General features: G+C 46.0%; 6 protein-coding genes and 1 long non-coding RNA gene across 13 annotated transcripts; 3 read left to right on the top strand and 4 right to left on the bottom strand.

Annotated features, from left to right (window-relative positions):
- Nucleotides 1–4,152: 4,152 nt before the first annotated feature.
- On the bottom strand, nucleotides 4,153–126,271 carry Eip78C (Ecdysone-induced protein 78C). Of its 2 annotated transcripts, none has more exons than XM_050184301.3 (9): nucleotides 125,571–126,271; nucleotides 50,718–50,842; nucleotides 31,669–31,810; nucleotides 29,037–29,275; nucleotides 26,387–26,584; nucleotides 24,296–24,421; nucleotides 21,980–22,085; nucleotides 16,888–17,232; nucleotides 4,153–11,382 (listed from the first exon to the last, which is right to left on the bottom strand). In XM_050184301.3, the coding sequence occupies exons 1-8, from the start codon at nucleotides 125,674–125,676 to the stop codon at nucleotides 16,901–16,903; spliced, it is 1,374 nt and encodes a 457-aa protein (XP_050040258.1). In that variant the 5' UTR covers nucleotides 125,677–126,271; the 3' UTR covers nucleotides 4,153–11,382; nucleotides 16,888–16,900. The 2 variants fall into 2 exon arrangements, with proteins under 2 accessions (XP_050040258.1, XP_054929710.1); XM_055073735.2 differs by lacking the exon at nucleotides 125,571–126,271 and adding an exon at nucleotides 81,566–82,175.
- A 153-nt stretch (nucleotides 126,272–126,424) lies between these two features.
- LOC126537146 (WD repeat domain phosphoinositide-interacting protein 4-like) lies at nucleotides 126,425–150,851 on the top strand. Its single transcript, XM_050184306.3, has 11 exons — nucleotides 126,425–126,616; nucleotides 126,966–127,040; nucleotides 127,131–127,235; nucleotides 127,319–127,406; nucleotides 127,902–127,996; nucleotides 131,163–131,248; nucleotides 133,541–133,663; nucleotides 135,961–136,046; nucleotides 136,127–136,228; nucleotides 136,337–136,455; nucleotides 150,666–150,851. The coding sequence occupies exons 1-11, from the start codon at nucleotides 126,565–126,567 to the stop codon at nucleotides 150,773–150,775; spliced, it is 1,041 nt and encodes a 346-aa protein (XP_050040263.1). The 5' UTR covers nucleotides 126,425–126,564; the 3' UTR covers nucleotides 150,776–150,851.
- A 1,049-nt stretch (nucleotides 150,852–151,900) lies between these two features.
- Nucleotides 151,901–208,983, top strand: LOC126537139 (uncharacterized). Of its 3 annotated transcripts, none has more exons than XM_072287833.1 (12): nucleotides 151,901–153,502; nucleotides 154,694–154,798; nucleotides 162,456–162,688; nucleotides 164,018–164,214; nucleotides 166,620–166,878; nucleotides 171,273–171,380; nucleotides 172,009–172,157; nucleotides 173,219–173,314; nucleotides 174,895–175,107; nucleotides 180,178–180,246; nucleotides 182,393–182,550; nucleotides 208,962–208,983. In XM_072287833.1, exons 1-11 carry the CDS (start codon nucleotides 153,420–153,422, stop codon nucleotides 182,501–182,503), a joined length of 1,623 nt encoding a protein of 540 aa, XP_072143934.1. In that variant the 5' UTR covers nucleotides 151,901–153,419; the 3' UTR covers nucleotides 182,504–182,550; nucleotides 208,962–208,983. The 3 variants fall into 3 exon arrangements, with proteins under 3 accessions (XP_072143934.1, XP_072143933.1, XP_072143935.1); XM_072287832.1 differs by lacking the exon at nucleotides 208,962–208,983 and adding an exon at nucleotides 184,542–187,474; XM_072287834.1 differs by lacking the exons at nucleotides 151,901–153,502; nucleotides 208,962–208,983 and adding an exon at nucleotides 184,542–187,474 and having other exon boundaries at nucleotides 154,700–154,798; nucleotides 162,461–162,688.
- On the bottom strand, nucleotides 187,477–202,816 carry LOC126537145 (mite allergen Eur m 3-like). The gene is made up of 6 exons (XM_050184305.3): nucleotides 202,607–202,816; nucleotides 200,655–200,758; nucleotides 196,031–196,134; nucleotides 195,144–195,421; nucleotides 191,918–192,090; nucleotides 187,477–191,023 (listed from the first exon to the last, which is right to left on the bottom strand). Exons 1-6 carry the CDS (start codon nucleotides 202,806–202,808, stop codon nucleotides 190,799–190,801), a joined length of 1,086 nt encoding a protein of 361 aa, XP_050040262.1. The 5' UTR covers nucleotides 202,809–202,816; the 3' UTR covers nucleotides 187,477–190,798.
- LOC140217098 (uncharacterized) lies at nucleotides 197,707–199,908 on the top strand. The gene is made up of 2 exons (XR_011893597.1): nucleotides 197,707–198,035; nucleotides 199,581–199,908. It is a non-coding gene; the product is annotated as an uncharacterized lncRNA (long non-coding RNA).
- Nucleotides 205,844–223,209, bottom strand: LOC126537147 (uncharacterized). 4 transcript variants are annotated; one of them, XM_050184307.3, is made up of 9 exons: nucleotides 222,999–223,209; nucleotides 219,596–219,805; nucleotides 216,037–216,138; nucleotides 213,078–213,188; nucleotides 211,708–211,788; nucleotides 211,513–211,602; nucleotides 210,199–210,276; nucleotides 207,532–207,642; nucleotides 205,844–206,680 (listed from the first exon to the last, which is right to left on the bottom strand). In XM_050184307.3, the coding sequence occupies exons 1-9, from the start codon at nucleotides 223,075–223,077 to the stop codon at nucleotides 206,583–206,585; spliced, it is 960 nt and encodes a 319-aa protein (XP_050040264.2). In that variant the 5' UTR covers nucleotides 223,078–223,209; the 3' UTR covers nucleotides 205,844–206,582. The 4 variants fall into 4 exon arrangements, with proteins under 4 accessions (XP_050040264.2, XP_050040266.2, XP_050040268.2 ...); XM_050184309.3 differs by lacking the exon at nucleotides 211,708–211,788 and having other exon boundaries at nucleotides 222,999–223,208; XM_050184311.3 differs by lacking the exon at nucleotides 213,078–213,188 and having other exon boundaries at nucleotides 222,999–223,207.
- Nucleotides 223,210–226,417: 3,208 nt separating this feature from the next.
- On the bottom strand, nucleotides 226,418–230,372 carry LOC126537150 (uncharacterized). Its single transcript, XM_050184317.3, has 2 exons — nucleotides 229,418–230,372; nucleotides 226,418–226,674 (listed from the first exon to the last, which is right to left on the bottom strand). Exons 1-2 carry the CDS (start codon nucleotides 229,852–229,854, stop codon nucleotides 226,488–226,490), a joined length of 624 nt encoding a protein of 207 aa, XP_050040274.2. The 5' UTR covers nucleotides 229,855–230,372; the 3' UTR covers nucleotides 226,418–226,487.
- Nucleotides 230,373–241,331: the final 10,959 nt, after the last annotated feature.

The raw sequence follows: 241,331 nt of genomic DNA, 5'->3' as shown, positions 1-241,331 counted from the left end.
GTTGCGCCATAGATGTGCTGTAAATTTTGGTCTATAGCGCTTCCTACAAAAATCACTTGAGGAGAAAAAAGAGAGACAGTAACTCCAATGAGAGAAAGTAAAAAGATTGGCCTCAGTGATGCAACTACAACTAAACCTCAATATAATGAAGTAGGTAAAATTGGCCATTTGCTTCATTATATCGAAATTTCGTTGTACCCAAATTCGACCTTTTATGCAATTAAGTACAAAGTACAGTCGCCGATAGTGTTTTCTTGCACGGAAAGGGGCCGCAGAATTTTCCGAATCATTGGACAATTGAAAAAAGAAAATTTGAATGAGAACACAATTCATTTTGATGAATTTGGGAGTTGGCGACGGATGATACGGTTTCGTGCCACGTCGACGATATCTTTACATAGGTGGTACGAATTAAGCGAAGCCAGCCACGCTTTCGCATGTACTCCACCCCTGCAGCTGATAGCGTCGCTCGTACTGGGACGGCGCTATCATGAAAAGTGCCGGCAGCAAGTGCCTCTTGCTCGAACGGGTCACCGAAATCCAAGATTACGTAACCTTCAATACTAAACGCACTGGAAAACAGCTTGCATGATGCCATGCCATCTCGGCACGCCCACTCTTTGCACACATGGCAGATAACCTCTAAAGCAGGGTATGCAGCTGCGCATGCGCTCCACCACGCTCACAGCTATGCACAGCCACTGCCGAGATGTGCGCCAGAAATCGCGACACACGCCAACTTACCCCTTGCCCTCTCCCCCCTTCACGCGTGCTTGACCCCATTACCACGAGCTTGCTCCTCCCCCTCTTTCCCTTTGCTCGCGCGGGGAGGCAGCACTCGTGCGTGAAGACACCATCGTTCTTCCTCATCCTCGCACACTTTCACTCGCACCTAAAGCACAAAATGTGTTGTGGGGTGCAATACCATCTTATTGCACTTGGACTGTATATGGAACATGATGCGGCTTCACTTTGGAGGTCGCTCTTGTCGTACCACACGCAACTTGTGAGGTTCATTTGCAAGCAGCGGCTTGTAATTAAATAATTTGACCATGTGTGTCTGTGGAAGTTGCCACTTATTGTCTCGGCATTCCTTTGCTGTGGAAGCGAAATTTTGTTATATTGAAATCGTATACACACTTTTTATATTCAAGTTCTAATTACATTGTGTTCTAAAGACAAGAGGTTATGAAAAGTTAAATAGTTCGTTATATCGAGAATTTCGTTATGTTGAAGTTTAGCTGTATAACCTGGTACTTGACACTGGAGAAGGGATTCGTATGAACAACAGATATGGGGCAGTAACACTATAGGCAAATCTGCCACAAATGTCCACAAGAGCTGCAAGCATGCCAGTTCAGCAAGCGCACGATGATGGGTAGCACATTGGTTTGCCTAGACTTCGTCCTGGCTTCGAATGGCTTTCCAAACTGATGACATTCATTAAAATACAGCATTATAAGCGCAACAATTTGCAATAATCTTGCATGTGAGCTTCGCAAATTGACCATATGCCAAATATTGTATTGTAAATGCAGCAATTTGGAATGACTACGCATGCAGTCTTACTGCATTTATGTATTTAGAGAGATACGATTGCTTGGAAATCTAAGTCAATAAAGGTACATGAAACAAAATAAATGTGGAAGAATGTCAAAAGCCACAAGCACAAAGATTAGACAAATCTATGTGCTATAAAAAAAAGTAAATTATGGGGTTTTACGTGCCAAAACCACTTTCTGATTATGAGGCACGTCGTAGTGGAGGACTCCGGAAATTTCGACTACCTGGGGTTCTTTAACGTGCACCTAACTCTAGGTACACGGGTGTTTTCGCATTTCGCCCCCATCGAAATGCAGCCGCCGTGGCCGGGATTCGATCCCGCAACCTCGTGCTCAGCAGCCCAACACCATAGCCACTGAGAAACCATGGTGGGTTCCATGTGCTATAGTACATCATTTTTATGGTATCTGAACAATTGTATCACCCGAGTTTCTTCTAGCAAGTTTGGTAAGAAACTCTTATTACATCCATAAAAATAACTGCTGGACACTAAAGGCAAGCATTAAGACGAACTATATAGTGATAAATGGGTGCTTCAATATGTTCAAAGAAAGGGGTCAGACAGGGAGAGACAATCTCTCCAATGCTATTCACTGCGTGCTATTAAACTGGGAAGGCTTAGGAGTAAGGATCGATGGTGAATACCTCTGCAACCTTCGGTTTGCCGAAGACATTGTTCTATTCAGCAACAATGCAGACGAGTTGCAACAAATGATTGAGGACCTTAACAGGGAGAATGCAAGAGTAGGGCTGAAGATTAATATGCAGAAGACAAAGATAATGATAAATAACTGGGCAAGGGAACAAGAGTTCAAGATCGCAAGTCACGCCTCTAGAGTCTGTAAAGGAGTACGTTTACCTAGGTCAACTAATCACAGGGAACCCTGACCATGAGAAGAAAATTCACAGAATAAAAATGGTTTGGATCGTATACGGCAGACATTGTGAGCTCCTGACTGGGAGCTTACCGTTATCATTGAAAAGGAAAGTATACAATTAGTGCATTTTATCGGTGCTGACATATGGCGCAGAGACTTGGAGACTGACAGAGAAGCTTGAGAACAAGTTAAGGACCGCGCAAAGAGCGATGGAACAAAGATTGCTAGGCATAACGTTAAGAGACGGAAAGAGAGCGGTTTGAACCAGAGAGCAAACGGGTATAGACTATATTCTAATTTACATCAAGAGAAAAAAAAATGGAGCTGGGCAAGTCATGTAATGTGCCGGTTAGATAACCGTTGGACCATTAGGTTTACAGAATGGGTACCAAAGGAAATGCAGTCGAGGATGGCAGAAGGCTAGGTCGAGAGATGAAATTAGGAAATTCGCGGGTGCTAGTTGGAATCGGATGGCACAGGACAGGGATAATTGGAGATAGCAGGGAGAGGACTTCGTCCTGCAGTGGACATAAAACAGGCTGATGATGACAATGAAAATGTTCCGAGCACTGCATTTTTATAGAATACAGCTATGCTACAAGAGAGGAAATGACAGACATGGGACAAGATTGGCACCACAAATGTGAAAGAAAAAAAAAGAAATAGTTCACCAGAGGCAATAAACACATAACATTCCATATTAACGCGGAAGAAAATGCAGTTGGGTCAATTTTACTGCCTCTGGCCACAGATGAACTCTCCTCTCCCAAGGCTGTGGCTGTAGCGCAATATTTCCGCCCCATGCTAATTTGAGAATGACGTATGTCCACCAGCTCTCTCAGTCAGTCTACTGATTTCATGTTCAGTTTTGTTGAAGTTTTCTCATGGCAATGAAAAAAGCTGGAGGTTTGAGAACCATAACCAGGCTTTACAGTCTTCTTATATTGCACACGTAGGATAAAACTGGCACTAAACACTGGTGGGATACACTGCAATGGCACTGGCTGAGAAGAAAGGTACTGCTCGTGTGTTGAGGCACCTTGCCCTAATCTGCCTTTTTCTTACATGCAATGACCACTTGTTCAAGGCACAGGGTGACCTCCTTCAGCAAGCGAGGTCACAATGCATGAATAAATTGGTGTGCAATACTGTTCCCGGTTCTTCACCTGCACCACACTTTACTATCTCGTGTGGCAAAGCCTGATGCTGTGGGCACAAACAATGTCCTATTCTACCCACCTTACATTATTTTTCAACATAATTCCCACGCCTGTTCAGACCCATATGTCCCATCGCAGCATTAAATTTGAGATGCCCCTGTGGTACTAATTGTCCAGCTGACTGTGCAACCACCGTCCGACTGCTGTCTTGGCTTCACCATTGCATGCAAGTCCCTGTCCTACCAGGAACTTTCTCTCCACATCTAACCCTAGGATGGCTCTGGTATTTCTTGTTGTGTTGTCAAAGGTCTGGTTCTTCAGTTGTAGCACGACGTCCTGCGATTACAGGCGGGATCGGAAGCCTATCATGGTGTGAGGGTATACTAACTCGTGGGGCAAAGCTTGAAGCTGAGGGCACAAACAATGTTTGTGAAGTACTGTTCTCATAAAACAACTGGGGTTGAAAGTTCCTGTGGAAAAGGCAGGTTCTCCCATTCAGAATTTCAGTGCGAGTCGCTACGCATAAGCTTCAAGATACACAACCATAACACTTTGTGGACAGGGTTGAATAGACATTCCTTTATTTTGTAACAACTAGTACAGAGAACCTGTTGACACTGTTTCCACAATGAAAACAAAGACGAGGAGGTGAGCAAAATGTATTGTGCCACATTCCCAGTACAATGATTCTGGCAGTGATAATATTTTGGGTTGTGCCACTGCATGTCTCCTCACTGGTGCCTACTCACCGGTTGGGGTGTAGAACAAACTAAAGAAGAAAAATAGTTTGAAATACACTACACAGACATGAAAAATGTGCCAGTTATGCACATCTTGATAGAGCCCCATCGGCCAGCAGCTTGCATAACTGCCACTGGCCAAGAAGGACGAGATATGGTGACTCAGCTGCCACTAAAGCAACCCAAAATAAAAAAAAACCTGTCGATATGCCAATCAACAGACGGCTGCCTTGGAACACCATTGCGCTGCAAAGTAAGCACAAGCTGATAGTGAATGGACCAAGCAAGTTCTACATACAATTTATTTTACAGACTGTATGAAGCTTTTTAAAGACGGGTCAAAGGAATGTGAGCATGATCACCAGCTGGGACTTGTCCTCTTGGTCAAGAACAACTAAGCAAAGGAGTGGCACTCCAGTAGTACCACAGGCATTGGCTTGGTGAAAGATAAACTTAAGACAAGGCACAAGCAATAGAGCATGCTCAGCATCCGCATAGAGCAGCAGCCTGTTCCATTCACATAGAGTGCTACTACTATGGCCCACACATACCTTTAATCAACAAAATTTTATAGACTTGAGACAACCTGCTCTCTGCGAGATGCCTTAAAGTTGACTTGCCTCTTTGACACCGAACCTGTGGTGAAGTTGCAAAAAGCTGACCTGTGGATGTACAGTGCTCACGGAATGAAACGCGTCAATTTAGGGCTAAGTAATGCGCATACTTTCGTTTCAACCGGCTACAGTTCGTGTCACATCGACGTAATTCCGGTGCGTACACTTACATCAGAGTCCTCGTCACCTTTGGTAACCACATTCCTAGCGACATGACATGGTGCTCTCGCGTACTTTGCACACGTGTATGGTTCTACTAAATGTTCCGTGTCCCATTTCATTCCGTGAGCACTGTACATTTGGAAAGCCATTTTCATGCGAGCATATCTGCAAGCTTACTACAGTGACTAACCGCTTAAAAGAATTGACCGAAAGGAACACTTGGGTTACGAGAGATGGTACAGTAGATTTTAAAATGATTTTGACAATTTGGGGTTCTTTACAGGCACCTATAATAAAGTATACAATTAACTGCAAGTGACATGTGGGAAATCAGTTGTAACTGATGAATGCCAGTCCTTGTAGTAATGGAGTACTTGTCCCGCAGCCAAGCGCCGAGCATATATCTATTCCTTTTGCATCTTATTTGCATTTCCTCTTTTGTGAAGTCGGCACTGAGCATGCCTTGTGCTGCCACTCACTTTCCTGCCAAGCTGCCTAAACGAGATTCTAAATGCTTTGCAGTGGTGCAGATTTCACCTGAGCTGTGTGGGGACGCCTTCTCAAAACGGAGAAAAGAACTGTGGGCCAAGTAGGGGGGAAAATAAAAGCCCTAAACTATACACAGAACAACAAGTACACTTGCAACAGTTATGAGACGTGCAAGACATACTGCTCACTTGACTGCTCATGTATAACACATCACCTGCACCACTTGCCTCCACAATATGGGCAAGTCTGTTTTGTTTTTTAATATAAAGAACAAACATTCAAGTATTAACAGTGCTCTAACACGTGGAAGGGCTCTCGACCAACAATCACGCCTCTGGACGAAACAGGTACAGACCCTTGAAAATTACAGCGACACACTCAAGGTGACGAACAACGGCTACCTACAGCTTTGCAAGATGGTCTCCGCATACAAGAAGTCGGATTTGTCTGCAGTAAAGTATGCAGAAGGTTCAAAGCAAAACATAAAACAATTGTATCCTAAAAGCTGTCGCTTACAACACCTTTTTTTTCCTTTTTTTTACAGCATAAAACCTGCCCTAGCTGAAGTGTAAAACACTAAAAATGTACAAAACTACTGCACAAGGGAGCCGCACAAGGGAAAGTTAACGACAGGATAACATACTCTTATGCTTCCAATGGGTGCATTTGAAGCATGTTGCAAAAGCATGTTGCAAAAGCATGTTGCAAAAGCATGTTGCAAAAGCACATTTCCAGTGGGCAATCAACATTTGCTTTTTAGGCTCTGTACAACAAGTGCAATACGAAGTGCAGAATTCTGCTATGAACAGAAAATCTGCTTTTACTTTACCTCAAGTGTATAAAGTTTGATTCACAGGGATATCTCGTAATGTACACGACTGTGTTTAAGGAAGCCGACCACCGAACTGTCTACGGACTACAAAAGAGGGGGAAAAAAAGGAACTTTTTAATTTTGATTGTTATGTGGATTGCATGATTACATAGCAATGTGTGCAAAGGCTGATTTGTGAGTGAAAAACCAATGCCCGCCCAACAACCTTAATGTAGATGTTATCAATCTTGTATGGCATGACTGCCTCCACACTTGCCACCAACACATTCAAACAGCAACTTCAAAACAGCTTCTATAAAATCACTTTCACTGCTCTGTCAAAAGACTATATCCTCGTATCTAATACACATATACCAGCATGAATATAGAAAATGGTTACTGCCAGTGACTGTGGCATATCAAGCAGCTACAAAGGCTTGTAGTAACTTGAGCATTTACACAAACTCCATGACGGAACAAAAGGAACGCAAGAACTCTGGGGGAAATGTCATGCTTTTTCTGCAGGCATATGAAGTACTCCTATAAGCACCGGGTGAACTGCACTCGGGTACTAACAATTCATGAAAACAAAGAGGAGGACCAAAGCTACATTGCCATGGATGAAAAAGTGCTGTAGCTCCAAGTACGCAAAAGCTCATGCGGAAAATAAGGCCACAAATTCGTCTGGCAGTATTGTAATTGACAAATTATTTAAGCCACTGGAATGTTGCGCCACCAACCACCACAACTCTTAGCTGCCTATGCATACGTGGTGCCACGCAAAACAAACTGTGGCTGGCAAAGTGAACATTGGTGGACAGTGCATATAATGAGTTCCCACTTTCACAGAGGGTAGCTTGCACACCAGTACGGGTGTACATCTTTCAAATCCTTTTAACAATGTTGCTTGAGCACTGATAGCTAAGCAAGTCAGCATGGTAGTGCTGTTTAAAGGTGGCCAAGTTAGTGCATACTCATAAATCTCGGGTGGCACAAGCATCACCTAGTAAGCCACTCTGCGAGGAGGAGCTGCAATGAACTTCTTGCAATTATGTGCAGCAAACTTCTTGCACTGCAAGTATGCACAGGGTTGTGCAAAAAGAACATGGACACAAGAAAGAATGATGGGACATCGTTCTTTCTTGTGTCTGTATCCTTTACGCACAACTGTTATGCTGTAACAGGTGCAACATAACTAACCAATCTAACAAATTTTTTTTGTTCATGGTTTGTTCTGTTCTAAATTAATTATGTTATTTTTTCACCCTTTTTATCAGTGTACTTCATGCAAATAAGGAAAGAATAGGAGCTCGATGCAGGCACCACATCCAAATGGCATGAAACGCCAAACGTTGCCCATTTTGCCAGCATAGTTTCAGAAAGTTAATGAATGTTTATAAAAGCAGCTATATTCTTACACATATAGGTTGCCCTGGTGCCATGTCTAAAAGCAACTCCACTGTCATTCCTTCTGTCATTTTCCAGGGCTTGCATGCTGCCAAACAGCCATTATCGTTAGGGTTGGCTACTTGGTGCCAATGGACGAGAAGTCGTACAAATTGAAAGACAAGAATTTCTACAGTGATAAGGCTGATCAATTCTGCTATTCTGCTATGCACTGACTTACTTGCTGGCCAATGTTTGCGTGGCATTGTTAAAACACAAGGATGTACACCTCAGTGTACAAGCCAACCCACTGTTGCCAGGCTTTGTGCCAAAGCTACAAGTATTGGGCAGTTAGCATCTTGCACCCCAACTTACGTCGCCAATCAACAACCTAAAGCAGATTACGACGATGAGTTTGAAGAGGGCAAAAATGGTTGCGATCAATCACGCTCGGGTAACAATGAACCACAAGAACAGTGAGCAACTGTAGTATGCATTAGAATGAAGGCTGGGCAAGACCTTGGCAGTGAACCACAACTTCACGCACGCAACACACACACACACACTCACTGATCAACAAATGGGGCAAGTCTCCACGGGACACCAAATGAGGGAGGACATCATTGTCATAGTTTTCGAAGATGTCGCCAGCCTCCGCCACCACCATTACTTGAGCCCAGCTCCTGGAGGGACAGTGGCAGCAGACATAGTTGCCCTGTTGAGTGCCACACTCACTTGCAGAGCTCAAGAAGAGGCAGCTGATAGGTGTTCCAAGCAAGCATCGCATTTGCATGTGCTTGCATGGCAAAATGGGTGGCCTCCTCTGCACAGTTCAAAAGGTGGTGCTCTGCTCTGCACTGCGGCTGCCTCCAAAAGTGCATGTTCAGCAGCGACACTGGATACTCTGGAGAACACAGCAGTAGTCTGAGCACAGGCACACCATGATGCGTTAAGCACTAGCATCCTGTTCTGGGGCAGACGGATGGAAGAAAAGACAAGAGAAAGCACCACTCGGGGAAAAAGGGGTAAAGCAAGCACCTTTTAAGAAGGAACAACTGCCTTGTGCACACAGGTGTACAGAAAAGCATTTGCACAATAATGTACACTCCTGTGCATCTGCTACTTTAAAAACAAAATAAAAATGACTATATTTTTTGTTTTTAATGGTTGTGTTACGGCATAGTGATTATGCTTGTGACCTGTCTCATAGTGCTCTGTTGTATAAATATTCTGAGCGCAGATAGTAAAGTCACCTCCCTCTTTCTCAAACTTTGCAAGCTTGCACACGGGTTTCTAAAACTATGGAAAAGTGCAAATGTGGCTGTTACACTCGCCACCTATTTGAAATGCTGTTCTCCTTTTGCATCAGAGTAACATCGCCACATTTCTAGAAGTTTTTAAGGCAAACAGAGAATTGCCTCGCCATCAGCTGAACCTGCAAAGGCCTTTTGAAGATTTATTGGCAGTGAAATGGAACAGGTTCATAATAAGACTGATGACCCCACTGCTACCAAAATGATGTTCCTGACGTGCTTCAATGACCATGATGTATAGAAAATGACTTCATGCATAGGTTCTAAGGAGAGAGACAAGCACAAAATGTGCAGGCAATGCTGGTGGTGAACTGATGCACATATAGGGAGTAGATGGTGATCTGTTTTGTTCACTTATGGTCCAGCTTGAATGCAACCATGGAACATTAAAACAAATTATATAAAAGAAAGGAGGAGGCTCAGAAGGTAAACCATGAATGTTCACGAACGTGTATACCCTATTTTACATATGCCATCAGTCACTCCTGGTATTCCATACACACAACACCAGCTTAACCTATTACAGCTACACAAAAATACACACGACACACTTATCTGCGACGCTAGAAGAGCTACCAGATAATTTTTTGCCAGGTACTACGGACACTGACGAATTTTTTTAGACACAGTGGAAATCTCAGATTGCTGAAAAACCGAGCACTCTAGAAAAACTAACTGATGGAAAACTAATCTTATCACATTTCACTCTGTCAGCTAAATCAACGTGCATATCTGCAAATGCTTACTCCAACTGGTGCCAGACAAACCAGTGCAAGACTTGCTATGCATAATGTTGTGCCAGCTGTCACATTAATTGTTTTATAATATGGGCAAAACTGCAATTTTTCGGTTAATTTGATCTCAACCAAAAGCCCTGTCTGGTACTCGTACATTTCTGTGGGCCGAAACGTTCATTAATTTGATCCCGAAATTGTCCCTCGCCAGATAATTTGAACTTGGCTGGCCTGCACAAACACACCCTATACCTATAGCTGCCGTACTAATCTTGTTGGTGCTAGATATGCCAAAGACGCATCATCTCCTGCCAATATGGCAATTTACGGCCGGCCTTGATCAAATCTTGAAGTGAAAACGGCAATTCATAATGAATGATAACCATATTTACCCTATGTGTCTTTTCCCCCCAATAATTGATTCCGAAATATTTTAGAAAAGAGCATAAAAGAATTTGTCGGCTACTATAAAGAAAACTTACTTGACAACTTCACAGTACTGACCATGCAGGCCTAATTGGCACTCTAACTAAACATAACCTACTACATTTTGCATGACAAGATACTTAAATTAACGGACGATAGTGGAGCCATGCTATGGACAGTCAAATAATATGGAGAGCTGATGCTGCCTAAAATATTGTACACTATATACATTACAAGCACAGTTTGAACGCACACCAAATCACCTTGCTTTTTCATCTTTCAAGTACACACCTTGGGCTGATACTATGCTTTCTCACACGCAGACCTCAATGAATGCACCCAACTAGGACACTAAAATGAAGGCAGGCCAGTTGTAAAACTCTACTTAACAAGAAAAGCCTGTCTGTTTTCACCGGAGTTGTTCTTGCTGACTGAGTGTAGCTATATCGCATATTTTACAGTGAAACCTAGAATGATCATGCACCGAGTAGGCCATTTCAAGCTTTGCTGTTAAATGCTGCAGTGGACTTTTGGTAATCTTTGAACGTTGGGCAAGCTCTGTACAACCGGGACTGTCATGTTTCAACCTAATTGAACACTTGCATCAAGATGAGCATGTTCATTCTTCTCATGCGTGGCGTCCTGTGTGGTTATGTGTTAACACTCCATTGTAGGAGCTGGCATCATAGGACTCCCTATACCCAAGACATGTTTAGTAAAACTTGCTCACCAAGGTTGTTTACACAGACCTTGCCTCGCGTTTTCGCCCACGTACAATTTATCTAAAGATCCCAAACAGCCATAGCATTTCCGTGCTATCACACCCATGTGGTCTGCCCCAGAACAGGAATGCCTACGAGACGTCCATGAAAGGCGATCGTTCCAGGAAGGTCCTCAGGACAGCACAGTTCGAGGCGGCGCAAAAAGGTTGCGGGCTTGTCGTTTGTGCCGTGGCCACGACATGAAGAAATAAATTACTGATGATGGACAGAAAAGGTCCCACAATGAGATTCTCGCAGGAGTCTGCCGATGCTTCACGGGATCTGTCCGGATCCACACCACTCAAGACATTGGTGAGGACTGACGGCCCTGTTGAGATGGGCTACCTGTAAAGAGCAGGACAGGTACTTTTATGAGAAAGCTCTGATGAGCAGCAATACATGCTGCATGCACATGGAAAAGTGACCCCTGCACAAACAGTGGCCACAACAAAAATTCAGCACTGAAGCCCTTTCCGGAAGATATGGGTGACGTAAAGAAACAGCAATGTTGCAGCAAGTGCTGCCCCCCCCCCTAGTGTCACCCTCTCAGCACACACTTCAAACTGACACATTTAGGCTATTGGATCAGTTGCTCAAGGACCAAGCCACAAGTGATCTGTCTCCATTGCCAACAGCACCCTCTAGATAAGGTCCACAATTAGTAACATCACTTGGAACGCCAAGGAAATCGGCCATGTGCAATGTGGCTTTTGAGGTTGTGTGTATAGTGCTCCCAGTGAGTCCTATGTCACATGTGGCCACTTATTCTGCCTGCTGCATGGAATTAGCCCAACAAGCACAGCAAGTAAAAAAGGAGTCATGATTTCATGGCGGCACTTGAACTGAAAACAGAGTTCAATAACTTGCCAACTAAGCTCGCAGTCTTATTTAAACTTAGTGCAAGAAACAATATTCATATGTGGCCTCTTCGGACTCCCATTTACTAGGCTGTGCAAATATTCAATATTATTGCTAAAGTATTTGGAACAAATGAATATACTGTAAAAACACGCATATAGCTCAGACCCGTGTATATAGTCCAAGGTATAATTTGGGGACAACAGAAATAAAAAAGTTTTCATCTGTATATAGTCTGACAAAAACAGTCACTGAAAGCATTTATTTCCATTGCACTTCACTCTTTAGTCATTGCCGTCTACTGCACTCCACGCTTCAGTCATTGCCGTCTACTGCACTTTCCTCAGAGAGTCCCTTGCCAGAGATATCCTCCCATAAAAGCTTGTCTTCAGTGCCAAGAAATGAGTTCATGAACGAGCATTTCGTGAACACACGATGGACGAGCTACTCGGGAAAGTATGCCTGAGCGGCAGTGATCCATGAACAGAGCATTGCTAAAGAGGCCGATTCCAGTCGTCTGGTAGGAGAACCTTCAGGCTCTCCCGACCTCATCCACCCCATACAGCAATGCTTGATGCAGTCTTTTAATGGCTTATTTATGCACACATCAAGTGGTTGCAGCTGGGATGTCATCCTTCCCAAAATGATGACGAGCTCAGCGCTGGACCTGCACAGCAGTCGCTTCACCGAGTCAGCTATGTGACAGAGAAAATCATCCAGGACAACTAGTGATGGGAGTTCCAGCAGTGCTCTGGATCGCCAACAACATACAGACTTTAATCCAAACAAGCACCAGTGCTTTTTCTTGACAGCAGACAACAACTTTTCTTTAAAGCTTGTCCTCTTTCAGCAGAATCTTCCGTCTGAATACCACGTAGGGGGGAAGCTTGCGACAGTCTGCTGTGCAGCACAACATTAAGGTGACATTACAACATTACTTCTCATTTCCACTTGACCTCACGGAAATGAGCCTGGAGCCTTTCTGGTGCACCGTTAGTGCCGAGGGCCAGTCCAGATATACTGGCATTTGATCAGCATCGCTGATCTGGCTGAGCTGAAAGTTGAACGACTTTCAAAGCGAAGTCACATGCCACTGAAAGTCCAGAAGCAGCTCTTTGTAGCTTTCTGGCAGCTTCTGTGATATTGACGTGCGCCGACGTAGAGAAAATCAGTGCAGTGCATAGAATGAGATGCCTAGTGCTTAATTGGCTTTGGGTCCGTCCGCAGAACGCTCTTTTCTCTAGCAATCTCTTTTGCGTTTGCTTGCAGCAGCTTGATGTTGACAGCGAGGTGTGCAGCTCATTGCTCTTGAATGAAGTGTGTCAGGTCCAGTCCAATTTCAGGAACCGCTGCATTATTAAGCCCCCAGAAACAAATTCTCAGGCTGCTGCACACAATGAGGGCTTCCTTTTGCTTCACCCAACCACGAACGCTGTGCTCATTCACACCGAACTGCAGCTCTGCAGCACAGTTGCCAATGGTTTCAGCAGCTACAATCACTTTTCTTTTAAATGTAGCCTAATACTGCTTTTGCAGTCTTGAGATCATGCAAAGTGTGGCTGTTGCTAAGTCAGCGTGGTTTACAATGGCAACTGATGAGGGCGCAAGAACCTGGATGATGATAGTGCTGAGCAATATCGAAACCGGAACTGTCAATTCGGGCTGAAAATTCTTGCGATTCAAACATAGTACAGGGCAGAAATTTCACATGTTAAGATTTGGGGAAAAACCCTCAGAATATGTGCAGGTTCTTATGGTAAATTTGAAAACATGTACAAACGATGGCTTTGGTTTCAGTAAACAAGGTGTAAAGTAAAACCTCGTGAATTTGGATTTCACGGTACTGAAAAAAATGCCCGAATTAATTTTTTGTTTTTGTTTTTTTAATTATGGGGTTTTACGTGCCAAAACCACTTTCTGATTATGAGGCACGCCGTAGTGGAGGACTCCGGAAATTTCGACCACCTGGGGTTCTTTAACGTGCACCTAAATCTAAGTACACGGGTGTTTTCGCATTTCGCCCCCATCGAAATGCGGCCGCCGTGGCCGGGATTCGATCCCGCGACCTCGTGCTCAGCAGCCTAACACCATAGCCACTGAGCAACCGCGGCGGGTGAAAAATGCCCGAATTAACTGAACGTTGAAATACTGAGGGTGTCAAGAAAACAATAAATGAATATATGCTACGTCAACACACTTTTATTTACTGAATGACCCAGCAAATCATGTTTCTATTTTGCATAATATCAGTGCGGAAGCTGCAGTTCACATCATCTCGTGACTGGTTAGCACTCGCAGCAAAGTAGGCCTCGCGACTTCCTTCACAGCGTGGCCGTGGCGTGCGTCTTCACGAGAAACAGTTTTGCACTACCGCACACACATCACGATTACTTTTTAGCCAGTGAGCTGACCGCCAACAGGTCATCCTTTTATCACAATGTAACCAGTGCTCTTCAACCTTGACAGCTTTGCACTGAGTTAAAATGAAAATGTTTTCCGCAACCCCTTCGGACGAAACCACGGCCACTATCGATGCAATCACGGACGGCAACTTCGCGATTGTGAAGGCACTCGGCCGACAAATGCACCGAGTCAAAATGAAACTACCTAGTTTGCTGCAACAACTGCGGAGGAAACCATGGTCGCTATCAACGCACTCATGGATGGTGACTATGCAGTTATGAAGGAATGTGACTGACGCGGTGTTATCCGCGGCTGTAAACGCGAGAATAAAGGCTTTAAAGGTGCAAATAGGGACAAAGCGTTGTGGTGTTGCTGTCATTCATGTACTATTTCCACTGATGACTATGGTGATGCAGATGCCGCCACTTCGTTTCGGTTGGACGCTAGCGCTGTTTTTGCTCTTTTGCATGGTACATTTGCGGCACTCGCCGAGCTCCGAGAATGGTCTGAATTAACCAATGTGTGGCCAAATATGTCCAAATTAACGAGAGTTTGATAGCACTAAATAATGCATGCACCTGCTGGGACCAGAGGACGAGTCCGAATTAACGAGGTTTTTCTGTATTGCCAAGAACAATGATGATAGCTACGACAACCCAAAGACGAATTTGCTTATAGTGGCTGCCCAATTTTTTTTACCTTATTTATTATTCTAACATGGTCTCGCACCACCACATTCTCTACTGAACTAATAAGTAACAATGGCACCGTATGGTGTTTCAGGCACTAAGTTTCAGGCACCGTATGGTGTTTTGCGAAATTTTTCATAGATGATCTCCGCCCGCATAATGTTTGAAAAATGATGGCCATGCAGCAAGTTGGCACCATTCAGGTTGTCCCCTATACTCTCGTTTTCATTGGTGAGGCGATCTCTCAGGTTCCCAAGAACCATGGGGCCACTGCGAATTGATCTACCTAGATTTGGTGCAACACTGTAACATCAGTCAACGACACCACTGCTTAGGCCCAAGAGTGAAGGCAGTGGGGCCATGGTAAAAATTTACAGCTGGTTGGCATGTGGAGGGCTATAAACCATCACAAGAAGCTTTCTGTTCATCGGTGATCAGGCCTGATACCACATGCATGACTGAGCACCATAGAAGTGGTGTTCAGGTTTGTGGGCGACCAGCTGACAATTACAGCCAATGTGTCTACCGAGTTCATTAGTGCAATTTCCGGACATAAGAGGTTCATTGAAAAAATAAGCTCACGTGTAAGCACAAGTAGCACCATGCTGAATTTGTACAATACAGCCTAAACTGCTGGTGTTGCAATCAAGGTCACACGAGACGTCTACATCTGCACAAGACAGCGAGCGATTTTCATAGAGCTGTGTGATGGGTGAACACAAGATGCCTCTTGTTGCCTCGATCATCCCAAAATTTCAGATAGATTAAATAACAAAATTCAGCAAATGTCTGCCAATAAATTTCTGTACTGCTAAGCATTGTAAAAAAAATGTTGATGAACTTGTGTTTTTGCATGAAAATATCTGAACAACAGAACTTGGAAAGCAAACTGTTTCTCGAGTTGAAACTGTTACCATCTTCGCAGAAGATCCCTTCTCAATATTTTTTTTAGACTTGTGTGAACTTCTGGCTTTTGTTTTAAGGTTTTATGCCAATCTCACTAATCAAACTACACTAAGACACAATCTAGAAGCACACGATGGTTTTTATGCCAACAAGCATTCTTGCCTCCCACAAATCAGTCTCTGCAAGATGACAGTATAACCACTGCAGAGTAGATTTCTGCTTGGTGGAAATGCTCATTGTCAAAGCCACGATCACCATAGGTGCAACACACAGAAACATTAGCAAAATGAAAAGCATGCAAAGATCTCGTTTGCATGTTTCAATGTCAGACACATACGGTCGCTTTGTTTACTTTCTTGGACATGGCATGTGTTACAAACATTGAGACTGACCATTTTTGGTTGCAGTGCAGCACCACTTATAGTGTAGATGACTTGTGTTATTAGCAGCCTGCAAAGGGTTAACCGAGGGGCCCGATATTTATTCATCATAGCATAAGAAGCCAACAAACGCACCAAGGACAACACAGGGGGAATTACTTGTACTTACAACTTGAGTTAAAGAAATGATAAATAAATGGAAATGAAAGTAGATGAAAAAACAACTTGCCGCAGGTGGGGAACAATCCCACATCTTCGCATTACGCGTGCGTTGCTCGCACGCGTAATGCGAAGACGTGGGATAGTTTCTCACCTGTGGCAAGTTGGCTCGCACGCTTAATGCAAAGACGTGGGATCGTTCCCCTCCTGTGGCAAGTTGTTTTTTCATACACTTTCATTTCCATTTACTTATAATTTCTTTAATTCAAGTAGTAAGCACAAGTAATTCCCCCTGTGTTGTCCTTGGTGCGTTTGTTTTTTGGCTTCTTGTGCTAGGAGCCTACACTAATTCAAGCAGCAATCTGTGGTCTACGAGAGTTTGAAGCAACACGAGTCGAGTGTTGCTTGGAAAAGGATCCCCTAGTGCACACACTGATGAAGGGAAAGGAGAGTACCTGAGAGCAGCCTTCAAGAAGCAGCTGTCCCTGCCACAGCAGAGTCCTCTGTTGCCTGCTGCTGCTGCGGTTGCTGCTGCTGTGGCGTCTGCGGCTGTGCAGCGGGGATGTCAAAGATCTCCGCAAAGAGTGGTGGCAGGCGCAAGGCATGCCAGTGCGGGCGCAGCCAAGCCAGGTGCCGGGCGTGTGCCAGCCCCAGGGCACGCAGGGGCCCCAGCAAGGCCAACGCCCGCCCAGGGAGCCCCGGGTCCCCCGGGTGGTTGCGGCCCGCCTGCAGCCGCAGCGCCTCGCACAGCCGACTCTGGCCCATGTCAATGGCCTTGCTGTCGTACAGCCCGCTGCGCTCTGCACACACAAGGGGCAAGGATAGCACCCTCAATCTTCTCTGGCACCTCCTTTCAACCTGCTTATCACACTACCTAGCAAAATGTGACATAGGAACCTATTGGGCAATAGTTGAAAGGGACACTAAAGGAAAATATTAAGTCCAGCTGAAGTGATAGATTAGTGCTCAGGAATCTATAAGTTGTCAATATTATCGTGAAGAGTAATTGAGAAATTGAATTAAATGCAGGCACGATTAGAGACTCCCCCGGGACATTCAAGTACTTGCCCGATGACGAAGGCACTCCTCATTTAAATTATACAGTCGACAAGAGCGTCACCATGTTGGTGATCTCTGCCAACGGAGTTCGCCATGGAGATGGAAGAAACGAACTTCGCACCACTTGGCTCTCGCGGACGCACAAGAGGTGGCACCGATCACACAAATGCGAAGCTGCAGAAGCAAACAAAAAGATGCAACAACGTCTCCGAGTGTGTACACACCTGATCAGTGGGCACAGCACGTGCGAAATAGCAACCGAAACTTTAGGAAAAAAGAAAAAGGAAAGAAGAAAGAGAAAAGAGAAAGAGAGAAGAAAAATAACATCACGCTTTAAGTGATTATGACGATAGTGCTGATTGAAAAAAACAACAACAAAAGAAGTCATGCAAGAAAGTGTGCACATGGCATCTGAGACCGGAAAATGGCGCTCCCTCTCCAATGGGCTTCTTCGATTTTCCACTTCTGGCTACCCACGGGCTGCCAGAGCCAGCCAGAGCGTCTTCATTTTTCTCAGGTTGCTCCACCCCCCGTGATAGGCACTTCCGCCGAGCGTTCGTTTTGCTCGGGCTGGATGGTTCTGGCTACCCGCGGGCGGCCGGAATCTGCCTGGAGGATTTTGGTCTGGCTGCTCTCTAGAAATTCTCTGGCTAGCAGACGACTAAAAGAGGCGATGGGCACTCGCCGCCATCTTTGTGGGGATTTCACGGATTGCAACGCAGGCGCTTGAGGACTTAACTTTACCTCGCTCAGCCAACTGTCTACGGTCATCTTTGGATTTCCTTACTTCTAGTGTTATCTCTTTAGGTGCTAACGCTCCATTCCACATTGCGAAGCGGTGTGATTCGAGCAGTGGTGAACCGTTTGACGCTTTTGTGTGTGTGGGTGTGTCCTGAAGGATTCATCACGGCGGTGATCAGCGTGCTGCACTCTCACGCGTGCATGTTATCTGCATCGTGTTCCACGCAAGTTGTACACGCTCATTCACACATTGCGGTACATTTTGGGTTCGTCTTTCTCTGGTGGCGTTCCTTTTCACGTATCTCGTGCATGTATATATCTCCTTTTTCTGCAGTTAGCGAAGGCTTTGCAGCTAGCCCGTGTTCGCTCCATCTCACCGTCGTATGCTTAGGTGGCAGCTCGAAACCGATATGTGTTCGAATACACTGATTGCACTCGGTACATTTGACACACGTACATTGGCTTATTGCTCTCATGATCGCGACCAATGTTGTTTTTCGTGTGAAACGTTTCGCTGGTCACAGGCGGTGTGCATTTTCATGCGCCAGCCGCATTCCCAGCTCCTTAGGGTCAAAATGAGAAGCACCATCAGAGACAACAAACTTTCTGAAATTGAAGCCCAAGCAAGTCGGCAAGAAATTTTATGCGTATGAGGCGTACCCGATAACCTGCTTTTTCATGTCTTGTGATGACAACGCCAACTCATCAATGTCGCCGGTGGGCGATGTGATTGCTACGAGCAGAGATCCTCGAGCTATCGCTTTCGAGTATACAATCACTTGCGCGCAATTTCGCGTCTTGTCATCCGCCGCGTCGGAGGCCATCTGTTGAGCTGCGCAAGGTGAGGTTGGCCCAGTACGCATCCTGCGCCGAGTCGCGCGAAATCGCACGAAAGTGATCTTATCCCTGAATGCAACTATATATTTTCAAGCTGGCAACGCATAAATGGGCCGACTATGCCAAGCGCGCGCCGGCCTCGCCAGGCGCTGCCATGCTGGTAGCATGTTTACATTTGGCCAGTTGTCCCGGCATTCGATTTTGCAAACTTCGGGCAGGTTCGGGTTGTCTTGGTATCCCAGCCCACATGACTTCCTATCAGAACCGGAACTAGGTGGCTGCCATTTGGCTGCCATTTGGCTGCCAGAACTCCGAAAATCTAAGAGGCCCAATTTTTGATAGTTTGTGCCCCCCAATCTTGGAGGCTATAGAGCAAGCCACTGAAAGCCAAGCCAGTGAAAAAATCCAACATGGCAGCCTCCAAGAACACATAGCATGGCCTGGAACAAGTGATTTAGTTCGAAAAATCGAACTTTGGGGCCTCAATTTGTCCGAGAAATCGGTTGCAAAAACGCATAAGCTCAATGGAAACCCTGACCGTGCATTTATGAAGTCCAGAATATCCATCAAGTCCGTATTTTTGGAGTCAAGCGCCTGCACGCCCATTTTAGCGGCGGTTATCAAATGCATGAACATCGTCTGCAGCTTTGTTTAATGCAGCAGTGGTGATATATATGCTACGTGTTGTAAGCCAGCTGGTTAACATGGCACTTGGGGCGGTGAACTGTCACGCCAAGCAATTCTGCATCAGTCATTACATCAAGTAAGCTTTCTTGGACATGGAAAATAATTGTGATTTCTTTTTGAGGAAAGTTCTCACTTGTTTTCTTTTTTTTTTTTCTTCATTTCGGTTGATTTGAAGATCCGATTATTCCGAAGAATTTTCGTGGTCCGGGGGCCTTCGACTTATCGAGGTTTTACTGTACTGTCATCTATCTGTAGCATATGTGAGAGCAGCAACGTGTTCGCAGATTTCAGTTGTTGTATTCTCGGACGATCACTTTTGAAGACCCTTTCACTTTTGTGATATTTTGTGTCACTAGCACTGGACATGTTGACGGGCAACATCATTCCAGGCACTACGATAAGACAGCGTGCATGGCACTGCATCAAGATGGCTGTTGCTCGTAGAGTCAGCATCTATGCTAGTCACAAAATAATCATGTGAAAGTGAAAGTAGCTCCGGAAGTAATGAAATGAGGATATTGCAGAACTTTTCTGGACACTTCTGGAACAAAATTATTTATTTTCTGGTAAATCCGATATTTCAAACTCCGGATTATTTGAACTTTAGGTGGATGCCCGCCGAGTCCGAATCATTGAGTGTACTTAGGCATAAATACTCCAGACCCTGGGACTCTTGGCTGTCAATAAAGTTTCTATTCATTCGCATGTGGACAATTAAAAGGCCCCAGATATGGTTCGGACAAATTTTGTAGAGGCGTAGTGTACAGCTACAGTTGATAATTAGCACAATTTGTGTGAAGCACCTCATATTAAGAGATCTATGGACGATTATAAGTTACCCTCCTTCATAGCCATGCATTTTCTCCTCAACTTGTTCGCCAAGTAATCAGGGCTAAGCTCCGCCTTCACTGGCTCTGCGTCATGATGGCACGTCGTGTCGTCTACGTTCGGTTGGCTAGGAGCAAGCATGCGAAGTCTCTCCAACTTCTCCGCCTGAAGCTTGGCAGTCAACCCCAAGTGAGAGCTATCGAAGCAGTGAGCAGCGAAGCGTTGCGAGCATTCTGTCGTAGCGCCGACCGTGTCCGGTATTTCAGTAACCACAGGCAAGATGGGCCTTTCAAAAGACGGGTGGAGGTATAAACTCAAGCTGATGAAGGAGCTTTAGCGTAGAAGTACATGAATGAACTGATCGGTCTGCACAGTCCAGCCGCCTGGTGGCACAGAGCTTAACTAGCCAAACAAAGAGCTAATATTGCTCTAACCAAGTGTAAAACATTTTAAACATTTACAACCAGGTGGCTGCACCATGCAGACCATTCATGTTTGCACTTCTGCTCATGCCGTGAAATGGCACGGTCAAACGGCCAGCCCCAGTCTGCTTGTGCTTGCGTTTACCTGAATACCGGATATGCAAACACGCAAATTCCTTCACAATAGCGCAATAGCGACAGTCCAATGCACTGTAGCCACTCCGCTTGTCTGCTGCCTTGCAGAGGGACGCAAAGTCGCAGCTTGACATATTGCCAGTCACTATGTTTACGGCCCACAACGCAACAAGGGCGAACCATGATGCTTGCGAAAATACAGATCGAGATCAACACTGACCGTGGAGCTCTCGTCAACACGAAGCACGTTGCAACACAAGCAGATGACGCCTTGTGCCGGAAGTACTTAAGTGTAGTGAGAAATTGTCCCCGTACATTCTCTTTCTGTTATTTTGTTTTTATAGAAACAAATTAACTAACATTCCGACTATTACAAACAAGATTGGTTCACCATAAAGTTAGAGAAGTTATCGATGATGCGTCCTGGGCAGCCAAATGGATAGATCGCCCTACTGACATCGTTAGGGCAACTTGCGTGAAATGGTCAGGGGTGGGTGAAAATTCAGCCGAGTGACATGCTGCGATCGGTAGAACATACGTTTTTAAAACCTTATAATTAATTACAGGCTTTACGGGAGCACTTATATGCATCAATTAACGATCAGAAGTACCTACCCTAACGACTCGGTATGTTTGTACAAAATAGTCAAAATCGTTTCAAGGTCCCTTTAATAATTAAGTGGCGCCAACCTACAAGGTCGTCAACATAACATTCTTCCAAATCACTCTGCAACAGCGACAGAGGGGAGCACAGCACTCTCTTTCTTGCACCCAAACCCCACAAAGCATGAAGTTTAGGCAAAAACATAACAAACAGAATGGTCGTCCTATAACTTACCATTTGTGAGTAGCACAACGGCCGAGAAGAGGCCGATCTCTGTGTCATTCAGCTGAAGGTTGTTGAACGCCACAAAGAAGTTGAACATTGCTGATACAAAGTCGTGCTGCAAAACAAATGATACAGACGCTTCAGGAATCCTTCAACATGGACAAGCAGGGGCCGCTTCAGACCACAGCAAAATGTCTGAACTGATGCACCTTAATTACTTCCTGTGAAAAATTTAATACTTTGTTGATTCCCCAGCCTCTGCCTTAGCATTTCGAGCAATTGTGTAGCAACTCCACATGTACTGTGCACAAAACACTTGAAGTAATCCTCACATCCCCAAAATCAGGTCCTGTAGTAAATGAGCTCACATACTATGTGATGGCTGTGGTTAAAAAATGGACATTCCACATTCACCGCCTTGGCTGTGGGCGGCACTGGCTAGCATTTCCGGTGCTAACCTTGTGCACATACATTTACACAAACACCAAAGAAAGCGGGCGGGAGGATGGCGCCGCGGCAGCTTCACTGATGAAGCACCGCATACGTAATACTGAATATGTGGGTTCAGCTCTCACTTGTGGTAACTTATCTTTTCATCCACCTTAATTTCTCTTTAGCTTATTACTTTTGCAATTAAATTAAACATAACAATTAATTTCCCCTATGCTCTCTCTGGCTTCCTTGTATGTATCTTTGTCTCATTAAGTCCCTTCAAGACACATTTTTCTATGGACCTCTCGCTGAGCTATGTACAAAATCCACCGTATTTACTCGCATAATGATCACACTTTTCTGGCAAGAAAATTGACGCAAATTCAGGGGTGCGATTATTATGCGAGTTAAATGTCCTGCGAAAATATTCTTTTTTTTTTTTTCATCCTGCGTTTGCTGCGGGATGACAACAGGTCAACAAGCAGGTGGCTGCTGCTGTAACAGTGCGGGACATCAAAACAAATATGGCGGCCAGCAGAGCAAGCCAAACGCGCCGAATGCAATTTTTGTCCTTCTTGCGAGTAGATTACGTGCATTGAAACAGTTTCTTCTGTATCAGCAATGAACAATATCGTTAATATCGGCTAGTTTGCGACAATAATGTGGCCATGTCCACTTTGAGGGGCCAGAAATAGAGATGGGCGCGCATAGCTGCAGTGACACAGAAACGCATGGTGGTTATGCTACGGAAACTGCGACATTTGTCTTCACTACTATCCTAATACAGCACGTTTCCACTAAGGGTGGGCCGATGCTGTGTTACAAGCATCGGTTATGAATAGGGTACACTTTTAACGTATCAGTGTAAACGTGGCCACCATAGTTGCCGCTTGCGATTTGTTGCGTGCCCACGAGTGCAGACGAGAAGAATCGAAAGGCGCCTTTTTTGTTGTTGTTGGCCAAAACCGTTACGAAGCCTACAAATAATAAGGCCAAGGTAAGTGCAAGTTAGGTTGTAGCTTTTTTTTTTTTTTCATGGAAGTGCGGAAAGTGATGAAAGGAATGAAATGGGGCATCTGCTTAAGAATGTTTGGTGCGTGCAGACCGCTTGGTATGTCTTCAAGAGTCGTTCGTGTAGCATTTGACAGCATTCGACAGATCGTAAGCGCGATCATCATTAGCCAGATTAGGCACACGACATATCGCTGCGACAAGTTGGGGTAGCGATCATTACACGCGAAAACAAAAAAATTTAATTTTGACGACAAAATTCAGGGGTGCGATCATTACGCGAGTGCGATCATTATGCGAGTAAATACGGTAAATGAGCTGTAACATAAGTAGTCTTAGTGCATACATGCCAACCTGTAAACTTTAGAATTCTGAAAAATCCTGTGGACACAACAAAATAAAAAGGGGGGCGGGGGGTATAGCATGCATTTAAATTTGCTCTTAGTATACACATTTTGTTGGCTACATACACATTTTATAACGATTATTTAACTTCAGAAACAGCACAGATGCAACAATAGATGTGGAACAGCAGAGACGTGACAACATTGTTCCCAAATCAGTGACTTTATGGGGGATTCTGCTGCTGCCAATTTCACCTGCTTTAGGAACTTGTCTGAATAAACTTTTTCGAAACTTCAATGTAGTGTCTTGAGCTGCTTAGAGAGGGCAGCACAGATACAATGACAATTTTTTTTGCATGCACTGATAGCAATCTTGTGCCGCTCAGTCTTTCAGCAGCTTTGCAACATTTTCACAAGCAGAATTGACTTTTCACCACACTTGATGCAGCATTAGTAAAACGGTAAAGCAAGCTCAAATTTATAAAACACAGCTGTGCAGATCTGGCAAAGGGTCCTGTAGCAGTGGGAGCACACTTACATCAAACATAAGCTCGAGCTGCTGCCGAATGAGGTAGGTGCCATCGCTGAAGGTGAGCGTGTCGTGTGGGAGGCCAACCAGCACTCCTCGAGATACATGCACCAGCCACACTTCAAAGAAGCCGGCCTGCAAGGATCGCACAACGTTTGTCAGGTGAACAGAACTGAACACAACAAAATGTCAGCGCTGTACTGTAAAACCCTATAATTTCATCGCAACCCCAACTGTCAGTGAACTGGAAGCATTGGGAAGCATATTACATTGCAAATTTGTGGTTGTGCCCCATGGTTTACTTGGGCCACGAAAGCTCCTTCGAATTTTCTGCCTTTTGGAAACAGCACTGTCTGTTCAGCTTTCATCGTGGTACTTAAGTCACACGTGTTCTTCATACATGACCCCTCTCTCTTTCTGGTCCAAAGGATGCATCATCGGCTTGCCTGTACAAAATCGATTGGTGTGCCTGCGAGCACCATATTGTTTCTTTTTCATACAATTGTGTTTCTGGCATAGCGCAAGCTTATGCAAACAAGTAAATAGAATGTGCCCCATTTTAGAGGGTAATCCCAGTAGAAGTAGTCGGCAAAACTTTCACATCGAACATTTTCAAATCATGTGTATTAAGGGCGCACAAAAATAAATGGCTTGACATTGACAGTTTTTGAAATACACAAGAACAGCATAATATTCAGTCATTCCATAGTAAAAATAATTACACAATGAAAAATAAGCAATCAAAAAATGAGAATGTTGAGTTTAAAACCCTTTGCAGTCACGTGCATTTATAAAATTTGTGGTCATCCCAGTCAGAAGCCATTTCTTACATTTAGACGTTATGCAGAAAAAGCATTCAGGTAAACAAACGCATGTTAGGTCCTTTATTTAAGAAAATAAATTTATTCCCAAGGCTCTCAATGGTACTTCAACACTCTGTGGTAAGCACTCGAAGCACTCTGCCGGGTGGAGGACAGGATTTGCACTGCAAATCTGTAGGGTTCTTGGTGTCACTTTCTTCAACAGTGCTCTCACCAGAGGACGTTTGCTAACCATCTGAACGCAAAATATACACATCCATGGCTCTAAAATCATCTTCTGATCCACTGAACTCAAGTGAATTTTGTAAAAAACCCACACGCCGAAAACGTCGCCATCCTGTTGGCGCTCCATGACACAAGTCGTGTGAAAATCCCTTCGAGCATGGAACAAAGAAAGAAAGTGCTGCCTTCGCCTGGGCATATTGTGTGCAGTGAACTTCTTAGTTGAAAAAGTTTCCGAAAGCAGGCGCAAGCTACCAACCAAATAACCGATGAACATGAATGTGTCGGGGGCTTCCCAAAATTTGAACAGAACAAATATTTTCACGTGTCGGGAGGGGCCCAACACATGACCACAAAGAGTTAAGGTCTCAAAACTGTACAGTGGGTTATGAGGGATCCCATTAACACGGGAGGGCTCCGTATTGATTTTAGAGTACCTCGGGTTCTCTAACATGCACATAAATATAAGCACACAAGCGTTCTCGCATTTCACCTCCACCGGAGTGTGGGTGCGGCAGCGCTCTACACAAAAACGCTATAGCCACTGAGTAACTGCGGTGGATAAAATGAGCAATGTCTCAGCATAAGTGCAGTAAACGTTGATAAGCCCAGAGTGAAAAATCTTAAAGCAATGACCGATGTGCTCTGCAAACATCTGCCAGTGGTGCACACTTACATTAAGGAAATGTGCGCATTTGTGAAGAACAAGTGAACAATAAAATGCTCCCACATCTAAAGGAAGCTGCTCCTAAGGTGCATGGCGCTAGCTATAGCACTTCCTGGTCTGCCGGGCTTTTGTGGGATGGGTGATGTCCAAGTATACTTTATGTAATTGATATTTTGCAAAAAAAAAAAAAAGAAAGAACAGGAGGTGGAAGAGGTCCAAAAGGGGTGCTGATGGTTTAGGATATTATGGCATACAAATAAGAACAATGAGCAACATTCGAAAAAGGCACATTTCTTTACCCTTAGGATTGCAATTAACCCTGTCATAAAAGGGTATAAGGGGGCATTTCAGACAGTGCTTGAATGCAACTGGGAAGGTCGCCGTTCATACCTTGATGAGAATGAGCTGGTCATCTTGGACGAGATCAAGGAATCCTGGCACCCGCTTGGCAAATTCAACCACCCTCTGGACCGAGGGGGTCACCAGGGTGGCAAACTGCTGCCACAGGCCCAGTTTGCTCTGCTCGGGGCTGTCCGGCTGCGGCGCACTGCCGGGGCCCTCGCCACTGCCCCCAACCTCTTCCAGGCTCTGCATCTCCCACACACGACACAAAATCCGCACCTTCTCTTGTCCAAATCACAAGCAAGAACAAGTCAACGGCAGAATCTCTATACAACAAATGCACAGACCCACTTCACTATGATAGTAAAAGAAAAAAGATTTCTCGACAACGTATAACTTGGGAAAGAGATGTAATGTGATAACATTTGTAAGATTATATCATTCATCAAGGCATTTGCATTGAATAAACTTCCCTGTACTGTCCTGCCATATTACACTGATGCTGCTCCCTCTCAGTGTCTGCCTTAGCCTGCCACTCTGCATTCTTCTGCGTTCACCGCCTTTCACAAACGACACACCTTTGACCAGTGAGTTACCTTCAGATAGCAGCGCATTGATCGGCCATTCTGTAAGTCCTATGTTACCGCATTGCTTTGGCATGACAACGCCATCCCTCAATAGCAGTAGTGGCCACCTCCTATTATGACATGACTACTTTTTTCGCGAAGCACCTTGGCGACTGATGCAATCCATGCAGTGAATGCCGCCTCAAATAACGGATGGCGAGAATGACCCATTCGGCAACATGCCCAGCTCAACTTACAGTACTAAAGAACGATGTAGTTGGCACTGTAACCTGTGCAAATCCGCAAGCAAAGAGGACGATGCACGCAGCTGACCCCTGCAGTGGTTCTCTCATGTGACATTGATATAATTAACTGCGCCCCCCCCTTCCTCACTGGTGCTATGCCTCTCCTACCTACCTCTAAATGTTTCCCTCTTTACGTTTTTGTAGATACCTCATAATGCCCTGCATCCTCAAATGATCCTCATACTATCGTATCGAAAAAATTTTATCCACAGTTCCGCCCGAAAGGCGAAGCACAGATTGCGATAGCAAATTAGTAGATAGCTGCATGTAGTTTTATTGCCGTATAAACTTGTAAACCTTCCCTTACTAATTAAATTAACAATGATAGAATGTGTAAGCATGACTCAATGAGGACGTACAAAGAAACAGACACACAGACAGCGCTGTCTTTGTGTGTCTGCCTCTTTCTACATCTTTGTTCAGTCGCACTTACACATTCTATCATGGATTTAAACCAACTAGCCGGTCAACGTGTTTTAATTAAATTAACCAGCACGGTGTCATGCACGCATAGGTAAACATGAATACATCTCGCTCCGTGACAGCGGAAACTGTCTGTGAAAACACTAGAGTTAGGAATCGTGGCAGCAGTCGCGAGCCAATTGACCTCCGCGCATCTGTCGTTTCAACGCGAATGAAACGTCGAAAGCACAGCACATACGAAGCTACCGGCATTATGCGCACTCTGCAAACACTGCAGATCGCTTTGAAGATGAGGCCTGCGCAGGTGCTCACTTTGGCCACGTCACAGATCACTTTCAAGACACACGAGCGCCGGCAACGGGTCCTTACGGCATCTGTCAAAGGCGTCTACTACGGTGTCCGCGATTTGCGTAGCCAATGCCACAGTAAATGCCACGGTTGTCTCTACTCTGTATGGAGTGGCAGGCGAGGAGAACGTCGAGGCACCCTAGCAGCCGCCCGAGAGGAATGCCCCTCCTCACTCGCCTTATCCCCGTGCCTCACATGCCACAGGAGAGGGCACGCATATGGGCGGCGTTCGTTGCTCGCGCACGAATGATTGAACTGTGTTCGTCGGCTCACCCTCACATGCTTTCACTGACACAGAACCTCATGGCAGCGGTGATGACGGAAATGTGCCTGGAGTGTCCATATAATTGCTATCGCAATAGAAGTATTTAGTATGACAGCACGAGACATGGCTTGCACAAGCACACATTCTAGATGTGAGGACCCAATCAGGCTTCAAGACCTTTGTACAAAAACAAACTACAACTGGTGCTGAAAATGTCTGTACAGAGCTGTCAGTAGTAACAGGAATAGCACTTCAAAGGGGTGCTTGTGTAAGTTAGCTGCTGTGCAATGACTGACAGGAGGAACTCTATAAAGAGAAACCAGGGCAGGAAATAGTGCAATGATTACTTATGCTAGCTTTGCTTAAGAGTTGCTAATTATATAAGACTATGTGAAGTATAAATTTCAACGCTACAATTTTCGACACAGTAATAGCAACAGCAACCAATGAGGCTGCAATCTGAAAATTCGTGCCTTAAGGACGAACAAAGAAACCATGACTGAATTGCCTATATGCTGCTCTTACAGCTACTGGTTTCTGGTGTCACTGTAGCTTCAAAGCCCACTCATGGCTGGCTTAACATGGCAAAGGGCACAGGCACTAGGACACTAGTATACTAGGCACTAGGACAAGAGATGCACTGTGCCCTGCATATCCTGTGTTTTGCCATCTGTACTGTTCCTCACACTGAATAAAAACCAACTAGCCTAGCTTTGAACTCTCGTGCAATTCATTGTTCACTGCCCGTCACCCTGCTACACGCACCCCATGTTAAGCTCATGCACACTCACGAAGATTGCTGGCCTGCGCACAAGGGCGCGCGTCTTTTCCTCCGTGTAGGCGCAGTGGGCGTGGTGCGCCTGGGAGATGGTCAGGATGATGTCGTACATGGCGAGTTGCTGGCTTTCGAGGTCCCGTGCACACTGGTCAGCCTCCCCGGGGCTGCCCAGTGAGAGGCCCTCCTCGCCCGAGAGGCCTGAAGAGCCGCCCCGCTCTCTGGAACGCTTGGGCACTCGCCCGTACCGCACCGCTGCATAAAGCACCTCACTGTCACAGCATGCCCTTCAAAAGGCCACGGCCACACATTCTGCCGACCACTGGTGGAGATCACCTGACCCGTTTTTGGATGTCAAGGATCGAGCATATTTTAGAAGAGATGTCAATTTAATAAGATACTGAGGGAGATTAATAAATGTGTTGCAAATCAGCTCTACAGAAATCTACAGGGTAAAGGAAGTTTCATCGAAGGGAAAATTGTCATCCACCTGACAGTAGCACGAACTTACAAAAGAAAACATGTTTCCCACAAAGAAAGCTTTACAGTTGAAGAAAAGAATTGTGCAGAAATCATGACGATGATTTTTAATATAAATGAAGAGTATGGAAAAAAAAGAAAAAAACGAGCAAATATGAAAGAGCAAGTGAGAGATTAAGAGGGCCAGAAAGAGAGAGAGAGCAAATGAACAGAAACGTTTTTCTTGTAGAGTCCAGCCATCGACGATGGATATATGAAAATTTTCGTTTTCAGATCAATAAAGTGCTAACAGCACTAAGTAGCTTGCAATAAGATTAATACCCTGGTCATATGACCACTGTAAGTTCTAAAGCAAAAGCTAAAGATGTCTGCCTAGGCAGGAAGATTACCCATTCAGAACTCTTACTTCAATTTCTTCAATGGAAAAGCACTCAATAGTAAAGAAAATGACATTCAAACTTCACCTTCTAGAATTTTGCAGCCAAATTGTGGCACTGATGATACCAAGCTCCCGTCATGGTCTATAAAATATTTCTGGCAATCTGGACCCATATTTATGCAGGAAGGTTCCTCCAACGGTTTGCCTAGTAGAGTATTTGATTTGCTGGTAAACAATCAGTTTGTGCCGAGTGTAAGCTGCCAAGATATATAACATCGTGGGGAGGTGGCACTGGAATTATGAAGTGCCTCCATCAAATATTCTTTAATTCCCTCACTTTTTCATCTTTTCTGGGTTGTCAACCTTCCATTCACTGCAAGTTTTGTTTGGAATTTCAGGCATATTACCTAGCAATTAAGTCAACTTGATATTTCTTTAAAGTTGAGTGTTGGGCTAGTTAGTGCTGTATTAATGCAAGAAATGGTATCAATAGTTTGACATCTCGTCTGGTTGGGCAGTAAATTCCTGTCACAAGAAAGGACGCCGTTTTGTTAATAAGTAACAGACATTTTATTTGGGTTCCATATGGAAGCCCTGTGACAGAATAACAAAAAAGGGAAGATTGCTTGAGTGGCAGGCACATGTGTGCATGTTTGGTGGGTGGGGGGATGGGGGGGGGGGGGGGCTGACGCATGGCCTGACTAGGCTTTTTGCGTTGGAGCGAATGTAGGTTCGCAGCTGCAAGCCTATCACAGGCTTAGGTCTTTGTAAATCTGCTTTTAGTGACTGTTTTCTGTTAGAGCTAAATTCTGGAAAAGTAGCAGCATACATTTTTCAGTTTTCATTGGTTTGAACCAAAAACACTGGACCCTATTTATAATTAAGCAACTAAAATCAGCTGTCATAGGACAGACGTTTACACAACCTGTGATGTTCCATGAATTTTAGGCATCATTGCTCTTTGCTTTTATATTTTTTTTTCTGGTAATCTAGCCCCTACTCTCTGTAAGAAGTGACTTATTTTACCATGAGAGGAGACTCGATAAGCTAGAAAATATGCAAGAACAAAAGGCTGGTGGCACAGCCGCCTTGAAGTTCCTGCACTAGTCAGCTGTGACGCTGTCGACTTTTGACAGCATCTCTTCAGACCTAGCCAAGTTTTTTTGGTTTGGCCCACCTCGGTTTTGTGTTTGTCGGTTCGTATCCTACAGGATATGTCTGTGGATATATATACTGGCACCAGTATTTATATCTACTGCATGTTGACCAACAAAGTAGCGCAAGTCAGTGCATCTGTTTTGCATAATCAAACAATGCATCACAACACAAAACTTATACATACAATGTAGACTCATAGCACAGACAACTTAATGGAATAGCCCATAATATTGATTTTCTCCATTTGGGCTACGTGCTCTGGCTTGTATAGTATATTTCTTTGATCAACAAAGTAACGCCAGTGTGTTCACCTATGTGCTGCATTTTCAAACAATAAACTCATGCATAAAATCTGCAAGTATAATGTTAGCTCATAGATATCTTTAAAGCCCACCTCTTAATGAAATAGTGCATGATATTGAATGGCTTCTTTAATTTTCGTATATTTCTTCGGTTTGGCTTCACCCATGCTTGGGTCACTGGGTATGTCACTGTGAGAGGCTAGGAAAAAACAAGCACTTCAAGGATAATTAAAAAAAATAAAGCACTCACAGTCTCTAGACATGCCCACAGTCAAGCATAGGAAAACACATAAGCACTTCAAAGATAATTAAAAAAGGAAAGCACTCACAGTCTCTAGACATGCCCACAGCCAAGCATTTCTTGAAGCGACAGTACTGGCAACGGTTACGATTTAACCGGATCACCAGGCACTTGCCATCCCGTAGGCACCGGTATTCAATTTGCTTCTGGATGCTCCTTCGGAAGAAACCCTGCGAAACAAGGGGAAGGAGCGAGAACATGAACTTGTGTGACAGGTTGGTGCACACAGCTCAAGTATGCCTACTCATCTTTTTCAACAACCAAGAAATAAGAACTAGACTGCTACAGAAAAAAATGCAATCGCCAGAAAAAGCATGAAGGCAACTTGCCAGAAATAAAGAAGAAATAAAACAAGTGGAAAGGCACACATGGGCACAACCTTTGAAAGAGTAGTTTACCATATGTTTAGCTTTATCTAAGCACACCACGGGAAATATTGCAGGAAATCGGTAGACTAAACATGCGATCGTACAAGGCTACTTTCCCTAAGACGATACGCATCATTTAGGCGCCCCCACGTTTAGCGTTATCTAAACACCATAAGGAAAAGTTAACAGTAGATTGCCAAAGTCAACTAAATGTGTGGTCGTACTAAACTGTCCTTCCCTAAGGTGATAAGCTTAGAAAGGAATCTGTAGACCCCGTGCTCAGCTTAAAGAAAAGGAACTTTCCAATCACAGCAGCGTCTCTTTTTCCTTAACGGTAACATGCATCGATGACAAGAGACAAGGATTCTTATTACACAGGCGTACCAGTAACAAACTAAATTACTGCCATACCATACGCAAAATAAACGAGGAGGACGCAGCTTGATATGTACCGTACGCGGGGTGCGACAACCTCCTTGGTTAACTTGTTAATTGACGCTTTGAAATACGCTTTCTGTAAACTACGTGGTACTGCGTCAGTCGCGGACTACTGTAATTAAGCGTCCGCAACGAATTTACACGCAGATTCCATTGTAACGGAGCGTTGACGCGAAGTTTGCGCAAAGCAGATCTTCACATCAGACAAGCGCACGGTGCAGTTACTAGAGGCGGCCGCTAACAAGTGTAGGAAACAGCGACAGAAAGGAATAGAAAACATACACGGTACTCGATTGACAGAAATTACGTTCACCTGTCAACCCTCGCAGCTTATGAACGCGCGTACACCGAGACATCAAGCATCAACTAAAACAAAAACAAAGAAATCGTTGGTGTCAACGGCCAGGGCGTCATGACACAGCAGAGAGGCCAGAAAGAGCGCCACTGAGGAACACGATAAATACCTCATCAAGTGGCGATGAACTTAAGCAGTGCAGGCACCAGTATTCACTGTTAGCATAGAGGCGACATAACATGCGAGTTCTTCCAAGGGATCTAAGCAGACAAAGCGAAAAGAAAGTCGTTCGCCAACTTTTTCTCGTCGCGGCAGATCGCTGCGACTGCCCTGTCAGTACCTGTTTCAAAATAGCTCGCCACTACCTCCTACGATCGACTCGAAGCTATCAAATCTCATGCAACAAGGGTCTAAGCGATCGCACACGGTAAAAAACTAACCCGGGCACACAATCGTTCGTTCGTCTCATCCAACAGGCAGCCGGTTACTTCGAGAAGTTAGGACTCTCACTTACGTCAAGTTGTGCGATATTTTCTTTTTTTTTTCTTTCCCTTCGGAGGCAACGTCCCGAGCAGAGTTGGGAGCTTCAGCGAAGAAAGTTGGTTGGACGCTAGCGGCAGTTGATCGGCGGCAGTAATAAGAATTTATAGAGCTTAGGTTAATGTCCTGTCACCGCGCGCGGCGACCAGCGGCACGGCTGAAGCAGACTCCCTTTGTTTTAGGTATGCCAACCCGCAAGCAATAAAGTTAAAAAGTTTCTGAACTGACGACGTAGCCTCCGCTAGTGTCTGCCGCGATGGCGCTGCCGGCAACCGGTCCAGCAAGTCGGGCGCGGGGCACGCAAAAGAGGGTTTCGGTTTCGGTACGGCCAACGCGCAGCTTCTGTTGCATTCTACAAACTTGCTACTCCCTCGAGGCACTTCACTTGCAAAATGCTGTATATCATGTACAACATTGTTTTTATTATGTTCGGTAAGGCTTACCTGGGAAGTTAAAAACGCATTCGTTATCCAATCTACGTGTATGGCGCCCCAAAACAGACTTAAACAGCGAATAATAATTTGAATGGTGTCACGCAGCAAGTGCTGGCGAACAAAAACTGGGCGTGAGGCACTAACATGTGTGTTTGGCATCTGGGGCCGCATTTTCTAGCGACCCATTTCGTTTTTCATTATTTGGTCCTTCTCGCACGCCGTCGCGTCCTCGTTACATCTGGCATCGCCATTTGACGCTAGGCGCGATAGAAAAACGAGAATGAAATTGAAGGTTACAATATGCGGGCCCTGGTTGCCCACAGTTCAAATTCGGACATTTACAAATTCTTTACCCGACGAGCATGCGCAATACACCAGCCGCCAAACCTTGTTCGATTGCTTGAAATACCAATACGGGCCAAAATACGCGTTTAAAAATGAAGAAATCATCGCTGCCGTAATCATACAAGACACGTTACTTTACTAAAATGTGTGCGTATCCGGGTCATGCATATTGTCCAGATAAAGTAAACAAAACCATATCAGTTAGCTGGGTATTTTAGCGTTAGATCCTCTTTCGGAGGAACGGGGAAAACGCTACTTGGTTGGTGATAAATGATGGCTGCTAATACTGATACTGCGTCTGATATTGATACTGACATTGATAGTTCCCGATACTGAGTGTACCATGCATCAGCAGCCGGGGCTACGTATATGTCATAGAAGCAGAGAAAAAAAAATTAAAAATAAATTCCAAAGTTATACGTGCCAAAACCAGAAGTAAAAATGATATCTGGTGGACTAGACAGTGCATATTTGTTAGCTAAAAAAATCACTAAAAAAAATCACGCATGGGCACATTGACTGTAGGACGAGCGCGCGAAGGAAAAAAAGAGATGCACTTATATTCTCTATACTGCTAGATAACTAAGAGCCAAAAAATTAAAAAAGAATTAATTACTTCTGGTTGCAAAGTGGACAACAATTTCGATATATTAATTTTCAGTGTCCGACGAAATGCATAGGCGTTCCAGTTACTTTTGTGCTCCATTGCATAAAACCAAGTGTTCTTATAAAAAGTAAGAGGAACAGCAGTGCATTTTTATCCAAAGTTTGACAGCTCAATATCAAAACCGGTGCCATCCTCAAAATTCGTTCCGACTGGATATGCCTTGCGTACTCACTCGCGACAACTTGCAGATTAACGTATGCGCCTGAAAGTGATTAATTTAAAAGTTAATTAGACTAGTTATTTTAATAATTCAATTAAGCATTTCGATATCTCGTAGAAGTAATGGCCAGCTAATCAAGTAATTTAGATCCAGGGTTAGAATTGTGCTATCAGCCACAAGCAATTTATAAATATGTCGTGTAGCTAGAAAAAAAAAAAAGACGTAACCGGGTTTGGCAAAAGCATTCTGAGAACTATATTATTTTTCTCTGAAGGTGGACAGGCTGCATCCATATACTGCCGTTACATAAAAGCACACAGGTATCGCGTGGCATTTTAAAAAAAATTATTATTGTTGTTCATTACTCGAGGTGAGAGGGCGGGAAGGAGGGGTTGCTCAGGGCAAACTTCCGGCTACTTGACAAAGATGAAAGAAGTCCGGCACGTAGTGAAAATAATGATCTTCCTGGGTACACTCCAGAAATGGGCACTGTTCAACTGAATTTTATGCATTAAAAAAAAAGGAAGAGGAAGAAGGCTGGTAGTTATTTATTTCATTTTTATTTATAGAATACTGTCAATCCCCCATGGGGATTATTATAGGGAAGTGATTGGTGGTTGCAGAATTTTTATTCAGTTCATCAAATCTAAGCTGCTGGTTTTGTCCACTCTAAGCGCCACTATGAGTAGCCCTTCACAGTATTCATCGATATATCAGTTGTGGAGTTTGAAGCCTTGCTCTTGTTTGTTTGTTTGTTTGTTTGTTTGTTTGTTTGTTTGTTTGTTTGAGAGCCCCAGTTCAAATTCTTCGACCATCGGTTAATGGAATTTAATCCCACGGTGGTTGCTTATATTGGCTATGGTGTTGCACTGCTAAGCATTAGGTCGCGCGATCGAATCCCGGCCAATGCGGTCGCATTTCGATGGGGGCAAAAAGCGAAAACACCAGTGAAGTTAGATTTAGGTTCACGTTCACGTGAAAGAACTCCACGTGTTAAAAATTATACCGGCGTACCCCACTACGGCGTGCCTCATAATCAGATTGTGCTTTTGGCACGTAAAACCCCATAATTTTTTAAATCTCCTGTTTCAAATAAAACGAATCAATGACATCATTTTTCAAATGTTTTATCTGAATAACGAGGTCCTAATCTAGAATAGATTAAGCAAGCCACTGCTCACGGAAGGTCCCTGCATGTCTGAGGAAATTTCAACTCTTGATTAGCGATATCAGCTCACACACACACAAACTCGCACGTACACACACACACACACACACACACACACACACACACACACACACACACACACACACACACACACACACACACACACACACACACACACACACACACACACACACACACACACACACACACACACACACACACACACACACACACACACACACACACACACACACACACACACACACACACACACACACACACACACACACACACACACACACACACACACACACACACACACACACACACACACACACACACACACACACACACACACACACACACACACACACACACACACACACACACACACACACACACACACACACACACACACACACACACACACACACACACACACACACACACACACACACACACACACACACACACACACACACACACACACACACACACACACACACACACACACACACACACACACACACACACACACACACACACACACACACACACACACACACACACACACACACACACACACACACACACACACACACACACACACACACACACACACACACACACACACACACACACACACACACACACACACACACACACACACACACACACACACACACACACACACACACACACACACACACACACACACACACACACACACACACACACACACACAAACACGCGCACAACACATGCACAGCGAAATACGACGTTTTTTTCTGTTTCTGCAGGTCTTTCAGGGAAGACATCAAGTGATTATTACAGCGCCGCAGATATTCAGATAATTTTTTTTTCCTACAACCAATTCCCACAAACAACGTCACAATCTCAGTGAGAATCGCTAATCGGTAGATAAATTAACTAACCACTACTTAATATTAATTATCAAGATTAGATGACGTGTTATAACTGGCATTAATTGCTATATGTTGAAGTCAGCCACTACGCAAATCATACGTATATGCTAGAAATCCTACAACTAGCTTCAGTTTCGAGAAATACACACTCAAAATTTGTATGCGCACGTGCTCTAAAGTTAATGTCCTTTTTTTTTTTAGAACTGCGGAGAAATGCTATTCGGAAGTTATGTCCACGACGGCAGAAGTCCGGACTCCCGTTACCGCTACCGCTAGTGATTTCTTGCCGAGTAAGCCTGATGGCAGTTATATAAACGATATGGTAGTATCGTCTGACAAAAAGAGGCGCGTGGTCGGTCTTCTGGCGGTGAGGTTAGATAGTGGAAAGGGTTAATCACATTGTTATTCACATAACGATGTGAATCTTGGCTGAGCAGTCGTGCGCAATTGAAATGGTTTCGGATGCTGATGTACATCGTGGCAGCCCAAGGCGAACCCTAAGTGCCTGGGCCTGAGCACTTTCGAGTGTAGGGATGTTAATTCTGCAGGTATTGGTCAGCATTGCCAAGCTGTACCTCAGATGCCCGAGAAACAGCGTCCGGTGCAGTTGCATCATCAAGTGTACTGAAGTACTCCAGATTTTTCCTCCAAAACAATCTGAAAAGACGACAGATGGCTGTCAGGCGGTTCTATAGCTAGGTAGGCCATATGGGGACTCGAACAGAGGTCACGGTCGATGATTACCCCTAAACACCTGTGCCTCCTTACATAAGAGGTATTTTGTCTATCCATGGATATGGCGTAGGCAGTCAGCTTCCGGCTAAATGTCATCAATGTACATTGTTTTCTGGAGAAATCCTGAGGCCTTGTTCCCTAAGGCGCATCGATATAAGCGTCGCAGATTTCCTGCAGCTTTGCACGTACTTGGACGCGTCGCACCAGATGCGAAGAGGCAAATGTCATCGGCATAGATTAACAACTTCACCGTATTTGGTAGGTATTCTATGAGACCAATGAGCACAAGGTTGAAGAGAGTTGGGCTCCCCAACACGCCACCTTGCGGTACTCCCCATGTTCGGCCGTCTTCGATATTCACAAAGAGAGACCCCATATGTAAATAACTGCGTGTCCAGCGATAGAGTACACCACTGAGGCCAAGCATTTCCAGAGCCTCTAATATCATGAGCCTCATCAGAACATCGTCATCGAACATTACACAGCTGCAGCGAAAGTTTTGCTTCACCCTTGGTGCTTGGCTCAGCCACGAGTTCGACCGACAGTACCAGGAATTCGAAAGAAGGCACAACTCTCATCACCAGCTCTCAATCAAACTTTCGCTGCTCTTGCTGTATCAACAACACAACTATCACACCCACCTATGCACTCATGGTTCAACGACCTTGGACGGTTCTGCAGAATCAGTTATTTTTCCTGCGAAAGTCATCACCTTGAAGTTCAAGATATCGCATCAGACTACATCGACAGCGGTGGAGCTTGCTGCTCTTCGTAGCGCACTACGCATAATTCGAGAGGAACCACCTAAAAAATGTAGCAGTTTCAGTGAATCGAACGCAGCTCTACGTTGCTTGCTTTCCGCCTTACGCCGTGGACCTTATAAGAACAACTAGTTGTATACAAATCCGAAAGCTCCTTCATCGCCCAGTCGCACGCACACGACGTCACATTTCAGTGGCTCCCTATAGCCACTGTGGCATAATGGGCAATGAACAGGCCGATGAAGCTGCTCCATCTGCTCATAAAGACGGCGCGCGGGTACCGATCCCGTTGTCAAGGACAGGCGCAGCAGCGAAACTTTGAGTTCTTAGATATGATTTGTTACAATCGTTGTTGATCACACCTAGTTTCCAGCACACACGTCTACCTCTACTGGACCTCTGTCTGTAACTTCATCCTCCACCTGGACTATCCCGACCCGAGACAACGGTACTTTGTCGACTGTGCACGTGGCTTGGCGTTGCATTTACGAAGTCGTTTGCTTTCCGCATCGGATGGGAGGATGGTGCTGCGTGTGACTACTGCGGCGACGAGGAAACTATCGAACGCGTTCTTTCTCGTTGTGCCCGATACAGCGCACACAGACAGTCACTCGCGACAGCACTGGCGTGTCTTGACGAGCGGCCATTTTCGGAGCAGACAGTCCTGGAACGCCGACCTATACAGTCGTCACACCACAAGACAGTCAATGCACTCTTGAAATGTTTACGTTCGAGTGGCCTATTGGAGAGACTGTAATACTCATGGACGTTCACGATCTTCCCTACCTTTTTTTTATTTATTTGCTTTTTCTCTTGGCTGTTCCTTCCGTCTTTCATTTCCACTTCCCCTGCCCCCAGTAAAGAGTAGCAAACCAGAATCTTATTCGGTTAACATCCCTGCCTTTCGCATCCCGTTTATATATATATATATATAGTCATATCATGAGTAGCCAACAAACACTGACACCAAGGACAACATAGGGGAAATTACTTGTGCTTAATAAATGGAATGAAGAAACGATAAATTAATGGAAATGGAGCTCAGTAGTTACAAGGCCTATACAACTGTGCAACTCATTGCGGAAATTTCACGTTTGCTCGGCTATGGCGCCCCTGCGTTCGACACGTATAGGGTCCAGAAATCGCGTGAAGAGACTCGAGAAGCAAGGCGGAGGGATGCCCGACTCGTTGACCACGGAGGAACGTGTCCGTCTCGATGCGGGGCGCAAACGTGGCAAGTTGAGGCAAGTGCAGGAGCTCCAACCATCTACGAGCGCGGCGGGCTCGGGTGGAGCAGGGCAGTCTCGGGCGACACCACAGTTTCTTTCTTTTTTTTTTTTAATATAGTGCCTAAACACCCTTTTAGAAGCGAGCGGGCTCACTGCGAATAGGGAGCCAGCGCGACTGCGAAGTTATGGTCTATAAGACCCCCAACACTAGCCGAAACGTAAGTTAATCATGTAAGCTTCCTAATGCGTGAAGCCTCTGAAGCGCGCACAAGACGTTTCACGTACCTCATTACGACGGCGTAGCTGATACAGCCTACCCAATTTTTTTATCATTCTATTTTTTATATCTTTTTTACCATAACTTTTGGTTGTAGTTGTGTTACCTTTTTACCCTTTTTCGTTTTTTGTTTCTCTGTGCGCCAGTATTTAGACATCCGGTTGTCCCTGGGCATGTAAACTAAATGATTGATTGATTGATTGATTGATTGATTGATTGATTGATTGATTGATTGATTGATTGATTGATTGATTGATTGATTCGAACTCTAAAGGCGTCGGCGTGCGAAAGTTCGAAGCCAGGCCGAATTCGAAGGTATACGCGGGTGCTGTCGGGCCTGTGTATGTATGTAACGTAATCCAACCTGCATTCGCGCGTTTTGCACATGCACCCCCGTCCCTGACGCTGTCCGTCGAGCCTCTAAACGGCCGATTTCTTTTTTTGAAAACTATTATTATCAGAATAAACACCTTACAATCTCAAAATATCTCCGAAAATTCGGCTATATAGGCGCTCGAGAAACACGTGCAAGGCTTCACCCACGCGTCACACACGCAGAGAGAGAGAGAGAGAAAAAAAAAGCACTGCAGTGCAGCCAACAGTTCCGTTGCCTTTTTTCGCGAAACAATATACTTTGCGGGTCCCTCTTGGAACAACCGGCACGCGTACCTGGAAAACGTTAGCTGGGCGTTCGCACGGCCACGTGCAGGATGCTTCGGGGCGTTCCGAATGACCCAGTAAACCTAAACCACAGCTGCGCTTGAGTACTTTGTTACCGCTAACTATCTCCCGAGCATTCTGTGCTCGAGGCGTCATTGACCTCGGGTGGTCTCGAAGCCATCAAGCCGGTTCTGGCAACTAGTCCCCTGCGAAGCTCCGTCGCTTATCGCCTTTTCTGTCTTATTTATTTATTTTTTGGAATATAGAAGTCAGGTCGGAACAATGAGCGGAATATAGATTCCACAAAACTTTTTGTTCGTTTCTGTTGATATACGTTTCATTGGTCCTTCGGCTCCTTTCCTGCAAGTTCGCGTTCAGGCCTCCGGTGGGCCAGCTGACAGCTGCATGTTCGGCGTTCGATTGACACGGGCGGCTTGATTGTTGGTCATAAAACGCTGCCGCGGTCATTCCCTCGGGGTAGATGACTAGCTGCGCTTCAGCAAGCGTTAAAAGAAATAAAAATGGCAAAATGTCGCCGCCGCGCGACCGATGCCAGCAGCGTTTACGCAAACCACAGTCGTACCAAGAATGACGCGCCAAGGGACGACAAAAACTACCTGCAATAAAGAGAGATGAAACCATACTAAGGTGAACCTACGCCTACATCTGCGACAGTTAGCATGGGTAGCCTTCGGAAATTTTTTTATAAATCTGTTCTGTATAAGATTAGTTTTCTTCTACTTAAGTTTTAAGTCAGCCCTCGACAAGGTTAATATAAATATAAATATAATATATATATATATATATATATATATATATATATATATATATATATATATATATATATATATATATATATATATATATATATATATATATATATATATATATATATATATATATATATATGCAGATCGAGAGCACATGCTTGCACGAACACGCTGAGCAACACGTTCCGTTAACACACTTTGGAAGTTATGCAAAGCGAAGCGGTTAATTATATGATATGACGACGAAAGGCCATGCGTATACAACTGTCTTTACTTTCATCATATGCAACGAGTGACCCGATGCAATGTTGATGTTTATGTCCCACACAGGTCGCAACGATAATCTCACGCAATGTTTATATTTATGCAACCGTTCACAAATCATGTAAAAAAAAATGTAAGCAGCAGATCACGCTGATGCACCGTCAAAGAAAGCTTCGGTTTAATACCTCGGCTATATACTTCACTTCTATATCTTCTACAGGAAGTTTCGCTTTAAAAAAGCCATACCTCTCAACCTGTGAGTTCGATCGCCTGATCTCGTCGCTCGATCGACTGCACAAACCGCACACGTGGGACTGGCAGGGAAGCGACGTCAATGCGGCGTTGATATTACTGTCGCTTCATACATGTACGCTCAGTGGCGCAGCGCCAGCCGCCGTGTTCACACGGAGCAGCTGTTTGTAATATGTATTTTCTATGTACACCACGATTTGTCACTTGAAAGCAAGCACTAATTTTCTTCCTCTGAGGCAGGTATACATTTGCGCGAGCGTCGAAGGCTACAGAAGATTATATATCAACGTGTTGTCCTTTTTAACGCGAAAACGTTAAGGGCCCCCGTCGCAGAAAATCAGCCGTCGGCATCCGGCGTCCCGCGTCCGGTGTGTGTTTAACAGAAGTTTATTTCAACAAGAGACGATACGAACACCGAGTCACAATCACGACACAATTCCACCAGGACGATAACATATACGAAAAACGAAGCATTGTATACACCGCACGTTTTCAAAGTATAGTGTCCGGGTCCTCACTCAAACACATCCGGCGTACAGCGTAGGACGCTGCTCCGGCAAAAATAATTTCGGACCAAATTCCGAACCACGCATGCCCAATCACTCTTCTACCACCAAAGTTGTTCACACCTTGTCTTTCTTTCTTTAGAAAGTTATTCCTTGGAATTTTGAGAACGGCAGCCCACAAACAAATGTAATGGAAAAACACACACCGACAGCACATATATTTTACGCTATCTCTTCTCAGACTGAAATATTAAAAGTGCGAAACAGTGACAGGAGATCGACCCACGCAAGATGCCGCGTTTCTACCAGAAAGCGTGCCTTCGTGCATAGCATTCGCCTCCAGCGTTTCCCGGTGATGATGATGATGATAGCAACTTTATTGTACCGCCGGATAAGGAGGCCCCTACTTCCCGTCCCCGGCACACAGGCCTTGGGGACGGGGGCCGGAACCTCCGCGATTAGAAGCAAACAAAGAGGTCTGCTTATTGTAAAATAAAAACAACATTAGCATCTTTAACATGTCCAAAAATAGAATGAAAGACGTTTGTAATACAAAGTATTGCCGTGTAGTTACTTTCTTTCCGCTTATCCTGTCATACTTCTACAACCTGCTTAAACCATCGCATATTATACATTACTGGTCATGTATGCCACACACGTCCTAGTACATTGTTGCTTTTGAGTAACCAATCAGCCTTGTAGTTAAACTTAAACACAACCTGTAGGCATGTTTAGTATTTCCGTTTGTGCACTGTTCTTGTATCTCTGCCGGCTCTCGAGTGTGTTTAGTTATATTGTGTTGCATATTTTTATAATCAAATCTTGTTGTAGCGCATTATTGTAGCCGATTCAGCAATGCGTGGATTTCCACCTGGCTGCCTGTCTTGTTGCTTATTTATGTTTATGCTAGCCTTTAACTTGGTTTATTGCGTTGAGCATTTGTAAAATTTTTGGAGGTTTATGGATACATTTAAGCTTGTATCGAGGATGTATGACTACAACATGCATGTACAAATCATTGCATGCGTGTACTCTGCTGTTTTCGGTACCAATAAAATGGGGAAGGAAGCTCGTCGCACTGCTAACACAGCGCCCTTTTGCTCCTGTCCCAGCATTTTCCTTATGGTCCTGTAAGAAATGCTGCATAAGAAATGTTGAATTTGAATTTGAAAGTAGGAAAGCGCGAGGATTCCCCTTTACTTCAGCCTCCAATCCCGGCCTGCTTAAAGGAAAGAAAGGAAAAAGCAGAAAAAAAAAAGAAACTCCAAACAATCAGCGCAAATACGTGATTTCTTCGGCTCGGAACTCATTTATAACGACAGCACCATTCTCCAACTGTAAAGGACCAGCACGTTATTTTTACTTGCTTGCTCGTTTGATTGCTTGCGCTTGAAACATGTCCAGGGATTTTGGACATTGCCCCTTCGGCATCCTGTGAAACATCACGGCAATGCACCAGCTTAACTGAAAAATAATATATATATATATATATATATATATATATATATATATATATATATATATATAAACGAGAAATATGGGGGTTAACCGAGGGGCCCCATTTTCACGAGTCATATCATAAGAAGCCAACAAACGTTGACACCAAGGACAACATAGGGGAAATTACTTATGCTTAATAAATTAAATAAAGAAACGATAAATTAATGAAAATGAAAGTGGATGAAAAAACAACTTGCCGCAGGTGGGGAACGATGGAATGCGAAGGTTGTGGGATCGTACCCCCCCCCTGTGGCAAGTTGCTTTTTCATCGAGTTTCATTTCCATTAATTTATCGTTTCTTTACTTCATTTATTAAGCATAAGTAATTTCCCTTATGTTGTCCTTGGTGTCAGTGTTTGTTGGCTTCTTATGATATATATATATATATATATATATATATATATATATATATATATAAAGTCTCATCCCCTGACATTTGGAGTTTTGAAATTGAATTATTTGGCTTTATATACAAATCGTTGCTAATTTGTGCAGCCTCGATCCTTTTCTTCCTTTCCATTTTTGTTGCGATAGCAGTACTCCAAGCGAATTTTCACCGTCGGCGTCGCTGTGGACTGCGTGTATATTTAGGCATATGTATTCTATATGCTTATCCATGCCGTATCTGCGGATTATATTGCTACACTATTCAATCACTAAAACGGTAATGGCAGAGTGAGTGTCATTGAGTCTATTTGCACGCGCAGGTTTTTGAGAGGCAGCAAGGACGTAGGGAGAGTGATTATGCGTGTGCACGGGCGTGTGTCCGCGTACTCGCACTTGCGTGTGCGCTTCTGTGTACTTGGAGGACGCTTCGCCTTTAGGAGTGGAACGCTGATAGCATTCAAAGATATCTTACTGCTTTTCATGCTTCCCGGCAGCTGCAGCTGATGTAACCGTAACGTTTACAGGGGAAGCGCTGGCGGGGAATGCTATGCACGAAGGCAAGCTTTCTGGTAGAAACGCGACCTCTTGCGTGGGTCGATCTCCTGTCACTGTTTCGCACTTTTAGTATTTCAGTCTGAGAAGAGATAGCATAAAACATATGCGCTGTCGGTGTTTGTCTTTTATTACATTTGTTTGTGGACTGCCGTTCTCAAGATTCCGAGGAATAACTTTGTAAAATAAGAAAGACAAGGTATGAGCAACTTTGGTGGTAGAAGAGTGGTTGGGTATGCGTGGTTCGTGCGCCAGCTGCGTGTGCGCTCGCGTGCGGGCGTACGTCTGTGAATGTGTTTGTGTGCGAGCATGTGTGTTCGTGCGTGAGCGCACACGCGTGTGAACACGTGTTTGCGTGTATGAGTGCGCACACGTATGCGCATGTGCCTGCATATGCGGGAATATTTTTCTTGCTTACACTCGCGGAGACAAATTACGCGTCATAAAGTTTATTTAAAGCCATATTTAAAGCCACGAGACAACAACGAATGACACTGAATTTATGGCATTACGAATACCTGCAGCTTTTTTGTTTCACTGCACCAATTTCTTAAAGCTACACCGATACCAATCATGGTAACACGATTGGTATTCGAGTATGCAGGTTGGGAGCCTCTGGAATTAACTGAGCTTCATTAATTCACTTTCTCGAATATTTATCTTCGGTACATAAATCGAATGAATAGTTTGGAGACCTTCACGAAACTATCTAACTGAGCGAAGACGTTTTCATTAAAAAAGCTCCCGTAAGAGCTACGGTTACACGAAGCAGTATTGCGGGAAATCCTCATTACTTTGCACTTTTGGCTCTTAAGTCGCATTTTCCAAGTGTCGCACCAGTTAGTTACCTTGTCTAGGTCTGATTGTAGCTTTAGAGTGTCAGAATTTGATGATATTACTCTGTAAATGACACAATAGTCTGCAAATAACCTTATGGAGCACGCTACACAGTTAGGCAAATCATTAATATAAATGAGAAAAAGGAAGGGTCCGAGAACAGAACCTTGCGGCACTCCGGAACTGACAGGACAAAGCGAAGAGTCAAAGTTGTTAGCTGAGACAAATTGTGTTCTATTGGATGAGAAGTGTTCAATCCATGAGATAATATTACGGTCAATGTTAAGTGTATTTAACTTTAGACAAAGTAATTGGTGAGAGACGAGATCAAATGCTTTAGAAAAGTCTAAGAAGATGGTGCCAGTGTGAAATCCATTATCTAACGCGGCGCAGATGTCATGTGTAAATGAAATAAGTTGAGTATCACAGGAAAACGATTTACGGAATCCATGCTGACGAGATGAAAAAAAAAAATGAATTTGTTTCTAGGAAGTTGATGAGATTAGAGTGTATTATATGCTCTAGAATTTTGCATGGCACACTTGTTAGAGAAATCGGCCTGTAATTTAAAGGTGAATGTACGTCGCCAGACTTGAATAATGAAACCACCTTGCGGCTTTAAAATCCTTTGGCAATGAGCACGACAGAATAGATTGCGAAAGGATGTTGCACAACATTATGGATGAGTACACTTCGGCATTTTTCAAAAACTTAGAATTAATATCGTCTATTCCTGACGATGACGAAATCTTTAACTTACGAATCAAGTTCACGACACCATCGTAATCAATTAACAAGGGCGCCATCTGAGGAAAATTCATCCTAACAACTTCAGATAGAGAAGCACAGGGCAACACGTTATTCAAAAATTATTTAGAAAACACTTCATTAAGTACAGAACAACATTCTTCTTGCGGAACAACAGCACCATCTACATCAGTTGTGTTACATTCGGAATGGAACCCTTGACAGTTTTCCAAAATTTTTTAGTATTTTCAGTTAGCAGAGATGGAAGTGTATTGTATGAAAGGAAATGCGTTTAGATTCTTTGACTGCTTTTTTAAACAGTGAAGCAACCTGCTGATACGCACGCCAGCTATCAGTTGTGTTCCGTTTTTTAGTTTGGCGAAACAGCCGCTTCTTCCTGTTCAATATACGTTTTAGGGATGCATTAAACCACGCTGCTCGATGGTTACACCGGACAACTCGGAGGGGTATGCATTTTCGTACTAATTCATTAACTTTATTTTTAAAAAGCGACCAGTTCTGTTCAACGCTCCGAGTGTAAAAGTGCGGCATATATTTTTCTACAAAAGCTTCAAGTTGTGTGTTCATTGATACGTAGGCGGCTTTACTGTAGTCTCGAATGTATTTTTGTTTGCTATTGGGACGGTTGACGTTTTCTTTAAGCTGTAAATGAATAAAACAATGATCGCTAATCCCTGGTAAAATACTTAAAGAATTGACAAGATCGGGAGCGGTAGTCAAAGCTAAGTCGAGGATGTTAGCACTGGTTGCTGTAGTTCGAGTTGGTTGAGTAATCAGCTGAGTAAGATGGAAATCAAAACACAAATCGAGAAATGCCTTGCTATCACTGGATGAGTCGGATACAGTTGGCACAGGATAGGACCAGTTTATGTTGGGGTAATTGAAGTCCCCCATTATGAAAAAGGGTGAGTGTGGAAACCTTGTTACGATGGTATTAAGCAGGTCATGAAGTTCAGCGCAAAACGCAGAGGAAGCGCTCGGTGGCCTATAACATGCGCAAAAAATAACATCGTGGTGGTTGAAGTGGTTAGGCTTATAAAAATACTAAGAGTATATGTTTGTTGAATTTCGCTTCCCTAACATGCGGTGGACGCTGAATAATAAGCATTGAAGCGTTCTTTATTCTTGAGATCGAATATTTCCTTCCTTTCTTCCTACCTTCGATTTCTATATTTCTTTCTCCTTCTATTAAGAGTAGGCAGGCGTTGTGCCCCTTCCGGTGGCAGTTGCCAGCCTGCTCCTCGCATCTTTTTCCTGTCAAGTGCATATATGTTTTCAAAACAAATAATAATAATAATAATAATAATAATAATAATAATAATAATAATAATAATAATAATAATAATAATAATAATAATAATGTGCAAGTTGACCTCGTTGACAGCGTCTTATAGGAAGAAAGCCAGTTGTGAATAATACATTATTGCGTTAAGGGAGTAAGCGCACACGTAACAAAAGTCCTAGTCCATTTCCCAGTATCCGCTCAGTGAATGCAGCATGCCTTTACCATCCCGTTGCGGTGATGGTGAAGAACAAGACAGTTCCAAAAGCATGAGTCATGAATTTGTACCTCTGCATTAGGCGAAGTTGTGCCTCGAAAAACAAGTAACGCTCCAAGCACAGCGTTATATATATATATCTGCGTGCAGTGTCGTCCGTCGCCGGAATCTGACCTGTGGAATCAAGGCCTCGGTTAATCAGACACGAACCAGTGTACATTCTAGCGCAATCGCTGGCGCTCGCTCGCGATCGAGAGTGTATGCCTGTGTTCGTAATTCCCGCGCGCAATCTGATTGGATAACGCTCTTTCGCTACCAAATCTGCGACAACATGCTGAACATTTCGGATACGTGCAGGCGCGTCTCGCGCCAAACGATAACTTTGTAACAGCGGTTACAAAAAGTCGCCGAAAAGTCGCCGAAAAAAAAGAAAAAGTTGTGTATTAAAGGCAAGCTTCAACGTTGTGCTCGTGGTCGAAGGGGCCCCAAGACAGCACGGCGGCTCCAAAATGCCAAAAAAGTTGGACAGCTAAACAGTGTTCCGATTACAGGTGCTTAGCAAACTAATATTTCGTGTGTTAATGCAGATCGTGTAGTCTTGGAGCCGCTCCCATCACTGTCACCGTGTCGGACCTCATATTTAAAGTGTCTGTATCTGTGTCAGCATTGCCACAATATTCCTGTGTTTTTCTTCTTCTTTCGGTTTAAACCTCGGGCAGTTTTAAGATGAACGCAGCCGTAAGCTGCTCATCCGAAAATTTCGGTATTTTCCATTCCAACGCCCACGACACCAGGAAACCGTACCTGACGTCACCAACGCTCAGAAAGCTCATTGGGAGCGCACACAATGTTCTCGCACACCTTGTGTGATGCAGCATATATATCGCACTGAGGTGGTTCTTGTATAATGTATAGGACGCTCCATCGTAGAGGCAGAAGTGTACGGTTGGGTACATGTGTGCAAGTTGACGAAGTTGATTCGCGTCAAGATAATCTGTCCAAGCTTTCGCACGGTGCTTCATCGGAAGCGTATTGCACCATCAATAGGCCGGCTGTTTTCTGACAGTCAAATTTTTTAAAAATTTGACGGTCTTCGTGACATTATTGTTACAATTCGTGTGTTCGGATTGGTAACCGCTAGATACGGATTAATTTGACCAATGTTTGTGCGTGATTAACAGAGCTGCAATAGTTAGGTGGTCAGTCATCGTTGATATTAGGTTTCTAAAGCAAATTAGTAGTTTGGAGACCGTCCCAGGCATTATCTAGCTGAGTGAATACATTTTCAATGGACACGTTCCTGTAAAAACCACACGAACAAATATTTTTTCATTTTAAGGCTCTTTGAAAGCGTAACTGACGAGCATGCAGAGCCATTTTTCACAGTAATGGCAGCCAGGACTGACGAAGTGGACGGAACTGTGTTTGTAAAACAAGCCGACGAAGAAGCTATATACAAGGTGTTTCACTTAACTTGAGTGAAACATTAAAAATATGGAAATACTATGTAGCTGGACAGAACAAAGGTAATGTTTTATATCTCTTTCTCTGGCGTCCACTTTACGCATGCTTCAGACGAAGTGCTATCCAAACCTGGCCCTTATCCACACGATCACTCCAGAGGCTTTCAGCTCTACTTGCTCCGACTGTGGGGCTGTTAGCAATCTCGAACACATGCTCTGGCGATGCCCCTCGTTACAGGGACCCAATCGCGTCACAGAACAAGAATGGAGCTCTACCATCCGGAGCTCAGAATATGCACGTCAAACTTGGGCTGTCCAGAGAGCCCACGATGCGGCGGTTAGGCTTCGGCCTACCAGTCCCCACGTGGGAGCGGCCCGCAGCTCTGCTCTAGGGCAAAGCTTCTCAGGACCTTGTCATTAAAGTTCTTTGTCTGTCTGTCTGTCTTTCGCTTGGGGAAACTCAAACTATTATTTCATTCCACCTAATTAGATAGCTAGTCTTAATTAAATAATCAACTCCTCAAATATTATAGTTTGATGGAAAGTGTCAATGAAAAAATTGTAGAGCAACATAAAAAAAACTCCCAATACAACTTTCTGTTCCTCAACATGTGCTACCCGAAAGTGTTTTTCCGAGCGTGAAAGCCCGCAAATGCTCGCAAAATTGGCCCCGCGACTGGCCGCTCGAGGCAGTGCGTGTATTCACGGGCTTCTTTCACGCTCAGAAAAACGCTTTATGTAGCACGTATCGAGTAACGAAAGGCTGTATCGGGAGTTTTTCATGTCGCTCTACAATTTTCTCATTGACACTTTCCATCTAGTTATAATACTTCAGAAGTTGATTAATTAATTAATTAATTAATACTAGTTATCTAATTAGGCAGAATGAAAAGGAAAAGGTAGTAGAGTACCTTCAAGCGACGGCAAACAACATTACCTTGGTTCTGTCCAGCTACGTGGCATTCGCATTTCTTTATAAACTCCGGCTAAAGTAACGTGGGACACCCTGTATAAACTTTGTGGCGGGCGAATGGTAAAACAAGTCGCTCTTCTTCTGCGCATTCGACGCAAGAGTTCCCGGGGCTGTTTTTGCACTGCGCCCGTCCTTACGAGGCTTGACCGTACTGATCCTGTCTGCAGGGCGCGGAGAGTCGCATTGGCGCCGAAAATACTGCGTCCGTATCGACCTTTCGGCCCAAGTCACAGTTCGATTTCAGCACGTGTGGAGCGGCAGCGACTTTCAAGCGCGGCAGAGGACAAAGCCCGCGGCGCTCACCTTGCACCCTTCGCAGGAGGTGACGCCGTAGTGGTAGCCGGACGCCTTATCTCCGCACACCTTGCAAGCGACGAACGACTTTGCTGGGCTGCTGCTGTTCGAGTCGGCCGCCGCGAAGCTTTGCTCTGCGCGAAAGAGGGGGGCAGCCACAGATCAATCAATCAATCAATCAATCAATCAATCAATCAATCAATCAATCAATCAATCAATCAATCAATCAATCAATCAATCAATCAATCAATCAATTAGACTTTATTAAAACAGGGTAAGTACAGAAATACGTTAACCATTAGCCTATATGGATCGCTGTTGGTCCAATCTAAGCATTACTATACAGACCATGTGAATGAACAGAATCGTAATGAATAGGTTGCTTATCTGCAGTGGTTATAAACATTACAGCTGTTGAAAATTTGTACAACACAAAATCAGTACGATGTCCAACGTGCAAAAGAAGCTACAAAGTGCGTTTACATTCGATATTGCAAACAGTTTATGTTGAGAACATCTTAGACACATCTTAAAGATACGACAGAAAGGACTAAATTACTACACGACTTCACTTCAAAAAAAAAAAAAAAAAAAAAAAAACGAGCTAGTTTTATTTCGAGTGGGATGTAGTTCCAGATTTTAGCGTCAGTTAACTGAAATCATCTTCGTCGAATACGTTTCGGCAGCTAGGTATAGATTAAAGTTGCCATTGGCTGCGTGTCTGGTGTTACGTGTTCGTAATGAAAGTATCGTAACGGAATGTTTATGGACCATTGTGACATGTATATAACCCTTTGTACAGGACCGCATTGCATACGCTAGTTACTGTCCAAACAAGTTACACAAAATATTGTTTCCGAGTTCTTCCTAATGTTTGTACACGATATCACTCAAGCTGTAACCTCTAGTACGCTAAGTTTTATTTGTCATTTCCAATAGCGACGCTCAAAAGGCCGATACCAATCTCCAACCAATCTGTTTTGCTGGTTGCCATTTCATGCTTACATCTACTCTCGATTACGGGACAGCCAGAAATATTTTTATTTAAAGACTTGATTTCAATTTACTTGCCAAACAAAAATTTTTTCGTTATTAACGGAGATTATAGATGGGGCAAGGTTTCCTTGTTTTTTTTTTATTCATTTTCCACTTGAAATGCAGCGCCGGTACGTTAGCATGAAGTCATGAACTTCAATGTGTTTTCGCATGCGCAGGATTTTTTCCGGCCAGGTATAATTATAATAATAATAATAATAATAATGAAGAACATCGGTGAAATGAGAGTGGATGCGGAATGAGTTAATATATCGTCGCAATTAAACGGTCACGGCCGGTAAGTGCAGGTTTATCGAAGGTTTGACGGCCTAGGAACAAATGAATGACTCTGAGTTCTTATATATATATATATATATATTGTAATGAAGAAAGGAAGAGAATGACATACCGATCATCATCAAAAGCGGAGGGCACGAGACCGGCGTTCGAACACCACCATCTTGCTCTCCGCGCTCACTGTTCCGAGCTACCGCCCGTTTGTTGGACTCGCTCAATAAACTTCCTTACATTTGGTGGATCGTGCTGGGTACGCACATCGTCGGCACCCTGGAACTCCGATCCCGCACGTTGCACTCGACCATGCAAGCTGACGCAGCCCAACAGCCGCCACCTCTCCCGGCCGCCGTTTGTCCCGGCCCCGTTCGCCAGCGAGACCCCCCGGTATTTTCGGGTACGGAAGACCAGGACGTCGAGGACTGGCTGTCGTCCTACGAAAAAGTTAGTGGACCCAACAAGTGGGATGACGCTGCTAAGTTGAGTACCGCGAACTTTTACTTGGCTGGCGTGGAGAAGCTGTGGTATACGAACCACGAATCGGAATTTGAAAACTGGTCTGCTTTCAAGGAGGCAATATCTGCCGTTTTCGGTCGCCCTGCCGTGCGGAAGTTACGCGCCGAGCAACGGCTGCGCACACGGGCACAGGAACCGAATGAAACATTTACCGCCTATATTGAGGACGTACTCGATCTCTGCAGGCGCGCCGATGCCTCAATGAGCGAAAGTGCCAAAATACAGCACATCATGAAGGGCGTCGACGACGATGTCTTTCAGATGCTTCTTGCGAAGTCTCCTGGCACAGTGTCTGAAGTGGTAACTCTGTGCCACAGCTACGACGAGTTGAGAAGGCAGCGGGCTCTCACCCGACGTTCATCTCAGACGTACAGTCAACCGCTCGCTGCACTGGACATCATGCCTGACCAGCCATACCTTATCGCACAAATGAAAGAATTTGTGCGTGAGGAGGTGGCCCGTCAGTTGTCTCTCCTGCCGTTTGCTCAGCGTCAGGAGCTCCCACAACAGCAGCAACTGCAGCGACCAATCCCGTTGGCTCCCGTGCTTCGACACGTCATTCAAGAGCAGATTTCCGAGGCCATGCCGGTGCCCATTCAGCAGCAACCTGTCGCCGCGCCTCTTAGTTACGCTGAGGTAGTAAAGCGGCAGCAGCTTCAACAGCCCTCACCACCCCATGGTGTGTCGTATGCTGCAGCCCCGATTCAGCCGTCCGTGACATGGTCTGCTCCCATCCCTGCAAATCCCTGGCGAACGCGCGACAACCGGCCGATCTGTTTTGCGTGCGGTGGCCCTGGTCATATCGCCCGATTCTGCCGCCGTCGCGCGCCAGGATATTCAGACGCCCGTTCACCGAACTACATAGATCGTCCCCGCTCTCGTTATGAAGATCCGGGTCCCCAACCAAGCACGTCTTCACGTGACTATCCGCAACCCACGTCTCGTCGCTCACCTTCACCCCGTCGCCGCTCCTTGTCGCCCATGCGTCGTCGACCAGCCCCTGAAAATGAGGGAAACTAGCCTCCGCAGTTCGTGAGGCAAGAACTGCGCTGTCGAAATGCTCAAGTCCTCGAACTTTGCCGTCGAATATTGTCGAAGTTTTCGTAGAAGGCATCCGTGCATATGCTCTTGTCGATACCGGTGCTGCCGTTTCTGTTATAGACGCCACACTTTGCCGCAAGCTTCGGAAGGTGACCACGCCTCTTGAGATGATGCCCTTACGTACAGCGAATGGAGACCCTGTTCGGCCTATAGCTGCCTGCACTGCTCGACTTATTATAGCTAAAGAACACTACATTGTCGAGCTTATCGTCCTTTCCTCTTGCTCGCACGACATTATACTTGGCTGGGACTTTCTATCGTATAATCACGCCGTTATTGATTGTGCCAGATCTGAACTTGAGCTCTTTCCCTTGTGTGACGAGTCCTACTACCCCGCTCATCAAGCCGCACACAAAATAGTCGTCACAGAAGACACAGAAATTCCGCCGACAGCAGCTGTTTTGCTCCCCGTATTCTGCAACAGCATATGTGATGAAGCTGCATTCTTTGAACCATCACGCCTTCTTCTAAATCGGAAGCCACTTCTTTTGCCTTATTCGACCCTCTCTATTTCGAATGGAACAAGCGCTCTCTGCCTCACAAATCCTCTTCCATATCCCATCAGACTGCTTAAAGGTGAATCCTTTGGATGCGTGCAACCCATTGATATCGGCCAAATTTTTTCCGTGCAGCAAGATTCAGCTCGACGCGACCTCGACGTCATCAGTGCTCTTACCCCTTCTGATGTTCCAGCTGCTGACCTATTCGATTCGTCGATCGCAGACGGACTGTCCCCATTTGAACGCTCTGCTCTTCTCCAGCTGCTCTACCAGTTCCGCGACTCCTTCGACGTTGCCCAACGTGCCCTTGGCCGAACTTCTACCATTGTTCACAACATCGACACCGGCTCCAACTCGCCAGTGCGACAACGCCCTTACCGCGTCTCCACCGCGGAACGTCAAGTTATTACCGACCAGGTTGACGATATGCTTAAACGCGACGTTATTCGCCCTTCACAAAGCCCGTGGGCATCCCCTGTGGTTCTCGTTAAAAAAAAGGATGGATCGATTCGCTTCTGCGTGGATTACCGGCGCCTAAACAAGGTCACTCGAAAAGACGTGTACCCTTTACCCAGAATTGACGATGCCCTTGATTGCCTACAAGGTGCCGAGTTTTTTTCGTCGTTAGATTTGCGTTCCGGGTATTGGCAGGTACCTTTAGCAGAGGCCGACCGTTCAAAGACAGCCTTCGTCACGCCTGACGGTCTATATGAATTCAATGTCATGCCCTTCGGCCTCTGCAATGCGCCTGCCACCTTCGAACGCATGATGGACTCGGTTCTGCGGGGTTTGAAGTGGCACATGTGTCTCTGCTATCTCGACGACATTGTTGTCTTTGCGCCAGATTTCGCAACCCATCTCGAACGCCTCAACCATGTCCTGACGTGTCTGAAAACCGCTCAGCTGCAACTAAATCTCAAGAAGTGCCGTTTTGCTGCGCGAAAACTTACAATTCTTGGTCACGTTGTATCAAAGGATGGTGTGCTTCCGGACCCAGCTAAATTACGTGCCGTGACTGACTTCCCCAAACCGACGACTCTAAAGCAGTTACGAAGCTTCATAGGGTTATGTTCCTACTTTCGTCGGTTTGTGCGCAACTTCGCTTCTATAATTGCGCCTTTGACCCAACTACTAAGCAGCGCCTCCAATATCTCGTCATGGTCTTCTGAGTGTGACCAAGCCTTCTCCACCCTTCGCCGTCTCCTGACGTCACCACCTATACTGCGCCACTACGATCCTACGGCCGCAACTGAGGTGCACACAGACGCCAGCGGTGTCGGCCTCGGTGCTGTTCTCGCGCAACGAAAGCCTGGGTTCGCAGAGTATGTCGTCGCATACGCCAGCAGAACGCTCACCAAGGCTGAATCAAACTATAGCGTCACCGAGAAAGAATGCTTGGCAATAGTCTGGGCGCTTGTCAAGTTCCGCCCTTACTTATATGGCCGCACGTTTGATGTAGTTACGGACCATCATGCATTATGTTGGTTGTCTTCGTTGAAGGATCCGTCAGGTCGCCTTGCCCGCTGGGCTCTTCGACTTCAAGAGTTTGACATCCGCGTTATATATCGTTCCGGACGCAAGCATGCCGATGCTGATGCACTGTCGCGGTCACCACTATCCACCGAAACTGCGTCCATATCCACTATAGCCCTTCCATTGTCAGCTCTTGACGTCGCCACCGTCTCCTCTGCACAGCGCCACGATCCCTGGATCGCTTCGCTTCTTGACGTTTTATCCGGGGCACCCACTCTTTCGACCACTCGAACTCTGCGACGCCAAGCTTCGCACTTCAGCATCCGTGATGGCCTCTTGTACCGGCGCAACTACTCGCCAGATGGTAGGAAGTGGCTCCTAGTTATCCCTCGAACGCTTCGCTCTACAATCTGCGCTTCCTTTCACTCCGACCCGCAGTGTGCTCACGGTGGTGTCTTCAAGACCTATGAACGCTTACGGAAGAGGTACTACTGGCGCGGAATGTTTCGCTTTGTCCGCAAGTTCATTCGCGGCTGCCACGAGTGTCAGCGACGAAAAAAACCACCGCATCCTGCCGCAGGTTCATTGCAGCCCCTTCCATGCCCAGAACGCCCATTCGACCGCGTTGGAATTGACCTTTATGGACCTTTACCTTTGACCACGGCCGGAAACCGATGGGCTATCATTGCTGTCGACCACCTTACACGATACGCCGAAACCGCTGCTCTTCCCACGGCGACAGCACAGGACGTCGCCTCTTTCATCCTGAGGCGTTTTGTGCTTCGGCATGGTCCTCCTCGCGAACTCCTCAGTGACCGTGGCCGCGTATTTCTCTCCGATGCAATTCAAGCACTTCTCCACCAGTGCAAAATTGTACATCGGACGTGTACTGCCTACCACCCTCAGACGAACGGTCTCACTGAGCGGTTTAATCGGACTCTGGGCGACATGCTTGCGACACATGTTGCATCTGATCAATCAAACTGGGACCTGGTTCTCCCATTTGCCACATACGCGTATAACACCGCTACGCAAGTCACAACCGGGTTTTCCCCCTTCTTCCTTTTGTACGGTCGCCAGCCGACGCACACTATCGACACGTTGCTGCCATACGCACCAGATACCTCAGAGTGCACGCCCGTGTCAGCAGCGGCCCGTTACGCTGAAGATTGCCGACAACTAGCCAAGCGCTTTACTACAGCCGACCAACAACGCCAGAAAAACGCCCGCGATGATGATCACTCTCCGGCCGCAACATTCGCTCCTGGAGCACTTGTGTGGCTGCTTGTACCACCCTGCGCCCCTGGCTTGTCGTCCAAACTGCTCCCAAATTATCATGGTCCCTACCGCATCGTCGAGCGTACTTCCCCCGTAAACTATGTCATTGAGCCTCTTACGCTGCAAGGCGACCGTCGTCGACGTGGACGTGATGTTGTTCACGTAGACCGCCTCAAGCCGTACTTCGACCCTCTTGTACCCACCTGTTAGATCGCCAGGATGGCTCCACCTTTCTCGACGGGGGCAATTGTAATGAAGAAAGGAAGAGAATGACATACCGATCATCATCAAAAGCGGAGGGCACGAGACCGGCGTTCGAACACCACCATCTTGCTCTCCGCGCTCACTGTTCCGAGCTACCGCCCGTTTGTTGGACTCGCTCAATAAACTTCCTTACAATATATATATATATATATATATATATATATATATATATATATATATATATATATATATATATATATATATATATATATATATATATGTAAGTCAATTGGCGTTCGTCTTAATCATATATGTGTTGTTTTTTTTGTTTCCTTTTTTGCGCGCCTTTGTACTTATGCCAGTGCGTTTCGCTGACAGAACAGCCAAGTAAATTTGTGCAGCTTTCAAAGCTCCTTTGTTTTAAATGTCAAAACTGCTTGTTCTGGCGACCTTTGCAGATTACTCATTAGCGAGTCCAAATTATCGTAAATCGGAGTCGGTTTACTTTCCTTTTCACCTGATAATATTGACATATAGATGGAGAGGGAGAGGAGATTTAGCACTAAATAGTGTAAATATTGTAACTCAATCTACGTGCGACTGGAACTATAGGCGTTCGCTGCCAATTTCTTAGGGTTGCCAGCTGCACGCGACCATCTTGGAACGACACGTCAGCATATCATAAATTATGGGGTTTTACGTGCCAAAACCATGATCTGATTATGAGGCTCACGCCGTAATGGGAGACTCAGGAAACTTGGACCACCTGGGGTTCTTTAACGTGCGCCTAAATCTAAGTACACGGATGATTTCGCATTTCGCCCCCATCGAAATGCGGCCGCCGTGGTCGCGATTTGATCCCAAGACCTCGTGCTTAGCAGCCCAACACCATAGCCACTAAGCAAGCGTGGCGGGTCGTCAGCATATGTGTATACGACAAGTCAACGGCAGATGTGTGATTCTCGGCAAGGCGCGGCGAGCTTGCCGCCTGATTTGCAAACATTCAAAACTGCCGTGTGTATACAGAGCATCACACGATCCGCCAGCAGTGGCATCGCGTTTCAGCACGAATCTGTTTCCTTCATCGAGTCTTTGGAACTGCAGTTATGAAACGGGGCGCCACAGCGAAGCAGGCGGCGGCGATCCCGCAGTTTGCAGCATGCATGCTCACACGCGCGGCCTGCAGCACGCTCGACCACGGGCGATCGTCGGAAATACATAACGCTGCACCGCAAACACCGGGTCCCCGGCGGCGTGATTTGCGCGCCCGCGAATCGCGTCGTAAATATGCGATCAGCGCGCGCTCTTAACGCGCAGCTGTCCGGTCGTCAGTCCCCTGCCCCTTGTTGGGGCGGTACACGGCAGCCGGCAGGAGGGGAACGTCTCTCCTTGGCCCGTCGGACGTTCAGATTAGGTGCACGTCGTAAATTCCGACACTATAGTGCGTGTGTGCGTTTGTCAAGAGGAGGCCGATGCCACTCCCGTCTCGTCTCGTGAAGCCCGTCGTCTTTGATTGGGCGGCCTCCTTGGCGATCGCACAAAGAAAAGCCCGGGGGGTCTCGGAAGAGGAGGGTGGCGGTAGAAGTGATGTCCAGGGGCACTAACTCGCCCCCTCTCCCGCTCCCCACGATCGTCGCGTCAAAAACGGGACAGAATAGAGAGGTGACACAGCTCCACGGACTGTCTGAGCGGGGCAGCCGTCGGACCGTTCGGCCGCGCCTATATACAGTTTATGGCATACGCGATCGAAGGGTCACTTTCCGCTTCTGCCCACCCCCAGTCTTTCAAGGCTTAGACTATACACTCATCCCGCGATCCGAAAACGTGCTCGGCGCCGTGAATTGCCGGCTTATAAGAGGGAAAAAAAGGAAGACGCATTTCGCGCGGTCTCGAAGGACGCGTCGGCTGTAGGTTTCCGAAGCTCAGGCGACTCGAGCCACGAGGACGGGGACTCCGCGTTTATGGACGTGTGAACCAGCTGAAAATGGCCGCTGCAGCAGGTCGTCAAAAAAAAAAAAAAAAAAGGTGACCGTTCTTTCGAGAGTGCACAGCGAGTGCATAGCGAGCGGCCACTGACCGACCGTCGGCTGACTAGTACGTCTCGGAGTAAAGTGCCGGGAACTGTCTTTTGTTTCGTTGCTTACGTGTTTTTTTTTCCCTTCTCGCCGAGCTTACTTGCGCAGGCAGAAGCGGACGGTCCAGTTTACGACTACAGGACGTCCGGTATGTCTTCTGCGTACTCCAAGCACAAGTGCTTCAGACTTCGAGGGGGGCAAAAAAAGAAAGAAAAAAGAAATGGAGGTGGAGAGGGACTTGACGTTTTGCAGAAAAGCTCGTTTACTTTCGAACACGCGGATAGCTTACGACATTGTCGCACGTGTACGCGTTGTCACCGGGTCGGGGCTACACCATGGTTCAGATTCGACTTGAACACGCGTGCCCGCACGCACACATCTGGAAGCGTTAAAAACCGTCGCAGCGACGCAGGCATGTAGGAGAAAGCAGTCGTAATTGCGACCAACCCTGGCTTAAAAGAACTCGATCTTTCCTTTCCGTCGCACACAGCCTCTTCCATAGGGGGTGGGGGGGGGGGGCGAGCAAGCGTAGTAAGCATAAGTTCCGGTCCCATGCACCACTTCCGGCCTTTCGCTTTCGATATGCCCGTCGAGGTTTCTTGTAGGGTGTCGCAAGATTTCTTGCGGAATTACGCGCGTCCGGGCAGAGGCGTCACGAAGCGAGCTTTCGGCGGCAAGTTCAAGGACGCGAGCCAGAGGAACCATACGCTGTGTCACAGCCTCTGACGCACGCTCGCATCCTCTGATCAGTTTTATTGTGGGAACACGCGCGTAAACGTTTTGGGCGCATGCGTGCGAGGTATACCGCCGCCTTGCGTTTCCCGCCTCGACGCCCAACGTCAGTACATCGCCATTGGTTAGTTGCGTAGTATACCTAAGCTCTTGCGGATGTAAAGATTTTGGAGGCGTGACTTTGGCCGTATACTCGGGTCCAGTTATAGAGGAGGTGCATGCGTGATGCGCTCCCGACACTGCTCGAGTCAAGGAACTTCAGTGGCAGGTGTGTATGTGCTCGTGGCCCCTTCTCTGGTGGGCACGAATTTCACGAACTCATCGCCACTCCTCCCACGATAATGATGAATTGATTATTTTGTGACTTCATTTACGAGGACAACTCTATTTGGAAATGGAGGCACACGTTTATGTATTACTCGTGTTTCCGACAAGCAGTCGCAGAAATGCAAGGAGTAGGCCCCGCGGCTTGTTGCGGTACCCCGAAGAAACGGGGCTATATGTAAGGGGAGGGGAGGAGTGCAAATATTATCTGTGCTCCTCATTTGTGTGCCTCATGGTTTCTTGCGGAAGAGCAGCGATTTGGGTCAGTTGGTACATAATCTTGAGAATTAAACCCGTCGAAGTACAGAGGAGAGACGTGGCACACACAACGGCTGAACGAACAACTGTGCTTTATTGGAAAAAAAAAACTATATGAAAAGATAAAGCACAGTTGTTAGTCCAGTCGTTGTGTGTGACACGTCTCTCGCCTGTCCTTCCTACTTTGACTGATTTAATTCTCAAAATTGGTTTCTTGGTTTGCTAGTGCTGTCTAATCGGATCCTTTCATTTCTGTCCTTAATCCTTCCGCGTGACAAATTATATCGTGTACACGTTAAATAATGTTACGTGACAGAACTGTCACGTAGATTTATGTATGGTATAGTTGCGTAAAAAACACAATTACACCGCCATGGCATGTAAAAAGATCTATCTGTGAAAGAAAGAGAGAGAGACAAAGAGAGGAAGTGATAGTGATGATGTTACCTGCGGGGTTCGCCTAGCAGTATGGACAGGCAATTGCTCATTCTGAATGTTTCTTTCCGTGTCTCGAACATGTGACACCACTCCACACGCCCAGTTTGTAATCGCATCTGCCGCTGTAGTTCGTAGGTTCATGGCCAGTCGCCCAAAAGACAAGAACTACATGCCCCCCAAAATTTGGACATTCCCGCTTCGACCGTCTGTTGAACTTCACCGCACTACACCAGCGTAGCTGCATGAGAAGCATTTTCAAAAATTATATTTCAGAAGATCGGCCGAGCTTTAACAAGTTTCTGTTAGCAACGACGAGAGGGTACTTTCTTCTAATACCATACACATTTACGTCACTTTGTCGGCCCTTAGTTCTGCGTTATAGCGGTGTTTTGGTCAGGGCTATAAACACTGCCGTAACGCAGCACTAAACGTTAAGTGCCGTTGATACGCACGGTATTAAAATGAAGTGCCTTCTCGACGTTTCTGTCTTGTTGAAATTCGGCAGATCTTTTGAAATAAATTTCCTTTTTTTATTATTATCCATTGTCCATTATCCATTTTTATTATTATCCCTTATTATGTCCATGGAGCCATCGTGGTGTATTGTGGTGAAGTTAAACATTGCCGAAGTGGGAATGTCCTATATTTCCCGGGCATGAGCAAATGAGAGAACGCTGCACATATAGAAAACGAAGCGGCTCGCCCGCCGGTCCTTCCTGGGGCGTTGCGAGTGCCACCGCATTCCTGCGGCGTTGCTCACGCGATCACAACGACCGGCATCCCTCCGTGCACGAGTGTGCTCTTGCTTAGCTCTGGGCAACGGGAGATATCCCCAGTAGCTCTCTAATGACTCGAAACAAGTCACAGTGCTCGCTCTCCCACGGCCCCCTACGCGATTGAAGCTTTAGATAAATTCTGAGAGAACTCTGTTATGACGCCGGCATGACTTCTGTAGACAGAGGGAAAAGAAACAGAGAAGGGCAGTAACATTAATCGGAAAATCAGCAGGATGGGGAGTGACTTGCAGTGAAATGCATTGCCAGCCATTTAGCGGCGACCACGGACGAGAAGATGTACAAAGCAGGTGTGGTTCCGAACCTCCGATACTCGGATACGGTGGCCCAAACGTGGGAGATCACCAAAAAGCTCGAAATCGAGCTGTGAATAGTTCAGCAAGTGATAAGGAGGAAAATTATAAGTACAGCCTTAGCTAGCAGGAGGAAAGCAAGGACCGGCAGAGTAACATATTGGTACAACGCTGTATACGCAACATTGAGGAAGGAGAGCACGAGCTTGGTGCCGAAAACGACGAAGTTAGGCACCTGTGTAATCTGCAGTCATCTCGTTCACAGTCAAGTATGCGCGCCCTCCCCTAAAAAAATCATGGTTACGCAGCTGCATGTATCCCCTTTCGCATTACCCCGGTGTAGGGTAGCCAACAGGACGTTATTCTGGTTAACCTCCCTGCCTTCTACTTTTCTCTTTCCCCTCCCTCCTTGTGGGGACACATCGTGCACTGGTATTAGGATCGGCCCATCCATGTCTTTGATTACACTGCTTCCGGCATCGCCCTCCGAGGGTTATGAGTCAACATCAATGAAAGAAGACCGGTGACAGCCCCGGACAGTGCTTTCGCATTCAAAGAAGTACTTCTGCGGTATTACAGTCATACTCTACGAAGGACTTCGAACAACTCCAGTGTTTTCGCAATTCTGTACCTATGCGCACTCAACAACTAAGAAATTGTCTTTACCTCATAACGCAGATGCAAGGCGGCGAAACATGTCCGGAGTTAATTTATACATCGTGAGGCGGGCTCGCAACGCACACGGCTTATATTTTATGTTGTGAGTGACCTTCATTAGGCACTTTTACCCGCCACTGTGGTTCAGTGTCTGTCTTTCTGCGGCTGGGTACGAGATCGCGGGTCGATTCTCGACCGCACTCTTATTGACGTCTCTTAGAGCCCGCGCGTTGCTTTGGGGCATTAGAATACATAATTTAATAAGTGCATGTTTAAGTACCGTTGTTCCTGGGGCCGACTTCACAGCGCTGCTGGACACAAGCAAGCGCTCATCAGGGCTTCGAACTGTGACTTACAGTCAGAAAGCGAAGCGGGGCTTACAAGTGCCGTGTATGCAGTACAGTGCGTATGGCAGTGTGGGTATACAGAGAGTGACAGGCAGTGTGACCAAGGGCGGCCGTGCAAGCACCCGTCCTGAAAGGAATGACAAGTAACGGAAGGAATCCCCAAGGAGGACCCTTTAGAGTACACGTGGTTACTGTACTACTGCTACCAGTGTTACTGTTAGTACTACCAGCAGTAGTCCTTTGCTACTTGTACTACTTCGCCCTAATATTACAAACGATGATAAGAAGACGAGCAAGAAGATCGTCCTAAGAACAGCACATTTACACCAGAAAGGTTTTGCACCGCACACGTGAAGGGCAATGAGCAAGGAATGCGCAGCCGTTATTCTTCCAAGCCCGGCGCCACAAAGCGCGCACACGCAAAGGAACCGCCGAATTCTTCGAAGAGCACTCATATTTCGTGCTCGTCCCGTCGACGCGCTCGAACAAGAAAGACGAGCCGGCTAGGAAGGTCCCGTTCTCTCTAGACGCCGAGTCACGCGAGGGGAGGGCGAGAGACGCCGCAGACGCCGCGGGTCTGCGACGCAGTCGCGCCTTGTGGAGAGCGACTGTGCGCTGAGGTAAGCCCACGGACTGTACGGGGGGGGGGGAGTGCGCCTTGCCCTCCGGAGGTTCTTCTGCGAGCATTTGTTTTCGTTACACTCTATGTGACGAGGAACGCGCAGCCAACGCAACCCCCTCACAGGAGCCGGCGTCTCCTCTGTGAGCCTAGGTTAATGTATGTATACCTGATGGCAAAGTTTGCTGCTGCACACGATGTTACGCGCGTCATACTCACTCGAACTGCATCCAGGTGTTGGTGGAAACTGAGGAAGAATACGAAATGGAGCTTGCTTTGTATCAAACAACGGTTCATCGTTTTAAACCAAGAAGCGATAAAAGTGATCGAGAGGTGGATTTTAGCGTCCTTACGCATTATGAGAGCTATGACAAACGCTGTCAGTCGAAGGCCATGCGAAATAATTTGGACCCCCCTGGGTTTCTTTACTGCGCCCGCAAAGGTGGAACGCAGTCCGGAGTCGAACTCGCATACTCGTGTTCTGCGGCAGAATTCCATACCCACTTAGTCACCGCTGCTGGCAAACGCAGAAACGCATCTCGCACTCGCAAACTCGTTTCGACGGAGGCCCAGGTAGACCGCAATAAACAAAAAAATTATCTTGTCTATAACGTGTGGGGTCTGGGCACTGCCACATGTAAAATTCAGTGAAGGTCGTGCGCTTGTCTGACATAACGTAAGGCGCCGACCAAGGCCAGCGATACTCAAACTTGACTTCAGAGAACAAACGGGGGCAGCAAGCAGCTGCCACACGCTCACTCACTCGCTCACTCACTCACCAAATGAATACCAATGACAAATGAGCTTATACTTCTTCGTGGCAGTCACCTGCAGCGTTAAATGTTAGACAGCGGCGCTTTATTTTCTCAATGCCAGAACGCGAGCTTCTCCGTGCCCGTGCAACCACGCACCCAAGGTCGAGGGAACATTTTGCCAGCTACACTGGCGCACTGAAACGCGGAACGGAACAGCGCAGCGCCGGTAGGGCAGATGGCTGCGGCCGCGTCCCTCCGGCGGCGAGGGGACACGCGAGAGAGAGTGCGTTCACCCAGGAAGCGCGGTCGTTCACCTTCGGCGCTGGCCCTGAACTTGCCCCAGATTCGCGCGCCGAGACTCCGAGAAAGCGCGCGCGCATCCCCCACGCTCCTCTTCTCCCCTCGGGCGAAGCTTTCCGAGGCAGCCCGCGAGATCTCCGCGCGTCTCCACCCGTCAGGGAGGGCGAGCGGCAACACCCGCCCAACGCTCTGTAACTGCGAGCCGGCGAGGGGAACGCAGAAGAGCTGCTGTCGCCAGAAGAATCGCCCTCCCCTCGCCCACGATTCCTCATCTTCGACGCCCAGGCTTGGCTCTGCCCCCCTCTCTCTCTCTCTTTCCCCGCATTCCCCCACCCACCCCACGAACTGGCGGGCGCGCCCGGGGCGATCGCAATGACGTCTCGGCGCAAATTGTAGGTAGGTAGCTCCAGGCCTTTCTTGCTTTCTTGCACAGGCGTGCGGCGAGCTTACGCCAGAAAACACTGGCCTTCGCCGCAGTTGTCGGGAGTGCCCGAAGAAATGGGGAAAAAAACTAAAGCAAAGGGCAAGGAGGGATCGAATCCCCGAAGCTTTATCGTATACACGCACTGCATGCAGAGCACATCCGCAGGCAACGGTGCCGCCGACGGCGAGCCCATTCCAACGGTATCCAGAGTTTCTTTCTTGCCTCTCTTTTCATCTGGAGCTGCCGTTAGTTCGAGCTTGGTTTGTTGCGTATTTCCATCGGCGTTCCTCCAGCGCTCTGCCGGCATCTTCCGGCGCCCTCCTCCTCTCTTTCGAGAGGCGGGCTTATTGTCGACCTCGGCTGCGAGCGGCCATTAACTGCAGTGATGTGCCCGCTCAGCCGGGGCGGTGGGAGAAAACGCTGCCAGGCACATATACATATTCTACGCGCACGCTAAACACATTCGATAGCGCGTTGGTTGGTTCCGCGGTGGACTGGCACTGCGTGGTGGCCGCGGCGGGGCGGGTCGGTTGGCAACAAGTGCCGCGATGGCACCTCGCGTGGCTTTACTGCGAACAGTGCTCGAAGATGACGAAGCGAGTGCTGGTTTAGCGGGGAAAACGGGACCAGCGGCGGGCGTCCGCGTTTACGTGGCACAGTCGGAGATGACGGGAAGATTACGGACGGTCGTCGTTTAGAACCGCGCGAGTCACGACTTCGAACGTCGTTGACGGCCTTGAGAAGCAGGCAACACGGAATGGCGCAAAATTGCGAGGAACAAAACGCGGACAAGAGTGGTCGCCGTGAGGAAACACGCCACGGCCCGGTATTTGGATTTCCATATTCTGCTTGTACACGCGAACAACACTGTGTTGTACAGTCTTTTGCTGGCTACGGTCACAGACTGCATGCTGGGAAATGCAACTTTCTTTTTTTTTTGCAGATCCCGCAGTGCGTAAACATTTGCGGTTGACTGTACGTGCCGAGAAAAGGGCGTGACTATTTAAAAGAAAATGTTCGAATCCCCATTAACGTCACTGCCATAGCTGCTGCACCTTGCCAGAGCGTGGCACATTCTAAAGTATTCTTCACCACATTGTAACTGTGTTGATGACTGTATGATGGCCTTTCAGTTACTCTGTAGTCATTGACCTGCGTCAACCCTGTGACATCACCGCGCACGTGCATCACATACGTGCACCACCGATGTCGGAGCACGGGGCGGATCTTGTTAAAAACGTTTGGCGACATAGATGACGGACGCCAAATACGGCATCATTTAGAATGAGGTCCTTGTCCCGTCACACCGCAGCTATAACATTATTTTGAGCAGTTCGCGATCGAAACTTTTCTTTTTCGTTGGAATCTAACCAAGAGGAGCGCGGAGCGTATTCGCTTGCCCTAGCACAGAGGGTTGCGGTAGGCTGCTCCGCGCAACAGGTCCGTGTTTTGCCTGTACCACAGTTGTGACCACAGGCACTTGTAGACGGCGTACAAACGCGGCTTCGCCGCGGTTTATGCGTGCACTGGCGCAAAGGGCTGGCCCTCATGGAAACCGGAAACGTTTTGGCGACGCGTAATTGAGGCGCATCCCCCTCTCGCCTCGCACGGGTTTTATGCGGGCACCGAATTACGTAATGACGACGGATGGGGCGACGCCCTAAACGAACGATTAAGCGCAGCCTGCGTGCGCGGGTCGGAACACTGCTGCGCTCGGCGACACCTTAATTCAGCAAGTTCGTGTAACATGTCCGGGTTGCGCGCTTCTTTGAATGCGTTTAGCATTCATATGCAGCCTGCAAGCGCTCTTCCGCTTTGTGCTCTGATGTTCGACGGAGAAAACGTCGGTGGCGAACATGGCGAACGACGGTAAGAGGGCGTGCTGCTTTTGCTGCGTTAGCTTGTGAAGTCAGAGAAGCGCAGAACAAAATTGGTTTTGAAGAAAGACTCAAGAACATAGGTGAAAATAAGTGGGTGGCTAAATTGCACAGATATCTGTACCTGAGAAGCGTGGACACGGAATGGAAGAAGTCAAGAATGGAAAAAGTCAAGAATGGAAGTCAAGAAAGTTGGCAAGCAAGTACAAGGTAATTGAAAGAGTTAACAGACAAGCAGTAGTCATCACAAAGAAGTCGAGAGAGACAGCGAATTGGGTGCAAAGAATGGAAACAAAAAAGACCATGGCGATTTACAAGAGTGGGAAGTGAGAAATTAGAAGGGAATATCTGTACGATAACACAAAGGGCAGTGCCTTGCTATTTGAGGCTCGAACTGGTTGCCTAAATACATAAACATACCGGAGCAAATATTCGCAACAAGATGAGGAATCTTATGCTGCAGCAAAAATCCGGAGACCACTCTGCACATCTTAATGGAATGTGAAGCAATGCACCCAGTGAGACCCGTAGGTAATGTACGCCTTCCAGAAGTGCTTGGATTTAAAGTGAACGGAAGCGTCAACCTATAGTGAGCAGTCGAGATATGCAAGACACGCTTAGAGTATTGGAGGGAAAAAAAATCAGGGGAGAGATCGATACGACCGGATCCGTTACAGGCGTAGGTAGCAATACAAGGTAGAAAAGTTTTGAGGGAAAACACAAGATTATGGAGATGTATAGAAAAATGCTAGAATGAAATACATGCACAGCATACCTGATTAAATCAAGCAGGCCAGCTGATTATTTGTCACCACCTCGTTTCAGAGGGAGTGCCAATAGATCATAATCATCAGCTTTAGGAGGAATTTTTCGGATGGAGACGACTCGTGCACTATAGCTTGTGAAAATGGCGCAGGAACCATTGAGAACATTCTGTTAGATTGCCGGAGACTCCATTGGGCGATAAATGTGGAAGCAGTACAGGATATTAGGATAAATAAATGAACCTAGCTGTGGGGAGCAGTAAGAGACGGCTGGAAGATTGGCAGCGCAAAGAAAGGAATAACACGCAATAAAGCAAACTTCCTAAATAATTTGTATGACGTAGCTTATAGCATAAATACATTTAACGAGTTAAATGTAACAGCAAGATTTAAAGAGCCCGAGCTTGGTGACATGTGCCAGCGCTTTGAGTATTCAAAGGGAATTAATACCCCCACATTTTACGTCGGGAATTAGGATGGTGATCACCATCTTCATTCCCGACGTCTCTGCTGCTCGCCATGTTGACCACGCAATGCCCTATAAACAGAGGGAGTGCTGACAGCTTGGGGTCGGCCAAATTATTTTGATTATTAGAGTTGAACAGCCCCACACTCGTACTATTCGAGAAGAGGCGAGTCTCGGAAAATGGCACTACAAGCGTAATAAACGCTCGCACATGGAGCAGCGAAGAGTTCGCGGGAGTCACTGAGAGTCTGTCGGTTCAGGTATACAGTCCTCGTGTTAGACAGTGTACATTTCCGGGCCTTTAGGTAATAAGCGCAAGTTCGTGACAAGAATCTTTACGATGTGCCGTGCGCGACAAGGGTGTCATAGAAATTTTCGTTACACAATAGGAAAACGTCTTCTTTTATTTTCTCTCTTTCCCTTTTGTATTTGCACCAAAAGGTAAATTCTGAATCAAATTTCAGACAGCACACATGATTTCGTCGGATCACCGGCTGGTCAGGCAAAAGCATCCTTAGCGGAAAAGATGTTTCAGGATTTGTACAGAGCCCTGGCTTCACTATCTGCTTCTCTTGTTCACGGTCGTTACGAGCGCGCGCACACACAAACACGCACACACGCACATGCACACACGCAAACGCACACACACACTTTGCTGCGGCACAATGCAATGCTCACGTCGAATGCAAAGGATGGCCGAATGTTGCCAGCGCCCACACACACAGGTTCACACGTTCCTCTTGGCGAACCTCCCTATTATTCGGCTCCTCATTAACAATTCATACGCAGGCGGCGCGCGTGCAGCCGCGCATATCCCAGATCGACGGGAGCACAATGCAACCCCGCATATCTTTGCGCTAATAATTTCCGTTGCGGCAGCCACGGCACACGCGGACGCAGTGAATGCGCGTGGCGTCAGGCCGCCGCATATTAATTTCAACGAGACTTTACGGTGACCCTCACCACGCGTGCGCTCGAACACAAAGGGTTGCGAAGTACAGTGGACAAAGAAGAAGGAACGAAAGCGCGAAACGGACGAGCCCCACCATCAATCGTCCCGATGCGTGCGCGCACAGATACAACGGGAAGCGTAAGCGGTGACGCGTTGCGGTGCCGTGGGTGGCTCGGAGAGGCGGCAAAGGCGAGAGAGAGGGAACCGGGCGGTGCAGGGGAAACGAACGGTACACACGACCTGCCGGAAGTCCGCCACGGCAACCTGTCGACAAGCGTCACTTGGCTCGTTGAGCGGAGACGGTGGATTCTAGCATTTCCTGAGAACCAAACGGTGAGTTGGGTCCGGAGAGGTTCGAAAGCGGAAGCAGTGGAAACGCGGCCGAATTAGTATACTTCCGTACACGGACGGCCGAGTCAGCGCAGGATGACGACGATCGACGCAAGAATCGCCAGCGTTATATGCATAATGTGGAAAACAAACAAACAAACAAACAAACAAACAAACAAACAAACAAACAAACAAACAAACAAACAAGATTATGAGCGAGAATACGACTGAACAAAAGCGAACAGGAAGACAAATCCCGCAGTGAGGAATTAACACGAAAACTTGGAATGTCGAGGATGCACTCACACAAAGGCTCGCTGTGGAATGCATGTATTGCTGCAGCAACGCAAATCGTTGCACGAAACCGGTCGACGGTTTGTTCACGAGCGATTATGAGCCGGCTGTAGGCAATGGCTCAAATTAGCTATATACATGGACAGGCAACGCCTTTGAGCGCATGTCAGGTGGGGCCTTACGCGCTTTGCAAAGCAAAACCTTTTGTCTTCTGTTCTGTAAAGCAACGGCACTCTAGTACGGGGAAATAAGGTTTCGGCAGGTAAGCTCGCTTGGTCGAAATTAGTTCCTTGTATCCTGCATGCGCATTTTTGCCGCGAGCTTAGCCTTCGTACACCTGTTTTTCCCCTCTCTCGTCATTATCTTTCAGATGACGAGGGGCGGATATCAAGAGGAAAATTTTTTTTGCAATTTACACATGTTCCGGGAATCTAACGCATAATAATACTGTAAGTAGTTCAAAATGCTCTGCTCCGGCGCATTCACATAGGAGAACCACCACCTGTTGCGGATCTCCACAGCAGCGAGGGCTACACGAGAGCGCACGCTCAGAGCTGCAAAGCTACGAACTGATCAAACGGGTACTTGAGCACGCTCGCTCGCGGACAATAAGTTCTATAAGCCATTACCAGATTTTGCATATGCGGAGCACCTTCCATTTAAATACACATATCATCTGCAGGACAAGCTGTTTGAACTCATCGCAGCCGCAGCGGGACACGCGCATCTTGTATGGACTGTTTTTCTACGTATATGCAGAAAGCAGTGGTTCATGATCGGCTGGAGAACATTACGGGAAGCCATGACGAAAGCGACCGACGTTGACTTCTGATTTGCGGTACGAGGTCTATGCACAGGGTCCGGGCTGCCATAATCGAGGAGCCCGTTATCAGGAAAGCACGTAGACCTGTCAACCTCGAAGCTGAGCGATTCCCGGAGCAATTTCTCACTTGGTTCCGGCGGGGAAGGTATTTCTGTAGCCATGCCAGAGGCGCTGTCACGCAAGTATACTCCTGTGAGTTACGCATTGCAATAGAATGGTCCTCCTTCCACGGACCCGTAAATTGAGACTGCAGGAGTCTGGCGGCCCGGCCCCATGCCACCTACTTCCCTATAGGCGGGTGCCCTTCCAAGCGTCTGGAGCTCCCGAAGTCGCGAAGCACCAGGCCGGGAGCGCGCTTGTGCCTATTTTACCGGTATAGGTACCCGTCGGCAGCAGCACTCGTCTGCCTCCCACAGCAGCGGTGGATGCTCGACTGGGGAACGCCATAAACTGCGTGCGATCCCATCATCATTCTCCGCAGTTCGCACTCTTTTGCGCGTCTGCTCAGCAGTACAGCTCGCGAACGAAGCTGAAAGATTTATCACTTAACAAAAAGAAGAGATAAAAAAAACCAGAGAGAGAGAGAGGGAGAGAGATGGGCGCAGTTAACCGAAACGCAAGCGCAGCCCAAAACCTGAACGGGGCAGTGCCGGCCGCGTCCACGCTACGCGTGTCACCAGGATGACGTCACCGCTGTCATTGCTCACTCGCGTTGCGTGTGCTGCCCCGTTCTCCCTGCCGCGGTTCCATGCGTGACGTTCCGCGTGTTGCGCTCTCGGAAGCCTTCCCCACCAGCATTAAGGAAGAGAGAAAAAAAAAAAGAAAAGAAAGCGAAACCCTTTCTTTTTCTCCTTCCTGCACAGCGTGCGTGTGGCGGAGCCTCCCTCTGCGTCGACCACGACGTCCGGCCGTGGCAATGACCCCGATCGCCGCAAAAGGCGCGCGCGCTGCGCTCCCGGCGCAGCGGCTAGCTTTCACTCGGCGAACGCCGCGTAACCGCTCGCGTAACAGGCCGTGCCACGCACCCCCTCCTCCCTCACTCCCCCCTCGCTGCTTGTCCGTACCCTTCCTCCACTCTCCCCCCCCCCCCCCCTCCTCCAAGATCTCCGCATCTATTTATATACATGTATGTATACACACTCAGCGTGTTCCATTTCCTGCGCACGCACGTCTTTTGTCTCAACGGCCGTACGCTATACGCATACGCGACGGTATACATATAGTATCGCGCTCTGCGTAGAGTGCTCGTGTGAGAACACTGACAAGCCCGTTGCGCGTCGGTGCTATATGGCCGTTGATGGGTAACACAGCAATGCGATTTCTTTGTATGCAGCCGGGAGAAAAGGCGTGGCCGGCATCTGCGGCGATGCCAGTGCGTCCGACGCTTACGATATCTGATAGTCAAAAAACAAACAAAAAGAAAGGGCCTTTCTTATGCCCCTTCTAGTGTCGTAATAGAAAGAGTTGTTGGGACAGCTGGCTGCATACTTGCAGGTTTGACACGCGCACACCTCAGGTCAGCGGGATTAGGTGACGTATTGTTATCCGGGCATCGATGGCGCGCCGAGTCAGTTTAGCGCACGTATAGTGCCAATGTGCGTGCGTGCTGCCCCATATATTTTTGTAGTGTTGCACGGCATCGTATACAATGCTCCGCAACGCCAGCATCTCCCTTCCTGTCTCGAGTAACTCGACCACTCATTAGTTCTCTCCTGTTCGTTCTATACTTTCCACGGGTATCGTTTTTTTTTTTTTTTTTCACGCATGCCTGTGCTATACTCTCGGTCAACGCCATGTCTGGAACCGCTAAGTTCCCCGAGGCACCCCATCTTTTCTTTTCTTTGTTGTTGTTCTTCATTCCTGGGACTCATCAGCCTAGTGAAATGGAACTCGGAGTTGCCGTTTGTGGAGTATATATAGATATCTACCAAACACAGAGATGTCCACGAACAGTATACCAAGACACGAGACTGCCCGCAGTATATGACGGGCGTCGACCATAATTAAAAGCTCGCTGCTTAGTGGAACGACGACGGGTTTCAATCATAATGGCAGAGATCTAGCAATACATATCGTAAAAAAAGAAAAGTGACAAAGTATGCAGCAGCACTTCACTTGGCGAAAAAAAAACAAAAAAACATTGGTGCTCGAGGGAGGGCATCAAGACGGCGTTTATCATTGAAAAAGTGCCAATATGAATGGAAAAGTTATGCCACGACATGTACAACAGATGAAACGGCGAATACAAGGCGCTTGGGGATCTGAAAGCGCATAATAATAATAATAATAATAATAATAATAATAATAATAATAATAATAATAATAATAATAATAATAATAATAATAATAATAATAATGCCACCGATTCAAGTTGGTCGCATTGTGATTTCACGCTGTGTCTACCCCGCCGCAAAGACGAAATGCGCCAAGTTCGAATAGCATTTCATAAGTCAACAAATATAAATATCAATAAAACGAAGTAACTAAGTAAAGAATCAGCTGCAAAGTACTTTAACAATTTGTTCAGTGCTCATTTGTGTCTTATCATCCGCACTCAAACGTCGTGGAAAGACCGGGATGAACAGACCACGCAAGTTGCAAGAGAACAACGTCCTTGCAGTAAAAAAAAATAATAATAATAATAATAGCAGCAGGGACGAACGAAAAAAAAAAAATATAAAAGGACCGAAACAGTTGAGGAAGGATGGCTGAGGTCGATTCATGGGAGTGAGTACGTGCCATTGTGAAGGATCATCATCATCACCATCATCATCACCGTCACAATCATTAACGGCAATAACAACGACGACGTCTCAAGTCTGAACCTACACCCACTAAAGCTGCGCTAAATTTCGAACAGGAAAAAGAATGGATGGCAGCTAACATCTACAAAAAGATAACAATATGGAACTATGCAGTCTGAAATGAACCAACCATATGTGATAAATCTACAATGTAAAAGATTACAGCCTCTTGCTGGCTATATTGTGGCGCTATCGATATGGCCGCGATGGAGGAATAGACGCATCGCCGGCTTAAAGAGTGCTGCAGTATAGTGATTCGCTGCGCCATCTTGCGAAAAAGGAAACGATGCAGCAGTGCGCGAGAGGCAGTCCTGGGGCTTTATGGTGAAATGACCCGTAACTGCAAGCGCTGCAGGGCCGTCTGACGCCCCAGAAGCTCTTTCTCTCTCACTCACTATGCATCGAAGAGCCGGCCGTTGACCTCAGCAGTACGCGGAAACCGGACGTGAGAGGCAAATTCCAATAAAATTTAGCAGGAAATAAAAACGAAAGAAAATAAAGGCAGAGTCAAGCCAAACCAATGTGAAATCGACTTATAAGAGAGAGTATACTTAAGAGTCTATCGCTGTCGAACGTCTCACATTGAACTCGCTGCCCGGCAGTGAATTTATTAGTTCGGTGACGCAGGGGTGACGACTCAGAACATGTGAAAGGTGAACAGAACATGAAAGTGAGCTTTCCTTTGTCTGACTTTCTTTTTTTTTATAATTGAAGGAGTATAATACAGACGATCTCAATTAAGAGAACGCAATCTTGAGTGACGCAATTTACCGAAGCACTCTGCAAATGCGTTTTCGTTTCTCCCGCAGACGTATGCAGCGCTTAGGCGCCGAAATTAAGTTGGGCCCGTGTTCATGCCTCGCTCCGCCACTTCTCAGAGCCACCGACGTGTGCTAGCCGCAGCCGTCCATATTGTTAACTAAAGCGGTACTACGTGTTCTATTTAAGTATGATGTCGGCTGCACCCGACTCAGACAGAACGAGGGCGCCAGTCATTTTGTGCCCGTTTCTGTATATTTAAAATGAAGAAAAGAAGTTGTCATAGCGCTTGCCAACTTGAACTTCGTCCATCAGGTGGGGAAAGAAAAAAAAAATGAAAACTGGTGCTAAACGTGGCGCTCATTTGAGGCCAAAAGGGCAGGCACTGAACGAAGGGCAAGCGTTTTGCGAACCGGCAAACGAGAATTCAATCAGATACTGTGTCGCCGTTCAGCCGCAATCAAGTGTTCAGTTTGAAATCTCTACGTTTCCGGTAATAAAACGGGTCACCCGATGTTGCGAACGACGCCTACGATCAAATCGCTGAGCACAAGTTGAGCAGTGCGGAAGGAGACCGGCCAGGTTCCGCCGCGCCGCCACGTACGCGCAGAGTTCAATGAACTGACCACCGCCTGGCGCCACGTAAGAAGTCGTGCAAGAGAAACGGGGAAAAAAAATCGTCCGGCCACGTACTCGAAAATTTGAGTTTGAGACAAGAAAGCTGCTTGGCGAAGAATACTTGTGCTTGTAAGCATTATTTGTTACGAAATCGAGTCAGCTGGATCCGAGTCACCGGCAAGGTCGTTGACCCTGAAAAATGTGCACTTTGGCAACGCTAAGGAAAATGAATTATTTAGCTTTTTTTTTTACAGTGAAGGTAAGCTTGTGGTCATATATGTAGAACGTGTACGGAAGGTTGGTTGATTGGCGTCTGGCCAAGCAATGATATATGGTGCAGCTAGAAAGTTCAATGACCTCGCCTTCTTGAGATGTCGGTCAGTGTCGGAAAATGACCTACACCACCGAATTTTTCGGCGGAACACGGAGGAAAAATGCGCAGAAAATCGAAATCGTACAATAACGCAATTGGCAGTGCGCCGGCGAAAACGAACCAGCTGAAGCAGTTCAATGACCGAGGAACCGGCGTTCGCCAAGATCATTTAATGAGCGTGCTTCGAGACGCAGTGAGACATGCAGCACGAAAAGGGCCCGAGGAAGATACACATAACCCAAGGCAATTTAGAAATGCTGGGTGGTAAATGGACTTTACTGCTTTTTTTTTTTTTTTGCGAGTGAAGTTCGACGACCCCGGTCGACTACACGGTATATCACACGCGTAAGAGACAGTGAAGATGCCAAGTTTTCGGTACAGCTATTGTGCAAATAAGAAAAACTGTCGAGATTTTCATCAAGAAGTACGAATAGAGACGTACAGACGGTTGAATAACTCCTAGAGCGGCAACCTGAATTTCGGTGACTGCCGATGAAGCAAGACCATTACAGTGGTAATAAGAACCAGAAGCCATACCTCCCGGTAATATGCAACGTAATTAGACCCTCCAAACATGCTAAAAATGGCTGTAATACCAGTCAGCGAGCACATAAATTACCCAGGAGGCCCGCACGAGATGATGTGAGGTCAATGACCCCTGGCGACTACGTACCGCAAGATGGACGATTTCAGCCAAATATATAGTATCACCGTCTGATTCCTTTGAAAGCACTGCACAGTTGAAATTCACCCATATAAGCAGCTCGATAACATAGGTGCACCTAACCAGTAAGAGGGTTCAATGACCCCGCACACTCGCTACACACTGAAGCGTTATAGTCGATAGTATAAACAATGTGCAGTAAAGAACCGACGCATTGCCAGTAGTGTACGGTGATTTCACCTTTTACAAACAGTACCCAGCACCTTTGGACATCTGTGGCAGCGGGGCACATCTGCCTGGAGTCATTGACCGCCTGCCAGTGTGGAATGACTGAGCGGTAACTAGGATGACACCACCCAGTCTATAGCCAGGTTTATCGGCATTGCGACGTATATATGAGTTTAATTCCAGCGGCACGAATCCGAACGTTCGAGAAGACAGTAGCACCGCAGGAGACACATGAGTAAAGGTCATTGGGCTGTCCTTAAGAGTACGGTACTGAGTAATGTATTGGTCGGTCGGCATGCGGTCTTCAAAATAAAAGCGCCCAGCAGAAACAACAGTCGAGAAAGGCAGGTTGTAAAAAAGTTATTGCAACTATGACCACGACTCGGAGACTTTCGCATACCTTTGGCCGATCGACTGAGTTGAATGACCTCAGGTGAATTGGGCAGCGAGGATGACTATTTGTTTAAAAAAAGTCCCAATACCGAAAAAAAATAAGGGCGCGAAAGCTTCATGACATAACAGTGCAGTTGCTGGCGACCGGGCGATGACAGGCCGTATGATCTACGAGAGTTCAATGACACGACAACCACTGCCTGGGTCAAGATTTGATGACACTCAGTGTACGTAATTTTCAGCCACAAATGCGATCAACTTCGTTTTTATAGCGTGCCGCATAAGCAGCAGCTTCTCGAACGATTTTCATCGCAAGGTTCAACAATCGGTGTTACGCTGCCACACCGGTCCCCTAATCCCGACTACACGAAGTTAAAGTTGAGCAAAGAACGTAGGGAGGCATTTTTATTTGTTAAATTAGCTGTGAAATGTTACCGCAAGCATTCCCCATCCCAGGGCTCCTCACGTAAACAACTCCTGCTAAATTAGATGTGAAATGTTACCGCAAGCATTTCCCATCCAAGGGCTCCTCACGCAAACTACTCCTGCGCTTGTTACACGGGCTTATGCTGCATTTCAAGAGATGCTCTAAGATGCTCTAATATAAGCATTAGAAACTCTACTGAGAGTCAACAGAAGTGAAGGGTGATTTTCAACGAAGACGAATTCGCCGGCAAGAGTACTGTAACTTGCGAAGTCGGAGAAGTGGGTAGGGATACTGTCCATGTAATGTCACTCTGTCTAACATGGTCGTTACGAACGAGGTAGTATTTGTCGAATATAAATAGCCTCTTCACGCCACTTCACAATATAGAACGCTCGTAACGTTTTCGAAAAGAAAGCTAATACTGGCCTTTACCACGCTTACTGCAATTTTAGCTGCGCGTCACAGGACACGGATGCGCTGAGGTACATGAACGTCGGCAAACAGAACTGTGTCGCCGAGGCACCACTAAGGAAACGTTTAATAACATTTTCGTGGAATATGTGTGTTCGTAAGTATAAGATCACTTTGTGACATTAGTTACGTGTAAGACACGTGTTAACTGTGCTCAAGTTAATCACGCACTTGTAACATCGGCCTTGTCGAGCAGCAATTACACGCACCAGCTCGTCGTTAACACGAAGTCGCTATGGTTCTCCCGCAAGCGAGGACGTGCAGTTGGATTTGTCACCCGAGGAAACTAGTGTCACTTGAAATCACTATTGTACGTACAACTTCCACATTCTAGCATGTCAGCAAGAGCCAACAGTCACCAACAGTATATTTCGACGAATGCAAATGCGCGCATCCTTTGTTGAGTACACTGCATTCCACTCAAACACATGAAAAGCGGCAATATAGAAAGCTGACGGTCCTGTTCTTGAAGGTGGCAACTGGAAAGCCATCACACTGCATGACGACGGGGATCTACGTGGCCAAACCGACTGCGACTCTGGTTTCAGCTTCAAGATCACAGAGTTACCAGAGAATATCGGCCATTGCAAATAGCGAAAGCAAGAAAATACGTTGGAGATTTGCAACTGCAGTTCCTAAACGACGCGTGTTTACGTTAAATACTAGCGAAACAGGATGGTGCATTGCTTTCTGAGGCTCTGAATACTGAAGTCTGAATATCCGCATAAACGTCCAAGAATGGAATTCGAAACTTTCCTTCTGACTGTTGTAGGTTACAGAACATGCAAAAAAAAAAAAAAAAATTAAGAAAAGGAAAGAGCAACCAGGTACATATACTTTCAGAACAACATAACTAATAGAAAAATATGTAGACAGGCTAATGAGCATGGCGAGCAGAAGTACAAAAAAAGAAAGAAAGATGAGCTAAGCGATGCCTTTACAAAGGTGAACGACAGGACAAATACGCTTTAGTTCGCTCCCACAGGGTCAATGACGGTGTCCTTTATGCCAAATTACGCAACATTTAGTAGATCAGAACAGAAATCATCCAATAATGGTGCCTCTGCATAAGAGCTATTGCGAGAACTCACGTACAACGACGTGGAGAACCGGTAGCCAGGGCGCGGACGTGTTTAGGAAGTTCGATGACCGCAGTCAGCCTGTCACAAAGTTGGGTAGAAAATCGCATTTATCGGTAAAGTGTCCTTGGTCTGACTGGAAGTTATGCCGCCATAGATCACACGTCCTCGAGAGCACATTAAGTCATCACAGAGCTAGCATTAGTTTGCACAGTAAGCACTCATACCGCAAGCAAGGTCAACGACGTCAACGCACTAATGTGCCGAACTCGAATAAACTTCGTACGTGGACGCGCAAACATGTAAAATGTCGGTGGTAAGCAAAAAAAGAAAAAAATTACGCGAAACAATAAGAAGCAGTACGAAGCTAACATTACAAATCAATCGACGTTTTAACGAGGGTGTTCACTGAGTTCACTGACCTACTGCCGTGGCATTGTGAAATCGACAAGAATTTCGGCCTCCGAAATAAATATAACAAGGAAACTATATATGCATTCACGTTTCATTCACAACAAATTCGCACGATATGAATCGAAACTCTAGGTGCGCGCAAGTGGCGCGGCGAGCGCTGCCAGAGAACCAGATCAATGACCTGGACCGCGAGCGCGCCACATTCAATCGCGAAAATGACGTGACACGCACGAGGGCTGGCGGAAAAGGAGATAATCCAATAGTGAATGATGATCTTATGTTCAACGCTGCTTCATCGCGCTCCTAGACGCATGCAAAAACGCGTGGAGCCAAGGGTTCGATGACCTCGAGTATCCAAAAGAACAGAGGCTAGAAAACGGACCGGAGACAACGTTTACGCGACACCCGTGATATAACATCACTTTTTCATGAATTAAAGGAAGAAAAATCCTAAAGCAGAACGTACGGATAGACAGACGACGTTAGACGCACTGAGTTTGATGACCTCTTAGCGACACCAAGGGTTACGCGCAATTTAGGAAGGCGGCAGCCGGTCGGTATAACCTTGAAGTATTCTAAACACGACGACTCTTGGTATTATCAAGTGGGAACACATGAAGCGCACTGCAATGCGAGGGTTCATTGACCCAACAGCACCAAGTCATTGAACGAAAGCGTGAACACGGCTGGTGAACGGTAACATGCGCAAGATTAGTCAGGTTGCTTTCCACGTCACTGAAGATGCACCGCAGACTCGTGGCAGCGGGATACGCGCCCACAGTTCAGAAGCCATCAAAGGTTCGACGACCTCGCGAGCAAAGTTGTACGAAGCGTAAGGCGACAATGTCCACCGAATACGAGGACGTCCATTCATGTGCACAAAACAGAAATTTGTGTCGCCTCAAAAGGCAGGACACAGCAGCACAGGGAATAAACTGAATTCCAGAAGCACGATCAATGTATGCCAGTGAACCTGAGTGGAAGGTTCGATGACCGGAACGTACGATGTCGAGCAAAGTGATGAAGATTCGTAAAACGTGAACCCGGTTAATACGCGGTCTCGCAACATGGTTCGCAACCGGAAGAACAGGAAACAGTAACGAAAGTAAGTTAAGCGAGAGGAAGCCGTAGACGCAGACACGTGGACATGCTAAGTTCATTGACCGCATGATTGACCAAACTTGGGACTTTCCCGAAAATTCACTTGACGAAAATGACGCATACTCCAGGAAAGAGCAGACGACATAGCCGAGAAAGTCAGTTGCGGATTAATTAGTGACAACACTTTTGTGCCCACTTGACTCCATAAGGAATACCGCTGTGGAGTTCGTTGACCTACTGACGACACACACTGGAAGAATCAATGGTTTGTTGCAAGGACGTCGTACACCCATTGCAGTTAACCATGTTCTGAAGTTCTCACGGCATTTGGCAGCGATATTTGACGGCGCAGAGCGAGCGCACAGACCGAGCGACTCTCGGGGTCATTCACCGTGCCAACGACCTCGGAGCGTAAAAAGTGCGTAAATCGTGGAAGAAAATTGGGTTTCATAACAGGGAGTCCTCTCAGAAGAACGAGTTATGTAACCTTTTCGCCGGTATTCCAGTTTTTTTCCGAGAGACGCAGTCACTTAGAGACTCGGGGTCGGCGACCAGGGCCGATGACCTCACGACCAACATTTCGCGAATGCAGCTAAGAAAAGAAAAATCAAATATTGTCTTATGTTAGTGGATGGTAATTTTCACTTAAAAGGATTCTCGGTGACAAAGAACTGTCAGCGGCGAAGGGAGGCGATATTTGAGTTCGGACGCCCCTGGGGGGGACGATGACCTCGGGAGCACGTGCAATGCAAAGTTCCGATAAAATTCGGCAGAATCACCTCTTGGGCTACTTCGTGAAATGAAGCAACATCGGCAATCCCGCGCAGAAGAACATGACGTGGTTTATACGCGTCGGCAACGATCCTGAGGAGCGTGCCGGCACGTCAACGACCTTGGCGCGGTGCACTGGCCGCCGGATGCGTGCTCCGCTCCGGTGCCGTCCGAGTGCGCTGGGCAGTCGCTGACGGCGCAGGGTGCCTTTTTCACGCGCGTGTGGAATCGGACGAACGAAATGTCCCAACAAGGAATACGTAAATTCTCGACTCCTAGCACGAACACGGGCGGAGCACTTCGCGTGAGCCGAGGACGGAAGCCACTGAGAACACACCAGCAAAAAGGTGGTTGTGTCGGGCGCAAGAGATAAAAAAAAAAAAAATGTGTGTCGAGGGCACAGCTTGCACGAGATATAGTTTTAAAAAACACCAGCACTGCAGTCCCGAAGCACGCAACGAAGGACACAACCGATCCGCCGGAAAGTCGCCGGGGCCGGAGGAAGCTCGACGGAGCGCTCGGCAGCGGCGGCGGAGGTGAGCGACTCGGCAAGGTCAATGCCACGGCCGGCCGACGCGCCGGCTCGCGAGCACGCCCAATGGAAAGTGGGCCCGCAGCTCGAGCCACAGGTTCGTCCGGGCCCGTGGAACGCTCTGCGGTCCAGTGGAGGCTCGTTGTCTCTCAGGAAGAGATCGCAGCACGGGGGTTATCCGCCGACCGCGGGTTCGATGACCCCTCGGCCGAGTGAGTCGTCGTCGTCGTCGTCACCACCGGGAGAGCAAAAATTCGCCGAGAGAACCCTGCCCGCACAGCCGCTACGCGATGAGCTCACCTTGCTTGGAGGACGCCTTCCCGAGTCCCGCGTGGTTGGCGATGCCCGAGCTCTCGGGCAGCGCGCACAGCAGGGCGACGGGCGGCGATCCGGGGGGCGCGGTGAGTGGCGAACCCGGGCTCGCGAGGGGTTCGGCCGGGTACGGCGGCAGCGGCGTGTACTCCTTGTAGTCTCCCGGCTCGAAGTAGCAGGCCTGCTTCTCTTCGTAGCCTTCCTTCTTGACCTCGAAGAAGCCGAACTCGGCGGCCGCGCCGAAGCCCAGCTCGCTCAGCTTGGCCGACTCATCGGTGGAGCTGGGCAGCGCGCCGTGCTCCTCCAGCTTGAAGGCGTCCATGCCCCCCCGCTCACGGCATGGCCTGCGCGGACACTGCGGCCGGTGAGCCCCCCGCACTGTTTACCTGGCCGGTCGTTGACATCGAACCTGTTGAGGAGGGGCACCCCGCCGCCGCCGGAACCTGTTGGCTTCCTCCTCCTCGCCCCCCTCCGCCGAGGGGGGCCCCGCCGGCTACCCCCCTTCCCCTTCTGTGGAGACCCCCCTCCTCCTCTCCTTCGGCCATCGGAAGGGGGCTTCCTCTTCCGAGGAGGAACCGCGCTCTTCCTTCCTCGCCCGGCAGAAAGAAGTCCCGTAGCCGGTACGCCACTCGGAGAAATTCGACCGGCCTTGGCAGTTTTCCCATCCCGGGGGCGCGGAAGAGGAGCCGATGTCTGGACGGATGAGCCGCGGCGTTCCTAGGGCGAATTCCATCTGGTCGACCTGGAGCGTATCTTTCCCGCTACGCTTATTGGAATGCGTGCTTGTTCGGTTGATTAGAGCGCAAGGTCGCTTGTCTGTTCAGCGTACTGACGACGCCTAACCCGAATCTATCAGTGAAACATCGGACATTACGTCTAACCGACCTAACGAGTGTGCGCATTCTCGACAATTCAGCAAGGCCACTTCAAATAGGGCATTGGAATTCAACGTTAGCGTGATCGTATCGAGTGCACGCGGTCGGGACGGTCAGTACAGGTACAGTTACGCAGCGCTTACAGACGGGGCCCTTTGCCATGCACCGGGCATTACCGGGTAGCCTCTGATAATGCGGACGTCTTGTTGTGGTCGCAGTGCTTCGCGTTCAGAATGACGCGAGTCTTCTCGCACCTCGATCGACGGTACCCGCCTCGCGGCGCTCGCACGAGCGGCGGCGGCGGCACGGTTCAACGGGAAGCACAGTGGGCGACAGGTGGCTCGCGCACGGCGTAGTAGCCGGTAGTGTGCTCGAATGCATTCGTTTCAAGCCCGACAGCGGCCCTTCCTGGAACGTACAAATTTAAGCTCGAATGCAAACGAAATAAGTGGTGGTTGGAGGGGGAGGGTGTATAACGCGGATCACTTCCGGACAGTATCTTGCATTGCTAAGTGTCATCCCTGGCACGTCATTTATCGCCATTCAGAGTTAAGAATGCAAGTTCCGCGTTTCGCTGTTCAGAAAAGGCGCTTGGCGAAAAAAAAAAGTAGAAAAGAAAGAAAGAAAAAGAGAAAGAATCTGGGTCGTATTCATAAAAATCTATTACGCTAGAATTGTTCGTAAGAACAAATTATAGCCAATCCTGATGCTACACATATCAATATCGAAGGTGGCCGTCCAATGGCAAAGAGCGCTCACGAACAAAAAGGTTTGTGAATTTGGCCCCTGATGAGTTATTACGGCGAAAGCCTTAAGTGGCTCATATCCCCGATGGTATTTAAAAAAAAAAAAAAAACGCATCGTCCGGTCAAATAGTACAAAATATATCATCATCAGCAATGAGTCATAGCCCTCTAAGCAAGCAAAAAGTGCAATGGTTCATCCGTCTCGTAATGCAGAGGCTACAAGCACTCAACAAAGTGAAACGTACATTGAATACATTAATACGGAATCACGCATACAACGTAGAGAAACGCGGCGCATGGTCGAGTGGTACAACAACAAAAAAAAAACAGACCCCGCGTGACCTTCTCAATGGCTCATACCCCAGCAAGCACTGGCTCATACTCCCGTAAGCAAGCAAAAAAATGCAATGATTCATACCCCCGTAAGGCTGAAGCTACAAGCGCTCTGCAAAGTGAATCGAACAGTGCATACATTCATTGAAATCACCCATACAACACACAGAACGGCATACGTTTCAATCCCCTGCTGAGAGGATGCAAATAAACAGTGGAAGAGAAACGTCGTTGGCGCGAGTCTGGCCCTGTATAGGAGCGCGCGAAGCCGCAGCATGCGTCGAAAACAAGCCGAAACCTAACTGCGAAAGCAGCAACGCGAGGATGAGAGACGGCGCATTACCAAGTGTGCAGCAGGCTTTCGCCTTCACGTGTTACAGGAGTGTAACACGCTGCCGAATTTGTTTTTCTCTGAGAGAACCGTGAAATGCAGTGAATACTCACCGTAAAATAAAGCCACGAGGCTTGCGCTGTTTTCGTCTACGCGAAGAAAGCAAACAAAAGGAAATAAATACGGCCCTCCAATAGCCCCCAAAACAAGGTCCATTGACGTAGCACATGCCTGTTGCATTAAACAAGGAGGATAGAGAGGACGCAGAGACCTGTATACAGACCTCCAAAAACACATAGATGACACCAAGCATCGCGAAAATCTGGTGGTCCCACTCGGACAGCTTGACAAGCGCCTTTCAACAGTCCGACAGCGTTGGTTGTTCATCCAGACGTTCGGCCTAGCCAAAGAGGATGCCTTACAACAGAGGGACGTGCAAGTCCACTGAAGCGATACCCTCTCCAGCAATATCTGGCGGTATACATCCACCACACCACCTGCCGAAAGCGGGACCATATAGAGACGAGTGTGTCGCGCCGTACGCGTATACACTTGCCCTGCTGCATGATGCATAACTGCCGCCCGCTGATGCAAGCACTCGAGGGTTCGCTCACACAACGGGAGACTCGAGCGTCAGGGAGCCTGCGGAGCGAATCGTCTTGCTCACGGGAGCGTGTTCTCGGAATAATTCGGCGGTAATAAGTAGGTCAGGATGTAACATCGAAGGAAGAATATGAAGCCGTGTCTTTCCCATTAACAGTCATAAAACCATTTCTATAGCGAGATCGCCTAGACGCACCCACGAACTCTTCCGCTCTCTGTCCCTCTTCAGAATGAGCATGCCACTTGATCTGAGAATCGTTTGGGCATATTTGATGGAACGTATATACTTGCCAGAGGTGTAAGTTTGCAGCTTCGTTAGCTGTACATCGGTGTTAAGAATATACTGAAAGCCGTCAGCGCACGGAAACAGCTATAGACGCGAAAGTAACACGGTTCGATCCAAATAAGCCAGAAAACAAGTAAAAAAGAAAGGGGTCACATAAAAATGCGAGAGTTCCTCCATTTCTGTATAAAAGAGCTTAGCCCTGATGTCCTAAATATCTGTCAGTGCGCGGAAACAGCTGCACACGTAAAAATACCATGGTTCGACCGAAATAAGCAAGAAAACAAGGGTGAAAAAACAGGTCAAATCAAAATGCGAAAGTTCTTTACTCCTGTATAAAATAGCCCTAATGTTCCAAATGTCTGGCATCAGAAAGACTGGGAGATTGTGAGTGATCGATACGCATTATAACCGATACAAGGCGTCATACCGAAGCACGAGGCTTCTAAAGAAACGGTACGAATCTTCCAATTTTATAAAACCAAGGCTAACCAGTGGTTGGCTAATCGATGTCGGACAAATGCATCTAAGCTCTAAGCAAACAGTAAGTATCGGTTAAGTTATTGTCATCAGGTCAGGAAGACAGTGGCTTTCGCAATAGGTCTTATATATAGTGCACTAAGTACAACCAGAACGTGTACGTCATCAACGCCACTGAATTCACTAGTTATATTCTATACCACAAAACTAAAGCAAAAACTGTTAAAGTGCTGCAAGCGAGTTCTCGGGGGGAGGGGGGGGGGAGGTGCTCCTTTACAGAGTATTGAATAGCATGCTAGCAGAAGCGCACTACATCACTGCCATACTCCACGACTTACAACCAATAATGTATACCAACGTTTGTATCAACGCCATATTACACGCTTCGTGCTATATACATTCGAATGGATGCCAATTTTCCCTTTCATGGCACTCCTTCCACCTTGCGGGATTCCGCAGAACAGTGTCCCTGTGTTTCGAGTTGTCGATTGTTCTGCCCTCGCGCTTCGATCTGCTACTATAGACTCCTGGTTAGCCCAGATAGCAGAGCGACCGTCCCGGGAAGGTGTTGATCCTGGGTGCGAAACGCGGATCGAGCGCAGCGTCGGCATTGTCCCTCGGCGTAACCGAGTGAACGAGCACAGCGAAAGATGAAAGCGAACGCGGAGCGCAGCGTGAGAAGAAAAGCGTATTGCCGTGCGAGACATACGACGACCGCTACGCCGTCATCGACGACCGCTACACCGAGTGCGCCGTCATCTGATCACCGATGGCATGCTGCAAGCGCGTCGCACCATACCGTGTATATGGAACCAACACGCTGCATGAGCGGATGTCTGTCTGCGGCGCCTGCTGTGAATCGCGCCCACGCGTCACCCAAGTGCTGCCTGTCGCGATCTAACAATTAGCGAGGCAGTCGAATCTCACTTCGCTCCGTTTGCAACGTGCCGCATGAGACAGATTGTCCGCGCCAGTCAATATATCGCGAAATGAAAACACGTGTAAAGCTGCACTCAAATTTTGCATTAGGGAGTATCGTAATCGTTGGTGAAATTTTTACTTAACAAGGCTTTCATTCTGAGAGACTAGTACGGATTTCCTTTGTGTAGCTGCATTCGAGTGGGCGACAATTTTTCTTTTCATAACCATTAATGTATCAGACCCTCCCATTAAACCACCAGCTGAAGTAGACCAAGCCAAACGGACGACCAGCCAACGCATCTGGTGACGGCACCGTCTTTGCGTAATGTCGGAAGTACGCACACTCTATGTTCGCCTGCTTGCTTGCTTGCACAATCGATCCACGCCTCCATCTATATTATTCGATCAAAGCCTGTTCACTTAGTCTTTTTCTTGTTTGTTTCCCTCTCATCACAAGCCTGGCTCGATATACGGGTATACCGCCTCCCCACTACATCGGCCGGGTCGGGCCCACCGCGATCAATGGCGATTAAGCTGGACACCTGCGTCGCCCGCAAGCGGTGTCCACAATGTCCTGTACGGTCAAGCGTTCCTATTCATCGGAACAATGGCGTTGTTTGGCAGGCAGCGAGGTCACGGTCTCGTCCTGTGCCATGCTTTGGTGCTTCCCAAACATCCACCAATGGCAGGCTTGTAGCTCTGCAGTATTTAGGGCCCACTGGAACGTGTGCTAATCTACTGAGAGCTTAGAGCGAGGCGTGGCCAGATGAACTTCGGCGTATAAACCATGAATGAGCGCGATTTTGAGGTTGTTGCTAGATTAAGGAAGAAACTTAGGCCCAAAACGAAGTCTTTTATTTTGGCCTTGGAGGCGAGCATTCTGGTGCATCAATGAATGCCGCGTTTAGGATTTCTTTTTTAATGTCTAGAAGCGAAGACCGGCTACTACTTTAAAACATGACTCTTTGTGTGATGCGGACGAAGTGCACGTCAGATTGCTCGCGACCTCCTTGGGCACGGACTCGCGTAGAGCTATCGAAGTGTGGGTTAACGTTGATGTCACGGAGCACATACGCACGCACTCACACACACCTGACAATGCGTTAATATTGTTTTCGTTTTCTTTCTATAACAATATGAAGATGCCGGCACCCTTTGGTAATGTTTGCAACTTCTCGTTGCAGGATGTTAGTAGAACGAAAGCTAATAGTAGATTATTTCAGCAGAGTATTTCATACGCACGCGAAGTTGCGTATAGAAAATTATAGCGCACTAAATGTTACGCGTGAAGGGCGAGTTTTCTTTTCGTCCGTGCCCTCTCAATTCCAGTTCTCTTATTTTTTAAATGGTTCAGAAAAAAATCCACCTAAGCATTCTTCGCAGGCTTGTAGCGAACAACTTGAGCTCATCGGTTCCCCTATCATTAGTCTCGCTAATTAGGCAACAGAGTGTCGCGGCGACAAAGCACTGTCATGCACGCAGAGGTCCGCTTCCGCGGGCATAAAAGATACCCGTTTACTCATTCGTGCAACAGAACGTATAGCGGGGCCAAATTAATCGATTCACAAGCATTTCCAAAACATGGTACTCGTGCGTTTACCTCTATAATACAGGGCACACTGAAACACAATATGATTCGGGGTAAGGCGTGTTTTGCATTAATACAAGGCAACAAATTGCGGTGAATCAATAAAACTGCCACAAAAGAAAAGCGTAATGAACACCAACAAAATAAGTGCACTTCTTATTCAGATTTTCGAGGAGCAGTACTGAAGAAAAAAAGAAAGAAAGAACGAAAGAAAGAAAACAAATAAAACCGACAGAAACAGCAGTGGTCCAGGTGTCTTTCGACTGTGCTTTCGGCGACGGTTCTACACCGAAGCACCGAAGATCGCACCCGACCGATTATTCTAATCGGACTCCGGGGCGAGGTGGCGAGATTTCAGCCGAAGTGCTGCCGAGGTTCCTGACCCGAGAGAGGTGGTGGCGGAGAGGCAAGGGACGGGGTTTTTGCAGCGCTTGAAGGGAAAGTTCCTGAGTTAGGGGAAGTGAGGGAGAAACCGAAAGGGAGAAAGGGCGTCTTTCGGCGGCGAGGCGGGCACCGAAGACTTCAAGCACACAAACAGCGAAAGAAGAGCAGCTCTCTCGCTGCGGCGTCAGCGGCGCAATGTGGCATTCGTCGAAACCCAGTAAGTACACGCACACACGAAAAAAAGATTAGACAAAAAAATGGAGCATCACCGAAGGATGACTGCTCTCCCGTCGTCTCGGCGAAAGCGAGGGAGAAAGGGCGGTGGCCCTGGTGGGGAACGATGGCTTTTGTGTCCGCGACCTGCCGCCGCTGTGCTACTCCCGAACCGGCGGCGGCGCCACGAAAAACGCTAGGGTGGAGAAGAAGAAAGCAAGCTGTGGGCTTCGTACGTTCCTCCCCTCCCCACCTCTCGGCTTTTTCTTTTGTGTGTGTTTATTTCTGCATGCGGCTTCTTCATTGTTCGTGGTTACGGGGAGTCGAACCAACTGCGTTTTTCTTTTCTATAGCTACGTGACGTTGCAGTGTAAAGCCTCTCTCTCCCTCTCTCTCTTTCTAACTATGCTCCTTCTCCTCGCTACTCCTAGCGCTGCACGATGCTTTCTCGCGTGCAATAGGGGGGAGGGGGGTGAAGGCAGAGGAAAGCGAGCACTACGAAAACGCTAGCGGCGAGTTATTTTACTATTTCCTTTAAGATCTGTCACGGGTGTCGGAAAAAACGATGCAAAAAAAGAGGGACTTGGGGGGAGGCTTCGTTCACGGATGCATGCCGTCTTCGAGATTGCGGCGCAGGCTTAAAGTGAAAAAGCACAAGCAAAAGCAAAGAAGAACCACGTTTAACCATCCTATTTCTCTCCATTCTCTCTCTCTCTTTCACTCGATCTTTTCTAATGTGCTCGAGGGGTGGCGACAGAGAACTCCGGGAAGGTGTACGAACCATCGAAAGTATTCCGACGTGTCAGTGCTCAGGATCCCTCCCCCCAACCCCCGTTTCTTTCCTCAACTCTCCGCTTTTCTTTAGAGGGGCGTACACCGCGGCCACTTGCAACCCGAGTCTCGGTGTGTCTGAACCTGGGCCACTTGGCGCCTCTCCCTTCGCTCCGTGGGGTGACAAGTGAAATCGGCGACCGGGAGGCGAACGAACCTGCGGTCCCGCGGCTGTTGAACTCTGGCCTCGTTTCGCCTTTCGCAGAGTCTAAACCAGCCAGGGAACGGATGATCTTACGAGGGGAGGACAAGCTTTCCTTGCGAGCACTCCTCCTTTCGGGAAAGAGCGATATACGCGATGCTGCATACGGACAGAAGTCACAGATGAGCAAAAGTGGCCTCACTTTCTTCGCCGTGGCTAGAGAAAGGGGGAAAACGCAAAGGACGGCACAAGGTTCTCCTGTTCTGCTTTTTTTCTTTCATGCGTGTGTTTGTGCATACATGCGAATGTTATTTCGCAAGGTGTAAGCGTTGCGGGCATAGAGAGGGGCAAAAAAAGTGCCATATGTCGCTTGAACATCGGATGCCAGATGCCGTCAACTGACTTGCGGGGGTGGCATAAGATGCAGCCTGCGTACCTCTCTGATGCGACCTTGCTTTTTTTTTTACCTTTGTAAGTGTGCACAGCGTCGCGTTGTGCGGGTCAAGTTCGAGGTCAACGCCCTGCGGTGACGCTAAGCTGAACTTGCCGCACCGGCATCTCGCGATGTTGCTGGATCTAGGATATCCGGGCCCGGATCCACAAAGGCTTCTAAGCTAGACTTCTTCGTAAGAGAACATTTCAGCCATTCCTGATGCTGGACGTATGTTCAGCGAAGGCGGCCGGCCAATGGGTAAGAACACTTACGAAAGAAAAAGCTTTGAATTCGGCCTCGTAACATACGGCTATAGGCCGCATAATTTCCAGAAGCGACTATACCACTACCAGTGTAATCATACGCGTGACCTCGATTTGTTGGCAGGAGAGTTGCGCGACACACTAATAAATTTCAGAATAACGAGAGTGGGGTCTTTGTCACCGCCTCTTTGTCTACGCCACAGTTTGTTTTGAAATTTCTCTCGTGAAACCGCCGCGGCCGGTTCACTGGCTGTGTCTTTCTGCTGCCGGGCACAACGTTGCGGGTCCAATTCTCGGCCGCGGCAGACACAGAAGTGCTCGTGTACTCGTCTTTGTGAGCATATTAAGGAATCGCAGATGAACAACATTATTGTGGAGTCACCCACTATACGGCGCCTCTCATATACAGCTCCGCGTGCTGCTCTGGGACGTTAAAATCAATCAATCAATCAATGAAAACGAAGAAGGTGAAAACAGCCAAGAATCGACCCATCCGCGTTAATCTCCGCTGGTAGACACGAATTAGCAACTTAGTGGTGCTAGTCGATAATTTATCTGAGTGAGAGTTCCTAATTGAACGCTTTGCTTTTCGTCACCAATGTGAAACAGATACGCATCATTAAAAGGATAGAAAAACAGAGTTTGACTCTGTCGACTAGAACGCATATAAACCTTCGGACGCATCATAGCTCACGCTCAATGGCACATGATGCCTATCAAAGAGCTCTAAAGTTGACTTTCGGCGACGGGCGTGCCTCGCAACTCGGTGGCGCTCGGAGCATGTGCCCTTTACACAGACGCCTTATCGCAGATCCGACCATCGACCACTGACCACCAGCCATCCACCACCGACCACCGTTGACCGCCAACCACGATCACGGGTGAAAGGGAGAAAGAAAGACATTCGCTTTAAAAGCATGCATACGTTTGCGATTCGCACGTGCAAAGCGAAAAAAAAAGTATTCTTTACCGCAATACACATACTGTGGCAAAGCGCGCTTCCAGGAGGATGTTTCTCCATATAGCTTTCAAAACGCTCACATATTTCTTTCTTTTTTCTTTTTTTTTCTTTTCAGCTTATTGTAGGTATCGCGAACACAAGACAAAAGGCAATTGCAGCTCATGTGCTCGGCAGTGCATTGTACGAAATGATTCACATTTCGAGCGCCAGAAAACCTCAACTCCCAAAAGAATTCAAAGAAGACGTCGTCGTAGTCACAAGAACTAGGGAGTCTATATAAACCTGCGAACATTCTATAACTTGGTTACCATAAATAAAAAAATGTATATTTATAAGCCAGGTATTATAAAATTAACAATAATGCAGGAAATACATTCAGACATACGAATTTACACGTGAAGCGCGCCAGCTTTCAATAACGCAACTTCTCCGTTTGGTTTATCAGCCTATTAGCATATCAGTGGCTATGGCATTATGCTGCTGAGAACGAGGACGCGGGTTCGATCCCTAACATTTCGTTAGGCGCGATATGCGGAAACGCTCGTTTACCTCGATTTAGGTGCGCGTTAAAAAATCCCAGGTAGTCGAAATTATTGAGGAGCACGCCCCTACGGCCTCCCTCAAAGATCGTGTGCTATACTTCGAGAGGTTAGACCTCGGTAATGTAATTTTTTTAAAGGGCTATTCGTCACATAAAAGCTAACGACGAGATGCTTCCGTTGAAGTGACAGCTTCCGTTTCGTGCATGTCGCGAACACCGTCTGAATACGTGTTCTTTCCTCGATGGAATAAGTCTTCTTCTTCGTGATTAATCTTAATAAATTACAGCTGTAATTTCATGCTCATCTTCCGCACGAAAATAAAATATACAGCGAGATAAGTTGCGTAGCCTTGTACCACTGCAGTATCGCGGGAGAAAGGAAAGATACGAATTAGAAAGAGAGAAAGAAAACATGCCAGCACATGAACATAGTTTAGGGACGAGAGAGAGTGAAAAATTCTAATATATGTGATCGAGTGAAGAGGAGAAAGTACGGAAAGAAATATTTGAGCTGCCATCAGGCGAACTGCCGCCGAGGGGCAAGACTTGGGAGCAGCAGCAGCTATCTTGTAAATTGGAAACATTTCCATATCGAGTTTCATTCGACAAACAAATATAGTGCTTTCTTTTTTTTTTCTTTCTGCCAACCTACGATATAGAGCAGCATCGGGTTTCAGCATATTGCGATCCATCGAGAACTAGAGAGAGAGAGAATGGCGCGCAGCTCCTGATTGGAAATGCAATAAGGGAAGCCCGCGGCGGTGGTGTCGAAAGAGAGAGAGAGAGAAAAGAGATGGCGAGGCATGACAGCCGGCGTTGCACATAATACGCGCTCACTTCGCGCGCAGCAACAGGCCCCAACTTCCGTGCGGCTCCGGATACCTCCGGCGCGTTCGCGCGCGCAGTCATTAGGGCCCTCGAGTTTTATTTGGTTGGCAGCATAGAGCGCGGCCGAGGAGGAGAAAGAGGGACGCCACGCGGGGAAGCACCGGCGCGCGGAGCATCATCGTCAGCCGCGGCGAACGACGCGGCAAGTGCGTGCGTGTGCGTACTCTCAACCCCCGCTGCGCGCTCTCTCGCTCCTACTTCGCTCCGGCGTTGCCGCAGACAAGCTAGGCCAGCCTAGCCTGCCCATTTCCGCGTTCTGTCCGCCGCGCTGGCAGCTCCTCCTGCCGCCGCCGCCGCCGCAGCAGCAGCGCCTACGAGAGAGCGCACGCAGGCTCTCGCTCCTCCTCGTAACCACCTCCACTGTGGCGCGGATATGGCTGCTTTACTTTGCGCTTCTTCGTTTTCGACTGCCTTTATGCGCGCTTCGGCGGCGAGCCTGCTGTTTGGGCAGGAAAGCGTTTGCCCAACGTCGCCAACTCTTCCCCCCCACTCCTCTTTTCGAAAAAGGCCATGTAGATTGCCGAGCCGACCAACTCTCGTTAGGAGTCGTCGACATTAGCGCTGCTTCAGTATACTATAGCATTGCGCCGTACAGCGTATGTTCGGAGTCATCTATTATGCAGCGTTCGCTTCCGAACGCGCGTGCGCCGCTGCCCAGGCATACGCATTTCTTATTCCAGCACTGCTGGTTTGACGTCATGAAAGCGAGATTTCTTGCGTTATGAGGCTTGGAGAGGTGGTTTTCCCGCTGAACAAACTTGATTTATGTATAGCAAGGCCTGCAGTGTATTTGCAGCTGCAACGTCACACGAGTGGACAGATGTTTGCACTGAAAAGTATGTCGCGACGAGAGCATAAACACCGTAAGCAGCGCTGCTCGCGTTATCCTTCCCCGTTTCACTGTTTAGATAAATAATGCATTAATTCACTCACTCGGTTTACTTCGCACCATATATGGTGCCAGTGGGACCGACATTAAGCCGCTCTTGAAGGAAATCTATAATCCCTACCATTACGTGACATTAACGTTCTTTTGTTTTCTTTTATTAATGATTAACAAACAGAAGCTAAGGTACTGTACAGTGAAAAAATTATTCAGCGCATATACGTATAACAAGTAGGAGAACGTGCTAACAAAATACAGGTGGAAGCAACAGTCTTAACTAAGTAAAAATACACACAATCTACAACTTCTTGTGAATGGTGCGTGCGCTGTAGATAGATGTCGACCAATGAACTCGCGCGTGTGACGATGCGACTCGAAGCGCAAATACCTTATGTTATCTCTGTTTCAAAATAATATGAAACTGTAGTGGAATCCACAAGTGGCAGCAACCGACCAGAAGCTATGTATTCTCCACTGAGTATTTTCGAGGATATTTTCACTTTTGTGTGACTTCACACACAGCGCGGCGCCTCGCTCGCTCGAGTTACGGGCATCCTGGCAACGACCTCGAGAATTATGCAGAGTCGGTGCATAACACATAACGCGCGTTACAGGTGCGCCATTGAAAAGAATAGACTGTTGGGCTGGCTGGTTCACGATGAATAATTTGAAGAGGTGTATGTGTGTTTGTGCCTAACTTTGTCTCGTTATCATGTGCTGCAATTTATTCATCGTGCGCCATTCCTTTGTCGCACACGTTCTCAGCCAATCATTGCGCAGGAAAGTGATCGCTTGAGAACGCATCCGTCTTGGGAGACCGACGCAATGGCGTGTGTTTATACCAAGCCCGTATACAGTAAACACATGCACTTCTCACTGTATACAGTGCCTGCTGGCAACTGCATTAATCGAAGCCACACGAGTAAAGAAAAATATAAAAGGAAGGTTATATAAGAGACGCTCTGAACTGCGTTCTTTGGATAAATGCAGAAATTGCCGCAGAGCTGGCGAGGAGTGGCATTATAGGTCACACACACACGCAAACAAGGGGCGGTGACAGACCCAGCAAAAATGAAAAAATAAAGCTTGAGTCGAGCTGCGCAACAATTACCTGAAAAAACCTCCAGCCTAGCTCGACTCTCTCGGTGTCTTTCTGGTGCTCTCTGTCACGTCTGTGTGTGTTCTCCTTACGCCGAAACAAGAAGGAAGACGCGATAATCATCGAGAGAGAGATACTTCACAAAATGTCAAAGCGAAGTTAGATGATAAAGAAAAACAGCTGCTGTAAGCTTGCCAGGCCCAAGCGTCTTCCTAGGAGGTAGTCTGGCGTGATGACCTGGTTGTGTGCGTTGTTTATCATCCCTTGTTTTTGCCTGTATTGTCACGCTGTCGCGACGCTGAAGATTAAGACACTTTCAAAGGCCTAACTTATAAAAGTAACTTTTTATCGGGCCGAACTTGTGCCCAGTAAACAAACAACACACAAAGCGCAGCGATAGCGACGAACACAGTCGTCAATCGTCGAAGTCTGATCCACGGGTCAACGGGTCAAACGCGTTGGCTATTTATAGATCACTCATCGTACGTTCGAGCGTAATCACTGGTGCTCGCGCGAATTTCACAATGTATACAACACTATTCGCGTCGCGCGAATAGTGTTACCTGATGCTACCTGATTTGACAAGGTTACCTCGCCATAGAATCCGCGGCAACATCCGAGAGAATTCCAACACATGAACGCGCCCCTTGCGCCGAGCGATAATTTAGGTGCAGCGGTTAGCCGGTGGAAAATGGATCCCGGGAAACATAAACAATGTACACGTGTCAGTATTCATTATTAAGGCCGCCATGTATCGAAAAGGACATACATACATACATACATACATACATACATACATACATACATACATACATACATACATACATACATACATACATACATACATACATACATACAATGCGCGCGCACACACATGCACACACCCCCTGCTCCGTACAGGACCACTTCGCCGCACTGCGCGGAGCTGCTGAGGCGGAGTATAGGCTTGCGGAGCAGGGTTATGTAACGGGGCATAACGGCGCGCATGCGAGAGCGCCATCTGCCTGCGCCAGAGGCAACTGAGAGCTGCGCGCCGGCGATGCAGTGAAGAGCAAGTGGAACAGGAGGAAATAAACTGAACAGGGACCGCCGGTTGGAGAGTGGCGCATCTTAGAGAGTCGCTCGATCGACAGGCGTCGACGCGTGGACAGGCGCGATGACTGTGTTACAGCATCCGCGCAAACGCGCCCGGTAACCCAAGAGCTCTTTGTGCGCTTCCAACACCGTCGCGCAAATGTGCTTGCCCGGTGAGTGAGTGAGTGAGTGAGTGAGTGAGTGAGTGAGTGAGTGAGTGAGTGAGTGAGTGAGTGAGTGAGTGAGTGAACAAAAATTTTTTGAGTCCGGCAAAACGCGATAAAACGCGCACCTAGCTAATTCCACGACGGTACCTACAGGTCTAGCCTGCCGGCCCGATCGCGGGCGCGCTGGACGGCCAGTATTTGGTTTTCAAAGACGGGACTTCGCATTGACTGGGGCGATAGAAAGTCCTAGCCGGACCACGGACACATGGCACTTCTCTGCCTGCACGTTGCTGCAGGACAGGAACAGGAGCGAAGTCGCCATCCTTAACGACGCTTGCCTGCAGTTGATTTAGCAGAGTATACACTACGCCGGGTGTGTGGGTGCGCTGCTTACCTGACATTCTGTGGCGCGAAGTGTAAAACCCGCGGAAATAAGAAGACATAAAATTAATTAATTTATTTATTTATGGCATTTCAGGTGGAAAAACTACGATCCGCTTATAAGGCACACTGTAGCGGGGGACTCCGGAATAATTTGGACCACCCGGAGTTCTAAGTAAACGGGTGTTTTCGCATTTCGCCGCCATCAAAATGCCGGGATTCGATCCCGCGACCTCAAGGAGACATAAAATAACGCCGTAAGAACCAACGTATTTGACCCGAAGGGGACAGGTTGAAACGGAAACAGGCGGCGACAGGACATAAGCGACTGGAGGAGCATGCCAAGGTGGCTCTGCCGCTAATATTTCTCCCTCAGTTTTCAAAGTCAATGTTCGCGCACACGCACACACACACACACACACACACACACACACACACACACACGCACGCACGCACGCACGCACACACACACACACACACACACACACACACACACACACACACACACATATATATATATATATATATATATATATATATATATATATATATATATATGGCGAAAAAGAAGAAAGAAGGCCGCAGTGCCAGCGAACCTTTGCACACTTCTTCCCATTTTCCTTTCCCTTTTTGCTTTCAGCGCATGCGGCTCTTGCTGTGAAATTAAATTCCTCTTTGGCAGCTCGACAGTTGAGGTGCGCGCCGCTGCCTGCAAGAAACCTTAAGCGGTGCGCCAAGCCTTTGCCGCTCTCTCTCTCTCTCTAACAAATTCTACCGTTATTTCCTTTTTATATAATAAACACTTAAAGGACGCTAACAACAACGGTTAGAAAAACGTCAGTTTTAACACCCCAGTGTTTTCCAATATGGCCGCAAGCACGATCCGCCGCTATAAAGCGTAGTACAGCGGGAAATTCTGAGAGAGACGGGGGTATGCACAGTTCATATCGTGCGTTATGTTCTGGCGAGAACTTTGCGCATAGTGCAGTATGGTATTTTGATGTTTAACACTTGTCTGCTTATTGTTGCTTATTTCCTTTATACGTTAACAGGAGGCCTGAAGAAGAAGAAGAAGATGATGCGTGCTTTAATGGCACAAGGGGGCCAGCCTAAACAGTCTTGCTATGTCTCGCTCCTTCGGCAATTAAACCATATGGGCATATATGGCCTGTGTTCGGACGTTTCGCTAATCAAAACCAAAGCAATCTCTGCGCGGCTGCGAGCTAGCCACACTTGATTAATGTCCTGCTGAAAAGCAATCGAAGCTCCTGTATGTGCGTGGAAAGAATACATCTATACCACTTCTTGTGCGATGTTTTCCAATGTCGACGTTATACGCGTATAGAAAGAAGTTCTCGAATACATCCCGATTGATATGCTCCGACGGAGTAGATATATTTGTACAAAACTATTGCCACGTGCAAGCACGCTTCACGCCTGTAGTCATCGGAAACGCATGGTTCCACGCGCGAGGGAAGGCGCGACAACCATCGACACAGGCGATATACCGTGAAATTCAGGGAGAAAACGTCGACACGCATGCCCCATGCGTGCGCATTGTCACCATGTCATTCAGGGTACAGGTGGACGTTACTATATTGAAAAAAAGAAAACACCACTTCTCGCTTCTGCGCTCGGGGACGCCGAATCTACAGAAACACTGTAAGCCATTCGGCAAAGATAAGTGCCGGGGTATAACGAAATAAAAAGTGCAGGGTCCTGCTTCACGCAGCCACTGAAGTCGTTTGTAGAATTCGTCCGCATGCTATATATAGACTCGTCTACCTGCATGATCATTTATTCAGTTGTTTACACATCGGGTGTAACACTGCATTCTTCGGAAAAACGAGCGGAGTAGTTTAAACCAGCGCTCCTTCTTTTCGGAAATGCGTTGGTTGGCTTATTTACGGTGTTTAACGTCCCATAGGCTACGGTGTTTAACGACCCGGGGCTACAAACACCACGTGGGGTTCTTTAGCGCGCACCTAAATTTCAGTTCTCGAGCGCTTTTGCATTTCGCTCCCATGGAAATGCGACCAACGTGGCCAGGAACAGAACCAGTGACATCAAGCTTATATCAACAGAACAGCCTTACACACTGAACCATCACGGGGTGTATACAGGCAGGTTGGAGCTACATTTCTCTCACTTCGTGTGTTTGTGCCGTCCGGCCACACTTATACACGGTCCTTCTTCGGCTAGAAAATTTAACCCTCAAAATGTTGCGCCGATTTACGCCAGAAACTGACAGATTTAAACGTGACCTCTTCCATCGTGTTATCGAATGACGAAGCATGTTGTCCAGTGATGTTAGGCATTTGTCACTAAAGGAATGTGTAGCTGTTATTTGACAGGTGCTGACCTCGTCTGTGTTTAGAATGTGCATGTGTGTCACAATGTTTGCAATAAACCTTCCCAGGGCTGTAGCATTACAAATAAGTAATGAAAATAAATAACTTGAGACCAGCGCATGCAAACGCGCTCGACTCGTAGTTTCAAGCTTTTTGGCGATAAAATTTAAAAGATTGCACATTAGCAGCCAGCGATAGCGACATCCAGCATACGAGAATGCCACCTGTCTTTGGTGTTCGCCTGTTAAATGCGTTCAGTGTCTGACTTTGGGCACGTTGGTCCCGACCTGTACCTGTACTTTATTTTTCCCTCTTACATTCGCCGTCATTGCCTTACTAATTAACTTAACTTACTTACTTATTATTAGTTAACTGCAGAAACGTTGTATTATAGCGCGCTGCGTAGAAGGTTCTTAGTTTCTTCTTCCCTGTAGCGACGTTACCTTGCATTCCTTGTGCAAGTGTACCTGTAGCATGCGCTGTGTAAAAGGATGGACACTCATAGACGGCATTTAAGTGCGCTCCAAATGAGCATAAAATATACGGTGCCCGCTTTTAACTAGAAATGGTACGTTGAGTTTTATTAACTTATTTATTTCACCAGACCTTTTTCGAACGGCTGGTATGTTCTTTTACATTAAAAAAGGTATTTCTTGGCGTATGGGGCTTATTTTTTATGTTTATGATATAGCCGGCTGTTCGGTGGCCTATCTTCCTATGCTTGCATCATTTATTAACCAGCAGCAATACACATGAATGCCGATATACAAATTTTTCTAGTCCATTCACTTTGCACTCTTCGTTGTTGCGGCGTAGGAAGCTCCTGCATTTCCATACTCAACTCTGGATCACTGCAGGAAGCCTGCCGTCTCCCTCGCCGTGTCTGACGTCACGCTCCTCTTGGTGACGTCGACGCGGGCGTTTTTAGTGCGCGGCCAACTGACAGTTGCCGGGCCCAGGCGCTGACCACGTTGGGAGGAAGAGGAAGAAGAGCGAGAGTGCGGCCGCAGTCGACGCGGCACCGGGGATCCCCGGCGAGACGTCATCGCCGGCGCGCGCCACGTGACTTCGCGCCTAGGGGTCGATGAACCCGGCTGGCTTCTGCCTGAGGAGCTCCTGGACGCTTGTCTCCGCCGCACGCCCGTTAGCGCGCCACCGTAAAATAACATGGAGTGCGAGGGAGTTGCGCTGCGCAGTACTGCACCAGTGAGTGTTCCTTAATTACGGCAGTTACGAAAACGCTTGCAGGTTACACTGTGCCCTAAGATGCAGCGCGAACGAAACATATTGAGCACAGAAGAGAGAGGACACGTCACACAAGCATCTGTTGCACGCCGTACACTTCGTTTGCCATACAGCTTAAGATGCACTTGCTACCGGCTCGCCCAACTATCTACGATTCTGAAGAGCCAACGTAATAAAGCTATAAAAACAAGCTTTTTTTGTTGTTAAAATGGCAATGAAACAATGGGGTTTAAACACCTGAAACTGGTTACGGCTTCTTCTTATCACTTGAGAAGGCAGTAATGTTGGAATGGTACTATTAATGAAAATGCAGAAACGTCCGAAATAGCCGGGGTTGCTCGAGAAGTTCCAACGTGACCTTAAACGTAAATTCACAGAAAAGAACGGCTTAACAAGAACGTGTCACGCGCACTTATACACACACACATAAAAAAAAAGGAAACGCATCTGAAGAGTGCTTTTCATTGCGCAAAGTGCTCAAGCAACATTTTCCAACGTTACCTGCAGGCAAGCACGAGAGAAATGCTTCGTCTTCACAAGAAACGCCTGTCATTTTTTTCTTGCTCGCCGAAGGCGCGCGCGTCTAGAAGATGTCAAAAAATCGTCACATTGTATGACCCTGTGGCTAAAACTTGAAACACAGTTTCGCAACAAACAAACGCCTGACAGCTACTGAGCGCGAGCTTCTCTGCACCACTTGTGTGTAAGGCGGCGGTGCCCGCTTTCATAACTCTGGGAACAAGTTGGCGTGATTCAAACGCCTTCGCTGCAAAAATGCAAATCGCCGCAGGACGTTAAAATATTGCAGCGGAAACAGGTTAATAGTGGCTGTGGCAGAAAATTCTAGCACAAGCGTCTTGCGCCACGCGTCAACTGCGGAACACGGAAATCTGCTCAAACAAGTGCATTTAGGCTTCTTTGCAGTACTTGTAGGCTACGTGGTAACGCCCTAGTTCAACGATCACTTGAGACTATACAGAACACGAAGTTTATGAATTGGCCACACAGCAATGACGGCGATACTATGTGTCATCAGCGTGTTCGGTTTCAACTGCTGTCACGACCGAGAAGTTAGCCCACTGCATTTTCGCAACGACCCCAACAAAGAATTATAAAGGGCATATTGTATAAATTATTTAATTAAAACAATTGAGTACATGTGTGCGCCAGCATCACTTCCGAGAATATAATTTCCCGTGCGCGCCGATTCGTTAATCCAGCGTACGATTGGTGTGACGGAAGGAATGGATATGTCTCCTCCAGTCAGCTTTATTTTTTACGTAGCACAGTTCCCGAGCGTACTAACAAGACATGCGTCGTTCCGGTGACGCCGTCGCACTGTACGTTACGTCACATAAAGAGTGAAAGCATCTCACAAAGCGATCGATCGGTAACGTGATCGATCGTATTTGCTTAGACATCCGCGCGTGCTTCTGATTGCCTTCTCCCGACGAAATAAAGTCGCAGAGCAAAGTAAAGTGAGCGACGCGCCCAATCTTACACCGAAAAGCGATCGAAGCTCTTCTCCGGCATATTTTAGGTTAAGTTTCAGTTTCCACAACTTTCATTGAAGCAGTTGCAGGGCTTGTCAACCACTAAGCCCGACGGTTGATAATGATGATGACGATGATGATGAAGAGGAAGAAGAAGAAGAAGAAGACATGTTTATTGAGAGGTAAGGGGAAATCGCGAAGAAGCCCCTAGTCCGAGGTTCCTATGACGTCTTCGGCAATGGCCCGTACCCGTGCCGGTGGAAGGAACCAATGTTTGCCCAAAGCAATGGATCCCAGTTTCTTTTTTTCTTCTTCTTTCTGGCTCGGTGTTAATTCGGTTCACATAACCCGACCAGACTGGTAGGGCTATGTGGACAGCCCGGATATAGAAGAATGACAAGAGGCAACGCGGAAGAGCCAGAGTGAAGAAGAGAGGCTCACTGAATGCGAAAGGAGACGCGGTGAACGTGGAGCAGGCAAGTTTCGATGCGAGCAAGGACGCAGGCGCGGGGACGTGAACGGAATAACGCGTCGGCGTCAAGGGCGCTGAGAAAATCTGCGAGTGTGAGGCCGCAGAGCTGAGCGCAGTTGTCGTATACAGCAGCTTCCACGCGTACGACGCCAACTTTTTGTATAGTCGTCGACTTTTCGTAGTCGTCAGCTTCTCCTCCCTATATGAGGAACGCCGTAGCTACAATACGGCGTCCCTCGTAGCCCCAGTGTTGGGACGAATAAATATATCAGAGCTGTAGCATAGCTACCTGCACGGCGGTCACCATGGAATATTCAATCGCCGGTTTATTTTCGAAGCCTTCGGCTACGTACGTGGGGCAACGCCTGCGTTAAGGAGGGAGTTGATTAGTCCCTTGCGTCTCAGGTGCTCAAGGAAATACTCATGTTTTCACGACGCCGCACATCGAGCGCAATCGAGGAATATAGGAGTCACGTGGCTTAAATACGTACCTGAAGTGTCGCTAGAGAGAAGAAGAAAGCTATTGAGATCCAACGTACATTTTGGAATCTATGCGACTCGATGATAACAGCAGCGAGCCTGCGGCCCCAAGAAACTTCCTGTCACGCGCATTATCAATTGACTATACGTCGGAATGAAAAGCGTATTTTGAAGTTGGTTAGATGTATGGCAAGTCTGTTTTTACGTTTTAAGATTAAAAAAAAGAAGGACGTGTATACGTAATACCTCATAACTAACATATCTAAAATCTTTCGTATAGCTTGAGTCGTAAAATTATGTTTATGTTCTGGGGAAAAGTGTTGAAAATCTGCGGGCTTCCGTTATAACACGCTCCTGCTACTCGTTCTTGTCTTTCTCGCCTGCGTAATTCAGCGGGCTACGTGAGTGAGCAAAACCGGAAGTCATCCAGGGTCTGTGAGTTTGGAAACAGTGAAAGGGTCGTGATTTGCAATACGTTCATCAGCAAGAAGCGGAAATTCGTACCACGTGATCCACGCCAGCGCGGATTACACTGTCTTCAGGATAGGCTCACTTTTCGCCACGCCAGCCAGCTCAGTTAACTATTTCACAGGACCGGCCCACCTTTTCGGTACGAAGCCTAACTGTAAGACAAGCCAAGCCCGGGAAAGAGGCGTATAAGGTTTCGCAAGGAATTAAGCGCTTGAAGGGGCGTGCACTTGTCGCACCGAGGAGATTCAATGTATACCGTTTGTTGTATCACGGTAGAACATGCTCATACACATACCCATTCCGAAGCATTAATCGAAAATGGGCACCCACCCAGTAACACATACCGAATGGCTGAAACATATAAACTAAAAGTAAGTCAAATAATCCGCTGAATATAACATATGCTCTTCTATGTTAAGAGGCAAGTGTATTTTAGAGAAGTCGATATTATGCGTTCGGGCTATAGCTTCAGCTCTGGTGCCACTCACATTTACTTGGACGCCGCCTTCCGTGCGACACCCGACGGTGCGCGATCCACAATTGGAAGCCACCGCCTCGACACTGGAACACAACCGCGCACAAGAGTATGCGCGTTTGGTGATAAAGAACCCCGCAGACACACATATACTAACGGTCGAACAGCTGGCTGTCCGTGACGCGCTGCACAAAGCCTTCGAGGAAGCTCCAGATACAACACGGATGAGGACATATATACTGGCAGCCAGGTGGCAGTGCGCGCCCTCCGCGCCGACGCCTTCGCAGGGAAGATAGCGGAGATGCAAGCAGGACTTGAGCCTACGTGGTGGCTTCCCGGCCGCCGCCGGCGTATACCAGGGAACGGAGCGTCGCCCGCTGCTGCGAGCGCGATATACTAACTTTTAACCGCCGCAGCGACGTAGCAACTTTCGTGCCCTCGCAGAGTAACAGAAAACGAAGACAACGTCCTTCATGGAAGGGCGACCGAGACAACGACAGCTTCGCGAACGCCCACGACAACCGCCGAAGGAAGATCCACTGCGTGCAGGCTTGTCGCGCGCACGCCAAGTACTCGTGAACATAGGCCCGCACCGCCTAACTGCACTTATACACTCCCAGGGTTAGCTCTAGCAGTAAAACATAAATACACCAGAAAGTGGATGGGGAAACGGCGCCGCGGTAGCTCAATTGGTATAAGAGCATATCGCACGCGTAATGCGAAGACGTGGGTTCGTGTCCCATCTGCGGCAAGTTGTTTTGTTTTTTTCATTTGCTTTCATTTTCATTAATTTATAATTTTTTCAATTCAGTTAGTAAGTACAAGTAATTTCCGCTATGTTGTCCTCCTTGGTGTATTTGTTTGTTGGCTTCTTATGACACACACACACACCCACCCACCCACATATATATATATATATGTGTGTGTGTGTCATAAGAAGCCAACAAACAAATACACCGAGGAGGAAAACATAGGGGAAATTACTTGTACTTACTAACTGAATTGAAGAAATTATAATATATATATATATATATATATATATTGTAGGAGTCGGCGGGAACCGCCGGTGACCCACGGGAAACATGTAAGGAATTCGTCGCTTTAAAAGGAGGAACGTGAAATCGAGGGTGTAAAAGCTTTAGATTAGAATGTAACGTTCCGCACCATTTGCATAGCTCCTTGAAAGAAGGCACCTCCTCGATCCTCAAAAGTCATGCAAGAGAGCTCTCTCAAGTTAGCACTTGGGCACTTCGGTGCACGTATCACAGGTCGGCCATGCTTTAGAACGTGAACCTTTACCACCACAGCGATTAACTCCTTGAAGGAAATGCCGCGAACATGGAATGATTATAGTGATGATGACGGTTCCGGCGAAGGAAGTAGAGCAATAGTTCAGCGCGCTGCTTCCCTATAACGAACGAAACTGCATCAAAATACTGCCTGTCGCTAGGAGTACAAACTTTGGGCCAGCTGACTTTGATATATAGTTACTAGAACGACAAGGACGGTGCGCAAAGATGAAAATATTAGAAAAAAGGTAGTTGTGCCGTATACGCGTGACCTATCACATTAGTAAAAGGAATGGGGCTCGAAAGGTACAACTTGAACGTAATATTTCCTGCTCCCCAGAAACTTTCAAGAATTTTTAAGGCTATACAGATCCGTTCGTAAAGGTTCGCCGAGGTAGTGTGAAGAATCACCAATCTCCTTCTTTCGTGTCCTGCGCACAAGGCGTAGTGTATCACATTCCATTCTCATGCAGTAAAGTATATAGATATATAGGGCAAACCACGGTGTGCTTCAGCGATTGATTAAGGGAGCATAAACAAGAAATGAACCAATATTGGGACGGACATTTAGACATGCAGTGCACTGCAATGATTGCGGTTGTGAACCATTGCTTAAGGAATGCTCTGTTAAAGATACGCCGGAAATCGCGGAAGCGAGCTTGATCGCAAAGGCGAGCGCTAGTTAGCTGCGTTACGTCTCTAGCATCGAGTACACTGCAAAGTAATTTACACCCTTATTCATTTTTAAAGGTGTAAATTATTTTACCGCGTAGGAGTGAAATGGCTTGTATGGACTCTGCTGAACTGTATACGTGCGGTAATGCGCGCTATCTATTTCAGTGGGTTTCAATTTGTTGTTGCTACATCGGGTAGAAATGCGTCTTTCCTTAAAAAAAAAAAAAAAAAAAAGCTGAAAGTAGCGTGCAAGTAGCGTCCTTGTCGCTCTTTCATGTCTGCCTCGGTCGCTTGTGCGCTTTAGTCCCAGTAACTGTATGCCGCTGTCTGTCACCAGGGTTACCACGAGGAAGCGACACTCCACCTGTGGCCCGCGGCGTGGCATTCGCGAACGCCTATTCCTTCAGCATTGGAATGGCCGACAGCCCTGCTTGCGACGCTTGTGACTGCAAGGAGATGATCAAGCACCTCCTCCGTGACTGTCCCCGCTACAATGTGGCAAGAAAAGTGCTCACGGCCACGCTCGAAAAGCTGGACGATCGCCCCTTCACAAAAGAAAATGTTCTAAGATGCTGGTCCAGACGGCTTTCGGCACTCAAGGCCTTAAGGGCTCTGCTCAAGTTCTTAAGCGCTATAGTAGGAAATTTTCTCACTTTATTTTTTTATTTATTTCTTCTTTCACCTTTTATTCCCTTTACCGCTTTCCCCAGCACAGGGTAACAAGCCGGTACTTACACTGGCTAACCTCTCCGTCTTTCCTTCCCTATTCTCTCTCTCTCTCTCTGACTCTGCCTCTTTTAGCGGAGTCGAAACGGCAAAATGCGAGGCACGCAAGAAAGTACTGGCATGAAAACCGCTGTTCACGTAATTGCAAAAAAAAAAAAAAAAACGGCGAAAGAAGCAAATTCAACTGATTTATCCGGCCCGACACGAGCTCGTTTATACCAGAAAAGAAGGCGACCTTAAAAGCGGGCACCGCCAACCTTTCAAGAACAACTCATTTGCGATGCTCGCAGCATCGCCTTTGAACGCTCTAGCAGTGGCCGGCTATGGACTTCGTAATGCACGCGCCGATGCTGTCGCCCAATAAGAGCCTGCGTGGCACACGGAAGTCAACACAAATTGCATGCCACGCGCGGATGTCTCGCGATATCGCAGCGATTAGTGCTACCGGCTCCCAACTGCATGTTGCCACGGGGAGAACGAGTTTGATCCACGTTGGAAGATGGTGAACGAAGTTTCGTTTCAATGCGATCGCATGACAGGCGAACTTCGCCCACATTGGAGGCATCTAACGGGAAAATATGAGCCGATCCCGAAAGGCAGCGCAATCTAACGCAGCGTCTTCAAAGCGCCAGCTACCACAGGGAAAGAATGCGACAAAGTGGCACATGACTCACGCGCCAATGTCACAGAGAGCGACTTTGGCAGGACAGTATAGCGTGCGTGCGAACGTGGCCTAATGCTTGGAGCACTGGACATGCTGGGCTGGAAGACAGGTTCGGTCCCACCATCGCTCACGCTTTTTTTTTTTTTTTACGGCATTACAGGTGAACTTCACCCACTTTGGAGGTATCTGACAGAAAAACTCGACGTTTGCTGAACGCGTCAGTGTGCACGAAATCGCAAGTTTGTAAAAGATGCGAGGTATAGAAACGTCACTTTGATGAACGAGAGTGTGCGAGATCGCGTGTCACGATCTAAGAAGTTCTGCATTAGTATATTTTTTTTTGCTCCCCATAGGGTAAGAGTGAAGAGCGAGAACAACGCAACGGAAGGGACGGACGTACCAGCAAATCCAGTTCGGAGTTTTTTTTAAACTGCTGTCGCAGTAAGGGTGTATTGTTAGGATCTTTCGTTTAATTTCAAGCTGCTTTAACGCTTCCCTTATAAACTTTCTTCTTCTTGTTTTTTCTTTATTCGCAAGTGCGCTTCGCCACACTGCACATGGCAGCACCGGTCGTTGCGCAATGTTCAAACGAACACGATCTTCGAACTGTATACATGCTAGCAGTTGACTGTTGGGCGCTTTACGGGAGCCAAGTCTGTGTTTCACATCTCAAAGCACGCAAACTGTAAGCGCAGACATGAGCTTACTTTCAAAAATTGGCTGCGCCGCCGTTCGCTTTAAGTGTTGCGAAAAAGCTAACTTTACAATCTATTTACAATTTCTTGCTGGTTTGTTTTCATTCCATATTTATTTATTTATTTATTTATTTATTTATTTATTTATTTAACAAATATTGCGGACACGAAGTCCATGCAGCGCGGATAATACAATATTAGGTCACAAGAAGTAAAACAATGTGAATACAACAAAATGCTCCAACAATGCGACAATAATGCTGATACAAAAAGTAAACAATCGTGATACAAGTTCCATAAAGGCAAGTCATTCCAGTCGTTAATGGTGCGTGGAAAGAGTGTTTAAATAGGTTGGTTCTGGCACAATAGGGGGTTAGTGCATTTCGGTGATATTGGCGAGTAGGTCTCGTTACTTGTGGACTTACATACAATGCCGGGTCGAGGGCCAATGTTTTATTACGAAACTGAGAAAGAAAGTCAAGTCGTAATTTTTTTCGACGCGATTCAAGTGTCGGAATGTTATTAGACCTCATAGGTTCAGTTGGTGAGCCGAATGTCGAAAATTTGTTGTAAACAAACCGGATAGACTGTCTTTGGATTCGTTCAAGTTTCTTTATGTTAAATTGAGTATAGGGATCTCGATAATACAGGCGTACTCGAGCTTCGGTCGAATTAAGTAGTAATAAGCAAGCAGTTTAACAGAGGATGGGGCGTGTTTAAGCTTGTATTTGAGGAAGCACAGTTTAAGGAAAGCAGAGAAAGATATATTTTGCACGTGAAGGTTCCAGGACAGGTTGCTGCAAAGGGTGACACCTAAATATTTATAGTTAATAACTTGTTTAAGTACAGAGGAGCCTAGCATATAACTATAAGAGAGAGATGTTTTCTTGCGAGAAATGGGAAGAAAAACACTTTTTTCAACATTCAAGGTCATCCCCAAGTGAGTGCACCGATAGAAAATCTTACTGAGGCTATCATTTAGATCATCTTGGTCACTAGTGTGGGTAATTTCTTTAAACAAGTTGGTTCTTTTAGTTGTCAGTATACCAGCGCAGCCAGTAGGAAAAAGAAAGCACGGCGTCATTTTTTTGTTGTTGTTAATAGTGAGTTCAGTTTACATACTAATTCTGACAATTTCATTAATTAATTGTTTTCGAAATTTTCTTCTGATCGATTTTTTTTTAATTTACGTTTTTTTTCCTTAACCGTATCATACTTTAAATTCAGCGTACGCTAGTCAGCTGCAGCCACGAAATGTCGCGTTCCCTTCAGCTCTTGTCTCTATTGATACGCTGCAAGTGAATACATTGATTAGCTCAAAGCAAACTCCTTTCGAGACAAGGGGGCACGCAGGCTCACACAATATGTACGCGCGGAGTTTAATAATTTTTCAAATGCGTATGAATGAAAAGGCCTTCACATGCAAGAACTGAGCGCAAGGTCTAAACGTAAGCGTACGCTTTCCTAAAGTTATCGTGTTTTGATGTTCGCTGCTGCGTATATCAAAACACCACATCTAAAGCTAAAACACCTAAAAAAATAAGCGAGGGGTACTTACATTCGTTCTAGCCGTTCGCTGAGCTGTTTGGTTGATTATCACGACCACATGTTGCCACTCGAGCGAGTCAACGAACGTCTGCAACCTCTACTGACCTATAGTCTGTAAACTGCTGATTTTCAAGAGAATGAAGTGATTCACACACACACACACACACACACACACACACACACACACACACACACACACACACACACACACACATATATATATATATATATATATATATATATATATATATATATATATATATATATATATATATATATATATATATATATATATATATATAGAGAGAGAGAGAGAGAGAGAGAGAGAGAGAGAGAGAGAGATGATGGCTATGGACGGATATTTTGTGAAGGAACTTATAACGTCACTAAGATGGTATCCCTATCCCGCAAATGTCGTCTTCGTCAATTATAATTCCGCTTTTCACGATTCCCGGATGAGTTTCGTTTATACGAGTCATTATAGCCTACTATAATAGTTTCGTTGTTGTCATCGTCGTGGTTGTTGGTGTTGTGTGCTCACTATATTCCTGCTAAAACATCGAGTATCTAAACCTGTACTTTAGAATTGTTTTATTATAACTATTGTGATACATTGTGCAACGCACTAGCCTATTTGACAGGCCCTGAAGCCGCTATACATACTACGTAGACGTTATTCAAGCACTTCGATACATTTGCGCCACAAACTTTTGTACAGGGAAGGGGGCGCCCACATACAGGATTGGGGCTGTCGAGAAAACTGCGGGAAGAAATTGTTCCGCTATTCCTTCGTTCACGCGCAATTCGCGCAGGCGACGAATCCTCCCGCTTTCCGCAAATCACGAAAACTCGCACGCACAGAGACGCGGCACAAGGATTTGGACGGAAGCCCGCACCGCCACTCTGCGCGCACCTCGTTCGATAACGTTTCGAGTGTGCGTCCCCTTACGTCCCCTCACTTCCCCCTCCTCCCTCCCTCCTTTCCCCCAGCGCCACGCGAGTCGCCGCCGGCCGCTGGTCGCTATAAAAAGAAAACTCGCACAGACACTCGTCTATGCTCGTCTCGTGGTGCAGTCGATAGGGCCGCGGACCGGCTGTTCCCGCGAGGCCACGCGTACGCGTATACACTATCTGCGACGGATATCAGCGCTCCGTGCGCCGCACTGATGGCGTACGAACACACACACCCAGCGCGGCGGCTTGCAAAGCCGGCGTCAACGTCGCGGTGACAACCAGCTGCGACCCCGATTCCACGACAGGAGGAGACAAATGCGCCCGGACAACGCGTATCCCGAATAGAATAAGAGCGCGGCGTGAAACGGCGCGTGACCCAGGCATGCATACACGCGAAGACGGCTCGCGTTTTGAGCCATCGAGCGCTGATCCTTGCGTTCGTTGTTTAAATGCAGACTGTGAGTGCCACTAAGGCGAAAGCCTGGCTGGAACATTGGTCGAAAAATTGACCGTCCGGCGTTATGGCACCAAAATTCGAGCGCCTGTGCCAGTATTTCTTTATCAATAATAGTAATAATAATTATAAAAAGCTTGGCTGTCTTTGTTCGCGTTGAACGGACAGCCTTCTGAATAATCAGTGTGGCCACAAAAGTGTCTCGTGTGGCTTCTGCCGGTTTTGTTCTTTGCCGAGCATTGTATACACGTGTCGTACGACGTTTTGAGGCGTATAAGACATAAGAACTGGACATAAATGTGTCGTTGAAAGTTAGCGCTGCGTGTTTGTCTAATTTGTCTTTCCGCGTCCCTCTCATTCCGTCTGCGCTAAAAAAAAAGTACAAGGCACCATACATGCGAGCCCATGTAGCCGTCCGCGTCGATGAAAGAGTTAAAATAAAGAAAAATTCCTTCATTGAACCTCCGCATGTGTCTTAATGGTCTTCGTAGACTTGCCACGACCGTTCAACGTGCCATTAACTAAGCCGAACCAGAGCATGGCGATGTCTAGGCGACCGAAAAAGATAACAAGCAAGAAGAAAAACAAGTAAAGAGAAAACAAATAATAGGAATTAACAACACATGCGAATGAGGATGTCAAAGTAATGTTATGAACGTCTCGTGTGCACGCAGTCGTTTGCCTTCATCCTCTTTACCGTATGCTAAAGTGACTGTCAACTTTTCTGTAGTGGAGAGCGACGATATAAGGAGGTGTCACTTCGTTAATCGATTGGCTTTTGGCTAGAATCCAAGAGGCAATTAATTGTACGTTTTAGTTTCGTTTTGTCTAAATAAATAAATAAATAAATAGATGAATAAATAATCTATCTATCTATCTATCTATCTATCTATCTATCTATCTATCTATCTATCTATCTATCTATCTATCTATCTATCTATCTATCTATCTATCTATCTATCTATCTATCTATCTATCCGTCAGTCCGTCTGCCTGTTGCACACGTTACGATAGGTTACGTCCGTTTTTTGTAGGTGGTGACAACGCGCCATCCCCAAACTAAGCCGACTTCCTTAGTTTGTGCTATTACACTAATATTATCCATAATCTTTACATATAGCCTAATTTTTATTATTATTGACCGGTCATATAATGCCTGCCTCAAATCCTTCTGGCGGCATACGCTATGAACAAGTTCTGAAATCCCCCTGCCGAATCTGCATGCTATATATCTAAACCGCTCGTGGACTTGTTCCGACTCTTCCGCAAACCTGATTTATGTTCAGGACGCCGGGCCGTGCATGATACAGCTCCCCTTACAGCGTCAATTATCTCCGCCGGCGTACACCGAACGTCTCGTGCATCAGCTGCATTTTCGTGAGACAAAAAGAAACTGCCGGACCGGGTTGTCTGGTGTCTCGATTACGTGCGCCGCAGGAGCAAGGATACATCGAATGAAGCCCCGTTTGCCTCTCCCGTCTGCGCTTGGTTGCTCTACACACGAACCACGTGAGTTTTTTTTTTTTTTTTTATTGCAAAATGCACCCTACGCGCGCAGTGGCACTGCCTGTCGAGACGGCAGCGCAAATCTCTACGTGATTTCCTGATTATCGCGCATTTTTTTTCGTCCTCAGCTGACTGCGCTTTGGCCGTGAAAATAACTAAAAATATAATCGAGTCGTGCAGGTCTTCGAATACGGGGTGATTCTTTCTTTTTTTTTTAGCTGCACCAAATTTTTCAGATTGCCTAAGATATAGATAGCACAATTCTAAACCTTGATCTAAATTACTCGATGAGGCGGTCATCACTTATGCAAGAAATCGAAATGTTCAATTGATTAATTACGTAATTGCGCTAATTAACTAATTAATCACATTACGCCACATATTTCAATATACGAATTATAGCCGCAGAGTCGCACGGCGTATCTACTAGGAACAAGTTCTCTGGACGGCACCAGTTCCGAGATATTAATTTTCGAGGTGTCCGTCGAAGTGTCTTGGTGTTCCAGTTACTTTTGTGCTTATATGCATAAAACAACGACGGACACATTCAAAATTAATATCTCTGAACTGGTACCATCCAGAGAAATCGTTCCAAGTCGATACCCCGCGCGGACTCAGCGGCTGTAATACGCGGATTGAAACACGTGGCGTAATGTAATTAGTTAGCATATTAGCGTAATTATGAAAATTAAATATTTAATTTAACATTTTGACTTTTCGTAGAAGTAATGGGCGCCTAGCTCATCGAGTAATTTAGATCAAGGGTTAGAATTGTTCTATCTGCCAGGCAATCTTTAAAAAAGTTTTGTGCAGCTCAAAAAAAAAAAAAAAAACACCCTGCACATACGAGTCATATAATACGAGCTTCATGACAATCTCAATTTACCGAAGCCTTATATACGCTTATACACCGCATGCGTGTACGCTGTATGTTTGATCCGTGTGATATTTATGGTCGGCACTTAGCGTATAATGATACTTTTGAGATCAAGAATGTAGCAACCTCCACAACAAATTGATGTTTACTTATTTTGTTAGCCCGTATTGTTGTTTCTTTCGCCTTGCATGGATAGCTCGTGGCGACGAATTTTCGTAAACAATCCTATATCTGAGCTGGCATCAATAGCGCTGATGTCTGTCCCCAATTAGACTTTGGTGACGTTAAACAAAAGGGCGTTATTAGCGGAATCCAATGAACAGAAATATCACGTGTGACGTGGTGGAAAAGAAAACATTACATTACAAACAAAGCAGCATGTATATAGTTTCTTTCTTTTTTTCTTTCTTTTGACGTTTCTCGGTGTTCTGACTGCTGTGTGTCCCGGCGGTATCTTTGCGTCATGCTAGTTCACATTTGTTCCTGCGGTGTCCATACCATTACAGTTATAGTTATGGGTGCCTCGACTTGACGCGTAAATGTTCGATAGCTTACCTCGGATGTCGCTTGAAGTGGAGGTCGCACGTGCGTTGCATTATGCCTCACGCGCTCTGTTCTGGTTCTGCTTTCCTTTCACGCACCCTCCTTCTTCACGTTGATCAACTTTCTCTCTTTCTCTCACATTGCGTTACATACTCCCCTCCCGTCTCTCCCGGACAGAATTCTGCAGAGCAGACGCACGTTTGTGGAGATGGACAGTTCGTTATGATCTTTGCGACCTATTTCCACCTATCTTGCTCTCTCGCATGACTCCACGAGCAGTATGTACCACTGTTCCGACTGCTTCGCGTTCCAAAGCTTTAAACTGGCCGCACTTTTTTCTTTTTTTCGAACGGAAGAGTTATAGCACCGAAAGCTGCCAGAGAGCTCGCGAGTTTATAGTAGGACATGTATTGGTGCTAATTTTGCATGCCGCGCAATGCGGACGTAAGGATAGGACAAATTTGTACTTTGAGGGCAGCAGAGAATTATACCGCGTCGCATCGATGACAGGGCTCATCGGAAGGCTTCAGAATAGAAGCACTGGCTTCTTTTCTGTGCCCTGCCCTGCCCCGATGACCTGATCTCCGGTGATTACTGGCGTCACCTCGTAAAGCAGTCAGAGGCTGTGCATATTCTGCTTAGAGATGAGATATCTACTGAGCAGATAGGACCATGCAGGTAAAGTACTGCATAAACGTAGATTAAGTATCTAGGTCATAGCTCACTAGGATTGCTTGCAATCTTTGTTCAGAAGTTATGTGTTGGGGGTGGCACAATAAGTATTGGTTGTTTGTTGATTTATCAGTCATATTCAGTAACTGATAACTGGAAATTGCGCAAGTACTCAGGTTAATTGTCTTGATGGTCGCCCTTTCACGTGGAATACTTACTGCTTGAGCAGTCGAGTAACATGCGATTACGGCGATCTGCTCTGACAACGTTATTAACCCTCTTTCATGAAAGTGATATTGCATCTATGTGTACTAACACTTATTCTGTACCTGTGTCATAGTTCTAAAGAACTATTTTCTGTTACGAATTGACTTGATCGACTTGTGCATAACAGCAGAAACGTGTCGTTTTTTTTTCTACATTGACTGTTTAAGCACATTTGGGAAAGTGCTTTATTTTTCGAACATTCTTCATATGACCTTTAAATCATTAAACAAATTGTTGTTTGAGGAGAAGCTGACGATACAATAGTTGCCAAGATTTCCAATTTCATCCGATTAAATAAAAACAAAAACAAATCAAGACAAGCACAAAGGCAGGCGCTGACAGAAAACTGTCAAGCTTACATTCAGACGAACGAAGAATAAACATAAAGAAAGCCAACGTGCGCGCGCATATACACACAAACCGAAGCGTTTTCAAGCAAATCTATCTCGCACTTAAGAAAAGAGAAACACAGAACATTGACGAAGTTATCAAAGCTATTTTATTCCCGTTGGGTGCAAGGCGCCTCCGCAACGTCACGTGATTTCTGGTTTTCGCGCGTCATTTTCACGCAAGTGTGCTCCCAAACTTCAGAGAAAGGTTTGCGGCCACACGACCTATGGGCAGATGTGAGCAAGGCGTACCTTTGGAGTTGTTATTGTGCTGTCGGAAACGTTCCACGCGAACAATAACCTGTCTGTTCAACGTAAACATTTTTTTTTTTATGTAAGAAAGGGGTTGTACGATGCATACAGCTCGGGTAACACAGGCGACAAACGGATCTCGGTGCTACGCATTACAACGACGCTTATATACTTCGGTGTTCACCCGCCGCGGTATATAGCTCAGTGGTTAAGGCTCAGCGCTGCTGAACACGAGGTCACAGAGGTCGCGGGTTCGCGTCCCGGTCACGGCGGCCGCATTGTGATGGGGGCGGAATCCGGAAGCGCTCGTGTACTGTGTATTTGGCGCGCGGTAAAGAACCGCAGATGGTCAAAAAATAAATCCAGAGCTACGCCCCACTACGAGGCCTCATAGAGAGACCGTGGTGGGGGCACGCTGAACCCAGAAAAAGAGAAAGTAATAACTGCGGTGCAGTCTTCTTTTTTTCTTTTTTCTATAAGGCTTCTTTCAGTCGCTGCACAAAATTTTCAAGACTTTTAAATCGAGGAAAACCAACACAGACATCAAAACATTTGCAATATTTTTGTACGTGTAAACGTGTTCAGAGCCAATCAATGCACTGGGGCACTCGATCCGATATTATGTAAGACAAATTGCACTGCGCGCGTGACAATTTATGCGAGCATGCGCAGTTCTTTAAAGCAGCGTTAAGTATGTCTTAATGTGGCTATGGTATTGCGCTGCTAAGCACGAGGTCGGAGGATCAAATCCCGGTCACGGGGACCGCATTTCGATAGGGGTGAAATGCAAAAAAAAAAAAAAAAAAAACTGTGTACTTAGATTTAGGTGCATGTTAAAGAACCCCAGGTGGTCAAAATTATACCGCAGTCCCCCACTACGGCGTGCCATATAATCAGATCGTAGTTTTGGCGCGTAAAACTCCACAATTTAATTTAAGTATGTCTTAACAGTGACAGCTCACGTGTCGAGCTCCGCTTGGAGCCGTTTATAATGTTAGCCTACCATTTCGCAACCAATATGATTGCATCACAACCTGAGCAGCAATTCAAGCCAATAATGTGCCTTCCTGAATTGTGCACCGGCGATTCCGGTGACCTTTCCAGGGAAACAAACAAGATTATTTGACCAGTTAAGGCTCGTCACAATGCAGTCGTCTTTTATCTCGCCTTTTTTTAAAAAAATCTGAGTCATGTATTGACATGGCTGATAAGTTGACAAGGACGGTAACTTGACTACTTATCACTTGTAAAATATTAGAGAACAGCTCTTAGGCACCCGTTCCTGGGTTGAGCGTCGGCGTCCCTCAGCGTAACCGCGCGAACGCACTCGTGCCACTGCTCGCGCGTTCGTCGTCGTATTCTTCCACAGCTGGCTCCGATGTCGCACATCATGCTAGCGTTCCAATACTGCCCCTCCCTCTGCAAAGGCGCTGACGGCACTGGCCCACTGCCAGTCGGTGCGGTGATTTCGCTGTCCAGTTCTTTGTCTCAATATGTCGCGAAACGAAAACACGTATACAGCTGCACTCAAATTTCACATTAGGGAGTGCCGTAATCGTCGGACATTTTTTCACCGCTCCCGGCCCTCGACACTGCGCCTTTCCTATGAAGCACTTGTCTGGCCGAAATGTTTGGCGCCCATGTATGTATGTATGTATGTATGTATGTATGTATGTATGTATGTATGTATGTATGTATGTATGTATGTATGTATGTATGTATGTATGTATGTATGTATGTATGTATGTATGTATGTATGTATGTATGTATGTATGTATGTATGTATGTATGTATGTGCATGCTAGCATGCACGAATGCTCGGGGTGTGCCCATGTGTTGGTAATGGCCAAGCGTATGGGGCCGCCCCCACCCCTTAAATTTTGATGGCGGAGAGGACTTGGACCCTCCGAGGCCTCCCTGACTATAAGCCCTGACCAATACCACTCCTCCTTCTCCTCTTCGTCCCGCACATTCATCGCTCCTGATGTTTCTCTCTTCAACACTCGAGAAAGGCAGCTTGCGAGCACGGCACCAAATATATGCAGTAAAGCCAACCTCACGTGGTACAGTCAGTCGGTCAGTCTTCTTTATTAAATGTGAAATAATGGAAGTTTGGCCACAGAAAGGGTCAGCTATCCCAAAATCATAAGTGGAAAAACTAACAAACTACAGTGAAAATGCTGCAAAACACTGTCAAAAGAATATAATAATATAGCAAAACACCGGCAGAGCAAATCAAGAAAAGAAGGTTACAAGGCTACGACTACACAAGTATGAATAGGCCATGGTCATTCATTCATTCATTCACTTAATCTCTGCGCGTGAGTTGCACATATAAAGACAATATTTAATAAATAACATTGCCTTATCTTCAATAAATTAATTGCTCCTCCCTCTCTCGCTCTCTCGAGTACTGATGCATTGCTACAGCTGGATTTTACTCGATGAAAGGCGCACGGTGGAGATGATGATCTTTCGTAGAATAAGATGCCACGGCATAATAGCGATAAGGTCCGCCGCTGTATTAATTTGTTTCTCCTCCCTGTGGCCTGGGGATCGCACTGGCAAAATTTCTCATTCGTAAATGCCGTCGACGATTGGCTATCACCACGGCAGTCGTATCGTTATCGATCATGCTGGCGCTGTTCGTTGGGAGTTACCATCGGACGCCCGAAAAGTGCCCAACAGGGAGACATTCTTATACGTGAGAGTAGTTATGCGAATACAGGCGCTTGCGCCGGTGTAGTGCAACGATTCCATTTGCTATTCTCTTCTTCGTCATCCGCCGCTCACGACCGGCCATTGCTGGTGATAAGGCACACACGTGGAGCGGCACCTGGACGCTGACGAAGCGCGAAAGGGAATAGCTTTGAAACGGAATCGTTATATAATGTTCCGGTTCTAGTTGCTGCTCGCAATCTCCAGCTGACTCGTCACTCCGTGTCGTCGACGAGGGAGCTATATGGGCAGCGGCGATCTCCTTTTTCTCCTCTTCTTCTTCTTCTTGTTCTGTATTTTCATTCTTAGAATGCTTCACGCATTCACTTTCCAGTATCTGTCCATGTCCGGATCTACCCATTTCCCTTTTACTCCAACTTAAATTGGGTCCCTGTGTATGTATCACTGGCTATGTACCGCTGGGTATGTACCACTATTCATAATAATCGTCACAACATATATCAACATATTCTCACCAATTACACACCCACAATAAGAAAGATTGCCGATCAAATGCAAAGGAGGGATGCGCCGCCATTTTTTTCTTCTTCTCGGCGCTCTCTTTCATAACTTCAGCGTTCCTTGGCATATTCGCGTAGTCTGCGAGGAGGAGACACTCCATGCAGGCGCCGTTTCCTCAGGCGCAGATAAAGGCTCTTGCCTCGCGACAGTTGCAGTTCTCGGTGCCAGATTATACGCGCGCACTTATCTTAACTCCGCGGTCGTATCCCAACAGATGAGCCCGCTGCGACGCAAGTGCAGCAAGTGTGCAAGCCATATATACCAGAGTGTTGCTTCTATCGAGGCGCGGACGCCGCTTCCTCGGCGCTGGCGTCGCCGCAGCGAGAGTTCGCCGACGCACACGCGTACGCGAATATCGCGTCGGGTTGGCGATTCGGGGGCAGCACCGGCAAAATGGCGATAGAGAAACGCTTCGGCACGAAGCGTCCGCTTAATGGATTACCATGCTACGCCATAACCGAGCTTGGTCGCCACGCATGGTCACAACCAAGCTGTATATATACTTCACGCAACAAGGACCGGAGGGTGCGAAGTCCTAGACTTAATTGCTGAGCTATTAACCCTCTGACAATCAGGCTACATAATAGCATCACAAAAATAGCCCTCTGGCCTTTAGCTTGGCGGTTCATTACACGTTTACGCTTTCGCTATACGGATGCATTTAGAAATGAAAAGAAACGACGGCAGCCATGGAGGTTAAACCAGTTAGCCGTCGAAAGAGTGAGCGGTGATTGCCGCCGCAGAAAACTGCGCGCAATAAATAAATAAATATTAGGCTTCAACGCGCTCCAAAGCAACTCACATGTAGGCTATGAGAAAAGCCGTATGTGTAGCGGGTGAACTGAACTGGAATTGAAGGCGCTCCTGCAAAATCGACGCTAAGGTGTTTGGCTGCAGAGAATTAGGTGAAACAACGTATAGCTTGTGGTTCAAATGAGATGCCGTTTCTGCGGTGCTTTTATTTGCATTCAAGCGCTAATATGCGCCTAATTTCCTGCACGTTCGTAGCCACTTATTTTTCTTTCTATTATTATTTTTTTAACGCTATACTGTCTCACCGTTTCCGACCTGCACCATTCCCACGATTAATAAAAAGACTCGCCCCGAGAAATAGGTTTCAACAGAGAATGGATACTGATATGAGACGGTTGCCAACGTGTGTGGATAAGATCGCCGAGCGAGAACGTAGAATTGGGGCTGAAGGGGTTGGGCGGAAAAAAACAACAGCAGCAACAACGGCGGCCTCAATTACGCTCGCGGGTGCTGCAGTGTTAAGCGCATTAAGTATAGCCGGGCCGCTGTCCCCTGAAGACAAATCGGTGCCGCCTTCTTGCGCAACCTGCCAAGTGACTCAGCCGGCGGCAGACCCATGGAAAGACTTTGCCTCCCCGATTCACGCATGCGAGGCAGTTGGCGCATCCATTGCTTCTGCACAGTCTGCGCGTGTGTTTGGTTGGACTGTATGCAGTATATATATACTGTATACTATACTATACTATACTACTATACTACTATACGTAACTGCTTGCAGCCTCACGTACTTTCTGTGGAAAATGCACGGTGTTGCAAGTGCCTACACACCCTTGGGTATATCTTCCTGAGATCCGAGTACTGATATCGGACGTAACTACTTCAGAAGCTGGTTTTTGCTGCATACTGATACGTTACGAATGCGAAAGGCGCTTTTTTTTTTAGTAGATGGTTAGATGTCAAAAGCTGCATCTCCATGTACTCGGAAGAAGTCACCATCTCCTGATGTTTGCCACGGAATAAACTGAATTTCATTGCCTAAATGTAAAGATGAAGATGGAAGTACGTGCAAGTACATTGCCATATTACTGCTGCATCCTTAGTTTTCAGACAATATTGAGGAATTCGGAAAACAATTCAACGTTGTGGGGCTTATAGCGCGAGAAAAGTCAAGGATGAAAGGAAGACGTGACACACACAGGTGTGTGTCCTTTCGTCCTTGTCTTTTCACGCACCATAAGCCTGACGATATCTTACCAACAAGCCCAAATCACTGCTTACAGCAATTCAACGTTGCCGCCGTCTGTGACAACACAGAGGTCTAGATCAAATGAGTGTCATATTTCTCGAAAGCGAATGACAAAAGAATACTAGTAAACCACTTCCGTACAGTTCCACGTGCACCGGACTTCATATCCAGAACGAATATTTTGAGTAATCGCTTCCGAGTTAATTTTGGAAAAAAAAAAATATGGAAGGCAATGCTCCATATAATGTATCCAAGGGGCCTTAGGGGGGGCGGGGCGGAAAGGGAGTGGGCGCTGTAACGGAGAGATAGGGCTATCACTGATCGCCTGCAACTTTTAACGCGCTCTGAAATTTTAGTTCATATAATTTTTTTTAATGTTTAACTGATTGACTCACTGGATTCAGCGTCCCACAGCAGCATTGCTTCTATTATATGAGACGGCGTAGTGAAGGATACGGATTAACACGAGTGTTTTTTGCAATCCACTCCCCATAAGGAATGCGCTATAGCTGCTCCTTGGATTCGAGCCCCTACCTTGCGCTAAGCAGCAGAACGCCTTGGCTACTCGGCCACCGCAGCGAGTACTGCATAGGTACATTTAAGGCGAAAGCCTTAAATGCCTCATCGGACGGTGGCCTTGAAAACGCGGCGTGCGGTGCACAAAGTCACGTGAGCTCGCCTCGCGCAGACACGCGCTCGTGCCACTGCTCACGCGTTCGTCGTCGTCGTCGTCTTCTCACAGCGGACTCCAATGCTGCTCATCATGCAAAAAAAGACAGAGTAAATTCAGGCACTCGAACCCACGACCTTCAGTGGGAGTCGAACCCTCGAGCTTATGTGGCAGTCAAACCCACGACATTTGGTGTTAAGGCGAAGTTATTAAAACGCAGTTAATTACGGTAGTGTCAATTAAGGCACTGGAACCCACGACCGTTGGTGGGAGAAAACAATAAGAAGTAACAGCGCAATCGAACGAGAATTTCAAGTAATTTAACGAATGTCTCTTGAGCGCGCAGACTTTCGCCTTCACCTTCTTTAGCGTATGCTAAAGTGACTGTCTTTTTTTTTTTTTTGCATCCAGCCCCCATTGCATACAGCGGCCGTCGAACCTGGAAGTCGAACCTGCGACCTCGGTCGGGCACAGCCGCAGAACACTATATAGCTGGCAAAGTACAATGGCAGCGGGCCTAATTACCAGCGCTATATAGAACAGCAGCACAACCTCACAAGCCAGTGGTACGATGTCTATGACTGTTTCCTTTAGAAGAAAACGACGCATCTCACTGCGCATTTCAGTCGGCTGCCCACCGGGAGCAACACTACAGCACTCACATATCGTGAAAGAAAAAAAAGGAAAGAAAAAATAAAGCTGTTAGCGAAAGCCTCTCGTAGGCGAGAAGATAGAGGGCGACGGTAATGAGGCGAACCCCCGCAAATCAGTACGGTGCAGTGCTCACGTGTAAGGCTCCCATTTACCAAGTGACCATGCGAAGGTTGACAGGGATTAATTAAAGCCTCTCAGCGAGATGTACTGTATACAGACAACGTGGTATGTATGCAAACGTGCAACCTCACTTTACCAATCGTCTCAAAGGACAGGTACGTATACGTAACCCTTGGCAAGGCGTCGCTTGGTCGACAAAAAAATGATGCGGTGAATTCTTAAAGCAGATGCAGGCGAAAAATTAAATTATTGGGTTTTACGTGCCAAAACCACTTTCTGATTATGAGGCACGCCGTAGTGGAGGACTCCGGAAATTTCGACCACCCGAGGTTCTTTAACGTGCACCTAAATCTAAGCACACGGGTGTTTTCGCATTTCGCCCCCATCGAAATGCGGCCGCCGTGGCCGGGATTCGTTCCCGCGACCTCGTGCTCAGCAGCCTAGCACCATAGCCACTGAGCAACCACGGCGGGTCAGACGAAAAAGGCGAACGACCTCGAGTACTGTTTGGGGATGACGGAAGGAATCGGCAAACATAAGTAGTTATCTCCGTCTTCACGCGCACTGTTCTCGTGCGAAACTGTTCTGTGCGTGAAAACAGAGCCTCCATCGCGTGTCGAAGAATCTACACGTCGCGTGTGTATGAAATGGAAAAAAAAAAAAAAATGGGCGGTGAGTGGGATATCACAACACGACGAATCACTCGCAACACTAAGTGTTCCCCTTCATATCGGTGCAGCGCGTATACAACGAATGGGCTGCCGTTCCAGCTTTCCCACATCAGTTTTCTCACGCACGCACAAAAATGCAAAAGAAGAAGAAAACGTCGAACTACGTCACAGCTCCCCCTGCCGCGACGCTGCACGGAACTACCACGGCGCTCGGCGCGGCGAGAGAGATCGGCGCGCGCACGCTGTCAGCGGAAATCGACGCGCTCGCGCGCAGAATACAAAGTTGCCAGCACTGCAACCGCCGTCGCGTGCGTGCGTTCGCGCTCGCGTCCGCTGGGCGCGTAGTACGATTCCGCACACGGGAGCGGCATCTGCGCCGACGAGCGACGACCTGATTCCGCGAGGCCGGCTGCCCTGCGCAGCGCGGAATACACACACTGCATCGATCTCGGCATGCGCGGCCATAATCGATGTCGTCGAAAAAAAGAAAAAGAAAGACGGTAAATGGAAAAAAGAGAAACGGTGGACCCGCGCGGCGCTGCGTCCAAATACGTCTGCAGCATAGTGCCGCAACGAGCGCGAAGGGGGACCGGCGCGACAGACGGTGCTTCGAGAACCGTCTCTATATATCTCTCTATATCATTCTTTTTATTCACCGTAAGTATATTTACTTTCTCTTATTATCATTGGCCGCGCTCGTGCCTGCGCGTGTACGCACGCGCAAGCCTTTAATTTTGCGGGCAATAAGTGTAAGAGAAATAGGGCACGTATATAATGCGCTGATCGAGGGTGCTCTTATTGTTAGTTTTTTTTTTCTTCAAACGCGCGCGCATCTCTTAAATTACGTAACGGTTTAGATATCGTGCCCGCCGTTCGGCGTTATGTTACGGGGTGGTTCCTTGTGACTTTGCGTTCTAAAATACCTGGCGTAGTTTTCCCAGTGCGGATGTGAAAAGTGCGTAAGAGGGTTAAAAATGATTGCCATCTGAACGAAAACACGTCTGGCATTGTTCGTTCCTTTCTTTCCTTTTGTTCCTTTTCAAGAAAAGATTGCTACGCGATCTCAAAGCTTCCTTCTCTTTTATCGCAACACGAATGAAAGAAAAATAAGAGAGAAAGAGAGAGAAAAAAACATGAATTAAGACGGAATACGAAGAAAAAAGATTTTTTTTTTCTAAGTCATAATAGAAGGAAAGGTGCGGGACACGGCAAATCGTTGCTGCACGTCTTGTTACGCGACTGTGCATTTCAGGAAAGAAGGAAGAAACAATAATAGTAGAAGAAGACGCTGAGAGAAGGACTCGCGACACACATAAAGCAGACCTATAAGGATATATGCAAATTATCCTGCGGATTAACAAACGGAGGCAAGCGAGACGCTGCCAGAGAAACGAAAGGACTATATATATATATATATATATATATATATATATATATATATATATACACGGGTCGGCAAAACCCTGTCGTGCCATTTCTACGAGCGCTTGTACGTATAAGATCGTGGAAGTACGGTATGCCAGAAACGAATGGCAAGGAAGAATTACGAAACAGTCGAAAAAAAAAAATGCGGGAAGAAATAACGAGAAATTGGATGCTCAGATGCGAATTAAAGCCGGAAGACAGATAAAAATAAAATAAAAAAGAAACATGTTACGCGGGATTTAGCGGACCAAATCACGAACTCCAGGGTTATTTTCTATTTCTTTTTTTAAAGAAAAGGTGGTCTGGCGTTACGCTGCACGCTTATTCAGCGAGCGAGCAATGAAAGTTATAACACACAAAAAAGCGAAAGTGACCGTACGAAGCGTCTATATGCGCTATTCTTCGCATGCACGACTTGATCGTATATAACATATCCTCTTAGCATGGTCGGTCGTAGGTTGCAGCAAAGCCGCACGATAACCTAAACTTCTAACGCGCGCAGACACGATTCCGGCTAATCCAATACATATAGTCCTTGCTCGGAACAAACGAAGATCAATTATCGAAGCTAAAGATGCAGGATTGTGCAGTCGGCGATAAGATAATCGGCGCTGACGACTATGTGCAACGCGATTAGACATGGTGGTGAGAATAAGTAACGGCACTCGCAAACCTTAATGCGCAGTTACCGTTTACCGCCCACAAGAACGCTAGCATCTGTAATTATAACCCTTGTTGCATTTGAAGCGTAAGCAGTGTGACCCCACCCCCTCCGCCTTCTTGATGATGGTTGGAATTGGCTCTGTGAATGACAAAAGCCCCGAACAATCCTATAGCGCTACTGCCTTATGCGGAAATCGCCTTTTCAGGGATTCGAATTATTCGGGAGACCGACTATAGATATCTGGGCGTTTCCTGTGTCCTATATAATGCGGCACTTGTTCATAGCTTGCTGAAAAAGAAAATGCTGATTAATAAAGTAAGCATAAACCGAGAATGGCAACTGCGTTCGGTAGAGGCGAAATTCTTATGCCGCAGATTATATACCCACCGACGCGTTGAAAAGAAATGTATTTGCCGCCAATCATTGGCTAGTCGAAGCCGGCGTTATTGGCCCGTTTATTGGCCCACTTTCTTCATAATTTTTTTCTTCTACTTTCTTTAATATGTTTATTCACCGTTCTGGCAAATTAATCAATCACATACATACATACATACATACATACATACATACATACATACATACATACATACATACATACATACATACATACATGCATACATACATACATGCATACATACATACATGCATACATACATGCATACATACATACATGCATACATACATACATACATACATACATACATACATACATACATACATACATACATACATACATACATACATACATACATACATACGAGCACCCGGAGCGTCATATATCAAATACCACGCGCTTTCAGGAAGGACAAATAAAGAAAAGAACGCTCCGAATGTTGACAGAACAAATACAAAAAGTCGTACATCGTTCGATACAAAAATCAACATAAGCCAGCAGGCGTCGCAAAGGCCTGCACTAATATGTTAAATTTTTTTTTATTATTATAGAGGTAAGGCAAATAATGCGATCAGCGCATACCCACGTCTACCGATCGCCGAAGGATAGGCACACAGATTGGCAGGACTGTACAACAGTTTCGTCGGTTGGCAAATGTAACGACCGCTTACTCCAGTGAAGGAAACTAATTGCGCAACGCGTTTCTTTGGAGCGAACGATCTCTCCTTCTTTATTCTCTTCTTTTCTTTTCCGCATTTAAAATCTCAGACCATCATTATAATGCTCTTATATTCAATGGTCTAGAGAGAATGGTTTCAGGGCACAAAATAGAAGATGTTCCTTTCGCCCCACCCCCTTAGGAGAGAGATGCAAACTGTAATTCAAGTTTCGTTTATTGTATGTTACGTAGGGGGACGCCGAAACTTTGTACGTACATTTTATAACAAATCTAAAACAATCAACGGGCACAATTTGTTGCAGATTTCCACGCTGCATTACGTCAGTTGCACCCGCAGTGGTGAGGGGAAAAAATAAACGAGAAAAGAAAAAAGGAAAATAGATAAACAGATAGATGCGCTGCAGGGGAAAACAATCAAACTGCAGCCGAAATGACCGAAGAAAAAGAAGAAAAAAAAAAGAAGGAAAGCTCGGGTGCAGATTTCCATCGGGAGATAGGCGCTTGCAAAAAAAGCGCGTGCGTTTTGCATCGCCAGCGCCAGCGCGCGCACGCTTACCTTGGTCAGGCAGTGAAGTATCCTCGCTGATGTCAGGCGTCGCAGCGCGAGAGGTGGTGGGACATTTTTCGTCTTCTCTTTCCTCCGTGTTATCCGTAGAGTCCATAGCAACGCATCAGCAGGGCACATCGCACATCACACGCAAACTTCCTCCTCCAAATGGGGGGTGGGCTGGGCGCCCGTCGCTCTCGGCGCTTGCAGACGGGGCGCACGCGCGCTCAGAGGGTCCCGCAGGCTTCACTGGGCGAACCGCGGACTCCTTCGCCAGGCCGCCAGAAATGCGCCCTCCGCACTTGCACCGTCCGGCCCCGTGCTCTCATTTAGGCCTTGCACTGGACGTGCACACTCGCCGCCCGGGTTGCATTGCAGTGCATCTCGACGCGGTGCAGCCATTTGCAGGTGCCCGGCGAGCAGGAGCCCTGCGGAGAGAAAATTGCCAAGCAGACGCTCCTGCGCCGCAGAGCGCGAGCGCCCAGCGGCAATATGGCGAGCGCGAAGTACCGTTAGGCCACCAGATGTCCCTACTTTGTGTACACGTTAAAGCGTCGGACACGCGTTGAGGTGTGAGCGCGTTCACACCGAGTGAGAGCACGCAGAATGTGCCGTGTTGCAATGAAACTCCGAAGAAAATTAGATAGACTTTTCAAACTTGCTCTGTAATCTCTGCAAATCAAAGCGGAGCCACAATCGCAGCTGTATTACGGATTGGCTTGCGCCGACTTGATCGCTCAACTCGGCTATAACTTGGCTACACCAGTCTAGCCACCCTGAAGGTAAAAAAAAAAAAAAAGAGAGGGAGAGCTAAAAAAAAAAGAATGAAAGGAGTGAGTGAGAGAGAGTAGGCGGGGTACGATTATTTTGTTTGTGCAGCTGGGTGTCCTTTGCGAGCGCATCGATTGCAGTAAAGCCGTTCTGGAGTAATAGGCGTATTGACAGCTTTGTATATTTCGCGCTTTTGAATTCTCATAATTGCTTGTACATTGTAAATACGATTATGTCGTATACGGAAGGCAAAGTGCTTAGTCTTCAGTTCAACCAAGATCACGGTAAGACCAAGCAGCCTTTGTTTACTGGTTCTCTCGCTGCAACTCACGAGAGTTTAGTTTTTATTTAGGCCGTCAAATTATTTATTGTGCGCTTGGGTGAAACAGAAGCGGGAGTGCAATGAGAGTTTAGAGATGCGTGACCATAGGATACCTTTTTTGAGCGCCAAATCCTTTGGACTGGGGAGTTTGCATTGTGTGCAAGACGTCTAAGTTCTTGTCCATTTGTTGGTAAAGCTTCTGCAACGCAAGGACCTGTGGTGTCATAAGTTTTAGCCCATTGAGCAGTTGTTATAAGGTGTTTGTGCACGACGTGTAGTGCAGCTACAATAACTTTTGTTTCTTCCTTCAGGTTGTTTCTCCTGCTGCATGGACACGGGACTGCGGATATTTAATGTTGAACCACTGGCCGAAAAAGCGCACTTGGGTACAGGCCTTTCTTCGTCTGTTCAGTTTGGCTAATTACGATGTCTGGACACTGCTCACACGCGTACGCTTACGTCCCTTGTTTACGCAGATATGTCTCAGGTCGGCAGCCTCGCCATTTGCGAAATGCTGCATCGCACAAACCTGTTGGCCGTTGTTGGAGGCGGACCTTCGCCCAAGTTCGCCGACAACACCGGTCGGTTCGATTGTTTTCACACAAAGCTCTTGGGCATTTATGAAGGCATATAATATGCATTAATTATATCCTCTATTTTGCAGTGCTCGTGTGGGATGACATGACCAAGCGATTCGTCATGGAGTTTACTTTTCCCACCACAGTCTTGGCTGTGAGGCTCAGGAGGGACAAGTATGTATGCAGACATTATTTGTCCTTGGAGGAGGCACTAAACCGTGATTGATGTGATGCATGTTACCATCCTGCTGCTCACTGAGGTCTTGCCTCTCTAATCATTACTTTCAAACTATTAAGTGCTTGATGGCTTGTGCAAAGCAATAATAGGTTGTGTGTTATATAAAAAAAAATCAATAATTCAACTGTCCCACACATCCGCCTGTCATTTCAAAAAATCGATCCAGTAGTTTGCCACACCTCCTTCACTTTTACAGTTACTGCCACTCGTGTCTTATGCAAAAAATGGAAACTACATTATGCTTAAAAAGCATCAATATGACAGAACACGTATTCCATAAACGATCTGCAATTCGACTCGCTCGAAATTCTTTGCTCCATGCTACATGAAACTTGTTCACTTGAAAGCACTTCAATTGAAGTGCTGAGGTGTAAATGCAAGACTTGATGCTAGACATGTATATATATTTTTTTGTTTTCTGTTCTGCATAGGATATTTGTGGTGACCAGGCGTCAGATCCACGTGATGTCATTCCTAAATAGCCCGGCCAAGTTGTTTACATGCGATACGTGGGACAATCCGAGAGGTAAGGTCGCTTTTATTTCTTTTGATATTTCTATAACATCAGAATTGATTGCTTCATCTGGGAAATAAGCTGACAGAAAACTTGCAAAGTCATCCCTTTGGAACATCAACTTTGTTTCAGCTGTATTTTTTATTCTACCTTGCAGTGGGCAGTGGCAGAATATAATCTGATGAGTCATGCAGGCTTATTAGTCTTAGTTCGGCTGCATTGTTCACATTTCATTAACTGTGTACACTGTAAATTAGTGATGTTTCCTAATATCATTCAGTAGTTGTCATTGACAATGCTGTGTTTACTTTCTTTTGAGGCTACTGCTTATGCTGTTTTGATACCAGGTGGATGTGTCAGTGTATGAAAGCCTCTAACCCTACAGCTAGAATAGAACTGGCAGAACTTTCCAAGTTAATCAACAAGTGAAATACAGCTGACATAAGGAAGTATAATATGGATAGAATTGAACATGCTCTCAGGAATGGAGGAAGCCTAAAAGCAGTGAAGAATAAACTAGGAATAGGCAAGAATCAGATGTATGCGTTAAGAGACAAAGCCGGCAATGTCATTACTAATATGGATGAGATAGTTCAAGTGGCTGAGGAGTTCTATAGAGATTTATACAGTACCAGTGGCACCCACGATGATAATGGAAGAGAGAATAGTCTAGAGGAATTTGAAATCCCACAAGTAACGCAGGAAGAAGTAAAGAAAGCCTTGGGAGCTATGCAAAGGGGGAAGGCAGCTGGGGAGGATCAGGTAACAACAGATTTGTTTAAGGATGGTGGGCAGATTTTTCTAGAAAAACTGGCCACCCTGTATACGCAATGCCTCATGACCTCGAGCGCACCGGAATCTTGGAAGAACGCTAGCATAATCCTAATCCATAAGAAAGGGGACGCCAATGGATAGATGGATAGATACAACTTTCTTGTATGTCCGGCAAGGTTTAACGCGACCCGGGTTCAGGTCTCCCACGGAGGAACGTCAAGGCCCTGCCTCAACGCTGCCTCACGGGCTTGCTGGACTGCCCACATCTGGATTCCGAGGTCCGAGCTGCGCAGAGCGGCGGCCCAAGACTGGAAAAATTATAGACCGATCAGCTTACTGTCCGTTGCCTACAGAGTATTTACTAAGGTAATCGCCAATAGAATCAGGAACACCTTAGACTTCTGTCAACCAAATGACCAGGCAGGATTCCATAAAGGCTACTCAACAGTAGACGATATTCACACTATCAATCAGGTGATAGAAAAATGTGCGGCATATAACCAACCTTTACATATAGCTTTCATTGATTACGAGAAAGCGTTTGATTCAGTCGAAACCTCAGCGGGCATGGAGGCGTTACGGAATCGGGGTGTAGACGAGCCGTATGTAAATATACTGAAAGATACCTATAGTGGCTCCATAGCCACCGTAGTCCTCCATAAAGAAAGCAACAAAATCCCAATAAAGAAAGGCGTCAGGCAGGGAGATACGATCTCTCCAATGCTATTCACAGCGTGTTTACAGGAGGTATTCAGAGACCTAGGTTGAGAAGAATTGGGGATAAGATTTAATGGAGAATACCTTAGTAACTTCCGACTCTCTGATGATATTGCCTTGCTTAGTAACTCAGGGGACCAATTGCACTGCATGCTCACTGACCTGGAGAGGCAAAGCAGAAGGGTGGGTCTAAAAATTAAATCTGCAGAAAACTAAAGTAATGTTAACAGTCTCGGAAGAGAACAGCAGTTTATGATAGGTAGCGAAGCACTGGAAGTGGTAAGGGAATACATCTACTTAGGGCACGTAGTGACCGCGGATCCGGATCATGAGACTGAAATAATCAGAAGAATAAGAATGGGCTGGGGTGCGTTTGGCAGGCATTCTCAAATCATGAACAGCAGGTTGCCATTATCCCTCAAGAGAAAAGTTTATAACGGCTGTGTATTACCAGTACTCACGTACGCGGCAGAAACCTGGAGGCTTACGAAAAGGGTTCTACTTAAATTGAGGACAATGCAACGAGCTATGGAAAGAAGAATGATAGGTGTAACGTTAAGGGATAAGAAAAGAGCAGATTGGGTGAGGGAACAAACGCGAGTTAATGACATCTTAGTTGAAATCAAGAAAATCAATCAAGAATCAAATCAAGACATGCAATGAGGAGTGAAGATAACCGATGGTCATAACCGATGTACTCCAACATGTAATTTTCTTTCTTTAATTTCTTTTTCTTTCTTCCTCTTTTACTTTAGCTTTATCTAGTTTCGAAATATTGCTTACTGGCATTATATTGTCTATTAATTACTTCATCTACTTAGATTTGTATCTCATTATTTATCATTATTGTAATTGTACCAATTGAGCTGCTGTTGCTTGCCTAATGAACTTTTGTGTTAACCATGAACAGGAGGTCCCAATTCAGTTTTAACTATGGGACCTCCTTCTGTGTACCACTATCTGTATATTATCTTTATGTAATAAAAACTGATTGATTGATTGAAGGGTTGTGCAATGGATTCCAAGGGAAGGGAAGCGTAGCAGGGGGCGGCAGAAAGTTAGGTGGGCAGATGAGCTTAAGAAGTTTGCAGGGACAATATGGCCACAATTAGTATATGACCGGGGTAGTTAGAAGTATGGGAAAGGCCTTTGCCCTGCAGTGGGCGTAATCAGGCTGATGATGATGATGATGATGATGATGATGATGATGATGATGATGGATGTGTCAGTTTACACATACTGCCACTACAATTGTAAACACAACAACAAAAAAGTTCAACTTTTCTGTGGTAGATAGATGGGGATAAATGTTTCCCACTACACTAGTCCAGTTATGATGCTCATGAAAAGTAAAATAACCCTATCATTAGAACTTTGTCATATATTGTTGCATTGGCAGGTTTTACAGATTCAACATTCAGTGTACTGGACACTGCCCATCATCATAAGTAGTGGTCATTATAAGAAGACTGCATGGTGTCAGCACTGCACAGTTATTTTTTTACTAGGTGAAAACATAGTGTCATTTTTGTAGCATTTGTGAGCTCAATTACTGTTTTACTTCCATGTTAACCAAGTTCTCAATGGCCGTGCAAAGGATGGCTATTGTAAATCTAAACAGAAATCAGCGTTAAGAATATTTTACTAAATGAATGGGTATGAGCAAATTTCATTCTTTTCCCTTGAGGCCTCTGCCAAGTGACGCCTTCCGCTGCTGCCGAGAGGCACCTCCTTGTCTTTCCCGGCCAGAGGTGCGGCGGCGTCCAACTTGTGGTAAGATATTGCAGCAAATTTTGGAACCCGCTCTTCTCGCTTGCAGTTCCAAGTGATGATTACTCATGTGCTAGCAGACTAGCCTGTCATATAATTCTTGGTGTGGTATTAATTTTTGTAAAACCCAAACCAGTGCAGGAGCCACCCAGCTCTGTTGGTGGCACATGCGCAACTGAGTACCAGACATTGTGGTTCACATTATCTGTTAAAAGAGTGCAAGGGTCTGCATATTAGCTTCCCTTCTCCCAGCTGAAGTAAATTTTCTCTGCAATCGTTTCAGTCTTGCCTTCTGATACAGGCAATTTCTCCGTGCACATGAAATATGCATGTGAATGCACTGTGCTTTGCAATGTAGGTGCACAACAGACATGGGCCTCAGCAACTCTCTAAATACATTGATGATGAAGTCAGTTCAATGTCCAGGCTAGCTTTCCCTTGCTTTATTCAAATCAGTATGGTCGCTAAGGCCTGACCCGATGTGGACTTCGCAAAAAATTCAGAGCCCTTCCAATATGTGAATATGGAAGACCAGAAAAGCTGTTGGTTTTGTTTAATTTTAAATTATTTTGTTTGGTGGTTATGTTAAATGGGGTAAAAAGACAACGCATAACTTCGTTGTTTACTTTTGTCTTTTTTTTTTTAAATTCAATTCACTTGGTCAACATATTGATAATTGCCTTATGGCCGCTTTGGTAAACTGCAATTGCTTGCACATAGATTTTAGACAAAAATCTTGCTAAATGTGAGATCAATGCATGATCGGTTGTATGTTGTTGTTGGCACATCAACTTCAGTGCAACACTTAAGCTGAAACGTTCCAACATTAATGATGAGATCCACCTTCTATCGGGTTTGCTGATGTCAACGTTAAAGACCCCACGACAACAATGGATGTGTTGGTGTCGAGAGACGCCCAACCGAACGCGTCAGAAACACTTCAATCTCTCTCTCTGAGGTTTTGGGAGGGATGCATACTTCAACCCCTCCCCCCCCCCCCCCCTCGGAGCTCACAAGGGTATGTGCCATTGAGCTTGGACCCTTTCTTCACTATCACCGGGGTCGGCCCACGTGATTTTTTATCGGCATTTCAGACATTCTTTTTCCAGATCCTATCCATAGATAGCTTCGCTGTAAAAATTGGAATTGCAAGGTCATGTGATGCCAAGTTTGTGGGCCATAACTGCTATTTGTTTCCGCCCCCGAATCCAACTTCTCCTCGTGAATCCAACTTGAGCAGTTATAAAAAAGGCTAGTGAAGCAACATTTCTTTCAGAAATATTTTTCATCTGCAGGAGTGCTCTCGTGCACAACTGTGACATGCATCTGCCATCTTTCAATTAACCTTCATTGCGCAAGCGTGCAAAAAGGCAGCACAACTGAAGGAGACACATGCCAGAAGTACGAGCTTGCAACTACAGTTAGACCTCGATATAACAAACTTCAATATAGCGAAATTCCTTATATAACGAATTAACTTTTCGTAACCTCTTGTCCACGAAACACCATGCAATTAGAACCTCAATATAACGAAGTGTGTTAGTATTCGAGTTCAATATAATGAAATTTTGCTTCCGCAGCATTGGGTGCAAGAGGTAGATAAAGCATTCGCTCCCCGGTGCCGGCGCTTTCCACGATAGCATTGTCCCAGTTCGAGTGACACCATCAGGCACGGGGGCGGAGTACACGCGAAAGCGTGGCTAGCTTCGCTTAATTCGTACCGCCAATGTGAAGATATCGTTGCCGTGGCATGAAACCTTATCATTTGTCGCTGATTCCCAAATTCATCGAAATTAATTGTTTTCACATTCAAATTTGCTTTTTTCGATTACCCGATAATTTGAAAAATTCCACGACCCCTTTCCACATAAGAAAAATAGATCGGCAACTGCACTTATTTGCATAAAAGGTCGAACTTCAATACAACAAAATTTTGATATAATGGAGCAAATTGCCAATTTTACCTACTTCGTTATATCGAGGTTTAGCCCCATTCATTTGTATGCACCATGCATTGGTGGTTGTCTGCTCTTTCTAGCTTTGTTCTTTTTGAAGTTCTAATGTTGTAATATTTCTGATCCCACGTACACATTAAATGTTAAAGATCATGCTTCTATGGTATACATTCCTTTTTGGTAGATATGTGTCCTTTTTTTTTTTTTAGGTCTATGCTCCATTGGTTCAGAACAAGATATCTTAGAACAAAATATAGCTACACTACCAGCATTCATATCTGTAGCCTGTTAATGGTCTTTTAGCATTTTGACCCCTCCCCCCTCTTGTCTCTGCTTTCAGGACCTCTCTGCGACAGTGCCAAGCATGTCAATGTCGCCAGTGACCATCCCTGCCCACCAAAGTGACATCGCATGCATTGCTCTCAACCAGGAAGGCACCATGCTTGCCACTGCGTCACAGAAGGTTCTATTTTACTTTCTCTTCGCTAACTGTTATGTTCAGTATAGCTGCTCTAAGGGGATGCCCAAGGCAAACATTAAGTCAAGCTGACCCAATTAGTACTGTGAAATGTGCACAAGATTATTTTTATTGAGCTCAAACTTTAGTCAGTGAGAATGACTTAAATATGAGACATGATTGCCATTATGACGTTGGAAGTGTGGTCTTGTGTCTGGCTCCCAATACAAAAATAGTTTACGAGTACTGATAACACCAAAAAAAAAAAGTAATTACATTACTTCTTATCATAAGAGAAAAAATAGCTTGGCCGGTTAGCTGAGTTTGCTTTCTCTGCTGGTCCGTATTACTGAACATAGTGGAATGCATGCCCACAACACATGTGTAGCTGTTTTAGGCACACAAGATAAAACGAGTGAAAGCATAGCTTGGTGACTTGTTGCCAGATGAAGGCAGCCAGGAGGCTCAGGTTTAATACTCTTGGAATTTTGAAAGAAGAGAAACAAAAAAAAAAAAGCCTTCAAAATTTGGTACCATATATACTAGACTCCAATGCGCCCTTGAGTGCAACGTGCACTCGATTTTTCAGGGCCAAATATGAAAGATGCGGTGCAAATGAAATCCCCTTGATTGTTCCCTCACCATATTTGCTTGGCAAGAAAGAAATTGCAATTTGTTATCGCTTTGAAGAAGAAAATTCAGAATGGAGGTGCAATTTCGATTCTAACCATAGGTGGTGTCAGCGATGACAAACACCTGGCACCTGCAGTATTTCTTCCAGAAATAAAAGTGGATGTTTGCAGCTGCTTTATAGACAAGTAGAGTGTATCTGCTCTTTTGTGCCATTCGTGTACTGATGGCGACACCTGCATAAGTAGTGGAATGTCTGTGTTGTTTTAATTTTTGTAAAACCAGGGCAAAGACATTGCCAAGTATGAGTTTCTCTGGCTTTTGGTAAATTAAAAAAAAGAAAAAAGAACTACCGTTAAATTCTGAGCAAGCGCCCAACCTATGGTGAAAGATAATCCAAGGAAGTTTGTGGGGTCGCAGAGTGAAATTCTAGGGCTATCGGCTCCTACTCCGGTGGCCAGCGAGCTAGGCCTATACCGTCTCCCAACGATCACAGGCTCGCCTGGTCTGCTCGTTCATTTCTGTTGGCATCAATAAAATCAAATGTATTGCAATTTAAGTGCAACATAATTATGTACGTGTTGTGCTGATCAACATAGGCGCTTCATTACGAGCTGCATGCGGTCGTGTCGCCAGCACCACGAGTTTCCGATTCGACGGCCCAGCGAGCTAGGCCTGCTGGCTCCTAGTCATCAGCAGCTGTCAACAGAGCTGACACTGTGGATGTGGCCTTGCGGATACATGTCTACACTTCTCGTACAGTCGTGTTTAAATTGACATCTTTTGTTTAAAATGAGAGAGCTGAATGAACACGTTTGTTTTCATTTTATTTGCAAAGTCATTCTGAGTGTCCGTGCAGGGGCGCCGGTTCACCGCTCGCTCATTTGTACCATGTGTCCTAAATTGTCGTATGCTGCAAGTCGGACTCTTTGACTCGTGACAGATTTCAAAAAAAATTTCACCATGTGTCTAGTGCTATGCGACTTCACACGTTTTACCAATATGGTGACTGACGAACGCTATGGCTATGCAGATATCTGGCTATGGTGAACTATCGCGGTCCTCGGCAGAAGTGCGGCTAAACAGTGAAATTCTTTCTCACTAAATTGCACCATTTTATGTAATTTAATGTGCAATTTTGTATAAAGTTTACAAAAGAACTCTATCCCTAGTGGTACGGTGAAAATGCATGGAGTGGTGAGCAAGGTGAAGAATGGGAAGGGGGCGTTTGCTCGGTAGTTGACGCCAATTTCAGATCTCTCTAAAGTGGAGCAGGAGCGCTTGCGCAGGTAGGGGCATGTGCTCGAAATTTTACGGTATGCATAAGAATTGAGTTAATATATTGTAAATGACATTTTTTAGATCCATTTAACATTTCCAGCTCTTGAGGTGCTTTTAAATATCACAAAGAGATTTGAGAAGCGGTGCTCATGTCTAAGACGCCTTAAAATTTTCTTAATGTGGTGCATGGGCTACATCATCTCTTCTACCATTACAATGAGACTTGCAGCCATTTTGCGTTGCTGATCCAGGTGGATACATGAACTCCCATGTGGTAACATGTGCGAGCTAATGATGCAAGCTTAGTGTCTGACACCATGGTTGCTTTAGATGCTCAGTTCAAATGCATTTTCATTTCTTTCCTTGTAACATTTTGGTATCCTGCTTCTCAGGGCACGTTGATTCGAGTCTTTGATACACTCAAGCGAAACTTGGTTGTGGAGCTGAGAAGAGGAGCCGATCCAGCTACGCTTTACTGGTACGCACAGTTGCATATTGGTTCTTGCCCGGCTGGCATCTTTAGAATGTGTTCGTTACATCCAACACATTGTCTTTCAGCATAAACTTTAGCCAAGACTCGGAGTACATTTGCGCATCAAGTGACAAAGGGACAATCCATATTTTCGCATTGAAAAACACCAAACTAAACAGACGATCAACGTGAGTTAGTGCTCGTGGCGCTACTGTTACTTTTTAACATACCACTGCAGTGTGCCTTGGTCACTTGGCAACTTGAATGGCATATCTTAAATTTTTGCCTGTGCACAGCTTCCAGAAGATGGGATTCTTGGGTCCCTACATGGAGTCACAGTGGGCCCTGGCAAATTTCACAGTACCAGCAGAGTGTGCCTGCATTTGTGCTTTTGGCACGGGGTCATCGGTATACGGTAGGTGGTTGGCTCTGTACTCAATACTTAGCAGGCAGAACTGTGGAAGCTACGCAAAACAGACTGCACATTGAAAGCTTTAGCTGTGAACCCGTAGCCTTGGCACGACCATTTCAATGCTGCACTGTTTGCTGCATTTAGCACCTGTCCTCGCATCTATATTGAAAGACCTTTCTTCATATGTATGTGCAACTTAGCCTTGGGACTGTTAGACAGCACTGCTTGTGCCTAAGCAAAGAAATGTGGAACCTCATTAATTTGGATTTCACAGGACCAAAAGAACTGTCCGAATAACTGAATGTCGAATTATCAAGATTGTCAAGAAAAGAAACAAATGCTTACTACGTCAACATGCCGCTATTTACTTAATAGATTGGCAAATCCTTTTTCTATTTTGTACATACGCAACGTGGAAGTTGCAATTCTTGTCATCTCGGGACTTAGCGCTCAAAGTGACGAATGCCTCACTACTTCTTTTGCAGAGCAGCTGTGATTTCATCCGAGACATGCTTTTCACTAACGCGTGTACATCTCGATAATTTTTTTACCACTGAGCTGGTCGCCAACAGATTGTCCTTCCATTGCGATGTAGCCGACGCTCTTAATCCTCGACTGCTTCCGCCGCGTTTGTGACATTGTGAGCGCAGCCATTGCACTTAGTCGAAGCGAAACTATAGACTGTTTGCCGCAACCGCTGCAAACGAAACTGTGGCCACTATTGATGCAGTCATGGACAGTGACTACACAGTTGTAAAGTTACATGGTCGATCCGCGTTCCGAGTCAGAAACATAACTACTGACTACCCCAAATGCTGTGGACGAAACCATGGTTGCTGGCAATGCGATCATGGATGGCAGTTGCAGTTATGAAGGCATGCGGTGTGGTGTTATGTGCTGCAGTTGGCTCAAGAATAAAGGCACAAATAGGCACTTGGCATTCTGGCATTCTTGTTGTTCACGTACGATTTTCACTGATGGCAATGGCGGTTCGGACTCCACTGCTTTGTTTTGGTAGGGCACTAGCACCGCTTTTGCTCTATTACGTTGCACATGTGCAGCTTTCTGTGCTTGCTGAGCTCTGAGAGTTGTCTGTATTAACTGGTGTTTCACCCAAGTACGTGTGGATTAACAAGCTTGATTCAATTAAATAATGCATGTGCCTGTTGGGAGTCTGAACTAACAAGGGTCAGAATAATGAGGTTTTACTGTAACACTTTCATGGCCACTCCTGAGATAGCTAGGGAAACCACCCTCTCACAACCCCTGCTTCTCCAAAGTTATACAGTCGAACCCGACTATATCGAACCCATTTACATCGAATTATTCTATATATCGAACAATTTCTGGACATGGTATAGTTACAATGAGTATATATAGCAAAAGTTACGCTTACATCGAACAAAAATAGCAGCGACTCCCAATATATTGAACGTCAAGCGGCGGAAAAGTGCCCCCAGAAGTTTGCTTTCCCTCGCGGTGGTGGGCAAACCCGGCGACGCGGCTCCATCCGACCGCTCTCCTCATCATGACCGCGCTGCCTCGGACGAGCCGTCGACACCCCCCTGCAAAAATTATCCTGTCCCGCCTGCAGTGCTTGCTCAGACAGCCAATCAGGGGCTCTTGTGCCCTCATCGTGCAAGATGGAGAAAGTGCCAGTTGTCTCGCTGCTTTTGTGGTTCATTGTGTGTGCGCCTTGTGGGTCTTCTCCCGCAGTGTTGCCGTGATGAAGCGGCAGAGTTCGCCTTTCATCGTGAAGCTCGGAATCATAAATCAGGTCGGACGCAGTGAGAAGTCTGATGTCCCCGCAGCTTGCAAGATTCCGAGGAGCACTCTCAGCACGATCTTGAAGAATAAGGTGGAGATTAGGGCTAAAGCTGCCAGACTCGCAACCCGGTGCCCGTACGCATACGCACGGCTGTGTACGAGTGGTTCATACGAAATTGCTTCAGCCGTGCTGGCTTCCATGTGCTCAGTGATGACTGTCAATTCTGATGAATGCGACGAAGTCGTTGCCGGTGTTGCCAAAGTTTGGAGCGAGCTGTCAGAATTTCCGGAAGCTGTTGACGAATTAATGGTGTATCACTTTTGTGAGTGCAAATGATGGTGCCGCGACCATGGGAGAGCCCGAAAATGTAGACTACATTGCCAAAATTGTACCGAGCACAAGTGAAAGTGGGCACAATGAGGAAAGCAATGGCGGTCCTTTGCCCACATCCTCCGAAGTGATTGGTGCGCCCGCACTAGTTTGGTGCTTCTGCGCAAATGCTGAAGCTTGCGGCCTCAGCTGCTCCAACTCCTTAGACAATGTGGAGAAGTGCGTGCGTTGCAGGCAACGAAAATGCAGGACTATTTCATGCGTAACTAAGCTAGTTTCATCGATAAAGTGATTTTATAAATGGTATGTGCTTTTATGACATCCAATTATTTAGCAGGCTTATATCGAATTATGCTCTATATTGAACTGATAGGCGTTTTTTTCGAGTTCGATATAGTTGGGTTCAACTGTACTCATTGTTTTCAACATGCACTCTGCCTCTTGGAAAGCAACTCATGCTAACAAAACCATTGCATACCAGTTGCACTATCTATGGAAATGTAATCTAAGTACATGAAAGTGTAATAAGCACATAAAACATGTGTAAATTAAATTTTGAGCAGCAGGTAGAGCACAGGTTGTGGTGCCCTGTCATTCCATCTTGGCAGGGCAGCCACAGTGAAGCATTGTGACAGGACAATCTGCAGTATGACAGACGAAGGAATTTATGAACTGTTGATGAATTCTGAATCGGGAGAAAGCGACAATGAAGACCCAGCTTTTACGTACCACGAAATGTTCGCTGAACCAACGCGTGAGAAAAATAATCCAGCAGGAGCTGGGGAGCAGTCGGGGAAAAGAACACTGTAGTCAAAGGGTTAAATTCCGGGCACTCCATGTAATTTAATCTCGAGAATAGGCAACCTTTGTGCACTACCCAAGGTATCATAGTGTGTTCAAAAGTGGAGGTGCACAGGCAATAAATGTTTTTGAGTGCAGATTATTATTATTTCCCACAGGGGCATCTGCATCAGCAGGCGTTTGGTTTGTGGAGACACCACGGACCCGAGCTCATGGGGGTTAGACCCTCCCGCGTCTAACCGTGTGCGGCTTGGCCGTGTCCGGGGAAAAGAGGGTCCTGGGGGTTGAGCTAATGCTGGGTGTTTGGACATTTAAAGGGATTGACAACTGGCCAGAATGTGTTGTGAGATGTTGATGAAAGTGAATTGACTATGATTTATAGTGATAGAATCCAGCACACTGTTTGGGATTTAAGTAGGAAATAGGGTTTTAAATTGGCAAAGAAAGTCGGAAAAACCAGTAAGTGGCGAGGCCTGGTGGTGAAATCTTGATACTTCGAAATGAAGTCAAGAGATTACTGCACGTAAGTCGACTGTCATTAACCCTTTCGCTGTCGGACCTTTCTGGCCGTGACGCTCCCCCAGTGTCGGCTTGGTTTCAGGGAACGAGCATAACAGGGAATGAACATAGCAATTTATTTTTGATTATGATTGGTATACAAAGGTAGCGAGGCACTGGAAGTGGTAAGAGAATACATCTACTTAGGACAGGTAGTGACTGCTGATCCAGATCATGAGAGTGAAATAATCAGAAGAATAAGAATGGGCTGGGGTGCGTTTGGCAGGCATTCGCAGATCATGAACAGCAGGTTGCCATTATCCCTCAAGAGAAAAGTGTATAACAGCTGTGTCTTACCAGTACTCACGTACGGGGCAGAAACCTGGAGGCTTACGAAAAGGGTTCTACTTAAATTGAGGACGACGCAACGAGCTATGGAAAGAAAAATGATAGGTGTAACGTTAAGGGATAAGAAAAGAGCAGATTGGGTGAGGGAACAAACGCGCGTTAATGACATCTTAGTTGAAATCAAGAAAAAGAAATGGGCATGGGCAGGACATGTAATGAGGAGGGAAGATAACCGATGGTCATTAAGGGTTACGGACTGGATTCCGAGGGAAGGGAAGCGTAGCAGGGGGCGACAGAAAGTTAGGTGGGCAGATGAGATTAGGAAGTTTGGAGGGTCAACATGGCCACAATTAGTACATGACCGGGGTAGTTGGAGAAGTATGGGAGAGGCCTTTGCCCTGCAGTGGGCGTAATCAGGCTGATGATGATGATGATGATGATGACAAATAACATAGTCAATGCAATATTCACATTTCAGTGTTCTGCAGCTGCTGTTAGTAAACATAATCATCATCATCAGCCTGACTATAAAATCCGTTCAACATCCGAATCTGACGATGCGGAACCCTCTTCCTCGCATGCGACTCTGTCCGAGTCCGAATCCGAGCTCGGCTTGTATTCTAAATCGGAATTGAGCCACCGCTCCAATGAGCAGACGAAGGTCCCGCGCGCTCAGCCATCCAAAAGTAACCGCGCGCAGGGAGGATGCGCTTTCAGTCGCCCGCATAACGGAGAGAAATGGGACGTTGCGTGATCAAGAAGACAGAGGGAGATGGAAAAAGGCTAAACAAAGTTCAAAGGGCTTTACGTTTACTGCTGCAAGTCGGAAGCGAGGGTGCGGCGAGAGAGCGAAAGCAGCAATCGAGTCACTCTTTTCGGAGAGGCAACGGCACGTGCGCCTGAACTTGACGCGCCGTAGCAGACACACCAACAGAAGAAAAATAAAAACCTTCAAACCAACGGAGATGGCAGAACAACCCTTGAACCCATAACCACACGCGCGAGGCATGATCCAGCAAACGCGGAGCCACAGCGCCACTCAGCAAAGAGAAAGTGGGGAGTGGTAGTCGCACCATACTCTTCAATACATGGGTTAGACAGGTCGGGGCGAATATACTAACTTGTAGAAAGAGTCAACAGATAGCCTGGCCAATCCAGGAGTGCCAGCTTTGCGCTAAGGCGTGAAATTTTGAACGCACGATAGAGAACGTACCGGTACGTCGGTGGCACTGCGGGGGGGAAGCGCGATGACGTACCGGTACGTCCGTGACAGCGAAAGGGTTAAGTAGAGTATAATTATTGCTTATAATTGCAGTTAGTATATTATTAGACACTTGTGCTTTATTCTATGCATATTACGAAGTGAAGAAAGTCCACGCTAATGAGCAGTGCTTGCGTAATGTCACATGCATGGTGGCACACATGCTGTTGTATGCACGGTAAGTATAGCACGAGTTTGCAAGTACCCAGAGTTTTATAATCTCCCTGTGATACCATCGATGAGTTCTGCCGCAAATGGGTGCACTTTTTACCTTCGTATCGACGTCTATGTCACACTGGACTGCCACTGAGCTCTTCGCCAACACGAAGGAAAAACGCTGTTGCCGACAGTCAGCAGACTGAAATGGGTGTCGAGTCGGTCTAGTGTGACTGAGCATTTACCAATCGGCATTCTCCAGGTGCGCTGCTTGTGGTGGGGATGGTGGTCTGTCGTGAAAGTCGGATTCGTCTCTTCCACTGCCACTTTCATCCATCAAAGCATGACGTTTGGGTGCTGCTTCGTAAGGATCTAAATTCCAAGCACGCATGCGAGCTAAAATCCTTTGTTCCAGCTCGCTCAGGTCTTTGAGAGATGACATCGGAAATAAGAAGTGCACGCTTGGCTACAGCAATGCAAACTATGTATCATGTAAAAGCGTCGTTTTGTTTTTGATGCACTTGGTTTCATTTTGACTAGTCAAATACCAAAGCAGTTGAACAGGAAACCTCAAAAACACATAGCTATTATCGCAGAAATACTTTAACACTTTGGAAAACATGAATCAGAGGAACATAGACTTGATAAGCAAAATAATACTTTCTCGCAGCTACGGCCGCACTTGACGTCTGCCTCCCACTAGTGCTAGCCTATAATCGCTATCGCGCTCACCTATCACAATTTTCAGCATGCTTCCAGTGAATGACATCTTCACTGCAGATTGAAAAATTTTGCTAAGAAATGTTGCCCGGCGTTTTCCACCTTACTACTTTATGATTAGACACTCTGGCTGGTAAGCTTTCCATCGCACTACAAAAAAGTGGAGACCATGAAAATTGGTTGTCAGTCCCTTTAAGGCCCCTCAGTGGAGGCAACAGACCTTTTGGCCTTGGCTTCACGTAGATGGCACCCCCGGACTCACCCTCCCAGGGGATATTGGCAGTCGCCTTTTCTTGTCCCTCTCCTTAGTCTATTGCTCTCCTATCAACTTACCTTTTTTGTCCCGTCATCTCCTTCCCAATTTTTATGTTTCTCCCATGCAGCTGGGGTTAACCTGATGCTGTACATCCAACTTTGAGTATGGCACATTGGGTTATAGCAGTGATGCACGACTGGTGTGTGTGCAAGCAATTGCTCTGTCAAACTCGTAGCGTCCTCTTGTTGGGTGGGTGGCTGCCAATGCTGCTGAAGTGACATCTCGCATGCATAGAGCATCTTTCCCTTTGCTACCTGATCGTACCTCTGCAAAGCACATACACACTGAAGTCTCCTTGAGCTTCTTCGTTCAACACAAAGAATCTTTTCCACACTACCGCGTTATCCAGAATGATAAACCTGAAAAACCAGTAAATGTTATTTCACCTTTCCTTGCATGGAAATCCCTAACAGACACCATTGGACCAGGCTATAAAGCTAGCAACATGGCCAGTGGCGACCTCCTTATTGAAGTTAGTGACAAGCTGGAACATGACAAACTTATAAAAGTCGCAGCTTTGCTGACATCAAAATAACAGTGACCCCACATCGCTCCCTGAACACAGTTCAAGGCGTGATCTCCAATGCTGACTTGTTAGAACTAACTGAAGCCGAACTATTGGAAGGCTGGCAAGAGCAAAATGTCATTCAGGTAAAAAGAATAAAAATCAGGCGAGACAACAACGAAATCCCAACAAAGCATCTGATAATTATATTTTCCTCTAGTGTTCTACCAGAGACTATCGAGACAGGCTTTACTAAGACCCGTGTCAGGCTCGACATTCCCTACCCTCAACGGTGTTTCAAATGCCAGAAGTACGGCCACAGCTCTCAAAGTTGCCGAGGTCAACTCGCCTATGCAAAATGTAGTGATAAAGGTCACCCCTCTGATAAATGTTCTGGCACACCTCACTGTGTAAACTGTGAAGGCGACCATCCGGCACATTCCCAATCCTGTGAAACATGGAAAAACAAAGAAATAATTACCTTGAAAATCAAAGAAAATATTTCATTCAAAGAAGCCAGAAAAAGGTGTTCAGTTTTTCACAGTACAGCTTACGTGGATGCGGCGCGTCAGGGGGCAGCACTGCATTGACCTCCACCACTTCCCTGGCCCGTGCAACAGCACACCTTCGGGTGTAGTGCGTGCCCCCACGGCGGCAGTAGGTAAAACTACTCCAACCACCCAGCCAAAGAGCTTGGCGACTTCTGGGCTGTTGGGCCACAAGGCCTCTACTCGCCAGTCAAGGCCTGAAACACAAACATGCCACCTGCAAGAGCGGTCATCCAGCGCCTCCCGGGAGGCAATGGATACAACACCAGTGCCGCAGGTGCCGAAAGAGCAGCATGGTTCGCTCGACTGCGCTAAGAAAGAATAACAAAAGATCATGGTTCTAGGCAATGACACATGAATATGAATTTTAATTTCTCCTGAACATACAGAACACATTTTTTTAAAGCTTTACAGTGGCCATGCAGGTAATACACTGAAATACCAGGGGACTAATCCATAATCGGAACAACATAACTGAATTATTATCCAATATCAGCCGCAGATGTTCTGTGTCTACAGACACATTTAAATTCCAAACAAGTGAATTTTCTCCGGCAGTACTCAATTTTTCGCAAAGACCGCAATGATGCTGTTGCCTCATCTGGAGGGGTAGCAATTATTGTCGACAGGTCTGTTGCTTGCCAACATATAGCCCTTCAGATGCCTATTGAGGCCATGTCTGTGCGAGCAACTCTCTTCAACAAGTTGGTAACTATCTGTTCTATTTACATATCGCTCAGCTATCAGCTCAGTAAAACAGTCTTTTACAGCCTTATTGACGGGCTCCCGGAACCATACATTATCACCGGAGGTTTTAATGCTCATCACACTATTTGGGGAGACTCCCGTTGCGACACAAGAGGCCGGCTAATAGAAAACTTTCTTGTGTCCTCTGGTGCATGCCTCTTTAATAAAAGAGAGCCCATGTATTGCAGTGTCCAACATAATTCGTACTCTTCAATAGATTTAGCAATTGGCTCTGCGGCCATCTTTCCGTATTTAAAATGGAGTGCAATAAAAAATCCTTTTGGAAGTGACCACTTCCCTTTAACCTGATAAGCAATACGAATTCCCTCCAGATGTTCCTCGGTGGAAACTATCATCTGCCGACTGGGATCATTTTAAAGAATCAAGTTATATATCACAAGATTTTATCAGTGAATTTAGCATAGCCGACACAGCAGCGTATTTTACTGGTTTTATAATGGACACTGCCGAAAAATGCATCCTGCAGATTCGCGAGAACCCATGCAAAAGACGAGTCCCCTGGTGGAACGATTACCGTAGGCAGGTGCGAAAGAAACAAAAAGTGCGAGGCATTCTTTGTCGATAAGCTAATGCGGAAAACCTTATTGCATTCAAACAGATGAAATCTCTGGGAAGGAGGACAAGAGGGCATGCAAGGAGGGCAAGCTGGGAGCGGTTTCTTTCTGGTAATAATTCGTACACACAGGAGGTGAAAGTATGGGACGGGCTGAGAAGACTGAAGGGGCAGTAAATCCATCCATTGCCCTTGGTAAACGAACAAGGAAACGGTCAGAAAGGCCCAGCCAACGCTCTTGGTGAGCACTTTGAGTGCATATGTAGCTCTATACACTATTCCTTGTCTTTCCTGAAATACAAAGAAATGGAGGAACGGAAGCCACGCAACCGTATATGTAACCCAGATGAACCTTTCAACCAACCTTTCTGCATTGCCGAGCTGAAAGCTTCCTTTAAACGCATGTCAGAATTCTGCTCTGGGTCCCGACAGAGTTATGTACGAGGGGACTAAACGCCTTCACAGAGACGCACAAATCATACTGCTCGCACTCTTTAAAGGGCCTCTTGCCAGGCCCCATAGCAAATTTTGTTTATACACTCGAAGTTGTTACGTGTCCTTTAGGGAGCGTTCTGCCGGAAAAACTTTTCAAATCGGCCTTAATAGCTGAGATAAACATACTTCAGTGCTGCAAACTGATAATTTCAGGAGGCGAGCTCCACTGCCAAGCGAGACACGCTCTGCACTCGCTCTGTCTAGCCTTTGCTTTGCAAGCGAAATTCCTTCCCTGCGTTCTCCCATACAGCACCTTGAAGATCGCGTGACGCATACGGCAGGGGCCCCACCTTCATTTTTTATTTTTCTCCTAACTTTTCTTGCAGTGCGGCACACTTCTGATGATGGCATTGCACGCGAGCTGTTGTGATTGTCTCGTTTCGCGCAGTGCACTATTTTGCGCACGGTGCACGAGGACACCTGACTAGTGCTATAGTTCAGTGCTACACGAATACTGAGGGAGACACAAGCGGATCACAGAGCATGACCCCGCGCTTGAATACAGTAGAAAATGACATAGTTTCGGTGTCTCAGCACATGACTGCACGACGTGGGAACAAGCAGACGAAACGGAAGTACATCTCTCTTGCTACAGTGCGAAGTAAAACAAAAACATGCAGACATTTGGTTTGTGTGTTTTATTATTTCTCTAAGCTCTAAGTTGTCTATTCAAGCAACATGTTACACCAATAACAGACGTTGCCTTAAATAATTCTCGAAGTCATGTGTCACCATGAGCGACATCACAGTGCAAACACATGTACATAGGTGCACTTGCGTGTGTACATCATCCTCTGGCTTGGAGCGTAGTGGCCACAAGGAGAAGGGAAAATAGCGTTTTGCTTGAAATTTTATATCTTTCTGCGGTGCGTGGTGATGTAATACTTTGCAAACACTATCGTTATTGCGCATTGTATGCTCTGCGCTTGTGAACTCAAAATGGCCAGATCTGGTGAGGGGCTCCTTAAAACTCTCTGGGCAGCTAGTCATCTTCAATCTTCATGGGAAGAAGCTATTGCCATCCCTGTGTTAAAATAGGGCAAAGATCCTGCCTCTGTAACAAGCTATTGTCCGATGGCGCTAACAAGTTGTCTCTGCCAGTTTGAATAAATGATAAATTGTCGCCTTCTACATTACCTTGAATCAAACAAAATGCTTGATCCGTACCAATGCGCATTCAGAGAAGGCCGGTCGCCAACTGACCACCTCGTGTGTGTTGAGGCCAATATTCGTGATGCTTTTGTCCATAAGCAGTTCTTGCACATTTTTCTTGACATGGAAAAGGCTTACGACACAACGTGGCACTATGGAATCCTCCGAGACATGTCACGAATGGGCATCAGGGGGAACACACTGAATGTTATTGAGAGTTGCCTCTCGAAATGTAGTTTCTGCATAAAAATGGGCAACACACTCTCTCGTTCATTTACACAGGAAACCCCGGGGTACCCCAGGGAGGCGCCTTCAGCTGTGCGCTTTTTATTGTGAAGATGAACACATTTCATTATTCGCTGCCTCCAGCCATCTTATATTCTGTTTACCTAGACAACGCAGAGATAGGTTTTAAATCTGGTAGCCTTGCAGTCTGCGGAAGGCAAGTCCAACTTGGTCGAAAGAAAGTATCCAAATGGGTTTATGATAACCCACATTAAAAGTCCTGTGTCGTTTTTCAAGTAAAAGAGGACTGCACCCTGATCCCACTATTGAACTGCAAGGACAGCACATTCTTGTGAACAAAGAACATAAATTCCTAGGTGTTATATGCGATTCAAAACTAAGTTTCGCCGCCACATTAGATACATCAAAGCCAAGTGCCTGAAAGCAATGAACATACTAAAAATTCTCTCCCAAACCAACTGGGGCAGTGACAGAAGATGCTTACTGAATCTCTACAAGAGTCTTGTACGATGACGTCTAGGCTATGGTGCTGTTGTGTATCAATCTCCTACACTGAGTGCCCTAAAAATTCTTGTTCCTGTTCATCGTTTAGGAATACGCCTGGCTACAGGAGCTTTCAGAACTAGCCCGATACAAAGTCTCTATGTTGAGTTCAATGAGTGGTCACTCCACTTGCAAAGGTCATTGTCCAGTTGCATGTATTTCCTCCTGAAAGCGCACTCTAACCCTGAACATTCTTGTAATGAAACCGTAAACAATATGACTTGTGCCACACTTTTCCAGAATTGTTCAACGGTGAGAGAACCTTTCTCACTGCATATGAGGAACTTCAACGAAGCAATGGCCGTCCCACTTCTTAAAAACCCACTAATGGCTCCAGCCAAACCATTACCACCGCGGCTGTGGTAGCTGATAGATTAGGACATGTCTTTTGTAGAAGTTGCAAAGAATGCCCCAGAAATACTCATAAAAACGCACTTCCTAGAACTTCAATCAACATACTCATGCCCAGAATTCTTCATTGATGCTTCAAAGGTGGATGCCGGCATTTCTTGCATCCGGAAACAAGCATCCTTACAGTGGAGGCCTCTGAACCCTTGTAGGCTGTATGGTACATCAAGGAAACAAAACTAGAGAAAGGAATAATATTTACTGATTCATTGAGTGTCTTCAAAGCCTTAATCTCTCTACAAAAAAATAAAAATCCTGAACTTTATGCAAGCTTCTGCGCTTTGTACGCATCTCATCAACATATCGCATTATGCTTGGGTACCTGGCCAAAGAGACATCGAGGGTAATATGCTTGCCGACCGCATAGCAAGAACAGTAACTACAAAGCCAAGTAATTCTTCCATAGCTGTGCCTGTTGTAGATTTAAAGCCCTTCATATGTAAGAAACTGAGAGGCCATTGGCAATGTATGTGGGACACTGAAATGCTTAAAGGGACAGACTGCCGCTCAGAACATGAATCGAGATAGCCCCGCTGATGGAATGATTCCCTATTGTAGCGGCTAAAACAACATGAATCGAGATAGTCCCGCTGATGGAATGATTCCTTATTGCAGCGGCTAAAACGAGCCATGTTTTTCCCATTAAACGTGGATTTATATTTTTAATTCATTACTAAAAGTTGCAAAAAATGACCTTTGGTGCCTCACGCGGCAATAACATGAAGCTTCATAACAGGTCCACCACGCGACCTTCTACTAGTGTGCGCAGATACTGGTCTTTTTATTAGTATTGAAATGTAGTATACTTTTTATTGTTACGAGTTTTTCCTGACTTACAATGTGCAGATAAGCCTTCGTTTGCAGTGAGCAGAAAAGTGGCGCTGCCTCCACCTTCGTTTTCACTGAATTGGCTTGGCTCGTCTATCGACAGAACGACGACAGGGACGAGTCAGCCATGACTGACATGATGTAGGCGTGTACATGGGGGAAAATCCTGTACAAATATAAGAAATGTCTGTACAACAACACGAACTTATTGCACCAGCCTTTTATTTTCAAAAGTGGTTGAAAAGGTTAAAATGTAGGTGGCTAACCACAGTTACTCACTTCTGTGAAAGCAGAACGATGGGCGGCTTTCACAATTTTTGAATCGACATCGCTCTCATTTCTCAGCGTTGCTGGAGGAGGGACCTTACTTTTTTAGAGGCTGCTCAGATTGAAAAATTCTGCTTACTAAATATCTATGCACTTTTGGAAGTCACCGCTGCAGATGTAAACATTACTGAGGGTGAGCTTTGTGGCCATAAAGAACTAGGTCCTTAAAAATCATTTGTCAGTCCCTTCAATAAACTTCATGTTAATAAGGAAAATATAGGGAATTGGCCAATAATAACAAAGGTATGACAGACTGAGGTTATTTTCTACCGCCTTAGGATAGGTCATACTCCCTCCTACCTATTAACTGGTGATGATCTTCCTGTATGCGATAAATGTGGTGAGACACTTAGGGTCCTTCACATCTTGTTAGAGTGAGAAGAAATAGCTCAACGAAAAATGTACTTTTCCTCTGCATACACACAATACATTCCCCTCCACCCCGCAATGTTTCTCGTCGTTGAACCGCTATTTGACAATAAGTTAGCTGTAGCGTTTTTATGAAATGCTGGCATGTCGCATGCTTCGGACCAAGGTAGACAAACACATTCTCTTGCTAGAGGCTGCCGCTGCGATAGCCATTTTTGTAGCCTTGCGTTCAAAGGCTTATGGTGGGGTACTCTTGCTACGGTTACACATTCATTCAGTACATAATCCCTTGGTAACAGAACTTTTATGTTCATAGCATAGCAGTTGTCATTATCTTAATACCTGCACATTTTACGCACGGACTTTAGCAAAGGACTAATTACAGGACCTCCGGCATGCACCACTAATCATTGTCATTATTTTGATACCTGTATTTTTTACGCACCTTACAGGACTAATTACAGGACCTCCGGCACGCAAGCACGGAGGTCGTGGCAGGTGCACGACCTCTGTGCTTACGTGCCGGCATATTTTCAAATGCTCTCTACAGCCAAGTTGCATGCACCATTCACATTCTGATTCACAACCCTGACATTTGTCATGTTCTGCCATCGGCACTTCATTTATTATCTTTGTTTGGCGCTCTTTGGCCATATCTGGCCCTTGCACCAATAAAATCCATACATCATCATCATCATCATCAGGTTAATGTTATTGTATGTTGCTTGCCAAAGACAGCACAATAAAAAATTTTCTTTTAATATGTGTAGTTTTGAGAAACACAATTTCTGCCCATATGTTGTTTTGAAGTGTGCATCGCAATGCTGATGTGTTCCTTATTGGTATGCACTCCCAGTTCGTAGAGGGAAAGCTGTAGCTACCCGAGAGCGATCTCCCTTGTGGGTTCGATCACGGCTGCAGTGGCCACACTTTGATGGGGGCGATAGGAAAAAGCACTTATGTACTTATGTGGATGTTAAAGAACTCCAGGTGGTCAGGTGGTCAAAATTAATTCATAGACCCCCACTACAGAGTCCCTCCTAATCAAATTGTTGTTTTGGAACATAATACCTAGGATTTTTTTTTTAAACTTTAATGTTGCTGAAGAAATTCCACTACAGTGCCCGACTTACTCCCTCACTGTAGTAATTACATGCACAGAACCTAGAACTGAAAGGCCTATTTGAGGACATGAAAAATTAGTTTGAATTCATCTATGTAGAAACATTTGGTTGGTTATAACGGATGTACTGAAACGCCTTTTCTTTTGCAGCAATTTGTGTTGATGGCTCGTTCCACAAGTACGTCTTCACCAAGGACGGCAACTGCAACAGGGAGGCTTATGACATCTTCCTGGACGCTTGTGAAGACGATGATTTGTGATCATTGTGGATAGTCTGCATCTTGTAAAAATTGTACATATTGTGATTGTTTTAGAATACATCTGTTTACACTCATAGTGTTGCTGCTTTGCTTTTTCATGTTACATTTGCAGTCAAATTGCCCATGTTGCCCACGTGTTTGCTGTTAGATGTCATCAAGGAGTTTGTGATCAAATAGATCACATACTTGTGACGCCTGCGGCAGAAAGGATGTTCCACATCCGCTGCCAAGGTTTGTGAGTGGTGGAGCTAGCTAACACTCCCAAGGTTAGTTCTAGTAGTAAAAACATGAATACTCGAGAAAGTGGATGGGAAAACGATGCCGTGGTAGCTCAATTGGTAAGAGCATTGCAAGCGTAATGTGAAGACGTGGGTTCGTATCGCACCTGTGACTGGCTGGTTTTTTGTCCACTTTTTTCTATTAATTTATCATTTCTTTAATGCATTTAGTAAGTACAAGTAATTTCCCTTATGTTGTGCTTGGTGTCTGTTTGTCGGCTCGTGATATGATCAATAAAGAATAGGGCGCCTCGGTTCCCGTTAATCTTGTGAGGCACATGTTTAGTGCGAAAATGATGAAATGCATAGAATGATGCATTGTTGCCAACAGTGGATTTATTGAAGCAGCAGCTGCACCTTCAGACATGTGGAAATCGCTGTCAATTGCCACCTTTAGGCGAAGACTGCCTTGAAGAAAATTTATCTCTAGCTACACTTATGCACATGACCTTTGCCTGATTAAGTTTCACATATTTCTCTCCAATTTGTAGTGGGATTCTTTCAGAACGTTTCTGAGAGGCGATGGTTTGTGAAAAGTGATGTCCACATGCATATCTGCTGTTTCAATAAAACCACTACTGAAAGCAGTGCATCGCCCTGTGTGCACGGAAGTATATTGTGCTTCGTTGTTTTCAGCTAAATAACGAGTCTCGGCTGGCGCGAACTGGCTCAAACCCAACATAATTGAAACCAAATTGTCCTTCGACCAGACCGTCCACCAAGTATACGTAGGTATAACAGCGGTCTCGCATAATTCTGTGCACGTGACTGCTTTGCTGTTTCTGCGGGACTACTTGTTAAAAGCTCTTTCTAAAGGTGAGTTATATTTTAGATTTGCGATGGAGGCACTGGTGGATCCGGAGTCCCCCCTCCAAGACGTGCCGACATTCCGGCGTTGACAGCAATGAGCGCACGTGTGCAGTGAATCCCACCCTTGAGTACACCGTTGCGGAGGGCTGAGGGTATGCGCGTCCCACCAGAAGTAGATTTTCTGGCAATGTTCAGAGGGAAGGGGAAAAGGAGTAGCAGTTAATGATCAGGGAGAGCAGGTCCGCAAGGTCATTGTTGGTGTCGTCATGTGCCTGCACGCAATGGTTCACGCGTGATTACTTGCAAGGTTTGAGAATCTGCTCACAATTAAATGTTTCACTCAAATTGGTGTACATGCAGGGCATTCCCTTTTACCCAAAATCTTGACGCCGCCGCCAATGCGGAGTTAATTGTCACCAACATCGGACATTATTGCGCTTATTGCGGACACTGATTATGGCATCGCATTTCAAGGGAAACTTTTTTGTTATTAATACGCCGCTCAACAAAACGATTTTGTGGACTAATATCTGAACTGGTGGCTCTCTCACGCTTGATGGACATGCTTTCGGCACATAATAAGCGTTATTTTTTTTTTTAGTATCGCTTGGTATCGCACTAACCCACGCACTAGCCGCACTAAACTTCACTCAGTGCCGTCGTTCATAGAGTCTCCTACAAAAAGTAGGAAACTCTATGCCGTTAGCTGTCGCACGATGCCGCGTGCGTGCGCATACAAACTTACTGTATATGCTCCCGATAAACAATAACTATATACAAACTGCCCGCCAAAAGCGTAAAAGTACGAAAATAAACGCTAAAAAAAAAAAAAAAACGTGAGCAGTCAGCTGATTGCGCCACAGATTGCGCTGTCTGCTGCTTACAAAATGGCTGCAGCCGGTACGTTATGCAAGTACATATTTTTCTGTCGCTCTGCAATTAAGAATGCTTACAGTGTTTTATCGATGGGTAGCGCGACGCCTCCTCACGAATTTCTAACGGGAAGTGCAGGCAGTATATCAGATATAGATTTAAACTAAAGGTTCACGAAATCTTTTACGCACTTTAGGATTCGGTTGTAACGTAAAGGGGGTGGAGTGGAAAGAAACAACAAAAACTTTGCGTGACGTTTGCTCCATTCGCACACGCCCATAAGCGCTAACCTTTGAAGACAGCTGTGAGCGCTCCCCTGTTGCGCGTCGCTCTGCTGCAAATAAAGATAAACGTAAGCCGGCGGCAAGTGAGTCAGTCAGTGTAGAGCGCGCGCGCGTGGTCGACTCGTGTCTTACCGCACATATCTTTACACTCTTGTTGTACCGTTGTCGCAAAACGTGCTGATTTTAGCCCCATTGTCTTTCGGAAAACTGAAGCCGCCTTGGCAAGCTGCGTCAGCGTGAAGCCGTGCTCATTGATATGGATGAGAACATATTTGTTTGTGTAATGCGCACGCAATTAACAGTAGTGCTCGGGATCTGCACGGAATGACTTTAAGTGCATCGGGCATTATTTCTTTAGATTAATGTGATCTTTCATCTTCGTTGCAAGGATTGATTGAAATGGAGGGCTCTACGACGTGGACGTCAGATTCAACAGAGGAAGAGGCTCGTTCTGCGGACGTTCATCCTATCTGCTCAACACTGTGAGTTGCAGCTGTAGTGTATATATATGTAAAATCTAGAGTGACTTTTGCTTTAGTTGCATGCTTTAATAACGCTGTGGTGTTGACGCACTGCAAGCACTGGACTTTTTATGTAGTGATCTGTGCATGGCCATGAGAACCTGATAAACTTGTAATAATTCAGTCAGTGTTCTAATTGTTGCCGTCCTTATATATATATATATATATATATATATATATATATGTAAGTAATGTTGATGTTTAAGTTGAACTTCACACTTCGCTTTTTTGCGCCACTGTCAGTATATACTGAAATTGTCATGGCAATATTACACTAAAGCAGCTTGACAATTTTAGTAGATTTTTATTTTCCAGCTCATAGCAGCAGGCATTTTGTCAGTTTCACGCTAACCATTAACCTGTTAACATTTATTAACGTATTAAGCTGAACATTTTCACTTGGTATATTGAAACTGGCCAACCTCCTCATTTTCTTTTCCAATTTAATTTTAGACAAATGTGGTAATTGGCATCATAATTATGTTGTACCTCTATGAGCATATAGTTTAGAGGTGCAGTGAAGTGCAGTGGCTAGAGAAAAATAATATCCCTGTTTCTAAGCTTCACCCGCTGTGAGAGGCAATCAAGCCACCATACAGCCACCATACATAATGCACAAATGCGTGTTGCAGACGATTGTCCTTTAGAATTTTGTAACTGGTCAGTTGTCTGAGGTTGCTGCACAAATTCATATGTTGTTGGCGATGGCAGCAGCCCGTGCATTTATGCATTCATGCATCATAAATGTGCATTTACAGAAAATTATGTGAGGTATTGCACAATCTTGTGGCCTGTGTGGATTGGTAGCACTTGAAAGTGCTTGTAACCTGAATATGCACATAATTGGCTATTTGTGAAAAGGAAAATTGTCATCCACACAAATGCAGCACCAATCTGCAAAGGAAACCCACTCGGATTTCTCAGAAAGAAAGCTTTGCAGTTGGTCCTGGGATTTGAACCTGATACCAGGACAAATTTTTTCTCAATCTGAAGCTTTCTTTCTGAGAAACGCCCGTATGGGTTTCCTTTGTAGCTTCATGCTGCATTTGGGTGGATGACAATTTTCCCTTTCATAAACATTCCTTCACCTTGTGGGATTCTGCAGAACTGATTTCCCAATTGGCATTTCACCTTCAAATGCTGTTATTACAGGGGTTTAGGTTCCACTTCTGATCCACTCTGGAATTGCAACCAGAATTTCGGCAACTTTCCCAGTGTCCCTCCTTCACTGAGATCTGATGCAAGAAGCACCACTAGGTATGAAACTTAATGTGTTTCTTTCTTTCCACATGGTCCTTGAGCAGCAGATGTGAACTTGGGTGTCAAAAGCCGACTCTTGAGTTTCTTCCTGCTAGCCCAGTTTCTTTTTGATTACATAATTTGTTATTGTATTTCTTTCCCCCCCCTTTTTTTTTCAAGCGGTGACATTTCGTATTCTCTTAGTTAGGAAACATGACTTCAAAACTGAAGGCCAGGCCCTACCCGATATTGGCTCTGTCCAGCATATGCATAGCAACACACTCAAATGCAGTGATTAGCATGAGCGTGATTGAAATGCAAATCGGAAATAATCGATTAGAATTCATGTCTGTATTATCACATGGAGCTGCAATATCCAATCGTTCTATAACCAGTTTCTAAGCTGGAGTAGTCGCAAGTGTACGTTTTGGTGTCTGAATTGACCCACTGTTACAAATGCACGTGAGCTTGGAAAATAAACAATCCAATAGTTTCGAAATTGTCCACATCTGAGTTTGTGCTGATTGTTCATAGTAAACTGTACTTGTACCCTGGGAAGGGCCCATTATATTGAATAACACAGAAGCAAGGAAAATATATTTGTGTGAATTTTGCTAGAGAACAGTGCAGGGTCACTGTTGAAGCCATGAATTGTTGTGGTTGAGTCATTTAAAAGGACCTTGAAGCAACTATTATCAAAGGTGTTTGGTATTAAAGGGCATCTCCTCACAAAACTTTTTCAAGAGAAAGTTTTTGAATCTATCTTCTATTAATGGAGTTTATTGGTAACCATATAAAGGAGGGGGGGCCTGCCGTGGCTTTGTGGCTTTCCTCTCCTTTTCATTATTTAAACTGCACGTGAAGCTGTGCTGCTGTGCCCATGAAAGGTGATGGCCGCCATACTTTGCCAATTATTGCACTGAGCTTTTGCATTGGAATAATTTTGAAATAATGTGCCATGATCATCTGCAGAGCTGCCCAATCTTATGGCCCACCATACCACCACTGTGGCATTATTCTCAGACATGAGGTAGTGTTGCTGTCTTAGCAGTGATGAGATTCCTCTCATTTTGCTTCTGCCAGAGGCAGTGCCTAATTGTGATGTCAAATGAAAATCTTGCCAGTGACCATTGTGTTTAAAACAGTATAGGCATGCAGTGAAAATTGATGGGTATTTCAGTAGATTCAGAGGAATAGCAGGCTGTCTTTTGAATTTAACTGCCGTCTTCCAACTGCAAGTACAGGAATAATATTAACCTTAGATGCCTATGATGGTATTGCTACATGCCAATGGATATGAGCCTTCCATGCCGATATGTACGTGTTTGTGTGGAAGGGTAAGGGAACGTTTCTGGGCTGTTCAAGACATGGGCTCCGAGTTGTGTTTTGGTACTTCGCCAGCGATATAACTGGTGGAACAATCTAGGTGTTTGCGGTGCATGCAGAACCCATGGGGGAGGAGCAGATTGGGTATCACAGGTCTTGCTCATCTGGCTTGCCTGGCTTGTAGTTGTAGTTGACATCCTCTCTGGTCTGGACTAAAAGGGATTGAATTGAAGTAGTAGTTCATGCAGGCAGCGGCTGTTTCTAGCTGTAGGGGCTGTGGCTGTCCCCAAAGTACTTTGGAGTGATGGCGAAAACTTGTGAGCGGAAGTGCATGTACTTCGGACCTTTACCAGTTATGTCACAGGCAAAGTACAAAGACACAGCTTTGAGTCCACATTTTTACTGAAAACAGCCCATAAACGTTCTCCTCCTCTTTAACCCAGGTGTGTACACATCAACGCAAAAGACTCGTACCTGATGGCATGTGGCTGTATTGTCTAGCAACTAAACCGGTTTGTTTGTCTTCAACTGTTTTAACAAAACTACAAACAGGATTTTCTGACATTGAACATAGCACATGCAGTGGCTAAAGGGACAATAACCTTCACTGCTGCACATTGAAAAGCAATTTTTTGATTGTTGCTATAGGTAGTAAAACTGTCATAAAATGATTATATATAGTGAATTCCTTCTGTTTTCCTTCCCTTAACAAAACCACATCTGAAATTTAGCGCATGTGACAGCAATTCAGCCATTAACTCTGTGATTCCATGCAGTAGTAAAGCTTAAACTGTGTTTATTCTTTCCGTAGAGTCATTCGAAGCCAACCTCATTCGAAGACAGCTAGAATTGTTTTAGTGGAATATCTACAATTGTTGTTGATGTAGTGATATTTCAGACTGCTGACATTCGGTTGCCTTTTATCTGTAAATAGTCTGCCTGTCTGGAAGATAAGGCAATGTGGAGTGGTATACCTTCAGAGGGGCTGTAGGTGTAGTACTGATAAGGCTCAGAACTTGTGATAAGGTCATGTAAAGGGGGTTGGGGGGAAAGGTCCTTGAATCCATGGGGTTGTTTACCTAAAAATGGCACAGATAGCTTATTGTCATTATCAGTACATTCCACTCCTTTTAGAAATTCAGGGTTTAAACCACAAGACTGGTATATTGTATTTTCATGGTTTTCTGCATCTCTTCTGCATTTAACAAATGTAAAAAATGATAGATGAATTCTCTTATCTCTAATATCATGAGAGATCCCTGGGGGACTTCCTATGATAAGTTATTGTGTATAATTTTGGTTTATAAGAAGCTTCAGAGTGATTAGTTATAGATAATATGCATGCACAGTTAAATTAGCAAAGGAAATATAAAGACAGTGTGCAATGAACAAAACCAACTGTGGTGAAGATTTAACAGCCAAAACAAACAAGTATTTGTTGCAGCAATGTCACCAGAAGATATTTTTAAAGAGCGCTGAACCACTTTTTATCAAAGTCAAAAAATGCATGCAATAGACTATCTCAGAAATACTTTGCTGCAAAAAGTTCTTCACTGTGTTCAGCAGAGTCAGAGTTATTGGCATTGAAATGTGACCTATGATCCCCTTCGCGGTGCTCCTGCTCCTTTTTCAATGCCTTGCACTGTGAAGGCTATGGCAGAACAGGGCATGCCCACAAAGCTAGGCCTACTGAACGTCATCGTGGCATGCAGTTCAAATTTGACTTTGGATGTTCACGTAGGCACCGCTATTTCTGATTTTGGCACCTATGACGCACCAAACGAGGTTGTCCTCAGTGGGCCGCAGTGCGCTCAGTCAGTGGACTAGTCGTGGCATCTATGGCTAAATAACAGACTGCAGCTCATGCAACTGTAGTTTGTATGCACAGCGTTTGCTTTGTGCATGATAGGGCTTGAGTACGTGCTCGCGCTAATATGCTCCAGTCTGACTGTGCTACGTGGTGCAGAGCGACTTTGTCCTGCACCAGCTTGACTGACAGATAGTAGCCACATCCAACTTGCATGTTTTGAAGCGTTGCCAATAGCTCAATATGAAGCGAAGTCTACCAAGGTGTCTATATAGCTAGAAGCTGTCAGGAGTGAGTGCTCACTGGCAAGCGTGCATGCGGTCTGACCTTAAGTATCGCGTGGTTTGAAGCTAGTTGAGTGTTTAAAACTAATCGAAATGAGTGAGACCCGACAGCTACAACACCAATAAGCAGTCTGGCCGAACTTAAGTTCCTGTGCAGGTGGCCGCAGCTGAACGTGAGCAGATGATAGTAATAGTATTGAAAAAAATCGTAGTGCAAAAGTAATATAAAAAGTAAGAATTAAATAATTTTAAAACTGTCAACATGATGTTGTTTTCACAGGAAGATATGAGATTATTATTAATAATCGATTGAAAAATTTTATTATCAGAATAGTCACATTTGTGACTAACTGATGGCGCTGCAGCACCACTGCATACATCTTAATGGAATGTGAAGGTATTCTCCCAGTGAGACCCATAGGTGACATACGTTTGCAGAAGCACTGAGATTTAAAGTGGATGGAAGCATTAAGTGGCCATTAGTCTAGATAAGCAAGAGGTGTTCAGACTATTGATGGAATAAATAAAGCAGGGAAGAGAGTGATAGGACTGGATCCTTTAACAGTACAAGCTAAATATAGATGTTTTAAAGAAGAGAAAAAAATTTTAAGGAGATGCATTCAGAATGTTTGACTGAAAAGCATATATGGCATACCTGATTAGCTTAAGCAGGCTAAGTGACTGTCACCGCCCTGTTTCAAAGGGTATGCCAATAAATAATAAAATTCATCATCACCGTAGCGTTCCTTGACATTTAAGTCCCAGTACTGAGGCACTCTAGTCATTCAAATACGGACGGACGGACGGATGTTATGAGCATCCCCTTTGCAATGGGGTGGTAGGTTGCACCACCAAGCTCTTGCTATTATACTGCCTAATGTCCTACCTAGGTTAAAAAAGAAAAAGAAAAAAAAGCACAAGGAACTCCCAGAACTAAATTTTCTGACCCCCTATCGTGAACTTTGCTTTTGTATGTCTGTTTTTTTGTCGTTTCCCTGCTTTTCTTCCACCAATGTTCCAATCGCCTTTTACTAATCTCTATTGCAGACATATTTACTTTTCCCCTGCTCTTGCTGAACCTAAGGGCTTCAAGGAGGCCAGTGGTGCCTAAATTGACCGATGGGCAGATGTCTTCACATTCTAACAAACCATGCTCCATCGTTTCCCTAGCTTTGCTGCAGCAAGCACATGCTTCTTCTTTCTTCTTATATCTCCCTTTATAAGTGCGTGTTCCAAGGCATCCTGATCTTGCTTCGAAAAGTAATGAGCTTCTCTTTGAGTTATCATAAATTGTTTCTTTCCTGATTTTGTTTTTTCCTCTTAAGTAGTTACTCATGACAGGTTTCTTTTCCATTGCCGCCACCCATGAGATTATTTCAGCCTCTCTAACTTTCCGCTTGATGTTCTTTGTTGCTGTGTTACTCACCCTACAGGCTGCATACTTGCTGGTAAGCTTCCTAGTTCTTTTCCTCCACTGTGAATCAATGTTTTTCCTGTACTGATACCTCAACACTCTCCCAGTCCATTTACTTTCTTCCATATTCCTCAGTCGTTCTTCATAATCAATTTTACTGTGAGCTTCCCTCAATTCAAAACTAGTCCAGCCCATATCACCCTGCACAGCTTCATTTGTTGTCTTCCCGTGAGCGCCCAGTGCGAGGCGTCCCACTGACCTTTGGTTCCCATCGAGTCCTGATTGTACCCCTGATTTCAAGCAAACAACCGTATTTCCAAAAGTAAGTCCTGGAACCATTACACCTTTCCAAATACCACGGAGCACCTCGTACCTGTTGTATCCCCATAGCGCTCTGTGCTTCATTATGGCTCCATTTCTCTTCCCCTTTACTGTTATATATAGTTTTTTCCTGTGTTTCTATATATCTATTGCTTTAGTTTATCCATATACCAAAGCATTTATATTCTTTTACCCAAGGTATTTCCTGGCCCTGTATTGCCACTGTCTGTTCACTGTTTTCATTGAATACCACAACACCTGATTTTCTAACACTAAATTTCAAACCTAAATTCTCGCCTTCCTGTCCACAGATATAAGCCAGACGTTGCAAATCACTTAGCTTGTTAGCTAGCAACACAATGTCGTCTGCATAAAATAAGCCTGGAAGCTGGCGCGCTGCTCTACTACCGTACCCGCCTGTTTGTAATATGAGAGATCAAACTCGATATTACTTCCTTCTAGCACCCTCTCCAACCTCACCATGTACATCATAAACAGCAGTGGGGATTGTGGTGTTCTCACCCGTGCTCTTGGGGCAAAGGAACGACAACACAGTAGGGCAAATAATCACAAGGGCATTTATTGCACCTTTCATAGATTAATGCTTGCTAGCTGAGTGGCTAACCCCAAAACATGTCGATGGGCGCGCGACAAATAGCGGAAGTTCGACTCACCGCGACCGGATAGCGAGCGAATATGTTCGCCCCATGCTGGATCCCAACGCCTGGTCGTTCGCGCGTACGGTCACGCGAACGGTGGCGCGTTCGAAGGAGCCCTCGCGAGACGGTCTCGCAGAAGCATGGATCGGCGCACGCGCGGAACGTCCGCGCAGCTCGCAGAACCCGAACCAAAGAGGAAGCGTCTTCTCCCTTCTGCCCCCAAGTAACCCCGCCGTGAGGCGGCGTTAACAGAGCAACACTCGCGCCATCTCTCGTACTGCGCTTCAACCACACCGACCGTCACGGGCCCCAGGCCACGCGGCGAAGCTGGATTACAGGAGACGGGAGCCATGCGGGAAAACAACATACCTGGGGACGCGTGATTGTCGCGCATCCCCACAGGATAAAGGGCATCCCTGACTCAGTCCCTTGTTGATATCAACTTTCTCCTCGCTCCTCATCCTTTCCCATTCAACGCAAACTGTATTTTCTAGTAAATAACTCGGAAGCTGTAGACAATCGTCACCTAAGCCTTCCCTTTCCATAATATCGCACGAAATGTTGCGGTCTACGTTGTCATATGCTCCTGTAATGTCTAAGAAGGCCATATATAACGGTCTGCTTTCTACTCTTGATATTTCAATACACTGAGTAAGAACAAATCAGTTATCATCCAAACGTCTACAAGCCATCCTGAAGTTCTCCCAAAGTGCCATTATTCTCTGCCCATGCTTGCAGCTTTAATTTAATTGCCTGCATTGCTAGCCTGTATATCACCAGTGTAATGGTCAATGGTCTATATGAGTGAATCCTAGCTTTTTCCTTCTTGCCTTTATAAATTTATTTCATTCTACTGTGTCGCCAACTGTCTGGTAGTATTTGTTTATCTTATTAAGTTTTTTCCACTGCTTTCACCAGAGCTTCCTTACTTTTTGTACCTAGTTCATTAATCAGCCTAAGGGGAACCTTGTCTAGCTCTATGGCTGTGTGCTTGGGAATTTTCTCTTCGGCTTTCTTCCATGTGAAATTTGTCAGCCCCAGCTCCTTTTCCATGTGGTTTTCTTTCTTGCTCTTTTTTCAAATACAACTTCGTCATTGCCTTGGAAAGATTCGGCTGTTATTTTTCGGATGTAATTTAATGCCGCGTCCCCTTCCAGTTTGTTTCCATCTTCGTCTAGGATATGTTGTATTGTTGTCTTCCTGCCTAATAATATTATGTGGTTCCAAAATATTCTAGGTGCGGCTTCCTTTTCTCACATATTTCTGACAACCAATGTTCACTTTCACCTTTTATCTTTGCTTGCACCAGTATTTGAACCATAGACTTTTTCTCCCGGTATATTTCTCATTTACTGGTTACTTCATCCTGCAGCAACTGCGCCTTCTTTGCCTGCCTGTGCTCTCTGGATGCTTTCTGTCGTTTGGCGATCGCTTCTCGTATCTCCCTGTTCCACCAGCTTTTCGGTTTCTTTTTTTCTTTCCAACGAACATGTTGTTTCTCTTTCCGTATTTCTGTCGTTATTGCACTTAGAAGCTCACTATATTCCAACTTTTTACTTGGCCATTTGCCAAGTTCTTCCTCGACTCTAGTGACTGACGCAACTGACACAACTCTATATTGACACAACTGAAGCACCACCTGTCGGTAGCAAATCTAACTACTATGGTTATAAAATGTTTCATTAAAAAAAGGTGTAATCTGTTTCTGTGCATTTCTGTAAAAATAACTTAATGCTACTGTCTATACGTGTTGAAATATTGAATGTTTACTTTTTCTGTTACTTTTGTATACCAGATAGTTGCTGAATTGCTGTACTAAAAACAAACTAAGGAAATTCTCTCTTTGGGCTTTCTGTTTGTATAGCACAGTGCGGAGGAATTCACTTACATCCCGGTTCTACTGCAACCCAAACGAATGCCAAACCGAGTGCTGCCATGGCGCATCTGAAGCTGCAGGACACACGTCGACATTTTCGGTGAAGCAATCATCTCAGTTGCCGGTCTGGCTCTGGCTTTTTCTTGCCCGATGCCTGCGGGTTCCCCTGCCAGGCAGAGGGTCCTGCCGTTTTATTCCCTCGGTTGGACTTCTGCTTCAGGGTACGAGCTCTTTCTGTGCAGTGAGTGATAATCAGTGTTGCCATTACAGCAGTTTTCTGATAGACCTTGTGGTTTATTGGCTTTTTTAGTGCCAACAATTTCAGCATGATTAATGGGGCGAATTGGGCATGTTGGTACATATTTAAGAAGGCAGCAGCACAAAAAGGACATGGACACAGACGAGACGACAAGGACAAGTGCATGGTATGGATTTTCGGCATAGTATGGGATTGGACATAGATTCAGAAGGGCCAGTGAGGTGGCCCCTACTCTATGGTAGGGATCAGTGGGCCACTGTGCAGTAAAAGGGAACACTTCACTGCGTTCATACAGTAATTCTTGCAAGCGTGCAAGTCAGAAACTCACTCACTGCTGTTTGCTATGTTGTTCTCCAGTAGAAGAATGCCGCTCGTATAACTTTTCCTCATGACAAGCGCACACAAGGAAAATTACTGGCTTTTCCTTATCTTCATTTACCGCTGCTCTTGCTTCGCTTCCCCATCTGCTGTGGTGACTCAGTAGTTGTGGCATTCTGCAGCTGAGTGCAAGGTCACAGGTGCTAATTCTAGCAGTGGCAGCCTCATTGCGATGGGGGCGAAATGCAAAGACGGTCATGTACTTAGGTTCGTGTTATATAGATTCATATTCATGTGCAAGTTAATGTCGAGGAAACCTATGTGATACAAAATTAATCTGGAGCCCTCCGTAATGGCATTTCCCATTGCCTCAATGTTGCTTGCTTTGGGATGTTAAAATCAAACACCTTGACTGATTTCACACGAAATCTTTTTTAGCACATTTTTATCGGAATAATGAATGTTTTCAGTGACACTACTGGGTTTTGAATGCTATATTATATAATTCATGCACTTAGCTTTTAGCAGAATGGCAAAAGGGACTTGTATACAGTGTCATGTGGAATGACTGCACATGCCTCTTTTTGAACATTTTAGGATGTAAAACATGCAGCAATAGGGACATTGCCATCAAACTGAAGAAGTGCTTTGGATCTCGTTCTCTTGTACTACTTGAGGCTTCAGTGCAATAATAATAAATACATGTGGTCCTTGAAGATGCCTGTTCACAATATTTTATGTTTCTCCCTGTTGGAATTCTTCGATGACACTTATAATGAAATTTGGCTGTATGTGCTTCTGCTCCTCTTCTCTGCAAAACATGAGTGTCCATGCTGGCTCCCACACAATTTCTGCTACCCTATAAGGCTTCCTCGAAAACATACAGCATGACGAGCCTCTACACAACTGTTAGTGCCATTGGTAATCTTTGCGCATCTCTGATTTGCTGGTTCCCCAAAACCTTGTTTTCCAGCCTTGACAGTGCTGTCATGCATCGGCCTGTGCCTTGTGCACATTGTTTATGAAGTACGGCTCATCATGGTGTCCCACGGAGAATCCAAGACCCTCTACCGGTGTATCAGTATTTTTTTGGTGGTCAGCTGGTGCATCTTTGGACTGTACGGGCGACGGCTGGCTCGCAGACTGTTCAGTCACCCTGCCTTCATCAAGGTATGGCACTTGGTTGACACACCAGATGTGCAGCTTTTTGCTCTTGACCTCTGTCTCAGATCAGCTGAAGCTGCAACACTACTACAGACTAGTATACCTGAGCTAACATGAAGGCTTGTCATTAAAGGGAAACTCCGACGATTTTTTGACCATGTCAAGGCAATGAAATATTTAGGTTCCTGAGACCTCCTTGTCAAGCGTCTGACAGTAGAATTGTTCAGCAAATTCGAAAATAATTTTAAATAAGCAAAAAATAGCAAAAATGTAACCGAAACCTGACCAGCCGAGCGAACCTCTTTGTGTGACATCACGAGTGTCCCCGGCAGGGAAGGCGCGCAACGCATGCCGGTCTTGCTCGCTGAGTGAACAACACCAGCGAAGATCAGATGCTCAGCTTATTCATGACCGTGCCGAATCTTTGGGTGACAATGTCAGCTGCACCAGCTCTTCAGATCTGTTACATATTGACGGTTATGATTCTGAATAATTCAATAGCCGCAAATAGCCGTTTGCATTCGCCCCCCACTCCACTAGAGCCAGCACCATGTGTTACATATCGTGCTGCAGCATAAAGACCAAGAGTAACCCTAACCACTGACTTAATACTTGCTGCTTGCTATTTTAGCTGTTTTACCCCTTCTCAGGAAAGCACTCCACATGCTTACTGTAAGATGCGGAGCACGAATTTCCGCATTTGTTTCCAGCAAGAACGCCGCGGTTCAAAGCACCACCCGGTGCATTTGTCTATATCGGTAGGACATACAGCGACCACTTGTCGTTTGCTTGAGATTTAATGCTAGCCACTCATTGATAACATCAATTAATGTCAGAACATATCAAAACAGGCAGATTTTGTGCATGTAAGCGTGTTGCGTCACTCTGAATTGTGCTGATACGAGCGACCACACACCTTCGAAAACACCGAGCGGGAGACCGTAGTACAGGAGCGTTGTTATGCTGCCTACTTATCATTCTTCATATTTTCTTCATGCACACAATATATTCTGTAAAGTAGACACAGATGATGACTTTGCACATATGATCATTCATTTAGAGAATGTGTAGTTTTCTCTCAGAAATGCCGATGCCAGTATTGACACTGTTGGCAGCTGAACGAGGCTGTTGTTTATGCTGCTGTATCGAAGGGGCCTACGCTCGCTGCCCATTTGGGATATGAGGCAAACTGTGCACCTCTAAAGCTAAATAATGAGTCTGCATGACAATGCATAGATACACCCAAGTTCGTAGTCGCATTTCATTTAGGGAAGTGTCAGTGAGTACGGCTGACAGCTTTCCATTGAAGATGGCAACGTAATGATGTCGATTCTGCTCCGTATCATTGCTTCTAGCTTTTGTGTGTGCACTGTACAAAAAGAGAAATGCTTTATGTCAAATCCGTATGGTCAAAAGTGAAGAACAGAAGGAGTTTTCTTCATCTTGATGGCTTAATTAGCTTCAGGTCAGTCACTCAAGTCTGTCAGCATTAGACGCATGAACTGTGACGTATACGTTTAACCTTGGCTGAACGCAGTCAGCATCGGCTCGAATTGTGTGTGTGGATGGCCGGGGCTGAAGTTCATGCAGCCAACAATGCAAAACCACTTGCCTCCCATTCCTTGCCCATCTACAGGGTACCCAACTCTTTCGACAGCAACTTCTCACGCCATGCACTAGCTCACGATCGTCGACTCCTCGTTGCTGTTGTCTGCATTATCCCGGCATGCTTTGCATGGAACACTCTCGATGTCATACGTAATGTGACCCTTAACTGAAGAGGAGGTGAGGTAGGGCGTTTGAGGCAGTTAAACTCATTTGTAAAAAATCTGTGCCACTCTCAAACCTGATTTTCTAAGAACATGACAAACGTGCTCAGAGGAATGTACCCAGCAAATTTCATTGAGAACCGTTGACATCGAAAAATCGCCGGAGTTGCCCAGTCTACCGGAGTCTAGCACAGAGGTTACACGTTGCAGCCTGTTTTGTATAACAATATATGCAATTTTATAATGTAACAGTAGTTATAGACCTCCTTGGCATTTGCCTAGGGCATTTGTGGTGCAGCACGTTTATGCACAATTATGTCAGAAAAGAGAAGTGCTCAGTGCTGCCTTCATGTGCTGGTATCTCTTCTGACACAGCTAATAAAAAAATAAGTAAGGGAGCAGGTGCAATGTGTTTTTGGGAACAGAATCATTATCAAATCTAGATGTTGACCAAAGATTTAAAAAAAAAATTTCATCTGTATCAAGAGACATAGGTGGTGACCTCCATGCAAGACTCGAGCACTGGTAAAGCAGAGCAAAGAGAAAAAGAATTTCACACAGAACTTTTTTTTCCAAATATACCAGTCTTTGTGTACATATATAGTATCATGAGCTTGAACCTTTGTGACTGCCTGCTTTCAGGACATCAGGATGCACTCCAAGACTTTGCTGAAGATCAACGCAGCAGTCCTTGCCATAATATTGGGAGCAGTATTTCTGGCTGTGAATGCATACAGTGCACGTGCCATGATACAGGGTGAAACGTGTGCGCTGATTGCTTTCCCACGTGGTGTTTGCACCTTGCATTTTCTTCTGCGTGTCATCTACTCGATCTTCTCATTGATGTGGCATGGTCTGGTGTGCATGGTTCTGGTGTCTGTTGCACGAACACATACCATAGGTGAGTGGGAAGTTCTTGGCCTGTTCCCATCTGGCCCTTCTGTTTGTTTCCTAACAGATGTAGCTAGCGTCTGCTAATGCAGAAGTTCCAGTTTGTAATTATAGGAGCAAAAGGGCTTTTCTTGAACTGCAAAGTTATCTTTCAGAGAAACCCGTAGAGGTTTCCTCTTTCTAGCTTCGTACTTCATTTGGGTGAATGACAAATTTACCTTTCTTGAACATGCCTCCACCTTTCAGGTTTCTGCAGAACTGATTTGATTATCAATGGAGTACTTACTTGAAAATCTTGTGTCCCATTTTTTTTCTAATTGGCTCCATAATTATTGTATGAAGCCGTAATTCCTCAAGTATGCTGCACATAATTACAGATCCTTTAATGTGACTATGTTAAAAATGTGAAAGATATTATTTGTGTCACTAAAACTGGTATCGCAAACAACTCAAGCGCGTGCCAGTCGGCATGGTGGCTCTCTTGGAAATGCAGGGAAACCTGCTTTCCCCTCTTGTCTAATTGATTACTGAATAGACCCAGCTTTCTGCAGCACAGTTATTGTGTATGTGTGTGCGTCAGTGGTGTCTGGTACCACGAGGCTGTAGCATCAGGTTTCAATGATGAGAGTAGTCTCCTGCTTCATGTCCAAAGCCACGCTGCACTTGATGCCTGTTTTGTATACAGTCAAACCTCGTTAACGCAAACTCGGTTAATTTGAAATCCTGTGTAATTCAAAGATTTTCTGTGGTCCCGTGTTTTCCAATGTAAATTTGACCAGATAATTTGAACCGGCGGTCTAGGCCAACCCAGTAAATTTGAAGATTTGGGGTGCTATGTGGCAATTCCCGATCCCCATTTCATCGCAAACCCGACGAAACGACGACCATTCGGAGCTGCGAGGCGATGACACGTAGCAATCGCGATTATTTATAGACGAAGCGACTGACCCGTAGTAATGCTAGCATAAAAATCAGTCCACAATATGCTCCGCGCGCCGCCGAAACGTAGTAGTTTTTGTCATGTGCTCTCGCCCCCCACTCCGCACGCGGTCGCAGCGTCAGCGCGTGTTCCGTGCCGCTGCCACTGGCTGCTGTTCGCCCATTCTCTCTCCGCACCTGCGGCGACGTGTGTGCGCATACCACCGCTCTGCGCTGTTTCTTTGTGTGCGGTGGTGAGGGTGTTGCAGCAATCTTGGTGTTCTTTTTTTTCTGAACTGTGCAGAAGTGCCACTGAGCAAAGATGCCAAAGTATCAGACTTTAATGCTGCAGCAGAAGTTCTGCTTGATCCAAGAAGCGGGTGAGAACATGTGTTCCAAGATCGAGTTGGCTGAAAGGCACAGCGTGCCCCTCTCGACGTTGTCCACAATATTGAAGAACAAGTCAAAGGTACTGGGCCTACAGCAAGACATATTCTTCGAAGCGGTCGCGAGTACGGGTTCCCACGTATTAAGATGCGGAATCAGCTTTACTTCGCTGGTTGTAGAAAGCAAGTGCAGCCCACCTTCCCGTCAATCTAACGATACTGCGGGAGAAGGCCAACGACTTGGCTCTACAACTAGGGCACAAAGAGTTCAGGTGTAGCAATGGAAGGTTCAGCCGTTTTAAAGAGCGCAATAATTTGACCTTCGTAGTTGTCTGTGGCGAGAGCGGCAGCGCAAACGAAAGTGTTGTCGACGACTGGAAGAAACACATTGGCTCCGTTGCTTAGCAAGTACGGTGCAGACGATGTGTACAACCTTGATGAAGCAGCCCTTTTTAACAAGATGCTGCCCACAAAAACATTCGCAGCGAAGGACACCGCAGTCAAGGGTTAAAAGCGGGCAAGGAAAGAATTACTGTTCTGTTCGGCGTGAAATTGTGCGGTAAACACAAGCTGCCGCTACTCATAGTTGGAATGAGTGGGAAGCCTCGCTTCTTTAAAAATGCACGGCTGCCGCCAAGGGATGAGCTTATCTACCGGCACAATAAGAAAGCCTGGGTCACAGGCGCAGTACTTGAATATTACGTTTGGCAGCTTGACCGCACGTTCATGGCCACAGGCAGGAATGTACTCTTCGTTGTTGATAATTGCCTGGTGCATTTCTTCCTCCGAACACCACGTCGATCTCGCATCCAGTAGACCAAGGCGTCATTCACCACAAGGAAGATTTACCGCCACCACCTGCTCAAGTGCAATCTCTTTTGCTACGACAATGGCAAGGAGTACTCCACTGACCTGTGTATGCATGGAAGCAAGTGGAACCCACTTTGATCATGTGGTGTTTTGAACACACTGGCTTCTTGAAGGAAAGCATCGTCAATGCTGATGCTGATTATTCATGTGCACCTGATGAAAAAGAAGCCGAGTATTGCGACTGCATCACTTCACTCTGCGCAGAGGATAGCGAATCCGGTGCAGTCAGCTTCGCCAAGTATCTGAACTTTGAAAATGATCAACAAACGTGCTACTCAGACTTGGAGAGTGAAGCTATCACTGATGCGACCATGTGCGATGACAGCGACGACGACGCTAACGAGCCTTCCCGAGCACTTGCTCTCGGGGAATTTATAGAATCGCTGAACGTTATCTGCAGTTTTGTTGAGTGCCACGGTGGAAATTCTCAAATGCTGCACGTAGTTGGCCAACTAGAAAACATGACCCTTGGAGCCTCGAACTACAAGACGCAGCAAACCAGCATCTCTGATTACTTTAAGTAATCCAAAGATAGCCGAATAAAGGTAGCACATTCCTGCAACGCAATTTTTTGCCTGGGTTGTATTTTTTTTGTTTGTTCAGTTAATTCGAAAACCCGCTTAATTCGAAGATTTTTTGCGGTCCCGATGACTTTGAATTAACGAGGTTTTACTGTAGTTGTAGTAAAAGGTAGCATAATTAATATTTGTTGCTCAGGCTCCATAGCATAATTACAGGCTCAACAGCTGTCCAATAAAGACATAAAAAGAAGGCACAAATTTTGTGTCTGTCCTCCCTTAAAATCTCAGTAGTGATATTTGCCTGATTTGTTGATAGAATGATTGATTGGGTTTTGTGCACGGAAATAATTACTGCATTCAGGGCTTGAAAGTTACAGCATGAAGAAATGGTATGAGTGAGGCTAAAGACAATTGCAGGATGCACGAAACAGTACACGAGTGAAGTTATTGAAGCTTTCCTTATATCCACTAGTAAATGCTGCATAATCCAACCATCCCTCGCCCTATCCCAAAAAGATATTGAATATCTGCACAGGCACCTCACTAGATGTTTGTTTGTTTTCATTCTTTCTGCAGTTGGGCATATATAGTGCACATGTGGGCTTTATATTTAACTACTTTACAATAAAAAATAAATAGGACACCTTATTTAATCTTGCCCACATCATTTCTTTATGCTCAAGTTTCTAAGCCGTGATAAGTTCCAAGTATCTCAGCTTTCCATTCTCTTCTATAGCTGAGTTGTATGCGACTTCTTGCCCTGATTCTAAGTTATGCATATAATTGCCGTACCTACTCTCCAGTATAATGTCTGTTGCGTATGCTTGAAAACATTGTTCTGCATATTCTTTGATGCTGCATCCTAGTTAATGAAATGTGTAATAAGCAGAATGACTTTCCCGAACATTTCATTGTCCATTTTTTATGTGGCCACATGTAATAGAGATATAAAACAATACAGTGACCGCCTTCAGTGATGTGTGAATTCTAGTTAGCTTTGTGGGTCAAAGTGAAATTGAATTTGTGCTTATTCCCACCAAAACTAAGGGCGATGAAAGTGAGCAGAAATTCATTAGAAACAAGTAAACAAAATAACATTTTAGATGGAAAGCATTTCCTCGGGGCAACCTTTTATAACTGATTTATAAAAGTTGAGTGCTAAAAAAAAATTAGGGTGTGGAGTTCTATGTGCCAAAACCACAATCTGATTATGAGGGTTCACCTGGGGTTCTTTAATGTGCACCTAAATCTAAGTACATGGGCGTTTCACATCCCCCCCCCCCCTCCCCCCATTGAAATGAAGCCACCGTGGCTGGGATTTTATCCCATGATCTCGTGCTTAGCAGCCCAACACCATTTCCACTAAGCAACAATGGCAAGTGAAGAAGTGCTACTCTATACTAAAAGTCTTGCTAAAGAAAAGTGGTCTTCATGGCACTTTAAAAAATCTTTTCTTTTTCTCTTAGTAATAGATTACTAGAAAAAAGGCCCAAATTCTTGGGTGCATTGAGGGAGGTCATTTTCACCAGCCCTGTGTTATACATTTTTATTATTCACAACTCTGCTGTGATGTTGCACCTCTTTAGCTGATTACAAAGCTTCCTAATGCAAACATTGGGAAACTGAACATTTAGAATTGGCGGCTGTATATGTGCGTGAGCTGTTACATTTCCTTCTTTTTTTTTTTAAGCATTGACATTCACTTTCAGGTATACGAAGGTTCATCACGGAGCTCGAGGCTGATGCAGTGAACTATGAAATGTGTAATGCCAAGCAATATTATAGTTCTCCAATGACAGCTGAAGACATTTGTGAAGGTCAGTGCTTACATTGTCTCGAACTATTGTGCTGGCATAAACATGTTACCACAAGCATGATGCGGTGACAGGTTACAGGAATGATGGTGATGAATAAGCTATTTGAAAAAGATAGGTCTTTCGGCCGATTGAGAAATTGTTAGCTGTAAAGAATAGAGACTGAGGCTTATGAGCTCTTTGGATGGTTCTCCCGCCTCAGCTGTAGGACATATACTAGAGATGATTATTCGCTGCATAGGAGAGCTATGTTATTGTCTGCCATATTTGTCAGCATCCACTTGTCGTTGCTTCGTGGAGACATTGCAGCATATTCATATGGCTGACAGTTCGGTAGGATAGGGAAAATACTTTACCAGCTAAAGACAGATGAAAACAAGTTGAAAAAAAACAACAACATAAGACCGAGCAGTCAGCTGTATGTCAGTTTTTATTACCTGAATTAAAAAGAAGTAGAAAAAGGGAAACGAATGGTAAAAACAAAAGGTTTAGCAGGGAGTCAGTGAGATTCACAAGTTATATTTTTTAATTCTTTTTTTTTTCAGTGATGCATATCACCTTCTTTGTCCTCTTTGCAACACGACAGTTCATACGTGTGCATCTACTTGAAGTTTGTCTCTTTACTTAACAGAAAGTGTTTGGATTGAGAACAAGATGTCTGCGAGTGGCTCCTACGTTCCGGATGACTGCTACAGTCAGGGATCATCACGCAGGCATGTCCAGCTGAGAAGTTGCGAGGATGGCCCATGCATTTCAGTTCTCAGTGGAAACTACGATGCTGTGAGTATGTTAGCGGTTGACCTTCTTTCTTTAACCTGTGCTTTCGGCGTCCTCACAGGTTCAGGATTAAGAAAAACATGTTGCATGGAGAAAAGAGCATAAATGCTCATCCTATTAGCTTCTCTGTGATTTCACGCTTTTCGGCGTCGAAAACTATTTAAGTGTGAACGTGACCCAGCATGAGCTAATCTCTGTATAACTTGCATGGCTTATGTGTATGTACATTGTAAAGAACAGTGAAGAACGGATCTGGTTTTAGTAATTATTCTGTGCTAGAGATGGTTAGGGCAAGGTAATACACATCTTCCTATAAATTACAGAAGCAATATAGCCATTGATGAACATTAGTTAGTCGAATGGAAAAATAATGAGACTGACAGTAACATTTATATTTGTTGATTTGTAGCTGAAAGGGTGCTTGTCATTTAAAAAGAAACCACAAAATTAGAAAATTAGAAACCACAAAGCTTATGACTTTAGCAGTATTCATATGCTACGAATTAGTTGAACTGTAAAAGTTCAAGAACTCAAGAACTGTTTGGAACAGTTCTTGAGTTACATCTATATAGTTCTACATATAAACATTGCCTATCATTATAAGTAGGTTGAACTATACTTGTATAAAAGAAATTTAAATGCTCGTAGCTTACCCAGTTCTTGGATAGAGGGCAATAAGTAACTCACACATGGTCGCCCTTACCTTTCCTTTGATTTGGAAGCTCAAGTTTGTTGTAACCCTTATTGATAACTAAATGTTCTGGGGGTGTTTGTGCCAGTTACCTAAGAATTGGGGTCAGTCTTTTCCTGCGTTACATACTATTGCATAGCAAAGAAATGTAGATACATGTTGCTGCAGTCCTTCTCTCTTTGTAGGTTTTCTGTGAAGAAATTGCCACTGTAGTGACATTATATTGTGCTGAACACACCAGTCACTTTAGTCGCTTTTGATAAATGCAGAGTTAAAAGTAGTGCTTCTTTTCATATTTCTCTTGATGCTCAAAATTTATCGGACCGTTGTCCCACTTCAACAACAGTTACAAAAATGATTGATTTCAATCCAGGATATCACAAGATCAGCAGACCTGAGTGTGGCCACCTCTCGGGCACCTCGAAGCTTGTCAATAGCTGAAATACTTCACGTGTACTGGAAGGTGTCGGTAAGTCCTTTGCTCCTGACAGCAGGGCCAAAAAACAATTTTTCGTTGTAGTTGTACAGAGATGCTTAACCGACGTTCACTACCGTTATTTTCCCAGTCTCTCTGTTTTGTTAGTCTACCATAATATTTTGCTTTTGAGTATGTTGCAGCTTTGCACATAGGTTACAGGTTTATTTAGTGATTACGTAATGCTCTGCTTATGTGGGAATCTTGAACATGGTTAAACTGAATTTCACTTGTGGCGTACTGCAGTTATGCAACTCTACATGAAAAATAAAATTGCAGGTATTGCCTTAACCATGGCAATTCAATATCTAGACACTGTTAGCTTTTCTTCGTAACTGTGCATGACTGCAGTAGGCTGTAACTGAGGTTCAGCTTAATTGTTGGTCAGAGTGCCCGTGTAACAAGGTTTTAAGGAACGCTAAATTAGTCTAGACCGATAAAGTATTCTTTTGAAACTCATTTTTCATTAATCTTGCAGTAAGTGTTTGATTATTGGAGAGAAAAAAATTAAGGCTAAACTTCCATTTCTTGAATTTTGTGCTAAAACCCACACCGGTACGTCAGCTTAATTTCACTTATCTCAAAGTATTTTCTCATATTTAGGCTGTTGCGGTGCAGAAGAAATTATAGTACCTTGATAAGATCAGCTTTTGGCCCCTCTATTATAATATGTAGCTAATCTCTACTGATAAAAAGTTAACTGCGCCCGAGCAGAGGCGGTCAAAATCCATGACGTCATGGCAAGCTGGTGTGGGAACCTCAGTTTGGCACCACCACCTGTGTTTCGTTTGTCCATCTTTTCTGGCACTGCAGAAGCATCCGTTACTAGTTCAGTTTATTTTTCTCTCTGTTTTAAGGGGAACCTTGCCCATTCCAACTGGAAATTTTCGTTACACACAAGAAGTCATGAAGTGCTGCTTACAGACCATTTTACTGCAATAATTTACTGCAGTTTACAGAAGCACCGAGCACCGTCTCCTTCATTTTTTCTTCTTTTTGCTGAGCAGCGCATTTCCAGGGGCTTTATTGGGCATTCTTTATTGGATGGCTTTAAGTTGTGTGTCATAATTACTTACATTGTGGGCAGTGTGTCTTATGTAGAGCCATTTATACATGTGACCTTGATTCTTTGGCAGGAGGCAGGGCTTCCTCGAGAGAAAGGGTGAACTGGCTTTGGTATGATATTTCAGCAGTTTTTGTGGCTGTGCAACAGTGGTTTGATACTTGACAGACACGATCGTCAGAGCATGATCTATGTACTGGTCTTTTTTTCTTGCAAGGCCAGAAACTGGTGGGACGCCCTGTGGGTCTAAAAGTGTTTTTTGCATTCAGCCCCCATTGAAGTGTGGCCTCTGCAGCTGGGAATAAAACGCACAACCTCGTCTTTGGCAATTGAGCAAGCAGCCACTGTGGTACTTCCTATTTCAACCTATATTTGTATTCTGTGCGTTCCGTCTTACTACTAGTGCCTGACTTGCAACGACACCAGAACTCACTCTGGTAACTTTTCGTGTCACATAAGATCTCTGTCTCGTGTAGTGTTGGTTCATTGCTCCCATTTGGTCCGTTTTTAGTGCCGGCTGCGCCTGACTGGGCAAGCCCTGCAGCGCTGGGTGGGCAGCCTCATAGCCCTGGTGGTGTTTTGGTGCTCGTCCCAGTTGGTCACCTGGCTCAACCACTCGCCTACCGTCTGGGAGGTGGTGCAGTTTGTCTGTCCGCTGACCCTGCTACTTGTCATCACTTCCTCCATTGCCGAGGTCAACTTGGAAGGTTCACGCATGATCAAGGTGACGACAGATAACAGGATGTTGGAAGGATTGCCAAGTCATTCCTTGTTGTGGTACTGGCATGAACTACCCACAGAAAAGAGTGTGTGGCACACATAGTTGTGTGACCTACTCTAAATATGTGAAAGAAGTGAAAGGATAGGGGTGTCCTGTGGCATTCCGATCTAAGATGTGCAAGCCAGAATGGCACTCTTGCATGACCTGATCTGGTTCCTTCCTTGTTGCCTCAAAATATGACGTAATATTGAGGAAAAGATTTAGATAAAAAAGGCGACTTGGGCAGTTTAAATTTTGGAAAAACAAAGAGCAATATAGTTAAACCTCATTGGAACAAAATTGCATCTGACATGAAAATGCCTTTGTTATATCCGATATTCATAATCACATATTCATTAGAATCATTACATGCTGGTGTAAGTGAGAAACATCTTAGATGTATGTTGCAGTAAATCTGACAATTTATTGTATCCATTACACTATATCTGCATTCTTATGCCAAAGTTGAAATGTGCATCGGCATTGCTACTTCGTGGAATTTTTTGCTGAAACATTCTGCTTTTTAAATGGACAGTAAATGCAAATAAATGTTAGGTCTAGCTGATTGTTGTACCTTGGTCCTGAATATCTCTCAACATTTTTTTCTTCACCAAGAGATGGCATAGTGGTTGAAAAAGTTCTGATCCATGTTGATAGATTGCTTGACAAGAACAGGCAAGAATTAGGGGTGTATGAATATAAAGATAGTTGAAAATGAATTGAATATGACTGCAATAGTTTTATATATCAAATCGAATACTGAATAACGATATGCACATGCATTTATTAGCAAGCTTGGCGATATCCGATGTTCCAACATGTTGGAACATCGAAATTACATTGTCAACAGTAAAAAAGCACACTAGCAAGCCATTATACTAAATGATTGTGTGTTTCGCTCATGTTAACTTGAAAAATTGAGTGATCCCACTAGATGTTTGTTTTCGCCAGCCAGTGCCTTACTATACAACATCAAATGCCCATAAACTTGGAGGAATTTGACCCTGTGCCAGTTGTGAGCAATGAGCAGCGCAAAAGCTGCACTCACATCCAACCTGAATGAAGTGGTGCTGTGCTGTTTGCTATGACCATTGCTTAGAAAGTAACTGCATGAAGATTCCTTTCTTTTTCCTATTCTGTAGACTTTTGTTAATTTGACTCCGGTTAATTTTGTTTTTCGGTTAGTTCAATCCTTGCCAAAGGTCCCAGCAGGGCGCCCATGCATGTATATGGGCCCAAACTTTAATTATTTCATCCTAAAATTGGCCTTCGCCAGATAATTAGAACTTGAACAGTTGAACACACATCAGCTCCTGACAAAAACACATTTTCAGTCTGCCCTAGGAAGATTTTCAAGCAAAAGTGGTAGCTCACAGTGTCTGATGACAGTATTTACGTGATTTTAACGCGTACTTTCTTATTTTCTGAAGAACAGCTGCCGTAAATTTCCTGCGCGGTGCAATCGGACACAATAACAAAACACTGCGAGACGTTTGTATGCTTTACCGCATAACACTAAAGTGTTGCGGCGAAGCTGATCTTTGTACAACACATATTTAGATGCTTGCTCATTTTTCTTGCTACAAAATTGGGTGCACGTTAGATTTCTACCTTGTTTAGTAGGGTTAATGACATTTGTACGTTAGTTTTTGCTTTGGACACTTGGAAATTGGCCATGTGTTTGAAACGGAGGCGTGTTATAATCGGGAAAATACTCCCAAATGAATCAGCACTGTGTTCATGTGTTTTTCCTGTAACTCGACCAGCCGGATAAGTAGATCGATTTCGTCCGTCCCGTCAAGGTTGAATTAACGGAATCGAGCTGTATTTTATGCCACATGTAAGCAGATCGTCTGCATCACACCTTGTGCAGCAAGGCCCTTCTGTGTTTTTCCTTCAGTGTGAGACATCTGACAGACTCATTGTTGTAGAGGCATTGCATTTGTAAGAATATAGCACACATGCCAATATAATGTGAGGTAGTTTGCATTATGCCACCGGAAGAAGGGAGAGCGCGCCCCCAATCGCACGAAAAAAAAAAATGTTTTGAATATAACTCCAAGTAAGCATGTGTAATGCATCCGTACTCAATAGAATAGCGCCTTTTACATACCACGATGCGCGCAGGCTTCGTGGCAATGTCCATCGCCTATGAGATCTGTACTACAAGTTCCACTTGGGCGCGTATTGCCGTAACTAATCCGCTATCGCTCTATTTTGAAATATTGTAACAGGCGTGCCGTATGCTGCACAGAGGTGCAACATGGGCATGCGGTGGGGAGCTGGCATATATGCACAGTGAGGCCACGGGGACGGGCATTGCGGCGGAGGATCGGCCCATTGGACCTGTACTTCATGAAAGAGCGTTCCTATTTCAATTGATTCTATTGCGTAATCGCTCCCAACCCCTTTTTGTTGCGCATTAAGTGCACCTTCGCTCTCCGCAAATCCCTGCTACTTGCCACTGGGAGGCTGGCTTTTCCGCAATACTTAGGAGTTTAGTGGCTGAGCGCGCTTTACAGGTGAATTTTTGCCACCAGGATGAAATTATCACAAAATTCATCAAAACATCAGACATATAATCTTAGATTACATAGAAAAAAATTCTAAGAACCGTGTTTGGTCCCGCACAGCCAGCAATATATTCTGTTTTTTTCTAATATTTGTATCCAACCGAATAACCAAAATTCTTGAATAGCTTATTTTCTATTTGAATAGCAATACCAAAGATATAATATTCGAAATTTTCGCATTCTCGCACACCCATGGCGAAAATATGTTCCAAGCGTATTGTTGAGCTACCGTATTTGCACAATTTTAACGCACACCTCTCTTGAATAAAAATTGCATTGGAATTTACATACGCATTACAATCTTAACTAATTTTACTCAAAATCAAAAACTAAATTGATTCTTCTTAAAGAAAGAAGAGCTCAATGTAAGGTAGCAAGCCACACTGCCATTGAATGGATGTTTTTTTTTATGGTTTGCGCTGGTTTGCGGTTGCCATTTTCCAGTTTCCTGTAAGTGTGGCTTTTCTAATGCATTATTAGTTAGAACTGAAGATTACTTACTCTCTGTGGTCGGTAGACAGCAAAAAGGAGGTGTCATCACACTGCGATATCGACTAGCTGCTAAGATTCAGCTGTGTGCGCATCTGCGTGCCTTTGTACGTTCCATAACATAGTTTCAGCATGGCACGCATCAACTCAGGTTTTGTTACTTGATATGTGTGGTAGAATCGGCACCAAGTTATTTTTTGGGGTATTTTGGCGGTAATATAAGTGCACATTACAATCGGGGGCTCAGTAGAATCGTGCAAATATGGTAGTTGGATCATTGTAACAGCAAATTGTGCCAAGGAACACAAGGGACAAGAAAGGAGACGGGAACAATCACGAGATGCATTAAGTGTCCTGATCTTTTTTCTTGTCCCTCATGTTCTTTGGTGCCATTTTCCAAAAGTATGTATGACCACGTGTTAGTACAGCGCTGTGATCATGTGCTTGCCAGACACAGGGTGAAATAGAGAGGATGCTGCACTACTGCAAAGAGCATTTACACAGCAATGTGTGGATGGCTTGTGTCAGTGTTCCAGAGAAAGGTCCAGTGAACTTAGCAAGACCCTACTTTAGGTTGATTCGCAATGTAGGTATACTTTTATTATTAGTATTTGACTACCATTTACGAATTGTGAATGGGACATAACATGTGATCAGATTTATATGTTCTCAATAGGGGTGTCACTGCTGTCCTACATTTGTTATTTTATTTGCAAAAGCTCCATGCAAGGTGAAACTGAGAATTTGCATAATTTGGAGCAGTCGTTTATTATCTTAGCTTGACATAAAATTTGCCTTCAGGCGTCCCTTAACATGGATGGCCTGCACTTTCATTTAATAATCGGGTATTGTGACATCTGCACAGATCTAACAATCATTTGCAGTGACCATGTATTTAAAATGCTGCCTACAGTGGACTCCAAGTAAGCAAAACTCATTTAAATGGAAATTCCAGATAAATGAAACGAGGGTGCTAACATTGGTTGGCCACCCATGGGCACAGAGTTTATAAACTTTGTTTAAATGATATGCTTTTTGTTGTTAACTCTGGCTAAACTAAACTGGACTAAAACTGCTACCTACCTTATAGTGCATTTCACCGTCAGTGAAACAAGAAAAGTCTGAAAACCATATCAAATGGTAATGAATAGTTCAGGTAGTAGTGAATAGTTAGGGTGGTAGTGAATAGTTAAGGAAATCGAATCCATCACACAGTTGCAGGCAAGTTAAGGCAAATTACATTGACAAAGCTGCAGCAGTGTTTCCACCATGATGGCTTCACTAGGCGAGAAGGGATCCCTGAGGAGGAAGAAAATTAAACTACATTCGGGTTCCCACTACTGCTTTGTTCACTTTAGATGATGCCTTTGTTGCCTGCTCTGACAAGACCATTGGGGTACTATTATCACATAAGTTCGTGGTGAATTATTCGAGTGGTGATGACATATTAGGTATTACTGTTCCAGTGCATATTACTGTTTCACATCAGACTGCAAACGATGCAAGTTCAGAGTCTCCAAGGGCTCTTTTGAACACAAGCGCTGCACAGAGTACTTAAAGCTTTTGCTCGTGAACACTTAGCTTGTAAATAGTGCAAAAGAAGTTGTGATATTATAAGCATAGTGAAATGATGTCTGTTTTCTTCCACCTGCAGTAAAATTAGAAAGTTCATTGTCTTTCAAGTAAAATAATTATTATTGATTTTTGTATCCTTTGCCCAAACAGAGCTTTGGATAAACAGAACTCCTTTTTTCTGCCCTTTTGTTCTGTTTAAGCGAAGTCTGCTGTAGTTCTTAACCGCTGACTCTCTGTATTGAGTGTGGAATGTTATGAAAAGTGGAAAGAAGTCGCAATGACCAGTGTGTACGAGTAATGTTGAGGCATATTGCTTAGTGTTGGGCTTAGGTAAAATAGTTCATGCTGTGCCTTTACCATTGCATGCTTCATGCAATATCTTTGTCTCCTCTTGCAGTGCATTCGTCCAACTGAGGAAAGACTCGCAATGATGAATTTTCTTTTAAAAGCACCCATTCAACTGAGCGTGAGTTATTTTGTCTGTACACTACTGCATTGTAGTATCAGTAAGTATTGGAGGCATGTCACGCAGTTGAAGTGAAAAAGAAAAAGATGCGAAGTGCGGGATGTAAAATTGGCTGTCATTGCTTTGTGCTGTCATGGTAGGCTTTACAGTTCGCTGCCAAATTTAGTAACTTCTGTTGCAATAAGTTATTACAGAGTTGGAGAAATTGCTGAAGTCTGCTTACTCTTATGTGCATGTCTAATGTGTACGGAACAAATCTTCACTCGAGCCAGACTTGCTGCACAGTCATATCGAAAACATAAGTTGTGAAATATTATCACTGCCTGCACTACTTGTCATGGAAGAGTACATCCAGGCTTACATATTCTTTGTTCTTCCTTTCATTTCGTTAGGGGGGGGGGGAAGCATTCCTGTATATTCTGTTTCATGCAGTGTGGTTGCTATGGGGTTTTCTTTTTGTTTTTTACAAAGGATCGTTATGGGGTTTTTATAAGAGAGTACCGTATTTACTTGTGTAAGACCCGGACCATCTTTTTCGGAACCTTGGTAGGGTGTCAGGCATATGACTACCTGCTGAAACCCTGGTCACGAATGGTGTGCAGAATAATACAAAAACTGGCTATGCACTAAAGGCCAAACCACACATACGCTTGCCGGTGCGCCTGCACATGCACAGATGGTGCGGGATTGGTTTTACGCGTCTAAGCGTGACGCAAGCACGGATGTCGGTTCCAGACAGATATCGGGCTCTAGCTAGCTACCCTGCGTTTCCGTGTGCCTGGTTATGCAGCTGTGGTGTGGTCATGCGAGAATCTGCTTGTTCATTGCTTTTTGCGTTGGTCTAATGGCTATAAAAATAAAACAGTTGCATTTATCAATGTTTAAAGGGACACTAAAGCAAAGCAATAAATCAGTTTAGACTAATGAAGCATTGTTTGAGAACCCTGCAGGCAGTCATTTCAAAAAAATATTTTGATTATTAGATGAGAAAATGAAGGTCCAAGTATCACTATTTGAATTTTGCACCAAAACCCCAGCGCCAGTACGTCACTGTGACATCAGGGATTCCAAAATATGTTTTCGCATTTGGGCCACGTTGGCTGAATAAAGGTTCCCGAAACTTGCCATGTTTAATATTTGGTTCCTTTAGAACACAATGTAGTCGATCTGTACTGCTATATATAATTAGTAGGCCCTAGAGGATGCCATCAAAATGCAAGACGTCACAGCCCCCAGGTGCGGGAACTTAAGCAGGTGTCGCCACCCGTATTTCGTTCTTGTGCTTTTTCTGGCTTACCAAACATCTTATCGTTGTAAGAGTGGTGTTTTTGGTGTTGTAGAACGGTAATTTACTGATGCAGAAGAAATCATTTTTCACTTTAGTGTCCCTTTAAGCATATTAAAGCACTGTCAATAATGAAGCACAAGGCAACGTATGTAAAATTGTCCATCAGTTAGTCTAGTGGGCGGCATCTCTTGTAGGTGGAAACTGCCATTCCTTCTAAGGTGCAGCAAATGCAAGGCACGCAGGCGCAAGCTTGTGTGTGTCTGCAAGCTTACATGTGGTCCCGGCTCAACATACATGTTTGTGCACTGTTCACGAATAATGAAGTTACACTTCATTTTTCATGGATTTCGCTCTCGATGCTGCTTATGAATTGTTGCAGGTTCTTGCTTACCTCATTCCCGGCCACGGCGGCCGCATTTCGATGGGGGCGAAATGCGAAAACACCCGTGTACTTAGATTTAGGTGCACGTTAAAGAACCCCAGGTGGTCGAAATTTCCAGAGTCCTCCACTACGGCGTGCCTCATAATCAGAAAGGTTTTGGCACGTGAAACCCCATAATTTAATTTAATTTTTTTGCTTACCTCATTGGTGCACTTGCAAAGGTGGTTGTCCTCACTGCCATCCATGCCTGTTAGCTATTCCAGCAACTATAATACTTTTAGCGACGGTACCAGCTGATACCGAACGCTATGCATTCAAGGTGCAGTTTTAGGGAAACAATTTCCTTTTCATATTTCTGACCTTGAAAGCAGGGGCTGTGGGTTTGGGAAATGCGTTATATTCTGGTTTGTATATATTACCTGTTCTACCAGGGTCTTTATTAGAGTGTGACAGACTACGCTCTCTTTCATTTCTAGACATTCGGGTTTTCATTGAGCTATGGCACTATTATGACTGTCGTTCTTGGCGTGCTCATGGCATTTGCTTCGAAGCTCATAATTGTGGAAATCCAAGCCAACACAGGCTGATCTTGTGTCTCAGCACTGTCCATGAAAGATTGTGGGCAGAAAGAGTGGTAAGTCTTTTATTTTGTAGTAACTTGAGTATGTTGATGTAGACATGGCATTTTAAACACTGTGCATGCACAGGGCTGTCAATAAGTCGATGAACAAGTTTTTATGGGATGGCTGATATGTCTTTTGATAAGAAGTCCTTTTTATTTTCAGAAAGCAGACTGAACTATTCAATTGTACATTTAAATTTGTGTGTCACTTCTGTGCCAATTTGCAAGCACCACACTAGGGAACAAAGCAGAGGACTAGAAGGTATTTCTTGGTTTTATTAATGCGAAAGTATTGTATGCCCCATGAAGAAGAAAATCTAGCATTCGGTGTTATAATTTGATGGTACCAAAACCCACGTGACCAAGTAATGACGTCACATTCCTGGCGCTGGAACTGCTGCGGCTCACACTGTGAAATGCCACGGAGAACAGCCACGATGCCGGATAGGCGCCATGGCCCAAACCCAAAAAAACAACCTGGGGCGCCCCATAAATTGGATTGAGGTGGATTAAAGCGGATTAAGGTTGGTGTAAATTAGGCAAGGTGGATTAAGGTGGAGATTTAAATTAAGTTGATAATTTGGACAAGTCCTCATGCTCTTGCATCCAAATCACTTAAGAGGAGACGCTACTCGAAATAGTAACTTATTTTTTATTACTTGTACCAGACGTCTGAAAACTTATAATGCGAAAAAGGGGTAAGGCATGCAGACCCGGACACAATATAAGTGGACAACATGAACACCGACTATCAACTGAAGGAAACACTGCGGTGAAAAAAGAAAAAAAGACACAAAACTCCAAATTCAGTCAATTATAGAGTTTTCTATGCAGATCTTAAATATGGGATTACTTTTTGTGTAGCTGTGTGATGCATAACGGCAAAATATAGTCATCTTTGTGAGCACTTTTTTATGAACTAAATTTTCACAAAAAGAATTGTGCTGTATAGCTTGGTTAGCTCTTTGTAGATCACAAAGTGCCAATATCTAGCCAAACAGTGTGTGCAACTATGCAAAACGATTCGAGCATTTTAACAAATTTTTTTTCTCGATTCCCTGAAATATAACCTTGTACTCTTACAACTACTGCTTGGAGATATTGCAAATTCAAGTAGGTATCAGCACTGTAGAAATCTTCAAGAGTATGCATGCGAAATTTCATTAGTATAAGACTATTATAAATGTACAAAGTTATTTTCCTGTGATTGTGGAAAAAATTAGTTGAAGTGTCCTAATTTTTTTTCATAGTTGCAGTAATTTTAGATGCTCTTTGAATAGATATCAGCACTTAGCAGTCTACAAGGAGCTAAATAAGCTACAGTGCAATGCTCTTTATCAAAATTTATTACATAATAAAGTGCCCGTGGAATCACTCTATTTTGCCATTGTGTAGGACATAACTCAAGAACTATAGCGGCTACACAGAAACTATTTACATATTTGAAATCTTCTTGTAATGCTCTCTAAGTGGGTGGATCTTCAAATCTCTAGTACAAATATTTAAAAGATGCATTTTTGAGGAGAGTCTCCCCTTAAGGATACTTAAGTGATTGTCAACTTTTTCCTTTCCATATACATAAACTCTGCAGACTTCTCTTAATTCGACCCTGACAAGACTTTGCAAGTTGGTTGAATTATCAGATGAATCAAATAAAGAGAAAAGGAAAATATTGCCGGTATTTTCCGTCACGTCATTTAATCTCTTCAGCATTAGAATATGTAAAAGCATCCCATTATGATGCTTCTGCTGCGCTCAGACATGCTCATAAAGTAAACCTTGCAACCCTCATGGTCATCACCGTTGATCACAAAGCTGTTCGAATGCTGCAATGAGATATCTGCACTCCATAAATATTGAGCATTTTTAGAGACCTATATTACATGTCAAGACGTTGCATTGCAAATTGGTTATAGTTTTCATTATCGAAGGTGTCATCAAACATGTTGTGCCTTATAACCCTTGAAAAAATTGTGGTCCATATTTCACTTTCTTTTTTAAAGCTCCAGAATGAAGGGTACCAGTGGCCTTGAATCATCCTAAGTGTTGCTGTTGGCTGAATCTCTGCGTGAAGTACTTGGCAGCTTTCAGGCAAACAGCATCATGTTGACACCGTGTCAAGAAGAATGGTGCAATTTTCACATGTTTTAGTGGTTGCTCCTGCAAGCTTATATGATGGAGCTTGTGATATATTTCAGAGATTTACCTGTTTACTATTTTAGCTGTTTACTCTCATGCATTGTTTTGATACATCACCTCTTCGCTTGCCTATATGCTTCTGGTAGTGGAGGTCTGGGTGAAGCTTTGCTGAAGTTATATACAACAGAGATACAAAAAAAAAGGTCCCTACTATATCAGATGTTCTTTGCACAATATTTTCTCTTTTGACAATGTCCTGCTATCATAGAGCAGTTGTATGTGTGCAGACCAAATTGAGCGCCTTAAGTGCACTACACTGATGCAAAATGTAGTGAAAACTCAGCAGCTTCTTGCTTATGCATGATGGCATCTCTTACGTATAGCTCACAATTTGTGTTTTTGATCTGTCTGGGAGGAACTGCTTCATTTAAATGAATTCTGTGGTTATTTGAATTGCAGTGCTATCAGTTCATCAGCGTCACAATTAATTGTGCAGCACTGGTAAACAGAACAAAGAGGCACAGCAGACGATAGACAGTGCTGTGCGTAGTCTGCTCTCCCTGTTTGTCCACTGTACCTGTACTGCACAGTTAATCATAATAACAAGCCCGATCACTGCATTCATAAGTCAACCTCGACTAGAAGTTCAACTCTACTCAAGTAGAGGGCAATGCTGCCCCCTCGATTGAGGACCTTGTGCTTCAATAATGTACCTCAGGGATAATTGTGATGAGTCACTTGAAAAGTACTTCATGGCCCCAATGCATTTTAGCAGGCACTGAGAGGGCCTGGTTATGGAATTTTAGCTTGGGAATCTTCAAGAAGCACATTATTTAAACATTGTGACTGGAGCTCTTTAGTCACGCCGATTATGAAAGTCCTCATAGACTCAAATGTTTCAAAACCTGGACACAGTGATCAACGACCAGCGTGACGATGGCGATGGGGGGGGGGGGGGGGTTAATGCTGACTGCCGAGTCACCTATGGACAACAATATAAACTATGAAACAGCACTTTTTTAACAAGCGCAACAAGAAATTAATGTCTCGGCAGGCACTCAAGCAAAACTAGGTAAGCTGTATTTTTCAACAGGAGCTTTCTTCAGCCAGTTTAGTAATTTCATAGCAAGCAGTGGTGGCACGCTAGTCTAATAAACAACCTCCCCCAGAAAGGTGCCTGACATTGTACAGAGTTTGACATAGACGTTCGGAGTTGGTGTGTTTAAAGACCTCGGGCTGTGACCACTTAGGACAAGGTGCAGTGCTGCCCTCAGCTTTATGCAAACTGAGATAGAGTGTGGGGGAACGATTAAGATTATGAAGGCAAGCATCAAGCCCACTCTGGTGATGTCAGAAGTTCCACAGCTTCTGTTCCTTTTATCGTGAAACATTCCACTATGCCTTATTACTGATGAGTGAAATTTTTAGTCACTGAGTGATATGAAGTTCACTCCCTGCCATTATACAGTAGAATCTCGTTAAACAGAACCTCAATAGACCACAGATGCATTATTCCAATAAACAGGAGTTCTGTTTACCAAGAAAGATGTGCAGTAGTGCAGTACTTTGCTCTATCATACACCCTCTTAATACTGTTGTCAGAAATGTTCAGCATTAAGAAGTTAATGTAGCAGCTGGTTTAAATAAACAAACAGAAAACAACAAGGTGCCTGCCACTTAAAACATTATTCTGCGACCAGTATAGTCGCTGACCAATAATTCGGACTCAGCGGGTACTGCCTGCAAGTCGAACTAAAAGTAAAAAATAACGGATTCCCCACAAATTTAGTTACTTAATAGAACAAGAAAAAAGGTTTCTAAAGGCATTGCTATGCGCACATATGCTTGCCTGCGGCCTGGTGAGTCTGTATCCTTTGATTGTCGTGCTGTCGCTGCAGATAGACGAAATCATGGTTAATGCATGCACCAAGTCCGCATCCTCTGTCAACTTTTAACAGAAGTCGACTGCACTTTGATAGCCGAATGATAGCGGGGTTTTTCACAACATTAATTTTAAAGCGCTTCCCTGACTTATTATCCACCATCGTTCGCATAAACATCGAGGGTGGAATTGCCGCAATTTGAAGCTGCTTGATTCTGAGCAAAAAATACTCACAACAGCAACTGCTTTGGTATGTAACATGCAAATTTATGCCCTGGACACCCAATACATGCCAAGTGTCCAGCAAGAATGGCTTTCTTCACAGATCGGTACTAAAAAAAAATGCTATTAGAGGTTGATTCTGTAGTTCTGTTTAAGGAGACTTGCGAATATTTTGGTTCCGATTAAGGCAAGTTTTTTTGCATCATTCAAATACAAAACCAACCAACTGGTGCGCCTATTGTTCCGCCCAATCAGCAATTCCACTTAAGCAATTTCTGTTTGCTGAGATTCTACTGTAGTGGTAAAAGACATCTGCATGCACATTTCGTGTGAGCAGTGAAATGTTCTGGTTCCTGGCTCTTTGTGTACTACTTGAATGTCAATCATTGTAAACATTGTTGACTCACGTGTGTTTCGCTATTCACATATTCATGTTTCACTTGTCCAAGACAGTATGCTCCCGCCCACTTAATGTTTAGATATGATCTGCAATGCTCATGATAAGGCAGCAAATCACTTGACCGCATAATTTTTTGTTTGTGGTATAGTGATGTCTACTAAGTGCAAAGAGATCCACCGTGTGTATTTTCCTGTGCTTTCCATTTGTTCCTAATGCCATTATGGTTCCACCGTATGTTTTATAAATGGCATTATTTTGTAAGTTGTATACAAAAATAAAATATACAGGACAAATGTGTTGCATAAATATGTTTATTGCTATACAAGAGTAAATCCCTGAGCTTGCTTAGATGCGCAAATTTATTTCCTCTTAATCTCTTTAAAGCGTTTTTTTTTATTATAGGTGCCATTTTAGAAAACAGCCCAATTTTTTATTTGCTGTGTACATACAATGGCACTGAAAATGTAAATGTGTGCAGTACCTTTTTTTTCAAAAGTCCTGCCAGCAGGTCTCTAGGAAGGTAGGAATGGTGCATCAGAATAATTTCATAATTGATTTGAGATTTATATTTACTGGCATATGCATGCTATTGTATCAACAGTGACTGTCACATTTTGTTAATTGGTTATTAATGCGATAAGTAGGAATTGAAGCACAGAAGAATTCTCCCAATGACTTGCATACCTTGAAATTTAGAATTGTTGGGAAATACAGAGCTAAAGTTGATGCTTCAGTAGTGGTCAATATAAAAGGATGGTAGGATTTCATATTTAGGTATAGTTCATAAAGCGCAGCCGAAACTGCATTTGACGGCACTGCTTGCATGCATACGTCAGATTCACATGGCCATTTGAACCTTTTCTGACAGTTTTTTCTGCTGTGTACAAATCACTCTTGGAAGTACAGACATATTCATACTCCGCCACTTTACATGCTTCCTAATATTAGGCAGTGGTGTCATCAGAAATATTGAACGAATATTAGCATGAGCTATTTGCTGTATTCAATATAAAAATAGAGCAATCTCTTTACAGCAATACTCTCATATTTTCAATGTTGTAGAAACTCTTCTACATGCTTCTCCCACATAAAGTTATGACATTTAGCAAGTATGAAACCTCGGAAACGCTTGTAAGGTATTTTATACTGAAGTTAGTCTCAACAGCCGGACCTGGTGTCATTGACATTATCTTGATCGTCATGACACAGAGAAAATTGTGCTGTGTTTGCCAACTTTTATTTGTGATAAGTGTGGTTCTTTTAATGCAAGAAGCACGTGACAGACATTTGACAACTTTGAAAATATGTCACTACTGCTGTAATGCTTCATATTACAATTTCTCGAGTTTTCGATGCTGCTGCTTCCTCTAACAGTAAAAGCCACAGAAAAGTGCACTCTTACTCAGTTTCTTTAATTTGGCACGATAACATTTCGGCACATGACTGCCATGTGGGGCGATTCCGCAGGCAACAGGGGAGATCATAGTTCTGTGCACTGTATCGTGAGACAACCTTAGGAGTAGTGTAATGCTCTGCGTTTGCTCCTCTGCATGTGTGTTGTTCCTCCGAAATGTTATCAACACACCACCGCACACTAGGGAACAGTCACCCTCTCCCTGTCACTATGATGTAAGCAGTCTGGAATCACAAGCACTGGTACCATCTTGTGTGATGTGCTGTTGCAGCCTACACGTGCCATTGCCATGGGCTGGCTGTTGCGATGTGGTGGAATGGTACTAAAATTGTCACAGAAACAATCGCGCATAACTCTCAAAGTCAGCAATAGCTTCCTTGTGTGACCCTGCTGTCTACCTCCACGCCATGCCAAGATCCACAACATACTTTTTATGGACACATCAGCCGACACACTAAGCACAACGTAATATCTGTTCACTTCAAGAGGTGGGAGAGTTGATAGATTCGAAATGAGACATGGTGTTGACGGTCATGTCAATGCACACATCTGTGTTGGGTGCACGCCTTCCTTTGTATCTCCTCTCTTGTCTAGGTGACGTCATCGCAAAAGTTCTCCAATCGTGGATTACGCTCTCTACGCCTCAGCACCTGCGCTTACTCCTAGTCTCCTACTCTCCTCCATACATCCTGTTACCCTCTTTGTCTATAAAGCAAGAAGCACCAATGATCCAAAGTCGGTGAAGTAGCTAAATAAAGAAAATGCAAATGAGATGGTTTATGCTTAATGCGCCTGCAGCTGGCACAGGCACTAAGCCGGTAGAGAGACAACACTTGGATGAGAACACGTAAAATCTAAAGGAGGACACCATGGTGGGGTTCTATCCATCGACTGGTCCCCTCTGAATTAACGTGTGGCTCTGAGACCCCTTACATTTGATGTCGCAGTTACATTCAGCCGGATTCCCTGTGACGGTGTTAGCGTGAAGCAAGCGAGCCGTCATTGTACAGCTGTTGGTTTTTAGGAACCCCATCTCCTAGGCTAGAACAGGTGCACCTCTGAAATTTGTATGTTTCTGCAGCGTCTATTGTACTTTGAGCAGGTCTTATTTTTTTAAAGATTGCTTGTGACAGGTAGCTAAATTTGGCCTTTTCAGGTGTCTCAGAGACAGGCATTACCCATACAAAAAATCACGAAAGAATGAGTAACTAACTTTTAAATTATTCATTTGGGCATGTGTTGCAGTTGCTAAAATGAAGCTGGATAATAATTAAGTCTTGTATTTGCCGAAATCAGGAGGTTGTCCAGTTTCAATATAACCATCCCCGAAATGTGCCACAAAATACATAAATTTACTTTACAGGAAATAGTTTTTAATTGCATAGTGCAAAAACAAGCTATAATCGAAATGCCGATGTATTTTTGGCATATTTTGTCAACAGATATCACTATAAACTGGAGCTAGGTTCAGGATTTCGGTTAACTGGACATGACTCTGTTGTTATCTGGCTTAATCTTCTGCGATTTAATCATATCAATTTTTTAATATATATTAGTACTATTTATTTAGCTGGCATTGCAAACATTGCGATTTGTGCCCCATCGTCAGGTAATCCACATGAATAGGTATAATTGTTCTATATGGCATGGGTGATTAAAAAGAATCTGTTAGAAGTATCAAAGGAATGGTAGTATTCCTTTGTAACACAGGTCTTATGTTCTAAAATTGCTCCTGGGCTATGACGGACGCCGTAGTGAAAAACTCCGGAACGTTGTTCACCGATTTGGTGTCCGTGCACACGTTGGCTAACTTTTACACGTCCGGGAAGCATCCAGTCATTTATGTTCACGTGGGCCCATGAACTGTATGAAAGGTTGAAGGGAGAGATAAAGGCTGCGAGGGTTGCCCAGGTTGCAGGTGTTCTACCCTACCCTGGGGGTTGCAGAGCCCAGTTGCCTTGAAAAAAGTGCAGCAATAAGGCAAGCAGGTTTGTGTAAATGATAGGTCGTATGCATGCACATGAGGCGCATGTTCGTGCAAAAATTTGAACAGTTGACAAGTGTAATCACAACCAGCCATTCCAGTGTGAGCCGTGTTTGGCCAGAAGTCTGCTGTGTAACGACCACAGTAACACTTTACCAGTTATGGCATTACGGTCAGATTGTAGGAATCGCGTGCTGCTCAACGTAAGACAGAGCATGACTAAGGTTTGGGGCGCTGCCGTATGGCCGCGGCGGGCTTTCCTTTGATCTTGGCAATCTTTGCGGCAGACTGCAGGATCCAGGGCACGAAGGTAGCCACGCGAGTGTATACGCCTGGGTATCCTGGCAGGCCGCACTGGACGCCAAAGGACACGACCCCCACCACCTCCCACACGTCCTTGCCGTCTCGTTTCACTCGTACTGCCAGCGGTCCACCGGAGTCGTGCTGCTCATAGAAGAGTTCATGCCGTACGCAATTAGCCAAGGGCAGGTTTACATGCCTCTTTCTTCGGTACTGTTCTGGACCACACCGAAATTGTACAGTTAACTTCCAGAGCAAGGAAATTTGCTTAGCAAGTGAGAAAGAGGGAGTTTAGTTGGACCTAGGTACGTTAGCCTAGTGACAGGCTTCGTATACGCACTACTCCACGTGAAATGGTGATATATGACAGAATGGAAGCGAGAAAATCACATGCGCACATTAATGCATACACGCGTCCTAGGTGCCCTAGCACAAAAGTTATTTACCGAATTCAAGACTTTGTAGGTGTACGTCATGAAGCAGCATCAGCTCAGAGTGAACACCTAAAAAAGTATTTCCGAATGCAATCTATTTAGCTGATGGTTAAGTCTCCGTAGGGATAATGCAATTCCGCGGAAATTTACTTGAAGACCGCAAGAAACATTCAGAAAGGCGTTCCACTGGCTACCGTAACACTCCCCTTCTCCAGCAAAGCTTGTTGCAACTTTGGCAAATAATTCCAGCTAATATGGGTTAGCTCTTTAACAGCTGCTCTGCCATGTGACTCGCGCCTCATGCGCTTGTAGCGCGTGCAAGTGCTGAACCCGAACAGGGAAGGACGGGACGGGAGAGGACATGGCTTAATGCAAGATGGCCCAGGGAAAGAGAAAAAATAATAAAGCCATGTTATTGAATTGGCTTGTATTGTAAACCATACTGCAGTTGCCATGATTATTTTAAAATTAGGCGCCCATTTTCGAGAAGTGGGAATCGCGCCAAAAAGGAAATGCATAAAGCTATTTTTGTCAGCTTTATGTATTGTTCCCGTTTAATGCGTAGAAAGTCTACAATTACACATAAAACTTGGCTGCACCATACCTGACAGGCGTCGACTCCGCCTTCGGTGATGTTTCCTGCGCAGAGGAAGTCTTGGTCGACGCCGTGATGAAAGACTGTCTTGTAAGTTCCGAGGGTCTTGTAGAGCTTGTCGCATTGCTCATTGCTCACGAGGGGCACATCAGCTTCCTGAAGGTTTGTCTGCAGTTTCCCTCCTGCAGATCAAGTCCAGGGGAACGCACATACTGCAAACTTGACACCCTTGCCATCCTATGTGTAGTTAAATCATTTGTCCAGAACCACAAGAATGCTACATTGCCTCATGCCTTTAATTTTTGAGACGAGGTACTGCAGCTGTTTCGAAGAGTCCACCTCCTAAAGGCACTCGATATTGCATTAGGGGTACAACCGTCATTCCTCGAAGCCTCATATAAAGGAAAACTCTGTTGCTTTTTCTTTTTTAGAGCGCAACTCTTAGGCGTATGTTCCTGCGTTGAATGTCGGCGACCGTCGGCGTAACTGAGAGAACGAGCATCGCGAAGGATGAAAGAACGAACGCGGAGCGCAGCGAGGGATGAAACAGGGCGAGAGCGAGGAGGAAAGTGGAGGGGGAGGGTGCAGCGAAAGCATGAGGAAGAAAGCAGAGGAGGAGAGGATGGCGAAAGAGTGAGGAGGAAAGCGGAGTGGCGCACGAGACGTGCTCCGCGGCGGCGACCAGGCTTGCGGCGAGCGTGTCCACCGATACCATACATGGAACAAAGCGCCGGCGTGGGCTTCGGACCCACTGCGCATGCGCTACTTAGCCTGCGCCGTCGCCGCTACAGAATGCGCTCCGCGAGAGCCACGCGTTCCCGTGTTTACGCTTCCTTTCTGAACAATGAGCGACACAACCGGTGAAAATGCTTCGTCTGCCGCTGCTGCTAAACGAGCTGCCCAAGGAGAGGCTCAGTGCCGCCGCGGAGAGGACCCTGTTGTTCAGAACAAAATTCTTTGCCACAATATATCGCGAATTCAAAACAACTAAACAGTTGCGCTTAAAATTCGCATTAGGGAGTATCGTAATCGTCGGTGACCCCCTTTTTCTTGCGTTGCACCAGATTGAGAACTGATCTCGTCAACGTGAGAGCATGGAGAATGTTTCTCTGGATATTACCACCTGTATGTATGTTATTCTAGCTTTCCCTGCGTCATATTGGTGTCGACAAATGTATCACGGCAAACATAGTGCATTTCCCAAAGCAAGTCCGACGTCGCCGCTCTTCATCGCACGATCCGCCGCGGACAACAATGTTGTCCATTTCCGCGAGTAGAAAAACCTGGCGTCACCCTTTACCCTCTCGCAGTTAACCACACACACCTGAGAAACTCATGTCTTCTAGCAGACAAAGCTAATAATCTGGCCGACCAAGCAATTTTGCCTGTTCGCGGAACGAAATACACAAGCATGCGCGAGACGGCGGCTTGCACCCAACGGAGCACGACTGGTACCGTAAGTTTTCCGCCAACCACGCGTCCCTTTCACGTGCGTCTGTGACGCAGCTCGAGAGAGTTCCTCGACTTGGAGACGTTTATTTCACAGACGTTTCCGCAGCAGAGTAGCCTTCACATTGTGCAGTCATTCTTAGGTTTCTTTACTTACGCGAACTGTTGCTATCTATATGGACAGAGTCACGAAACAATGCCCATCTCAATGGGAGGAGTACCGCGGAAGAAGGGGAAAAAAGAAGACCTAAACAATACCAAGAAGGTTTACCTATACGGGGTGCCGGGAGGGAAAAGAAAGTTCGATGCCCTAATGCTCATTCAAAACAGTTTAGTCTAAACCTTAGTTTAGAGGGGGGGGGTCACTACAGATGCAATATTTTTTTTTTTTTTTTTTTGCATTTATGTCCACTTGTCAAATATCCGTGCCAGCAGCACGTTTCTGCAAGCCGCAAAATCGGACTTCCTTTTTCTTATACGGGTGTAACACTGCACACTTTTTATCGCGATCAAACCCGATCCGGGACGAACTTCTGTGCCGCGATTGGCTCCTTTTCGCAAGCTGCGCGAAAGAGCCAATCGCGGTCGAGAATTTCGATCCTGATCAGGCTTGATCGCGATCGAAAGTGGTAGTGTGACACCGGTATTATCCACGGGGGATCTCCTCGGTGGTGCACTTTGTATGCGCAACTGCATGGCGATAGCGACAAAACAAGAGCTCGTAGTTGTCGGGAAAACAAGCAGGTCGTCATACTTTCAACAAAGAAAAAATGGGTGGTTACTTCAAACAGCTTTTTTCTTCCTTGCAGATTTTCCTTCGGTAAAGTTTTTCTCTCCATCCTTTCCGGTAATCGATATTTGCCTGTCATCGGCATACGCATACTTGCGGGCAGCAGCAAGGCGTGGTAACTTGTGTGTTCACTTCAAAAAATGCCTCGACACCGGCCTTGAACAAAGCTTCGAAATTTTCGCCCCCGAAAATTTCTGAAATCTTGCTTTTTACAATGGCCCGTTGTCTTGCACCTTTTGGAATGGGTTCTTTTGTGTGTTCGCCCTATTCATGCCCACCGTTGTGTCCCCTGCATCGGAGGCGAAATAAATGCCCGAGTAAATTGCTCTAATGATCGCTTTTGTAGTTATTGAAAATATTCCCTCTTGAACTTTTGCTTCCTCATTCTCTGTGCTTTCTCTTATTACGTTCCTTTTTCATTACAGCAACCCACTTGCTGACGAATTTTCATGTGTCAGCCGTCGCCGCTGCGGCCAGTAGAACTCTACGCAGAAGGCTTTATTTGCCCTGCTAAGGTTCCTGCGGTCTACGGGCCTTCATGATCAACTTTTAAGAACGTCGCCACGTACCGCTCTGTAGCGTACGTGGTTCTCCCCTCCCCTCCTTCTGCTCTCTTTCTTTCTATCCCCCTGCCTCTTCACTCCCCCTCCCCCCCTCCTCCCTCATACGCGAGCTGGCGCGGACGCGTATCTTGGAGTCTACGCCGCACCTTTCGCCCACTTTTCCTTGGCGCGACGGTGAAGCTCAGTGTGTGTGCGTGGGGGAGCGGATCACCCCCGTGACACCGGTACCACCGTGCGACTTTTTAACCGCTGTGTTGCACTGCATTACCTTCGGAATCGGCCCACAAAAACGGGCTACGTTTAGCTTCCCAAGGAAAGCTCAACGCTTTTAAAAGCCATAGCTGTAGCTCGCTCCATTGCACTTTGAACGAAGTTGCGATTGTTTCACCCTGCCGTGAGCGCAGACGTTGGGGCTTCGCATACGTGTACGCACCGAACCCGTTGTGTCCCCAGCCCAGGATGACTCCCTGGTGGGCGTCGGGCGACTCGTCCTCGTCGGGGAGGCAGGCGGCCGGCATCTGGGACTCGCTCACGCCCGCGTCCTTGTGCAGAAGCAGCAGCGCCACGTCGCTGTTCTGCTGCTTGCCGTTGTAGGCCGGGTGCAAGTGGACGAGCTTGACCTTGCGCTCCACCGTCTGCGTCATGGCGCCGCGCACGCGGCTCTTGGATATCTCCAGGCTGCCCAAGCGCACGAAGAACTCAGTGTCATTCCTGCGTCGATCGAGGGAACGGTTGCGGAAACTTGGCGCCTTATTGGTAGACAAAGGGAAAGAAAAAGACGGTCGCCTGACTTCTCCCATTGCTCCTTATCATTATTATTATTCCATTAGCCTGTGCTTTGGCCTGAGCCCAGGACAAAACGAAGTTTTCCATGGAATGGCACTGATCGTAGAGAGATCATTTGTGTGTCTGCCATGAAGGACTTGTACGTATTATTTGATCCATAGAGGCGCTAGAAGGGAGTTGAAAGAAAGGAGCCGTAGTTGACACTTGTGTACTAGAAAAATAAATGCAAATTATTTCCAGCCGACCATCATATGCGCGGCGTACATTGAAATTTTAATACTATAGTTTTTCTCCGCAAGGGTACATAACTTAAGAATTTACCAGTCTTGGGGTAAGCACAGAAGTACGTAAAAGACAAGCCTCGCTTCCCCAAAATCATGTCGATCACGTCGAAACCAGATTTTGGGGAAGCAAGCTTCAGCATGAGTCGCTACCCGTCGTTTTTGTTTTCCTCCTCGATATAACGCTGCTGGACGCCCAGCCACTTGCCCCGTTAAGTGACCATGAGATGCAAATGGTATAACCAATACTCACGCTTTGTAGAAGCAGTGTGCTGCCGACAGAACCACCTGCTTCGTGATCAGGACCCCGCCGCACCAGAAGTTATCCACCTTGATCTTGTCTCGGAACACTGCCACCTGGAGAGTGAGAGATGTCTGCCAATGTTTCGCTAGGCTTAACATATCCTGCAAGCAACTCGGAAAGCGAAGTAGTTCTACGTGAATATGTTGGCGTGACGTGCTAGACCTTTGCTAGCGCAAGGAAAGCAAGCACACGAGAAACGCGAACGTCTAAGGTAAGAACGCTGCACCACTACTTCGAACGAATCAAGGATGCTAGAAATGTACGCAGTGGTGGATCACCTATGCCCTTTCTACTCTGCTGGAATATTTCATAGTCTAGTCCTCCATTCACCCTTCATACACACAATAGCAGCTCTGTTCCGATCTTTTGTCGCGAGACATTCCAGGTGCCCGTAAAGCATCGAGGCAGTTACGGTCCCGGCCGCTATATCTGTTTCTCTTATCGCACCGTCGTACCCTCTTGTTGTATGTGAATAATTAATTAAAATCGATCGATTCATCAGTCAATTGACTAAGCGATGTGGAGGCGTTCTAAATATGTTTCGCGTTGAAACAAGTGTATTTTCGTCGCGCAACGTTGCTAGCGGTGTGGCATTGGTTCGTCTACAGTCGCAGACGCTGTGTGCTGCTGACATAAACGCGAATAAGTAAAGCTAGCTTGCAATACGTCCTCATTTTTTTTACCGTTTTCGCCAGTGATACCGACATGACTCATTCTTGCGGGGCGCTGAGTTTCAGGGCCACAGCATGTTTATCGTGTATGTTGGAACGTCTGAAAGATGAGCAAGTTGGTAAGGATTCAAGGGGCTGAAAGGCAGGCGTGCAAACAGGGACACGAGTAGAACGAAAAGGACAGGGTTTGTGTTGTCCTTTAACGTTCTGCTTCTGCCCGTGCTTTCACGTGTGTGGTACCATGTTTAGCAAGTAATTGCATAGTGGCAGCACATCTCGACCTCTATTAGCGACACGTTAATATATCCTCATTTCCATTTACCATCATGTTTCAGCTTATAATGAAAGCATCTGTACCTTGACGAAAGGAACACCTGAAAAGCGCCTGCGAAATGAAAGCCGCGCAAATGTATTCGCTATCATTACCTTACGATAGACTGGGCATGATGCTTTCGACACTCCGTAGATGCGTGCAAGAGTGCTTAGCGCCTTAAATTAAGAAGCGTTTGTCAAAGCACGCTTCTCCGCAATACGGCATCGTGTGAGGAGAAGTTTCTTGTGCTTAGCGCCACAACGTGCTCGTCAAAGCTCGCTTCTCCACACCGAAGTATGTCCAGGGGAGAAGTCATCTTTAGTGCACGGCTCTATGACGTGTTCGTCAAAGATTGCTTCTCTACAATACGATGTTTTTTGTGGAGAAGCTGTATTTAGTGCGTGGCTGCCTAAAGGGTTTGCCAAAGCTCGCTTCCTCACAACACGACGCTTTCCGGGGAGAAGCCGCCTTTACTGGATGGGTCCCGAATGGGATTGTAAAAGCTCGCTTCGCCAAAATGCGACGCTTTGTGTGGAGAAGACGGCTTCAGTGCGTAACTCCTCAAACTGTTCGTGTAAGCTTGCTCATCCACAATGCGACATGGTAATATTTGAATTGTCCTGTGCGGTCTTATTGACGAGGCAACCTAAAGTTTGCCCGCGCGGCACCAGCGCCGAATGCTCCCCTAGCGGACCGATGGAAGTTTCGAGGGTCGTCGCTGCGCGAGCGCGCGCCCGTGATCTGTTCGGCGGGAGCGCTCGTGCTGGCTCGGGCGCGTTGTTTTTGCGATGGCGAGTGCGACCTCATCAGCCAGGAAAGGTGGCACGCAATACTGCTGTATTGTTGATTGCCATAACAGCCTCGAAAACACGAAAGGTCGAACGCCGCCCGTGAAATTCTACAGATTTCCGGGGAAGTGGTACGAGAAGGTCAGACGACAAGCATGGATAATTGCAGTGCGCCGAGTCAAGTAAGCACCATACTTTCGTATTCGCGTGCAATATCGCGGCTGCTCGATGAAACGGAATAGTGATATGCCTGTTTTTAGCGCCCAACCGTTTGTTTAGTCATGCCGCGCTGTTGAATTGTGTTGACATCCGCTGCTTGTTAGCGGTAAATGCATGCGTGTTGCGACGCTGAGCTTGACGACGCGAGCTCGATTCCCGGCCACAGCGGCCGCATTTCGATAGGGGCGAAGTGCAAGAACGCCCTTGTTACCGCGTGCTTTGATTTTTGTGCACGTTAAAGAACCCCCGGAGGTAATAAGTATTCCTGAGACTAACCATTACAGCGTGCCTCATAATGATTTAGTGGTTTTGCATGGTTTTGGCAGTTAAAACCCCCGAATTTATTTGATTCTACTGTGCCTTCACTCGCAATCGGCATGGACGAGCTTTAGAGAATTATTTCCATTTTCCAAACGCTGCAACTTAATTTACTAGTTGTGCAGGTAACGAAAGGGGACGCGCGCTAGTTTTGTCTGATAGCAGACAGCATTTAATGCAAGCCGCGGTCGTCGCGTGCGTCGGTAAGCGGCAGATCGGAAAGCAGCCGATCGAGACGTGCGCGTTATGTTTGTTGTTTGGCCATGCTTTCTAAGTTCACAATATCCAAGCTTGCTTTAAGGTAATTACCACCTTGCACATTCTTGCTGATTCACTCTTCCTGCCAAAAACCTTCGTTTCCTGTAGTAGCCGGCCATCGGTGCAAGCTTACTTTAGCTGTTCGCCCGACGAGGCACTAGATTTGCTTTGGTGAGGCATGTATCTCTAATGCTTACGCTCGTGCTGTTGGTCCTAAGGCCTGTTAGCGTGGTCTGGGTTCATTTCACGGAGCAGTCTGTACGAGCCAATCCTCATTAGCAGTGAAAACGCACCTTGCTGATTAATGCGATGAGTTGCAATGACTCCAACATCTGCATTGAATAAGGCGTGATATACACTAAATATTTATTGCAGCATGATTCAAAGCAATATGCGCCTATGTAGTATATAAATTGTTAATTTTGAGCAGATGTGTGTTTTGGCTGTTGTGTTCTAGGATTTCGTGCATCCTGGCAAGGAAACTGCTTTAGTGTTCTGGTGAAGCAGCGTACTGACCAGGACAAGGCAGACACACACATGAATACAAGACACTCGCTGTGCTTGTGTCTCTCCTATTTGTACTGGTCAGTGCGCTGCTTCACCAACACGGTATGATGATTAATCACCAACTCGCCCAACTTCCCACATTACTGCGTTAGCTTTATAATGCAGTTCTCTTCGTGCCACGCAGTGACGTTATTGGGGCAAGAAATAGGCATCAGAAGTTACAGGCACTAGCATCTCCGAATCACCATGTATTAAAGGCATGTACAGTTTGCCAAAAACAGCTTAATTTGTGATTTGCCTGAACCTAAGCCTGAGAGGGTATAATGAGCCATAGGCTAGGCCACGTTGTTGAAGGTGGGAAGATGGTCTTTCTCGTTGTGCCTAATAATTTGTGCCTAATACATGTGTTCTTTCTGTGTTCGCAGTGCTGATGACACTCCCTGGGAGCCATCCAAAAGCATGCGAATTTACTAAAACAAGCAGGCTTTGCGAAGCGAAGACATCGATAACGCTTGCCGTTGTTCGCTGACAGCTCCGCGCAAATCAGAACGAACACAAACGTGTAATTTACTAATGCTCCAGCCAAGAAATTTAGCAGCAAAAGGCGGAAGCACAAAATGAGAGCAGCCGTGTGCGCGCACTCAGCTACCGAGGAAACTAACGGCAATCGTCACCGTCCCTCCACATCTCTGCAAGTATGCATGACCGCTTTGTGCCTGCATCATATAGAAATAAAGTGGCTAAACTTCTGAACTTGGTGTATACCTCTAAATCGACATCGTATACGATCTTGGACACCTGTGACACGCACTTGGCTTTCACTGTCACATCACCGTCCACGATTTGTTGAACGCCGTACACGTGCGGAAGCAGACGCTCCCCTTTCGTGAGGTTGCCGCCACGAAAGAATCTGTCCGCGTCGGCAGCCTTCTTGAAACCGCATTGCAATCTCTGCGTCGCTGTTGCGCAAGCAGGCGATCTGCCGCCGTCGAAAACTGAGCGCCGTGAGAACGAGCAGCGAAGAAACGCGCGGGCGAACCGGCGTAAACAAAGCGGAGACCGCGCTGCATCACGTTTCCACATTGGGGGCGCTGTCAGGAGGCGCAGTAGCGCCGCCTGGCCATGGTTTTCTCGTCTATAGCGGAGAAGGTTACCACTGCAACACTAAGCGTTGTTACCGATAAACAAGTAAATAATTAAAGAGCAGCCGAGGCCAAACTTGGGTCTCCTCAATTTCGAGGCTGGTGCACAAACGGCTACACTTTCAGAGCATCTGCATGTGTTCTGAGGTCCTCATGCCTCGCAACGTAACGTACGGTGCACGTACACGCGACAGTTATGACGTACACGCTAGTTAATCCGTCATGGATATGGGGTGCACGAGAGCAAACAAAGATGCAACAAAAAATAAGATGGATGGAATAATCTTCTTTTCTGGCAAAAGCACGTTTCATTTTTTTTTTCTGATACGCCCCAGACACGGGAAGATAGCCACTTACCACGAACGGGTACTCCCCATGACTGCGGACGCTTCTTCCTCCAAGCACATAATGCACTGGGAACCGTTTCTTGTCGCCCTTGCTGGGGGGATTCCGGCCGCATACTGGAAAGCGTTTAGTTATCGTGCAATGTTGGCCGTCTGATGTGTATCGCGAAGCCGTTCTTATAAGTAAAAATGATTCGGCACTCGAACGGTAGCGGTAGCCTGAGGTGTGTTGTCGACGGCTATCGAGTACGACTGCGGCACATGTGCGGATGCCGCTGTTTGACGTTTGAAGTTTATTTGTCCTGCCTGCTTACAGGAACGGGAGCAGAGGCTAAAGGCTACATAGCCTGACAAAAGGCCTCTGCTCCTATTACAGTTCGGTACGCAGGCCGATATACATGACAAAATATTGTATCTCTAATCATTTCGAGCAAATATGTATTTCACAGTAGAGAAAAAGATCGTAAGAAAGAGAAGAAAGAACAAAGCAAATATCGTGTAAGTCTTATACATTCTCAACATTCACACAAGTAAGTGAACACAGGTGAAAAAAAAAGACATTTGTATCACCCTGACAAATGACCAAGTATGACAAGACAAAAACGTTTCATTATTTAAACAAACTCAATATGATTACGTGTCAGGATGGACTTCATCATGGTACTAAAATGTATGTGGTCAGAATCTATGAGACCATGTAAGCGATTTAGAAATGCCGGTACTTGGTATTCTACGTGTTGTTTACCATAGTTTGTCCTCAGTGTTTGTGTCATGACGGTCATCGTTGGTGAGGTCGTGAATAATTTGAAACAGACAAACATTAACGCGCTGCGCCTCTGCCGACCGAGTGCCATTGACGTGCGCACTTTTATTTTTTGCTGTGTCACCTTTTGGATCCCACCATCCGCAGTTGCAGGGACTATAGGTTTACCGCTCAAACGCCAAGGGAGTTTATACATTAGTTTTCGCAACTGTATTTGCGCTTGTTCTTATTTTGTGGGCGGAGGAAGGTTGTTTATTATAGTAGAAAGTGATTGTCAAATTTTTTTTTTTATTTTATTACGAGCCAATGACATCACTGTGGCGTCACAGATCACGCAGTATTCTCATGTACTGGTTCCATTCAGTGTGCGAGAAGCCTATAACAAGTAGCTGATGTACTGGCCGCTTGTTACAGAACTTCAAATACTGCGTTTTCCTATTATTAAAAACAATAACAGAAGAAATTTATTAGACTCGGCGATATTTTCCATAGTCTGGGACTTCCCGTTGAGCTGGTGCGGGAATTTAGAACTTGTCATTGCCGCCCACCATATTTATTTCTGGGAGAGAAAGCTTCACGTTTTGGCAATGTAGTTGGCAGTCCATCAGTTTAACTTCCCAATATGGCTTAGCATAATACTTGCTTTTTCTTTCTTTTTGGCTTAACTTGCACCACCGAAAGAAGGCAACGCTTCTGAAAAAAGTACGTGGCCTGCTTATAATGCCACACCTTGAGGTTGACGCTTCCACTGCAAACAATTCGTTCACGAAGACATGAAATACGTAACCGTTGCTGCTCGTTCGTTAGCGGACATCTTTTCTATTATGAGTGATGACGTCGCGCTAAGTGACATCGCTGTTATTAATGTAGAGTCTCGCCTTTTGTGTTGTTCTGCGCGGAAGTGACGAGCCCTAAAGTGAAAGCTCTAGCGCTCGAGACTGAGCGGACTATACACTATGGTACGGAGGACGCGTGGCGCAGTACGACGTGCAGTCTCGCAATTGCGCTTCTGGCGCCAGCGGCATAGCCACAGAGCACCTATAGGTATAGCTAATATAGCTTCATTTTCAGTGGTGCCATATTTTGAAACGAGGTGTAGTTGGCGTTGCGGTAATAAAGCGAGGTTGAAATTTCATCTGCGGTCACTCCTTCTGCTTAAGAAACGAAGGGCGAGCGAAGGGTAGTTATAGGCGACTGCGTACGTAGCCTGTTCTCCTGGAGTACGGCCAACATGCGGTCCTTGTCGGCAGCGGAGCGCTGCGGTCTCGACTCCCGGCGGCAGCACACGTGGTCCGGGAGCTCGCACGTGTTGGATCGCTCGCGCCGCGCCTCCGGGCACGACGACTCGGGGACGCAGCGGCCAGGCTGATCCGACGACGGCGCCTCGCAGTCCGAAGTCCGCATAGGCAAAGACCCTTTCGCTGGTTGCAAACAGAGACCCCGGGATGTTTTCGCTCTAACACGTCTGAAACAGCCATTTAATTTCAGCACTCAAGAAGCAAAATGGTAGGCCGCAGTCGTGCGCCATTGTAGGGCCCTCCATCTGCCACGTGCGCTCTTACTTTGCGATTAATTACAATTGTACATAGACTGGCCTTCCTTCGCATTAAAAAAGAAGACGTGAGCATGGGACGTGAGGCTTGTTTATTATGCCAGGTAACCTCAAGAACATAAGATAAGGAACAATGGACTCGGTCAGTCCCTATTGATAAGACCACAGCAACGCCGAGTGCTGATGGTCCCTCTTCTACCGTCGGACACTTCCAACTCTCCGGGAGGGAGATTTCACCCCCCCCCCCCCTTCTTCCTCTCTCACGCTCGGCAACCACAGACACGAAGGCTTGCGTGAATATCGGAGACACTTCCGGTACAGCCACTGTAACTCCGGGCAGGGGCGGCTATAAAGGCGATCGAAGGGGGGCAGCCGACGTAGCCACATGCTCTACTCACCTCCCCTGACCCTTTCCCAACAGTAAAATCCTGGAGCCGCCCCTGCCACCAAGATCGGCGCGATCACTCGCTAGAGCAAGTTTCAGGTGGTTCTGAGAACTACTGCCTTGTGTGCAGGAAACAGGTCATTCATTGCGCCCACCATATTCACTCCAATTTCTTAATATCACTTTGTCTAATCACCTGTCAGTTCTGACTGCGTTCTCCTTATTTTTGCGCACTTTGTTAGCATGTTACTGTGATACCAGTTATCTGGGCCCATGCATATTCACAAAAAGCTCTTGCGCTAGAAGTGTTCGGAAGAGCAGATTACGACCAATCCCTATGCTGGACATGTTATTAGCGAAGGCCGCCCACCAATGGCAAAGAGCACTTACGAACGAACATCTTTGTGAATTTGGCCCCTGATCTGCGCATTACATGTGACCTGCACAACATCACTTCACCTCAGCCTCAACTAAGGTATCAGCTACTCTCGCATGGACGCCTACTCAATACCCCTATCTTTAGCTTTACTAATACCATGTTTCGTTCCATCGCTTGCTCTGCAATCCTCATATTCCATTCTGCTTTCTTTGTACTACGCCGCACAGTTATTTATATAGATGTGCTGTTCCTCTCTCATTTAAAGTGCTGATGATACCAAGAGGGCCTTCAGCTCGACGAACTGGTGACGGTTCATCTAAGGTGTGTCAGCTATAGCTGGCACACCTTAGATGTCCTTATAAGTGAGCGATACACATGTTATAAAAAGATACACTGACAGCGTTGGTACTCACAATCAATTGGTAACTTGCAGCTTGCGCTCGCGACATTGTCTTGTTCACCTTTGGCAGCATGCTACATCCGCTCCCTGATAATGCCAAGTTTTCTCGCAGCTGCTTTCGTGATTTAAATTGTGTCAAGTTGTACCGTTCGGTGTCGCTTATTTTTTGCTCACAGATCAAACGAGACTGTTTAGCCAGTTCTGCCTGATCTCTAGAGCTCGAAACTGTCAAGCCCAGATGTTTCTCTAGTTGGTGATTCGGTGGTTGTCAGAGCTAGCGATTCCTGCGTTCTCACCTATTTGCAATGTGCTATTGTCACTCTCCCGAAGTGAAAGAGAACGGTTGTTAGCTGACATAGGCGTGCCAGAGCATGGCAGGGCTGTTCGACTCTCTTTTGAACATAACTGGTTGGTTAACTTGTGGCTTTGTGTCACTCGCTGGCCTGAGTCTGCATATTATCCAACGGCGCCCCGAATTCCCGTGCTTCTTTTTTTGACTGCTTAGCAAGCAGCCTTGCCCTTTCGTGACAGCTTTCCCTCATTCCAGCAGGACAGACAATTAAGCTAGTTGTTATTTCACCATTGGGAATCTATAGCACTGCAAGAGAGATAAACGAGAACAAAGTGGGTTAACCGAGGGTCCCGATTTTTATTAGTCACATCATAAGAAGCCAACAAACAATCACACCAAGGACAACATGTTGTCCTTAATTGGTGTGAGTGTTTATTGACTTCTTATGATGCCAGAGAGATAGAGAGATAGTAAATTTTATGCAGCAGAAAAGCACGTGAATGAATCCCGGGATTGCTGTCCTTTGGTCAATACACATTTCTAAAGTCCAAGGATATCTCCCATGTTGCCTGCCTGTGTAGCACAATAAGATTGCTAAATAAAAGAAGGGAAGAACACGAGTTAGGCAGGACGGACGGTGGACATCATGCTACACAGAGATTGCAAACGCATCAATGCTCAAAACACAGCCTTAATCCTATAGTAGCAAAATCAGTTGATGTCCAGAGCTCGTCTTGTTTGCTCATTCTACTTCGGTTTCCTCGTCCGACCGATTAACTCCTCCAGCTTTCAGAAGTGAATATTGTGGCTCGTTGTTTCCTGTAAATAAAGTGCGTTGCAGTGGATACGGTGGGCTTTCTTTCGGACTGTCCAGCCGTTCGCCGTTTAGGCGTCAACCACTGGTATGCCCGACGCGATATTTGTCTTCCTACAGGTGTCGGCACCATGCACAGAATCGTGCCAGTCAATTCGAGTAATAATTTTATTTTGTAGAGAGGCAGAGAGATTATGTTAACCAAAGAATGGTTCAAGCCAATTCAAGCCCGTCATATACATGAAAGATACGTTATTTTTCTAGAGTTCTGCTGAGTATTATTACGTGTGTTGTTATTACAAGCTGAGTCGCATGCCTCATGCCGGTAACTGTCACGTCACTTCAAACACATCTCGGTTTGGTCTTAGCCCTATCACTTTGTTGTATGGGAGATAGCGCATGTGGTGTAGCTGTATACGTTTTTCTTAAATGCAGTCGCACCTGTTGGATATACGCAGAATTCCTTTAAACGAAATTTTAAAAAATTCGACCTTTGGTGAAGTGGCAGGCAATTCTTAACACTCAGAAATGCGATGTTATCGGCACATATGTCGATCCTCCTATCTGGTCATAAACATAAATGACCTAGATGGTGGTTGGAATAATAACACAGTCCGTTCATGCGTACGTCTTTATTTCTCTTTCATCACACAACAGCAGTAACGACAGGGTGCTTTCGCAGTATGTTGTGTCTGAGTTTCGACACTGTCATGAAAACTTTCGTCAAGGTCTAGTTCCTTTCAGTATCGCGCGTGACAACATTAGAACGGTCTCACAGCGTTTCTCACGTAATAAGTAAAGGAAGACTATTATTGAATGAAAACACCATATCGTATCCTTGCAAATGATGGTGTGATAAGCGCGTGTTACACGTACTGACTCGCAAGACCCCGAAGCCGTACATATAGTTTCTCAGCAGGCGAAGGCCAGCAAGCTGAACACGTCATCGACTCGCTTGTGTCTTGGTCAAAATGTGTACCGTGTGTAATAGAGTGTCGTCGCCAAACGCCTTTCGCCCGAGCGAAAAGTGCAACGCCGAACCTGGAATCAACACACCGAAGTCGATCGATTTTGTTTTGCACGCACGACGTCAAAGCATACTACTATAACGTTGGCAGAGGTGTATCCTCTGCTTTGAAGCTGCGCCTCCTTTAATTTTACTTTTACGTAATTTGAGGAGGCGGAGAAGCGCTTAATTTTTGCTCCTATAACTCGAGCCTTGACGATGCACGCCTCCTCTTTGCGGATGTTTCATGGAAGCGGAAAAAAAAAAGCTCTGCTCAAGAAACAACGTGGTGAAGCGGCTCGTGCAGCGTGGTCCGGCTGCAGGTCGGCCGGCGCTGTCTCGTTCGGCGTTCAGTTTTTCCCTCTCCTCGGGTCGATTAAGTGGATGTAGGAGTCTCCGGGCTCGCACTCTGGCTTGTCGCATGGCGCGCCGGCATCGTCCCCCTCCCCTACGCACAAGGACAGAAATGCAGAGCATACCATTTGGCACCGAATCTTCGAGTAGAGCTCTTCTGGTGAAAGAGTCTCCTCTTTTTATGTAGTGAAGACCAAATCTCGTCCAATTGCGCATGCAATGACTTGTTCGTGTGTATAAGCCGCGGGGGACCGCGGTGTTTGTTAGTAAAGCACCCTGTTGTTACTTGCTGCTGGTCAAAGCCTGTCTGCGCAAACAGGATTGACGAGTGTGCAAAGGATCGATCAACCTAACACCGTGTAGTGCTAATCGCCGTTTGTGCTATTTTACCGATCGTCAGTGTGAGTGATTATTGTGTTATTTTTGCTGTAGAAGCTCGAAACGCACTGTTTAAGACTGCTGGTGACGAGCACGTCGTTAGGCTGTCGACCGAACGAAAAGCACGGAACATGCACTGTTGCGCCGCTGTAGTAATTCAAGGCCATTTGTGAGCAGTGTGGTAAAGAACATTGAATTTGCTTTTAAGAAGCGATTGATTGTGATCTATGGATGCGAATCTGACATCTTAACATGTAACCAGTGACTGTTTATGAACATTTAGTCTTTATTTAGTATTTGTGTACGATACATGTGTGTTTACGACTACGTCCTCTTGAAAGCGAATCGGTTTCTCCCTTTTTTATTTTAAGAGGGGGTGGGGGAGTGTAATGTTTGGAAGCACTAGACGAATGCGCGTGAGGAAAGGACTGAGTGCTCGACTTGCAAAACGCGCTTGCAGTGTTCTGGCGAGCGAATTTAGATGTGTTTAGAGAAAGTAACCCCGTACGATAGAATAGCTACGCTCTAAGCCACACTTCAACTACCCGACGGTACCCGATCTATTACCTGGAGGATTGCTGCCACCGCTAGGTGCTGGCCGCTTGCCTGGCTTGTCAGCTGGCGTTGGCGGAACAACTGGTCTTGACGGAATCGCTGGTCTTGACGGAATCACTGGTTCTGGAAATAATACGAAAATAGGCCTTTCGCTAGCAGCACATTAGACAGGGTCAATGTAGGCCCGTCGTCGATTAAACTGCCCTTATATTGATCCACGTTTGCAAAAAAACGTTACAGGTCCATACGCGAAATGGCCGTACGGGTGTGAGCCCATACTGCTCATCTTCCTAGCGTGTCTCTAGTTTATTCTAAAGGCTATCTAAGAAATGAACCGACGCAAATTCGAGATTTTGCTCTTGGATTAAGCATTGGAATTCCCATAAACCGAAAGAAAGAAAGAAAGAAAGAAAGAAAGAAAGCAAGAAAGAAAAAATCAAGTAAACAACAACAAAAAAGAACCGGCCGAAATTTCGATATCGGAAGATAGTCACACGAATGGCCAAGATGCGTTGCATTGAGCTGCTCTAACGTAGAGTTACTGTATATGCTACGAAAAGCAGCCACCTTTGGTAGCATATACAGTAACTCTACTTTAACGGTTACGCCTTTCGATGCCGGGAGAAAGCGGCACTTTCGACGAGCCCATGGCCGCGTTCGTCTTTTTCTCCGAGGCCAAGGACGCTCAATGCAGCGAACATTCAAACGGGAAATCCCGCCCTGTACACGTCGTGCGGCCGATGTAGGGCGGCATGCACGCGGTCGCGATTTTCGCCTTCTTCCATCGGAGGCCTTCTGCGACGTGCATGACTGTACCTCGCTCGCCCGGAGGCCCCTTCGACTGCGCGACCTTCACTTAAAAACGCCGTTGGCAACTTTCTCTTTGCCCCATCGAGAGAGGGTGATGAAGAAAGAGAGGGGGGAACGCCGCCTCACCTTCCGAGACACCGTGGGGGAGTTTTTTTTTTTACCCAGTAATTACTTCCGCGCCCGGCAATCATGGAGCGACGGTGTCGACTTGTCGCGCGATTAGCTTCGCCTTGCGGCTACGCTGAGCCTATGCTCGCGCGCGCATCGATGCGTACGGAAGAGGCTGATTGGCATGTACACGCACTCCGCAAACCCGCGTGCCCATGAACTTCAAGGGGAAGTTTGCGAGCCAGCGAGAACGAAATCATCGCATTGGCAGCGTGCTTCCTGCCGTGCACTGATAAAAATAATGATGAGGTGCACGCTTTGTTTCTCCGTTTCTTTTATTTACGCAGTGAGGAAGTTGATTGCAAAATGTGCGATGTCGTGTCCTGTAGTGGCAGCGTAACGAGCTGATTTCGTTTTATGGAGCACTGCGAAATTCATTCGAGTGCTCCAGTTTTGTGTTATAAATTAGGACTAAGCGAGCTTTCTCACTTATTGGTTGTCTGTGTACTGTGTGGTTGTTGCAGGGCCCATATACGATGAAAAGTGGGAAGATGTTGGAATTCGATGCAAGACGAGCGGAGATGGCGTGCTACAGTTTGAACCGCTTCGTTTAATAAACGTTCATTCCTACGTGTAAAGTTATATTAAGCTAAACCGAATGGCCTAGCTCTGATTCGCATCGGTGGAAATTTCGAGGATGACAGTAAACGAAGAGAAAGAGGAAAGTCTGCGTGCATCTCAGGAACTTTTCTGTGTAGCATCGCGCGTGGCGATGACAGTGTTAAAAGACCCGTGCGATGCATATTTGAAAACGTTACACGTATGGAACAACGTCGACAATGAACAAGCTGCAACGTGGAGTTTCTTCATTTGTTTTTCTTCTTCTGTCTTTGCGTTAACAGGGTATTTGTTATACCATCAAACATGGTTTCAGGCAGGCGCACCTTTCGTTATTTGTTTTGTTAAAAACGAGGTCATTTTCGTCTAGAGAACGAGCTGTCCGTAACATTGTAGGCGACTGTTGATACAGAGAAAAGCGGGCAAAGCTCGATTCAAGCGCGATGCCATCCCCTGAGAGAACAAGCGTTTCTTTGAAAACCCAAAGTAGTCGTGAAAGAAATGTTATGCTAACGATGGGGGGGGGGCGTTGCCAACGATACGCTGAACGACGTTCAATATCAGCATGTTTTGCGGTGTTTACGTGCGCCGCCCAGCGCAAGGTGTTGTGGCACATATGCAAGTGGCTATAGGACAACATCCCCCGTAGTCATTCAAGACGAAAGCCTGTGTCACGAAGACTACGCCATTCAAAATGGAAACCATCATGGACGTGTCTTTAGAGCTTACTCTCGTATTTAGGAATACATCTGAACTTGAAGGCCATGCTTGACTTGATCTGAGTGACGCCTGGCGTGAGCTTGCCCGCGATGTTCATATCGTTTCCTTCGGTGCAGTCACGACAGGCGTCATTTAGATCAAGTCAAGCATGTGCCTAAAGTTAAGGTTCATTTCTGAATACGAGATACAGTGCTTGAGGAGCAGGTTCGAAGATCGATACGGAAAGCTCGCTGTGTTTTCCGGATCGGAAAGCACGGCGAGAGAAAGTGGAGAGACGTAGAGACAGGTCTGCAACGACCGCGTTTCTTCCTTCGCGCTGCGCCTCCAATGTTTGGCCATGCGTGCAATACACGGTGGTTCAATGTCGCCAGCGTGTCGTCAGTGTCGCCGCAGGGTGCGGCGTCCTCTCCGCTCTGTACTCACCGCCGCCTCCGCTTCCCGGTCGAGGCGGGACCGGCCCGGTTCCGGGGGAGTTCCCGTGCGGTGGCTGGGGGCCCACATCTGCGCGACAACGAAACAACCAGTTAATGCCAATGGATACACGCTCGCAAGGGGAACAAGCGATAGCGATCCTGTGCAAGCGAGATGTGCATTAATTGTAGTGAACGAAGTGTGTCCAGTAGAAAGCTCCGGCCTGATTTATTTGGCATCTGAAGACGATTTTTCGGTCCACCAAGTTTTTTTAAAAGGGCATTGGTGTTTATGGCGCAGCAAACAAAATGGTGAAAGCCCGAGTCCCGTGCTATGCATTCTGTTATAATCGTGGACATGATGTGCTGCAAGCAAGCTTCACTCCCAGGAAAAGAAGTGCACTACTGGTGACTTTTTGCCTTTCGGAGCGTAACAAGTGCAGCAACGGAACGTGTCACAATATAACACCCTGATAGTAACGTGAAGCTCATTTCCGTGCTTAAGATAAATGCCGTAAACGTAATGCGATTTTCACGCGAAACTGTGGGAGGATGAAAGTGAGAGGAATGTTTGGAGGTTCATTCAAGGTGCCATTTCCGGCCTGCTGCTCACTTGAGTTCTAAGCGTTAAAACTATTTGTAATTCCTTTCTGCGGTTGTTAGCTCTATGTACTTGCATATTACCCATGAGTTGGCCTTGTTACTTCTTCAGACAGGCTGCTCTTTGCTCCACAGCACTCTTCAACTTTCACACTGCGCACGTGGTTGCAGTGAACCTTGTTTTAAAGCTGTAAACCGTGCACTTGCCTACATTCTTTAGCTGAACGGTCTAATCTAATGGGCAATTGAGAAAAGAAAAAAAGAATGTTGGCGATTTAGGGGTAAATGCGAGGGAAATTCGTTAGCATTACATCGCATATCTTTGTGGTCCCGAACGCATGATTAAAACCCCTTTCACCACATCGCAAATTGATGTTCAGGAGCTCTCTCGACACACGGCCTTCCTCTTCGAAGGGAGCGAAGTGAAACTGATAGTGGTTCGGAAAACACACACACACACACACACAAACAAACACACACACACACACACACACACACACACACACACACACACACACACACACACACACACACACACACACACACACACACACACACACACACACACACACACACACACACACACACACACACACACACACACACACACACACACACACACACACACACACACACACACACACACACACACACACACACACACACACGCACGCACGCACGCACGCACGCACACACGCACGCACGCAACTGTAGGCAGGAGTCATACCTGGAGGATAGTTGTCCTCTGACCTAACGGGAATTCCAGAGCCACCGCCATGAGGCGGGAAGGGCTGGTGAGGAACTTGTGGTTCCCGTCCTGCGTCGGCCGCGAATGAGAGTATGCATTCGTTAGTGCGCCGACGGCGCGCAACCGACTCGTTCACCGGTCTGAGCAGACGATCCGGCGCATGCAAGTATATACCTGGCGGAATGCCTTGGGGATTGAATGGAATTCCGAAGCTGCCACCTGGTGGCAAATGCGGTATCAGGGGAACGTAAGGGCCTGTGACGACGTAATCGGGCACAGAGTCATTCTACGAGCACAAAGTGGGCACTGTTGAGTTGACTGAACAGCGAAAACATCGTTGCTGTTGGAGAAAGGAGGCTATCCGCGAGGTGTGCAGTGGTCATATTATGTGCTGTGATTATGTTTCATGATCACAGCTGGAAATGTGTCACGTGACTCTGCTGTGTAGCATCTCAACGCAAGTGGGTGACTTATGCACAGTGACCACGGTAATGGGAATCTAATGTAGATCAGCACATTATGGACAGCCTTGAAATTGTGCATACAAAGTTGTGTACCGTCTTGTTTTATTTTTCATTGTATTAAGACAGCGCAGATTCTTTGACAGGAAGATTACAGTACTCTGAGCCTTTCAGTTGAGTTCAGCAAAAGGAAGTGTCTATCAGACGCTCTCCCTGAGTGCCCTATTCGACAGGTGATGAACGCCTCACATCTCGCGTTTCTTTTTCTTTTTTCTTTTTGGCGAAGGCAAGGGTACTTACAATATATAGAAGAGAATTACCAGCTGTTCGCCTTTTGCCCTCACAGCGCAACATTAAGAGAAATATAATCGATCTTGGCAGGCAGCCTGAACGGAAATTAAAGCCAACACTTAGTATTTGTCTTCTGGTGCGCCATAGTATCTTTTATGTGTTGCTGATTTCTTTTTTTAACAGCAACGTACGCATATTTTCCTTTCTTCTCTCCTTAGCGAAACTCGCGCCGTGTCCAAGCACGTCGGTTTCATGACATTACGCAAGAGCCTTGCAACGTTTCGCACGGTTGTCGGCGTTTTCGCTTTCACAAAGCGTATTGGTCAAGTGGAACAAAAGCATTGACCTTGCCAGCTACTCGTTCAATGGGGCATAGCGCCAAGTCATTTAAGCAGCACTCTGTACTTAAGTGTATATATTTCTCTCTCTTTTCTTTTCAACAGAGCTGCGACGCGTGAACAACGGCATACGAAGGAGGAAAATATTTGTGGCTAAAATCACTGTGCTTCACGAGCCGTTGCAACCATTCCTCGCTACGACGGTTCAGCCACTAATGAGGCTGGGCCTAGCAGAGAAGGTTTAGGACGAAAAACGCTGGAATCTTACCCCAGACAAAAGTTGTGGACCCGGAACGTCACGCAATAAAGTTTTATCTTTCCACGGGCTGTGTGACTGCTTCCAACTTGTTCATTTAGTTGCCGGAAGTATGGTCTTAACATTGAGAGGAGGTGGATCTACTTACTACAGTTCATGCAAACGAAGGGCATGCGATTTCCCGTAAGACCGATTTACCTGGTATCGCTCCAAAGTTGTGCCCTTGAGGTGGGAGTCCGAGGAAGCGCGTATAGTCCTCAAACGAATTGACGCCTGGGATGTTGACTCCATAGGGGCCAAACGGTCCAACTGAGATGTACACACGACACAATTGCAGCGTTAGGCCGCAGACTTCCCACTAAATGATCTGCGTTTTCTGCCGCCTCGACTTTGTGTAACCCAATACTCCTCCCCTCACTCGCCCTCTTTGTCCCCCCCCCCCCCCACTCTCTCTCTTGACAATTTCGCTGTTAAAGTCGCTTCTTTTATTCCACTGAACCAATGGTGACTGGTCTTGAGCGCATCGACTCTTTTGCTTGTTTCATTCGACATAAAGGAACATGTTCCTGGTAGTCACGCGGCAGGATACACTGCCACCCCTTCACACAACAACCCGTTCAGAGTTTAGAAACAGCAATGCGTTCCTCTTGTTCTTACTTGTTCACCGGCAAGACGACGCTGGCGGCACACGAGCCGATAGGGAACAACGGCTGCTTCCCGCCATTCTCAGCAGTGACAAGGTCATGGAAGCAGTTCAAATGGATTATGCGTGCAGGCTAGTTCACAAGCGCTGTTAGAAGCGTGAGCATCGTTCAACGTCAGCTGAGTGGAATGGAGAACAAGATGCGTGGTAGACGCCTTCAGTTACTTCCGCGAACATGGACAAGAAAGCATTTGGCCCCTTTAACCTTTAACCTTTATTAATTATTTTAAAGGAATGTTTATGCCACACTGGACGCGAAATTTACTGACAGCTTTTGTGGACCTAGTCTGCCAAATACACAGTTCTATATTTTCTCGAGCATAATTGTGTCCCTCTGTCCACATCCCAAGACGGAAAAGCCACAAGAAATAATAATGTATAAGAATGTAAGCATGCACCTTCTTTGTTTTCGAACGTAAACTTTCGACGTACGACACGATGTCACGGCCAAGTAAAATTTAGAAAGTGCGACATCACAAACAGACTCGGCGGGACATGCTGGACAGCTCGTATTGGGTACCATTGGTTAGAAGACCGTCAGCTCGAGCTGCCGAACAAGGGACAAAGTGGTATGGCGCGGGTTAGCGTCTTTGGGGAAGAGTGAGGAAGGTGCCGCAATGTACCTACGGTCACGATATTCTTACGTTCGATATACGTTGTTTTCTTACGTTTGATATAGGTGGGACAATATGTCACTATGGCTTCCATTACAACTGTTCGTCGTTAATCGGCTTATCGTTTTGTTAACTCTCCCAAATGGAGCGATTGTTACACACCATTTCCAAGTACGAACGATTTTCCGATTCTGGACCTTCAGTGTGGCATCAACGGTGGACTAAGTGCGGCAGACATAACCCGAGCTATGGCACTTCTCGGCAGGCGAGCAGCAGCGCCTGTCGATTTGCGTAGAGGTTAAGAAAGGATTTGACCCCTGATGGCAGCTGCCATGAGGGGTCAAATGTCACAAAGCACTTTCATATGCAAAAGCGGATTCTGCCTTGGCGGACAGCGCGTTGCAACATTTACCGTAGCGTGTAGTCACAAAATGCCGTTTTTCTACTGGGTTAAGAACAAAGCTATGGAAATCGCGCACCTGGTTAGGCTTTTAAAGAGCTTTAGCTGAGATAGACATACACTCATATAGCAGTAATATTTATATGCAGGTGCTCCTTTTCTCATTCTGGCGTAATAACTTTCAAGTAGAAATCGATGCGTAGTAATTATGAAGCATTCGTTATTTCTTGTCGCGTATGATAGTCGCATAGACTAAAGCAAATGTTGGCGTATAGTATTTAATGTAGTCTGATGCATGACAATGTGGCACTGTCCATTTTTGATAAAGATTACTGCAAATAACAGTGTTCTGATGATACGATATGCTTATTTAATTGCCCTATGGGACAATTATGCATATTTATACGTGCATATGTTACACGTCTATCTATATACATACTGTATCTTCGCGTATTCTGACTGAGGGAAAGTTTCACTGTACATTTCCCCCGCTGCATATGCCGCACGGCCATACTTTACGTCCACAAATTTTACTCTCCGAAGTGTATCTCGGACGTCGAGATAGTTACACGTCGTGTACCGCAAAGTTCGTGCCTCGACTTACAATTGCAAATTTGTGCTTGCTACCCTGAGTTTGCGTTGCTTTTCAGTAGAGGTCGCGTAGTCCATTAAGTATGCAGCGCCATGGCACTGCATATTGTTGGATGTATACGGTATGTACGCTCTTACGGTAAGTGAAAGTAACGTTGTGGCTCAGTGTACGCACACATACGCAGGCGCGCAAATAAGTAAAACAATGTAATAAAAAAAAGTCACACGAGGTGCACGGATGAAGATGCTGTTATACTTAAGTTAGTTTCTTTTATAATTTTGTTCGTTCCAGTTTCCTTTTTTTATAGCTAAAACATTGTTCTCGCATACTCTTCGCGTTCTGTTTCGGCGATTTTCTTAACGTTACATTAACGTTACTTAACGTTAAATTCATGAATTCAAGCTTTTTAGTTGGGAAGTGCTCTTCGCCATCGGCCGGTAGCCTTCTTTAATAATATGTCCCGCATCAGCAGAGGTTGGCATCTGCTTTTATGCACAGTTTCTTTTTTTTTTTTTTTGCGAAAGAACATTTTTGTGAATACAGGCCCCGAGCACCTGCACTGAAGTCGCAGCACGTTAGAAACGACGGTACACGTTCTATTCGATACACGAGCAGTTCGTCTTTCCTCCGTGGAGGTATATAGCGAGTGTCGATCTCAGCTCTCGTTAAGCAGGCAACAGCGCAGACGGCTCGCAAGCAAGGAGAGGAAAGCCAGGGCGGGCGAAGCGTGGAAGTCGTTGCACCAAACTTATACGTCTATACAAGCGAGTTTCCGTGTTTTGCCAAACTCGTGACGGTGCACGTGAACAGCGAGATGCGAAGACGCGTGGAGCGAGAACGGGACTTACTTGCGCCGGCATGTGGGCCTCCCACTGCCGGTCCTAGCCCCGGGATGCCTTTAAAGATGTCGTCTAACACGTTAAACGGGTCCAGCGGGTTTCTAATATCCCCTGCGTGTACAAAAGAAAAAAAAAATGGCTGAAGGCTTAGCTTGGTCAAGCCTGGAAGATTGCGAAAGCAATACCCTTGGCTGCGCCTTGGTTCGGCTGATGGTGTGGACATGGTTGCCCTTTGTTAAACTTATGGCTATACATCATCCGACATAGCGCAAGGCAGCGTGCCGACCACTGCGAGGAGCCGAGCTGTAGCCCCATTTATCCTCCCAGCATGACGTCACATCAGCGAGCGCCCTCTCTCGGTAGCGCCGCAGCAGCGGCGCGCAAGGCTTCGCCTCTGCCATCGATGCCGCGAGCTGGGGCCCCGTCTCTCGGTCTGGCGTGACGTCACACGGTCACGTGACGCGCAGATGTGTAAGGAGGCGCCAGACCACCGATGGGCCGAAAGTGCGAGCAGTATTGCTTTCGCAATAAAAACGCACGTTGAATAACAGCGATCGGGTTTCGGGGGCGTTCGAACCTCCTTCCCACCCTGCACGCATTTGCTCACCAGCAGCTATATATATATATATATATATATATATAGCGCATGCAGTTTGACGGAGGTGGAATGCAAGAACACTCCTTTTACTACGTGCCTGCATTCAGGTGCTCGCTGAATAACCCCAGGTGGTGGAACTCAATCCGCAGCCCACGGTTATATAACGTCTCTCACAGACCATGCGTTTCTATGGGACATTTGCGTTTAATAGGAATTAGTGTCCCTTACTGGATGATTTTTCTACGCACATTACGGCGGTATTTAAGGGTTTTTTCTTGTACCCGTGTTCAGGCGTATAACTGACCCCTGAGCGTCAACGTCTCCTGCGACAGGAAGTTTTAGCAGAGCCGTGATTAGCTGCGGTGTTTGAAAGTGGCACCGAGGAAAGCGCGTCACTTGGGCATTCGATGTTGGTTCTCAGGGAAAGAAAGTTCGCGCCTTCTTGCTTAGCTTCGCAATGCCTCCAAAGAGTCTGGCAAAAGCTATATGAACGTAGCTGATTTACCTGGAACCGCGCCTGGCGCTCGTGTGGGCTAATTAAGTGTTGGCAATGGTGGAACGAGCCAAGGGAAGTCACACCACTGCGTCCTATTGCGCGAACAGCACATCTATCGTCAGCGGCAATTAGTAGCTAGGGACAGCAGTATAGTTCTGCTTGCGCATACTGACAGCACATGAACACGGCACAGTCGTGTTTCAGCAAAAGCAATGCGCGCTACTGCACTACTGCTCATGATAATAGCATGGGAGGGCTCCAAAACGTCAATATAAGGCAGCGGTTAGTTTGCACGCAGGTTATAAATAGTTGCACCGGACCGGAAATGGCAGTTCGGATGCGGAGAAAGCTTTGTATTCGCAGATGCTATGCATGCGCATCGGCGATGAGTCAGTACTGGTCTACCATGCAGCGGATTTCCAGTCGGCGACAACTTCATTCCCTTTGGGTATTTTAGCTGTTAAATTTGCTCCAACTCGCTGTAGATACCGCATGTCTGTCGCGCGACTATCCTGGTCAGCTATACAGCTGACCAGTAACAGCACCCGGCGCAGGCATCTGCGCTCTGAGCTGTGACGTGAGAAGGACGGCAAGAAGCGGCGCTGTCGTCATACGCCATGCTCGGCACTGGAAAAACGGCCGCCCCGCTTTTGAAAGTTTGGGACTTTGGGAACGCAGGGCTCACGTCGCATGATCTCGGGCTTGCTGCGCATGCGCGGAAGTCTCCTAGGCTGTCTTACGCTCGCTCAGAAATTAGCTGTGCCCGTACATCCAAGCCGATTTCCTAAACCACTCCAGATACAGTGTATATGGTGCCAGATAAAGGCTACGGAGGAACTGCGGGTGCGTCCGCGGGCGCTGCAGACTTTCGCGCAGCTGCAGGCGCGCGGTACACGATCCGGGCTTAATTATTTAGATACTAAATGTTTCTTGTCTAAACTCTTTCTTCTTTTTCAACGTATTTTCTCATGTGAAAGAGCTCAATGCTCTGAAGGTGCATCCTCTGTGTATATGCTGCTACATAGTTAGCAAGTCGATAGCTTCGTGGCATCTGTGATTGTACCAGCGCCCCTGGTCAGTGAGCGTTCTTTCTCCTTCTCTCGCTGTCATGATTAACCGACTTATCGTATGTTTCTGAAAGGCAAAGAAGCTACCTGCAGTTGAATGAACTCTATGGACCAAAGAGCAGAGAAAAAAAAGAGACTGGAGACGAGGGAGGCTCGCTATGTGCCATGCCTAGACGCAGGGACACGTTTCAAGGAAACTAACGCGAGGAAAACAGCGCACACGTATACGCCTTCTGGCACAAAGTGCAGACACTGGATTAGCTCGAGGTTGACGTCAACGTGCGCTTAGTTGAGCGAACGTCCATCTTTCCTCGTGCTTCATGGTCTTTCTTTAGCAGTTATGCGTTGAGAGCGACATGCTTCAGCTTCTAAAGGCCTCGTTTGCCTTTATCAGCGTTGATGCACTATTCCGCTAAAGAAAAAGCAAAAGAAAGCACAAGAAATGTTTGCTGTGTGGAAGAGAACGACATAACTAGCTATTCGATATAGATGCAAGATCGTCATTAGCTTTAATAATCGTCATCACAGCCTGATCAGCTTCACTGCAACATAGAGATTTTTCATAAACCTTTCCGTTTACTATTCTGCTCCAGTCGTACCCTCTATATACCAGACGAACCCCCTGGTCTTATCAATCTTATCCTACGTACGTCCCTTACTACGTCTCGCTTCACTTGACTTCCATTTTTTGCTCATGTTGGCATAGTTCAACGAAACCTTCACAGGGAAGACGTGTCGTGAAATACACGTACGATATCACACGACATTTGCGCTATATTTAGCCCGATAGAAGAGTAAACAAGTCGCCAGGCATGCACCTCAGCTCTTTGCTCTTGCGTCTGCGCGCGCTACGCCTCTGTACTGGATACGTATTCGAGTTGGTTAAGGCAGTTTGTTTTGACCAAATAACTTATCTATATGCAAGCTAAGCCCCTCGTTAGTTTTCCCGTTTGGCTCTTTCTTGTGCCTCCCTTTTTTTCTTTTTCTTTTTAGTTTAGACGAGATTAGGCCTGTAGGGAGCTTGCTCTCGACGTCACATATTCCGTTAAGGTTCCCATGGTACTTTCCCTATTTCAGAAATTCCCACCTCTTTCGCTAAGAAAGACAAAGTGGCTTCGTTGGATCTGGTTGGGACTGTACACTGTACGGGAATCGGCAGGTACGTCCGTATCGCTGTTATATACAGTGCACATTCTGTCCACCTTTTATCGTTTCTGTTTCTGCTGTTCCCATTGCATGTCACAACATTGGACTCGGGTAAACGAAAACCCTTCCAGCCAGCGCCGAGGCTTTCGCAACGAGCAAGGGGTTGCAGCATATAGACGTCGCGCGGTGACGTCCCAACAGCACAGTGACGTCAGCGGAAGCTCCCTACAGACTGCGTGCGAGAGCGGGACGCGTGTGCACCTGGTGCTCCTCCTCCTCCTGATCCCGAAGCGGGACGTCCCATATTGGGGCAGCACACGATGGGCCTGAGCAGTTCGAAGCCGCAGATGACCGGGAAGTTGAGTCGGATGATGCCACGCAGCGTCTCCTTGCACTTGATCATCGGCATGCACGTCCCGTCCAGGAAGCCGCGGCCCAGCGGGTTCTTGGCCTGGCATGGACCTCGCTCCACTGCCCGGTATAGGGATGAGAAACGGTTGATTCCGGACACGTTCTGCACGTGTCGCACTCGCGATGCCTCTACGAGCCGCGAAACCGGCATCATTGCCCACGCAGCGCCCGTCATCCACGGCGGTGGCTTCAGCGTCTATGTCGTTGTGCCGATGAGCACGAAATCGCGGGGGACACTGCCGCGTTCAGATGTAGCTGGAGCCTCCCGTTAGCCTGTAGTTGCTCCAGGAGTGGCACGTTAAAGCTCATTACTCAACCGATTATTCAATATTTCGCGAGGAAAGGCGCTGCGAGGGTGCATATTCTACAGTGGCGATATCCTGCGAACTACTGACGCGTCAATGCAGCGATACGACGAGAGCTGAAGCTGCACCAATGCGCCTTATAAAGGAAGTATACTGCCAATTTCAATAACGTGGTTTACGCTGCTTTCCACAGCCGATGGCGGTATAACTTTCTATGGAGAGTGTATGGAGAGCTTGTCCATACGTGTCTTCGTAATGCCAGTGTTACTCTGGACAGAGGAATTCGAGGCAAACACGGAGCTCTTAGTATTAATGCGAGCGCATAGGCATGGTCATATGTGCTTAAGCTGCTTCTCGGCACGTAGCCTCAGCGCCAAATATTACAAACGTGAAATTATAGTTAACCTATCTATAACCGTGCAAGGTCATACCATTGTGTGGTGAAATACCGTATGAATAATTATTATCCCTGTGTTGACCTTCGTGGCTTGTTCTGCAGCATACATTTACACTGAGAGCACTGCAAGCACCATATTTGGTTTCCGGTTGAAAAGACAGATGTGTTAAGGAAATAGGCGACAACGCTCGTTCTTGTTTTGGTTTCCGCTTCCTTCCTTTTTACTCGTGTTACCGACTGTATTTCTCACTTCTAAAGATACAGAAGCCCTGTTTATACAAAACCACATTTTGGTGTGTTAGCTGAAGTTGTCTTTTACAAGAACACCGTTTGACCGCTTGGATTTTGTTCACGATGTATTACAGCAGGCGTTGATCAGGAATGCGCATCGGAAACCAACCGGAACATTCGCTAAGTGCCCATTTACGATCGTGGAGCCCTCACCTGACCATTATTATGAGAACAGTAGTGCAGATCGAATTACTTTGAGCGTTTCCTACAACTTGTTTCAATATACGTGTGCGCAGTCTTCAAGGCATATACACTTGCTTTTGCATATCGGTTATGTGGAACGCGCACTACGATACTACACGAATCTTTGCATAGGTGGCCAACCGGACATCTCTCTTGACCAAGTCACTTCGTAGCTGGCATTTGCTCCTTATACTGAAAGAGCGTCAGGGAATCGTGATATAAACCGAGGAGACATACCACACGACAGGCCACAAGACATACCGGACGTATCTGACAGCTCAGGTTTCATGCGTGGGAAGCGCATGACTTTACAATATTTCACAGTCGCTGAAACGCGCGCTGTTCATACTTCGTGCTTTTGTTCGTCCGATAGTTTTCATAACACCTGCTCATTAAACGCTTATATTAGCCCCGATTCCCATTGTCGATTACATGAGTCGGCTACTCGGCGTGTTTTTCTCAACTACATGCGCGCACGAACCTTGTAATTATAGCGCCAAGGAATCTAAGCCTTTGTTTGTTCGCCGCGACTTCCTTTCTTACGCGAAGGAATGCTATTTATAAATTACGTGGAACGTTATCCTTCCCTTCGCTTCCGGCGGATCTGGCGCATTTGCATGTACGTGCAGTCAGGTTCGACTTTACATATATTTTTTTCCACACGCATTCTTGCCCCTATAAAAATGGGGTGAAGATTCTTCTGGACCTGAATAAAGTTTACTATACTACCTACGTACCTACCTACACCAACAGATAATATGTATAGAACGCGAAAAAGAGAATGTTACGCAATTTGCTCAATCACGCATTGTGACTCATCCGTCTGTATTAGCGTAAGAATGAACAAAAAAGAAAGAGAGAGAGAAAAAGAACGCGGGAGGCCTCCTCTTCTTCCACGCCCTTATCCTTCCATCCTGTTCGATAAAAATGTGCTCGGGCTGCCAAGTGACGGAGTCCAAGGGGGTGAGGGGTGGCATAGCTGATGTACGAGCCCTCGCATATGCTACCGCCTTTAACGAAGGCGGCCTGCAAACTGTTTCGCAATCGACGCGCGAAATAATTCCGCCGTCTCGTGGGACTCGTAAATGAGTCAAGCTGCGTTCTCGTAAATTGCTACAGCGTGCCAGCAACAGCATTGGCGTGGGCACCAGTTTACCTGTACAATCCGCACGTAACTTTGACCTCCGAGCGACGAACATGGGCAAGTAGAAGACGCGCCGCCAATGCTTGAGTGACGCCTAACAGAAGCGGTGCTTGCCTTACATGTTTGTCTTTTTTTAAAATCTTTTCTATATCTTTAAAGCATATACAAGGCTCATCATTACGTACGGTGGTGCCAACACTGAAAAACTAAATCAATTGAGCTGCTGTGGAACGATATTCTTTCAGCTTACCAAACGTTCGAAGTCAAGATATCTTCATTCAACCAATTGATAATAGTTCCTAAAACGAATACGTATTACTTCGAATGCATTTGGTACTCGCGCGCTAAGCTTACTGAAGAACACGTGACAACATCTAATGTTAAAAAAGGCGTCTGATCCTCTTTGCGCTTTGTTCGCGTTCCTGGAAGAACGATGCAAAGTGTAACGAAAAAGAAAGCGAGGCAACGCGTTTTCGCAGATTACTACAACACGATAACAGGAGTTTGGCGTATAAGCTCCACTCTAAACTCATACGCGGTCATATAAATTAAGTTAATAAGTTAATAAGTTAACGCAAGTGATGCAAATATTTGCAAGTATACAGGTCCCCGTCACACGCAGCGGACAGAGTACACGGGATACTTTCCGAAGCTCGAAATCGAAGCTCGAAACCTCTGCTTCTGAAGTTTCACATCTCTTTATTCTTTGTGCGCGGTCTAGTGATATGCTTTCTGATATCACAAAACGTTATGTGACTCCCCTTTACTTTTTAATTCCGATAGTCGCAGCTGTTACCTTTCGTGTGAGGCGGTTATCTCGTGCTGTGCGAACACTGCAGAAAACATCAGTTAAAAAGACAGATAGAGAAAACAAAATAAAACAATGACAACAAGTAAGAAAAGCAGGCCAAGTATCCGAATCACCCCACTCACCTGTTCCCAAGAAGTGAGCGTCGCAACCGAGGTCTGAACCGAGGGCCAAAAGACCCAACGCTAGTAGGAGTACGCGCATTTCCGTTCTGCGTCGCGACGACGCCGACTACACTAGTTGGAGGCGCGAGCGCGCGCGCCTTTACGAAAGCGCGAAAAAAGTGCGCGACGGGTTTCCCCCTACAACGACGTCGGGGCGGCGGCGCTCTTCTCGAAAAAAAGAAAGCGTCGGCGCAAAACCCCTCTCAACCGCGCTACGCTTTTTACCCCGTTGCTCACCCTCGATCCCCAGACTCTCGAATCATGAGAGGGCAACCGGTTGCACTTCTCTCTCTCTATCTCACTCCTGCCGGCGAAGTGAGGCGCGCAGCGCAACGACGACGTCTTGTCGAGCACGCACGACTCGCACTCCGGTAGTGCGCGCTGCGGAAGAGCTCGCGCGTGCTGCAAGCGAGCGATAGTACGCGCGCGAAGTCGGCCCGAGCGGAGGTTGCATCGAGAAGGGAAGGGGGGCCTCGGCAGTGCTGTGTGTGCGTGCGTGTGCTTTTCCGTTCGACTCGCGAGCGCGGCGGTCAAAACGATCCACCGCGACGGGATCTGGAAAGGGGCGGAGGCGAGGCCCTTCTTTCGCCGCGCTCTCAGCGAGCTGTGGTTGCCCAAGAAATCGGCACGCTCGGCGCCCCACCGCGACCGCGTCCTTGAAAGAAAGAAAGTGGCGGGCCTTGATCTTAACTAGTGGCCACTTCTGGTCAGTGATCGCACGCCCGGCTTGGAACGAGGGAACGCGCGGGTCTCGCTAATGGGGGTTGTCGGTTTCTCCGGCCGGTCGTTTACCACGGCCGAACCGGCTGCCCTCGAGGTGTCGGACCATGGGCGGCACGCCGGAGGCGATTGCTCCGATTACTGCGGCCCTGTTTTTTGTTTGTTTGTTTGACAACCGAAGGTGTGGTGAGCCTTGAAGAGCTCCTGCTCGTTCCAGAAACAACGATTCATGCGCGATTTTGGGTTGGGTATAAAGAAAAATGAAATCAGAGATTAAGCCCTTTTTCGGGGATGACTGTGTGTGGCACGTGAATAATGTGGAGTAGTGTCTCATCTGTTGCTTATCTACAAATAGAAGTTCATGCAGGTAGGCTAAGTTTTTATTGTGATTGAGTCACAGAACTCCTTAAGTTTTGCCATTACTAGTTGCTCTGCTTCTTATAGTGCTTTGTGTCCAGTACTAGCTGCGCCTTCTCATGTTCCTTTACCAGGACCCGTGCAGGTCGCTCCTTTTTGACAGCGCCGAGTTAATCCAGCGCGTACTTCAGTGATTGCGCTGAATACGACAGTTAGCGACGTCCTAGAATCAAGATGCAGTCCACATACTTCCCCACATCGTTCACGAGAATGTGCCCCTGTCTTTGATGTTTGAGGGCAAAGCCGCATGGATATTGAGCCTCCGTGCGACTTTCGTGCTGTATCCGTGAGATGTGGCGGATGTTTGCAATATACGTAGCTGGCATTATAGGCATTATGGCCACCAATGTCCACTGCTCTGCTTCACGAACCAAGAACAGCTCTTTCGTCGTTTTTATTTTATTCGTGCCCCAGCAATCTCGCATCGTATCCGCACGCAGACTGGAGTGCCAAACGGAATGCTTGAAAATTGGCAAAAGAATTAAACCCGCCGGAGGAGAGCTGGGCTGTCGCAGCGGATTGCCCGCACCGACAGTGAACGATCAGCGATACCGTATAGAATGTGGCACAATGAGATATCCACAACAAAATTTCTACCGAAGACGAAACGTCGCAGAACATGTATCGCTATGGGGCTTATCAGAGCGAGTAGTAGTGTTGCTTGCTTCTTTCGTCTGCTTCCCTCAAGACGCGTGGCGCACTTATGACTTCGCGCCCACATCATCACTATGGTGACAACTAATAGCAGTCTCCTCCGAGTTCGCGATTCTTTAATGGAATGCCTAAGCTGTGCATCACTCCAATCTACGGCACGTCCTCTTCGTGTGTCTCCACTGGGGACCTGATGGCGGTGGCATTTTCTTTTAAGAGGTGAAACGGCCGAGTTTTCGGCTTTGGCGAGGACAAAATGCTTCACGAAGGTGACAGCAATATGTCGCGCAGTAATTCACTCGGTGATGTAACTGATTAGGCTAGCTGGTTCTTAAAAAAAGCGTATTGTGTGCAAGCGCGAAACGCTTGACAGGGAGACAAGAACACAAATACACGAGGAATCGTGTACCTGTGTTCTTAATTTGCTGCCAAACCTTTCGCGCTTTTATTCAAGATAAATGAGTGACGAAGACAGACTATAGCTCAAATGTTGCTTGGCAACTAACATGTGATCGACTAAGTGTGCATGTGTGTGAGAGAGGGAGAAGGAGAGGGAGGGGCGGCAGAGAGGGAGCATATAATTTAGTTCTTTACAGAAAATCGAGCCAAGCTGAAGACCGTTAAGCCTGACATCATAGGCTTAACTTCAAAGCGCTCGGTTTTAGCAAAATTCAATAACTTTGGTCTCGACAAGCGCAGCAGGATATTGTCATTTTGATCACCATGTACAAGATGGAGGCCACTGACAATTCGTTGGGTACGTTCGGTGGTGTAAGAATCATATGCTATACAGGACAGCGTCCATTTTATATGCTCCAATGTTTCTCATCATTTCTGGCTTCGATGAGTACTATTGTTTCGCAATTCCGCCGTTAAGTATTTTTCAACCTTCGGCCTACACAACTCGAGTGAACATCAGCGCGCATGCGTGCCGACTCCCCACTCGTTTTTCAAACGCTAGAGGTATACTTCACGTGCGATTGCGTTAGTGTTCCTGTATATCGCTACGGGAGCCATATGCAGGGCGACTACATTGCGTGATGCTTCCCAGTCTTCTGTCGGGATATACTTCGCGGAGTCGAGACGTCGCAAGTAGGTTTTTCTTTTCTTCTACTTTCTTTTCTGGCGACTCGTCAGATATTTCGAATGCAGCCTTTCGTTGCGGCAATGGTGGTTGTGACCAAATAGGAAGAGAGATGTGGCTGGACACCAAAAGTTTATGTCAGCAAGCGGATGGGAGGGGAGGAGGTACGAGAGAGAGAGCGAGAGAGCACGAACGGCGCAACGACATCGGATCTGCTTTCTTTTTAGTCGCCTACAAGCGCGCGGAGTTCTCATGCAGAGACAAGTGGCAAACCGGACGCGAAAGCTTTTCCACGAAATTGCGTCCTCTGCTCGCGCCGACAATCCGGGATTGAGCTGCAAACGCGGAATTCTCTATAAACCGTTTTCTATATGCTGTTGCTGTTGCCACGCGTGGAGGATATTGCATATGACAAGTAGCATGCCGGTGCCGGGTAGTCTGCGTTTTGTATGTATACAGATGCCAACACGAGGAGCAAGAAAGAACAAGCAAGAAACGAGGAGGGCGCTGATGTCGTCTTTACTAAGGTCGAATGTTATCTTCTGCGTTACCCACGTCACGTGATAGCAGCGAGGCTGCTATACCGTTCGGTGGGGTGTGCCGATTCCCGATTGGTGCTCGGTCACCAGAGCCTCGTAGTCGGCATCGTCTTCGGCTGTCGCGCGCGTTTCGTGCGCTCCGACACCGCCGGCCGTCGTCGATGTTTTCTCGGCGTCAGGAGCATTCATCTTGCGCCGCAGTTTCTTCCGAGTGGGTTTTACAGTCCTGCGAGGCGAAAGAAAAATTGGGTGGAAATGGGGTGAACACGGAGAGACGGCGGTTTGTGGAAGCTTGTGCTCTGCTTACTGCGACAGATCAAAATTTCGGCTGCATAATCTCCATCGAAGAGAACACGTGTACATGTGCAAGCAAATGACCTCGTCCTATTCCTTCTATCCTTCTCTTTAGCCTCGTTCTGGCGCTATTCTATCGTAGGTTCCGAGGTGGGGGCGTTGTTCTACGCGTGTAAGATATATGCATAAGGTAGTCACGCTTCTTGCGTTGCTTGCACTTTCTCATGCGTCGGCGAGGAGATTCTCTAGACTATTTCCAAGGTCAGATATGTCCATCCTAATCTCTTTTCAGTGCTTGCCTGCAGTGCTGCGCGTGCGTTTGTGCTGCGAGCCAGGCGACGCTATGCGACCTGTCTTCGTGCCCGCTTAATTGTTGATATTGACTTGCCCTGTCCGTGGTTTATGACTGTTTGAGCGCGCTGTTGCTCAACCACTGAAACTCCTAACTTCTATTCATGACTTTTACCAGTAAGAGGATTACTAGGGTCGTTTGATAAGTGTGGTAAAAAAGCAATTAAAGATGGCATGTTTGCAGAAAACGATATTTTATTTTTCAACATAGTTCCCTTCTAGCTCTACACACTTCTTCCAGTGGTGCTCCAATTTTTTTATCCCCACAGAAAGAAAAGAGAAGGATGGCTCGAGGCCCTTGAAGTGAAGATTTGTCACTGAGATAACCTTTTCATCCGAAGAAAATTTCTTTCCACCCAGCCAATTCTTCAGGTTTGGAAAGATGAAAAAATCGCATAGGATCAAATCCGGAGAACAGGGTGGATGAGGCACAACCTCGAAGCCTAGCTCATGCCATTTGGCCATTGCAACAAGCGATCTGTGGGGCGGATCATTGTTTTCGTGAAAGAGGAGTTTTTTGCGTGCTGACCCAGGTCGTTTAGTGCGCAATTCTTTTTACAGTTGATCTAGGAGTGTTGCATAATGTTATTGTTTTGCGATTTTGTAAGTAGTCCACAAAGATTAATCTTCGTGAATCCCAAAAGACAGTTGTCATCACCTTTCCGGCTGAACAAGCAGTCTTTGCATTTTTTGGAGCACCTTCATCAGACCCATGGTCCATTGCTTTGACTGCTCTTTAGACTCTCTAGAGTGTAATGCTGTATCCGCGTCTCGTCAACTGTCTCAAATCGGCGCCAAAAGTCCTGCGGATTGCGATCAAGCATCGATAAACACAGATAGTTTCGAGACGTCTGCTCTCATGCGCCTTTGGTTGATCGTCAGCAGCCGCGGCACCCAACGTGCACAGACCTTCTTCATCTGCAATTTCCGACGAAGAATATTGTGAACTCTCTCTGCCGAGATGCCTACAATTCCAGCCATCTCACATACCTTCACTCGGCGGTCTTCCATGACAATTCCATGGATTTTCGATACCATTTCTGGCGTGGTGACCTCCACTGGACGCCCCGGACCTGCTTCATCTTGCGTCGATGTTCGGCCACGTTTGAATTCACTTATCCAGTAGTAAATGGTTTTCAGTGATGCTCCAGAGTTTCCATCAACTTCACTCAACTCGGCTTTAATTTGGGCAGTCGTCCAGTGTTTTAAATAAAAGCGTTTGATCACTGCTCAAAATTCACCTTTATCCATTTTGGCGCAATTCGCCACAAAGCGCGTTGCCAATGGCTGTCAGAAGCTTACTAACTGTCGGTACCAGCGTAAACAAGTTCTGCCGTCATATGAAGGGCGCTTCTCGCGCGCCACCTACAAGAAAACAGAATTGTAGCGCCATCTCTTGTATTTTTACCAGACTTATCAAACGACCCTCGTATATTCTGGGAGCGCTAATGAAGACAGAGCAGGCGTAACGCGCCTTTGCGAAAGGAGCTTGCATTACTTAACTATCACTGCCTTTAGTTGTTCGTTTGCATATTACGCTTGACCGAGGCCTGATATACCTATTGGAGCAGTCGAACCAGGCAAAGTCAAACGCAAATGTTTGCTAAAAAAGTCGGAGTTTCGCTCGAAAGGCGTAGCATCGGAAGCGATTGCAAATTATCAGACGACTACAAGAAGTAGTGTTGGTAGTTTTCTCGGCCGTATATATATTGCAATAATCATTCACTTACTAACTAAATTAGCAAACATGGTGTCACATGCAAAAGGAGAAACATGATCAGATTTCATGACCGCGCGCACTCGCTGTCACAACGCTTACGTGATGGAGAGGGCCGCGAAGCGAATGCTTCGTGCAACCTCTCGCTTCACCGAGTGTCGGAAACTTGAGATTGCGCGACCTACAAAACTAGGCATGCGGAAAAACAGCGCGTCTAAAAGTGCCGACCAACTATGCTCGTATTTAGACTTTGCACCTGCCGCAGATTACTTCCAAGACACGGCGCGCGGACCACGTAAACGCTTAACCAGGCGGACAGCCATGTGCAGCCACGGCCGGGCTAGAGGAGGAGACGCCCGCTCTCCTCCTCCAGCGCTCGCTAGATCACGTGACCTCCTACATTGGGCGCGTGGCAAGCATCAAACCACTGTCCTCATCGGCTCACTTTCTCACGCTTTCCCTCCCACCCACAGCATACGGCGCTTGAGGCGCTGTCTAATCGCACTTGGACTTTACATGGAACACCACGGCGTGGTCAGAAATTCGCCCGGAGTGTCCATTTAACTGCTATATCGCAAGAAAAAGAAAAGACGCCAAGAACGCTTACTTCGTTTTCGGATGCTTTGTGACGACGATCCGCGGGATTTTGATAGACACCGACCGCTGCTCCGGCTTCAACGATCCCTTCTTTCGAGCTCCGATCGCAATGGTCCTGCGCCCACCACGCTTATCGACGCTTATGCGTTTTGCCATCGTGTTCGAGGTCTTCTTTCTCACTCCCTTGGCTGGCGTCGTCGCTAGCTTCTTCGTCTTCTTCTTGGCACGCGTCTCAGTCGTTTTCTTTGTCATCTTCTTGGTGACAATCTTGGTCGTGTTCTTGACGGCGTTTTTCCTCCTCGCCACTTTTATAGTGGTGACGCCGTACCTCTTCGCCCTGTCGGTCAGCAGCGGCATCGGTTCCGTCCTGTCCGTCGGACGTTCGGCGTCCAGCGCCCTGCGGAATGCCAGCACGGTGTCCGTGGTCGAGACGTCGTCGACCCTCATCTTTGCAGCGGCGCCGAACTCGTCCGAGCTCCCTGCCAATTTGAACGCAGACAACTTGCACAGGTGCTGATGAACTAGTCGGTTATTTAGTTTTACATTTTAAGCAGCGCACTTGAAAAAAGAAAAAGAAACGCGGACGCACAAAATGTGAAGCATACACAAAGCGCTCAGCTGTCTGAACGCTGCCGATTGGCCGACAAGCCAAACCAACCAGCCAAGCCATGCAGCCTACCAAACCAACCAACCAACCAACTAGCCAGCCAATCAGCTAGAACGACCGGTACGCTATTCTACATACTGCCACATTCCGCCATATTACAGCCGACTATAGACATACTGTCGTATTGCGCCGTGTTGAAACGAAATGAAATGCTAATTTTTCCTACAGTTACAAAGTAGCCACGGGAGAGGGTACGCCCTGCCACAAGCTACTTGATTCAGCTTGAAGACCACGTTGCGTTCGTTGATCACACGACAGCAGTTCAGCCAGTGGAGACGGCCGCCATACAACTGTACAATCTGCCCTTCCACAAAAATAATACATTCCTACGCATTTCAGGATAACAGGGACACCAAGGCCTATACATAAAACCAGGAGAACAACCGAAAAGAGTTCGTTTCATGCACAACATTTCAGTTAGCACAGAGAGGTCAAGCACAGACGCTTCCTTTCCTGAACGTTGACTTTTTGAGCCACTTAGGGAGGCCGTACAGCAGCCTCCTGAGCCAGTTGCAGTTGACAAATTAACACGGCGAACTGTCCCAAAATGGCACTCCAGGATAGCATTGCGGCCTATCGACCGACCGCCAGCTGTCGATTAGGAAGTTTCTTGGCGCGGGCTACGGCTCACCGTGACCCATGAAGAAGGAGAATAGTCCGTCTGCAGACAAGACGAACAGCACGGCGCCCGCGATAGGCAGCACCTGCGCGGCTTTCCTGTACGCGCTTCCTCTGCGGAGTTGAGGGAGAGAGCGGACCCACGGTGAGATTGAAGAAGGCGTCGTAGTAAACGGGTACTCACTCAGTTAACGCGAGGCAACTGGCCGAACGCGTCACGGTAAGTTCGGAGGATGAACACTGGACATTGATCGGTTTGTTAGGACAAAACATTCTATTACCTTTTCTCCAACAGTTTCCAAGCATGGCTGGACAGGGTGGGAATAAATAAGGTGGGAATAAATTCGGTTAATGATCGGACAGAACGGAAGAGCACATTACCGTGTAGAGCTAGTTGGGGAATAGCGTAAGATGAATGTGTGGCGTGAGGTTAAAACCAACAGAACCAATAAGGAGATGCAGAAAGCGCGCTTTTTCTCTGTCTCCTCTTATTTCATCTATTGGCTTTAATCTTGCGCGACGCGTCCTTATAAAGAACGGAAGAGACTCATCAGAGTGGTGTCCCCATGTTTAATATAGTCACTGCGGACATGAGGACAAAAGATAATGTGTTCGACAAGACCAATGTGCATTGTTAGAATTAGAATTCGAGAGCCTTTTCAATTGAGTAGCATGGGCGTCTTGAAGACTCCTTTATGTGGCGTTTGTGCACAACTAAATTTTCTGTATTTTGGCGTAGAGGCTTCTGCGTAAGTTCGCAAGGGGCCACACACCGTTTGTATGAGCCACATGCAGACGGCTAGATGGAAGAGGCGACGAATGTTCGCAATTTTTTATTCGCTTCACAGGCGCACTGCTGCGTTATTTTGTAGTGACGCATCACCGTCAGAGAAACCAACTTAGTGATTGTGAACACCGTTAATGTGGTATGTATATATTCAAAACTATGCGTATCAATACTGCGCTATTGAGACAATGCAAGCATATATGTGCCGCATTTCCTTTGAAAGTAACGTCGAAATCCGCGTTACTCGCTATTGGTGTTGTCGTCGTGTGCAATGGTGAAGTGACGAATTGTAACAGGAAGTGGCCGTAGTAGTCTACTTCACGACTCTAGAAAGCGTGAGAAAACGTTTCGTTCGAAGCGTTTTCATGAAAACTTACTTGGGTCTTCGATCTGAAATTGAAGTTTTGTTTTGATTAGTGTTGTGGTTAAGTTACGTTTTGGTCGCTTTGTAACGTCACTGTGACCAGTGTTATGCTTTACTTATTTATTTTTTTACAAGGAGCGCTTCGAGACATTAAGGTGGTACTTTTTTTAAGGAAACGGCCATGGTGCCACGCGTTATCACTTAAGCAATGTGAAATTAAAGAAAAACAATACTAACAGCGCATAACTATTAATATTAAATTATCTATAAAAGCGACCTACCGACACCTTCCGGTCGACACCTGATTAAGAGTGCTTGAACTGAATGGCACTGCATGTACAAGTAAGCGCTGGTAAAAGTTAAATAACCAGTGTTGGGCGACACAAACGGAGAATTACATGTCTGATGTGCAAGAATGTTGCTTCAATATCGCAGAACAAGGAGGCTGAAATTAAAGCTAAAGTTTGACAAGTCAAACGTATACACTTACAATAGATACGGCAGGTTATAGTATATTTTCTATTCGATCGAGTTGTTTATGTTGCATTGGTTACATATGGAAGCACTGCACCTTTTAACGTACGGACCGAATGAGCGATTAGTTCGGTAATAACTCACGGCATTTGTAGGTAGAGTTTAGCGTAAATTATAACGAGTACGTTCTGTTAGTCATCCGGTGAAAGGTTTCGAGATCAGGCGCGCGCTCGCCGCACTAAGTCCTTTATATATATATTGGCAGACTTCATCATGACAGGGCACAATCACGACCACTTCAGGTAACGCGCAAAAAAATTAGCAAGCTGGTATATTCGACCAAATTTTGATTAAAAAATATAAAAAAATAAAAAAGCTTTTTTTTTCTAAATTCAGTTGCACGCTTATTCATTCCAGAAGTTCCATAAAAATCAGGAAAAGATGTTTTAAAGGTAACAAAAAAGTTATCCTTTTTATTTACTTCGTTTGGGAGTGCATTCCACACGTGGGCTCTTGTATACTCTACGAGTCTCTGGCTGTATGTATTATGACATTGTGGTAAGTTTAATGGATTGCTAGTAGCGGCTTTTGTTTGTTTCATTGGTAATCTGAATATATGGGGCAGCGGGTTATTAGACGTTATTACTGTATTTAGAACTTCAGCTATATTCAATTTATAGGCAGTTGATGCGGGTAATATGCGCAGCTGCTGAAAGAGTGGCCATACTGGGGTTAGTACTGTTGCAGTAAGTTATTATACGAATAGCACGTTTTCGAAGGCGAAAAACAGGGTCCAAGTACGCTTTGTATCTGCGGCCCCACGTTTCCAGGCAATAGCGTTACTGGCTGCTCGCAAATGACAAATACAGAATGCGTAAGATCGAAAGTCCGAAGCACTCCCTGGCCCATCTCCCGCATTCCCCGTGTTTTCCGTGGATTTCTACCGACGGAAGGTGAAGAAACAAGGTGAGCGCCCTCTGCTTTCTTGGCTCCTGCTTCACGTTTTGACCATCGTCCCTGGCCCTTAGTAATACATGACAGCCATGGGCTAATTTGGAGCAGGCACAAATAATGTGTTGTTTCCAGTGCATGCCAAACTCGAACAGAACACCAAGATACTTGTATTGCGACACCCTGAGCAGATTCATGTTGGTTATAGTTAGTGCCAGCGTGGTCATAATTTATGTTCTTTCTTCGCGAGTTAAACACAGTGTACTTTATTTCCTGGGTATTAAGAGTTAGCCGATTACTTATAAGCCATTGTGATACTTCGCTAAGTTCTTTATTAATTTTACATTGTAGCTCATCTAAATTATCCCCATGTGAAAAGTAATGCAGCGTCATCGGCATTTGTAATAGCTTCAGAATGTTTCAGGCCTGACGGAAGATATTGAATATACAAAGAAAAAAACAGAGGACCAAGCACGGAACCTTGCGGAACAGCCAGAATAATCTTTTGCGGTAGTGAGGTTAGATTGTTTACAATAGCATGTTTCCTATTTGTAAGATAACTTTTAATTAGGTCATAAAATTTCCCTCTCAGACCGTAAGTTTCCACTTTCTGTTGCAATATTGTGTGATCAACCATATCGAAAGCTTTGGATATATCTAAGTAAACTACTATGACTAGTTTGTTATTATGCATTGCAGTAATTATGAGTTGTGTAAGAATAAGAACTGCGGATGACGTTGATCGTTTGGGCCTGAAGCTGTGTTGATTAGGACAGATAATGTTATATTTATTTAGAAAATTCTGTGAACGCTTGCAAAGTACCTCTTCAAAAACTGTATTAATTGCATTTAGCACCGATATCGGCTTGGAGCTTGGTATGACGGATCGCTCTCCGCTTTCAAAAATAGGTATGACCTTCGCCACTTTCAGTTTATCAGGATACACTCGATTTTCGAACGAATAGTTAAAGATACACAGTAGATGAATTCTCAGTATATCACTGTTGTTTTTTATCTGTCTAACAGGTATTGCATCTGGTCCCGCCGCCTTACCGACTGAAAGGTTGCTAACTGCTGTAATTAATTCTTCAGTTTCTATGTCAGGCAATGCGAAAGTATTGCTAACACGCTCTGGCATCTTCAACGAAGGAGAATCAGCATGTACCAGTGCAGCTACCTTAGGCCATATGGAGACAAAACAGGCACAAAATGATTCAGCTGTACCTTCGTAAACAGTTTCAGGGAAAGTAGTGGTACTGGATCGTAATCCGATTTCGTCATTTACGATGTCCCAATTTTTTTGGTATATACATGGACCTGCTTCACCAGCGATGAGGAGGAGGTATAAACTTTATTAGTAGAAATGAGCCGACGGTAAAATCATCCGAGGTGGGCGGCGTCCCTAGTTCAGGATGCCGTGGGCCTGAGCTGATAGCTTGGCCCTGCTCACCAGGCGATGCTGGTCTTCAGGGCTCGAGCTTGTCAGCTAGGCTTCCCACTGCTCGACGGTTGGTCCGGTGATGGGCGGTGTCGATGGGTTCTGTTGACATTCCCATACCATGTGGTAGAGGGTATTGGGCGTAGAGCAGAAAGCGCATTTGTGAGTATAGCTCGTAGGATACATGGCGTGTAGCAGGGTGCCGTGCGGGAATGTGCCGGTCTGTAGTTTTCGGAAGATCACCGCCTCTTCTCTTGTCAGCTGGGGATGCGGGGGTGGATAGATCCTCCTACCCAGTCTGTAGTGGCTCAGGATATCGGCGTATCTTTTCGGGACGCTATCTTGTTGGTCTACCGGTGCTCGTGAACCTGGTGGGATAGCCCGGAGAATGTGATCTCGGGCAGCGGCATTAGCCGCTACATTACCCGCCAGGGACTCGTGTCCCGGGGCCCAGACAATGTACAGTTCTGGAAAATTGTCTCGTTTTTCGAGGATGCTCAGGGCTTGTTTGGAAATGCGGCCCTTTTGGTAATTTCTACATGCTGTTTGTGAGTCGGTGATGATTGTTTAGATCTTCCTCTCGCTGGCCAGTAGTGGCCACCAGGGCTATCGCCGTTTCTTCCGCGCAGTCGATGTCTGGAGGGCTTACCGAGGCCGCTGCTACCTCTTGTCCTTGGCCGTTGATCACGCTGATAGCGTGGGCCGCTCTGTTCTTGTACTTTGCCGCGTCGGTGTATCGGACTTCTCCTTGTTTTGGTCCTTCGTAGGCCTTACGTAGAGCTTGCACTCTCGCTCGCCTCCTTTCTGTGTGGTATTCAGGGTGCATGTTTCTCGGGATGCTGGCCACCGTGATCTTCTCCCTCAGGGGTAGAGGAATCCGCTGTTTTGTGGACTCATATTCGACTGGGTAGCCCAGTCTTATTAGAGTCTCAAGATTAGCGACTCGAGCTCACCCGGGCTGGTGAGCTTGAGTCGCTCTATCTGGCTCGTCTTGTGGGCCTCTGCTAGTTCCTCCCAAGTATTGTGGATGCCCAGGCTGAGTAGCTCCTCCGTCGACGTCGTCGGTGGAAGCCCCAGTGCCAACTTGTAGGTCTTTCGTATTATTGTGTTCAATTTGTCTCTCTCGCTGTTCTTGAGACCCAGGTACGGGGTGCCGTAAGTGACTCTGCTGATTATCAGGGCTTGAATTATTAATCTGATTGTGTCCTGCTCTTTCAGGCTGTGCTTTTTATTTGTCACTCTTCGCACCAAGTGTGCGGCTTGGGTAACTGTCGCTTGCAGTTTTTTAATGGCGGCGAGACCGGCACCGTCCTTCTGGAAAGTGAGGCCCAGAATACAGAGTGTGTCCACCTTGGGTATGTTGACTCCATTTAGTGCCAACGTTGGGTCAGGTGTCTCCTGCGGAGGCCGCCCTCTTGTCCTCTTTTTGAGGATCAGGAGCTCCGACTTTTCCGGCGCGCATGAAGGACCGCAGCGGTGTGGATAATGCTCGGTCCTGTCGATGGCTTCCTGCAGGGCGTCTTGTTGTTCGCCCGCCGATCCCGTGCACGTCCACATGGTCAGGTCGTCTGCATACATTGCGTGACGGATACCCCTGATATTCTCCAAGAGGTTCGGCAATCCCCTCATCGCTTATTGAACAGCAACGGGGAGATCACCGACCCCTGGGGGGTTCCTTTCTGCGGTATTTGGAACTTCTCGGTCCTGAGATTCCCCAGGCCTATGGTCGCCGTTCTACCCGTCAGGAAGTCCCGGACGTAGTTGTATGTCCGCCGTCCGCAGTTGGTATGTTGTAGGCTGTTTAGCACTGCTTCGTGTGAGACGTTGTCGAAGGCTCCCTTCACGTTGAGTGCCAGGATGGCACTCTTGTGGCATGTGCTGAGGCCGTCGATGACTTCTTCTTTAAGCTGAAGTAGAATGTCCTGGGTGGAGAGGTTAGGTCGGAAACCGAACATAGTGTTCGGCAGGTGCCCACCTTCTTCCAGGTAGGGCGAGAGACGATTGTGGACCATGTGCTCGAAGAGTTTTCCCGCGCATGACGTGAGAGAGATCGGACGCAGGTTCTGTAGGTTGAAGGGCTTGCCGGGTTTCGGGATCATCGTTACGTCCGCGTGCTTCCAGGAAGACGGTAGACTGCCGGTCTCCCAGCTTTCATTGATATACTTTAGTAAACTCTCCGTCGCCCCGTCGTCCAGGTTACGGAGGGTCTTGTTAATTTTATCCCTGCCGGGCATCGTGTTTCTTGTGAGATTTCTTAAGGCTGCCACAATCTCCGACTTGGTGAAAGGTTGGTCTAAATCCGGATTGGGTTCCCCCTCGTACTCCGGGTGAACGACTGGCTGCGTCTTCCGTTGTTGCTCGTCTCCGATGTATTTCCCGGTGATGGCTTCGAGCGCTTCTTCTTCGGCTCCCTGGAAGTTGTGTATACGTCTTTGTATGTGTTGCCCCGTGACAGTTTTTGATTCCGTCTTCGCCAGAAGGGTTTTTAGAATGGCCCAGGTCTTTCGGTTGCTGAGGGTTCCCTGTAACTGGTCGCACACTTGATTCCAGTTCTGACGTCCGAGTTTTTCAGCATACTCCTCCGCCTGCCGCGAGAGTGCGGCAATGCGGATCTTGAGTTTGCGGTTTCTCTTCTGCTTCTTCCATCTCTTCAAAAGTGCTCGCCTGGCCTCCCACAGGTGAAGTTGGTGTGGGTCGACTTCGGGATTGTCCGCAGTGAGTTGGATGGTCTTTGTGTACTTGGTAACCAAGTCCATCACGTTCTTGGCCCACTCCTCGATGTCCTCCAGGCTTCTGGGGTGTTAATCTTTCCGGAAAGCAGGCCAGTCCGTAATTTTGGCCTAACCTAATCTCACGGGGGTTTTGTGGTGCATGATTTCGGTCTGGATGATATGATGGAGAATATTTTATTTTATTTTCCCCATAAGAGACACGGACAGGTGTCTGTACGATCCCGATTTCCCGCTAAATATTATTACAGCGCAATATTACTTCAGTGTGCTGCCAGTACATGCAGGAATGGGTTAGTGAATGTACGATGATACATACTGGACTGTTTCCTGGTAATTGCGTATCAGGAGGAGGGACAATAATTTTTTTGTTCTTTTTGACGGATACCCCTGATGTTCTCCAAGAGGTTCGGCAATCCCCTCATCGCTTATTGAACAGAAACAAGAGTAGAATTTAAAAAAAAACTCCTTACCCTCCACTACGGGCTCCGACGTTATTCTTGACGAAAGCATCGAAGATATGGAAATCTCGGAGTATTCTGAAACACGGACAATGCAGTATAGGTTGACATACGTTCTCTCGGTCGGGCGACTTGTCTGTTCGCATACTCTCACTGCACCGTCTCCAGCGCCACTAAAGGAGCGAAATCACTCTTCTGCGGAAGTTTGCAAACTATGAAGTCTACTAGTGTGGTTGCTTGGGCTAGTTGGTAATTAATGATAAAAAATGACGTACAGCGCGAAGGAAAAGGACTGCGAGAGACGACATACACAGCGCAGTGTATGTCGTCTCTCGCAGTCCTTGTCCTTCGCGCTGTACGTCATTTATTCAGTCTAGGTTGCTGTTGTGGCTTCTTTTCAGTATGTGAACTGAACGCCGGGGGGCAGCTCTTGCGAGGGTGCCGTTCATTGCTCCTGCGCTGTGCACAGCGCGAACTATCGCGAACGAAAGAAACACCGACCATGGGACGCGAAAGAAACGCAACTTGTCGTCCGCTTGCGTTTCTCTTCCAGGTCGGCGTTCTTTTCGCTCCCCGTAAGCTGGCGCTGCTCGCATCGCAAGAACAATGAACGTACGCTGTGGAGCCCGCTTCGTCGCCCTTGTAATGGATTTAATGTTAAGGCTTTTGTGAAGGCCAACATCGATCAGGCCACGAAGAACACACTGGTTCTTCTTAGATCATCGAAGAGAAACAGCACTTGGCTCGGACAGCACCACGACAGCCATCAGATCGTACGAGAATCAGCGTATTCAGCATGGTATGGCCGATGGCCGTACAGAAAATGCAGGTTGCTGTTGCCGATAGCCACCAAGAAATGCAGGTTGCTGATGGCTCTCTTTCTGCCGCAGAAAGTTTGAGGTGATAGGATTGATCGAGGCACATGAAGTAACCTGGCATAACCTAACCCATTCAGCCGAACGCTAACAAGCACCTAATCCGCTTATTTATTTATTTATTTATTTATTTATTTATTTATTTATTTATTTATTGCTGTATGTCAGGCCAAGCCATAAATTCAACGCTGAGAGTTGAACCATAGAAAATACATTCGTCAGATTCCTGCCGAGCGCAGGCTATTTAATCCGAGTGCCAACGATGTAATCCTAGTGCCAACGTATTTAACCTCGGCACCAGCACAAATAAGTTGTGTGCTACGTAGTGAGTTTAATCCAAGCACCAGCAGCTTTAATTGAAGTGCTAGTCAATTTAATCCATGCAAGAAAAACGGCAGGATTGCGAATGAAAATCGATGAAACGCTGGAATACAGTTACCGGAAGAAGACAGCACTAATTTCTGTGGTCGCTGCTAATATTTATCAAATGAATCACTGTAGCATTTCGCATAGAAATAAATATCACATATTGGCTGAATTTTATCGGTAAGATTGTCAGAAAGTGGTTAATTTACATATTTAGAGACTGAAAGAACGCTTAAAGCGCATCTCGTTAATATTTTATTCAACAATGTAGCACTCACCAGTATAATTATTCATAGCTGTCATAGAATTTCGGCAAACCATGTACTACGCGCCTCATCGCGTTCTGGCGCAAATTTATTGCAGTCTGCTATCAGGCTGCTTTCAGAACTTCCTCGCACTGTCACACATCACACATCATCACACTCCCTCGCACATCACTGTCTTTTCTTTTATAACTGCAGCTTGATAATCCGAATTGTGAACATGAGATTACTGAAGCGATCCCCATTTATTCGCGGGTACAAGCGCTCCGTACGCGTCTATCGGCCTCAAGCAACATACCACGGTCATTCATTTTACAAGTGCTAGCAGCGACAACAAAAAATAGTGCTGTCGTCTTCTGGTAACTGTGTTTCGGCATTTTATAGCTTTTCTGACTCACAATCTTGTTCTTTTTTTCTAGCCTGGATTAAAGCTCCTGGCACCTGGATTAAACACGTGGGCACTCGAATTAAATTCGCCGGTGCGCGGCGTATGCTTCTGCTGGCGCTGGCACTAAATGCGTTGGAGATAGGATTAAATGTTCGGAATATCGAATAAACAGTCTGGCGCTTGGATTATTTCCGTGACGATCGGATTACTTCAGCTGGTGCTTGGATTAAAGTGAGCCAGTCACCGGGTGACGTTGTTGAAAACGGGTGAAACGAATTCACTGGCGCTCTCAGTAGTATATCCTTCTCGAATTTTAACTAATAAAGAAGTGGTTTACCCGATGTTTCAGCTGAAAAAAAAAAGAAAAGAGAGAGCGGGGCATTATTTACACCATAATATGAGTACACAAGACACAATAGGTCTGTCGTGCTGTTACCGGCATCGATATAGTAGCACTGGATTTGTTCCTATTAAGTAGAGGCGATCTCGCTGGTGCAGATATTGCGCAGTCCCAACTTGTGTGCTTGACGATGTACTTCAAAACGCATAAACGTGTGCAACACAATAGTCGACCATAAAGAAAATGACACAAAAATGTGCTGTTTTTCTTTTCTGCCTTTATTATTCGCATGACTTCTCTGCATAGCAAGGCACTTTGTAACGAGGTACAAAACTAAACTTCCTCGACGTGCATCAAATCCATACACGTGTTTTGAGACTCGCAGTCTCGCCTCCCATCGCCGTTACAGTGTCTCGCTGTTTCGTTTCGCTCAGAATGGGAAAACTCGTCCAGCATTCAGTATTTCTAAATAGGTTTTTGCAATTGTTTCCTTTTAATAAATGTAACGAAAAAACAACAACAGCCACACTTGTTCTTATCCAAACTTATCGTCTTTGCCCGAGGAGTTTGCCGCAATGTTTAAGTGCCGTAATGGAGTTAGCGACTGTGAATTGCCCCTTGTGAATCCCGATCTTTTCTTCGCTGAAATAATTTAGAAATATTGTCAACAGCGGTAAAGAGTAATGATAAAAAAATAAATAAAGCCCGCTCGCTTTCCGTGAGTGGTTGCGGAGTCCTTCTCTAACGGCATCCTACGTTGGAGGATTCCGCTAGAAACGCGAAACGTGGTACTTTTGTGGGAAATTATGCGACGTTTTTAATACAGACGCTTGAAATAGCGTTAGTTTGTGCGAAGATAGAACACGGAGATAAGATAAGATGCGAGGCAGAACGCCGAGCTCTTACCCATGGCTGGAGTTTGGCTTTATCTTCTTCTTCTCCGTGTTCCTTGTTTCTTCAGCGAAGCCTCTTCTTCCGCTGACCCGTGCGCTGTTGATTTTCTGGCTTTCATGCTCGACACCGATGCGAGTTGTTCGGTTGGTTCCTGGTGTAATGTTGTACCCACTTTGGGGGATCGCCGGAGGAAGTGATCAAAAATCAATTGAAAGAAGGATTTTGGTAAGTTTAATTTCAAATGAAATTATTTGAACAAAGACATGCTGAAACTTATAGTTGGCAAATGCGACATGCAAGGAATAATGA

Source organism: Dermacentor andersoni, chromosome 4 (genome assembly GCF_023375885.2).
Source record: "Dermacentor andersoni chromosome 4, qqDerAnde1_hic_scaffold, whole genome shotgun sequence".
Lineage (NCBI taxonomy): Eukaryota > Metazoa > Arthropoda > Arachnida > Ixodida > Ixodidae > Dermacentor > Dermacentor andersoni.
The sequence above is the reverse complement of the archived record's forward strand: the minus strand, read 5'-3'. Positions and strand labels throughout refer to the sequence as shown.

Excerpts from the sequence above, each read along its gene's own strand:
- LOC126537146 (XM_050184306.3), top strand. The coding sequence starts at position 126,565 with ATGTCGTATACGGAAGGCAAAGTGCTTAGTCTTCAGTTCAACCAAGAT. Across the intron at positions 127,041-127,130 it reads GGCCGAAAAAGCGCACTTGG|ATATGTCTCAGGTCGGCAGC; the intron begins GTACAGGCCTTT and ends TTGTTTACGCAG. Across the intron at positions 131,249-133,540 it reads GCGGCGGCGTCCAACTTGTG|GACCTCTCTGCGACAGTGCC; the intron begins GTAAGATATTGC and ends CTCTGCTTTCAG.
- LOC126537150 (XM_050184317.3), bottom strand. The coding sequence starts at position 229,854 with ATGAGGGTCGACGACGTCTCGACCACGGACACCGTGCTGGCATTCCGC. Across the intron at positions 226,675-229,417 it reads ACAAAGCATCCGAAAACGAA|GACTGTAAAACCCACTCGGA; the intron begins GTAAGCGTTCTT and ends TTCGCCTCGCAG.
- LOC126537139 (XM_072287833.1), top strand. The coding sequence starts at position 153,420 with ATGGAGGGCTCTACGACGTGGACGTCAGATTCAACAGAGGAAGAGGCT. Across the intron at positions 153,503-154,693 it reads CATCCTATCTGCTCAACACT|GGGTTTAGGTTCCACTTCTG; the intron begins GTGAGTTGCAGC and ends CTGTTATTACAG. Across the intron at positions 180,247-182,392 it reads AAGCACCCATTCAACTGAGC|ACATTCGGGTTTTCATTGAG; the intron begins GTGAGTTATTTT and ends TTTCATTTCTAG.
- LOC126537147 (XM_050184307.3), bottom strand. The coding sequence starts at position 223,077 with ATGCGCGTACTCCTACTAGCGTTGGGTCTTTTGGCCCTCGGTTCAGAC. Across the intron at positions 211,789-213,077 it reads CAACTTTGGAGCGATACCAG|GCCCTTACGTTCCCCTGATA; the intron begins GTAAATCGGTCT and ends ACGTCGTCACAG. Across the intron at positions 210,277-211,512 it reads AGAGGACAACTATCCTCCAG|ATGTGGGCCCCCAGCCACCG; the intron begins GTATGACTCCTG and ends GTTGTCGCGCAG.
- LOC126537145 (XM_050184305.3), bottom strand. The coding sequence starts at position 202,808 with ATGCGGACTTCGGACTGCGAGGCGCCGTCGTCGGATCAGCCTGGCCGC. Across the intron at positions 192,091-195,143 it reads CTGGGGACACAACGGGTTCG|GAGGGAAACTGCAGACAAAC; the intron begins GTGCGTACACGT and ends CTTGATCTGCAG. Across the intron at positions 191,024-191,917 it reads GCGGAGTCGACGCCTGTCAG|CACGACTCCGGTGGACCGCT; the intron begins GTATGGTGCAGC and ends TTCTATGAGCAG.
- Eip78C (XM_055073735.2), bottom strand. The coding sequence starts at position 81,899 with ATGGACGCCTTCAAGCTGGAGGAGCACGGCGCGCTGCCCAGCTCCACC. Across the intron at positions 50,843-81,565 it reads GAAGGCGTCCTCCAAGCAAG|AGCAAAGCTTCGCGGCGGCC; the intron begins GTGAGCTCATCG and ends TCTTTCGCGCAG. Across the intron at positions 17,233-21,979 it reads CGTTGTGCTACTCACAAATG|AGCGCAGCGGGCTGTACGAC; the intron begins GTAAGTTATAGG and ends TTGTGTGTGCAG.